This window comes from Schistocerca cancellata, chromosome 4, assembly GCF_023864275.1.
Source record: "Schistocerca cancellata isolate TAMUIC-IGC-003103 chromosome 4, iqSchCanc2.1, whole genome shotgun sequence".
Lineage (NCBI taxonomy): Eukaryota > Metazoa > Arthropoda > Insecta > Orthoptera > Acrididae > Schistocerca > Schistocerca cancellata.
The window spans coordinates 448,314,631-448,602,988 of NC_064629.1; the positions used below are offsets into that span (position 1 = coordinate 448,314,631).

The 288,358-nt window shown below is 43.1% G+C and overlaps 1 protein-coding gene across 1 annotated transcript; it reads right to left on the bottom strand.

Annotated features, from left to right (window-relative positions):
* Positions 1-16,081: 16,081 nt before the first annotated feature.
* LOC126184200 (angiotensin-converting enzyme-like) lies at positions 16,082-159,082 on the bottom strand. Its single transcript, XM_049926568.1, has 9 exons — positions 159,014-159,082; positions 141,263-141,495; positions 125,518-125,709; positions 63,013-63,274; positions 60,796-60,904; positions 48,926-49,040; positions 23,987-24,230; positions 17,965-18,111; positions 16,082-17,632 (listed from the first exon to the last, which is right to left on the bottom strand). Exons 1-9 carry the CDS (start codon positions 159,058-159,060, stop codon positions 17,446-17,448), a joined length of 1,536 nt encoding a protein of 511 aa, XP_049782525.1. The 5' UTR covers positions 159,061-159,082; the 3' UTR covers positions 16,082-17,445.
* Positions 159,083-288,358: the final 129,276 nt, after the last annotated feature.

The following is a 288,358-nucleotide window of genomic DNA, read 5'->3' on the forward strand; positions in this document are numbered from 1 at the left end:
CTCATTTTATTATTTCTCTTCAAATCACATTAATCATGGAATGGAAACACACAGCAACAGAACGTACCAGCGTGACTTCAAACACTTTGTTACAGGAAATGTTCAAAATGTCCTCCGTTGGCGAGGATACATGCATCCACCCTCCGTCGCATGGAATCCCTGATGCGCTGATGCAGCCCTGGGGAATGGCGTACTGTATCACAGCCGTCCACACTACGAGCACGAAGAGTCTCTACATGTGGAACCGGGGTTCCGTAGACAAGAGCTTTCAAATGCACCCATAAATGAAAGTCAAGAGGGTTGAGGTCAGGAGAGCGTGGAGGCCACGGAATTGGTCCGCCTCTACCAATCCATCGGTCACCGAATCTATTGTTGAGAAGCGTACGAACACTTAGACTGAAATGTGCAGGAGCTCCATCGTGCATGAACCACATGTTGTGTCGTACTTGTAAAGGCATTTTCTAGCAGCACAGGTAGAGTATCCCGTATGAAATCATGATAACGTGCTCCATTGAGCGTAGGTGGACGAAACTAAAATGAGCTCTAACATGGAAATTAGGCGTTTCCGGACACATGTCCACATAACATCTTTTCTTTATTTGTGTGTGAGGAATGTTTCCTGAAAGTTTCGCCGTACCTTTTTGTAGCACCCTGTATAACACCACGTTCAAACTCACTTAAATCTTGATAACCTGCCATTGTAACAGCAATAACCAACCTAACAACTTCGCCAGACACTTGTCTTATATAGGCGTTGCTGACCGCAGCGCAATATTCTGTCTGTTTACATATCACTGTATTTGAATACGTATGACTATACCAGTTTCTTCGGCGCTTCAGTGTAGTTCTCACCGTGGCTTCTTGGTAGGAGAATAAACTCCGTATGAGAATAATGAGGTGATCTGGTACTACGATGTTTTTGAGCATTTCCCATTATTTATTGTGATCGACACTGTCGACGGCTTTGACATAACCAATAAAGCAGAGTTATACGACTTTCTGGAATTCTCTTGCCTTACACGTAATCCACCAAATGTTGGTAATTTGATCTCTGGTTCCTCTTCCTTTATGAAATCCAGCTTGTTCTTGGGGTAGTTCTCGGTATAGGTAGTGTCGAAGTCCACTTTGTAAGATTTTCAGTATGACTTTGCTAGCATGTGTGATAAGTGCGATTGTTCGGTGATCTGAGCATTCTTTAGCAATTCCTTTTTTTTTGGGATCGGGATGAATACTGACCATTCCAGTGTTCTGGCTACTGTTGCGTGCTCCATATTTTCTAACATATTGAATGAAGCACTTTCACCGAATTCCTTCCAACGACTTTGAACAATTCTGCTGGAATTCCATCATGTCCACTAGTTTTGTTTTTAGCCGTTTTTCGAGAGTTCATTTGACTTAACTATCCGAAATATCTGGCTCTAGTTCTATAGTAACATTAACTTCATCATCGTCAGCATTTTCAGTATGCAGTTCTTTCCTGTATAAATCTCCTACGTGTTCTTCCCTTCCTCTGGTTCTGTTAGATCTTTCTCATTTCTATCTTTTATCATTCCAATTTTCGCCTTGAATTTTCCTTTGATGTCAGTAATTTTCTTACAAAGGTCGGTCCGCAGCTCGTGGTCGTGTGGTAGCGTTCTCCATTCCGCGCCCGGGTTCCCGGGTTCGATTCCCGGCGGGGTCAGGTATTTTCTCTGCCTCGTGATGACTGGGTGTTTTGTGCTGTCCTGAGGTTAGTTAGGTTTAAGTAGTTCTAAGTTGTAGGGGACTGATGACTGTAGATGTTAAGTCCCATAGTGCTCAGAGCCATTTGAACCATTTTTTTTTTTTTTTTTTTTTGCAAGGTCGCTTGCCTTCCCCATTCTGTTATTATCTTCAGCTTCTTTGCACTGCTCTTTTAAGAAGACGTTTTTATCTCTTCCAGCTGATTTATGAAACTCTGTGTTTAATTTAAACATTACTGATCCATCCCCTTTTATTTTTGATTTCCTTCATTCTTATGCAACTTGCAATGCCTCAGCCGATAGCCATCTGGCCTTCTTGTCATTCTTTTTCTTGGGTATGTGTTTTCTACTGCCTCCTTGACAGTATTGGCTACTTTGTCCACAGCTCTTTTGGGCTTTTGTCTTCTAACTTTAATGCATTAAATCTGTTTCGGTCTTCTACGTGTAGTCAGAAGGTATGGCCTTAAGGTCGTATCTGTAAGACGGAACACCTTTTGTTACTTTCCTTAGTTTCAGCCATAATTTTGCAATTAAAAGCTTGTGAGCTCGTTTCCACGTCTTGTTGTAGTTGATTGAACCTCACTTTTCCATCTCTTATAACAAAGTACGTAATCTACTTGATTCTGACGTGGACCGTCTGCCGAAGTCCAAGTATATAGGCGTCATTTGGGTAGCTGGAACAGTGTGTTAATTACAACCAAAGAATTGTCTTGGCAGATTTCTAGGAGTCTCTGTCCTGTTTCATTTGTTGTACCAAGACCAAATTTTCCCGTTATAGCCTCTACAATTTGATTTCCCAATTTTTCGTTCCAGTCTGCAGCTATTAAGGCGACATCCTTTTTGGTGTTGACAGCGGTAATTCTTGTATATATTCGCAGAACTGGTCAGTAACTTCCTTTTTAGGATCGGTGGTTTGGGCATCCACTTGAATGACTATGATATTAAGGGACTCACCTTGAAATCTGATAGACATCATTCTATCAGTTTTACAGTTGCATACCATTACAGCTTTTTCTACTAGGGGACCATGTGTAGGTCGGAAGTTGGAGGACTGAGGTGACAAAGGCTGTGAGAACTCTCTTGCGGAGTTCTTGTAATCGCGTATCACCACAATAGTATGCTAGCCTCAAGGTGTTTGCAGAGACTGGTCATGAAGAGTAACAAAATGATGTGTCGATTATCGTCGACTTACTGCTGTGCTGTAAGTGTGCCACGGGGTACTGTTACGAAAAGAAACGGCGCCCCAGACCATCAGTCCATGCTGTTGGGCCGCATAGTGGGTAACAGTAAGGTTGGTATACCAGCGCTCTTCGGGATATTTACAGAGCTGTCATCGTTTGTCATCAGTGCTCATTTCGAAACAGGACTCGTCACTGAAGATAATTCGAATCCATTAAATTAGGTTCCAAGCCGAAGATGTATATGGAGACGCCCCAGACAGCGGTTGAATACAAACCTGTGAGGTATGATTGGCTGCGGGCATTTCATTTAATAGCAGAAGTCATCTGATTGGTAACAGCGGCACCCTAACGGCACAGCACCGTTTTTGTACCGTTCATGGCAAGATATCCTGGGCTTACATTTCAGCACGATAATGCTCGCCCACTCGCGGCGATAATTTCTATTGTCTTTATTCGTGTTTTCCAAACCCTACCTAGGCCAGTAAGTATGCCGGATCTCTTCCTGCCGGCCGGAGTGGCCGAGCGGTTCTAGGCGCTACAGTCTGGAACCGCGTGACCGCTACGGTCGCGGGTTCGAATCCTGCCTCGGGCATGGATGTGTGTGATGTCCTTAGGTTAGTTAGGTTTAAGTAGTTCTAAGTTCTAGGGGACTGATGACCACAGCAGTTAAGTCCCATAGTGCTCAGAGCCATTTGAATCATTTTTTATCTCTACCTAATTGTGAAAGTTTGTACCATTGTGGAAAGGCCCCTGCAACTAATTCAGAATTTTGACGATCTAACTCGCAACCGTAAAGAACTTCCACGATATAACTTAGGAGGACAACCAAAAATTCCTTCAGTCAGTGCCAAGCCAAAGAGCTGCTTTCAATAGAGCCTAAGAGTGACCAAAGTGGTTTCTGAAGCTATTTATATTGAATAAATCATCCACTTTTGCTAAAATACTAATAGTAATAGCAATAATAGAAATAATAACCGATTTCCCTCCAGTTTGGACAATTTATTTGTGGCACGTCCGACATTTTTCTTTTTTGTCATAGCGTGTAATTACACTGATCAGCTAGAACATTATGACAATCTACATAATAGCCAGTTTGTCCACCTTTGGCATTGATAACAGCGGCCACGCCTCGTAGCATGGAAGCAATGAGGCCTTGGTATGTCACTGCAGGGAGCTGGCATCACCTGTGCACATTCAGGTCACCTGATTCCCATAAAATTCGGTGAGAGGCTGATGAGATCTGTCACCACGTCCAATCACATCCCAGATGTGTTCCATCGGGTTCGTATCTGGCAAGCTGGGGGGCCAGCACATAAATTGTAACTCCCAGCTGTGTCCCTCGAACCACTCGCCTGGCCTTCTGTCATGGTCCATTATCTTCATGAAAATTGCCTCTGCCGTCGGGAAACATGATCGTCATGAAAGCGTGTACGTTGTCTGCAACCAGTGTACAATACCCATTGACCATCATGATGCCTGCAAGAGCTCCATTGGACCAAAACCCACGTGAATGTTCCTCAGAGCATAACTGAACCATCCCGGAATACAAGTGCCAAGGAGCTGTTCACTTGGAGGCGACGGATTCCCGTCCTCCCTTCGGTATACGAACAACGTATAAGAATTCGTCAGACCATGCAACAGTCTACCGTGGCGCCAACGTCTAGTATCGATGCCCATTTCAGTCGTAGTTGACAATGACGTGGTGTTAACGTTGGCACATGCATGGGTCGTCGGCTGCGTACGCCCCACGTTAGGAGTGTTCGGTGCACTTTGTGCTCACACTACTATCTGCCCAGCATTGTAGTCTGATGAAACTTCCTGGCAGATTAAAACTGTGTGCCGGACCGAGACTCGAACTCGGGACCTTTGCCTTTCGCGGGCAAGTGCTCTAACAACTGAGCTACCCAAGCACGACTCACACCCCGTCCTCACAGCTTTACTTCTACCAGTACCTTGTCTCCTACCTTCCAAACTTTACAGAAGCTCTCCTGCGAACCTTGTAGAACTAGCACCCTTGAAAGAAAGGATATTGCGGAGACATGGCTTTGCCACAGCCTGGGGGATGTTTACACAATGAGATTTTCACTTTGCAGCGGAGTGTGTGCTGATATGAAGTCTGATGTTAGTTAGGCCACAGTTTGTCGCTTTTCCTGTTTTACCAGTCCGCGCAGCCTACGACGTCCGTGATCTTTAATAAGGAGTGGCCTACCCTCCCCGCGACGTGTGGACACAGTTTCACCTTGGTTTCGCACGTATTGAAGCCATTCATCACAAGCACTCCTCGAACCCGACAAGTCGTGAATTTTCCGAAATGTTCGTGCCGAGCCTCCGGGCCATCTGTCCCCATTCTACACAAGGATAACACGCTCATTGGTAGTAAATGCAGCGCGTGTGTCTCTGACTGGCAGTCAGTCCCCGCCGGGTGACGCTGCTATAGCCTGGATGGGTTTCTTTCGACTGTAGCTCGGTGGTCTTAACGTTCTGGCTATCGGTTCATGTCACCTTGCACTTGCGTTACTTACTTATTTTTCTTGTTTTCTTTAGCTGCTGGAGTGTTTTATTGCTTTTGTCAATATTGGTCATGCTAATTATTTCAGTATTCTCCTGAGATACCTTCAAATTTCCTTTACACTTTTACCACTCTGGATTATGTCTTTGTGCCTATGTTCGCAGTGATGATCCGTTGACTAGTTCACGAGTTCACATTGTTTTTCATGTATACTTCCACTACTGTAGTGGTTTGTGTCTCTGTAGATATATTTGGTTAGTTAATCAGATCAATATGCTCCTGAGGTGCCGTCTTCCGTTTCCCGAAAACTTTTTCTGCTGTAGTGGCTTCTGGATTTGTGTCTATATTCGCTTTGATGTTCCAGTCACTAAATTAATGGGTTACTTTCCTGTTTTTCCTGCATACTTTTAATACCGTACTAGTTTGTGTCTTTGTGTCTATATTGGCTAAAATAATACCATCACAGACACCCAGGACTACCTTCTTCCTTTACCTGTATTCTTTAGCTACTGAAGCTGTTTCCGACTTTATGTCTATATTGGTCATGATAATCCACTCATCGTGCTCCTGAGCGACCGCCTTATTTTTCCTTTACACTTTTTCTACTGTAGTGGTTTTTGGCTGTGCTCTGTATTGGCTAGGATATTCCAGTAACTATGCTAATGAGAAAGATTCTTTTCTTATTGTGTATTTTAACACCATAGTGGTTTGTAGCTTTTAGATTGTTTTTAACAAGACAACGTGATCACTATGCTCCTGAGATTCCTTCTTGTTTTACTTGCGTACTTTTACTATAGGGGTTGCTTGTGTCTTTTTGTCTATATTGCCTATGATGATCAGGTCACTTTCCTCCTGACTTAGCATCTTCACTTCCTTGTAAACTTTTACTTCTGCACTCTTTTCTTGGTTTGAGTCTAATTTAGCTGCTACGGTCGCAGGTTCGAATCCTGCCTCGGGCATGGATGTGTGTGATGTCCTTATGTTAGTTAGGTTTAAGTAGTTCTAAGTCTAGGCAACTGATGACCTCAGATGTTAAGTCCCATAGTGCTTAGAGCCATTTGAACCATTTTTGAGTCTAATTTGGCTGCGATAATCAGGTGACTGCGCTCCTGAGTTACCTTCTTCTTTTTCCTGTGTTCTTTTATTGCTCTAGTGGTTTATGGCTTTGTGCCTATATTCATTATGATTGTACGGTCACTATGCTCCTGAGTTACTCTTCTTTTCCCAGTACATTCATTCAGCAGTGTGCCTATACTGCCTGTGACAATTACTTTCTTCTTTTTCCTGTTCACGTTTACTTTTGTAGTGCTTGTAGGTTTGTGTTAGTATTGGCTGTAATAATCTGGTCACTATGCACTGGAGATACCTTTCTCATTTCCTTGTATATATTTTCTACTGTAGTAATTTATGGCTTTTTTCCATAATGTCAATTTTAATTTGGACACTAAGCCCCTGACTTACCTTTTTACTTCCCTTTACACTTCTATTGCAGTACTGGTTTGTGGCTTTACGTCTATATTGGCTATGACAGTCTGCCACTGTGTTCCTGAGCTACCTTCTTCTTGTTCTGGGATACTTTTGCTACTGTAGTGGTTTGTGGCATTGTCTCAATACTGGCTATGATTACCCAGGCACTGTTATTCTGAGCTAGCTTCTTCTGTTTCCTGCATACTTTTACTATTGTAAAGGTTTGAGCCTTTGTGTATCTGTTCTACTTCTACGTGATTACTCTGCTATTCACAATAAAGTGCCAGGCAGAGGGTTCAATGAACCACCTTCAAGCTGTCTCTCTACCGTTCCACTCCCGAACGGGGTGCGGGAAAACCGAGTACTTAATTTTTTCTGTGCAAGCCCTGATTTCTCTTATTTTATCGTGATGATCATTTCTTCCTATGTAGGTGGGTGCCAACAGAATGAAGAAAACTGCTGATTGAAATTTCATGAGAGGATCCCGCGCAGCGAAAAGCCTATGTCTTAATGATTGCCACTCAAATTCAAGTATTATGTCAATGGCACTATCTCCCCTATTTCACGATAATACAAAACGAGCTACCCTTCTTTGTACTTTTTCGATGTCATCCGTTAGTCCCAACTGATGCGGATCCCACACCGCACAGAATTACTCCAGAATAGGGAAGACAAGCATATTGCAAGCAGTCTCTTTAGTAGACCTGTTGCACCTTCTAAATGTTCTGCCAATGATTCGCAGTCTTTGCTCTGCTCTACCCACAAAATTATCTATGTGATCGTTCCAATTTAGGTTATTTGTAATTGTAATCCTTAAGTATTTAGTTGAATTTACAGCCTTCAGACTTGTGTGACTTACCGCGTAATCGAAATTAGCGGATTTGTTTTAGTACTCATGCGAATAACTTCACACTTTTCTTTATTCAGGGTCAGTTGCCACATTTCGCACCATACAGATATCTTATCGAAATCATTTTGCAATTCGTTTTGATCATCTGATGACTTTACAAGACGTTAAATGACAGCCTCATCTACAAACAATCTAAGACGGCTACTCAAATTGTCTCCTATGTCGTTAATATACACTCCTGGAAATGGAAAAAAGAACACATTGACACCGGTGTGTCAGACCCACCATACTTGCTCCGGACACTGCGAGAGGGCTGTACAAGCAATGATCACACGCACGGCACAGCGGACACACCAGGAACCGCGGTGTTGGCCGTCGAATGGCGCTAGCTGCGCAGCATTTGTGCACCGCCGCCGTCAGTGTCAGCCAGTTTGCCGTGGCATACGGAGCTCCATCGCAGTCTTTAACACTGGTAGCATGCCGCGACAGCGTGGACGTGAACCGTATGTGCAGTTGACGGACTTTGAGCGAGGGCGTATAGTGGGCATGCGGGAGGCCGGGTGGACGTACCGCCGAATTGCTCAACACGTGGGGCGTGAGGTCTCCACAGTACATCGATGCTGTCGCCAGTGGTCGGCGGAAGGTGCACGTGCCCGTCGACCTGGGACCGGACCGCAGCGACGCACGGATGCACGCCAAGACCGTAGGATCCTACGCAGTGCCGTAGGGGACCGCACCGCCACTTCCCAGCAAATTAGGGACACTGTTGCTCCTGGGGTATCGGCGAGGACCATTCGCAACCGTCTCCATGAAGCTGGGCTACGGTCCCGCACACCGTTAGGCCGTCTTCCGCTCACGCCCCAACATCGTGCAGCCCGCCTCCAGTGGTGTCGCGACAGGCGTGAATGGAGGGACGATTGGAGACGTGTCGTCTTCAGCGATGAGAGTCGCTTCTGCCTTGGTGCCAATAAGGGTCGTATGCGTGTTTGGCGCCGTGCAGGTGAGCGCCACAATCAGGACTGCATACGACCGAGGCACACAGGGCCAACACCCGGCATCATGGTGTGGGAAGCGATCTCCTACACTGGCCGTACACCACTGGTGATCGTCGAGGGGACACTGAATAGTGCACGGTACATCCAAACCGTCATCGAACCCATCGTTCTACCATTCCTAGACCGGCAAGGGAACTTGCTGTTCCAACAGGACAATGCACGTCCGCATGTATCCCGTGCCACCCAACGTGCTCTAGAAGGTGTAAGTCAACTACCCTGGCCAGCAAGATCTCCGGATCTGTCCCCCATTGAGCATGTTTGGGACTGGATGAAGCGTCGTCTCACGCGGTCTGCACGTCCAGCACGAACGCTGGTCCAACTGAGGCGCCAGGTGGAAATGGCATGGCAAGCCGTTCCACAGGACTACATCCAGCATCTCTACGATCGTCTGCATGGGAGAATAGCAGCCTGCATTGCTGCGAAAGGTGGATATACACTGTACTAGTGCCGACATTGTGCATGCTCTGTTGCCTGTGTCTATGTGCCTGTGGTTCTATCAGTGTGATCATGTGATGTATCTGACCCCAGGAATGTGTCAATAAAGTTTCCCCTTCCTGGGACAATGAATTCACGGTGTTCTTATTTCAATTTCCAGGAGTGTAGATGAGGAACAATAGAGGGCCTATAACACTTCGTTGGGGAACGCCGGATATTACTTCGGTTTTACTCGCTGTGTTTCCGTCTATTACTACGAACTGTGACCTTTCTGACAAGAAATCACAGATCCAGTCGCACAACTGAGGGGATATTCCATAGGCACACAGTTTGGTTAGAAGACGCTTGTGAGGAACGGTGTCGAAAGCCTTCTGGAAATCTAAAAATATGGAATCAATTTGACATCTTCTATTGATATTACTCATTACTTCATGACTATAAAGAGCTAGTTGTGTTTCGCAAGAACGATATTTTCTGAATCCGTGCTTACTATGTGTCAATAAATCGTTTTCTTCGAGGTACTTTATAATGATCGAATACAGAATATGTTGCAAAACCCTAGTGCAAATCGACGTTAGTGATACGGGCCTGTAATTTTAGCGGATTACTCCTACTTCCCTTTTTGGGTATTGCTGTGACTCGAGCAATTTTCCGGTCTTTAGGTACGGATCTTTCTGTGAGCGAGCGGTTGTATATAATTTATAAATATGGAGCTATTGTATCAGCTTACTCTGAGAGGAACCTGACTGGTATACAATCCGGACCGGAGGCCTTGGCTTTATTAAGTGATTTAAGCTGCTTTGTTACACCGAGGATATCTACTTCTATGTTTGCCGGCCGGAGTGGCCGTGCGCTTCTAGGCGCTACAGTCTGGAGCCGAGCGACCACTACGGTCGCAGGTTCGAATCCTGCCTCGGGCATGGATGTGTGCGATGTCCTTAGGTTAGTTAGGTTTAATTAGTTCTAAGTTCTAGGCGACTGATGACCTCAAAAGTTAAGTCGCATAGTGCTCAGAGCCATTTGAACCAATCTACTTCTATGTTTCTTATCTTTTCAGTTGTTCTTGATTGGAATTCAGGAATATTTACTTCGTCTTCTTTGGTGAAGGTGTTTCGGAAAACCGTGTTTAATAACTCAGCTTTAGGGGCACTTTCTTGTGGCTTCACTGTTGTTATCGCGCAGTGAAGGTATTGATTGCGTCTTGCCACTGGTGTGCTTTATGTATGACCAGAATCTCTTTCGTTTTTCTGCCAGATTTCGAGACACAATTTCGTTGTGGATATTATTAAAAGCATCTCACATTGAAGCACGTGCTATATTTCGAAATTCTGCAAAACTTTGCCAGTCTTGGGGATTTGGCTTTCTTTTAAATTTAGCATGCTGTTTTCACTGCCTCTGCAACAGTGGTCTGATCCGTTTTGTGTACCATGGGGGATCAGTGCTATCACTTATTAATTTATGTGGTATATATCTCTCAATTACTGTCGATACTATCTCTTTGAATTCATTCTACAACCTCTCTACGCTTACATGATCTGATCGGAAGAAGTGAATACTGTCTCTTAAAAAGAGTATTTTTGTCAGCTTTTTTAAATATATATACTTATCTTTTCTTTTTGATGGTTGTAGGTGTTGTGGTATTAGCCTAGCAGCAACTTCCTTGTGGTCGCTAATCCCTGTATTCGTCACGATACTCACTATTTTTCCAGGATTATTTGTTGCTAAGAGGTCAAGTATGCTTTCGTAACCAATTATGGTTCTAGTGGGCTCATGAACTAACTGTTCAAAATAATTTTCTGAGATTTGTGCCTGCCGCTGGCTTTAAAAGTATAATTTTTCCAGCATATCAAGGGTAGATTGAAGTCACCACCGACTATAATTGTATGAGTGGGGTACCTATTTAAAATGACTCAAGTTTTCTTTGAACTGTTCAGCAATTATATCTTCTGAGTCGAATGGGTCGATAAAACGATCCAGTTAATAGTTTAGTCTGATTGTCAGGTGTAACCTCTACCCGTACTATTTGGCAGGAAATATCTACTTAAATTTCACTACAAGGCAAACTACTTCTGACAGCAATAAATACTCGACCACCAACTGTATTTAATCTGTTACTTCTGAACACTGTTAGATCGTTCGAAAAAATTTCGTCTGAAATTATGTCCGGCTTTAGCCTGCTTTCTGTACCTATAACTATTTGAGCTTCAGTGCTTTCTATTAGGGCTTGGAGATCTGGTTCTTTCACAACACAGCTACAACAGTTTACAACTCCCATACCGATCGTTTATACAACTACCTTATTGTGTTTTACGTGCTCCCTTTTAGACGGATGCCCTTTCTGTGGTTCCCTGAGGCCCTCTAACCTAAAAGACCACCCAGTCCCTTGGCTATGATTATTCGGTTACTTTGTTTCTGACTTACCTACTTCTTTTTCTTGTCTACTGTTATTACTGTAGTGGTTCGTTAATATGTGTCTGTAGTGGCTATAACATGACATAATGCTACTGAGAAACGTTCATCTTCTTACTGTATACATTTACTACTGTAGTGATTATTTTCTTTGTGTTCATATTTGTAGTGATTATTTGTTCACTATGCTCCTTGGTTACTATCTTTTCCCTACATTCTGCTACTACTGTAGAGGTTAGTGGTTTTGTGTCTATACTGGATGTTATAATCGTGTTACAATGTTCATGAGTTACCTTCATCAATTTGCTGTATACTTTTACTTCTGTAGTAGCATATGGTTTTGTGGCTATGAGAAGCCAGTCCCTATGGTCCTGTTTACCGTCTACTTTCTACTGTAAACTTTTACTACTGTTAAGGTGTGTGGCTTTGCGTCTATATCTGCTGTGATGATGTAAATACTAAGCTCCTGACTTACTAGTGTTTTTCCCTGTATAGTCTTCCTGTGGTAATGGCTTGTAGCTTCGTGTCTATATTGGCTATGATGATCCGGTCAGTATGCTCCTGAGTTACTTTCTCTTTAATTCTCTATACTTCTACTTGTGCAGGTTTGTGTCTGCAATGGCTATTATAACGTGGTCACTATGCTTCTGAATTACCTCCTTCTTTTCCCTGTATACTTCTACAACTTTAATGGTTTCTTGCTATGTTTGTACATTGCCTATGAGAAACCAGTCACTATGCTTCTGAGTTACCTTCTCTTTTTCGCTTTATATGTCTTTTCTGTAGTGGTTTGTGGCTATGTGTCTATTAACTGGCGTGGTAACCTGGTAATAACTGTTCTCCTCAGTTACCATCTAGGTTTTCCTGTTAACGTCTACTACTGCGGTGGTCTGGCTTTATGTCTACAATGGCCATGACAATCTGGTGACAATGCTCCTAAATTAGTACTTCTTTAACCTACATACTTTTACTGTTGCAGTAGTTTGTGGTAGTGTGTCAACATTTGCTATGTTAATGTGGTCTCTATGCTTGTGAGCTACTTTCTGGCTTTTCCGGGATACTTTTACTACGATAGTAGATTGTGTCTTTGTATCTTTATTGTAAATGACACTCCCATCAAAAGGTTATGAGTAACATTCTTTCTTTTTTAGCAAATTTTCATCACCGTTATTTTTGATAGTCTTGCGCCTCTAGCGGCTATAAAAATCTAAACATTAAGCTCCCGAGTGATATGCTCCTTCTCCTGCATAATTTTACTGCTTTAGTGGCTTGTGGCTTCTTATGTATGTCGGTTATGATAATCTGAACGCCAGGTTCCTGAATTACCTTTTTTCTACTTCTTCTTCTCCTGCACGTCTACTGCTGTAGCTGTCTGCGGCTTTGTGCCTATGTTGGCTACGATAATTTTATCACTATGCTCCTAAACTACGTTCTTGTTGCTCCTGCCTACTTTTAGTAGCATAGTAATTTGGGCCTTTGTGTCTTTATTGGTTTTGATAATCTAATCCCTGTGCTTTGTGTCTTTTGGGGCCTTTATGTCTTTATTGGTTTTGATAATCTAGTCCCTGTGCTCCTGGGTTACCTTCTTCTTTTTCGTGTATACTTTTACTACTACAGAGGTTTGTGGCTTTGTGTCTATATTGGCTATGATGAACTGGTCACGGTGCTCCTCAGTTATCTTCTTCTATTTCTTGTATATTTTTATTACTGTAGTGGTTTGTTGATTTGTGTCTGTATTTGCTATGATAATCCATGACAGTGCTCCTGATTTACATTCTTCTGTTTCACGAATACTTTTACTACTATAATGGTTTGTGGGTGTATGTCCATATTGGCTATGATAATCCTGTCAATAATATCATGAGTAAGCTTCTTCTTTTTCCGCGACTAATCCTGTGACTTCACATGGTTGGCATATTAAGCCGGATTTAGCAATGTTGGTGGCGGATGGTCGCTGATTGCCGCTTCTGTCGTCTCCCCTTTCGTCCTGGACGGAGTTTGTTTACGCCATTTGTTTTCAGTTAGCGTTATCCCATGGCAACGTGTAAGAACCAATTCCGATTGTTTTTGAATCGTGTAACTGATGTGTGACGTGACTAAAAGCCTAGTACTCACCTAGTCGGATCTGGGAAACCACCCAAAAACCACAAATACCTGGTTTGCGGTCTCACAGTCCCTCCTTGTTAATCCACTGTGAAGGTTGGAGCAGGGGCTGACATGTCACTCTGAATTCTGGAAGCGGCGTGCTTAAACATGTTGTTAGCTGGGCAGTCCATTCTCCTCAGTTACCCTCACATGGCTTTGTGTCATACGCACCTGACCAAAACTCCTGTTGTTTCTACCAACACACTTCATTAATTCTCTCATTTCATTATACCTAACTTGCATATACGATGGATTTATGTAACATTCTGACAATTCGTCTCATCCTATTTATAGACGAAACATGGAAATACTGTTTATTATCAGCTTTTGTATTGCTCCTCATCATGATATTAGCTAAAGAAAAGTTTGTGTATACCAACATTGATAGTTATGCCAGAAGTAGAAGAGCACGAATTGTTCTTGATACTGTATGATGGATTACCTTTAGACTGTTTCGTTATATTCTTTGCACAGAATTCCGTGTTCCTCCATTTATACTTCATAGTAACGTAGTTTTATTGAAACGATCGTCTTTTGTATGGTCTAAATTGATTAATGGGTTCCGAGAACGCCAGAATCATGGGCGGTAAAATGGATTAGGAGCATATTATGTGACTGAATGTCTAACCCCAACGAATACGTTTGAAGAGGAGTGTCTCTGAAGAAATCTTCGTGATACTGACAACAAGAAGATATCTGGAGTGTTTCAGTTCGTTTTCGCCTCAAAATAAGGAAAAGAAATTTATGACCATCTCCTGTTGTCGGAGAAAAAATTTTTCGGCGTGATGGCTAAGGATCTGCATTATGCTACATCTAAATAAGCCAGGAGGAATAATCTTGCTCACAATTTTAAAAAAGAGACCAGAATGACTGGACAGGGGTGGAATTCTGGTTTTCAGCACTGAAGTTGAGATCAAGGGCGAGGATGTGCCATGTGGGCCCAGGAACAGTGCACGACTATTGGTGAAGAAGAAAATAACTGTGAGAAAACAGCCTAAATTTTCTGAATCACTTTACTTTACTTTCTCTAGGTAGTAATAACGCTTTTATCTCGAAAATACTGTACGATGATCATACTACGTAATTAATGCTTAACTCTCAACATGTAATTTGTACTGTAAATAACATTGTTTCCCTCAACAAAGTTTTGAAGTTAAAAATTTATTTAGGCCTTATTCAGTTATTTGGACATTATGCCCTACCACGTTGGGCACGAAGACCACTGGGATATTTTTCATATTATTCATTATTTAGGTATTTTCCTTTTGCCCAAAAAGAATAAAAAATCAGGCAGGTAAACCCTGTGATTTGGAGTTTCTACATAGACTACAAATTAGCTACGTAAATCGCCATCCATTAAGGTGGCCGTTATGATCGCCCTTCCCTCACTATACTCGTATTTTATTGAAAACATAAATGACCAAAATGAACAAAAAATGCACTATTGCATTATCCATCTTTCAGATGGCATTAGAGGCACTGAACAAAAAGAGATACCCTTAAAATAATCACTTGATTTCTTCTGTTGAGGTGATAAATGTATTATAAGTAGTCCGTACCTGATACGAATGAAATTACAAAAGAGGAAGTGCATTGAGAATATAGAACATAACTGACTTGGAGAAACACAACTGCAACTATATTACATTTTCCACTATGCATTACCACTGCACAGCATGTCTTAGATTATCTTATCTTATTTCACAATCCGTTTCATTATAAATATGGTAGGAATCAAGAAAGAAATAATGTGAATATTATTATTAATTGTGTTTTTAGAGTTAGTACGAGAGTGCTCGAAATGCGTCGTGGGTTTAGATGGGATTCCTTGGGATGAAAAAAACCATCTGCTTGAAAAATAACATTGAGGAAATATGGAGAACCATAATTTTTGACAGGATGCTACACGATTCCACCGTCTTCAAAGTCCATATCGTGCTTGGACGTAAGGTCAAATTAAGGAAAATTCGGACTTGGAAATCACACAATTATTTTTCCTTAGTTCCATTTACGAGTGGAAGAGGAAATGTCCAGTAATGGTACATAATATTCTCCCTAATGGTATGTAAAGTTACTTGTGGAGTTTGTAGATCAAGGACATACATTTCATATACCAAGATACATTCTGCTTTCTGTAGCTACATGTAATTTATTTCAGAGATCATATAAACTTGTGTAGATGACCATTTGGAGTGTCTGCATTAAAACTCATAATTCATTTCATATACCACATTTATTGTGTATGAATTAGATGGATAATGTTATATTTCTTGTATACTGATTAAAACATTGAATATCATATCCACTATTTTGCCAGAGACATGATTAAATGTAAACAGATTTGCCTTAATCCTCTAAGTCATTTTACTATTTTTACATACTAATACTAACGGCAAAGAATTGTAAGCGCTGTTCACTTTGTGTAAGCACGCTTACTGTTTAGAAAAAAGCTTAGTTTTTCTGTATTGAATGTACGTCTTTCCTAACTACTCTATAGCAACATTGAGGTTAATGATGTCAGTTTAAGGTTTTTCTGACGTATCAGAAAGCAATCTTATTACAATTGTAACTTTCCTCATCACAGAAAATTTAAAATCAGAATACACTGATTATGTTGTAAAGTGAGGGTTTCTAAGTGTTCCTATTTTCCTATAATATCTATTTACTTACTGCACACACAGTTACATAAAATGATCGTGATGAGGAGAAGTGTTGCTAAGATTATATTTACTGAATTACACACTATTTCAAATACATGAGTGTGACATTTAGCATTACTTGAATTTAATTTTTGGTAACTACAAGATAAACATCGAAAATGCTGGATTGATTATGGTTAAAATAACATGAATATGAATGATTAGTTGACGAAATGTAATTATTTGGCATCTGAAGCGTATGATGTAATCCGTTTAGTTACACATTAAAAGCATCATTTTGAGCTTAAAATTCACACTTAGATTCAACATTTATCTTCTCTTTATATATAAAGTGCAGTCAAATACAAACGAAACGGGTGGAAAACGTAAGTATAGTAAACTATTTCTTATTCCAAAAGGTATCGCCATAACTGTTAACATATCGAGCCCACTGCGAGACAAAACGCCCAGTGCCTTCATGGAAATATAATTGCCGTTGCCTAAGTGCAGCTCTTCACCTGACGTAAGTCGACGGACACGAATTTCCTCCTTCAGGGCACCGAAAACGTGGAAATGGCATGGGTAGAAATCTGGATTGTATAGAGGATTTGTGGTGGTTTCTCAGCGTAAACTCTGCAGCGTCCTAGCAATAACCTTGGTAACATATGGGCGGCCACTGTTTTGGCAGGTTGTTTCCACTACTCTAAAGAAGTTTCGCTGCGAAGCCATCACACAGCCATCATACATGTGTTTTTACAAGTTTTTGGAGTCAGTAAAATAAACATTTGTGGTCGTCGAATTGCTTCGAACGAAAAGGCGCATGCCTGTGTACAATCTTGGTTCCATAGGCAACCGCAAAAATTTTTCTATGAAGGAATTTACCATCTTATGTCACAGTGGGATTAATGGATTAACAGTTGTGGTGATTACTTTTTGAATAATAAAATCTGTACTTACTGTTCTTCCACCTGTCTCGTTTTCAGTTGACTACAACTATATCTTACCATAACTACCACACATAGTATTTAGCAGTATTAAGTAGCGGCAGGTTCTTCATGTTCCCACCCTACTGTGATATTATATTTCTCGATTTGCTGTTTCAACCAAGCTGTTAATGGTGCATAATACTCCAGAAGTGGCTGAACATCATAGTGTTTTGATCCAGTAAGTATTTTCAAAGCTTCTGGCCATGGGCGACTTCTGCCGAGTTTGAGCATGCGCCTGTTGGAGTGTGCAAAAATTTTTGTCACTAAAAGCATCAACAATATTTTCAAATGAAATGAAGTACTTCTGTATGACAATTCTTTACGATGCAATCAGCTGTGACACAAACTTGCTTCTAGCTTTTGTTTTAAAGACATAGTTATTAAAGGTGAATTTACAACCTAAAACTGATTGAACTAACGAAATTATAGTGAAATGAGGCTGAACAGGTACCTTAAAATGAGTTTATTCAATAAATGTAAATATTCTGTAATTTTTATCACTTGAATAATCAAATTACGAAAAGAATGATTTCACAGTTTACAGCATCAGGAAGAACTTCGTCTTACCATAATGCTGCTCCACTGCGCTTTGATCCATATATGTCACACTGATGAAGAGGAAATGGTAACGGTTTGTCAGTAACCGCCCCATATATAGCGTGCTGACACATCCCTTTAAACAGCTGCACTTGCAATATACCACTTAGAAAGTATCTGGAAACATGACAACGTGTCATTCATTAAAGTTTTATACGAATTAACATATGAGTCTAGAATTTCCATTCCACTCACATCCATTCACATGTTTTACGAGGGTAATCAGCAAAATCAAGGTTCATTACACAGAAATTATTTATGAAGTGCTATATTGTCGAATCAACTTGATGTACTTAATTTGAGTTAGATTACTACATTTCCAGTATCTGTTGCCACGTGCAGGAAAGTTGCGATTATCCCTCAGCACGTTAGCATTATAACGACTCTGACTGTCGTCTGCAGTTTTGGGAACATGTGGAAGCCACTAGAATGGAGAAGTCGACTGTTGTCTTGTAAATAACTTATTTGCGGAAATATTCTCCACCATTTGTTTTCAATAACTCAGTGAAGTTTTTGAGGTGTCTTACAGTTGAGAGCAGTATCGATAGTTTGTTCTCCGGCAAACAATAGACTAGCTGTGACTCTTTTGTGTTGCAAAAAATGTTTGTGCGCTGTTTGGCGTGGATTTTAGGTTACCGTCAGCTGCAGCTGGACATTACACGGAATCAAGGGTGACGAGTGCAAATGTGTACTGGAGCGAGATTCGAACCACGGATCTACTGCTTACTGTCCAAGTTCGATAATCACTGCGCCATCGGCTCACAGCGTTATCGCCACAGTGTGGACTATCTCGACACGCCCCACGAGCGCCACTTATCCGCAATCCCTGTTCATTAACTCCATGTTCGCTACTCAGAGATTCCCACAAGAGATTGGACGTATTTGTGCATCCGCACTGAAGAAGGTGAATCCATTGCCAAGCTAGGTGTATCAATTAAATGAATGCGTGGTGTCTGTTCTTTCGGACATGTCTGAAAGAACAGACACCACTCATTCATATAAGTACTGTTCTGACATCCGACTAAGAGATTCCACAAATATCTGCCCTACTGTACCAAATGTATGTAAACGCGTAACTCAGGGACAGTGCGCGTTTTTATTTTTATAAATGTCACAAATCTTGACCTTGAAAACTAATACATGTAATGAAACGATTCCAGACACACAATATAACACGTATAATTTCATCTGGACATTTTGTTACAAAAACCCTTGCTACAGGGCACTTCATGTGTTCGGGAGTCATCGGTGTTTCCTTGTAGACCTCTCGTTCTAATTTCCTCCACAGGTAAAAGTCCAGAGGTTTCAAGTCTCGTGAGCGTGCAGACTATTGTGGCTTCCCTAACGACCGATCAAACGATCTTTGTATATTCTATTAAGTCTGAGAATGTGCAGAACATTCGTCACGTTGGTACTATAAAACGTGCTTCATGACCATTGGGATGTCTTTTAAAAACTGCGCCAGCTCTTTAGAGTTCCATAAATATAACAGGGATCAACGATGTGATTCTTGAAAAGCCCACACCACAAGATGATAAGCCAAGATCGTTGACTATACACTTCTATCAGCTAGCGTGGATTGTTTACTTAATCAGTAGCGCATTCTGCAAATATTGTTTGCAAACGATGCTTCATCCGTAAGCGGACTCTTGCACAGAAACTGCTCATAACTTAACAGTTTTCACAGACCCTCTTCGGAGAATTCTAACCTATTTTGCACGTCACTGGCATGAAGCTGTTGGTAGGGCGGAAAGTGATAAGGATGGAATGTCGTATTCGCAGAACACTCCTTTGCCTGACCTTCACTTAAACATTCAAGATGCCTTGTAGTGATATGTGGATTGTGTTTTCCCGCTGCTAAAAAATTACATGTATTTCCGTCATCAGTTTTCATTCGTATTCGTTGGCGGATTTTTATTATTCGCACTTCCAGTCTCTTGATTTTTTTACTGTGTTTGCAAATTCAGATCAGGGGCAGCTTGCAACGATTAGGATACATTTTACCATACACCGAAACACTGCTTTAATAGTTAAGTGATATTCGCCATAAACGAAAACTATATCCACTTTTTGTACTGTAAGTGAAAATCCTTAGTAACTTCACGAGTAAATTGTTCAGTCGTTACAACTGCAGAGCCCTGGTTTCGAGTGAGTTAGTAAATACACGACCTCTATCTGAATTAAGTCACTGCTTATCGTTGAAATTCTCTTCCAAGGCTCTTTAGAATGAAAAAAGAAATAAACTGCATAGTGGCAGTTACGAAAAAAAAGTCGATGAGATATGTCGGTGGTTATAATCGTTAAGAATTGCTTTCGTACATCGATATATTCATTCCTTCTGGATATTTTTGGGTTGGCCTGTGATAGTTACCTCTGTTTTTATTACAGAGATGACGATATCAACTTGGCTGTTTCTAACGGAACTAAAGAATTTTCTGCAAATAGGAATGCAGATCTCAAGCAGACGAGTTTAACCGAGTTTCACTCTCCGAAACCAGAATAAGTAGTTTCTGAGATATTAGAATGTTTAGAATTTATGATATAGACCCTATGTGTTTTTAACATGAAGAAAATAACTCTCTTACTCAGAATATGTTATTACCATACAGAACTTTCGAGGTCACATAACGGGGTGATCGAGCTTGACGCAGCTAAGAGTCTAATTACAAATTCGAAGTAATTGAAAAAATTCAGTTTAAAACTGATACTAATAGTAATTGGCTACGTGTGGTTGCACTGGAAGGCAAAGGACGTACAATGTAATGATAATTCACCAGATAACTACGATAACCGTTCTTCTCCTGTTCCTTCCAGAGCATTGAGAAAATGTGAATATCTAATTGAATAGATTGTAAAACAAGGAACTAAGGTGTAAAGATGGTTAAATTATAACTTTTCATGAAGAAGCCCATTTATACTAATTTCATTTCGAGGTGAGCTGTTACATTATAATATTACATCAATCGTTATAAAATAAATCCTCGTCGGTGATCGGGGCTTGTGCATGGACTTCATCTTTTACGTTACCACAGAGGAGGGGCGTTAAACAAGGTAAAACGTGCAGAGCAACAGATACCGCTTTTATGTCCTATTCAGGGACCAGAAAGATCTGGATGAGCACTTACCTTCTCACAACCGACAAGTGAATCGGGAACCCATCATGCTTGTACCACATACATCTGTCTATTTCAAGTGGTTACCTTTCTAGACGAGTCGTTACTCTTTCAGTAACAGATAATGCACGTCTGTTAACCGTTACAGTTTCTTTAGTGAAGTAAAGATCAGTTACGCACTTTGAAACAACCAACTCCAAGCGTTCGCACTATACTGTCTCTGACGTTCAACCTGCCTCAGATAGTGGGTATTCTCAGCGGCCCAATAATGCGTCTTTTTTACATTAGGCATGCCACGGTATGTATAGGTTGCTTCATCGGAAAAGAAATTTCGTTGAAGAAAGCACCTGTCCGGACGTCGCATCATAACTGACCCAGAGAATTCCATGTAACTTCCGCAAACTTACTAGTTCAACTGTCCCAGTTGAAAAATCAGATTTGTCACTGGTACCTAAGTAATTAATACAGCTATGACAGTAGATTAAACATCGTTTAGAAAGGACTATCTTCTAATTTACTTAGTTGAAAAAGGAATTACAGCGTCTTGAGCGGTTCTAGAAATATTTGAGTTGAAAGGCTCAGCTGAATAGCCCTACATATAAATTAATTAGTAGATAGCGTCTCTATCCCTTCGAGGCTGTTCACACGCGGCGCAGCTATGTACAGAGATATGGGCTTCTTAGAAACTTTTGGCGAAATGGAGAGAGACTCTTAGGTTGGAGCTGCTGTGGCAGCTGAATTTAAATGTTGTCTGACTGTGTTATGTAATGAACCCAAATGACCATTATTAACTCAATGATACCGGTGTGTATCATTAATTTAATTTCTAAGATGATTTCTTCATACAAAAAAAGCATTGGTATGAAAATGTAACATTTTGTGTATTACCGCTAAATTTGATATGAATAGAAATATAACTGTGTATTTTATAAAGTTATGTACAATATTTCCAATAAATTATATTAATCTCTAACGTAAAGAATACACATAAGTTAATTTAAATAAAATCTCCACCAGCTATGTAAATAATTATATTCTTCGCCTACTAATCTAATGACTCTTCTTTCTCGCTTGGTGGGAAGAGCAGTTGGAAGAGCTATAGTGTCAAGTAGTTTGTAAAGAGAAGACAGTTCATGTTTGATTGGAATTTGAAGCTCATAGGAATAAATTGTAGTTATTTTATCGAATAGTTGTTTGAAACATTTGAGAATACAGAAGCTAAAAGTTTGAACATTTATCATTTCGTAATTAGTGATTCATCGAATTCTTACGATCTTGGAAAGTTTTGAATTTCACCGTACAGGAAAATCCGGAGACAATCATCATACTCAGACTACCATTAAGCCAACAAATAAAACCAGGTAAGTATCAGATTGTTTATTGGAAGAATCCTAAGGTAGAATAGATCGTGCACGATAATCGCCTTTTCTAAGACCAAAGTTCAGCCAATTCTTGAGTGCTATTTGTCAGTGTTGGGTCCTTGCCGAGTTTCATTAATGGTAGACACAGAAAAAATTCTTAGAGAAGTTAATCTCCCGTTATGGGTTTGTTCAAGAAAATTGAGAGTGGCACTGAAATGCTCAACAAAAATTATATGGATATGTTACAAGAAAGACAATTTCTAGAGCCCAATTTACAAAATGATACAAGGAACATACGTCTTCACCCAGTACACATACCGCGTAATGACCGAGGTCCTAAGACTAGAGGCTACGGTCAGTCTTTCTTCACACTTACCATCCGCGAATCGAAAGGGTTGGGAAAAATAAAAATAATACGATTACACAGTGTACCGCCCACCACACACGACTTGCGCGGCACAAATGTAAAGCCAAATTAACCTTTGGCTTCACTTGAAGCGCTACTGGAATTTGCAATATTGAAGTGCCAAACATCCTCCCCGGTGTTCCTCGATTTTCCCGACGAGGTGAAGCGGAGGTTTTGCAGAACAGCAACGTGCGTGAGATGGAAGTCAAGTCCTTCGGGTGGCTGCGAGGCATACCGTCTCAGCATCGGAGGCGCAGCTTGGGGTGTATCAAATCTATAATCATTGCTCTCGGTAGCCAGACAAAGGGCAATTATTTGTAGTTTTCTGGCCGAACAAGTTTGGAACTTTAATCTTTTATTTGCCCTACGTGAATTCGAAGCAGTGTTCACTCTACGGACAACTCTCGCTGTCACAGTGTATTTGTTAGACAGCGCATACTTCGTGGCACATCCACTCCACGGAAGGAGCCAGGAACTCAGCACGGCACATGAACATGATGCACTAACTGGTGAAGCATACAGCGATGTATCGTCGAATGTGAACGACGTTTCCACGCAGATACTAACGATGAGCAACTGTCAATATCTACAAACCTTACGCTGGACAAACAGTAGGCGCCTGAGTAGTGACCTCACGTGTACAATACTATGTAGTATCCTCGCAATCTAGGTACGCGAAAAAAAAAATCATCTGAATACGTATATGCATTATAAGCTTTTGATAATAACTGACATGTAGCCTGTGTCTTTTCCTGTTTTTCACTGACACGCGACTTGATGCCGTAAGATAATATTCACTGTCAGCTGTGGGTATACACTAGCAGTCCATAAATACTCGGGACTAGTTTCGTTGTCTAGAACAAAACCGAGTTTCGCGATCGTGAAGACATTGGACCTGTAAACTAATATATGCCAGGTAATGCAATAAGGGACGCTAAAGAGTCACATTGGTATACTAGTAATATTCAGTAACTGCTGCGAGCAGCACATTATTACTCTGACGCCTTAAAAGAAAATGCTGGAACAATATTAAATTAAAAAAGTGAAATTCAGGACAACTGCATGTTATTGAGCATTGGTGATACTAGTATATATCGAAGAAATATACTAACCTGATGTAAGGTACGTTATTTGCAATGTGATACTTCGCACCAGGGTCAAAATCAGCCTCTGATCTTGGGACAGGTGGAGTAATGCCTAGGTATTTCTTCCTGAGGTGCCACCAGTCGTGGTTATAAGTTTCGGGAGAAATGACACCTCGGAAAACATCCCAGCGCCATTTATCCACAACCAAGGCGAAGGGCAGTTGTGGAATTCTGGAGAGAGCTTGCTGCAGCAGTACGCTGAAACTCATTTCTGCAAGTGTGAAATAAAATTCACTTTAACAGCGTGAATAAATGTCGGTTTCTGGAAAACATGACACTGAATAACTCCATAAACGCAATAAGCTGTCTGGGTCAATGAACGTGTTAGCCAAGTACTCGGGCAGTCTCTTTCACATATTTTAAAATTTTAGATCGTTTCGCCACGTCAGAAATCAACGATAACAATTTTGAACATGTTCAGATGCCCATGGTGACTTTCAGTGAGTCATTACTGCAATGCTCGAACTCTGATGCCAAAATACAGTAACTGTGACATGCTTTTTGCTCTGTTTTGAAATAATTCTATAATGGTGAACAGATTTACATGTGAGTTAAGTCTGTTTCTTGGAAAGTGGATGAAAATGCTGTATGAATACTGGTCAAAAAATTCCCTAAAGGAACATCTGTACCGTGGGTTATATCTAATATTCCTCTTATGAATACAGCGCATTCCAGTTAGAGCTCAGAAAGTTAGGTCACTTCGTTAGATTCAAGACGAATAAAAACAAGTTACATCGCAGATGAAACAGTAGTTAACTCATTTACTAATAATCAAATTCTTTATTCGCGCTCACAGTTCCGTCACAGGAGAGAGCGTTATAAATATGGTACTGGCACAAGTTTACGAATATATATTATAATTCTTGGTGCTGGCGACGTGAATGTTCCAACAGATGCTTCGTATGATCCAGGGAAAGAATTCCAAAATTAAAGTAGAATGGGGGAATGGCGAACTAAACTATTGTGTTACGAGGTACAAGTCCCATTGGTGTTATTACTTACATCTGTTGCTGCTAACCGTTCCATTGGTTTTAATACTAGCTTCGCAAGGACAGTTAGTGGAAATACATTTATTAAAGAAGAGTTACTTATAATACAGCGATATTTTTAGTACCAAAATCACAGTACTTAAAAATGATCTGTTATCTTTCCACACCATGTGAACATTCAGTGTTGTTAAGTTTATAATGCGCACACTTGTATTTGTTCGTGAGTTTTATAACACCATAAGAACATTTTTATAACTATACGAGAACATCTTTCTGCATACAGCTCAATCTTAAATACATGAAACAGGTATTTGGTACCTTTTAAGCGTCAGATTTTTGGTGTTGTTGTCTTCTGGTCTTCTCTGGCTTTAAGCAGCTCTCCACACAAGTTGGAAACTTCCCTGTGTTGCATTCCGCAAATGTCCAGGTCCCTTTACCTCTTTTTAACTACTACCATTTCCACCCATTTCAACATGCCTGCTATAGTAGAGCCTACTTCTCATTCTACACTTCCCTCAATTAGAAACTTTAATTATTTCTTGACGCCTCATGATAATTTCAACCACCCTATTCCTTCTTTTAGTCAAGTTATTCCACAAAAATCTGTCGTCCCCAATTGAGTTCAATGCCTCTTCACTGGATATTCTAGCTATCTATCTAATCTTCAGCACTCTTCCGTAGCACGACATTTTAAAAGCTTACGTTGTTTTGTTGTCTGATATAACTCACTACACTTCGTTTCTTTTATGCTATTTTTGTTGATATTCGTCTTACAAACTCCTTTCAAGACATTATACACCCTGTTCGACAGATCATCCAAGTCGTTTTCTGTCTCTGACAGAGTAACAGTGCTCTTACCTTTAACTTGAAGGAAGTCATCTTTTCAGCAAAGATCACTTTTGAAAAACCTCTATTTACGATGACCGCTTTCGGTGAAAATAGTTACCATCATCTGATCTTTGAATAGTGTACATAAAGTGTACATTAAGTGTAAAGGTGCCCTATTACAGCTATAATGTACTCCATATCTTACTTAGTCGGATAGTTGTCTTCCCTTTCCAAATATGTCCTCAGATTTCTTTACTGCTTGTTCAGAGCGCTTACTGAATAACGTGATGGATAGGCTACAGCCGTATCTCACGCCCTTCTTTCATGTCCTTCGACGCTTATGATTGTAGTCTGGTCTATAGAAGCTGTATATATATTGTTGATCCCTTTATTTTGACAATTATAACTAAGAGTATTCCAGAAAGGTATGTCCCAACCAACAGTGTCTAAAGCTTTTTTTTAAAGTAACAGACACCGTTTAAATGTGACTTCGGCGTTCTTGAATCTTTTCTCTAACAAGGAAAACCTTCGCACGTTCAATCTTTAGTAAGGCTCCTTTGAAAGTGTTGTGTTAACAGTTATGACTGGAAAAATATTAGCTACTGATAACTTACCATGTGCATCAGGAGGGCGACAGAATATGAGTGTCCGGGAAGTGCAAAAATCAACCTTCTATGGGATGTGTGTATTACACTTCACAAAATGTACTTCGTCGGCAGTCAAGAAATGCTCAAAACAAACCATTCACTTGCACCATGATCACAGAATGAAAAATGGATTGCCACAGTGATCTCAAATGTTCGCACTATCAAGATCGAAGGCGAACTGCTTGAGGGTTACAAACTGTGCAGGACGTTCAACTAGATATCCACTCCTAAAGAATGCATATAGAATCATATTGGTGTAACGAGGCGATAAATACTGTTACAATGTGATGGCATGCTACCAAAGGCGAAACAGTCTACCGTGGAGCTTATCGTGAAACCGACTAACCGACTATCGAAGGCGTAGCTGCAGGTAGGGCGATAATATGTTTTACATGCACAGAAAAAACAAACATACAGAGGCTGAATTTGTTCAGTGGTTCCAGATGATGTGAATTGCAACACACATTTTTCAGGAGGGATAGGAGTATGATTTTCATACGCAGACGAGGAATCAAGTAAACGCAAGTTAATTTGACCAGCTATTGGCCAAAAGCAGTGGTCATACCATCGTTGTAGTTCTCTTACGTCAGTTTTCGCACTCTTGCTTGCTGTGACGTAAATATTCACTACTGCCCTTGCAAGATTACGCAAACGTAGGGGCAGAGCACCTTCAATCTCTCACAGAATAATAAATAACTTGCCAGCCAATTTACCATGCATATTAACAATCGGCGTAATTGTATACGAATGCGTTAAGATATTGATGTTAGTTGATCTTGATGCAACTCTCTTGGTACCTCTAATTTCCAGGGTTCCTTTCATATGCATTTCCTCTTACGACTCCGATATATCAGAGCCTAAAACAAATTCCTTACTGAACGATGGGATAAGTTTCTTTATCTCATTTACAAATTTTCGGACCGACTCCGCAGTTTCGTGTGCATCGTCAAGATCACGTTTTGTTTGAAATTTCGTTATCTTACGTCTTCCAATTCTGTAGCACTGTTTGAAGTTGTGCAACCATCCATTGTTTCCCTTGAAATCGCTGTAATCTATGTCATGCGCAATTTGAGGTGCATAGCGTGCATAACTATCATGCACATCCTGTAAACTTGAAACGTGCAAACATCAGTTTTTTGTAACAAGTGCACCTTGACTTCCCCTGAATATCCGCAGTTCTCTTATGCACTACACGGTCATATTGCACCGGACTAATTCTAAATCTGTTAATAACTGTTTCTATACTACACTGCGGATGGTCTTCCATGTATGTAATTATGTTTAGTACCCGCTCCTTAGACAATTATTGTCCTTTACTGCAGTTCACTGGAGACGGGATTTGTGGCTCCCTGTCCGACAAGGGTGACGAATGATATGGCTCGACACCTGTTTCAATATCACATTCGCTTGTTAAGAACGTATCGTCATCATTGTACTACTCATATACATTGTCCGCACAGTCGAGGGCGTACGACAGCACTCCACTGACTCATCTTGCAGAAAGGCTGGTATATCTGCCACTTCTTCTTCACTCTGCGAAATTCCTTATGCTCCTTTCTGACAAAACGTCAACTTCGGCCACTGTTGTTGTAGATATAATGCTACGTTTGCTTTCCTTATCGTTGTCATTGATCTGCTATGTATCAAGACCACTAGCACTGTACGACTGTTAAGAGTTACTTGTCGACTAAGCAGTTCAGCTTCGCTCTGCAGCCTCATTTTGTGGATACCTCCAGCCCCGCCTCCTGTTGCCATGAGCAGTCAGTATTGTGGTTGCATGGTAGACAATATATGGAGCGTCGAACATCACTGACCTTCTGCCACCTCGCACTCAAGGGGTTTCTTGTAGAAAAAATCGTAGGTTTACCTGGCGTGCTCCTAAGTCAGCTTCTACCATGAGTACCATTCGTCTTTTGATAATTAGTGTAATGTATTGCAATTGTGACTTATTATACTGATGGCTCGGTAACACGTTTTTTGGCGCCTGGGTTCTTTGGTCCCAGAATTACAGTCTTCTTGAAGTCTGAGGGTATTTGGTTCCTGTGTTTCAAGTTATGCACTGCATACCAAGTGAAACCGTTCTGTCATGGTTGTTTCGCACAAGGATCTTAATAATTCTGTGGAAGTTTCGTCTATTCCAGATGCTCTTACAGAGTTCCTTCAAACGTTTCTAGATGTATCGCGTTCCCCATCTGACATCATCCACTTCCTCTCCTCATTCCATAATACTGTTCTTACATACATAATACTAATTCTTGCCTTTATACAGTCCATCTTTCAGCTGTTCCTTCATTCCTTAGCAGTGGGTTGCTAACTGAGCTCTTTATGTACATGGCATTTCTTCTCTCTTCTTAAAAAGTTTCTTTGATTTTCCTATACGCATTTATATAATGCGACGAAATTAATAGCAGTAAATTCGTTAGTAAATTGCTTTAATAGTGTGAAGTAAAACGTTTAATAGACTGGTTTTCTGGGAGAAAACTCTTCCTTTCTTGTGCATTGTACGTATACGGGTAATTTCACGGTGAAATAAAACCTACCTGTGGAATAAATGTTTTAAGGTATCTCAATGTATTTTTTCTTGTCTAGTTCCTAATAGATCTAGATCAACTGATTGGATGTATGCACCGTTATACCTTTAGCCCCGGTTACTTTATTATTTAAAAATTATATTCTATGTATTTTCTGTTAAATGAATTTTGAATTTCATACTTGATGTAATACAACCTATGCTGTTTTTTATTTTTACGTTTACTTTATTTCATTTTATTTTATTTTTGGTGTGGGGAAGGCGGCTGTCGTCTTCAGTCAGCTGCGTGATATAGAACCAACTTCTTTCGTCTCTTGTTTTCTTGATGGATCCGAGGCAATTTTGGTAGACAGTTTTTGCGTGTCGTGATTAAACAATTCAGTCGTTTTACGAGACACAGAAAATGCACAGCCTCAGGAATGTCTGCTACCGAAGGCGAGAGAATACGGAGCCTGCTGGCTTCGTTGCTCCTGCTCGTAAGGTGAGTTTTTTCTCTTCCTCGGTTCATATTCTTCTACGCTGTTTGTGTGGCGAAGGACAGTTTTGGTAGTCATCCTCGTGGGTTAATGACGTCGCTGATTGAGGCTCCATGGAAGTATCTGTGTATGTATACCGTGTTTAACCACGCTACCTTTTATACGCAGTCTTAGCCACCTTTTTAGTACTATTTAATATTTAATGTATGTTCTGCACTAAGATTGTAATAATCTGGTTTACATTGAGGCGAGTTTGAACTCTTGCACTATACTATCAGTCCAGTCAACGAAGCAAAATTACGGGAAAAATTCGTGTAGTGGCAAATTTTTGAATACTATTGGGATGGACTATCATGAACAGTAAACTAAAAATCCCCTCCTGTGGGATATCAGCGCTGGTGTGGGGTGCCGTTTAAAGTTCAGCTTCTTAACTTTTTCCTTGAATAGCTTGCGAACCACGGCTTCTAGAGAAAATGTTTCGTGGTACAAAATTGAACTACATTAAATTTCCTGTTAAGGAGGTCCTATTCATTTTATCTCTAGGAGTCATAGTTTCCGCATTGTAGGGGATGGAATAATCGCAAATTGTAAAAAATAGTATCTTAATGGTGTAAAATTAACGTTTATCGGTAAATGAAGTGGGTTAAGAACAAACACTAAATGTATGTCCCACGTCTAAGTGCGTTGGAATTGAATTGAGAGATGAATGTGTTCTGGGAGTGTAGCAAGGTGGAAGACAGAAGTGCGAGGGAACGTGGGTCGCCAGAATCCAGTCATGCAGTTCCCTCCCTCATAGGTCCGCAAACCGAAAAGGGGGCAGGTGATTTCCCACTCTGTCTACCCCACCACGTAACAAGAAGAAACTACAGTACATCGTGTTTTACAAAGTTACACCGACCCTCCGCAGCGCACCTTAATCACTGACGACACAGGGTGCAGAAGTGTCAACGGGGTGTCTTTATTTTCCAAACTGAGTTAACACTACAAGGAGTACAGATATGAGTTACTAATACTACCGACGCAAAAAACGCCTCTGTAATGAATCTACATAAATCTCTGATACTGTTCTGACTGACAGATTTTTAATCATCCTGTACGACAGCTGAAGCGCTCTTCCGGGAATGGCTACCTTTACCACAACGTGCGCTGCACGCTTTCAGGTTACAGACTGTACATGTTAAGCATTTCCCGTACAATTCTCTCAAGTGAGCAGACAAAATTACTTCAATAAGTTCGTGCCTATACAGAGGAGTTATTTTCACTTTATTAAATGAATAGGTTGGTTGGTTGGTTTGGGGAAGGAGACCAGACATCGTGGTCATCGGTCTCATCGGATTAGGGAAGGATGGGGAAGGAAGTCGGCCGCGCCCTTTCAGAGGAACCATCCCGGCATTTGCCTAGAGTGATTTAGGGAAATCACGGAAAACCTAAATCAGGGTGGCCGGACGCGGGATTGAACCGTCGTCCTCCCGAATGCGAGTCCAGTGTCTAACCACTGCGCACCTCGCTCGGTATTAAATGAATACTTATTTGCAGTTTTTAAGTGAGAAATCATGTAAAAACGATTTACAACTGGAGTTGCCAGCTGTCTACGACACTGAACTGCCTGTCCCAAGTGTTACATGCTGTCAATGTGTGTTTGACAATGGTGATTTCATTGTCTCCACTATCACTGGCTGGATTACTTTCCACAGTACGAGGGGTATCAAATGCATTACCCCATTCTCATCTCCTCCAGCATCTCAAGAGGCACAGAGGCTTAAGCTGTCACCCTATGCGACGGACGTAGGTCACCTAGGAGTTACGAAACCTCAGATATTTCAACATATGTCAAGCAATGCATTAGAGCAGATTACTGCTCTAGACTTGAAGAGGATTAGTCCTGTTCCATCACACATATTCACACCCACTTCGGAAGATATACTGTGGGTGTGTGGTAACGGGTTCCACTGAAGGAAATTCGTTTGGCACGAATGGCTGAGAGACCCTGAAGGACAAGTTCAGCAGCCTAACTAGAAAGGTTTTCCCTATCTCCCACGCCTGCAGGCACATTTCTTTCGCAAAGTATGAGAGCTGGGTGTGTAAGTTTATTTGCTAATTGTATATGCCTGTAATAGTTTGTATATCTCTTCACGAGGTACTGTGGGGAGGTTTGGAATTGAGTCCACGACACTGACTCAAAACCTGGTGACCAGGGGCTTGACACCAGCACCTCTCCTATCGCTTCTGCCGTAAACGCAAAGGGAAAATTGTCAACAGCACGCAGGATACTCACACAGTCGCCCATCGAAGTGCTGAACATGCCTGATGGCGCTTAACTTCGATGATCTAACGGCAACCGGTGTGTACAACTCGTTAAAACGCACTGCAGCCCACTCTAGAAGTATCAACAATTCCTGAATGGAAGAGATTTATACTGAGTATCAGTAACAAAATAATTGCGAGAGAACAGCAGTAATTTTCTGGTCATTCACTATTTAACCATCAAGCGACTAGGACCGAGTTACACATATTTACAATATGCTGTCAACAAGAGACAACAGCATGGTTCTGCATTTACCAATCCACTCGCTTTCTCACCGACACTGAAATGATCGCTGACAACATCACATTTACAAATTATACACTTCTCAACCTCTGTTTATAGGAACAAATTTTACGTAAGGGCTCACTTAACAACCACAAGTAAGTGTTCATTTAATAAACTGAAAATAGCTCCTCTATATAAACACGTCTCAGTGATGTCATTCTGCCTTCTCGCATTCGAAAACTGCAGAGGGAATGCTGGGGAGGTATAGTCTGTGAAAAGCGATCACCGCTCGTGGTGTGGGAAGTTGCCTTTACAAGAAGAATTCTACATCTGCTGTACAAAATAACAAGAATCAGTTTTTCTTCCAGCAGTGGAGTACAGTGTGCAGAAATTTACGCAGAGCCTGTCCATATACATTTCTTGCGTTAGTGTTATTGTTAAGTTATATCTGTATTCGTTGGAGTATTAATGCACTTTGTGGAAAGCAAATACGCCGTGGATTTTTTTTTTTTCGCACAGCATAGTCAGTGATTAATAATGAGTTCTGCAGAGGGCTGGTCTAACTTTGTAAAACACTCTGTAGTTGCTTCTTATGTCGTAGTGGGGTAGATATAGTGGGGAATTACCTTCTCGCTCCTCAGTTTGCAGAATCATGAACAAGGGAATCGCATGGCTACGATCCGGAGACCTACCTTCCCTCAAACTTATACATCTCACCCCCCCCCCCCCCGTTCGCTCCTCCCTCTCACCCTCCCAGAATCCAATTCATCCCTTAACCGGTTCAGCTGCTCTTAGACGTGGTACAGACATTTAATATTTTTTCTTAATCCACTTCACTCAATAGTAAAAATTAGATTTTGTTCCATTAAAACACTGGTTTTAATAACATGCGACTTTTCCATCCCTCCACCGCGGAAAGTATTAGCCCTACAGAAGAAATGAAGAGGAATTTTTTTGTAAATTTAACGAAGTTTAATTTTGTACTGAGGACCATTTTCTTCAGAAACTGCAATTTTCCAGTTATTCAAGAAAACCTAAAAATTTGGCCTTTAGACGCCCACCACCCCCACTCCGCCCCAGCTCCAATCACCACTATATTTGGTGTATAGCAACACGCCATTACGCAGGTCTTCACTTGAGCCAGCCACACTGTCCAGACAGAGCTCTGCTTGGATACGACTAGTGCTAAATTTCATTCACATCAGAGCCTCGGTACAACAAGATAATTGATGGAATTTAAAGAATAATACTGTCCAATTTAAATAAAAGTTTGTGGTCGCTGCAGCCCCAATGTACTGTACTGTAGTTGCTCCCCTTAAAGTCTGCGACCAAAGTGTGTGGAGCTTTATACAGGAAACCTTTTAGTGTAGCACAGGTGAAAGTATGTAAGACGCTGGAAATAGATTTTCTGCACTGGAATGTTAATAGTGTCGCTTTCCAGATGATTGAGAGGCCCGCAATAGCTCCCAAAACGTTACGAATACTTCACTGGGACATTGCAATCCATTAAAGTGATTATGTTGTCATCCAGTTCTAAAATTAGAGCATGAGTTCCTTTTAATTGACTTTTGTGATGTGCCATACAGTTATCTCAAGAGTGTATTCTCAGTTATGACGATACTAACGTGAGGACAGCGCAACACCCAGTCCCCAAGTGCAAAAACTATCCAACCTACCCAGGAATCGAACGCAGGCAACTCTGCTTAGCACTCCACCATGCTGAACACGCAGATACTGAGGCAGACTAAAGCAAGGTTAATGCCTTAGGAATTCTTCTGTATAAATGCTTCCTAAGTGGTCTCCTACACTGATATGTCCTGCATCTCCCAACATTCCGGAGATTGATATCATGATAGCTCTGTAATGGGTGAACATTGGTTGAGAAGGGGCTGTGTGACTTTTATGTGGAGTACAGGAGCAGTCATGTTATTACAGCCAGACTGCACTACCTGCTCGAGCCTGTAGAATTTGGTGGTGCAGGCATGTTGCAGCTGAGGAGATCTGGAGCACTGCTTGTTGTTGGGCTGCTGCTAGCACTTTAGCTGGACAGTACCACATTCCAAACTATATGGCACAACATCCAGTATAGTGGTTCATTGTATTACCACACTCCAGTGCAGCCAGGTGCCATAGGCAGTAGGCAATCAGGCAACAAGTGCAGTGAAGTGTACGTCAGCTGGCGGCTGGCAGCAGTGGTGACCGAACCAGGATGCTGCGTAGTGAGGCACGTGACCCAGCTTATAGCAACAGAGCAGGCGATGTGTGTGTGGGGAGGATAGGGTTGGAGGAGTCATTGCAAGTTCTTCATCTGACAAATGTTTGAACAAACAAATCGCAGCTCCATATCTCCACACTCCTATCATATCTTGCTACACACACACAGCAGTATCAGTTATATGACAATCAAGAAGACTGCACTGGTGAGATATAAAGTTTTAAACTTAGGACAAATGGTGTGGCTCTGACAGCCAAATAAGTTGCATTTATGAATTTTTCGCCACTTTCAACTTAGTGTTGGCAGATTTTCTTTTTAATTTTTCACGATTTTAGGCTTTGGAGAAGTGAATTTTTTGAATATCTCACCACTTTAAAGACAGACCAACTGTGACAGCCGATGGTTGAGAAAAATTGTTCAAATTTAGGAGAAATTTGGTGCCGTCATTCTAAACTTAACACAAGCAACCTAGTTACACTACGACATCACAGAAAACTCAATGACTGTCTTGGATTCAACACTTGACACACTGTGCAATGGTCTACTATCTTCGATTATAAACTAAGAACAAGGGATCTGGCAAACTGGCAAGTTGTACTGTCACCCATGTTCGAATGTGATGTCATAGGACTGTGCTAATGTCAGCTATCTCAGATTTTCCATCACACAGGATGTTCTTAGGTTAACTATCTTGGATTTTTGAGTATCCTCCCATTTTACTTTTGACTCTAAGCTGTGCTGTCATACGAGTGGGATGACTTTTGACTTTCCCACTATTCTGTATTTACATATAAAATGAATTCGCATTCGTGAATGACTGCCAGTAGCTGTAGAATGGAATAAAGACAATGAATATCTGTGGCAGACCGAAACTCGAACTTGGATTTCCTGCTTACTGCGAGCAGTTGTCTTATTATTTGGCTAACTGTGCATGACTCACAGCCAGACCCAAACTTCAAATGTCGTCAACCGTGCGTCTACGACCTGTACTCACACATCCATTATATATATTCCTGTACAGGTCAACCGTTGTACTTAAATGTCACTCGCCTGGTATTGGCAGAATATGATATTGCAGAACAACACAGGCACTGCAATATCATATTCTGTATATAAGCCAAATGGCCTAAATGATATCAGAGAGATGGTGAGGGGGAAAATCTGACAGTATTACATGGTGACATAGTCGATGACATCATCGGAATCTGGCAACAATGCAACTGTGCCAGAATGGAGGCAGTCCCCCTACTGACATGTGTTACAGTGTCGACATTACAGTAACCACAGGGCACTATAGCACTGGGCAGATGTACTGGTCTTTTGCTGTTCCTGAACAAAAGCATGAATTTGTTGACTCCCAAGTGCCGAAATGATTACGAATTTCATGAATGACACCTTCTTCATGATATTAGCCAATACCACTCTTTGCATATATGATTTAATTTGATTCTGTTCATTCACGATCTTCCTGCGGTGACTTGCGTTCTGGAGGACGTTGGTTCAGGGTGTCGACCGATCTTTCTGTGCTTCCCCTAAATTGCTGAAGACAAATTCCAGGACGTTTCCTTTGGAAAGGACACAGCCTATTTCCTTCCACACTCTTCCACAATCCGAACCAGTGTTACATCTCTAACAGCTGCATCTTCGAAAGGACATTAAACTTCAATCTTCCTTCCTTCAGTCGTTGAGGACTAGTGGTAATGACATGACCAGGGCGAACAAGAGACAAGAGGCAAAGGCTGTTGCATATATCTATACATCCTAGCAGTACTTGTCCAGGTGTCAGTAGGGATGACTATCTGACGAACTTTACTTACGCTCATGTCCAAAGGCTTGAGCGACACTCTAGCAGAAGTTGAAGCGCCTGACACCAGACATAGCAGCATAGTCAATGTAGTGTCTCACAGAAGAAGTACACCTAAGTCTCTAGTCTCCACTGACGTTCAGAAATGTTCGCCCTGGTCATGTCATTAGATTTGATGGACAAATAAAATCCTACATCCTGAAAATCGAATTATTTGTCAGCAACTTTCTTTGTTCTTCTATAAAATCCCCTTGTTTCTTTCACGCTAAAAGTCACGCACTCACAAGGCAATATATCTTATAAAAGCATTCCAGAATAATGCTTGGCTTGTTATATTATCGCACAGAATTTGCCGACTTGATATCTTGTTGAGTTGTAAAGACATGTGGATTATTCGCTGCCGCCGACTCTGCAAGACGACAACAGCGAGTGCGTCCAGTTCCTCTGACCTGCACAGCACACCTGAAGGGTCGCCTGTGATTTCATTTTCCATGCAGATGCATTCCTTGCTATCTTCCGGTTTGTCCACGTATTAACACACAAAAATCTGCAATGAAATTGGGCTGTTGAAAAGCGATTCTGAGTGAGGGGGTAAGTCTCAGACAGTTTATCATCTGTCTGCTGCTGGACCGTGTGACACGTCAGTCTGAATAGATACAAATTGTGTGACACAACAATGAATCTTTATTTAGACACCTGATTTACAGAGTGAAAACAGGCGACTGCTGTCAAATGCTTTCCTGTGCTCCATGTGACTTACACATTTTTCTGCTACAAAACTTGTAGTTCTTACTTTCAGTTTTAGTTACTTCATGCACCACTTATTGTATACCGATTTGATATGTTACTTAGTACCCAACAATGCAGTACAACTTTTTTATTTTTATTTTTGTGAAATTCAGTACGAAGTACCACAAGACATAGATGTGATGATTCATGTTCAACGCAGCAAAGTGATGCCCATGATTGACCAAACTACCTCTGTTTCGTGCAGTGTCGTTTTCATTCATCCCGTTAAAAAAGAAAGCGTTGCTATCTCCTTTCTGTCTAAGCATTTTGTGCTCTGATCATTGACACAGCACACACACAAAACTTCGTGAATTTCATATTTCATTTCGATTAAGCTGCCTGTACCCAGTTAATATCGCAAAACCACCAAGTTTCTGAATATGAATATTCCTTTGAACTCCTCGTTCTAATTGTTCCAATTTTAATCATAACTTGTAGTTAATAAGGTGTGAGAAATATGAGGAGTAAATTTTATTCCACGTATATAAATATTTACTTTTGTTCATCCAGAATGTTTTACTATTGGTATTTATTTTGAGAAATGCTATATTGTTTTCATTGTTTTGTTATCATGCGTGTAGTGTTGCTGATTTAGAAACCTAACGTAAAAACTGTAATACTGATAATGTGATTTTTGTCACTCATATGCTTAAGAAAATTTCACAAGTTACCTACATCTACAAACATGTGAATATAAAACCACATTCGGTGTACACAGAAAAAAATATGTCTCAATATAATATTACTAGCTTAGCGCCCGCTGTTTCCCTCAAGTAGACTATGCTCTGCACATACCTGTTTTCTTTTTGTTTTTCTTTACTCAAATCTGTCATGTTGTTCACAAATTACAAAACCTTTTAAACTTGTGAAGCTAATCAAGGTTATATAAGTATCATCTTTTACGAATGTACTTTAGACCGAAATGCGATTCCGATCATTGACACAGCACACAAAGAAAACTTCATGGATTTAATATTTTAGTTCGAGTAAGCTGTCTGTACCCAGTTAACATCGTAGAACCAACAAGTTTCTGAATATGAATATTCCTTTAAACTCCTCGTTCCAATGGTTCTTATTTTAATCATAAGTGGTAGTTATGGTTTTTGTTTACTATGCCTTTTACGTTCTTGTGGTGATATTTTCGTATAAACTTTCATCCCCCAACACATATTTCTTTTTATCTAACCGAGAAGTGGAAAATCAGTTTTAATAGATTTAGCTTCATAAGTTTTTTAATATAACGAAATATTTGCTTAAACATTTCAATCCCCTATTTTATCCACTTAGAGGTTGGCTTTCCAAAAACAATGAAACAAGTATTTTTTTATTTCTAAAGGAGAAGCCAAAAACAGATTTTCATGGATTTAGCATGGAAAATGATTTCAAAATAAAATAATTTCATAAAACTTTTCATTTCCTTTTTAAGCCCCATAGGGGTTGAATTTCCAAACATACTGATACACGTATTTTAAGTGATGTTACATAGTCTATTATTCCTTTTTTCAGTCGCTTCTCTGATAGTTTGCTGAGACGGTCAAAGAAATTCATTCACCTACTCTTAATGTCATTTTTGATGTTTGGAACATTTTCTATTGTTTTGATTGGTTTTAGATTGTAACAGTCTTGGGTATGTCTGGCTCCTAAAAGTTTTCTAACGATGTTTCATTGTTCTTTTTTTATTTCTTCAAGCTCGTGTTTTCTGTTAAGTGTCAGTGCTTCGCTTCTGTAGAGGACTGTTGTTTTTATGACTGTGTCGTGGTGCCAAATTTCTGCCTGTCTAGACATGGACTTTTTGTTGCAGAGGTTTTTTAGGCTAACCTTAATGTTTTAGGACTTCTATGAAGCGATTCTGCTGTGAGATTTTTTCAAGGCCTGTCGGTTCAGTGAAGCACATTCTTTGAGTGTCTCAAGTTATTTGAAGGCAGTCTCTTCGTCCTCAGGTCGTCCACAGATTCGAGGTATGGTTGTAGAGGTTTACATTTATTATTATTATTGTTATTTTGACTGTAAGAAAGTGTAATAGGTATATATACACATTTTACTGCAAGGCATATGGAATGTAAGGACTTATCAAGTGTATTGTCACTTACCTCAGCAAGTGGACATTTTAATATATTGTCACATTAAAAGACATGTTTACCAAACCATGTAATAAATTGCAAAAAAAGCCATCGAAGCTGCAATATTAATTTCCTTTATTGATGACTAGTTTCGATCCCTAAACTCATTACCAAATCATCCATTAAGCTATGCAATAGCATCCATTACGACATCCATGTGCTTTTCGTTTCAGTTAAACACATGTAAAGTAGTGCAGGATTGGACCTCTTTCACCTTAGGTTCAGGTTCTTCACTACTTTACGTGTGTTTTACTAAAACCAACACTTATATGGCTGTCGTAATGTATGGTATTGCGTTTCTTAGTGGATCATTTGATAATGAGCTTAGGGCTCGAAACGAGTCATCAATAAAGGAAATTAATATTGCAACTTCGACGGTTTTTGCAATTTATTGCATACTTTGGTAAACCATTTAGTTGCTCACGTCATGCCTTCGAGAATCTGGAAATTAGTAAAATACAGGTGTTTAACTCATAACTATATGTTGAATACATATACGATAGGAACATTTATAAACAGACAGAATAGCTATTGGACGTGTCCTAGAATATTTGTAACACATCCTTAAACCACCACTGACCAAAATTAATTTAATAACGCAATCTCAATAAAACTGTAAACTGCTGAACCTATTTTAAGAAATTCTGACATTCAGTGGCTTACGTGGAAAGAAACAGAATATTAAAGAGCTATAGTATTTTAAATTTTAAGCGCAGATGTGGTTTGTAGAGTTTTGTAATACTTGCAGTCGAAAGAAGTAATACCAATAATTTCAAAACATTATATTTTTTAATCAAATGATGAGGGAAAGTATACTCTGAAATACAGTACTGAATGAATTGATAAGAAGTTAGTCATACTCACAGTGTAATGTGGCATCAAATGGGACAGCGATGTGTTGGGGATGTGAATTTATGAACAGCATAAAGGGAACTAGACTGAAACCAAGAGTATGTATAGAGACGACCATAAAAGTTTTCTAATGAAAAATGTTATGAAGTGATGATATCTTCCCTTGACTATTTTACCATAAACAGTTGCCTTTGTTATGGCCTTGCTACAAGCTACACTAGAGAATAATAAAAAGCTTCTTCAAACAGTATAGTTGCATTAATAATATATTTATACTTACCAGCATGCACAGAGTAAATAAGAATGATATAATAGTAATGTAGATATATTGGGTCAAAAGTGTCTATAATGACAGTTAATATCATGACAATATGCAGTGCAATTTATATGTTAACAGAGTGAAATTGGATGCATTAAAACAAATAGTATTTCCGAACAGTTATATATACTCAATGGTGCACAATGCTGTCAGACATGTCCCAGTTTCACATAATCAAATTCTAGAATACAGTACTACATTTACAACATTTTGAAAGGTTACAACACTGCACAAAGCTGTTAATCATGTCCTACTTTTACCTAATCAAATTCTAGAATACATTACTACATTTACAATATTTTGATGCTTACAGCCTTATATTGTGACAGAATTTCATTGTACTAATTGTGCCTAAATTTTATAAATTTTATAACTTTTCAAAACCTACTGAACGGATTTTCACCTGTAAAAAGTAACGGATAATTGTGACTGCCGCATCTTTTTAGTGTCCACTCAATGAAACTGTATTGTTACCGATCATGCACACGACGGCAATCTATGCAGACGACGCTCTTGGTCAATTTGATCTGTAAATTAGCTGTCACGCACTCTCAGATGAGTATGGAAATAAATACAAACGTATGTGAAAAGCCAGTGGTCTTGCTACTACTCCTGTTGAAAAGGACTACGTAGGTTGCCAAGCTTTAAGTGTTCATTCTGTCGACAAATCAATATACTTGTTCCCTCTGTGATAAACCTCGAGGTTTATTGATGAAGATCTCACTGGTATACACTCTCTCTTGTCAACAGTTAAGCCCCAAAGAAAAACACGATATTGGTTTAGTTCTTGTTCGAAGACCCTGAGTATGATTAATAAAGAGCAAGACAATGTTTCTGGAGCCACTTCTGCAGTCAGACAGAGTCTCCCAGAGCTTTCATAGCACAACAGTTAAAATAATGTACTGAATAAGTCTATTACACTGTAAGAAATTATGCCTTTGTAAAATTCATAAGTAGTTAGTACATTATTCGGCTTTTCTCAAAACTAGACAATATCTATTACCAACATATCTACAGAGTAGCTACACTCACTAACTAGTGAAGGCACGTTTGGGTGATACCTCTTCGTCTTATGGCAAATAACTACAGCAGTAACGATCTAAACACACGAAGACATACGAAATCCGACTACGTATTAAACTACTATGAATTCATTCATATTTTGAAAAATATTATTCCTCTAAAAAAAAACATGTTTTATTTACAATACGTTCTGCTCTCTACTTAGTTAGGCCTTTGGAAACCATGTAATACTAGTTTGAACCAATAATTAGTAAAATAAATATTCAGCTACAGTATCTAAAAGTTAAAGGAAACTATTTCTACCTAATGACCACTTTGCCACTTTTTAAGTGCATATATGACAAATAACTATCGAGTTCTTTGGCTCTGCTGTGAGTGAACTCCACTACGTCATTTAAAGCTATGTACCATAATAGATATCTGTTACAGTTGTAAGACTGATACAGACACGTTTACCTGTAACTTTGTAGCAGAAATACGAACTTCTACGTAAACGTCTAAAACTACAGACGCTATGAAACAGAAAATAGGTCTAATTCGAGTGAGATTTCGCTTCCTTTCACTACTGAAACTTTCTGTGTGTCCTCTTTGCTTTAACAGCGTGTGTACAGTTTGTTTTATGATTCGACAACCTATGTGTTACGAAACAACTGACATCTTTCTGCCACATTGCCGTTATAAACAGAAAAATCATTGTAACAGTTTTTTTATTGTAATAAAATACAGAAGAATTCTGAAGTATTACGTATTACTGCTGAAGTTCAGATAATTCAGAGCGATCCACCTTTTAGACTGTTAAAAGTAGAAGAAGGAAGAAGGAGAAGAAGTATGTGTGTGCATGTGTGTGTGTGTGTGTGAGTGTGTGTGTGTGTGTGTGTGTGTGTGTGTGTGTGTGTGTGTTTCGTGAACGGAAGAGAGTCACACTCTAGAATTAAGCCTTTGGAAAGCTATTTGCTCTGGGTAGAGATTTGTATCACAACGTCTTAGACTTTGTCATTACTGATATTTCCTCCAAGCGTCATGTCATCGTTTCTCGTTGTGGCCCCTTCGTTGGCAAACAGTAATTTTCAGTGAGAAAGTGGCAGTTTTTGTATATAACAGAAAAATAATACATTGCTTTTAAGGACATTTATCATTTTGGAATTGACCATTCTAGTTGAAACAGTGGACAAGAAGTTTTCACGATGCGTTGCTTACAATACCATGTTGCTGATCCAGAAGGTGGAGCTTTTCAAGTCTCTCTTCTTTTCTATCTGAAATTTATGTTTGACATAGCTTGTGATTCCATGGCTTACAAGGTTTCAACTTTTTCAGAATTCTAAGCTGAATCTTTAGCTTCTCGAGCCAGTTTTAATTCTCCGAGATCAGTAACAGTGTTACTTATAATTCACTCTTACTTCGTCCGTAACGGTTTCCTCTTTACTATACTTCTGTGTCCCTTCCTTCCATCTATTATTTGTTTCTTACTTTTATACTTTTCTGTTAGTTCTTCTTTGAAACCGAGTTATCAGCACCATCCTTCTCACCCAACTGATCCTTTCTGTTTATGTCACCTAAGCGCGAGAGTGCTCGTCTACCTTTGGTCACGTTCCTGTATCTCTACAAAAGCGCACTCTGACGTCCAATCACTAGTTCATTCCACTAACTTGTCTCATTCTTTACAATGGCATTGTGTGAAGTTCTCTTAACCCAGCCTATCTTCTTTACACCTCTTATTTAATGTCATTAGCGAAGGACTTCTCTCTGGAGTGAAAACATTGCTGACATCATGTTTTTATCTTAAAGTATTAATAGAAATGATATTAAAGTTACATAACCACTTAGTTTCTGTCTCTAGCACTGTAATTGCTGTGCAGCCAGAATAAATAATAGCCAACTATTCAACAGGACCAGAATAACTGATGACATCATATCCAAAGACAAAAACAGTCTGTTGTAGCTAATTGCCAACTTTGACATGTGTTGGAGATATATGAATAGATACTGTCGTTAAATTACTGTGCCATCAGTGGTTCTAACCGAATTATAGAAGCGGTTGCCAAATATACTTTTCCGTGCATCTCTGTGATAAAAGCAACGTGCGTTTCTCGCAGTTTTCAGGCGTAAGACGTAAATGAATGACCTAGGTCTTGGAGCAGTTTGGTCTCAACAACACTTACCTCATCTGTGTTTACTCCCCTCACATTACAATAATTGCCATAACGGTAACAATATCTCCTACATTTGACAATTAAGAAAAATAGTTCCATCTGTGGGAGTCGTCAGCCTGAGTTTACCTAGATACATCAAAGCAGCGATGGCGCTTTTAATATAATAAACGCTACGCTTTTTCGGATTTTATAGATTTTTCTTCAATGTAATTTGGAGGGATATTGTCGCCTGGAGCCAGCGACCTTTACTATATTACGTCATATAATAGAAGTGAGGAGATATCTTCTCTATGTGGCATTTACTTGCAAAACGGTCTTGATTTATAAATGGCTTTAGACAGCTGATATCAGTAAGTATTTGAATCGAGTATCTTTGAGGGATTGCAGAAGAATGATACTCCCTCTCCGGCGACAGCAATTCAGGCACGCACCTTGGCTGGGGAAGTGAAAATGAAAGGGCAGTAGCACTAACTCGGTTTAGGAGGCCAATGTAAACACCTAGCGAGTATCGATCCTCAGACAAACAAAGTCTCCAGCTAAATGAAAAGGAATGGTTCGCGGCCGACCGAGTCTAGACCACTGAAACTTCTGTTCTCGCATTCACAGGGCAGGAAATTCGTGTCCGTTGGTAATGACAGAATCAAAGGAGTGGTTTGGCAAAATATTTTAACCGATTTGGATTGTCGCTGGAGCTTAATTGTAACTGAGGGAATGTTAGGATTAGCAACTACTAAGGGAAGAGGTTCATTAAATAAAGAAGAACTATTTTCTCCCCGAGACGAACACTTACTGTATAATTCGAGGCATTCATTGAGGAGATGACAGTTGTATTCCAGCAATGTTGTGTTTCATGTAGACATTGGACAACGCTAGCATTGAGAGGAAAAGGGTAGGGGAATAATTTCGTGAGAAAATATTGTAGTTTATTTCCGCTTCAAACATGCATTTATTCCTCATTTTATGTACTGAGAAACCTGTGCAAATTACGATTACTGAGAAATGTAGCTGCATCGTGACAAAACTGAAAAATAACTCAGCTATGTTGCAAAAATAGTACTATTATTTCCGATGTAATAGTCAAAGTTTTTGCAGTTCGTGGAGTATGTTAGGTGGTTTTTCAATTAATTATTGGAAAGGAGGAGAAATTCTGAGGTTATTACTAAGTAATAGCGATACACTAGAAACTCAGGGCTGGACAGAAAGTACGACTCCCACAGATGGAACTATTTTTATTATTGTCAAATGTAGGAGATATTGTTACGTTATGGCAATTATTGTAATGTGAGGGAAGTAAACACAAGTGAGGTAAATGTTATGTAACTGACGATTGAAGAGTACAAAAAATAGATATCCCATTGTACTGTCGAGCAAAGTGTTTACAGCATCCTGAGTGAACTGTCAGGAGCGTGTGAGATTTACTTGACGTATATTTGCATGAAAATTAAATTCAGAGAAGTATGGCCGAAGTTTGGAAGATATGTAGAGAGGCTTGTTGTGTGCTGAGAGCCTGAGTTCGTTCGACAGATGCGTCTTGGTAGCGCAAATGGTTATGTAGGTACCGGATTCAAATATCGTTTTAGCACACTATTTTTTTACAGAAAGTCAAATATAATCAAATTTCTGCCGTCAGTATTATTATAAGATGCCATAAGCGTAATAGTACCTTCTAGACGCCAATCCGTGGATGTAAGCTGCATTTTATGTATTGCTGGGGTAATGCGTGGAAGATAATTTAGATCGAATTCCATCGTTTACTCGTATTGTCTACCAGGAGAGTACGCCGCACCAGTAACAACTGACCACAAAATACAGGCTGCCTGGGAATGTATGAAAAAAATGAGTTTTTTTTAAGATAGTAACAGTGATAGGATGCAAAAGTCTTTGCAAGGAATGACGAGGAATGTAACTGTGCTTCAAGAATGTGAAAAGCGCATCCACCTCACGGAAATATTCCTCTACTTCAGTTACTGAAATCTAAGAAAAGCTCCCTGCGAACATCACATGAACTAACTGAATAACCTGAAGTAGATAGAGTACGGTCGTTGAAAGCAAAATGTCCCCAAAACTATGGGACGAATGACATTTTGGAATGTTTCTCCGACGAAAAGTGTGTCATGTGGAAAGCTTTGAACAGACTGAGGACAGGAGAAAACAGGTCCATAAACAAAACAGCAACCTGGGGCTACGTCGATCTCAACATCGAGTGGGAGCGCTGTCAAAACAATACCATGGAAAATGTGCTCGATACTTTTTTTTTTCATACTCGGTATGGACTGTTTGACGCCAGGCTCAATACGCTTGATGTGGCAACGTATTAGTTGACAATTTTGTCATACTTCCTTTGTGTTTCATTTGTGGTGTTTAACAGCGTAAAAAGGTGTTTCTGACATAATAGTAATAACAATAATAATAATAATAGTATTGTTATGGTAATAATCATGGAACGTCTCTTCCCACTCGCAACGTACTGGCACTAGCTATTTCGTCAAATTAGAAATGTTGAATCACAAAAGCAAAAAATATAAAAAGCATGACATCGATTACGTTCAAATTCATTTTGTAAGAAATCAGAAGAAATCCACTATTACCACCGCTGTGCAGCTGGATATGCAAAAGTAAATGAGCAATACCGTCGTACACAAAGGCTTGGGTCTGCTGTTTCACAAATAGTAACTGCTTCAAACAGTTCTTCTAGTTGATCGACATGACGCCGACAACTGTACTCAAAATTACGCTGCAACTTTGCAAGGTTACCTGCAAATAATTCTTTCAGACCTGGTCATATTACATGCCTGTGGGAATGTGCACAAGGACAAATACAGAGGTTCTTGCAATAAAAATCCGCATGTCATGAACGAGTAGGACGAATGGTTCAAATGGCTCTGAGCACTATGGGACTCAACTGCTGAGGTCATTAGTCCCCTAGAACTTAGAACTAGTTAAACCTAACTAACCTAAGGACATCACAAACATCCATGCCCGAGGCAGGATTCGAACCTGCGACCGTAGCGGTCTTGCGGTTCCAGACTGCAGCGCCTTTAACCGCACGGCCACTTCGGCCGGCAACGAGTAGGACGTGAATACGTGGTGTTACCTACTGAAGTCTGTCATAACTGGATCATCCTTCTCTGACGACACCATACTGATATCGAAACACGTACATGCATATTTTGCAAACTTAACGCAGCTTTACACCTGCAACATGAGACACGATACCCCTACGCGATAGTGAAATGCACCATATACGCACACATTTTGGAAAGTTATGCTGTGCTACGATTGTCACAGTAAAGTTATATATCGCTATAACATTATAGTGAACATAGAGGACTTATACTTCAACACGCCGGCCGAAGTGGCCGTGCGGTTAAAGGCGCTGCAGTCTGGAACCGCAAGACCGCTACGTTCGCAGGTTCGAATCCTGCCTCGGGCATGGATGTTTGTGATGTCCTTAGGTTAGTTAGGTTTAACTAGTTCTAAGTTCTAGGGGACTAATGACCTCAGCCGTTGAGTCCCATAGTGCTCAGAGCCATTATACTTCAACAGCATTGAGGCTATGTGGACCATACAGAAGAGGAGCATGTACCACAGCACATGGAAACTTAATTTAAGTAAATCTTTATTCATGAATAAAGAACCCAGTTATTAACTGCGTGCAGTTTGTGTTTTAGAACGAGGATACTGGCCAGCATCCAACATGCTCTCCGTGCTTCCCATGTTACAGCTCTTCAGAGACAATGAGACAGCATAAAAGCGTCTAAAGAGAATGCAACATACATATCGCAAGTGTGCATCCAATTTTGCAGATTTGACGCCTGGATCATGGTATAGATCGCACTGGTCACATCAGTAATACTTCAACCTTGTCTTGGATAATCGATAGCTGCGTTGACATGGTCGGCGTTATAAATGACAATCAGGTAAGGGTATAAAATCATAGATAAGCGCTCCTCATTCATGTTGATCACGACAAAATAACGAAAACGGCTTGAGAGAAATGAGTCCTTATTTCTAATCAGTTCACTTTTGGATATTTGGCATTATGTCGATGAATGTCTGGAAAACGCTTAAGCCAAGAAAAAATCATTTCACGTACAAGATGTTGGATTTCCGAACGCCGTTCTTGCGGGGATTGCCTTGTTGGAAGGTAGTATAGGAGATATACATAATGAAGTGTACGACATCGCCCACTGGAATTTCCTGGTCCAAGTTGCCTGGAAAGTGAAAGCCTTTGGAGGATACCGTTTGTTCTAGCCACTCGGCAGGTTTGAAACGGCATCGACCAAAACCTGTAGTAATCTCGCAGCAGATCCACCAGTGCCCGCCATAAATCTGATCATATGAGTTATATATTGAGATCTAAAACGGAGAGTACTTCTGACTTGACATAAAGAATACGTAAATCGTTAAGGGGTGTCACAAAAACCAATGTAATCATTTCCACATTTGGTAAGTGTGGCCTAAATTTCCTGCATACGTGATGATTCCATCTGTCTTGAGATGCATGTGCGGTTTGATGCACTGAGGAACATTGACCACGAGCAGATGATGTTTCGTAGTCATAAAGGAATGGAAGAGTCACGAACTATGCTTTCGCTATAAAAACGATTTAAAGAAAGATATTTTTAAAGTAGCGCGGACAAAAACGTAACCTTTTTGCGTTATGGCGTCATGTGTCCGCAAAACAGGCTGTGGACTGAGGAAAGTGGTCGGGGATTACAAACTCTGAAGAGAATCGATAAATTCTGTAGTTGTGCCATATTCTAAAGAAAGTGAATAACAGTATGGCGAAAATCACGGTCTGCGATATGTAACAAGCAATAAGTGATTTCAGTGGCAGACTGGACGAATACCTAGAGGATATTGGATGCAATTTGTCGACGATCTTAATTCAGAGTACCGTCCTCTTAAGGACAAGTCATAATGATTATATTTCTGATAGGATCCACACATCGCCGCGTTTTTCAGTCTTTGTATGAAGGATAATCTCTGCAACTACTATAAGAATTCTGCCGAATATTCACACAACAACTGACTGACGAGGAAAGTTTGTAGATGTTATTTATTACCGCTACACCAGACAAGTCCTTCTGACGTAGATAATTAGTGCTACAGGTATGAATCCAGGGCGGGTTGCTAATAAGTTTATTTTTTCGTAATGCTTCTAGTTTAAGAGTATATTTGAGAAGTTACCATTTCTTATTGTCAGCCTGTACATTACATTAGAGGTAGGTATGTATAGTTATTGCAGGAAAAAAATATCTCGAATAACTATTCATAAAAGAAGCATACTAGGAAGAAAACTATGGCATCCTCTACAATGCAATCTTAAGCAGATATATGATAAATCACTTACAATAGCAAGACCGCTAGCTGTATAACTGTGCAATGCATGTCTTATTACAAGCTATTTCATAGCACATATTCTAAGAGTTAAGAGATACAGAGCCTAATGAAGCTAGTCCTAGTGCAAACGACGAATAAGTAAACATGACCGAGAAAAAGGAAAATTTCAATGCTTCCGCCGCTTCCTGACGCATGTCACGGCGGGTTGGAAGTATCCCAGGCGGTTGGCGATCATGCGCATCACAATGAGGAGTGTAAGCAAGAGGCAGCAGTGCAGCGTGCCCTGACCGTCAGTTGAGGAGGAGTCGTTGGTGACGAACAGGCGCTGCAGGTGCTGCGGCGCTGACGCCGCCAGGCTCACCGCATCGCCCACTGCCTCCTGCAGTGCCGACGTCGCGCCCTCCTGCAGCACATCATCACGTCGCTACAGAAAAGATATGCAAGCTCCCAGGGTCGACACAGTTAAATGTATCTGCAACATTCTACTGCGCTATTTTCGAGTCGACAGTATAAACAAGATGACAAAAGTCATGGGACAGTGATACACAGATGTACAGATGGAGGTGGTATCGTGTACACAAGTTATAAAAGGGCTGTGTATTTCAGGAGTTGTCATTTGTAATCAGGTGTTTCACGTGAAAAGGTTTCCGACGTGATTTCGGCCGCACGGCGGGAACCAACAACATAGAAAGCAGAATGGTAGTTGGCGCTAGAAGCATCGGAAATTCTTTCACCAATGTAGTGGCCGACGACCATCACTTAACGGCCGAGAGAAGTGGAGTTTGCGTAGAGTTGTCAGAGCTAACAGTCAAGCAACACCGTGTGAAACAGCCGCGCTAATCAAGATGGGACGTACGTCGAACGTACCCGTCAGGACCGTGCGGAGAAATGCGGCGTCAATGGGTTATGGCAGCAGACGACTGCCGCGAGCGTCTTTCCTAACTGCACGACATCGCCTGCAGCGCCTCTCCTGGGCTCGTCACCATATCGGCTAGACATCTACATCTACATCTACATCCATACTCCGCAAGCCACCTGACGGTGTGTGGCGGAGGGTACCTTCAATACCTCTATCGGTTCCCCCTTCTATTCCAGTCTCGTATTGTTCGTGGAAATAAGGGTTGTCGGTATGCCTCTGTGTGGGCTCTAATCTCTCTGATTTTATCCTCATGGTCTCTTCGCGAGATATACGTAGGAGGGAGCAATATACTGCTTGACTCCTCGGTGAAGGTATGTTCTCGATACTTCAACAAAAGCCCGCACTGAGCTACTGAGCGTCTCTCCTGCAGAGTCTTCCACTGGAGTTTATCTATCATCTCCGTAACGCTTTCGCGATTACTAAATGATCCTGTAACGTAGCGCGCTGCTCTCCGTTGGATCTTCTCTATCTCTTCTATCAACCCTATCTGGCACGGATCCCACACTGCTGAGCAGTATTCAAGCAGTGGGCGAACAAGCGTACTGTAACCTACTTCCTTTGTTTCCGGATTGCATTTCCTTAGGATTCTTCCAATGAATCTCAGTCTGGCATCTGATTTACGGATGATCAACTTTATATGATCATTCCATTTTAAATCACTCCTAATGCGTACTCCCGGATAATTTATGGAATTAACTGCTTCCAGTGGCTGACCTGCTATATTGTAGCTAAATGATAAGGGATCTTTCTTTCTATGTATTCGCAGCACATTACACTTGTGTACATTGAGATTCAATGGCCATTCCCTGCACCATGCGTCAATTCGCTGCAGATCCTCCTGCATTTCAGTACAATTTTCCATTGTTACAACCTCTCGATATACCACAGCATCATCCGCAAAAAGCCTCAGTGATCTTCCGATGTCATCCACAAGGTAATTTATGTATATTGTGAATAGCAACGGTCCTATGACACTCCCCTGCGGCACACCTGAAATCACTCTTACTTCGGAAGACTTCTCTCCATTGAGAATGACATGCTGCGTTCTGTTATCTAGGAACTCTTCAATCCAATCACACAATTGGTCTGATAGTCCATATGCCCTTACTTTGTTCATTAAACGACTGTGGGGAACTGTATCGAACGCCTTGCGGAAGTCAAAAAACACGGCATCTACCTGGGAACCCGTGTCTATGGCCCTCTGAGTCTCGTGGACCAACAGCGCGAGCTGGGTTTCACACGATCATCTTTTTCGAAACCCATGCTCATTCCTAGAGAGTAGATTTCTAGTCTCCAGAAAAGTCATTATACTCGAACATAATACGTGTTCCAAAATTCTACAACTGATAGACGTTAGAGATATAGGTCAATAGTTCTGCACATCTGTTCGACGTCCCTTCTTGAAAACGCGGATGACCTGTGCCTTTTTCCAATCCTTTGGAACGCTACGCTCTTCTAGAGACCTACGCCACAGCGCTGCAAGAAGGGGGCAAGTTCCTTCGAGTACTCTGTGTAAAATCGAACTAGTATACCATCAGGTCCAGCGGCCTTTCCTCTTTTGAGCGATTTTAATTGTTTCCCTATCCCTCTGTCGTCTATTTCGATATCTACCATTTTGTCATCTGTGCGACAATCTAGAGAAGGAACTACAGTGCAGTCTTCCTCGATGAAACAGCTTTGGAAAAAGACATTTAGTATTTCGGCCTTTAGTCTGTCATCCTCTGTTTCAGTACCATTTTGGTCACAGAGTGTCTGGACATTTTGTTTTGATCCACCTACCGCTTTGGCATAAGACCAAAATTTCTTAGGATTTTCTGCCAAGTCAGTACAAGGCCTCTCGCATAGCCCTCCTCACTCTACATTTCGCTTCGCGCAATTTTTGTTTGTCTGCAAGGCTTTGGCTATGTTTACGTTTGCTGTGAAGTTCCCTTTGCTTCCGCAGCAGTTTTCTAACTCGGTTGTTCTACCACTGTGGCTCTTTTCCATCTCTTACGATCTTGCTTGGCACATACTCATCTAACGCATATTGTACGATGGTTTTGAACTTTGTCCACTGATCCTCAACACTATCTGCACTTGAGGCAAAACTTTTGTGTTGAGCCATCAGGTACTCTGAAATCTGCTTTTTGACACTTTTGCTAAACAGAAAAATCTTCCTACCTTTTTTTAATATTTCTATTTACGGCTGAAATCATCGATGCAGTAACCGCTTTATGATCGCTGATTCCCTGTTCTGCGTTAACTGTTTCAAATAGTTCGGGTCTGTTTGTCACCAGAAGGTCTAATATGTTATCGCCACGAGTCGTTTCTCTGTTTAACTGCTCAAGGTAGTTTTCAGATAAAGCACTTAAAAAAATTTCACTGGTTTCTTTGTCCCTGCCACCCGTTATGAACGTTTGAGTCTCCCAGTCTATATCCGGCAAATTAAAATCTCCACCTAGAACTATAACATGGTTGGGAAATCTACTCGAAATATTTTCCAAATTATCCTTCAGGTGCTCAGGCACAACAGCTGCTGAGCCAGGGGGCCTTTTCAGATGAGTCCCGACTTCAGTTGGTAAGAGCCGATGATAGGGCCTGAGTGTGGCGCAGACCCCACGGAGACGTGGACCCAAGTTGTCAACAAGGCAACGTGTAAGCTGGTGGTAACTCTTTAATGGAGTGAGCTGTGTTTACATGGAATGGACTGGGTCCACTGGTCCAACTGAACCGATCATACATTGGAAATAATTATGTTCGGCTACTTGGAGACCATCTGCAGACTTCATGTTCCCAAACAACGATGAAATTAAATGATGACAATGCGCCATGTCAGTTGGAGACAAATATTCACGATTTGTTTGAAAAACATTCTGGACACTTCGATCGAACTATTTCACCACCAAGATCGCCCGCCATGAATCCCATCGAACATTTATCGGACGTAATCGCGAAGTCAGTTCGTCCACAAGCTCCTGCACTGGCAACACTTTCGCAATTATGGACGGCTATGGAGGGAGCATAGCTCAATATATCTTCACAGGTCTTCCAGCGACTTGTTGAGTCCGTGCCACGTAGAGTTGCTGCACTACGCCGGGCAAAAGGAAACCGCACACGATATTAGGAGGTATACAATGACTTTTTTCACCTCAGTATGTTTTGCTGCCAGCGTATGGGCACTTAGACTCTGCACCGAGCACAGCACCATAGTGGTAAGTCGCCGACAGAGGAGTGTTCTCCTGGGGCAATCGCGGGTTTTCGTCACCACTTCTCTCGGGTCTCAGCTCATGATTCCCGGAGTATATCAGACCGACATTGCTATTAAGTATCGTATCTCGAAATATTTGGCGAAAAGTGGATGAGTAGAGACAGTGAGAGATACACTCCTGGAAATTGATATAAGAACACCGTGAATTCATTGTCCCAGGAAGGGGAAACTTTATTGACACATTCCTGGGGTCAGATACATCACATGATCACACTGACAGAACCACAGGCACATAGACACAGGCAACAGAGCATGCACAATGTCGGCACTAGTACAGTGTATATCCACCTTTCGCAGCAATGCAGGCTGCTATTCTCCCATGGAGACGATCGTAGAGATGCTGGATGTAGTCCTGTGGAACGGCTTGCCATGCCATTTTCACCTGGCGCCTCAGTTGGACCAGCGTTCGTGCTGGACGTGCAGACCGCGTGAGACGACGCTTCATCCAGTCCCAAACATGCTCAATGGGGGACAGATCCGGAGATCTTGCTGGCCAGTGTAGTTGACTTACACCTTCTAGAGCACGTTGGGTGGCACGGGATACATGCGGACGTGCATTGTCCTGTTGGAACAGCAAGTTCCCTTGCCGGTCTAGGAATGGTAGAACGATGGGTTCGATGACGGTTTGGATGTACCGTGCACTATTCAGTGTCCCCTCGACGATCACCAGTGGTGTACGGCCAGTGTAGGAGATCGCTCCCCACACCATGATGCCGGGTGTTGGCCCTGTGTGCCTCGGTCGTATGCAGTCCTGATTGTGGCGCTCACCTGCACGGCGCCAAACACGCATACGACCATCATTGGCACCAAGGCAGAAGCGACTCTCATCGCTGAAGTCGACACGTCTCCATTCGTCCCTCCATTCACGCCTGTCGCGACACCACTGGAGGCGGGCTGCACGATGTTGGGGCGTGAGCGGAAGACGGCCTAACGGTGTGCGGGACCGTAGCCCAGCTTCATGGAGACGGTTGCGAATGGTCCTCGCCGATACCCCAAGAGCAACAGTGTCCCTAATTTGCTGGGAAGTGGCGGTGCGGTCCCCTACGGCACTGCGTAGGATCCTACGGTCTTGGCGTGCATCCGTGCGTCGCTGTGGTCCGGTCCCAGGTCGACGGGCACGTGCACCTTCCGCCGACCACTGGCGACAACATCGATGTACTGTGGAGACCTCACGCCCCACGTGTTGAGCAATTCGGCCTCCCGCATGCCCACTATACGCCCTCGCTCAAAGTCCGTCAACTGCACACACGGTTCACGTCCACGCTGTCGCGGCATGCTACCAGTGTTAAAGACTGCGATGGAGCTCCGTATGCCACGGCCAACTGGCTGACACTGACGGCGGCGGTGCACAAATGCTGCGCAGCTAGCGCCATTCGACGGCCAACACCGCGGTTCCTGGTGTGTCCGCTGTGCCGTGCGTGTGATCATTGCTTGTACGCCCTCTCGCAGTGTCCGGAGCAAGTATGGTGGGTCTGACACACCGGTGTCAATGTGTTCTTTTTTCCATTTCCAGGAGTGTATATTATTGGAGGAAATACTCACCTGGAAAGAGCACAAAAACTGAGGAGTGAATTCATGGCAACGGGACTGGGGCAGCTGCGGAACGGACCTAAGCGTTTATACTCTGAGGTAGGAAAAATCACAACAGGCAGGAGCTGTGCGACATAAAAGAAAGGTGTGTTTCTACATCTGTAAGATGAAGTTTGTTTAAATTTCGCGCCAGTCGCATAAGAATGGCGCTAGTAGCGTTATTATGAAGATGAAAATCAGGTTACTCGCTGTAACGGTCGTGACGTTGGTTACTTTGGAGATTGATGTGGTTATCTGATGCCTTTAAGGCGATAACGACTTCATTATCAACAATTCACACGAGGTCACGTAATAGGTGGAGGATGGACGTTCATTCTGCGACACTGCAGAAACACTTGGCAGAAATGTAGCTACTGTACATGATTGCTGGCAGCGGTGGTCATGAGATTGAGCGGTCGCAAGGAGACTGGGCTGCTGCAGATGCCACGTAGCATTACCAAGAGGGAAGACCATAATGTGCGGCGCATTGCTATGGGTGCATCGTACTGTCTCTGAAGCAGTAATCTGAGCAACAGTGGCACCACAGTGATACAACGAACTGATACAAATGGGTTACGTCAAGGAAAACTCCGAGCCAGACACCCTGTAGTGTGCATTTCACTGGCCCCAAACCACCACCATTTGCGACTTCAGTGGTGTCAGGCGAGGGGCCATTGGAGGGCATGGTGGAGGTCTGTTATTTTTTTTTGATGAACTCTGGTTCTGTTTCGGTGCCAGTGATGGCAGTGTGATGTCCAGCTGAGGGCTCCAATAAACCTGTTTACGTGCTGGTCATACTGCACCTGCACCTGGGTTTATGGTGTCGGATGCGATTTCGCATGACAGTAGGAGCACTGTTATGTTTATCCCACGAATCCTGACTGTAAATTTGTATGTCTATCTTATTTTTCGACCTGTTGTGCTGCCATTCATGAACTGCATTACATATGCTGTTTTTCAACACGATAACGCCCACCCACATACTGCTGTTTTAGCCCAAGATGTTCTGAAGAGTGTTGACATATTACCTTAGCCTGCGCGATCACCAGGTCTGTCTTCAGTCTAGCGCATATGGGCTGTCATCGAACGACAACTCCTGCGTCATGCACAAACAGCATTAACCGTCCCTATACTGATCGAACAGGTGCTCGTACCTCCCACAAACTAGCATCCGGACTTGTACAACACGATGCATGCACGTTATCATACCTGCGTTCAACATTCTGACGGTTAAGCCGGCTACTAATGTACAGCATTTCATATTTGCAATGGCTTATCTCGCTCTTACATTAACCTGTGATCTAGCAATTTTAATCACTAAAATATGTTACATAGGGAAATGTATTCGCTAAACTTCACTACTCTACGTTAATTACTTTTTGATGTTGCGATTTTTTCCGTCACTGTATATTTTTCCCCAACAGAAGGGAAAAGAGGAGGATAAAACATTTAAATGACAGCTGGAACATTTGCTGCGTGTAAAGTTCCGTCAGGAGGGTGATTGTGACTATGGGAGAGAGAGAGAGAGAGAGAGAGAGACAGACCCCAGAACACGTACTTCTACACAGCGACCGTTGGTCGCAGGAAAGCTGACTAGCGTGCTCGCACGGGACCTAAAGCAATTACTTACAGACCAGATGTTGCAGACCGACCTCAGCGACAGTGAAGGTAGAACATTTACAGTGTTACATAAGGATTACATAAGAATAAACAGTAAGAAATAGTATATCTTGATGAAGAAAGTATTGTAGAACACTCAGTATAATATCGTTTTTTTAACTGAACTACACTTCTCGAACAATCACTATATACACACAAAGAAAACAAATAACATGTAGACGACTATTTATTAAGAGCGTCGGTAAGGTCCGTCGGTGCTGGTCCTAGCTCGGCGAGGACCTGGCTGTACTGCTGCTGCGCTGGCCTTATAAAGCCGGCGTAGGTCGGCGGAGTACTTCAACTTTCCCTGTGTTTGTGAGGCGACCTCTGCATAAAAAGGTTCGCATTAGTCTCTAGCAAATTCTGTTTATTTTGAAGAACTGGTTTCCTCTTGGTTGCGCCTGCAAGTGCTTGTGTATGTTATATGGTACAGAGGGTTGTCTTGAGTGTAGTCTGCCTGGCAGGGGCCGTCTGTGGCTGACCTAACACTTGCTCTTTAATCTTAGAAGGCCCGTGACTAGAGAGTTTACGTTAACTGCACACAGTCAACTTACTCCATTCCACGTGTGGCGGCTTCGCTATACACAGACCGATATTTGTAACGAGTGGCCCTCGGTCACATAATGTAATTTACCATGTTCTATGTTGAATCTATTAACTTTTCTTGTTGTAAAGTGGTATAACGCATTGTATTTCCGTAGTTCTGAAAACACTCGCGGTGATTAAGTGAAACACGTGAAATAAAGAAAAAGATACCTGCACCTTTTGACGGCTCTACAATTTTAACAAGCTACCATGTAGAGTAGGTGGAACGGAGAAATTAATCTAGATGCAGAACTACCCCATCTGAAGACGAGAAGCTTAAAGTATTGTTTTAGCCCTTACCATTCGATTACAGTAAGTAGCAGATCGCGCGGTAAATGTCGCGGAGCGAGAGACTCCCAATTTTTCTGAGGTATTCCCTCCTGGACACCGTCGGTGGTAGCATTCTACAAATCTAAACTCTTATATCTTACTTTTATCTAATCTTCTACTTTCATAAATTGTAAATTTTAACAAACTCCTATTCCTAGTTAGTTTTAAGTTTCCAAGTATACAAAGCTGCAACTTTTTTAAAACACTAATGAAACAAATAAACTTAATTTCAGTCATACAGTATATACGATTTAATACTGAGAAAACACGAGCCTCTATTAATCAATAGGTGGCAGGTCAAATATAAATTGCAACAAATAAACTTGCCATGAGGAGCTCTAATCTCTTTCCTAGCGTTTATCCCGTAGTACGCGGGCGCTATTTTTATGATTTAGCGAACGTGATTTTTATTTCAACTTAGTAGCCATGTTTCCTTCCTGTCCTCCAGCCATCAGTTAACCCAAGAAGGGAAGCCAAGTGCACCATCTGTTTATGAAGCGTGTAAACATTGTTCTGTGTGTTACCTTACTTCTAACTGTGTCTGTGCCTTAAACTATCAGCTATAGTATTATTCATTCTCTTTAAACAGCACAATGGTAGCTGTAGATGATGTAGAAGCGGTAGCATTCAATCATGTGATTCCACTGCTGACGTAATTCACGGCAGTAAAATGTTGTGTTCGTGTCAATCAGATCTGTCGAATCAGCGCAGTAAAATGGGTCGACCTGAAGACGTTACAGGATAGCACAAAGCAGCTATCGGGTATGGCCGTGCTCATAACCGCGCCATAGGTATTACGACCAATTGTTGGTGTCTTAGCCGCGCGGTTTGTGTCTCCATGTCACGGAATGCGCGGCCCCTCCCGCCGGAGGTTCGAGTCCTCCCTCGGGCATGGGTGTGATTGTATGTGTGTGTGTGTGTGTGTGTGTGTGTGTGTGTGTGTGTGTTGTTCGTAGCATAACTTAGTTTAAGTAGTGTACAAGTCTGGGATCCGATGACCTCAGCCGTTTCATCCCTTAGGAATTCACACACATTTCAACATTTGTTGGTGTATCAGTGCGGTCTGTTCAACATATCCACTAGACGTGACATCTCCATTATGTCCCACAAATGTTTGATGGGATTCACGTCGGGCGATCTGGGCGGCCAAACCATTCGCTCGAACTGTCCAGAATGTTTTTCAAACCGATCGCGAACAATTGTCGCCAAGTGACATGGTCCATTGTCACCCATAACAATTCCATCTAAATGGTCTCCAAGTAGCAAAAATTACCATTGCTAGTAAATGATCGGTTCAGTTGGACCAGAGGATTCAGTCCATTCCATGAGAACACTGCCCACACCATTATGGAGCCACCACCAGCTTGCACGTTGCCTTGTTGACAACTTGGGTCCTCGGCCTCGTGGGGTCTGTGCCACGCTCGAACCCTACCATCAGCTCTTACAACTGAAATCAGCACTCACCTTACCAGGCCACAGTTTTCCAGTCGTTTAGGTTCCAACCGAAGTGGTCATGAGCACAGCAGAGGCTTTGCAGGCGATGTCGTGCTGTTATCAAAGTCACTCGCATCTGTCGTCTGCTGCTATAGACGATTAACGCCAAATTTGGCCGCACTGTCCTAATGGACGCATTCATCGTACCTCCTCACTGATTTCTGCAGTTATTTCACCTAGTATAGCTTGTCTATTAGCTAATGACAACTCCACGCAAACGCCTCTGCTCTTGGTCGTTAAGAGATGGGGGTCGACCACAGCGTTGTCCGCGATTTTCAAAGCTGTACGAATAGGATTCCGGTTTGATGAATGCTGATGCACCTTGTTACACATCAACTATCGGAACTCAAATCTCCCATATACATTCGGGGAGTACTTGGAACGGAAGGTAAAACGGAGCAGTCAACAAACCCGCAATTTTGCAGGTCAACGGAATGTAATCATCAATGAGTGTTATCCAGAATGAGACATCCCCCAGGCTGTGGCTAAGCCATGTCTCCGCTATATCCTTTCTTTCAGGAGTGCTAGTTCTGCAAGGTTCGCAGGAGAGCTCCTGTAAAGTTTGGAAGGTAGGAGACGAGATACTGGCAGAAGTAAAGCTGTGAGTACCGGACGTGAGTAGTGCTTCGGTAGCTCAGATGGTAGAGCACTTGCCCGCGAAAGGCACAGGTCCCGAGTTCGAGTCTCGGTCGGGCACACAGTTTTAATCTGCCAGGAAGTTTTAATGACTGTTATACTGGAGAAATCTGTTAACTCTCTTCCTCACCGGGCTGAGGTCATTATCGATTCAGGAGGCGCAGTTACACGGCGAAAGTGTGAAGCTTCCTAACGTGATATACTTATTTTATGAGGGCGATATTGGGGACCAGCCCAGCATATCAGTAAACGAATGTGGGAAACCACCTAAAAACTATACTCAGGCTGATAGACGAACCACAACAATGGCCGTCAGCCCATCACGTGGATTTATCTGGGTCTATTCCATCTTCCTGCATCGCGAGCTACCGCGGAGCACATTAATCTGTACGAGCAGGTCATCGACAAGATTCCTTGAGAGAACCAAATAATGAAACATACACATTATGTCTTTTCGATATCTACGATAAATCAGTCGACGTCAGATTATACTGAAAGACGTGTAACATTTTTTTACGCAAATCAATATTTCCGAAGCTATTGCTACTTTTCTATAGCTTGCAAGTGACAAGCTGTAAGACCATAAAAATAACTGATTCGAGCGCAAAATGATCATTAAATATTTCATGGAGCTGCTTGGCCTGAACGAATCACGATGGTCGTAAAATGCACGGAACGGCGAAAGTCTACAAGACACGTTACCACTCATCACAGCGTTATGGACACTGAACTCCTTCATGTATTGAATACGAGTTAGCATCCCTAAGTTCCTTAGAATGTAGTGATTCTTTACTTAACTAAAGCTTTCAATACATAATAAAAGACAGCGTGTATTAAGCAAACAAACAAAAAAAATCAATATTAACAAACAGCATGCAAAAAGCGAAAAGGAGATCATTTTTGTAGTAAGCTCTAGTTCTTAACATTAATACGGAAATGATATTTTTGGGCGATAGACGAGAAAGTGACTGCACGGTAATCGGTTATAGATAGTGAAAGAGCATTACACTGAACTGTTAAAAGTGGTAGCTTCACATTTCATTATTTACCTTCTCAAATTAAGGAAACAACTGGAAAACTAATTCTGCGTTATGCGACGAGTATTTGAGCCTTACCCCTCATGTGAATGAACCCAGTCTCTCAACCAAGTGCCGTAAAACTGTCTACAGTATTGCTGTAATGGTATGCTTAGTGCAGCTGTGTAATACATGTTCCATTTCAGACCCGCTGTTCATTCCTGCACATAAGTTCATAAGAAATATTTTGTCCTCTCAGTTTGAGGAATGAGCTCCTAAGTTTTGTCCCTATAGTTTCAATATACCATGTGATGTTTCATTTTTAGGCGACTTCCAAACACAGGTTGACTATAGTAACATTCTATATGGCAGGTGTGGCCATCCTTATAGCTTAACTGGGCCCCAATGGAAAAGACAAATGTTTTTGGGCCGCACGTAGTATACTTAACGCTAACAACAACCTCTGAGGCAAAAAAAAAAAGAATGGGGACGGTCGGAGTTTTATAGTTAACACTTATTAATTTACAATTCATTATTCTAAAAAGCAAGATGGAATTAATTTCACATTTTATGCATGAGATTTCACTATTATGCTCTCTTCTTCGGCCGCTTTGTTTCTTGCTTTGGGCCACATGCGTTTCACGGGTCGCGGACTGGATACCTCTGCCTTAGGTCAAAGGTAGTTACATGTAGCATATCTTACCCGGAAAATAGTGGGCTGATTTTCATATGCCATGTAGTACTCAATGTGTCCCATCTCATGGTGGATGACTTCATAATCTTCTCTTGAGACTTCTGCGCAGTAAAGCATTCTGCAGAAAAGTAAAGTAAATCTGAAATTACTTTCCATTGTTTAAGAATCAAACTCGTCAAATTCTGAAAAATAAACGAAATTTCACTCCTATTGGAAATCTAAGTGATTCTTCAAATGCTTGTCTCGAAAGCAGATTATTTTCCGGCACAGTAACACAAATTGAAACAAGAAATTAGATGTTTCGGCCATGCCACGCCATCTTGAGCAGTGGTGCAGGAAAATTAACTACTTTCAAAACTAGCCTTGAAGTAGGCAAATTCATGAGTACAAAAGCTCTAAAAGCTCCTAGGAGTAAATATAAAACAAACTGAAATTTACAACATGATGAAACATTGTTGTGTCCAATTAAAGGTATATTTATTTTTCAATATAAATGTAGTGTTAGTGTCATATTAGTCTCTTGAAGGAATATGGAAGGGAACACCCGTGTGCGCTTAACGTGAAAGGATGGAATTCTAGCAAGAAACCTCAGCACCAGCCTTTCTACTAACAAAGGAAGTGCGTTACCTTGAACGCTCAAAACAGCACAAAAATATCCTTAGAATATAAATCGCTCATCCCTAAAACAGTGGAACGAGCCATTTGTGTGCAAAACTGCACGACTTACGTCGAGAGACGTGTGGATAATCACCTACTGAAGGTCTAAAAGAGGAACGTTGCTAACATAAGAAACAAAATATCAATATAGTAAGACCAAAAACACATACATTTCAATATCATGACTTATTGCTTTATTTCCCTCTGCTTAAAATGATAACGCTATCTGAACAGTAAACTTTTTCTATCGACCTGATAGAGTCGCACAGTTATTCAGTATTGAATGCGCTGATATGAGATATCGATAAAGTGGTCAAAGAAAAGTTGAACAGAACAATATGCACGTCTGACTAAAGCCACTTTTTCACATTCAACCTGACTTTTGCATTCGAGCAATCCAGTGTCAAATGCCACACTAATTACAGTTTTAAGCAATGACATTGGTATGTCAGTGACATATTCTATCTTTCTCAAGCATATTGTAACATAGGCTAGCATTTCATCACAGAAATATGATTATATAGCGCAGAGTGAAGTTTGATGATGAAATGACGATCGTGCAATTTTCTTGCTGTTTTTCACATTCTTGTGTTACAAAATCAACGGCTCCTCTCAGCAGAGATTATATTGCCTAAAGAAGTAATCATCAAGAACTTGGCAATATTTTGTTGTCTTCTGCGTGTTTTTGGTCTTCTTATATCGATATTTTCCTTTCTTCTTGTTATCAAAGTTCCTCTCCTGGACCTCGAATAGCTCATCATTCAAATGTCTCTTGTGTTTTGCATGCGAGTGGCTCATACCATTGCCTATGGGACGAACGATTTATATTTTAAGCACACTTCCGCGTGGTTCTGAGCTTTCGAGGTCACGCACTTCTTCGTAAGACTAAGAGGGTTAGTGGGCTATTAAGTTCTGGGTTCCCCGTACAGGGCAACTAAGTGCAACTGCATTTGGCTTGGAATGAGTTAAACAGTTTCACTCCTTTTGGGGGCTGTGAAAGAGTAAGGTGGCGGTATAACTTTTGTACGTACGGCGTACAACAGCTTTCCCGCTAGAAGATCGCGGAGCTTAATAACATTTTGCTAGTAACGTTAAGCTGGTATCTGGAAAATCTGTAAACTTGTTTGGTGAGAGAATTTAATTACTGAACCAATGAACATTAACTTGATGCATAGTGGGTTATAAAAGCATTCGATTACTGGTATCTGTTGCAACTACCGAATTTAATGAAGAGTTTTTGCATATATCTACGTGTGAATTATGTAAAAACATTTCAATTGAAAATATAAACTCTCGTGTAGTCTTGCAATACATTTCCATCGACTCTAGCTGTTTTTAGTATTTTTCAGTAGTTAATATTTATGCTAATGTAGTTACGATATCACATTTCTAAAACTGGATCTACTTTTGCACTGATTACTAATCTCTACACTGTGTATCAAATGAGCCAAAGACTTCAAAATCCGACCGCTCTTTCTGAAAGATGAGTACGTTCAGGTGGATGGTGTAGTTTTCCCTTTGGCCTCTGTGTGAGCTTCTCGGTTACTTGTTGCGCGTGCAGTGGCTTACCTGTAGTCGTGATCCTGGAACATGTTGGCAGCGGTACCGTGGCAGTTCACGTTTCCGAGGGCGGTGCGCTCGAAGCGCGACCGCTTCCAGAAGGATTCCGGCATCTTGGGCAGCCCCATGGACACGTACATGTCCTCAGCGGAGCGCACCATCGACATCACGGTCATACCGTGCTGGCGCAACATACGGCCGATATCGAACCGGCTCGCCGACGGCATCACCACGTCGGTCAGTGCTGCCCAGTTCTGTGCCCACATGTTTCCTGCGAGCACACGGGTGACAATCGTTAGTAGTGAGGAGTTCTACCTCGACTGAGAAAGAATTTGAGGTGCCTGTAGTTAAAACGAGTTGTACACAGCTGAATCGTCAAAAGATAGCAAGAGCGCCCCGGTTTAATGCAGCAAGCGTAAAAATAGTACTTGTTCACGTCGCAACTGTTTTTATTTTCGCGTTGTGCTAAATTTATAATTTTCTTTCAGCTATCTTGTACTCGTATCTGTACTTATTACTGCGATAGTACTGCAGTTATTCCCAAGATGGAGAGGTATTTTGTTGTGGTTAGATCATTTTCTCGCTCTATGTCAGGATTGGTTATGAACTGTAGATTAAAACTGAAGAAACTGCAAAAAGGTGGGAATTTAAGGAGAAAATATAAAAACGCAGTAAATGAAACAGGCAAAAGGGAATACAAACGTCTCAAAAATGAGATCGACAGGAAGTGCAAAATGGCTAAGCAGGGATGGCTAGAGGACAAATGGAAGAATGTAGAGGCTTATCTCACCAGGGGTAAGATAGATACTGCCTACAGGAAAATTAAAGAGACCTTTGGAGAAAAGAGAACCACTTGTATGAATATAAAGAGCTCAGTTGGAAACCCAGTTCTAAGCAAAGAACGGAAAGCAGAAAGGTGGAAGGAGTAAGTAGAGGGTCTATACAAGGGCGATGTACTTGAGGGCAATATTATGGAAATGGAAGAGGATGTAGATGAAGATGAAATGGGAGATATGATACTGCGTAAAGAGTTTGATAAAGCACTGAAAGACCTAGGTCGAAACAAGGCCCCGGGAGTAGACAACATTCCATTAGAACTACTGACAACCTTGGGAGAGCCAGTGCCGACAAAACTCTACCATCCTGTGAACAAAATGTATGAGACAGGCGAAATACCCTCAGACTTCAAGCAGAATACAATAATTCCAATCCCAAAGAAAGCAGGCGTTGACAGATGTGAAAATTACCGAACTATCAGTTTAATAAGTGACGGCTGCAAAATAGTAACGCAAATTTTTTACAGACGAATGGAAAAACTGGTAGAAGCTGACCTCGGGGAAGATCAATTTGGATTCCATAGAAATATGGGATCACGTGAGGCAATGCTGACCCTACGACTTATTTTAGAAGCTAGATTAATAAAAGGCAAACCTACATTTCTAGCTTTTGTAGACTTAGAGAAAGCTTTTGACAATGTTGACTGCAATACTCTCTTTCAAATTCTGAAGGTGGCAGAGGTAAAATACAGGGAGCGAAAGGCTATTTACAATTTGTACAGAAACTAGATAGCAGTTATAAGAGTCGAGGGACATGAAAGGGAAGCAGTGGTTGGGAAGGGGGTGAGACAGGGTTGTAGCCTCTCCCCAATGTTATTCAATATGTATATTGAGCAAGCAGTAAAGGAAACAAAAGAAAAATTCGGAGTAGGTATTAAAATCCAAGGAGAAGCAATAAAAATTTTAAGGTTTGCCGATGACATTGTAATTCTGTCAGAGACAGCAAAGGACTTGGAAGAGCAGTTGAACGGAATGGACAGTGTTTTGAAAGGAGGATATAAGATGAACATCAACAAAAGCAAAACGAAGATAATGGAATGTAGTCGAGTTAAGTCGCGTGATGCTGAGGGAATTAGATTAGGAAATGAGACACTTAAAGTAGTAAAGGAGTTTTGCTATTTGGGGAGCAAAATAACTGATGATGGTCGATGTAGAGAGGATATAAAATGCAGACTGGCAACGGCAAGGAAAGCGTTTCTGAGGAAGCGAAATTTGTTAACATAGAGTATAGATTTAAGTGTCAGGAAGTCGTTTCTGAAATTATTTGTATGGAGTGTAGCCATGTATGGAAGTGAAACATGGACGATAAATAGTTTAGACAAGAAGAGAATAGAAGCTTTCGAAATGTGGTGCTACAGAAGAATGCTGAAGATTAGATGGGTAGATCACATAACTAATGAGGAGGTACTGAATAGGGTTGGGGGGAAACGGAGTTTGTGGCACAACTTGACAAGAAGAAGGGACCGGTTGGTAGGACATGTTCTGAGGCATCAAGGGATCACCAATTTAGTATTTGAGGGCAGCGTGGAGGGTAAAAATCGTAGAGGGAGATCAAGAGATGAATACACTAAGCAGATTCAGAAGGATGTAGGCTGCAGTACGTACTGGGAGATGAAGATGCTTGCACAGGATAGAGTGGCATGGAGAGCTGCATCAAACCAGTCTCAGGACTGAAGACCACAACAACAACAACATGTCTGGATGGGAGGTAGGCTAACCATTCCCTCGCGTTAGACCACACGGGGAAGTACGAACTACCTGTGTCCCAAATTTGTTCATTATTTACACCGATTCCAGTGTTAAACGTAACAGTACCCAGTGCGGATGATTGTGCAATTTTTGCTGCATGTATAATCTCTCATTTTACTTATCACTAACATTCTTGGCATTTAGTGAAAAATTATGAATAACGAGTACGGCCTAATAGAGCCGGAACTGTACCATGGGGAATGAGACAGCTGGAATTTATTTAATGAACGCTTAGTCTTAGCTCGGAGATATCACCTAAGGTAGGCTACATTCGGTTTTGTTTAGCAGTGTGGTACAGTGGGACATATACACTGCTTGACAAAGAACTGAAGCACACAGAAGAAGCGTCTGATGTCAGTGTAACTTCGTACACGAACACACCATCAGCGGGTATTAACCGATCACAGTTGCGATTCACTGTGACAGGTATAATAGCCACCGGCGTACCTTTGTGATGTTCTTGTTCGGTGTTGTTCATGTTTAGTGTTGTTACCAGCCCTTGCCGAGTATATAAGGGATCCGAACAGTGTGAGGTGCTGTGTGATCACTATGGAGGACATAGAGATGCCGCATACTCGTTCGAGGCTACGTTATCAGTACCTGACAGAGCTTGAAAGGGGACGCCGTTTGGGTCTTCATATGGCCGCCTGATCAGATCGTGCAGTACCCAGATTTGTGGGGCATTCTGATGCGAGATTGGCTCAATGTTGGACTGTGTGGGAAGATGAGGACAGGCATACTCGTCGCCAACATTCTGGTCGACCACGGTTGACCACCACAAGAAAGGATCACCGTTTTGTTCACCAAGCACATGGTAACCCCTTCACATCTACGGCTGCCATCTGAGAACAAATAACAAACTCCCTGCTACATTTTGCGCCACTCCGCAAGACTGGTCTGAGATCAGTAGCAGCCGGACTAGGGAATTACCGTGACATGCGCAGCATGCCAGTAATCCCACAATTCAAACAGCTGCGGTTGGAGCGGTGCCGTGTCCAGGAAGCATGGATTGCTGACCAATAGCGCCACAGTGTGTTCAGTGATGAATCTCCGTTTGGCACTCTCCTGGATAACCATCGGCTGCGAGTATGTCAGAGACTGGTTGATGATCCTATTCTTCAATTGTTTTGAAGAGAGATAGCGGTGTTAATCATGTTGTAATGTTGTGGGGAGTCGTTGGGCACGACTTCAGGCCACAACTGGTAGTGATTGAGGGACCTGTGACGGAACAATCCCGACATCCATCGTCCTCATGTGTTACCTCTCATGCGACAGTATCGTTGTGCGATTTTTTTAAGCAGAAAAACCCGTGAAGACTATTTAGAATAATTCTAGTCTCTACGGACTATCTACGTGATGCTGAGGTACTCCCGTGGCCAGCATTATCTCCGGATCTCCAAAGCTATACAACATGTATGGGACCAGCTGAGAAGTCAAATTCGGCCCAGAGTCAGTATCCAGGATATCAAGGACCAGTTACAACAGGAGAGGTTACAGCGGTTTCATGCCACCTTTCCCAGCTGAATCAGTGCAAGCATCAAAGAAAACGCTGACGCAACGTCGTGCTGACAAATTGGATTAATTTTCATTTTGTTTCCCTCTCTTCTTCTTAGGGATTCTTACACAGGCAGTTAATATTTCTCGGTGAAGTGACCTGTCAGATTCGTGGTACCTTATACAGATAGTTATGATTTCTAAATTAAGTATTCTGAGAGTAAGGAACTAGTGGTCGGAAATAAGAGTTTAGTTTTTAATTGACATAAATTACTTACACTTTTCATCGCAGCATCACCTTATAACAACTAATTATAGTGACGACGGCCGGCCGCTGTGGATGCTTCACAACGGCACAGAAAATGTTTGGACATTTTCTCAAATATTCCTGTTTTATCTTGCACAATGGGACAGGTAGTTACGAGCCAACCGAGCGCTTCTTCTCCTACTTCACTGGTGTTTCATAAACCAGTGGCTTCATTTAACCTCATAAAGAAAGATCCACCACTGTTACAACATAGACCGATACGATCGCAGGTTCGAATCCTGCCTCGGGCATGGATGTGTGTGATGTCGTTAGGTTAGTTAGGTTTAAGTAGTTCTAAGTTCTAGGGGACTGATGACCTCAGATGTTATGTCGCATAGTGCTCAGAGCCATTTGAACCATTTTTTTGCTACAACATACACGATAGTGTATTGCTTTTCACGGTAATGCCTCCAACAACTTTACAGAAACATAGGCTGTTTACAGACACGTGCCTCACACACAATGCTCATTCGATACCTGTTACCACCTGAAATATTCATTCCCTAACTGTGGTTCCTTACCTCAAACTACTACGTTTAAGGCCCTCCCCTGTCTGTAAAATTTTGACCCTAAAATATTAAGGCATTCAGTTTGTGGAAGTACACGTTATCGATTTTTCTTAGCTACACTGTGAAAATGGTTCCAATGGCTCTGAGCACTATGCGACTTAACTTCTGAGGTCATCAGTCGCCTAGAACTTAGAACTAATTAAACCTAACTAACCTAAGGACATCACACACATCCATGCCCGAGGCAGGATTCGAACCTGCGACCGGAGCGGTCGCTCGGTTCCAGACTGTAGCGCCTAGAACCGCACGGCCACTCTGGCCGGCTAGTTACACTGTGACTACAATGAATTGATTATGACATCGTGGTGTTTGTAAGGGCTTACAGCTGCCAATACCCTTATTCAGCGAGAGAAGTCGCAAATATCTGATAATCTTTCGCAGTGCACTATCAGTATAAGCACACGGAAAGAAGAATACTAAATATATGAAGTCGGACTATAAATAATCTGCCCAAGCGACGTGGAACGATAATAAAACACTGGGGCGGAAGGACAGATACTGAAGCCATCATCTGGCCATTGGGATTTAGGTTTTCCGTAGTTTCCTTAAATCAATTACGGCATATAGCGGGCTGGGTCTTTTCAAATGACACGGTGGATTTTATTTCCCATCTTTCAGCAAAATGAGCATGTGCTCTTCCCCAAAAAACTTAATCGTGGACGGGATGATAAACCCTAGTCTCCATTCTCGTTCTACACAAAGACTGACGTTGGTGCAAAGAGCCTGACTAATTCGCAGGATATTTAACGAAGAACTAAATTTCCAGAGTAGAGATACGAATGCATCAAGCTACCGGTACATAATACCACCAAGCTGTCTATTCCGGCGGTAGACTCATCGGTGCTACTAGAGTCTGTAATATTTTTGGCTTTACAGCCATCATATTCAGTTACAAGAAGCTCTTCTTAGAGAAGATGAGAAGGCAGTAGTGGCAAGGTGACGTAATGTGGTGTCATGTACCGATGCAAGGTGGTTTGTTCGGTACGGGTATCATGAGAAAGACCGCTTAAATTCTGGTCCTTCTCCACGATTGGCTGCTGCGTTCGGAAGTTGAGCCTCAAAATGATAAACTTCTGGTATTAGTATTAGACAAATTAAACAGCGTATTTACTTGCATTTCAAATTACAACATCTCTCAATAGCGTACTATTATTCCATTATTTTAGAAGTATTAATAACCTTCAGAATAATAAGCAACTGCTAAACGAAAAGGCAGACGGCACTGAGGAGATCTTCGGATCGCACCGAAATTGGATGGTGGAAGAAGTGGTTCAAATGGCTCTCAGCAGTATGCGACTTAACTTCTGAGGTCATCAGTCGCCTAGAACTTAGAACTAATTAAACCCAACTAACCTAAGGACATCACACACACCCAAGCCCGAGGCAGCATTCGAACCTGCGACCGTAGTGGTCGCTCGGCTCCAGACTGTAGCGCCTAGAACCGCACCACTCCGGCCGCCTGCAAGAAGTGGTTCGGCTGTAAGATCATAGCTGGTTCGGCAGTGTCGGAGGGCAGACATGTTGTCTGCCGCGGCCGGCAGTTGAGAACACTCTGATAGTAGTTACGGAAATAGGGAGTTCATTATTTTGTTGAAGACTGGAAATTATTTGTGACTCTAAAGTGAAATGTAATTGTGCAGTTTCTCGTGTTCTGCCAATAAAAGCTAGTGGCATCCCATATACACAAACTAATTGGAAATTTAATTGTTCACATAATATCAATTCCTCGCTAAGAGTTTCTTACAGCCTCAAGATAACGGATTGACGACCTGCATGCTGTTTTCTGCGCAGGGGACAAGAACTGTAGAAGACTGTAGGTTGGTGAAAATTTATTAGAACTTATGCACTCCACTCAGGGCGGTGGCAGCGAATAGGCACTTCGCGTGTACTGCAACTTTAGTACAAATGGGATCTGTGACACGTATCTGTGGTAATACAGAGGAGGTATGAAAAAGCGAAATTTCCGAGAGAAAGAGGTTTATAATACGAATGTATATATACCCTCTTTTTCCCTGCGTCTCTCTTTCAACTTGCCGTAAGCTCACTTACCCATGAAAACGTTTCACCGTCAGTATACAGATTGCAGCACGAGCAGACTTTCGCGTGCATAAGCTATCAATTGAAATTAATGGGTGTAGTGAATAGTCCGGTTGGAGGACAGCTAGAATGCGTCTTCTGACTCATTAAGAAAAAAAAAGTGTGATATAACAACCGAAATAAAGTGCCGCTACCAGATGAAGAGGTATGTTTGTGCAACCTAGAGGCCACAGAGGGGAAACACCACCATTCACGGTGAACATTGTATACTAAAAAATCCTTCCAGAAAGATTTGGTGAGTTTTACAAAGAAATAAATCTGTACATAATCCAACGGAAAACTCCACTACTCCACTTAATCTTACTAGTGCTTTTATCAGCCTCGTTTCCCCTGGAACAATTGATGATCACTGTCCTCTCACACCAAAACTCCAGATCTCAGACACTCAGATCGATACCGAACGTTGTATGTCGATAGAATATCAGCCAAAACACCTACTTAGTGCGTGCTATGTGCTGCCGTCTATTAGAACGTGCATAAATGGTTGTTAAAAGGAACACAAGAACTACGGAACACAGGAAAAGCTTATCTGTGAGCAGTTGCGTTGTAGGTCTCGCGTGAGTGACTTGGTAGAGCGTGAGGTCGTCGTACAAAAGGTCTCCTTTTCAAACCCCACTACTGCAAATTTTTTAACTGTTTATGCGTGAAACTCTTATATGTGACAACACTTTCCTGACATGTAAATGCACTTTTCGGAGTTTGTAGCAATGTTCCTTTGGCAGTCTGCTTTCGCTTCGTTGGTTGAAAGTAGCAAACCTATAGGGCACATTTGTATAGATAGGTATGGTGTTCTATCGGCATGTGCGACAGAATATCACACCTTCCTATGCAAATGAACCCTATAGGTTTGTTTCTTGCAACTAACGAAGCGAAAGCAGACTGACAAAAGGACATGGCAAAAAACGCCAAAGTCCTTCCACATGCCAGGAAAATGTTTTCACGTATAACAGTTTCACTCCTGAACAGTTAAAAAAAGTTGTCATCTGTAGGGGTTGAAATCGGAACCTTTGATACTACGGCCTCACACTCTACCAACTCGCCCTCGCGACGTCTGCTAAACAACTCCTCAGAGATACGCTTTTCATGTCCTCCGTAGTTGCAGTGTTACTCTCAGTTACCGTTTACGCATCTTCCAACGGACGACAACACATAGCACCAACTAAATCGATGTTTTGGTTGTTACTCTAACGACATGCAACGTTTGGTACCTATTTGAGTGTCTGACATTTGGACATTTGGAGGTTTGGGTGTGAGAGGACAGTGATCATCATATTGTTCCTAGGGTAACGTGGGTGATTAAAGCGCTAGTGAGATTAAGGCCACACAAGCTCTTCCACCGACTGCATGCCAGGTTGTCTACGCGTATTGCGCATCGTGCCTGCAATCAACGAAGGACGGCCAGAACGCGCATTCCAGACAAATCCCGGTTCAGTGCATCGAGCAATCTGGCAAACTGGACGATATGCAGAGAAGGACTAACAAATTTTCCTCCCCGAAACGTACATGGTAATTGTTGTGTTGGCAGAAGCGCCAACACCGTGTTACGGGAAGAAGCCGAAATGCACACGTTTTACCTCACGCAGGCTGGCGTGAGGAGGGAAGGACTCTACTGACGTGAGGTCTGGAACATGACAAGGAATTAGAATTCAGAAAGCGGACATAGCTAATTTGATACTTAACTTTAATCCATTAATGATGAACGTCGCTCTTGACGGTACATGATTCACAATATTATCTGTTCAGAAGACATATAGTAACTGAATATGGTGCCTTGCTAATGACGTAACTGAAGGCTATGTTAAACTGTCGTCTCGGCAAAGGAGAGCGTATGTAGTCAGTGAATCATCGCTAGCAAAGTCGGCTATACAACTGGTGCGAGTGCTAGGGAGTCTCTCTCGACTAGACCTGCCGTGTGGCGGCGCTCAGTCTGCAATCACTGATAGTGGCGACACGCGAGTCCGACGTATACTAACGGACCGCGGCCGATTTAAAGGCTACCACCTAGCAAGTGTGCTGTCTGGCGGTGACACCACAGTAATAACAAGTATGGTGTAAGAAGAATGAAAGACTGTATGGGTATCACTAAGAATGCAAAAACATCACGGTAAACTTAACACATTAAGGTTGGTCATTGAATGATGGTAATGTACGGAGGCAACGGAGGAATGTGTTAGATTTATGGGCAGTGTCCTCATTTTCGTTAACAGTGTTAGCCCCCAGAGACCGTCCCATTTTGCAGGTAGGCCGCACTGTGCAGACAGCGTGCAAATTATTTTATGTATTCGTTGGGCCCGAATCACATAGAGCACTTTAATGCAGAGCTACCCAGTGTTTGACGTAATGAAGACGCCAGCAGTGTATGTGGCTTACCCATCACGTAGTAGATAGCACGCTACACGTCTTCAAACGGTGTCAGCGCGAATACATTTCCTACGCATAGCCGGAACGACAGGCAGTCGACACCATAATTTACAGTCATTATTGCTGAATCTCTATACGTATCCACAGCCGACAGACCTTTCCATTAATTGGTTATCTTAGCAGTTCGCGTTTCAAAAATATGGTGGTTGATGTCCTACGTGGAAACAATTAAGGAAAATATTAATTCTGTGCTGTAGAAGATAGAAACTGGCCGCTTATGTATTGAGGAAAAATACAAGTAGTCGAGTGAAGCATGACATATTGACATTTATTTTCCTTTGACGATATTATTCTGACACCACAGGGAGGACTCTAACAGCTTCTAACTTCTTAACTCGAAGCCTGTGAGAGACACTGATACTTTCTTTTGTCTTAATTATTATAATTACTCTCTTAAAAAACCACAATGAATATACATTGAATTGATTAAACTGTAAATGCTTCAGTTCATTAGACAGCCCACTTTTTCTTTCTGAAGCATCAACTACACATACAGAGCCTGAAAGTGATACACCATCAACACTTCATCGAACACTACCAAAGGGATACTTCAGTACTGTCAGACTTGCGGAATATGTTGATTAAAATTTCATCCTTATGCGAGTTCATTTTCTCTGTTTCCAATACAGGAAAAAGCCATTTCTACAGATGAGAAAAGGTGTGAATACATGATGGCTGTTAAATATATCTAACTTCACTGCAAAGTTTTGGGTTGTGATCCTAAAGCATTATGCCCTATGGATGAGCAATTGCAGTTTATCGCAGACCTTCAGAGTTTGTGGAATGTCGAATCATTGGCACGATTGACATGAGAGCATCATTCCGACAGCCGGATGTAATATAAATGACTGTAGAACAAGCGATAACAAGATGGATTCAAGGTATCATTGTGACAAGAAGGGTTGGCACGGCTCGTTTCAGAACGATTACACCATGGAAAGATCGTACTGTGGTTCGATTGGTTCCAAAGAACAGACAGATGAGAACAGCTGAAATCTGGGCAGAGGTTACGGGTGGAGTATCACCACGGCAGATTACTGGAAGATGGGTAGAAATCTCGAGATACCATACATCGTTTATCATTGACACTATACAGCAGACAACACAGACTGCGTGGTGTAGAGCCACAATCAACCAGAAAATCGTATGGCATTCTGTGGTGTTGAATTATGGGCCTAACTCCAGTTTGTGACTGTCATATCGATGTCAAGCATGTAGGAAGACGACCTGGTGCAAGGTCATAGGAAGTAGTGATTGTCGATATATGTAGCCTCTCCAATTCTTGGAATTGAGGAGTTGGGAGCTATTGAAATGACAATCGGAATGATAGCACAATTGAGGAAGAGAAGCTTCATGGTCGTGAGTATATAACAAAGATGGTAAATCCCATTTTCATGCTCTTCATGGCCAGGAAAACAAAGCATATTCACGCACGATGACGCAAGATCCCAAACTGCAGTTCACACTGCAAATGCGTTGGGAATGTGTGAATCTTTGACTAGCCTGCCCGGTCCCTTGATTTTCCACCAATTCGGCACGTCTGGAATGCAACATTTTCATACCAGCCTTCGGGTAGCAATATTCATGAACAGCCGCAGCATGTATTTCGGCCACGGTAAGAAATTCCTCGCGGTAACAACAAGAAGCTGTTTGCTTCAATGCCACAATCAGTTCAAAGTCTATTCGGGCCATTGGTGATCACACCTCATGTTTATGTTGATGATGAAGATGAGATTAGAATGGAACTTGCTGTGTGATGAACAAGTTCCTCAAACTTTGATTAATATCGGGCTGGCGCTTCATAGTGTGACACTTTTCATTTCCTTTAGTGAGTTAAATAGAATCGTCTTACTACTATACGGAAAACAATTTATATCTGAACATTATTCGTGTTGCAATCATGTGATTGTTGGCAAATATTCTTGTAACATAACCCTTTGCTCCGCAATTAGAAGTAGATCGCTGTCGCAAACCAAACTGGTATGACCGCAGTTGGACGTAATCCGACAAGAACTATGCAGCAGTGGGGTTATTCCTGATTTGTGCAATCACTGCATAGACCGGAACTTTGCAAGAACCCGTAGCATGTGTGTAATGTAACAGGAGTCACAATGTGCAATGTGATTCGACAACCTCGGACACTTATGCAACTGAGGCATATTACCTCTGAACAGTCTATTGGACATTTATCCAATGTCTTGCTGAGTGGGAATTGCCACATGTGCTTGGGAACGCTCGTTACTGATATGTCGCTACGCATATCATGGAGTAATGATAGTCCTGATCATCATAGTACTGTTAAGAATGAGATTTCTTTTCGCTCCTCGTTTTACTGTGGCTTTCCTTGGTGGAAAGAGTCATGTAAATAAAGTAGTCTCATTGAATGCTACCATGTCTTCACGTCCCATAACCTAACAAAGAACAACAACAATAGAGTTGGTTGTTCCTCAACAACAGTTAAGAAGTGTAGAACGACATGCGCGTCTGAGGAGATAAAATTTAATTCTGCACTCTGGGAATTAACGGTGAAAAGTCTTATAACTGAAGTGACCGAGGATAGATTTGAAACCATATCGTTCTGGCTGGATTGATGAAGACTACTACACAGACGATGACACTGCTCCCTTCACTTCGTGTCTATGTTGAAATGGTAGTAAATTGTTCGTTCATTGACGCTTTCGATTGGGTTCGCTGATATGACCCATTCCATCAAGTAGGAAATACCATTCATCCGAGAAAAGTATATGTTGCCAATCGATAGCTGTCCAATTTTGGTATCTGAGAATAAATTTTCGTCTTTTCAGTCAATCGAATGACGAAAGCATCATCCATCTGCATTGGAGCTCCATGAAATGATGTGAAACGCATCAGTTAACAGGATATGTATACATGATTACTTTCAGTGAATGAATACATGCTGCTCATTTAAAAATTCATAAAATTAACGAACATACTATTTTCACAAAACTCTTTTCTTGTAGATTACCAGTTTTAAATGAAAATCGACTATGTCACTGCTGTTGTCCATTAGGAATTATTTTAGGTTAGTCAATTACTATTGATTTTTCCGTCTTTAGCTTATTGCAATTAAAGCGTCTTTTCACCAGATGAGTTTCTTTTTTTTTTAATATATAAAGCATCTTCTGTGGGAATTCTGGAATTAAGGATACATAATATGTCGCTAAATTTTGGTGTTTGTGGATCAAAAATAGAATTTCCTCACAAAACTTGAGAACAATTTACTTACGATGTTTTTGCCTCTTGTTTACATATTGTGTAAACTGCTGTTTTTTCCTTTGTTGTTAGATGAGGTTGAGGTCGAAGTAACCTCGCCTTTACGTTCTTTCTTGGCTATTTTTCACCTTTTTCGAAACCATTTTATTTACGCTGTAGTTGCCACCAGATACAAAGAGCATATGAGATCACGGAATTACAGGAAAATCATTTGACTTTTGCCGAATACGAACACCAACACCAATAAAATATTACCACCAGAGACACAGCCATAGAAATTATAAGGCTAAACAACATAAAACATCTTCTCACCCTACAAGAAAACTACCAAATTTATAAAACTATAACACAAAAGGAACAATTCATAAATGATCACAGCAACCTGACAAACCACATACTTTTTAAAATAAATTACATATAGACATATGACCGTTCCTCTGCTTATACGCCCACTCACTACCACTCCTCCCCCACCCATCCATTTCCCCTTCACCCCTACTGTCTTGTGCCTGTTGCTTTTTCTATAATCGCTGCTCCCTCCTACAGTTCGAATCACCACTCTCGCCCTCCCCCTCCCTCCTCTCCACGCACATCTCTGTTGAACATTCGACACATCTCCACACACACACACTTTAGAATTAATTTTCTTTCTGCCCTCCCCCGCTCCACTGATCTAATCTCCCTGTCTACATCTATACATCTACAGCTTTGCAACATTCACAACGTACACAAAAATATGAGCAAAAAAACCCGCTCTGTTGAAAGGGGAACAGGTGAAACTAGAGTACTATTTATTTTGTGAAGTTTTACGAATATGGGGTGAAGTGGAAATAACACAAATGCAGAGTAAGAAAAAGTGAGTTCAAAAAAGGCGAAAAACTCCAGACACTGCAAGTGCAACCAATTTTTTTGCATTCTCAACCTCATCTAACAAAGCAGGAAAAAGCAGTAGTTTGCAGGATATATAAACAAGAGGCAGAAACAAAGTAGCTAAACTCTACATCAACTGCATAAGGAAATATTGTTTATAATCTATAAATATCAAAATGTATCTATGTTATGTAACTACATTTCCAAAATGACCGCAGAAGATGCTTTACAAGTAAAAGTGAAAAGTGTCTGGAGAAAAATACTCATTAACTGCACTAAGCTTAAGACAGAAGAAACATTAACAATTCATTTTAACAACTACTGTGGATTATGGTCATCCAAACATACATATTATTTACGGTTAGTTTTAAAATTAACTTTACTACCCGTCACACATTTTAGGTGTTTGGGCAAATGCTCAAAAATTTTTGTTAATGCACTCTCTTTTTTAAGCCCTCGCCAACATTAATAATGAACACTGGACTACCTAACAACTGTGGTCAGAATGTGATTTAATTAGGTATGTACTACATTCTCCCAGAACACCTCCAACAAACCTGTCTTCCATTCGCCTTACCTGCTACAGATTTTGCCTGTCCGTTCCATTTCACGTCTCTTCTTGGTACTACTCCTAGCTGCCGTAACTGTAGTTTCCCCTATCGAAACTGGGCAAATTAAAGTCATCACGTACTACTACCGTGTACTTGAGTATTTCCGTGTTATGTACACTGAAGCGCCAAAGAAATTGGTATAGCCATGCAATCAAATACCGACATATGTAAATAGGCAGGATACGGCGCTGGTCGGCAACGTCTATGTAAGACAAGTGACTGGCACAGTTGTTAGTTCGGTTACTGCTGCTACAATGGCAGGTTATCAAGATTTGAGTTTGAACGTTGTGTTATTGTCGGAGCTCGAGCGAAGGGACACAGCATCTCCAAGGTAGCGATGAAGTGGGGATTTTCCCTTACTACTATTTCACGAGTGTACCGTGAATATCAGGAATCCGATAAAGCATCAAATCTCCGACATCACTGCGGCCGGAAAAAGATCCTCCAAGAACGGAACCAATGACGATTAAAGAGAATCGTTCAACGTGACAGAAGTGCAAGCCTTCCGTAAATTACTGCGGATTGCAGTGCTGGGCCATCAACAAGTGTCAGGGTATGAGCCAATTAACGAAACATCATCGATATGGGCTTTCGGCGCCGAAGGCCCACTTATGAACCATTTATGACTGCACAACATAAAGCTTTACGGCTCGCCTGGACCCGTCAACACCGACATCGGACTGTTGATGGCTGTAAATATGTTGCCTAGTTGGACGAGTCTCTTTTCAAATTCCAATCGACATGTATGGATATGGAGACAACCTCATGAATCCATGGACACTGCATGTCAGCAGGGGACTGTTCAAGTTGGTGGAGGGTCTGTAATGGTGAGGGATGTGTGCAATTAGAGTAGTATGGGATCCCTAATACGTCTAGGTACGACTCTGACAGGTGACACGTACGTAAGCATCCTGTCTGATGACCTGCATCCATTCATATCCATTGTGCATTCCGACGGCCTTCGGCAATTCTAGAAGGGCAAAACGACACCCCAAACGTCCGGAATTGCTATAGAGTGTCTCCAGAAACACTTCTCAGAATTTAAATACTTCCTCTGGCAAACGAACTTCCCAGCATGAACATTATTGAGCAGATCTGAGGTGCCTTGCAACAAGCAGTTCAGAAGAGATCTCCACCTCCTAGTACTCTTAAGGATCTACGGACACCCTTGCAGGATTCATGGTGCCAGTTCCCTCCAGCACTACTTCATTTGTCGAGTCCATGCCACGTCGTGTTGCGGCACTTCTGCGTGCTCGCGGGGGCCCTACACGATGTTAGGCAGGTGTACCAACTTCTTTGGCTCTTCTGTGTAGTTTAGGCTACGTGTGACAAATCTACGACTGATGTGCCTGAATCTGCTTGTTGGTAATGAGGTCCATTTATTAATATAAATTCAATGACCGTGTTTACCCTAGTCTAAAGTAGTTTTCAGCAGGATGGACTTCGCACATCGCTAGGTAAGTTATTTGCTTGTTTATATGAAAACTCCACCTCGTAAGAAGTTTAATTAATATTTATGACAGGGAACCCGTCAGTTATTTGCTTAAACAAATGTGAATACCACCTAGAAGCACGATATGGCTAGACTGAGTGCCATATCCAAATGTTGTTAATTCGAATCTACGTCTCCTCTCTGTATCTCTAACTATCGCAGGAGTATTTTGTTGCAGAAGCAGGTAATTTGGAACGCACATCTAAAAATGAAGCTAAATGTATTTTTATAGCCATGCATAATCTACAGGGGACAGCGCTACAGCTGAATCTGTCACATGTCACGCTACCGGCCACACTCAGTTGAACATGCTTGCACCGAATGCGGCGATATATGGAGCATGCATCTGCCTGTTTGGTTTAATGAGAGAGTGCTCAAGGAGAATGGAATAATTACGTATACGAGATAAAAGCAATCCTTAAATAATTTCATTTTTTTTAGTATATGCGAAGTTTGTATTCAGTGATGAAGCCAATACAATGCTTTCAATTGATACTACGTTGAAGACGAATTTTGGGCGAAGAAAGACTCATTCCAACTACAGGTGCAATTTGAACGATCTGCATCACTTAAAAACATGTAATGACCGCGTCTGAATTACTTTCGACACAATCCTCACACTTTAGTATTTTCTGTTGCTGTTGAAAGTTTCTTTCTAACCTATATTTGGGATTATTTGCAATTTCGGAACGGTGTGATGTCATTATTTTATCCAAGTTATTTAATCCACAATAGCACGTTTTTTTACGATCGCTAACGTGCATCCAGGATAAAACCGAACTCCTGGACGGAGAGTGCAGATATTTATACAAAAATCGAATATTCCACAATGTACAAACATTAGAAATACAAGGAATTTCGAGGCTCGCTGTTTCAGAAGTCCTAATTGAAGCCGAGCTGAGCATCATGGATCTAGACCTTGTTAATGGTTCTCTGTATGGCGGTTATGGCGGATCCTCACGTTCCGGTCGTGGCGACACTCCCTCTTCACTACAAAGAGCATCGAAGGTAGCTCCCCCCATGGAAGCCCTCATCGTCAATCCGCAAATCAAGGCTTTAGTAGGGCTACGTACGGAGGATTTTTATCCTCTTGATGAAAGGTCATTGTCCTTGGCTTCATATGTGACGCGTGATAAACGACGAATGATACGATACGGCCCATCTTTTTAGATAGTCCCACTTTCCACACATGCATAAGAAATCCATACCAAGTCTTCAGGTCTGTAGCTACCTTACTAGGCGGTGCTTGGCATTAAAACGCTCTCGATCTTGCTCCTAGGCGTCCAGTGTCGGTATGCGAGTCAGGTTCCTTAGCTATCAAGTCCTGTTCATGAAGTGTTTTACTTTGTTAACCTGAGTATCGATCGGTTGAAACGATAACGCTGTACCCATTGTCGTTTCGTCCTTGCGACCGTGGAGCAGAAAGGTCGGTGAGAATGCTGTAGTGTCTTGCTTTGCTGTGCTGTAGGAAAATGTCATGATGGACAGCATTGTATCCCAATCTCTCTGTTCATGAACGACAATCATCGACAACATAGCTACCAGCGTTATATTTAAGTTACTGCGAAACCATTCGTCTGTAGGTGGTAGGTAGTTGTCATTCGGATGGTGATGTCGCAACGTGAAATTACAGCTGATACCAGTCTCGATTGGAAAACTTTTACACGGTGAGAGATCATCACACTGAGTGCTTCTTATTATACGTACTACAAAGCACCTTGCATTTCCCAGATCTTCGCCAGTCATAACAGTTTTGGTGGCAGTATTTCGTATGAGGTATTCAGTGCAGATTATTATCCCTCAGTTATCGTTTGTCGACGTCGGAGGTGGGGGGGGGGGGGGGGAGTCGATTACAATTCAGCGGATTGGTGGTGCTACTGCACACGGAATTGTTACCAGAAGTTACGAAGATAATTGCGGCACGTGATAATGTCGCTGATATTCTTTACAGTGCCTCACTTAGTTTCCAACGGCTTGGTAGAGATCCAGCCAGTGATACTTGTATCTAATTCTGTCTCGAGTCGGTACGAATTTCATATGAACAGATATTGGAGCGTCGTGGAAAAACTTCAGGACAACTAGCGAAACATGATCTAGGATGCAAGCAACGATTACGATCCCACAGATCATAATTCCCCTTGCACAGTCCTCCGTTTATCAATTTTTAGTCTTATATTGTCAGTTCCTCATTCTTCAAGGCTTGTACTGTTTACAGCAATGCTAGATACTCCCTCTCTTCATCCGTAACATAATTTAACGCAGCATTGACTAAGATATCGTTCAGTTGCTATGTGTCGGCACAGGTTTCACAGTGTGGCATAGGGCCAGAACATTGCGTATGTGAGAACGTGTCCTTTCCTATGCCAAACACATCACTCCGTGACGCCTGTAGTATACTGAAGAACAAAACAAACTGGTACACTTTCCTAATATCGTGTAGCGCCCCAGCGAGCACGCAGAAGTGCCGCAGCACGACGTGGCATGGACTCAACAAATGTCTGAAGTAGTGCTGGAGGGAACTGACACCATGAATCCGTCAGTGCTGTCCGTAAATCCGTAAGAGTACGAGGGGGTGAGGATCTCTTCTGAACAGCTCGTTGCAACGCATCTCAGATATACTCAACAATGTTCATGTCTGGGTATTCTCGTGGCCAGCGGAAGTATTTAAACTCAGAAGATTGTTCCTGGAGCCATTCTGTAGCAATTCTGGCGTTTGGGGTGTCGCTTTGTCCTTTTGGAATTGCCCAAGTCCGTCGGAATGCACAATGGACATGAATGGATGCAGGTCGTATTTAGACGGATCAGGGGACGCATATCACTCCAGCTGCACACGCCCCACACCATTACAGAGCCTCCACCAGCTTGAACAGTCCCCTGCTAGCATGCAGTGTCCATGAATCATGAGGTTGTCTCCATACCCGTACATGTTCATCCGATCGATACTATTTTAAACGAGATTCGTCCGCCCAGGCAACATATTTCCAGTCATTAACAGGCCAATATCGATGTTGACGGGCTTTGTATCGTACAGTCATCAAGGGCACACGAGTGTTACTTCACCTCCGAAAGCCCATAAAGATGATGGTTTGCACGCTGACACTTGTTGATGGCCCAACATTGAAATCCGCAGCAATTTGCGGAAGGCTTGCACTTCTGTCACGTTGAACGGTTCTCTTCAGTGATCGTTGGTCCCGTTTTTGCAGGATCTTTCTCCGGCCCCAGCGATGTCGGAGATTTGATGTTTTCCGGATTCCAGATATTCACGGTACTCTTGTGAAATAGTAGTACGGGAATGTGCAGCAGCAGTACCCGATCTAACAACTGCGCCAGACACTTGTTGTCTTGTATAGGCGTTGGCGACCAGCGCCGTATTCTGTCTGTTTACGTATTTCTGTAATTGAATACGCATGGCTATACCAGTTTCTTTAGCGCTTCAGTGTATTTGGTGACTTGGTCGTACCCTTTCAGCCATTTTGCTGGGTGCTGGCCAGTGTATCCGGAAAACACTGATTGATGCCTGATGTGCAGCTGACTTACTGCTGTTTTGGGATGAACTGGTCTTCCCTATATACGGACCGTGGGAACGATGTGCTGCTTGTATTCTGGTTCTTGTCCATGTACACGACGGCTTTTACGTTGCCCAACTAGAGCCAAGGTGATGTAGATATTCTGAAGTACCTACCGTATCCAGCAAACAGTACCACGTCGTAACGACAACCAAATCCCAGTTTGAAAGCAGTACAATGAAGTTCAACACTTAGCACTTAAAGCACGTTTATTACTGACATCACCAAACAACCAGAACAGGACTGAACTGGACAGAGTGTGTACCTATTTGCACAAACATCGGATATTCCAGAATATACAAACATTACAAATACGCTCTAAGATAAAAAAGACTCACCACGAAGGACGTATCGGAATGGGATAGAAATCGGTAGATCTGGTGTACGAGGATGTAACGTGCCAGTTGAACAGAAAACTGCACGATATTCCTCAGCAGAACGTCCAGCAACTCTATTAATCAGTGCCAAGCCTAATAACTGCTTGCATAAAGGTCCGAGGTGGACCAACGCATTATTTACTTGCTCAATTTGTGTAGCTCTTTCTCTTGAATCAATCATCCAATTTTTCTGAAATTGTAATCATTTCTTTTTCTGTACATAAGCATCACATCTGCTGATTTCCATCCCATTCTGATAATTGCTTCGTGGTGCGTACTTCTTTTCTTGTCTTTGAACTCAATTCGCGTGGAATTCTCATGAAGGGGATACTTAGATATGTGTTAATTAACATACACTTAATTAATTTTTATTTGAATGTCATAGGTATTAAAACTGAATGAGAAAAAATTAATGACTAAGTGAGAGTGGAACCAACGATTACCAGTCTCGACTGTCATCGATCTTTTTTCGTTTTAATGTGATTTTCGCTTACAGAAATACAAATAAAACATGCGGCTTTGTTAAAATATTTACATCGATCAGGAGCCGAAAACGGAAGCGTGTTCTAGGCAAACGGGAATTCTACTACAGTGCTACAAGCCCCATTGTAAAGGTTTCCTAGTTTTCGTCTCTTAAAGACGCTCGGATCCTTAAAACTCGATTTTCTCGAGAATGTTTGAGTGTTGCATTGAGTTGCTTGGGGTTATTGACATTTGAGTTCCGAATTCTAAGTACCACAAAAATAAAAATTATAAAAATCCGATTGCGGTGTGGTCTTCTTATAAAAGACAAATAACTGTGAATGGTCGGGTTTTAATTGGCAACCCACAGCGCGCCAGCCAGCGACGTTAACCGCTACACCACGCTGCTTGTAGCGGTTATGAGAGACGGATGAATGTTCCCGGTTTAATGTAGCAATATCTCGTTACGTAAAATGCATAAATCGAGGAACACTTAATTCAACTAAGGAAATTTTACTTTGGTGGAGTTTTCGTTGGCTAACGTTTCACTGCTGAATAGGACATCACACGTGAAACACCTATTGATTGACGCATAAAAGAGTCAAGGAAGTAATTATTAGTATTGAGAAGAATCGTCACGGCCGTGAAAGCGTTGTTGTTTTTGGTTACATTATCAACCCTAAGTCTGGCTTGATGCAATTCTCTATCACAGTCGTTTGTGAACTGTCCTCTTCATTTTATCATAATCGCTGCATCCCAGCCTCATATATTTATATCAAGGCATATCCCTTCAATTGTTTCCTTCCAGCAGTTCCTCAATCATAGTTACTCATGTCGTCATTTGTTTGTTGTTAGACACATTTACTCGTTGGATCGTAGCATGACGTCTTCACCCCCTACGTGATCACTACAACCGATTTTCAACAGTCTCCTGTAGCACAAAATTTCAGAACTTTCCAATTGCTTAATTTCTGTCATCCACATCACACTTGCCTTGCACCCATACAGAACTGCGCTACAGATGCAGCACTTTATGGGTCAAAAAAATGGCTCTGAGCACTATGGGACTTAACATCTATGGTCATCAGTCCCCTAGAACTTAGAACTACTTAAACCTAACTAACCTAAGGACATCACACAACACCTACCCATCACGAGGCAGAGAAAATCCCTGACCCCACCGGGAATCGAACCCGAGAACCCAGGCGCGGGAAGCGAGAACGCTACCGCACGACCACGAGCTGCGGGCCTTTGTGAATCCTTTCTTGGTCTATCTATTTATATTTTTGGGTGTTAGCAGATGTTTCATTTCATAGAAAGCCTTTTGCTTTGTCCAATCTTTGCTATAACGTTTTCTTTGCATCTTCGGTGATTGTCTGTCTAACTTACGTCCACCTCTTGAAGAGTCTTCTATCCAAGTTTGACATTTAGTCATGCAGCACGTCCACTTCCTAAGCACGCCTTACAGACAATAATCTGGATAGTCGATTTCATAAAAGGATGGTCTATTGAGTAGGAGGCCATTCACATTAATTATGTTTCAAATTTTGAATTTACGCAAATAATTTGAGAGCAGAAAACTGTGACCTTCACACTTTTCTCGGTAGTGTGTGCGACTGTCATTTTCGACATCCGCTAATAACTAAGATTAACGTATATACAGTCCCATTAAACGCCTTTCATTGCAGTGTCATATAGTGGCAATAAATTTTGACGCGCAAATACTATACAAGTATCATATAAACTGTCAAAGTTTTTTTTATTGTTTACTTCTTGTATGATGCATAAAAAAGATATTAGATAATAAGCATCTTTAAAGAATTGTTAGGAATAAGGCAAGCTTATGTTAACAAGAGAGCCATGCGTTCGACGAATTTGTATATTGATTTTATGATGGCTAAAGCTCTATTCGTTTCGATAGATTAATTCTGTGATGCAGCTAAGGACAATGTCGAACGGCTGTAATCAGTTTGGTTTGGGGAGATTCACTTAACAAATTTGGACGCACTGAGTCCGCGGTAACACTACAGCTGGTAGGATAACATTTCGGTTCCCTGTCTTGCCTTCTTAGTTATTTGTAGCTGACGTGCTACTGCCGTATTAAAATGATCACAGGTAAATAATGGAAGAATGGAGAGAGGAAGAAACGAATCCCTTACACTGTTCGAATAAAATCTTATTTAGCTTTAGGCAAGCGTTTCCGAATTCCGATTTAATTGATGTGGCGTCTACACTGGCGTGACTGGGAGACTTATTAGCATGGAGCATGAGTGTTACATGCGACTGGGTAACACAGTTTTCAAGAAGTCCATGTGGTTACCCCACAGACACGGATGCAGCAACGGAAAATATGAGAGGCTATGAAACGTTTAAACACTCCCACAGCATTAACATGAGGAAGGTTACGAGCTGCCGACCACCTGGTTGACAGTGATTCCAGTCCAACGGGCCTCGTGTATGCGCCAGCCAGCACCTACTCAATCCCCGGATGTAATAATATGAGCGAACTGTCACAAGGGAACTACTGCGTGGCAACGACGTCTTATTGCAAGAAAACGGTGGCCGTGGGTACAAGCTGCCGATTCGCTGTTCCCTGCCAGTCACCTCATACAGTAACACAGCGGGTAGCATTCTGTGCAACCAACCCTCCACAGGCCCCATGACTTTGAGCTAGTCACTGAATTTCAGGGAAGTGTCACCAGTTGGCTCATGGTAATTGAATTAAGACAGCGTATAAGGTATAATATCTTCACAAACCAGCGGTTTAATCGCCCTGAAGAGAACAGCTCGAAAGAGGGCCGAAACGTCCGGTTCAGTAGTGGTTTTAGTCCCAAAATGACTTGACACGTAGACCAGAAAGATTTATTCAAATACACTCCTGGAAATTGACATAAGAACACCGTGAATTCATTGTCCCACGAAGGGGAAACTTTATTGACACATTCCTGGGGTCAGATACATCACATGATCACACTGACAGAACCACAGGCACATAGACACAGGCAACAGAGCATGCACAATGTCGGCACTAGTACAGTGTATATCCACCTTTCGCAGCAATGCAGGCTGCCATTCTCCCATGGAGACGATCGTAGAGATTCTGGATGTAGTCCTGTGGAACGGCTTGCCATGCCATTTCCACCTGGCGCCTCAGTTAGACCAGCGGTCGTGCTGGACGTGCAGACCGCGTGAGACGACGCTTCATCCAGTCCCAAACATGCTCAGTGGGGGACAGATCCGGAGATCTTGCTGGCCAGGGTAGTTGACTTACACCTTCTAGAGCACGTTGGGTGGCACGTGATACATGCGGACGTGCATTGTCCTGTTGGAACAGCACGTTCCCTTGCCGGTCTAGGAATGGTAGAACGATGGGTTCGATGACGGTTTGGATGTACCGTGCACTATTCAGTGTCCCCTCGACGATCACCAGTGGTGTACGGACAGTGTAGGAGATCGCTCCCCACACCATGATGCCGGGTGTTGGCCCTGTGTGCCTCGGTCGTATGCAGTCTGATTGTGGCGCTCACCTGCACGGCGCCAAACACGCATACGACCATCATTGGCACCAAGGCAGAAGCGACTCTCAAAGCTGAAGACGACACGTCTCCATTCGTCCCTCCATTCACGCCTGTCGCGACACCACTGGAGGCGAGCTGCACGATGTTGGGGCGTGAGCGGAAGACGGCTTAACGGTGTGCGGGACCGTAGCCCAGCTTCATGGAGACGGTTGCGAATGGTCCTCGCCGATACCCCAGGAGCAACAGTGTCCCTAATTTGCTGGGAAGTGGCGGTGCGGTCCCCTACGGCACTGCGTAGGATCCTACGGTCTTGGCGTGCATCCGTGCGTCGCTGAGGTCCGGTCCCAGGTCGACGGGCACGTGCACCTTCCGCCGACCACTGGCGACAACATCGATGTACTGTGGAGACCTCACGCCCCACGTGTTGAGCAATTCGGCGGTACGTCCACCCGGCCTCCCGCATGCCCACTATACGCCCTCGCTCAAAGTCCGTCAGCTGCACATACGGTTCACGTCCACGCTGTCGCGGCATGCTACCAGTGTTAAAGACTGCGATGGAGCTCCGTATGCCACGGCAAACTGGCTGACACTGACGGCGGCGGTGCACAAATGCTGCGCAGCTAGCGCCATTCGACGGCCAACACCGCTGTTCCTGGTGTGTCCGCTGTGCCGTGCGTGTGATCATTGCTTGTACAGCCCTCTCGCAGTGTCCGGAGCAAGTATGGTGGGTCTGACACACCGGTGTCAATGTGTTCTGTTTTCCATTTCCAGGAGTGTAGAAAGGGGTGATGGAAGCCTTCAGACTTACATAGTTTACAGTGTTGCTTGGTGACAGGTGACTTTCAGTCTTCTAAACAAAGTTTGCAGCTGCGTGTTCGGATTAAAGTTTATTAACGGGAAAACTTTTGAAGTGGCGGTTCTCAGCGCTTTCTACCGCTCTGCTGGCTGACACCTGTTGCGGACTGCCTCCTGCCATCCACCAGGGGGGAAAAGATACAGCCCCACAGCGCTTCAATCTATAACAAGACTAAACCGACTTATTAAAATAATACGTGATCACAGACAACAAGCTACTGAAGCATTATAAGTACAGCGGAGGAATATTGCACGCTCACAACCGCTGATATATTTACAAGCTCTGCATGATACATGCACCTGGACATTCGATAGACGTTTACTACAAATAACGGACGAGTGAAGTAAAGAAAAATCTATTTATATTGCTATATGTGAGCGGAAATGACGATAAAGGACGTTGGAAGCTCCATAAGGCTATTCACGATTGATGCTTTTGTCTACAAGATAGTAACAAAGTTACAAAATTGTGGTCAGATTCAAGGACATTAACAGTGTAGCGACGCCTTGTGCATGGACTGGCTGTTGACCATCAACACAAATTCAAATAACGTATTGGTGAAAAAATCGCCGTAAACAGTCAAAACCGTTAAACAACTTGGAGTGTGCGTCCATGTCTGTGGGAGTCGTTAGCGTCTCTTGACCACTTGATGCGCTATCCCGCTCTGAGAAACCATGGCGCATGAGGTAGTCCATCGGCGCGAAGCCATTGGTTCTCTCAGAGGCTAAACTGTTGTTGTGTGTTTGAGCACTGATCTGGAAATTGCAGCTGATGAGTAAAAAAAAAAAGAAATGCCTTTCGTTTGTAGCAATTGTTTGTTAAAAGAACTTTCTCTCTTGTAAAAATATTTTATAGTACTGTTCACTAAACTCGAGTTTTCCTGAGTTACGTGGTATACTCTTCTTGTCAAAAAGCTGTCAACAAGACCCCACAAAATTTCCTCTTATCTGTGGCCTTTCCAAGATCACGAGTTGATCACTCACATTAATAGACGTTGGTTAATTTGGGGGCTTGATTTGATTTGATTTATTGCTCATTTAGAGACCTGTTGCCTTACGTTTTTTAACAGGTTGTTCATTTTACAGTTTTTAATGTTGATTACAAAACATTTTCCATATTACAAGCAGCAATTATTTCTCAGAAATTACAATGGAAGTAATAATAAATAAAAATACATTAGAAATCGAAAAAAAAATATTCCAATTTTAAGAAGATATGAAGTTAGACGATAGGAAAGACTTGGATAGTAAGAGAGAGAGAGAGAGAGAGAGAGAGAGAGAGACAGCCAGCCTGGTCTGAAAGCCTCGGAACTACTTCGAGCCTTGCAGTCCCGGTTCGCTACAGTTTAGTTTACGGATTAGTATTTCTAAACACTATTAACAAAAACACCATAACTATTATGTACATATAAAGTATGTTATTTCTTGCGGTTATTAATTAACATTCAGTTCCTATATTACACTATGTGATCAAAAGTATCCGGACACCATCAAAAACAAAAGTTTTTCATATAAGGTACATTGTGCTGCCACCTACTGCCAGTTACTCCACATCAGCGGCCTCAGTAGTCATTAGACATCGTGAGACAGCAGAATGGGGCGCTCCGCGGAACTCACGGACTTCGAACGTGGTGAGGTGATTGGGTGTCACTTGTGTCATATGTCTGTACGTGAGATCTCCTCACTCCTAAACGTCCCCTAGGTCCACTGTTTCCGATGTGACAGTGAAGTGGAAATATGAAGAGACACGTACAGCACAAACGGGTACAGGCCGACCTCGTCTGTTGACTGACAAAGACCGCCGACAGCTGAAGAGGGTCGTAATGTGTAATAGGCAGACATCTACCCAAACCATCACACAGGAATTCCAAACTGCATCAGGATCCACTGCAAGTACTATGCCAGTTAGGCGGGAGGTGAGAAAACTTGGATTTCATAGTCGAGCAGCTGCTCACAAGCCACACATCTCGCCGGTAAACGCCAAAGGACGCCTCGCTTGGTGTAAGGAGCGTTAACATTGAACGATTGAAGTGGAAAAACGTTGTGTGGAGTGACGAGTCACGGTACACAATGTGGCGATCCGATGGCAGGTGCGTGTATGGCGAATGCCCGGTGAACGACATCTGCCAGCGTGTGTAGCGCCAACAGTAAAATTCTGAGGTGGTGGTGTTGTGGTGTGGCCGTGTTTCACATGGAGGGGGATTGCACCGCTTGTTGTTTTGCGCGGCACTATCACAGCACAGGGCAGCATTGATGTTTTAAGCACCTTCTTGCTTCCCACTATTGAAGAGCAATTCGGGGATGGCGATTGCATCTTTCAACACGATCGAGCACCTGTTCATGATGCACGGCCTGTGGCGGAGTGGTTACACGGCAATAGCATCCCCGTAATGGACAGGCCTGCACAGAGTCCTGACCTGAATCCTATAGAACAACTTTGGGATGTTTTTGAACGCCGACTTCATGCCAGGCCTCACCGACCGCCATCGATACTTCTCCTCAGTGCAGCACTCCGTGAAGAATTGAGTGCCATTCCCCAAGAAACCTTCCAGCACCTGCCTGAACGTATGCCTGCGAGAGTGGAAGCTGCCATCAAGGCTAAGGGTGGGCCAACACGATACTGCATTCCAGCAATACCTATCGAGGGCGCCACGAACTTTTAAGTCATTTTCAGCCAAGTGTCTGGTAACCTTTGATCACATAGTGTATGTGTCTTGAATTTTGCCTGTTATGTTGCTTTCATACCAAGTGGTCAGTTACAAATGTTATAACCAACAGCGGTGAAATGACCGCGGGATGGATATACCTGCTATTTATACTTAAGCTAGAAGAAGTTTACAGCGTTGATTGCATTACACTGTTTATTGTGATACAGTTTAATTATTTGAGATGTTGTGTAATGTTGCCTGTGGTACGTGTCGGTGAAAGTGTTTGCTGTTTGAGCGAGTGTGTGTTTCGGTACTGCTCTATGTGTTGGTGCATCAATTCGACTGGTGTCTCACGTGATTGTGTATGCTTGTATTCCTCATGTAATGTCCTTGAGCCATCATCAGCAAATTTGTTTCCTATATCCTACTCATCTTTGTCTCTTATTACCCGTATCATGTGATTGTTGTACTGCGTTGGTGTCTAGTGTGCTGCTCTGTATCGGTGACAGTGAAAAAGTGTATGTTCTGGAGATCCATGTTCCCCACATGTACAAGCAGCGCTCAGGCTGTTGCCTACGCGATGTAAATGCGAAGGGTAAGGGCCGCGACCTGTCAGAAAGTGAACTATACCCCGGCCACGATTGATATGGCTCTGTCTCAGACGTTCCCTGACGCCCGGGAAGAACTGATATACCCTACGGTCCTTATCGCTTGCCACCCATTCCCTTTGCCAGGTACCCACTCGCCATTTAACGATTTGGCGCTTCGCGGTAATATCCTGTCCGGTAACCTCGATTACCTTATCCTGTCTCCCCCTCCTCAGCCAGTACATTGCAGCCTGGAACTGAATGGTTATGTCGATAGGGAAGGTTCCAAGCACCACGCAGAGTAATTCTATTGACGTGGTGTTGAAAACTCCTGGTAGCCTTACCCGAGCACTTCTCTGCCCTAGCCGCACGATGTTCCGATTCGTCACCGGCCCATGCACTGGCTGCAAAACAGCCCACAGACTCAAAGAGCGCACAATGGTAAGTTCTCAGTGTGTGGAATGGTACCCTGAAGTGCGTTATGTTGAATCTGGCCAACTTTTGAATGATCTATGCTGCCCTGTCAGTCGTCGTTCTGATGTGTTCCTCAAATGATAGTCCTTCGTCGAGTTGCACACTAATATATATTTTTTCCCTTGTCTGCGTGTGCTAATGTCATGCAGTTATATGGTATAATTACTTTTTAGTGTTGTTTTGAGTAGCATTTAAACTGTTTTGTGTAGAGCCATCTGCAGTTTATTATATTTACACCAATGGGTGATGCTTGTGATCAGCTGTGTTGACCGGCGTTCAAGTTGCGCTCTTCCGTCCGCGGAGACCACCACCAGAAGGTCATCTGCGTATGCTATCGCCCCGTTCGCACGGTCATCCCCATCCGGTTGATGTAGTAGGGGTTCAAAGGCGATATCCCAAAAGACGGGGCCACAGATTCATCCTTGCGGACAATCTTTGGTGATTCTTTCCATCACATTCTGATTACCCGCACGCCATTCAACCACTCTGTTTCTACAGTTTTCCGAGAGGCTATCGTAGAGGGCCTTGGGTACCTGCATCTCTCTGAGTCTTGCAAACATTGCAAGACCTTCCCAGATTCATACGTTCATATGTCTTTTCCATGACTACTACGATCGAGTTAGGGCAGCTAAACGCACATAATAGTAGACTGGTCATGCAGGAGCTCCGAAGGTGGTTGAGGGGATGAGTCTTGACGTACTCTGTTTACAGGAGCCATACTCTCTTGCGGGAAACATAGCTTTTGCCGCGGTAAACTGGCAAGTAGTAAGCTTCGGTAATGATACGAAGGCCACCATCATGATAATAAACAAATCCTTAAGAATTACAGTGTTTACACATCTCTCAGATGACCATTGTACTGTCTTTGAGCTCCAGTCGCCCGTGGGAGTCATACACCTAGTGAACATGTACTTTCAGTATGGTGACGATATAGAAGTGTACCTTGACCTACTTGTACAAATAACCAAGGCGCTGCGAGGTCGCAGGATAGTGGTGGTGGCAGACGTTAATACGAAATCCCCCCTGATGCACAGTGGCACTCAGGATGGAAGAGATGAGAAAATGGAGGAGACGATCGTGTCTCTGCAGTACATCATCGCCAGTAAAGCTGGAAATCCCCCCACCTATACTGGTGGGGATCGTGTAGGTACGAACATAGACATAACGCTAGTGTCAGCTAATATTGCTGGATACTTCCAAACTGGAAGGTCAGAGACCAGGTCACTACTAGTGATCATAACTTAATTACCTTCAAGCTTTCTGACAGAGTGTGCCTCTGGGACATAGGGTGGGAAGTTCAGCTTAATTCCAAAACAAAAAAAAAAAGAAAACTGCGAGCGTCTAGCAAGAGAGTTTGACGTCCTGACATGGCCAGATGGTGACGAAGACGCCAACAAGCATGCCGAAAAGCTAGTGGGAGCGCTTACTAGTGCGGTGAAGGCAACCGTACCAACTAGGAGGAGGGCCGTGGCGGCCTCCCCGACACCATGGTCCGCGGAACTAGGGCAGATGATTCAGTCTGTCAGGAGGGCGAGAAGGTACTACCAGCAAAGTGTCGTCTGGGAAGAGAAACAGCGATGGTTGCAAACGTACAGGGTCGCCAAGGAACAATTCCAAAAGGAATTAAAAAGTCAGGCTCCTGAGTTGGGAAAAATATGTCCAAAGGCAACTGGCTATTAATCCCTGGGGCATACCCTACAAAATAGTAAGGGAGAAGATACGGTGGCCATTGGTACTTTCAACCGTTAGGGATGGGAACCGGATGACGGGGTCTTGGCAGGAAACTGCCGAGGTCCTCCTACGATCCCTGCTCCCTGAAGACACGGAAGAGGAGGATACTGAAGAACAAGGCCTAATTAGGCAAGCACTTCGGGAAGAATATCTGAACAACAACGTAGTGTATCCATTCTCTGAGAACGAGGTGGCGACGCACATTAAATCACTCAAAAGAGGTAAAGCCCCAGGACCAGACGGCATTGTAGTGGAAGTGGTGGAATACCTCGCTCCTCAACTGGTAACACCTCTAACAATAATATACAATGAGGCCTTGAGCCTCAGAACGTTTCCCTCCATCTGGAAACAAGCCAACGTGGTAATCATCAAGAAAGGGCAGGATAAAGATCCAAAAGAACTTAAGTCCTACAGACCGATCTGTCTGTTGGATCTGCTCGGGAAATTGTTGCAGCGGTTATTAGCTGACAGGCTGATGGCACAGGGTGCTCTGTGGGATGAGCAGCAGGCAGTTCGGCATTCGGCTGGGGCGATCTGTGTCTGAATCAATTGCCATGGCGGCTGAGGTCTGCGGGTCATCCACACACAAGTACGTAGTTGGCATCATGGTTTATATCAGTGGCGCCTTTGAAAACCTGTGGTGGCCTTCGATCTTCTCCTGCTTGCGGGAGAAAGAGTGTCCAGAGCCGCTATATGGGTGTCTTAGGAACTATTGCATGGAAAGGGAGGTCTGGCTATCATCCCCTAGCGGGAGAGTGGGTAAGAGGATAACGAAGGGGTGTCCACAGGGCTCTGTCTTGGGGCCACTCTTTTGGGACATCAATATGGAGCCTCTCCTAGACAACTTGGAGAGCAGCGCTGATGTGCTAGAGGTGATAGCCTATGCTGACGACCTCCTCCTGTTGGTTGGCAGCAGAAGCCGAGAGGAACTAGAACCCAAAATTGGGAGAGCAATGACCATATTGTCGCAATGGTGCCACAGGACTAAACTTAAAGTTGTGCCAAACAAGTCAAGATACTTGCTTTTAAAGGGCCAATTGGCCAGGAACCCATCCATTCGGATTGAGGACACACCGGTTATAAGCCGTCACGAGGCACGATACCTGGGTGTTATTCTAGATTAGAGATGGTGCTTTGCCAGGTAAATTGAAGTGGCAACGCATAGGTCGTTAGAGGTTCTAAACAATCTTATCGTGATAGGTCATAGGCGATTTCATCTTCCTCCACAATTCATCAAACTGTACCACAATACCAACCTTGCTTCCATCGTGGGCTACGGGTCCGGAGTCTGGGCTCACAGGCTCACGAGCGTCGTGCCTGCCACGGCCGTGAGGAGGGTGCAGCGCAACATGTTATTGCGATCGATTGGAGCCTACCGTACATCCCCAAGGGGGGGGGGGGCACGGCAGATTCTCATGGGGCTGTGCCCCCTAGGTATTAAAATCGGGGAACAGGCAGCGTGGTATTGGACAAACAGGGGACAAGTTGAAAAGACTGAGGAATTCTGGGGGTGCGAGTGGGGGACAAACTTTCGATTAGAAGAAGGAGGGAAGAATTACGGCAGAAGTTCTGGGATAGGGACGAGACAGGGAGAAGAACCTACCAGTTGCTTCCAAACATCATAGAAAGGCTTCAAATGAAACATTTCAACCAAGTAAGGGACTGCTGCACTTCCTCACGGGACATGGTCCGTATCCGGTATATCTCTGCCGGTTCGGGAAAAGGGCGACTCCCTCGTGTGACTGTGGTGCTGGGATAGGTACACCGGACCACGTGGTCTACGTGTGTCTCATGTTTGATGACGTTGCTACCGAATTAAGGAACCAACTAACCAATACAGATACATTTCACTTGATTAGGAATCCGGTCACCTTCAACATCATTGACAGTCTTGCCAGCGAGGTATCTTCGAAGGTCCTGCGTGAATACCGGAGGGAGATTGAGTGATCGGTGAACAATGAATCGACGACATTCCACGACTTCCCATTCCGCCGGGACGTGAACTGGCCGACCGCCGTGGCGATTGGAATCCCCCACGTCCTGGATTAGGGGAAGGGTGTGAAGTTACCCAAACTAGACACCGCACACTGATGATGATCTTAATTGTTAGAATATATTAGTAGAATGTAGTTTTTGGATAACTTCGAAAGACCTGCAGCGATTTCCAGTTAAGGCCAGCCCAGTGGTAGGGGCACGCCCACTGGGTTTAGCTCGGTGGGCATGGCCAAGAGTTGGTAGGTTTGTATTTTGCTGGCACACCTGTAACGCTGCAGGATGTAGCTTGCTAGAGTAGATAGTACACTAGGGTGAATAGCAGGCTTGCCTATAGAGTAGCTAGCTTTCCATCCTGTAGTTAAGATTAAGTAGATAAAAGAAAAGTAAATGCTGCTTGTTAACTAACACATTGTATGTAATTAGGACCCACTAATGTTTCAGGTGGTGGGTTATCATGTATAATAATTGTTTTTGATGAATAAAGAATTTAAAAAAAAGACATTGCGGTCAACCAGAGATTATCAAAGGCGCCCGAAATGTCTATAAGAATACCAACTGTGTATTTGTTTCCTATGTTATTAACAGTGGTTAGTACCTTATTTAGTGCGTAATCTATTGATTTTCCCACCCTGAAACCGAATTGGTGCGGACCAAGGCCAAAGAGCTCCCTGTGTGCTTGCAAGCGATCGCACCGAAGTCGTTCCTGGACCTTGGCCAGGGTGTTAATTAAGCATATAGGTCTATACGTTTTTGAATCTGAAGGATCATTGTCCTCTGAGTTTTTAATTATGACAGCATTTGCTGTTCTCCAGACAGCAGGTACCCGTCCCAACTGTAGCGCATCATTGAGTAGATCCGTCAGGTATGGAACAATCTGTAGAGTGACATTTTTACATGTCTCGGAGTGGATACCATCTTCTTTGTTCTTTGGATTGACAGTCACAAGCGCGACCTCCTCACATGCAAAGGGAATAATGACGTTACCATTTTCATAGCAAGAGTTGATTAAAGTCCGTTGCCTTGTATGAATCTGTTCATCCGACTGTTGCTCGTCATCGGGGAGGAGTTTGTTTAGCAGAAATTCAGTAGAACTTCTCCATTCCTCTGTTATGGTACCATCATCTCGTCTCAGCGTTGCTAAGACTAGTGGCTTCTTCAGACGCTCCGTTTGTATTTTGAAGGGTATCCCCCAAATGTTGGTGTGTTCCAATGTTCCTCCAGAGTTTTCTTGTAACTCTTGTATGTAGCTGCCCTGAACTGTATGAGTCTGGCATCTCTATCCCTTGCCGTTGTCACTCTTTGATACCATTTCCGTTTGTCTCTTGCTTCTTTGCGCAACCTTGTTAGTTTTCTAGTCCATGGTATGTTTAGCTTTCGTCCTGTGGCAGCGGTCGGAGTTGCAGCCCTTTGTACTTTTTGTAGTAAGTCAATCAAAATATGTGCTTTATAATCCACTGGCTCCTAAACTGCATGTAGGGGGAAGGCCTCAATTATCTAATTATCTGCCTTAGTTTTGCCCAGTCCGCCTTAAGAAATAACAATCGCTGATGTGTCTGTCCTGAGTAGGTGTGTATATTTGCGTGTCTGTGTTCATGATGATAGCATTGTGGTTGCTGTGAGCGGCGCCATCCATGACCTCTCACCCCGTTATAAGTGGAACTGCATTTTCAAAAAATGGTTCAAATGGCTCTGAGCACTATGGGACTCAACTGCTGTGGTCATCAGTCCCCTAGAACTTAGAACTACTTAAACCTAACTAACCTAAGGACATCACACACATCCATGCCCAAGGCAGGATTCGAACCTGCGACCGTAGCGGTCGTGCGGTTCCAGACTGTAGCGCCTTTAACCGCTCGGCCACTCCGGCCGGCCGAAGTGAATTTTCATTTGCAATTGTTCTGTCAATCCTGCTGCTGGCTCCAGATTGCGCTATATAGGTGTGTGGCTAATCCGGAGTGTTGACGATGTATAGGCTGAGTTCATTTAACACCTCTTGGACTTGATGACCCCAGTCGTCCGTTGTGTCAGAGTGCCATTTACTCGACCTAGCATTTGTGTCTGCCGCTACTAGTAAGTTTCTGTTATCTGTATATTCGACAATGTCTCTGATGTAAAAGAGATGTGGTTCAATGTCTTGCGAGTACTGCGTATATAACGACGCAATAATCCACGTTTTGCTTTCGTGCACTATTTCCACTTTTGCGAGTTCTCGGTACATAGATGAGCTATCTGTGTAGCTGTAAAGCTTTAATTTGTGACAACGCCTTAGCATTGGATGTACCTGTTACGCTAATTTGTTTGCGGCCAGAATCTACTAGTTTGAATTTCCTGGTGGAGGGTTCCTGCAATCAGACCACTTCCGTGCGCACTTCATCCACTAGTTTAGGTACCTCCACACAAACTAGTGTTTGGTTGTTCGCATTCAGCTGTACGAGTTTCATGGATATCGGGTATACACAAAACATTTAGGTTCCTCTTCACTGTAACCGAAGTGTACTCATCCGTGGGCCCTCGCAAAGGTCATTGTAGGCCGGCCGGGAAGGCCGAGCGGTTCTAGGCGGTACAGTCTAGAACCGCGCGAGCGCGACGGTCGCAGGTTCGAGTACTCCCTCTGGCATGGATGTGTGTGATGTCCTTAGGTTAGTTAGGTTTAAGTAGTTCTAAGTTCTACGGGGCTGGTGATCTCAGAAGTTAAGTCCCATAGCGCTCAGAGCCATTTGAACCATTTTTGAAAGGTCATTGTAAACATTTTATAGAATGAGCTTTTCGCCCCTTCTTGTGCAAGCTTTGTGTAGTAGTGCAGTCAGTTCTTTAATGTCTGTCGGTATATTGGCTGATAACAGCAAAAGTCTGTCTATCTGTTCGGTCGTCGGATAGCAGATTGTGGCACAGTTTGTGTTGCCAATTCCAGTCACAAGTCGCAGTGCTGTTTGGAAGCTGTCTCTGCTTTCTAGCCTAGAAAGGCGTATACTTTCTTCCAGCTTTAAAATGTCGTCTGTGCCCCAAGTTCTGTGTTTTTGTCTGGGTCTGATCGTTCCGTCGCTATCTGCTAGGGCTGCGAGTGTGGGTGTCTGTATTTCCTGTGTTGTGTCACATTCTTGTATACGTTCGAGCATATGTGGTTGACGTTGTGTTGGGTAGTCTGTTCGTTTGTGTTGTTTTGGAATCCTCAGGTTTCCACTTTGTTTCCCTCCATGTTGTTCATTACCATGCGTTGTGATATTGTGTGCTGTGTTATTCGTGTTTGTGACCCCCCCTGATATGAACGTCATTGTTTTGATGTAGGTTTTGCACTTTTCGATCTTGTATACCCTGTTGTGTTTCAGTGTGTCATTTTTCTGTTCTGTCACGATGCTGTTCCCTATGACTGTGTTTTCGTTGTATCCTTGGCTGTTTGTGCAAGTTTCGTGAGCTATGTAGTTTTTGGTGCACATTTCGTCATTAATATGATGTTGCTCTTGTTTGTGATGTATACACTTTCCCCAATCATGACTAACTAATTCTATTTCTGATTCTCCTATTCTTAACAACAAGCACGTCTGCATGGTAGCCCATTGGGCCATTTCACGTTTTAGGTGCCTGGCTACCTCATAGTCCATGGCACCTTCCATGCACAAAACATCGATGTCTTCCGTTGTCTGTAAGTCATGACGCTGAACAGCGTCGCTGGCAACCAATGACGGGAGGATATCAGTATCATCGAACGTCTCCGAGAGGAAGCCCATTTGTTGCCGCCATGAATATGCGCGGCGCCAATTTGAGAGAGGAGACCAAACAGCGAAGTCATCGGTCCCAGAGAATTAGGGAAGGATGGGAAAGGAAGTCGGACGTGCCCTTTCAAAGGAACCATCCAAGAATTTGCCTGCAACGATTTAGAAAAATCACGGAAAACCTAAATCAGGAAGACCGGACGAGGGTTTGAAACGTCGTCCTCCCGAATGTGAGTCCAGTGTACTAACCATGGCGCCATTCGCTCGGTCATAAATAGGTATGACCACTCCAGTTTCACTGGCGAATAATTCTTGTACGTTTCAGAATTTCCCAAGTTTTAGTAGCTATTTCTTCATTCGTCAGTTACATAAAACAAATGTTATAACTTTAAGATATCATTATAACATCAAAGAAAAAGCTGCAGAGCTTCCAGAGATAACGACCTCAAAGGGAACAATGAGAGGCACCACCATCAAGCGTTACACGGCTAGTGTACCACAACAGAGGCAAATGAACAACTCTTTCACGCAAATTTGTTCCGATCACTGAGAGTTCGAGGCCTTGCTGCCTATCAAAGCTTCAATCTAGACCACTCACAGCATGCAACATGGCGTAAGAACAGTTGTCGCCAAAAGATCGAAACCCAACAGGGACACGATACCAGTGTCACACATTGTCAATGACAATCGGTATGAAACCCAACAAGGATTGCTATTGCTAGTGAATGCACCAAATTTCCGAGCGAACACTGTAAAGGCTTGCAGCGCAAATATAGAGTCGGGTACCTGACAAAAGGCTAGTTATCACAGCACGTTTTCAATCGGTCAAAGAGCGCAGTAACTGTACAGCAGCTGATTGGGGCGTGTAATGTGGTCGGGTGAGTTGTTATTTTGCCTCTTTTCAAATGCCGCAAGGAGTCGAGTGCAACGACGGCCAAATGAGGCATTTATCCCGCAGTATGACGGTGAAGTGCAGGCTGGAGTTCGTTCTGTGTCGATTTGCGGATGATTTTTCTTATCATGACTTGTTCCCACTCAATTATATTACCGTGAACTTCAACAAGAATGCTTCAACATTTCCGGTTACCAAGTGTTGCCCTTGTTCTACGTTTCAATGATTACTGTGCTCTGAATGTGGAAATCATTGTGTGACTTCACCTAGTCGTCACATACCTGAAGAAACTGTGGACTGTCTTTCTTACCAAATTCAGATCATTAGCAAAGCTAGAGGCGGTGTTACGGGGTATTAGCATGATGTATATTGGGTGTGACTAATTTTTTGTCCGCTGGTTACTTTACAGAAAGTTCTTCATATGCCGTGTTTCACAAATTACTGTAAAATCAGTCTTTTAAATTTTATTCTCATAAACATGTCGCTACTAGAAAAAAATACATTGGAATATCTTCGAGATCTGTTTATTTTCTTCTAAAAACATTGCCAAAGCAGCGATCTTAAGGGATACGTCTAAAGTATCGCTTTACATCGAAGCATACACAGCCGGGCCCTATCTGTGTAACTGAAAACAAGAGAGTGCTGTCCGCTTATCAATAAAGGCTTCCTTTATTAATACATTTATATGAAATAGAGAATAGGGAAAGAAATGTAATGGATGGGTGTGAATTCGTGACTTCCAGTCGCACAGGACACTGTGGTAAAGCAATGGTCGGAGTTGAAAATTTGAGCCGGGCGGAGAGTCGAACCGGGATTTACAGGTTCTCATGAGTGGTTGTCTTATCCGCTCTCGCTCTCTCTCTCTTTCTCTCTCTCTCTCTATTTCTATCTCTTGTGCGTAAGGATGTGTGTTGGGTGGCGGGAGGTGGGGGGGGGGGGGGATGTCGAAACTCGAAGCATGGCCACGATGCGTCCCCCTTCCCATTCCTCAAAGGCCCCCTCCGGAATTTTTTATTTACTTAATTGGAAGACTTTTATAACTTAGCTTATATAATAGTCATTACCTTTGCATATGAAAGCCACTGAGTAAATATATGTATTTAATGCTCCACTATAATAATCAATTAAAACATTAGACAGACAAATAGTGACAAAAAATAAATCAAAGTTAAACAGTTAGGTCAATACAGTGACTCTTTTGTTCTTAAATTTTTTTGTTTTATATCTTTACAAAAAGAAAAAAAAGAGGTAGAAGAAAACGGAAGCTCCCACAAGCAAAAACAAAACATTTTCTATGGCCACAATATAATGAAAAGAATTAACGAATTGTAGATCCCGTGTGCATGGCTGGTGCATGGTCGGTCACACCTTCTGGGCAAATATATTCGTAGTTTCCTGTTCCATGTCAGCATACGTAACAAGAGAAGCATCATTCCATCTTCTTTTGCCAGGCACGCCCCAATTGCGGGAGAGGGAGCGGCGATGGAGGATCCGTGAAAACATAAACCAAATAACTGGCAAAAAGCTGGCAGTATAGCGAAATTTCATCATAGAGTCATGTCGTTCCTATAATGCCCAACAGTCGAATACATTCTTTACACTGTCTCGGAAAAGATAATAAATTGATGGACCCTTGATCTGCTCAGAGCTTGAGCCTTCATAGATGTAAAATAACTGCCTTCCGTGGCTTAATCTCGTGTGGCGCAGTTCGAAGATAAAAAGCAGGAATCCTCTGTACCAGCAGCCACACGTCTGCCGACGTTCCGTATACATCAAGCAACACTGCGAGAACATGGGGGAGTCAACCATACCGATATTGTGCAGTAGAATCCGCATCTAGCATCTCTTATTAACGACAAGGTACCAGGGGGAGCGCACCGCCGTACCAAGATAGCCACGGTGGATGTAACGTCGTACCAATGGCCACAGAATCGCGGGACGCCGACTCTCACTCACATTCCTGGCATGGTTCCTCATCACTAGACGATATACGTTCCTCGTCATTGGTGCTCTGGCACTGGGGAAGTCAGCATACGCATAGCTATATTCAAAGAAAACGGTCTTGATACGTGCGAGAAATGGTGCCACGTGTGCAACGGCGATGGGTGGAAGGTGGGACACAGGCGTCAATGGTTCAATCAGGAGACCAGTGATATTGTGACGGAGAGTCTACAGCTTAACTATTGTGCTGATATAAAGTGCCGCTGCCATCTCACGGACGTTGACAGGTACCAACCCAGAGTCAGAGTGTCGCACTATATCTTGACGATACGTCCAGCGCTGACGAAATAACTGAATGCAGCCAGTAGTCGATGTGCCATCACGGCCGTCATAAGGAAAATATGAGCCAGGTGCCGTATGCTGGATACCATGTGGGAGTTAATGTCGTTGGGCCATATCCAATGCTCGCAAAAAGTGTCTCCTGACACTCTTTGGGACTGCCTTGAGAAACTCATCTATAATTAATCATGGACGTACGAGGACATTACGGATCAAGAGAATGCCCAGGCATTTAAGGGTGTCCATCATTTGCAAGGGCGCTACACTGCCTTCCTGAAAGCCCCAGACTTGTCCATGTTCATACAGTTATTCGCCACTGTACCTTATTATGCAATCAACTCCAGTGCCGACTTCACGTCATGGCCCTACCAAGCGAGAAGGACCAGATCATCCACATACGTCCTGCAACGAAATGTGTGCCCCCATAGCGTAATCCCGGAAAGATAACGTTTCAATCCACATAGAAGTTATACAAGAGCAAGTGCGTATAAGATCGTTGGGAGCAGGCAACCCTTACGGATCGATCGCGATATTGACAGGGGGCCTGCCACAAGTCCATTAACCAGCACTTTGGATGATGCACCATGGACAAGTCGTAGAATGACACTCATAAAAGCCGGGAGCAATGTCATGCGGGTCATCAGCGCCGTAAGGTTTCCATGGCTCACTCTCCCAAAAGCATGCTCGAAGTCCACCGTGATCAGGGCACCTCGAAGGCGACAAGCTGCTGTGAGGGCTACTACATCGCGCTAGGCACTAAGCACCGTCTGCATGTTATTAGCTCCCCCATGGACGTTTGGTCCGTACTAAGTACTTTGGTTAAGAGACTCTTAATGGGCGCTGCAAGAAACCTTGTGAAGATTTTAAAGTCGCTGCAGAGCAAGGTCAGTGGCCGGTAATACTCAATCGCTCGTCTCCTTGATGGCTTGGGAATCGGGATAATCTGGCCTTCAACAAAGAGCAGAGGCAGTGGGACAGTAGGTGTCACCAGTTCCTGGTCAATCGTCTTACATCTATGAGTCTTCATATCTTGAAGGCCCAGTACAACTCCAAGGGGTTACCTTCAGAACCAGGGGACTTGTTGCTTGCAACCTTTTCTATGGCTTCCTAGATGCCTGCACGGGTAATTGTCATAATAAGAGGATCTACTGCCGGGTCATAGAGGGTACCTGATATCGATTGTGACACTTCAGTAAAAGCTGCACCATCGTGATGCACCTCACGGCAAAACTGTCCGAAGTGATCAACGTCCATTCGCATTGTCTGCTTGTGCAGTCAAACGAAGACGATCTGGCAGGTCAAGAACGTGGATCATCGATAGTCATCACTGTTGCCGTTCGAGAAGAATGTGGTGTATAGTCGGAGGTTCAACACCAACCTGATCTTGACACCGTGCTCGTACCACACATCTTCGAGACGACGACGCGTATGTGTGATGATCTTCGCCTTGATGCGGCTAATCTCTGCCTGTCGGTTAGGGGATAGTGGGCTAGCCATGTGTTCTCGGAGCAACGTAAAGTAACATTCGGTCGTCTGGCGATACCAGAGGGACTGTTCTCTACCATACTGTATCATCGCGGACCGTAGTGCCGGTATGGCTCATTCGAGCCACCATTTCCGCGTGGAGAGGCAGTGCAAATGCATGTGCTATGATCGGAAATCAATAATTGCTATCTTTTGACGTCCATTGTTACTGCCGCCATATCAGGGGAGACAAAAATGCGATCCAAGCGAGTCGCAGATGGACTAGTGACGTATGTGTATCCTGTTCGGTCGCCAAACAGCTTTTCCAAAATGTCTAGAAGACGTAGTTCTTGCACTAACAGACAGAGTTCAGGACACGTGGTATAAGTGGGGTATTGATCTTTCGAGCTAATCACGCTTTTGAATCCCCAGCCAACGATATAGTTTTCGTAGCGTCCCAGGAAGAAAGGCGTGATATTCTCCGAATAGAAAAGCGATCTCTTGTCCGTGCCAGAGGGGCACAGACGTTTATAATCCGAGAATCTTGTGTCCTTATCGTCAACAGTCTAGGTGACGACAAATGCGTAATCCTCGTCAATCTCCATACTATCTCGCACCAGTATGGCGGTACCACAACCAGCATCATCAGCAGGCGTAACGTACGAAGCATAACCATAGAAGTCTGCAAATGCCTCCAAACGAACGTCTTGAATGAGCGCAATGTCCACATATGACATTTTTAGCGTATCACGCAGGAATTGCAGCTTCACTTTCGAACCTAGGGTGCTGAGGTGGATGGAACCAATCTGGTAGGCCTGCTGCAGGTCTGCAAGCGCAAGGACACATTGCAACAGATGGATGCGGTACTTTGATATCTTCTTTAGTGTCCACGCACGCGTCTTCCTCTATTTCACAAGAAATTTATTAATCATGGGCAGCCGAGATCTCAGGCGCCGGCACAACAATAGTAATTCGCGGAATGTTTGTCATGAACATCCCCCTACAGAGATGGGCAGGGATTGGCATCAGCCGCTGGCGCCTCTGAGGGAGTAAAGGTCGGCATCGACGCTGCAGTGACAGGGGATCATTGTTCACCCCGTCGATTATCGTGAAACTGACAAGGGCGCATCAGTGTCCCTTCTAGTTTGTGGCCATAGGTTGCGTGTTTACATGGCTTCTACAAGCTAGTTATCGTTTGGGTGAAGTGAAGCATCATCTGCCTGCGACTGTGTCACGCGGTCATCAGATGTCCTCCGTTTCCTCTTGCTTTCCTTCGGCGGTCGCTGCTTAAGTGAGTGGGCTTCCGTAACGGATGATGGCAAAGAGTCCCGAGTGTCTGGCACGAAAGCTGACGTGTGCACTATCATGGTGTCAACATTTATTCTCAACGGGCACTTTCATCCTCCGTCGACATACTATCAGGGCAAGAATGGACGTCAGTGTCACTTCTTTCCTCCGCGGTGAGTTACTCGTCTGCAAAGTGTCGCTAGGGCCCGTCAGAGCACTACAACATACAGTATGTCACAGGTTGGGACGTCCGCAGCGGAGGAGGGATCGTACGCGCAGGTGGCAGCTGTGCTATCCTGCAGTGCAGACATTCGGAACGGACGTGGCTTTCATGCCACAACCTAAGCACGTTTTCGGTTATCCGTCGTAAATGATGACGGCTCCTCATCTCCTAATAATCTAATGCACGAATAGGATGCGACACGTTTATTTAACGTAATACGGACCTGATGCATGCCATTAATGATGTGATATGTGTTGAACTGAGCCCATTTCTCCGCAACATGTCCGTGCACCGTGCCGTTAGGGCGAGGTGCAAATATAACTTCGTCTGCGAGTAGTTCGAAAGGAGTTCGAAGATCCGGATCTTCTGTAATCCCATCCCAGCATGGTGACCCTTCACAGCACCCACATTACCATTCCAGTGGCAGAAGGTCGTCTTGTCTCTATCGAAGAATCCCGTCGCAGACTGCATCGTTGAGAAGGTTGACACACACTACATTAGCTCACTGTCGAAACGCTTAGACCCACTGGTTCATCACTCGGGAATTTTACTTCGTCTCGGAGAGAAAATTCACTCCTGGAACTGAATTTCAACGTTGATTTTCTGTAACAGTTGACTATTCTAACAGATGAAAACACTAAGACGCGAGAAACTGGCGGAGCAAGTAGACAAACAACGGACACGCGCTCGGCGGCAAGGATGTAAACAACTCGATCGATCCGCATGACTCCTCTATAAACACCTCAGGTGGGGCAAATAAAAGTGGTCCTGACGAGTGAATACGATTTGACGTGAATGTATGCATATAACCACGCCCCGTGGCGCGCACATTACGTGTACGCCCGCCACGCTCAGAGCGTAGTGAGGGCTGTGTCAGTCTGAGTGGAGCAGGGAGCAGTCCAAAGCAGTGCAGAGTTGTTAGCGCAGGTCAGTCTGGTCGCGGCCATATGTCAGCGAGCGATTACTTTCTGTGAAAAGCCTTGAAGTCTAAGGTGTGCCGCAACAACTGTCGTAGACTTCAAATGCAGCAGAACATTTCGTGTGAGACTGCAGCAATTCCAGCAGCCCAACTGCTATTCGGCTTCAGCAACTTGCTGACCATGGCCCAAAAGTACCAAGAGATGAATGGTGGTCACTTTTAGCATCTGTTATAGTCAGGTTATTACTGTATTTCCTCTCTCTTGCTGTTTTCCTTTTTACCCCGGAACTCTATTCTCCAGACCACTTTTATTTGCCCCATCTTGTATATACAGGGTGAATCACCTATATCTTGCACGGCAAAATTGCAGAAATGGAAAGTGATATTGATGTGCGGTTTTCACAGAACGAATTCGTAGTCAGGGGCTCGTATTGTTAACCAATAAACAGAATGTAATAACACTCATAAGGTGTATTTAAGTGCAAACATACCCTTTTTAAGTGGAACAAAGACTATCGTCCTCAACAGACTAAAAGATTTGGTAACCGTGATAGCGTTACGGAGATGTTTAGCAAACTCAAGTGGCAGACTCTGCAAGAGAGGCGCTCTGCATCGCGGTGTAGCTTGCTCGCCAGGTTTCGAGAGGGTGCGTTTCTGGATGAGGTATCGAATATATTTCTTCCCCCTAATTATACCTCCCGAGGAGATCGCGAATGTAAAATTAGAGAGATTAGAGCGCGCACGGAGGCTTTCAGACAGTCGTTCTTCCCGCGAACCATACGCGACTGGAACAGAAAAGAGAGGTTATGACAGTGGCACGTAAAGTGCCCTCCGCCACACACCGTTGGGTGGCTTGCGGAGTATAAATGTAGATGTAGATGAAGTAGGGTTAAGTAGAATGTCAGTCGCGTTTTTTTCAGGATTATAGTGCAAGTCGTTTTCGAGATATCGTATTTGGAAATTTTTCCATACCAACGGTTGTTTGTGCCATTCAACCTGAACAGTTTGTAGATACGATGTTGCTAAGTTTGCTAATAGTGTGCTTATGTGCTCCTTGAATGCATTGCGACTCGCCAGTCAGTTAGTGTTGAAACGTCCCCTTAGAAAAATTAGTGAATTACTGTGCTCGTAAACCCCTTACGTTATTTGATTTTCAAACAGCTGAGCAAAACTGAACGTACTCCGACCTTTCTCTCTTTACTTATTCTGATCATCACTAAACTGACACACAATATTTTCAGCGCAACGCAATCTGACTTTTAATAATCCCTACAAAAGAATGGCCCTGACTAACAATAACCTACACCTTTCATGAATCACTTACCTCACAAAAATCTTCGTTACTCGAACTAATGCAATACAGCGAGCGCCAATACTGCCAGCTAAATAAAAGATTCTAACTACTGATAGGCATAGTTAGCAAATGAAAGTGTTTGATAAAGAACAAACAACGTATTTACCTTAATAGTGTTCAAAAGTCATAAAATATATATCAGTTCATGACATCCAATCTTACAAATTTACTGTCTCTGATGGACACACGTCCAGATCATCCGCTCTCAAAACTCCACCATCTCTCTCCCCACATCCACCACTGCTGGCGACTCACCTCCAACTGCGTAACGCTACGCGCTGTTAAAAGCCAACTGCCGAACACTACAATAGCAAATACCAACAATGCAAACGAGCCACAGACTGCACACAGCACAGCCAGTGATTTTCATACAGAGCACTAGATGACGTTACCAACATAAAAACCTAAACAGCCCACTTACAGTGTGTGACAGTAAAAGCGGTAGACGATGGGATTTACCAATGTAGAAAAAGCCGAAATGCTCATGGTGTATGGACAGAGTAGAAACAATGTCAAGATTGGTAAATGTGGCGTCATTACTAAATTAGATACGTGATACGACTGGAGTACCGTGCCTTAATGCTCATGTGCAGATGTTAATACAATTCATATAATCGTTCCCCAGCAGCTCTGGATGGAGAGGGATGTGGTAGGGATGGAACCTATATCGATGGAGAATGAGTAGGACATCAGAACTGCTTCATGCCGCTTCCTCGTGCGATTGCGCGAGAGCTAACGTGTGAATCAACTGCAACCGCAGGAAGAACATAAATTTCCACCTCTTATGTCATCACTTGTTTCCTTCTGTTACATTGTCCATGTGTTAGCCGGCCGGTGTGGCCGTGCGGTTCTAGGTGCTTCAGTCTGCAACCGCGTGACCGCTGCGGTCGCAGGTTCGAATCCTGCCTCGGGCATGGATGTGTGTGATGTCCTTAGGTTAGTTAGGTTTAGGTAGTTCTAAGTTCTAGGGGACTGATGACCACAGTTGTTAAGTCCCATAGTGCTCAGAGCCATTTGAACCATTTTCGATATGTTACACTACCATTTTCACGTAACTGGTTAAAGAGGTTGATAAATGTCTGCCGTCTGACGTCTGTTGGGATATCTTCCCGTATACACCGTACAAGAAAGAACTGCGTTGTTCCTACACTCTCCATATACCATGACAGTGTCGGCTTCTTCTACGTTGGTAAATCCCATCGTCCACTCACGATCTACTGCTCGCACTGTCACACACTAACTGACTAGCAGGTCGCAATGCACTCAAGGGACACATAAGCACACTGTGAACAAATATAACATACCGTACCTAGGAAATACGCAGGTTGACTGGCACATACAAGTGTCGGTGTGGAAAGATTTGCACATACGATATCTCGTAAGCGACTCGCACTATAACCCTTCAACGAAATCGCTGACATTCTACTTAATCTTACTTTTAGTGTGTTAAGGACTACAAACTTTGTTCCACTTGAAAAGTGTATCTTCGCACAAAGAATACTTTCTAAGTGTTTTTACGGTTTGTTGATTTGCTATCAGTACGAGCCCTTGACTTCCAATCCACTCTATGAAAACCTCACATAAATAGCACTTCTCATTTTCCCAATATTAGCGGTGGAAGTTTTAGGTGATCGACCCTGCATATACAGGGTGGTCCCTCCGTAATGACCGGGCCAGCCGGCCGGAGTGGCCGAGTGGTTCTAGGCGCTACAGTCTGGAACCACGCGACCGCTACAATCGCAGGTTCGAATCCTGCCTCGGGCATGGATGTGTGTGATGTCCTTAGGTTATTTAGGTTTAAGTAGTTCTAAGTTCTTGGGGACAGATGACCTCAGAAGTTAAGCCCCATAGTGCTCAGAGCCATTTGCACCATTTTGACCGGGCCAAATATCTCACGAAATAAGCATCAAACGAAAAAAACTTCAAAGAACGAAACTTGTCTAGCTTGAAGGGAAAAAACCAGATGGCGCCATGGTTGGTCCGCTAGATGGCGTTACCATAGGTCAAACGGATATCAACTGCGTTTTTTTTTTTACAGGAACCCCCATCTTTTATTACATATTCGTGTAGTACCTAAAGAAATATGAATGTTTTAGTTGGACCACTTTTTCCGCTTTGTGATAGATGGCGCTGTAATAGTGAAAAACGTATAAGTATGTCGTATCACGTAACATTTCGCCAGTGTGGACGGTATTTGCTTCGTGATACATTACCCGTGTTGAAATGGACCATTTACCAATTGCGGAAAAGGTCGATATCGTGTTGATGTATGGCTATTGTGATCAAAATGCCCAACGGGCGTGTGCTATGTATGCTGCTCGGTATCCTGGACGACATCATCCAAGTGTCCGGACCGTTCGCCGGATAATTACGTCATTTAAGGAAACAGGAAGTGTTCAGCCATATGTGAAATGTCAACCACGACCTGCAACAAATGATGATGTCCGAGCAGGTGTTTTAGCTGCTGTCGCGGCTAATCCGCACATCAGTTGCAGACAAATTGCGCGAGAATCGGGAATCTCGAAAAGGTCGGTGTTGAGAATGCTACATCAACATCGATTGCACCCGTGCCATATTTCTGTGCACCAGGAATTCCACGGCGACAACTTTGAATGTCGTGTACAATTCTGCCACTGGGCACTGAAGAAATTATGGGACGATGACAGATTTTTTGCACGCGTTCTATTTAGTGATGAAGCGTCATTCACCAACAGCGGTAACGTAAACCAGCATAATATGCACCATTGGGCAACGGAAAATCCACGATGGCTGCGACAAGTGGAACATAAGCGTCCTTGGCGGGTTAATGTATGGTGCGGCATTATGGAAGGAAGGATAATTAGCCCCCATTTTATCTATGGCAATTTAAATGGTGCAATGTATGCTGATTTCCTACGTAATGTTCTACCGATGTTGCTACAAGATGTTTCACTGCATGACAGAATGGCGATGTACTTCCAACATGATGGATGTCCGGCACATAGCTCGTTTGCGGTTGAAGCGGTATTGAATGGCATATTTCATGACAGGTGGATTGCTCGTCGAAGCACCATACCATGGCCCGCACGTTCACAGGATCTGACGACCACGGATTTATTTCTGTGGGGAACGTTGAAGGATATTTGCTATCGTGATCCACCGACAACGTCTGACAAAACGCGTCAGCGCATTGTCAATGCCTATGCGAACATTACGGAAGGCGAACTACTCGCTGTTGAGAGGAATGTCGTTACAGTATTGCCAAATGCATTGAGGTTGACAGACATCATTTTGAGCATTTATTGCATTAATGTAGTATTTACAGGTAATCACGCTGTAACAGCATGAGTTCTCAGAAATGATAAGTTCACAAAGGTATATGTATCACACTGGAACAACCGAAATAAAAAGTTCAAACATACCTACGTTCTGTATTTTAGTTTAAAAAACCTACCTGTTACCAGCTACTCGTCTAAAATTGTGAGCCGTATGTTTGTGACTATTTCAGCGCCATCCATCACAAAGCGAAACAAGTGGTCCAGCTAAAACATTTATGTCCGCAGCTCGTGGTCTCGCGGTCGCGTTCTCGCTTCCCCAACACGCAGTCCCAGGTTCGAGTCTCGGCGGGGTCAGGGATTTTCACCTGCCTCAAGATGACTGGGTGTTTGTGTTGTCCTAATCATTTCACCATCATTCATGAAAGTCGCGAGAATGGGCTGAGCAAAGGTTGGGAATTTGTATGGGCGCTGATAACCGCGCATTTGGGCGCCCCACAAACAAAACATCATCATCATCATAAAACATTCATATTTCTTTACGTACTATACGAATATGTAATAAAAATGGTGGTTCCTATTTAAAAAAACGCGGTTGATATTCGTTTGACCTATGGCAGTGCCATCTTGCGGGCCAACCATAGCGCGATCTGGCTTCCCCCTTCAAGCTAGACAAGTATCGTTCTTTGTAGTTTTTTCGTTTAATGCTTATTTCGTGAGATATTTGGTCCGGTCACGATCAATGGAACACCCTGTATATATAAGAGCGAGACGGCCCCTAGACGTTTGTTTTAGCGCGAATGCCTTAATATCGCCTGGCCTCCTACGGGGAATCAATAATTTGCGAATAGCGGTTTATGAAAGGGGTTAATGAAAGTGTGACGCTGCTTGCGATAAATTGGTAATTTAAGGCGGTGAGGGACAGTGTCCGGATGGCCGAAGCGGTTAAGGCAGTCACTCATGAGAAGCGATAAGTCTCGGTTAGAGTACCGATACGGTTGCGGCTACGGCACAGTGCCGTAGTTACCAAGGTAAAGCAGTGTTTCGACATACATTGAAACCTAACACACCTTTACGCTTCCCCCTTTCTCCCCAACTAGCTAGCAGCCACAGACGCCAGCTACAATTTCCACGTTTATAGTTTCCACTGCAGGATCAACTGAATTATTTTGTACAGGTGGCAGTGCACTAACATATTTGCTCAAAAAGATTTATTAACAAATAGCCTACACGGAATAAAAAAAATACCGTTCTTTTGAAACACAACTACCTGTTTGTTCTCGAGGAGTAATTAGAGCTATCGGCAGGGGAAGTCAAATTCATTCCATACTTTTAGATATCCAGAAGACTTTTGACACCATCCCCCACACGCGGCTTCTAATTAAACTGCGTTCCGATGGAGTATTGTCTCATATTAGATACGAAAGTCATTGAAAAACACGAAATCCATACGTATTGTATATAGGTATGTATGTACGTTCCGTATCCACCACAAAACAATGGACAGATTTCTACCAAATTTGGTACAATATCGCATACTATCTGAAAATCTCGCTGTTGGGATAAGAACCACTTACCTATCTAAACTGTGAGGGTGAGGGTGAAAAGCACCGTAGCCCAAGACACGCTAATACCCATACTTTCGTCATGCAGTATTTGAGAATGAGAGTTCTTAGAGACTTATAACAGATATAAATTCAAACGTTTATGGAACTTCTCGCTGACGACCCCCACATAATAATGAAAGAAAAAAAAGCTTATCGGTTAGTACATTTTCGTTTTTCATGCAGTAAAACTGCTACATGAAGTACGACGTTTTAATTTATTACTTCTTTACTACTAACTTCGTATACTAGCCACACATTTTTCGGACGACGTTATCATACAATACTGGATGTAAAAGAAAAATTATATGATTGTACGACACAGAGTTAAGAATATATGACGTCATAAACAGTGAGATGTGTGAAAATCTACAGCATCATGCAAGATTATTAAATTTATTACTTCGTTGCTACTAACTGTATGCGCAACACTTTTCGCAAGCAGTATACAAGTCTGCCGCAGTATGTACGTAGAAAAATATATCATCGAACGACATGTAGTTCAGGAGATATGTCGTCAAATACTGAGTTGCGAGAAAATCGTTTTAATTTATTATTTCTTTAGTTCTAACTCTATTCACAATTCATTTTGCAGACAGTAGCCACACATTCCACTGGATGTACCTACAAAATTATATCATCGTACGGCTCACGGTTCAGGTGATACGACGTCATAATTATTGATCTCCACCAAAGAGAAACTGCAGGGCGAAATTCGTTAGAAATACAGGTGAAATAGGTGTACATATACTTGTGAAATCTTTTAAATGCATGTGAAACATGTTTCACATGTGCTTACATGGACAAAGTCAAGGCTCACAAGTTCATCCATTAACCCCTGTAACGATTTCAACCAAATTTAGTAAACATAGTAGTTACACTCTGGAAAGGTATATTGTTGGGTTAAGAATCACCAGCCTTCTATTTGGGTGAGTGTGAAAACACAGAAAGAGAAGACGGGAGCAGGAGATGGACAGACAGTGAGGGATAAGGACACAAATAGGTGGGAGGAGGAAATGAATAGAGAGAAGGGTTTGGGGAAATGGACAGAGAGAGGGGAGCGGAGGAGATGGACAGAGAAAGGAAAGAGGAGGAGGTTGACAAAAACTCGGGGAGGGATAGACAAGCACAGGGGCAGGAGGAGATGAAAAGACAGAAGGGAAGGAGGAGATGGACAGAGAAAGGGAAGAGCACAGGACGGACTGAGAGAGGGCAGAGGACGAGGTGGGCAGAGAAAGGAAAGAGAAGGAGTTGCACAGAGAGAGGGGGGAAAAGGAAATGGACAAAGAGAGGAGGGAGGAAGGGAAGGACAGATGGGAACGAAGCAGATGGACATAGAGGGAAGGAGTAGATTGATAGAGAAAGGGGTGAGGAGGGGATGGAAGGAGTTAGGGCCAGGAGAAGATGAACAGAGGGGGTGGGGTGAAGAAGGTGAACAGAGAGTGCGGGTGGAGAAAATAGACAGAGATGGATTGATGGAGGTGATGGAAAGAGAGACAAGGGGAGGAGGTCTGGTACCGCGCGCCTCGGAATTTGAATCCGCGCCAGGCGTCATGGACGTCGAAGACCCATAGAGGTCTCTGCACCATCGCGCAGTAAGCTGTGGCGGCGCGCTCCTCCTGAGCCGCTTTTAGTGTGAGGGCGCCACAGTGGAACACGTTGTCCCAGCGGCTAGTAGCGGCGCCCCCGATAGCGTACTTAAGCGCCTGCCTGTCGATCAGCCACCAGGCAATCATTGTAGGTCGTACCACTCGCTCCTTCCGGCTCCTGGATTTCTCCCTTACTGTCTGCGCACGTCCTGTCCGCCTCACCCCCACCCTCACCTACCTTGGCCTCACCATTGACCGTCACCTCACCTGGATCCCTCATCTCCGCTCCATCCAATCCAAAGCCCACAACCGCCTCCGACTCCTCAAACTCCTCTCTGGCCGGACGTGGGGCTTGCACCCCTCTACCATCCTCCACACCTACAAATCCTTAATCCGTCCCATCCTCTGTTATGCCAGTCCTGTCTGGATATCTGCCCCCCCCCCAAATTCTATAAGTCCCTCCAAATCCTTGAGCGTCATGCACTCCACCTCACCTTCTGTATACGCCTCCCGTCCCCCACGCTGGTCTTCTATGATCTCATTCCTTTCCCCCATCTGCTCCTATTCCTCGAACGTATCTGCATCCTCTACACCTCCCGGCGTCTTGAATCCCCTCACCCCCTGGTTGCTCCTCTCCTCTCCCATTCCCACCCCCTGCCACGTCTTCACCGTTGTGTCCCCCCTACCATCCATCTCTACACCCTACATCTCCTTTCCCAAGGTGGCTTCCATCAGCTCCCCCTCCCAGATGATGCCCTCTCTCCCTCCATTTATCCTTCCTATCAACTCTGATCCTCAACCCCCCCTCCTTTCCTCCGTCCTTTCCCTGGGCTCCCTCTTCCTCCCCCCTTCCATCCTGTGTTTTCTCCCCGCCTATCATCTCCTTTCTCTCCCCCCCCCAAGTCCTTTTGTACTCCCCTCTTCTGCCTTCCCCAATCCCTGGCCCGTCTGCTCAGCACCCCCCACCCCTCTTATGGATCCTCCTCTTCCATTGGCTCCTTTCCCCCCTCCCCCTTCACTTTTCCTCTCCTTCCCCCGCCCTTTTTCCCGTCATCTGACCGGTTTCCCCCCACCTGCTCTCGGGTGTGGTATGTCGTATTTGTGCCAACTTTTAGCGCAGTGTTTAAGTGAGTGTTCGGTGTTGTGCGTCCTTCCACAGTGTTGCGAACAGAAATCATGCTGTCGCTGGGTGTGCTTTTTATATTTCTTGCTAACAGAACCCACACTGTCGCCGTGTTTTTTAATTGTCTGTCTATTGTTTTTCTGCTTCCTGTGTGTTTTATTAGCTTCATCGACCCTGTGTTTTATGTTTTACGCTCCAGAATTTTCTGCCATTTTTACCTTTAAGTCACCGATTTTATCGCCAACTGTTATTATTTTTTATTATCTTCATCTTTTTAAAACAAATTCTGTAGGCTGAAGAGCGGCGTAATAAGCTGCTGCCAGCCCGCCCCCTTTAGGGGGAATCGAAACCCAATAAAGGAAAAAAAAAGATCAGCCAACCAGTCTAATCTCGCGTACGTCGGCTTACACCTCGCTTCGCGCTAGACAGCTTACTTCCTTGTTCTGTGTACGAGTAGACGTGTTTGTTTCCTTGTGACTCCGTTGTTCGATCCTGTTGTATTCGTTCTGTCCTTCGTTGGTCGTGTCCGTCCTCTCCCATTGTGTTGTTGTTCGCGGGCCTCTCCGCGGGTCCCGCCGCGCTTTCCGTCATTGCTACCCCGTGACCTTCCTGGTCGCAGTTACAAAATTTTTGCGACGAGATAAACGGTAGTCATTTTTGTTATGGAGGCGAAGTTGGTCTGTCTGCTGGAGCAACAGCAGCAGCTCATGAAGCAGCAGCAGCTCCAGTTTGACATCTTACAAAAGTCGTTGTAGTTGCTAACGGACAAAGTCGATGCCCGGGATGCGTTACCACACCAGCTTCAGAGTCCTCGGGTGTCCGATGCTTTCCCGCGTCCGCCGTCGTTTCCACCCTTTAATGACACTAAAGAGGACTGGGAAACCTACTTACAACGGCTGAAACAACATTTCACGGCTTTTCAAGTCACGGACGACTCCTTGCAGCGGTTGTTGTTTTTGTCTCGGGCCTCTCCGGACACGTTCTTTCTTCTCCGCAAGTTGGCACTGTTGTCCGATCCTGTGGCTCTCTCTTTCCAGGAGATCTGTCTTTTGCTGACAAACTATTAATCCCAACGCTACCATGTAGTCGGCTCTCGCCTGGAGTTCCACTAGTACCATAAACACCCTGGTCAATCGTATCGTTCCTGGGTCACGGACTTGCAAGGTCTCAGCCGTCAATGTGATTTTACGTGCACCAATCAGCAGTGTAAGGCTTCGTATGCCGACTCCCTGATCCGGGATGTGGTGGTTCAGCTGGCTCCCGACCCTCAGGTCCGTACTGTGGCGTTGAAACTCGACAACCCCTCCTTGGAAGAGATTCTCCGCATTGCCCACTCCTTTGAAATTGCTCAAGCGGCTAACGAGCGTCTTATGGCGCGACCGCAGGTGGCAGCGATCGTGGCGTCACGGCGTATTCCGCCCTCGCGACGTCGACGTGGCCCGACCGACAGGGGCCAGCGCCGTCGGGACTCCTCGTGTTCCGACATCTCTATGGCGTCGGCGCCTTCGGTCGCCCCTCGTCGCCAGTCGCACGGCCCACTGCCATCTTGCCCACAGTGCTTTACTGCCCATTCTCGGGCTGATTGTCCCCACCGCTGGAAAACGGGCACGCTGTGTAACAAGGAGGGCCACATCCAATCGGTTTGTCGTAGTCGCTCGGCTCGATCCAGTCCTGCCCCTCCTGGGCCTCAAGATACCGTCCATGCTCGGCAATCGGTCGTCCCACAGGATGACCCATCAACGCAGAAGCTTTCCCTCACGCACCGCATTTTCACAGAGGATGTCAGTTTTCAGGTCGACACTGGGGCCACCGTCTCCCTGATTGATATGGCGACATATACACGGTTGGGCTCTCCTGCGTTGTCGCCTCCCTCCTTCCGTTTGGTCGCCTACGGAGACGATTCCATTCCCCTTCGTGGGCAGTTCGTCGTCCAGGCGACGTACAAGCGTGTTCCCTGGCTCCTTGCCCTGTTTGTCGTCGACCATCCGTCGGTTTCGACTATTTTTGGCCTGGATGCGTTTCAACCTATTGGGCTTTTCAATTTCCGACGCAGTTAAGGTCGTTTCCACGGCTGTTCCCTTTCAGGACTTGGACGATCTGTGCTCCGCTTTTGCGTCGTTGTTTGCACCGGATCTCGCATGTGCTTCCGGCTTTCAGGCGCACATCAACCTATGGCCAGGTGCACAGCCTCGCTTTTTCCCGGCCCGGCCGCTTCCGGTGGCCTTACGGCCAGCGGTCAAGCAGCAACTTGATCGGCTCCAGGCCGCTGGCGTGCTGGAACTTGTAACTTACAGTGCATGGGCGACAACACTGGTGGTCATACGGAAACCGAATGGGTCTCTTCGGCTGTGTGGGGACTTGGGCGCTACAGTCAATGCTCAGTCCCTGGTTGACACTTACCCCATTCCCCGACAGGAAGACCTTCTTGTCAAGCTTGCCGGGGGAGAGTATTTTTCCAAGATCGATCTGGCTGAGTCATACCATCAGTTGACCTTGGATGCCGAATTTCAGAACATCATGTTTATCAACACGCCTTTCGGATTGTATAATGGCAAGGAAAGCGCTTCTGAAGAAGAGAAATTTGTTAACATCGAGTATAGCTTTAAGTGTCAGGAAGTCGTTTCTGAAAGTATTTGTATCGAGTGTAGCCATGTATGGAAGTGAAACATGGACGATAAATAGTTTTTACAAGAAGAGAACAGAAGCTTTCTAAATGTGGTGCTACAGAAGAATGCTGAAAGTTAGATGGGTAGATGACATAACTAATGAGGAGGTATTGAATGGAATTGGGGAGAAGAGGAGTTAGTGGTACAACTTGACAAGAAGAAGGGACCGGTTGGTAGGACATGTTCTGAGGCCTCAAGGGATCACAAATTTAGCATTGGAGGGCAGCGTAGAGGGTAAAAATCGTAGAGGGAGACCAAGAGATGAATACACTAAGCAGATTCAGAAGTATGTAGGTTGCAGTAAGTACTGGGAGATGAAGAAGCTTGCACAGGATAGAGTAGCATGGAGAGCTGCATCAAACGAGACAACAACAACAACAACAACAACAACAAGTACAAGCGCTTTCCCTTTGGTGTCTCTTCGGCGCCGGCCATTTTCCAGCGATTCCTGGAGCAGCTTACACAGCCTAGCCCTGCATGTGTGAATAATCTGGATGACATCTTGGCCACCGGGCGTTCCCGCCAGGAACATTTGCAAAACTTCAGCGCCTTATTTCACGCTCTGCAGTCTGCTGGTCTACGCTGTCGGCTATACAAGTGTTGTTTTTTTTCAACCGGAAGTGGAATACTTAGGTCACTGGCTTAGCAAAGATGGCATTCGCCCTTTGGGTCGAAATGTCGCCGCCATTGAGGCCCTTCCTCGTACCAAGGACTTATCTGAACTGCAGGTGTTTTTGGGCAAGGTTACTTATTACTTAAAGTTATTGCCCCAGGCTGCCTCCGTTGCTCAACCCCTCAATCACTTGCGTCTCAAAGGGCTGCCTTTTGTTTGGACTCCTGCCTGTGACCAGGCTTTTCTCCATTTAAAGGCGATGCTGAAGTCCGCCCCTTGCCTTACTCCCTTCTCTCCGGACCGCCCCTTGGTTGTGGCAGCTGATGCGTCGGCGTACGGCATTGGGGCCGTCCTCACGCACCGGGATGCTGATGGCTCCGAACAGTCCATCACTTACGCCTCTAAGTCGTTGACCCCAGCACAACAGAACTACTCCCAGGTTGAAGTGGATGCCCTGGCGCTCGTGTTCGCCGTCCAAATATTTCATACCTATCTCTTTGGGGCAAAGTTCACCCTCCTGAAGGACCATAAACCCTTGGTTACACTTTTCGAACCCCACTCTCACCTTCCCGAGCGGACGGCTCAACGTCGCCAGCGCTGGGCATTGTTTTTACATAATTACGCTTACACCATTCGGTATAAGCCCACTGCCACCATGCTAATGTGGACGCTTTGTCACGTCTCCCAGCAGGCCCCGATCCTGCCTCTGACCAACAGGAGGTCCTCTGCTTTCACATTGATACCGCCCGCCAGGATGCGCTGGACAGTCTTCCTCTTATGGCTGCTGACGTTACTGCGGCTACCCGCCGCGACCCTGTCTTGCAGCAGGTTCTCAACTAAGTGGTCCACGGGTGGCCATCCCATGTTACTCGTCAGATGCAGTCCAATTTCAGCCCCTGGCGCCACCTGTCCCACAGGCTCTCCATGGTCGATGATGTCCTTCTGTTGGTCACGGAGTCGGATACCCACCGGGTGGTCATTCCTCCGGAATTGCAGCTTCAGGTGCTCAGTTTGTTACACCGCAGGCACTGGGGTATGTCCCGTATGAAAGTTTTGGGTCGCCGGCATGTGTATTGGCCCGGCTTCGATGGCGATATTAAGCGCCTGGTCCGTGGGTGTATTGTCTGTGCGCGTCACCAGGCAAGCGCCCCTCAGTCGTTTGCACCTGGCCTGTGCCTCGCCGGCTCTGGGACCGCATCCATATCGATTTTGCGGGCCCATTTTTGGGGTTCATGTGGTTACTCATCGTTGATACCTACTCCAAGTACTCATATGTCGTCCGAATGGCGTTCACCACCACGGAGGCTACACTCACGGCGCTGGCCCAGGTTCTCGCCACTCAGAGCCTTCCCCACACGTTGGTCTCCGATATTGGTCCCCAATTCATAGCATCCTTCTTCCACGACTTCTGTCAGGTCAATGGTATCAAACATATCCGTAGCCCCCCTTTCCACCCTACGTCCAATGGCGCGGCGGAGAGGCTTGTCCGCAGTTTTAAACACCAGTTGACTAAGGCGGTCGACACATCTTCAACCACGTCGGCCCTCACCCTGTTCTTGAGCGCCTATCGCACTACGATAGGGACCAGTTCTTAAATTGTAAGGCATTTCCAGGGGCAGATGTGGACTCTGACCACAATCCATCTATTGGTTATGAACTGTAGATTAAAACTGAAGAAACTACAAAAAGGTGCTAATTTAAGGAGATGGGACCTGGATAAACTGACTAAACCAGAGGATGTAGAGAGTTTCAGGGAGAGCTTAAGGGAACAATTGACAAGAATGGGGGAAAGAAATACAGTAGAAGAAGAATGGGTAGCTCTGAGGGATGAAGTAGTGAAGGCAGCAGACGATCAAGTAGGTAAAAAGACGAGGGCTAATAGAAATCCTTGGGTAACAGAAGAAATATTGAATTTAATTGATGAAAGGAGAAAATATAAAAATGCAGTAAATGAAGGAGGCAAAAAGGAATACAAACGTCTCAAAAATGATATCGACAGGAAGTGCAAAATGGCTAAGCAGGGATGGCTAGAGGACAAATGTAAGGATGTAGAGGCTTATCTCACGAGGGGTAAGATAGATACTGCCTACAGGAAAATTAAAGAGACCTTTGGAGAGAAGAGAACCACTTGTATGAATATCTAGAGCTCAGATGGAAACCCAGTTCTAAGCAAAGAAGGGAAGGCAGAAAGGTGGAAGGAGAATCTAGAGGGTTTATACAAGGGCGATGTAATTGAGGACAATATTATGGAAATGGAAGAGGAAGTAGATGAAGATGAAATGGGAGATAAGATACAGCGTGAAGAGTTTGACAGAGCACTGAAAGACCTGAATCGAAACAAGGCCCCGGGAGTACACAACATTCCATTAGAACTACTGACAGCCTTGGGAGAGCCAGTCATGACAAAACTCTACCATCTGGTGAGCAAGATGTATGAGATAGGCGAAATACCCTCAGACTTCAAGAAGAATATAATAATTCCAATCCCAAAGAAAGCAGGTGTTGACAGATGTGAAAATTACCGAACTATCAGTTTAATAAGTCACAGCTGCAAAATACTAACGCGAATTCTTTACAGACGAATGGAAAAACTGGTAGAAGCGGACCTCTGGGAAGATCAGTTTGGATTCCGTAGAAATGTTGGAACACGTGAGGCAATACTGACCTTACGACTTGTCTTAGAAGAAAGATTAAGAAAAGGCAAACCTACATTTCTAGCTTTTGTAGACTTAGAGAAAGCTTTTGACAATGTTAACTGGAATACTCCCTTTCAAATTCTGAAGGTGGCAGGAGTAAAATACAGGGAGCGAAAGGCTATTTACAATTTGTACAGAAACCAGATGGCAGTTATAAGAGTCGAGGGGCATGAAAGGGAAGCAGTGGTTGGGAAGGGAGTGAGACAGGGTGGTAGCCTCTCCCCGATGTTATTCAATCTGTATATTGAGCAAGCAGTAAAGGAAACAAAAGAAAAATTCGGAGTAGGTATTAAAATTCATGGAGAAGAAATAAAAAACTTTAAGGTTCGCCGATGACATTGTAATTTTGTCAGAGACAGCAAAGAACTTGGAAGAGCAGTTGAACGGAATGGACAGTATCTTGAAATGAGGATATAAGATGAACATCAACAAAAGCAAAACGAGGATAATCGAATGTAGTCAAGTTAAATCGGATGATGCTGAGGGAATTAGATTAGGAAATGAGACACTTAAAGTAGTAAAGGAGTTTTGCTATTTAGGGAGTAAAATAACTGATGATGGTCGAAGTAGAGAGGATATAAAATGTAGACTAGCAAAGGCCAGGAAAGCGTTTCTGAAGAAGCGAAATTTGTTAACATAGAGTATAGCTTTAAGTGTCAGGAAGTCGTTTCTGAAAGTATTTGTATGGAATGTAGCCATGTATGGAAGTGAAACATGGACGATAAATTGTTTAGACAAGAAGAGAATAGAAGATTTCGAAATGTGGTACTACAGGAGAATACTGAAGATTAGATGGGTAGATCACATAACTAATGAATAGAATTGGGGAGAAGAGGAGTGTGTGGCACAACTTGACAAAAAAGGGACCGGTTGGTAGGACATGTTTTGAGGCATCAAGGTATCACAAGTGGCTCTGAGCACTATGGGACTTAACATCTTAGGTCATCAGTCCCCCAGAGCTTAGAACTACTTAAACCTAACTAACCTAAGGACATCACATACATCCACGCCCGAGGCAGGATTCGAACCTGCGACCGTAGCAGTCCCGCGGTTCCGGACTGCAGCGCCTAGAACCGCACGGCCACCGCGGCCGGCTAGGTATCACAAATTTAGCATTGGAGGGCAGCGCGGAGGGTAAAAATCATAGAGGGAGACCAAGAGAGGAATACACTAAGCAGATTCAGAAGGATGTAGGCTGCAATAAGTACTGGGAGATGAAGAAGCTTGCACAGGATAGAGTAGCATGGAGAGCTGCATCAAACCAGTCTCAGAACTGAAGACCACAACAACAACAACGTCGCACTACCCCAATTGACGGACGCAGTCAGATAGAAACCCTTCATGGGCGCCAGCCGCGGTCCCTGCTCCATTTGCTGATGCCGTCCTCCTCCCGCCCCCACTCCCGGCCCTCGCAGCGGTTTGCCCCTGGCACGGCCGTGTGGGCCCGCGAGTACGGGCGCAAGGCGGGTTGGACGCCCGCCACGGTCGTCGCGGCCCACGGGCGGCGTGTGACGTCGGTGCAGACGTCGAAAAGGTTGGAGCGCCGCCACATAATCAGCTCCGCCAGCGTGCCGCCACGGGACTTGCGCAGCCGCCTCTTTCCCTACCTCCTTCAGGTATGGACTTGGTCCTCGAGTCACCGCTCCAGCCCCCGGTTGCCGTCTCCCCACGGGCCTGTCGCCGGCCCTCTCCGCCACCGGGTGGATCGGTGGCTCCGTCCCCCGGCCTGGACTCTGAATCGGCTGTCATGGATACCTCGGGCGTCCCTTCCTCCCCGCCAATTGCGGGTGATACGCCCAGTTCCTCTTCCCACTGCCGCCCACCTGGGCACCGTCCGGGGCATTTCCGCCCCTACGCGCGAGTTTCAGGGGGGAGGGATCTGGTACCGCACGCCGCGGAATTTGAATCCGCGTCAGACGTCATGGACGCCAAAGACACATAGAGGTCTCTGCACCATCGTGCCGTAAGTTGTGGCGGCGCGCGCCTCCTGGCCCGCTTTTAGTGTGAGGGCGCCACAGTGGAACACGCGTACTTAAGCGCCTGCCTCTCGATCAGCCAGCTTCTCCGTTTATGTATCCACCATGTTTCTTCTCTAAATGTCTTCGTTTGTCTATTTGTATTTCTCTGCGGCCAAAGAGCGGCGTCGTATGCTGCTGCAGGCCTGCCTGTAATACAGGTTTCAAAATAACAATAAAGAAAAAAAAAAAGATCAGCCAGCCAGTCTAATATCGCGTACGTCGGTTTACACCTCGCTACGCGCTAGACAGCTTACTTCCTTGTTCAGTGTACGAGTAGACGTGTTTGCTTCCTTGTGACTCCGTTGTTCGATCTTGTTCTATTCGTTCTGTCCTTCGTTGGTCGTGTCCATCCTGTCCCGTTGTGTTGTTGTTCGCGGGCCTCTCCGTGGGTCCCACTGCGCTTTCCGCCATTGCTACCCAGCGACCGTCCTGGTCGCAATTACAACAGGAGATTGGCTAATAGAAGATTGTAATAAATACGTACTAGAGCAACGCTCAGTATTCAATTAGTATCTTAATAAAGGAGATATTGAATAATGCGCATAAGTCAGTTGCAAATCGTTTTCGAATAAAGAAATTGTATTTCTACTTTTTTCGATGCTCCGTGTATTCGTGAAAATGTGTATTCAGCCACAAAAAAAGACTTAAAAATTCATAGTGAAGGCACACTTACCTCGCAAATCAATATTCTGTTCTCATATCATTAGAAAATTTAGATCCAATTACCAAGGCAAATATTAAGTTTATTTTTTAGAAGTACAATAGTTTCAAATTATTGACTTTTTGGAGATGTGTATGTTTCCGTGACAGCATATTACATCATATTTCACTGTTGTACAAGTATCGTTACAGAAACAAAGATAATTGTGGTAATAAACTGAGCAAATTCTAATTAGATTGCTACTCTGTGTCAAGGTAGCGGGAACCATGGAGCCCTTATAAACTATGTGATCAAAAGTATTCTGACACCTGGATGAAAATGACTGACCAATTCGTGGCGTCCTCCATCGGTAATGCTGGAATTCAATATGGCGTTGGCCCACCCTTAGCCTTGATGACAGCTTCCACTCTCGCAGGCATACGTTCGGGTAGGTGCTAGAAGGTTTCTTGGGGAATGGCACTCCATTCTTCACGGAGTGCTGCACTGAGGAGAGGTATGGATGTCGGTCGGTGAGACCGGGCACGACGTCGGCGTTCCAAAACTCCCCAAAGGTGTTGTATACGATTCAGATCAGGACTCTGTGCAGGCCAGTCCATTACGGGGATGCTATTGTCGTGTAACCACACCGAGCGAGGTGGCGCAGTGGTTAGCACACTGGACTCGCATTCGGGAGGACGACGGTTCAATCCCGCGTCCGGCCATCCTGATTTAGGTTTTCCGTGATTTCCCTAAATCGCTCCAGGCAAATACCGGGATGGTTCCTTGGAAAGGGCACGGCCGACTTCCTTCGCTGTCCTTCCCTAATCCGATGAGACCGATGACTTCGCTGTTGGGTCTCTTCCCTCAAACAATCCAATCCGTGTAGCCACTCCGCCACAGGCCGTGCATTATGAACAGGTGCTCGGTCGTGTCGACAGATGCAATCGCCATCCCCGAATTGCTCTTCAACAGTGGAGAGCAAGAACTTGCTTAAAACATCAATGTAAGCCTGTGCTGGGATAGTGCCACGCAAAACAACGAGGGGTGCAACCCCCTTCCACGAAAAACACGACCACACCATAACACCACCGCCTGCGAAATTTACTGTTGACATTACACACGCTGGCAAATGACGTTCACCGGGCATTCGTCATACCCACACCCTGCCATCGGATCGCCACATTGTGTACCGTGATTTGTCACTCCACACAACGTTTTTCCACTGTTCAATCGTCCAATGTTTAAGCTCCTTACACCAAGCGAGGCGTCGTTTGGCATTTACCGGTGTGATGTGTGGCTTACGTGCAGCCTCTCAACCATGAAATCCAAGTTTTCTCACCTTCCGCCTAACTGGCATAGTACTTGCAGTGGATCCTGATGAAGTTTGGAATTCCTGTGTGATGGTCTGGATAGATGTCTGCCTATTATCCACTACGACCCTCTTCAACTGTCGGTGGTCTCTGTCGGTCAACAGACGAGGTCGGCCTGTATGCTTTTGTGCTATACGTGTCCCTTCACGTTTCCACTTCACTGTCCCATCCGAAACAGTGGGCCTAGGGATACTTAGGAGTGGGAAATCTCGCGTACAGACGTATGACACAAGTGACACCCAATCACCTGACCACGTCCGAAGTCCGTGAGTTCCGCGGAGCGCCCTATTCTGCTCTCTCACGATGTCTAATGAGTACTGAGGTCTCTGATGTGGAGTACCTGGCAGTAGGTGGCAGCACAATGCACCTAATACGAAAAACGTATGGATTTAGGGTTCCGGATACTTTTGATCGCATAGTGTATCAAATTACCGTGATATTATCCTGAGAAATCTCTAAAAGTTTGTCCTTGGAGTTTGGGTTTACTCTGAATATATATGGTGCTGCACGTTCAGGACAAAGTATTTAGGTAGTATCTTACGAGTTTTCTGGCCTCTGGAGAACATCTTCATACAGTCGATGCAACTAAGGAAATTGTCAGGAGAGTAAAAAGCTAGTTTTCCATTGGTGCAATTACGCGTTGCACTTTGAGGTTAGTTTACAGGATTGCCATGGAAAAAGTAGAAATTAGAGCTTTAAATAAAAGAGATGAGACTATGAGACTAAAATGACTAAATATTGTTCTGTGCCGTCACAGTGAACGAGAATTAGTTTCAGAGGTCAACCAATTTGTACGACGATGCAAAACACATGGCGAAGTATCGTACGTTGAACGTTATGATCGCTACAGGCTGGTTTCAGAGGCAACAGCATTCGAATTATAGATGCTTTGCAGAATTTACTAAGTATGGCCACTTACCTAGGAGATGTGCTGGTATTGGCTCTTTGCGGTCGACAATGTCGTCGCCATAGTAGTTGGCGAGGTGGTGGCGAACAACAGCGTGGAGCATGATGTATAGTGGTTCTACTTGTTCGTACAGCCTGAACACTTCTTCCTCCAGCAGCCGTGTGTCTAGTTCTTCTCGCCAGCATTCCCCCATGTCCATGTAATCTGAAACAAAAATTATGTGTGCTAGCCGGTCCTAAATATTATGCAAGAAATTCATGCGTCAGTATTTAACGTACTCGGGAAACCAACTTTCACAGAACTGTTGCAATGCCCAATGTTTGACAACGTTATGGTATCAACAATAAAGACTGCCTCAAAAGCTAACAGACGTGACTCATTCGCAGCACATTGCTGATGATTTCAGTGGCATGGCCTCGAAATCCTGAATAAAAACACACCATGCTAAAGAGCTATCATCCAGAACTAGTAGTCCGCAGCTCGTGGTCGTGCGGTAGCGTTCACGCTTCCCACGCCTTGGTTCCCGGGTTCGATTTCCGGCGGGGTCAGGGATTTTCTCTGCCTCGTGATGACTGGGTGTTGTGTGCTGTCCTTAGGTTAGTTAGGTTTAAGTAGTTCAAAGTTCTGGGAGACTGATGACCATAGATGTTAAGTCCCATAGTGCTCAGAGCCAGAACTAGTATTTTTAGATGTATTGTCTGGAACATTAGTTGTCACTTCGTGTGACCCCACTTCCAACCAACATTACTTTGCATACACTGGAACCTCCATTTGTCTGAACGCGACTTCTTACATCAGTTAAAGATAAGTTCGTAGATTTTTTTCGACGGCGTTGGGTCTTCACGTCTTCCACTGCCACGAAACTTCTTGATAGTGATAAAAATAGTAGCCCGCTTCTTGAGGTACTAGCTATGTGAGGCACCCAATGCAGTCTTCTCTTCTTCTTTTCCCCTACAATACTGCGGTTTTTACACAGTATTCATAATGCATTGTTTTCCCTGAGTTTTGATTCCCGGGTTCACTAACCCGCAACGCTTCCACAAATATTTCTTTCTGTGTCTCTTTCAAATTCAAGTAGTTTTTCCTCATCTTTCATTCTGAAAATCAAGTTATCATGTCCACATAGAACACTAGAATAGCGACTGACTATCACAGTGGATTTTTAAATATTTAAATCTGTTGAAAGCCACAATGCGTCCGTTAATTTTGTATTTCGGTTCGATTCTCTCCGTTAGAATGGTGCTCTACAGTTCTCTTGCAAGTGATATTGTCTACAACCAAGGGAGTATTTTTTGTCTCTTTTTCTAACCATATGGCATTCTGTTTCTCCTTCACTCACATGGATCCAAACTACCACAGAACTTTTGTAATGATTTAGCATAACTTCTTTCGTATTTCCCCCTGAGTAGTTAATTAGGAACATAGTTTAAATAAGAAATATAATAATAATTTCTTGTGGCTCAGTGGCCTGGGGCAAGTCTTTCAATCGGACGCCACTTCGGCGACTTGCGTGTCCCAAGTCTAACTCAGAGATCCAAGTGGGGAAAGGGTACCTACATTTTAACGTGGAATCCGAACCACTTGTCTTTGCTGGTGACTGCTGATATCGTTGAGAGGTGTCGGCTAGATTAAATGTAGACGGACAATTTCTGTGGATCGACCGGAGTTCGACCTGGTTCCCCCATATGGCAGCCATTTAAATTTTTTATTTTTTAAATTTATTTATAGATCGGGGCTCCATGCACCCCTGCTGCCCTTCATTTTGCTTGGCAGATTATGCCTTCATCGGCTAGCTTCTTTCTGCTACTTTCGAATTTCCTTAATTAATTAAGTTCTTCTTCTTGAAAATTAACTTAGTTTCTATTTCCTCCATTCACGGACATAAATATTGTATTCTGTAGCAGAAAACAAAATAACATAATCGGATTCTTCTATCAAATTAGTGATTTAAAAATCACGTGTAAGTAAAATCAAATCTTCGTCTACTTTCGATGCAGATTCATAAACTGTGGTATCTTCCGCCACTGAACTAAGTCATAATTGGCTTTTAAAGAACTTTTGTATCATAAACGTCAGAGGTTTCTTACATCATCTTCTGTACCTTCTTCTTTGGCAGAAGAGTTGTTGTGACTTGCTTGAAATTAAATTGTTAGAGTCATCAGTTTTGGAGTTTAGTTATCTTTGCACCTATTAAAGTAAAATAATATCATCCAGTCTAAAAATTTCCAAAGTTCTCTTTATATTTCTTTTTCAGTCTGAGCAAATTAAGTTGCGCTGCTAAATGTTGTAGAAAATCGTGCACGGTTTTTTCGTCTGTTATTGAAACGCAGACCATTTTGTGTCTTTTTAACGAGTTTGTCGCATTTCTCTTAGTCTCAGAACGCGGTCTGTCCTCAGGAGTCAGTATATCAGCAGGTGTTATGTATCCTGCTGTCGTCCTATTTATAATCTCAACTTCGTATTGGTGAACACATCTGTTAAATTCAGTCCGCTGTGTCGCATTGGAAAGATATCATTTCTTAATTTGAAGATGTGATCACAACCGACAAAATTTCCAATGGGTGCTAGGATACTTTTTGCTACGGTGCAGGACATATTTAAAATTGAGCTACGAAGCTTACCTTCAATTTTGCTTAGATGTTCGTCAGCTGGACATTTTACAATTCATCTAATTGTCATATATCGTACAATTGAATGCCGACTCTTATCTGACGCAGGACACATTTGTAATTGGCAACGATGGTGTGTTGCAATTTGGTATTGAACTCTATTCCTCGACACTCCATATTTTGGATTTCTTGAAGTTGGTCGTGGTGGTGCCAGCCTATACCACGTCAAACGTTCATAAGTCGAGACTTTCTACAGTTCATCTTAACCGATGCTGCCTCTTCATATCGTTCTGTTTTCCACATTGCTGTCTCAACTTCACTCCACTCGTTACTAAGAACCCTAAACCATCAGTGTACGCTCGCCATACAAATTTTTGTCCGTTTATTTGTAAACCTTTCAATTGTTTCGTTAGTGCGGCGGCGAATTGTTGTATTACGACTGTGAATAACGCCATCGCCAATGAGCTCCCTTGCTTTACAGAGATGCTGATTAGGACGGCGCTGCCAAGATGACCATTTATTACAATCTGTGAAGTGCTGTCCAGTAACACATTCTGTGTCACTTCGATGAAGCGATGAGTGAAGCCCATTTCTTGCATTCTGTGGAACAGAAAACGATGACTGACATGGTCGACCGCTTTAACAAGACCTATAGCTATTACGTTTTCGGGAAACGCATCACCATAAACTTGCTAACGTGAGTGAAAGGGATTGTGAGTGACTGTGTTAAGACTAGCACGGGCTTGGCAGTGATAATTGTTCATCTAAGTTTCAGAATATACTGTATTAATTGAGGACAAAATTTCCGAACTTCCATTTCGTGTTTCTCCCGAAACGTAGATTAGTGACTTAAATTGCAGCCAGGTTCACGTCGAAGTACAGTAGGTTTCACTCGGCTTTCCTACTGATCATCTGCTGAGACAATGTTCATAGGTAGGTGCAGGTTCGTCGTAAAGGGACGGAAAGAACCGCGCCACCGCAAACATAAGAGTGTCTTTTCTGTTACTTTCAGTCATTACTTTATGCTGATATACATAGTATGTTCACAAACACAGTCGAATGACCCAGCAAGCTCGCGACTTCGCGCACCGATGTAAAGAATACCGGCCGCAGCTCGCTGCACACACCAGGCCCGCACATGTACGCTACCGCAGACGAGACTGACTAAAGGTTCACTCGTTCGGTCATAAGGAAAGTAGGAAGTGACTTATCGTCCCATCAACAAGTAAGTGCTTAGGGACGGTACCTAGGTCAGATTAGAGAAGGATGGGGAAGGTAAGTGGACCTCACTTTGAAAGGAACCATCTCGGTATCGTCTTAAGCGATTTTGGGAAATCACAGGAAAACTTAATGTGGATGACTGGACAGGAAACTGAACCACTTGCCTCCCGAATACGAGTACAAAGTTACGAATTTGTGTCCTCGCTCGGTATATAATGCAAGGCTGAGTGAACTTAAACTGTTTAGGTCTATGAAATAATAGATTTTCGGGTTCACGAACCTCGTTGTTTGCAGATCCACAGTCTCGGTACCGTCTGATTGCAAGGAACTGTTGGAAGAGAGCAAGTCGCGTAATCAGAGTGGCAGATTGGTTTTAGATGCTCGCGTATCGGCTCCATGCCGCTTCTGCCGTGAGTGCCGAGGATAGGGGACGAGGAAGAGGAAGAGGAAGAGGAGAGGACCCATCTTTGTTCCACTCGGGTTACCCGCGGGCAGGGCTCGTCTGCAGCGCGGGGCTTTAATCAGCGACACGGCGCCCACACACACACACACATGTGATGTATCGCTACTGTGAGGTTGTCGACTAATCACAAGATGTTCGACCACGTGTTTCACTAGCATCGGAGCAGAATTTACAGCCCCAAGTAACACGCACAGCGGCAACTTCCATCTTTCCAACGATTAACCTGTTACTGTGTCACATAGCACTGTTACACATTCGTTTCTGTATTGTGCCTGTCGAGAAACAGGAACGGCACTCTAAATGAACGGAATCATAATTCTCGTTTCTTCGTCTTCCATTATTATTTCACATGCGACTACTATTGAACATCGATGTTTTCAAACCAGTGAGACATCTAATTTTTCATCTTGTAACATAAAACATCGAAAAACTAAGTAACTGCTTTCTGATAGTACACAGTAAATGTTCATGACGGTTAGTGACTTCTGTAAGGAAAATCTGCAAAGAGTGCTTCAAATTACGCCTGCGGACGACCGGAGGGAGGTGGTGCAGTGATCGATTCACTCGGGGGAGGACGACGGTTCAATCCCGTCTCCGGCCATCCTGATTTAGGTTTTCCGTGATTTCCCTAAATCGCTTCAGGCAAATGCCGGGATGGTTCCTTTGAAAGGGCACGGCCGATTTCCTTCCCCATCCTTCCCTCACCCGAGCTTGCGCTCCGTCTCTAATGACCTCGTTGTCGACGGGACGTTAAACACTCATATCCTCCTCCTCCTCCTCGATTCACTCGGCAAGCCAACGGAAGGGAAGAGTATTGAAACTTCATCTGGATACCCATATTTAGATTCTTTATGGTTCCTCTAAATAACTGAATGCAAATGACAGGATTGTTCTTTGAAATGTCACGCTTATTGTCCTGACACGTCCGGCCGGAATGACCGAGCGGTTGTAGGCGCTACAGTCTGGAATCGCGCGACCGCTACGGTCGCAGGTTCGAATCCTGCCTCGGGCATGGATGTGTGTGATGTCCTTAGGTTAGTTAGGTTTAAGTAGTTCTAAGTTCTAGGGGACGGATGACCTCAGAAGTTAAGTCCCATAGTGCTCAGAGCCTTTTGAACCATTTTGTCCTGACACGTCCTTCTTCAATACAAGTTTCAGCTCGCCCCCAGTGAACGCCTGGATGACACTATGTTAAACACTAATATTCTTGTTCCAGTTTCCGGTCCAGCAATATCAATTTTAGTTTTCCTACATCTGTAACTCCAGTGACACCTTGCGGTGCACAGTGGAGAGAACTGTCTGTGCTTCTATCGTTTCGCTCCTGTCCTGTTCCATCCGTGGATAGCGATGGGTGGTATGACTGTCGATAAGCCTTTTTATGGACTTCACTTTCCTCTGAACGCATGCTTTCGGAATTTTGAAAGTTAACCTCTCGGTGGTGCACGTCTCTCTTGTAGCTCCTGCCACTGGAGTAGGATGAGAATTCATAAATGTTCAAATATGTGTGAATTCCTAAGGGATCAAAATGCTGAGGTCATCCGTCCCTAGACTTACACACTAGTTAAACTAACTTATGCTAAGAACAAAACACACACACACCCATGCCCGAAGGAGAACTCGAACATCCGGTGGGAGGGGCCGCGCAATCCGTGACATGGAGCCTCAAACCGCGCGGCCACTCGGTGAGGCTGGATGAGAATTTCTGCAACGCTCTTGCTCTTATTAAACCGTTGGGAAACGCTCTGCTTCCTCCCTGAAATCGCTCTGTTTCCTATCTCGGTCAGCACAGAGATTCGTCGATTTTCCAAACAAGGCAAGCATCGCTCAACGCAACTTTCGTAAACTACGTCTTTCGTTCGTGAGACAAATTTCCTTTGGATTCTTTTAATAAATCTTAGCCTGGCGTCTGCTATTCCAGTAACCAATCTTGAGGCTGGTTAGTTAGTTACATGTTCCGTATCATTTTAACGATTCTTTTATCTAAATTATGTGGTACGAGACAGATTATAGTACACATGATTAGTGTTAAGAGTAATGGACGCATTGATTTCAGTCCTACTCATATCACTATATTAAAAACCAGTTTTCTTCCTACTGCCTTCTGGATCTCACCTGGAGAAAAGAGCGAAGTGCACTTTACAGCACTGCTATTTGGAAATCCATCTTCACTTCCACAAAGGAGTAACCGTGATTTCTAAAATCCATCTTCATTTGTACAGAGATTTTCGGTATCCTAACGGATAAATACTTGAGCACGAAACGCATAATCTGCTCCATGCATAACTGCATCAGGTGAATACCCGGACTGTTTTGAAAAGTGTTGCAGCCCTTTGTGCTCCTATGCATGTTCATCTTAGCTATTGCTTCATCTCTAATGACCATGAACTCGAAGAGATACTACACTTCCAACGCTTTTCGTTACCTTTCCTCAGAAAGCATGCCTACGACCGTTTTGATTATCAGAAAGTAACACAGTGGAAGTATAAGAAGAAGAAGAAGAAGAAGAAGAAGAAGAAGAAGAAGAAGTGTTTTTAAAAAAAGGAGATGACGTTATGTGAAGACAATAACGGTATACCGCATATCAAAATCACCAGTGGTACGAGATGCAAAGGGTACAACGTAAGTCGGCTTCAGTCATTTCAAAAGTTGCTTTATTTTAGTAATTTGATCTGGATCAATGCTGAGTATAAAAAACCTAAGTAGCATATCCAGTGTCATTCTGTAGGAAGTGTTACACTTACCTCTTTGAACACAAATACATTATGGGACATTGACAATTTCAATGATTTTTTTCATAAGTTGCTTTGCGTGTGGTTCATGGTGTGGGTTCCTGTAGTCATGTCCTAGTTCATGAACCACGGGCAACGAATGAGTGGCCAAGAAAGTGGTCCCGACAGTCGGGATACCGGTTACTTCGGAATAAGGCTGGGCATCTCGGACATATTCTGAGTCGTGGTCACCTTTGTGCTCATACGGCAAAGACTACCAAATCCACCGGTTAGTCCCTCAGCCGTTAGGGGTAAAACCCAATGGGACTCGGGGCAAGTAAGGCTAGCAACCTGCTTCCCTGGTACTTTAAATATGATGCTGGCAACAATCAGAGCAAAATGCCTCGGACCTTTGGAGGTGACGGAGTCCCACCTCTAACTGACAAATCAGGGACTCCTAAGATACGACTTGGCAAACAAATGGTAATGAGATGGGGAGCTATTAATATCAATGGGGGCTACTCTGGGAAGAAGGTAGAGCTGGCAGAGGCTGCAAGTAAGATGGGGCTGGACGTTTTAGCTGTTAGTGACATTCGGGTAAGGGGTGAGAAAGAAGAGGAAGTGGGAGAATACATGGTCTACCTGTCAGGAGTCAAAGCAGGAATAGCACAATGGGGTGTAGGGCTTTACATCAGGAAAGAAATGGAACCCAGCGTAATTGCAATAAGGTATGTAAACGAACGACTGATGTGGATAGATTTGACAGTGTCTAGCAAGAAAATTAGGATTGTGTCAGTATATTCGCATTGTGAAGGGACAGATCAAGATAAGATGGATAGTTTTTATGAGGCACTCAGTGATGTAGTTGTTAGAGTAAAGGACAAGGACAGTGTTCTGCTCATGGGTGATTTTAACGCCAGGATTGGAAATCGAACAGAAGGGTATGAAAAGGTTATGGGTAAATTTGGAGAGGATATGGAGGCCAACAGGAACGGGAAACAACTCTTGGATTTCTGTGCCAGTATGGGCTTAGTAATCACAAACTCCTTTTTTAAACATAAGAACATTCACCGGTATACTTGGGAAGGCAGGGGAACCAGATCTGTCATTGACTATATAATAACAGATCAGGAATTCAGGAAGGCTGTGAGGGACACACGTGTATTCAGGGGATTCTTTGATGACACTGATCATTATTTAATCTGCAGTGAAATTGGGATTGTGAGGCCGAAAGTGCAGGAGGTCAGGTCCATATGTAGCAGGATAAGAGTGGAGAAACTTCAGGATAAGGAAATCAGGCACAAGTACATAACAGCGATCTCAGAAAGGTACCAGTTAGTTGAATGTAGTCAATTACAGTCATTGGAAAAGGAATGGACAAGGTACAGGGACACAGTACTAGAAGTGGCTAAAGAATGTCTTGGAACAGTAGTGTGTAAAAGTAGGATGAAGCAAACAGCTTGGTGGAATGATACAGTCAAGGCAGCCTGTAAAAGGAAAAAGAAGGCGTATCAAAAATGGCTACATACCAGAACCCAGGTAGACAGAGAAAGTTATGTTGAAGAAAGAAACAAAGCCAAACAGATAATTGCAGCATCCAAGAAGAAATCGTGGGAAGACTTTGGAAACAGGTTGGAGACTATGGGTCAAGCTGCTGGAAAACCATTCTGGAGTGTAATTAGCAGTCTTCGAAAGGGAGGTAAGAAGGAAATGACAAGTATTTTGGACAGGTCAGGAAAACTGCTGGTGAATCCTGTGGATGCCTTGGGCAGATGGAGGGAATATTTTGAAGAGTTGCTCAATGTAGGTGAAAATGCGATCAGTAATGTTTCAGATTTCGAGGTAGAATGGGATAGGAATGATGATGGGAATAGGATCACATTTGAGGAAGTGGAAAAAATGGTCAATAGATTGCAGTGCAATAAAGCGGCTGGGGTGGATGAAATTAAGTCGGAACTCATCAAATACAGTGGAATGTCATGTCTTAAATGGCTACACATGATAATTGAAATGGCCTGGGAGTCGGGACAGGTTCCATCAGACTGTACAAAAGCAGTAATCACACCAATCTTTAAACATGGAAACAGAAAAGATTGTAACAACTACAGAGGTATCTCTTTAATCAGCGTTGTGGGTAAAATCTTCTCAGGTATTGTTGAAAGGAAAGTGCGAGTATTAGTTGAGGACCAATTGGATGAAAATCAGTGTGGGTTTAGGCCTCTTAGAGGTTGTCAGGACCAGATCTTTAGCCTACGGCAAATAATGAAGAAGTGTTATGAGTGGAACAGGGAATTGTATCTATGCTTTATAGATCTAGAAAAGGCATATGACCGGGTTCCTAGGAGGAAGTTATTGTCTGTTCTACAAGATTATGGAATAGGAGGCAAACTTTTGCAAGCAATTAAAGGTCTTTACATGGATAGTCAGGCAGCAGTTAGAGTTGACGGTAAATTGAGTTCATGGTTCAGAGTAGTTTCAGGGGTAAGACAAGGCTGCAACCTGTCTCCACTGTTGTTCATATTATTTATGGATCATATGTTGAAAACAATAGACTGGCGGGGTGAGATTAAGATATGTGAACACAAAATAAGCAGTCTTGCATATGCGGGTGACTTAGTTGTGATGGCAGATTCGATTGAAAGCTTGCAACGTAATATTTCAGAGCTAGATCAGAAATGTAAGGACTATGGTATGAAGATTAGCATCTCCAAAACGAAAGTAATGTCAGTGGGAAAGAAATATAAACGGATGGAGTGCCAAATAGGAGGAACAAAGTTAGAACAGGTGGACGGTTTCAAGTACTTAGGATGCATATTCTCACAGGATGGCAACATAGTGAAAGAACTGGAAGCGAGGTGTAGCAAAGCTAATGCAGTGAGCGCTCAGCTACGATCTACTCTCTTCTGCAAGAAGGAAGTCAGTACCAAGACTAAGTTATCTGTGCACCGTTCAATCTTTCGACCAACTTTGTTGTATGGGAGCGAAAGCTGGGTGGATTCAGGCTACCTTATCAACAAGGTTGAGGTTACGGATATGAAAGTAGCTAGGATGATTGCAGGTACTAGTAGATGGGAACAATGGCAGAAGGGTGTCCACAATGAAGAAATCAAAGAAAAACTGGGAATGAACTCTATAGATGTAGCAGTCAGGGCGAACAGGCTTAGATGGTGGGGTCATGTTACACGCATGGGAGAAACAAGGTTACCCAAGAGACTCATGGATTCAGCAGTAGAGGGTAGGAGGAGTCGGGGCAGACCGAGGAGAAGGTACCTGGATTCGGTTAAGAATGATTTTGAAGTAATAGGTTTAACATCAGAAGAGGCACCAAAGTTAGCACTGAATAGGGGATCATGGAGGAACTGTATAAGGGGGGCTATGCTCCAGACTGAACGCTGAAAGGCATAATCAGTCTTAAATGATGATGATGATGATGATGATGAGTTGCTTTGCGTTCCTTTGTATCATTAGTATACTAGTCACACTGAAACAGATTTGACTATGCCCTTGCGTGAATGTTACCCGACATGAAGTAGTTTCACTGATATCCGTCCAAATAAACCAGACGTTAACCAGGTTCGTGCCTATCACAACTGTTTAGGAAACCCCATTCTGTGTTGATCTTCGAAAGCAGACAGATGCTAACGACTGTGTTCTGATGAGAAAAGGTTTGAAGTTACTTGGCAATATTGAAACTAAATTGCTACTTGGTTAGCAACAGTTTCGCTTTCCTGATGTGTCGCATCTTCTGCTTATTTATACAAAGGGACGTAGGCGTATCTAGCGAGGTACGTCGGATAAAAAAAGGGACATTAGGCAACAATTTCTGAAAGAGCACTAGGCTCCACGGTTAACATTATTTTGCAGGATTTGGTTCCGTAGCACACAATCGGAACATTTATCGCTTTGTGTTACGGTTACGGCGATTTTTAATCTTTCCTTTATTTATACATTCTCCAAGATCACTTTCACAAGTATAATCTTCAACATAAAATATCGTTACCGCCCTTCTGCTGCAAAGGACCGAATCTTTCACTTGATTCTCAGCAACCGTTGCTAACGCAGCGACGATATGCACACCAGACACGCTATAATACAAGTGTTACATTGTTTATTCACTATGTTTGACATGACGGTCGGGTGTCTACCCCTACTAAAGAGAGCTCAAAATAATTATGAGAATAGCAGTTCACCTAACGCAAATCCAGCAGGAATAGGAATATAGAGGACATCGTTCGTAGAATTTTTAGTTTTCTCCACCCGTTAAAATCACATATACTACAGAAGAGTGTAAAAGTAAATTTATCGGTGTGCATTCAAATTTTGTCATGTATCAGTAACACTTCTTGGGTACTCACATCACTTTGCATCATAGTCAGCTTGGTTACAACAGGTATGAAAATTGTTGTTGTGCTACTACCGTTATGTTTACGCAGTTCCTGTCCAGTTCCTGCTGATTTTTTTCTTTCGCTGCCTTCTGTAGATACATATTGGACTCAACAGACATTTTCATAGCAGTGTGCATCTTATTAGAGGAAAAAGCAGTTCTTCAATTCCATTCTCTTTCTCTCTGGACGTTTAGTTTTTCCTCTAACTTTATATTTAGCTAACAAAGTTTTTATGTAAACTTGTGTTGTCGCAAACAGTTTCTAGAAAATGTGTTGTTCTTTTTATAGATCCACCAACTAAGTGGTTGACAATAACTTTACATCGTTGTAAGCTTAATGGATCGAAAGAGAACTATAACGACCACACTCGTTCTGGCGACTCAGAACACCTCCAAAAATCAACTGGAACTATATGACTCCAAAGACCTTTTCAAGTCTCAAACATCAGAGTAAACGGCGTATGAAAATTTGTACCAAGGCCAGGATTAGAATTTGGGTTTTCTGCGCACTAGCCAGATAGTCTAACCACCACGCCAACCTGGCACAGTGTTTTTGCACAGCGTAGTGGTTAGCACATCTGCCTTATAAGCAGGAGACCAGGGTCCGAATCGAGGCTTAAGTAGAAATTTTCGTTTGTCACTTCAGTCTGCATACCTCCAGAGATGTTATTTTTATGAGGAGAACAATGTAATTCGAAACACCAGCTCTGAAAATGAAGTACTGATTTCACAGTTCAAATATTTTTTGGTGCCACTCTAGTATCACTAAGACAACCATAATTCAATTACAGAATGCATCCTGTCTACTCTCGTTCATGTAGCATGGGTATGCCAATTAGACTGTCCGGCAGATTTACAAAAGTGTTCGCCTTTTCCTCTTTATTGTGCTACTAAGTGATAACCTCATTGTACATTTATTTATTTCATATAGCTGTCAAAGATGATAAGTAAGTATACTAAAAAATACGTGTGACGGACTTGTACAGCGCAGCGCGTAACACCCCAGACCCACACTCCTGGTTGTCAGGGAGTAACAATCAGGTTGTTATCCCACCTCTGTCCAAGCCGTCTCCAGATACGTCTTCAGCCTGGAATCTCATTGATTGGAGTAACATTGTCTCCAGTAATAAGACCCACTTCGGACTGAGCTCCGATGACAAGCAACGAAGTGTCTGGAGGCGCTCCGGATAGCGGTTGGATATCGACCTGACTGTCGCCCGCTGTATGACCCGACAAAAAGTACTGATGGTCTGGGGTGTCATTTATTTTCATAGCAGAACACCTTTAGTTGTCACCCACGTCACCATTAGAGCACAGCGGTACGTAAACGATATTCTATGCCCCGTTTAGTTGTCCTTCATTGCAAGTCATCCTGGGCTTTCAGTTCAACAAGATAACGCCCGTCCACCACAGTGAGAATTTCTACGGGTTGCCTTAGTGCTTGCCAAATTCTACCTTGTAGGTCGCCGCATCTATCCTCAACTGAGTACGTTTGGAGCATTACGGCCAGGGTTCTCCAACTAGCTCGAGATTTGTGCTATCTAACTTGCCACTTGGACAATATTTGGCACGATGCTTAGAATAACACACGCACCCATGCCCTAGGGAGGGCTCAAACCTCCTGCGGGAGAGGCCACACAGTCCGTGACATGGCGCCTCAAACAGCGCGGCCACTCCGCGCGGCGTGTCAAGTACTTACTAGATTTCCGTTTCTGTAACATTATGTTCTAAAGTCACTGAAGACGACTGACACTTGGATGATGATGATGATGTTTGGTTTGTGGGGCGTTCAACTGCGTAGTCATCAGCGCCCGACAGATACTTGAATAACCAAAGTTACTTCATGCTAGTGCAAGGACGTTGGAAGGCTTTGCTCTTGGACTGTAAAACCTTACCCGTAGCTGAATGTGGAAGTTTCCACAGTCTGCTGTCCATGAAAATGTAGATTAAGCTCAAATCCACAAAGAAGAGCTGAGAAAGACACCTAAGTCTGACAGGCAAGAAAGCACTTCGGGAATTTGGTGAGCTTGTAACACTGAAACTTCAGTCTTTAGAAAGATACACCACCATCACAAACATCGTACCAAGTCACTTCTGACATCAGAACGACCACAAAGTATAAAACATCTTTGGATATCACAGTCCACACTACAACTAATTGAAGAGAGAAGCAATCATAAGAAAGCTGGTATCCACACGATATAGAACACCATAATCACAATCAAATAGGTGATCTCTTCAAAAACTCAGCAACATCACCGGTGAACTTAATCCTTCTACGTATGTGGTAGACGATGAGAATGCCAGTCCTATTGGAAACAAGAAAGATGCTGTTGCGAGATGGGAGCAATATATTCTGGTATTAACAATAATACGGAAAGTCAAGCAGTTAAGCAATTTACATCGGAACCTATAATTTTACGCAGCGAAAGAGACAACGCATTCAACATCTGAAGAATTATATATATCCCCTGATCTAGACAGCATGATCAAGGAATTGGGGCAGGAACCAGTTGATGAGCCGCATTCAGTGTGTACCAGAATACGGGAAAGTGGAGAGTGGCCAGAAGAGTGGTCAAAGTCTCTTTACATCCCCCGACACAAGAAAGGGTCAATGAGGAAGTGATCCACTATCCATCTGTTACTTTCATATCCCACAAAATCAAAATTTGCACTACATCTTCGGACAGCGTTTGAAGCCCATACATTCAACACAACAAGAAGGTTTTTTGAAAAAAAAGGAACTTGTGAATAGGTTGTCAACATACGACATATAACGAAGAAATTGCGAGAGTTCTGATTTCCTGTTTTCATCTGCTCTCTTGACTATAGGAAACTCTTTGACTGTTGGGTCCAGGAAAAGTTCTGGCAAGTGTTTGCAGAGTTCGGTGTCGGCCCACGCTCGACAGTACTGACACAATAACCACCTCGCAGCAGTGAAGAGGAGCGCGGGCACGTTTGATTTCTTCATTGCAAATGGTTCAAATGGCTCTGTGCACTATGGGACTTAACATCTGTGGTCATCAGTCCCCTAGAACTTAGAACTACTTAAACCTAACTAACCTAAGGACATCACACACATCCATGCCCGAGGCAGGATTCGAACCTGCGACCGTAGCAGTCGCGCGGTTTCGGACTGAGCGCCTTAACCGCGAGACCACCGCGGCCGGCTCTTCATTTCATCGTAGGGAATCCCCCCAACCGTACATCATCTTTGCAGTAAATGTCATTACGAATTGTCTTTATGGTTGGACTAAAAGCATCTCAATTCGTGGTAGAACTATTAACAACCTCGGGTTTTCTGATGACACCGTGCTTTTAGCCAGCAGCGAAGATGAACTTACTGAACTACTAACAAAAGTACAGGACATCAGTCTATAACAAAGAGAAGGCCTCAATCCTAGAAAGTCAAAACTCATGATAAATAACTGAAGAGTATAGGATCAGTTCATAGGTCGATTAAAGGAACTGGAAGTCGTGCATTCTTTTATCTATCTTGTGTCAGCCATCTGTTACATGGGATGATGTGAAGGTGATACAAGAAGACGGATCATGCCAGGGCCAGTGGCTATGAACAAGCCCACCAAGATCTGACAGAAGAGGGCAATAATGAAAACCACAAAAATAAGGCTTGTTGAAACACTCATGTATTCCGTCTTCTTTTATTGCTGCGAAACATGATCTCTTAAGGCCAGAGATCAGCAGCGTATCGATGCATTTGACTTTTGGTGCTGTCGCAGGTTGCTGTACGTAAAATTGACTGAAGGACGAACAAATGTGAGCATTTTTAGCAACTCAGAATCTCCAGGCGCCTTTCTTCTCGTGTCATCCAAACATTCTCCAATGTCTTGGCTATATTGTTAGAAGAGATGGAGAAAACCTGGAGGAAATAATCATGAAAGGGAAGACGAGAGCTAGAGACCGAGGGGAAGAGCAGCGAGCAGCTGCATAACTCAAATCAGGAAAGTCTCAGTTCTACCTCTTCAGCAGGCTCTGAGAGAAGCTGGTAACCGTCCAGGATAGAGACCTTTGGTTAACGGTATTGTGATGCTCAACTATGAGCACAGTGACTTTGATGACTTCACTACGTTCTCAAGTTTTCTGCACACTTCATTAAGTTCATATGCTGGATTACGCTTGATTTTCTGTGTGCTAGTTGACATTATCTGCTCGACAATCATTCCACCTCCCGCCCCTGACAGACGCCTAAACAGTCAAAGTTGCTTGTACGACTGAAATTTTCGGTGTATTAAAATACTCTGCAGACTTTTGCATGGATATCAGCTGTCATATCGGTATAAATCGAATTTCACTAATTTAGTAACGTAATGAAGCATACAAATGTTACTGAAATATACAAGAGGTTACTCACGTCTGCGCCTGGCGGCAGTGTTCATGAGAATGACGAGCTTCCTGAAGATTGGCCTGGATGGGCGGCCCACGGTGTTTCGCCACGACAGCCACGCCCATTCCAGGAACTCCGGCTGCCGAGTATTTTGCATGGCTCTCTCCAGTTGCTCGTCCCCCACGTAGCAGCGGCCGTTGTAGCACATGCTGGCCGATGTGTACACTTGCTGCAACTGGTTGCTCAGGTTTGAGTATTCCCTGCAATCATACGTGGATCGTCACACTACTGTGGACACAATGGAAATCTGACTGCCAAGGACGCTGCAATTCTGCGTCTCCTGGTAGCAAGAAATGTTCATCGTGTCACATGCTGGCTGGCCCGTAGAGGTGCTGCAGATGGTTGCTCCGCTGTGCCTGCTCCCTGAAATCATACATCGCATATCATGGCAGCCCCACCACCAAGCTCAGTAAACAGAACTCTCGCTCTTGGAAACACTACAAGGTGTGCTCGGCTCTGCATCCCCATGGTACCCGTGACCAGCATAGCAGAAGGTGGCGGGCGTATGAATTTGCAGCACCCGGTTTCGCTACTGTGTGGACTCCAGCAACTCTACACCGTCTGTCAAAACGTTTCGAGACTGGATCAACAAAAAATAGAAAAAAATTAAGATGTTGATTTTCATGCTTCGGATGTTGTACATTAACTCCCCCCCTTGAGACAACTTACATAAATTCCATATTACTCAGTGAAACTGTCAGAAAAGCCCTTCTTTGGGATGCTATTCGAATCGCACGTCACCTTGGTTTGAAAGTCGCTTTTGTCGTCAGTATTCCACTCATGTCACAATAGGCCTTGACACGGCCTTGTTTTTGTTTCGGATTCAAGGTTTGCCGGCAAGATTATATACACTTCCCTCTCCTTCTAAAAATTCTGGAGAATGTCGCGAACACTTGACTGAGGGATGTTAATCTATTGAGTTGTTGCATGCTATGCCACTATCCAGGCCACCACACAGGAATTCCAAACTGCAGCAGGATCCACTGCTAGTACTATGACAGTTAGGCGGGAGGTGAGGAAACTTGGATTTCATGCTCGAGCGGCTGCTCATAAGCCACACATTACGCCGGTAGATGCCAAACGAGGCTTCGCTTGGTGTTGGGAGCATAAACATTGGACAATTGAACAGTGGGAAAACGTTGGGTGGAGTGACGAATCACAGTACACAATGTGGCGATCCGATTGCAGGGTGTGAGTATGGCGAATGCCCGGTGAACGTCATTTGCCAGCGTGTGTAGTGCCAAAAGTAAATTTCGGAGGCGGTGGTGATATGGTGTGGTCGTGTTTTTCATGGAAAGGGGTTGTACGCCTTGTTGTTTTGAGTGGCACTATCACAGCATTGGCCTACATTGATGTTTTAAACACCTTCTTGCTTCCCACTGTTGAAGAGCAATTCGGGCATAGCGATTGCATCTTTCAACACGATCGAGCACCTGTTCATAATGCACTGCCTATGGTGGAGTGGTTACACGACAATAGCATCCCAGTAATAGACTGACCTGCACAGGGTCCTGACGTGAATCCTATAGAACACCTGCGGGATTTTTTGAAACGCCGACTTTGTGCCAGTCCTCAACGACCAACATCGATACCTCTCCTCAGTGCAGCGCTTCGTGACGAATAGGGTGCCATTCCCAAAGAAACCTCCCAGCACATGATTGAACGTATGGGCCAACACCATATTGAATTCCAGCATTATCGATGGAGGGCGCCACGAACTTATAAGTCATTTCCAGCCAGGTCTCCAGATACTTTCGATCACATAGTGTATGTATTACACTTCACAAAATAGACATCGTCGACATTCGAGAAATGTTCAAAACAAACCATTAACTTGCACCATGAACACTGAATGAAAAATGGCGTGCAACAGCGATCACAAATGTACGCACAATCAAGATCAAAGGCGAACTGCTTGGGAGTTACAAACCATGCAGGATGTTCATCTAGGTATCCACTCTTAAACAATGCATATTGAATCATATTGGTGTGACAGGCTGAAGGGAACTGATGGAATGTGATTTCATGCAACGGAATGACGAACGGTCTGTCGTGAAGGTTCCCGTGAAACGCTGTCCTTTATGGTGTAGCTGAAGATAGTGTGATAATATGTTTCAAAGGCACGGAAAAAAAAACAAACATCTAGAGGCTGAATTTGTCCAGTGGGTCTAAGTGGTATAAGCTGCAATGTCGCACACTTTCCAGGAGAGATAGTTTGCTCTAAGTGGGTATTATTTTTATATGCAGACCAGGAATCATGCAAAAACATGTTATTTTGACCAAGTTTTGGCCGAAAGCGGTGCTCATGCCGTAGATGTAATTTCTTTCTTTCATTTACCTACTCTTGCTTGCTGTGACGTAAATATTCCCTACTGCCATTGCAAGACCACGGATACGAATAGGAATTGTAGGAGGCAGAGCACCTCCAGCTTCTCGCAGTACAGTAAGTAACATTTCAGCCAATTTACCATTCATATTAACAGTCGGCATAGTTGTATACGAATGCGTTAAGTCATTGATGTTAGTTGATCTTGATACAATTTTTTTGGTACCTCTAATTTCCAGGGCTCCTTTCGTATACGTTTCCTCCTGAAATCCCGACAGGACGGAGGTGAAAACAGATTCCTTGCTGAACGATGCGATAAGTTTCTCTATCTCACACAAATTTTCGGGCCGATTCTACAGTTTGCTGTGCATCGTCAATTTGACGCTTTGTTTGGAAATTCGTTATCTTATATCTTCCAGCTCCGCAGCAATGTTTTAAGTTATGAAACTATTCCCTTGAAATCACTGTAGTGTATGTCGTGCGCAATTTGATGTGCATAACGTAGTAGATCACTATCATGCACATTCGGTAAATCGATCAGCCCTGGAACGCGCAGACACCAGTTTTTGTAACAAGTGCGCCTTTTTCTCTCTTGAATTTGCGTAGATTTTCCTTATGCACTACACAGTCATATTGCTTCAGACTTATTCGAAATCAGTTCATAATTTTTTTTTTTTTACTATGCTGCAGATGAATTTCCATGGACATAATTATGATTAGTACCCGCTCCTTAGATAACGATTGTCCTTTACTACGTTGCATTGGAGACGGGATATGTGGCTCCCTCCCTATTCGACAAGGGTGTTGAAATACGTGGCGAGACACTTGTTCAGTATCACTTCCACTTGTTAAGCAGGTATCGTCATAATTGTACTACTCGTGTACATTGTGCGTACAATCGGGCGTGTAAGATATCACACATTCCACTGGCTCTTCTTGCAGAAACGCTATTATTTCATGTGTCACTTCTTTCTCACTCTGTGAAATTTCTTGGGTTCCTGTATGATTAAATATCAAGTTCAGAAACTGTTGTTGTAGGTATCATGCGAGCTTTATTTAACGTTGTCTCAGTTCTTCCTTGTATCATCATCATTAGCACTGTAGCACTGTTGTGAGTTACTCGTCAATTAAGCATTTCAGCTACGCTCTGTAACGTCATGCTGTGCTCACCAGTCCCGCCCCCTGTTGCTACTAGCAGCCAGTACTGTGGTTGCATGATAGACAAAAAGTGGGGTATCAAATGAGGTAAGCATTATTGACCTTTTGCGACCCCCCATTCAGGGGGTTCCTTGTGAGAGCATCAGTGCAGAGTGCGAGCGGCAGGAGATGAGCCCGTCGACATAATGAATTGATCAGCTGGCACGTAGCCAGGGCTAGAGCAACAGGTTGCTGCCTCCCCGTTTCATGCTGTTACTCTAAAGCGCACGCAGAAAGCGCTCCCCTTTAATGAAATCGTGAACGGTGCACGCTAAGAATGGCTGTCTCCGTATGACCTTGAAATTCTCTACGTTACCGTCTTGATCATTTCACAAGATATGCGTAGAATGAAGCAATATCTTCTTTACTCTTCCTGAAACGTCTGATCTCGGAAAGTTAACGCCAGTACTCCATGTGAAACATAACACCATTCTTTTAGCATCTGCCACTAGAGTTTGATAGGCATGTCCCTGACTGTGTCACTCTACATAGCGAACTCGCGACTGAACACACAGTTTCTCTTCTGATCCTCTCTATCTTCCCTACTAATTCTGCCACGTAAGAGCCCAGACTGACGAGCAATGCTCAACAATCAATCGGGCGAAAGTTTCGAAACCATCGTGGGTGAACTACATTTCCACAGGTGACTTCTACTTAATTTCAATCAAGTGTCTGCTTTTCATGCAACTAATGTTATGTAGTTACTCCACTTTCCATCATCGTGAACGTTAAGTCTACCTGTTATATCGCTACTATTGTTTAGAGTAATTACTCGCCGAAAGTGTAATAATAGCAATGAGCCTATGGCATTGGTGGCCGGGAGACCCCTCGCGCGGCGATTCGGCCGCCACTCCATAAGTTCTTTAACGCCACTACGGCACCTTGCAAGTGAATGAGGATGAAATGATGATGAAAGACACACAACACCCAGTCATCTCGAAGCAGAGAAAATCCATGACCCCGCCAGGAATCGAACCCAGGACCCCGTGCGGGGAAAGCGAGAACGCTACCACAAGACCACGAGCCGCGGACGAACAATAACTTGTCTTTCCTAACTGGAAGGCAGGACTAAGCCCCTGCATATTCGGCCACCGTGTTTCTTGGATATGCTTCGCGGACTAATCGCGACCTCACTTGCGTGGTTACCTTTCCAAGTGACAGTGTGCCTGTTTTCCTCTGAGCAAGTACACTACTGGCTATTAAAATTGCTACAATACGAAGATGACGTGCTACAGACGCGATATTTAACCGACAGGAAGAAGATGCTGTGATATGCAAATTATTAGCTTTTCAGAGCATTCACACAACGTTGGCGCCGGTGGCGACATCTACAACGTGCTGACATGAGGAAAGTTTGCAACCGATTTCTCATACACAAACACCAGTTGACCGGCATTGCCTGGTGAAACGTTGTTGTGATGCCTCGTGTAAGGAGAAGAAATGCGAACCATCACGTTTCCAACTTTGATAAAGGTCGGATTGTAGCCTATCGCGATTACGTTTTATCGTATCGCGACATTGCTGTTCGCGTTGGTCGAGATCCAATGACTGTTAGCAGACTATGGAATCGGTGGGTTCAGGAGGTTAATACGGATCGGCGTGCTGGATCCGAACGGCCTCGTTTCACTAGCAGTCGAGATGACAGGCATCTTATCAGCATGGCTGTAACGGGTCGTGGAGCCACGTCTCGATTCCTGAGTCAACGGATGGGGACGTTTGCAAGACAACAACCATCTGCATGTTCAGTTCGATGACGTTTGCAGCAGCATGGACTATCAAGTCGGAGGCCAAGGCTGCGGTTACCCTTGACGCTGCATCACAGACTGGAGCGCCTGCGATGGTGTACTCAACGACGAACCTGGGTGCACGAATGGCAAAACGTAATTTTTTCGGATGAATCCAGGTTCTGTTTACAGCATCATGATGGTCGCATCCGTGTTTGGTGAAATCACGGTGAACGCACATTGGAAGCGTGTATTCGTCATCGCCATACTGGCGTGTCACCCGGCGTGATGGTATGGGGTGCCATTGGTTACACGTCTCGGTCACCTCTTGTTCGCATTGACGCCAGTCTGGACAGTGGACGTTACTTTTCAGATGTGTTACGACCCGTGGCTCTACCCTTCGTTCGATCCATGCGAAACCCTACATTTCAGCAGGATAATGCACGACTGCATGTTGCAGGTCCTGTACGGGCCTTTCTGGATACAGAAAATGTTCGACTGCTGCCCTGGCCAGCACATTCTCCAGATCTCTCTCCAACTGAAAACGTCTGGTCAATGGTGGCCGAGCAACTGGCTTGTCACAATACGCCAGTCACTACTGTTGATGAACTGTGGTATCGTGTTGAAGCTGCATGGGCAGCTGTACCTGTACACGCCATCCAAGCTCTGTGTGACTCTATGCCCAGGCGTATCAAGGCCGTTATTACAGCCAGAGGTGGTTGTTCTGGGTACTGATTTCTCAGGATCTATGCACCCAAATTGCGTGAAAATGTAATCACATGGCAGTTCTAGTATAATATGTTTGTCCAATGAATACCCGTTTATCATCTGCATTTCTTCTTGGTACAGTAATTTTAATGGCCAGTAGTGTATTTACGTCCCCACCGAGCCCCTCTTCTGCCAGTTCAACTGCGGCTTCGAGACGTATCGTCAGCCAAGCAGTGAAACTACTCCAGGGACCCCGACGCCTGCGGTAGCTGCAACACCACCAACATTGCGGCCTGGCGCCGTCACCGGGCAACCAGGCACTGCTGTGGTACCACTGTTCCGGTAGCCACGCTTCCACCGCTCGTCGCCTCTACCGACGACCAGGACTTCGTCTCTGTGTGTACTGGCTACGTAATCGCCATTTCTGTTGTAGTCTTGAATCGTCTCAGAAGGACATTTCCACTTCTATTGCATGTGTGTACTTCGTCCTCAGACTGTACTACATTGAATCGTGTCCAATAAACAGAATTACTTAAAGCGTGCCAGTCTGTTAGTGCTTTAGTCCCTCAATCGTCAGGACAGTACAATAACTGACGGCATATCTCAGGATCGTGATCTCCGTTGGGTAATGAGGGGAAAGACCGTCTGGGTGACTACTTTTCATTAATTTATATTTTATTCATTCATTTATTTATTATTCATCGATCTGCCTTGCAAGTCTTCTTCAGATCTGGTGCTGAAAGATGCAGTTCTTCGGCAGTGGGACTTACTCATTGAAAACATACGGTCATGGGCGCCGAGAGAGTGGCACCCCACCACTCGCCAGCCACGACTGATGAACCTGTCAGCCAAGCTCAGTTCTACTATACGTCAAGCTAGGTTATGGCCATTGTTGCAGCCATAGGTGGCCGCTCAGTGTACTAGACTTCACAGCCTGTATATCCCAAAATCACCTAAAGATTTAATAATGTATTCTCCCTACTGTTCTGTATACGTGTAGTAAGTAAAATTTGCTATCCTTCCATGTATTGCAATTTTAATTACGAGCAGTGTATACAGCGTACAGGAACAGTGCTGGAACCTTCTGAAGGGGTACCGCAGAAGTCAATTTCACATCCGACTATTTCCTCCTGGTAACAGAGACGTGTGAACTGCAAATTCTCTAAACTCATATTCTGTTCGTTAGGCGATAGTACAGAACAGTATGAAATGCTTTCCACACGTCAAGGAACACGGTATGAACCTGGTTATCACTATCGGCAACCCTCTGGAGCTCATGGATGAACAGAGTAAGCTGAGCTTCGCGAGACTAATGTTGCCATTCCTGTTAAAGGCGGTAACAAACTAGGACACACAATATTGTATAATTCCATATCTAAAAGGCTATAATAAGTTCAATGGGTTGACGAACCTTCTTGAAAATGGAAATGGTATTTGTCTTTTTTCAGCCGCTTCGGACACTTCGTTACTCCAGCGACCGAGGATCATCTGTTAACGGAAGAGGGGCAAATTATTTTGTAGTACTGCATTATTCAAAACGAAAAGAAAAGAACGACTCCATCGTTAGCGACTACTCCAAGGTGGCTTTGTACAATAGCCTGCATTACAGTAACTAGAATACTTCAGTTTTCCCTGCAAATGAAATATTCGCTAAAAAATTCTGGTCGCATATTTAGAGCAGATTAGTTGATTTACTTGTGACTATTTCATTGTGTGAACAATGAACTGAAGTGCATGTAAGTCTCCCACGCAAGGCAACGAATGATACATCCGACGTTAAATGTATGATCTAAGGGGAAAATGCATGTCTGTACTAGGAATGACTAGTAACCCGACGAAGAGAAGTGAATGATGGCACTGGGAGCAGCACTGTGCTTCGTTCTGCTCCGGAGGCAAGCAGATCAAGCTACAGGGTGACAATTATTGAGCTACATGCAATAAAATCGTCATAACTTCTGAACGGTTTGCGTTACAACGTTCAAACTGCACGGTTGGCAGCGGGGCATGATTTTTATTTGTATGCGTATGCATGGTTTGGTTTAGCGACGAAGCCCACTTTTATATGTATGGGTTGCTCACTAACCAAAACTGGCGCATTTGGTGGACTGAGAACCAACATTTCGCGATCGAGAGGTTTCTTCACCCTCTGTGGGTGACTGTGTGGTGTGCAATGTCCATTCACGGAATAATCGTTGCGATATTTCTTATAACGCGACTACTGAACGGTGCGTGAAGGTTTTCGATGATGATTTCATCCCCATTATCCAAATCCACCTTGATTTCCACAAAATGTGGTTCTTGCAAGACGGAGCTTGACCCATCGAAGCAGGAGAGTGTTTGATGTCCTGGAGGTGACTTTGGGGACTGCATTCAGGCTCTGGGGTAGTCAGAGCTCTCTGGCATAGTCCTCGATTGGCCGCCATATTCTCCGGATCTGAACACATGCGACCCCTTTTCGAGGGGCTGTATTAAAGACAATATGTTTAGAGATAACCCCAAAACAACTTCTGAGCAGAGAACAGCCATTTAGGAGCTCATCGACAGCATCATTCTTCCGACGCTTTAGCGGGCCATGCAGAATTTCGCTATTCGTCTGCGCCACATCTTCGCCATAGATGGTAGGCGTATCGAACATGTCATAACCTAAATCCAAATATCTGTAGTGACGTTTACAAGTTGAATAAAGTGTGTTCACGCCGTAGTTTGTAACTACTTTACATTTTTTCATATAGTTCAATAATTGTCACCCTGTATAAGCTAGCAAAGGCAAGTGCAGTATCGTTCGTTGCCGGAGCTAAACCCAGTCGTGTGATAAGGTACTCTGCATCCATGTGCAGGGAACTCTGTACTACTCTTTTCCAGGGCAAATACAGAAATCTACAGGAGAATATAGTGTACCATAGACTCCCCAGTGACTACGAGGTCATTAGCAAAGTAGCACAAGTGTGGATTTGACGAAGTTGGAGAAGGAATTTGGTGGCTCTCTTTCCAAAGGAATCACTCTGTCTGTCAGTTTAAATGTCTCAGTAAAACCACGGAAATCAAAATTTGGAGTGGAGGACTATGATTTGAACAACACTACTCCCGAAAATGAGTCCAGTTTCTTAGCTGCTGCGTCAATCTCTTCGATTTTTCCACGTGGTGAAAAATGGAATTTCGGCAACCCATCCAGAAATGAAAGATAATAAAAAGTCATGAAAAATGCATAATGTACGTGTCATATGGTTTATCTGGATGAATGTGTAGTGAGGCAGCTATCTGTCTGTATATCGAATAGCATAAGCGTGTACCAACTCCGTGGAAACTTTTAAAACTTCTGCCGCATGGAGCTGGATTTCATGGATAAGGAAAAGAGCAATGAATAAGTCTATTTTTTTAGTACAATTCCTCTGTAATGGGCACCAAAATACACGATTTTTCAATTGCGAGCAGATGAACGAAGTAGTCTGATTAGACTTTTACGATTAAATAACTTCAGGCAACCACCGTTTCACCTTGTAGGAAATGCAGTCATGCGTTAGTCGACGAAGAGCTCTGCCCAGGAAACAATACGCATTGCTGTTGCTGATTAAGAGTGGAAGTCAAAGTTTACATCCACATCTACTTCTACATCGTATACATCGTACTTCGAAAGTCAGCTAATGGTGTGTGGCGGAGGTTACTATCTGACCCCTCCACTCCTGTTGCACTCGCGATTAGTGCGTAGGAGGAATGATTGTCGGTAAGCCTCTTTATTGGCTCTAATTTCGCGAATTTTCTCCTCTTGGTCAATACGCGAGATGTATGGGGGGGGGGGGGGGAGTAATATGTTGTCCGACTCCTCCTGAAAAGTGTTGTCCCGAAATTTCAATAGTAAATCTCTCCGTGACGCACAACGCCTCTCTTGTAATGTCTGCCAGTGGAGTTTGTTTACCATGTTCGTAACGCTCTCCCGCCGGCGAAACGATCCCGTGACGAAACGCGCTGCTCTTCGTTGGACCATCTCTATCTCCTCTTCAGTCCTACCTGATAGGGATCCCAGATAGTTGAACAATACTCAAGAGTCGGCCGAACTTGCGCCTTATAAGCCACCTCTTTCGTGGATGAGTTACATTTCCTCAAGATTCTTCCGATGAATCTGAGTCTGGTATCAGCTTTTCCCACTATCTGTTTTATGTAGTCATTCCACTTAAGATCGCTCTGGATAGTTACGCCTAGATATTTCACGGGAGACGCTGTCTCCAGCTGTTTGTCACCAATAGTGCAGCTGTACAGTAGTGGATTTCTTTTCCTATGTATGCGCAATATGTTACACTTATTTACGTTCAGGGTCAACTGCCAGAGCCTGCACCATTCATCAGTTCTCTGCAGGTCGTTCTGCAGATTCTTACCTTCTTCTGGCGTAGCTGCTTTTGTGTAGACAACTGCATCATCTGCGAGTAGCCTTAAAGAGCATCCGACGCTTTCTACTAAATCATGTTGTAAACGGCAATGGTCCTATCGTCTTCCCTGTGGCACTCCGTAATTACCTTTACATCTGTCGATTTTGTTCCGTTAAGAGCGACGTGTTGAGTTCTATCTGCAAGAAAGTCTTGAATCCAATCGCAAGTCTGCTCCGATACTCCGTCAGCTCGTATTTTTTTCGTTAAACGGCAATGTGGGACCGTTTCAAATGCCTTACTGAAATCAAGGAACACGACATAAACCTGAGCGTCGTTGCCCACTGCGCTGTGGATCTCATGGAGGAGCAGAACGAACTGGGTTTCGCAGGACCTCTGTTTGCGATAACCATGTTCATTTTTATAGAGGAGATGTTTATTTTCTAAAAACCTCATAATTCTTGAGCATAAAACATGTTCCATAATTCTACAACAGATTGACGTCAACGATATAGGTCTATACTTCTGTTGACCTGTCTTACCGCCTTTCTTAAAAACGGGAATGACTTGCACATTATTCCAATCGTTAGGTACCTTTCGTTGCGATCTACGATAAATTACTGCTAGAAGGGAAGCGATTGTAGCTGCTTTTCAATTCCTCGATCGGGTATCACAATATCTGCCATTTCGACGTTGGTACGACGATTGAAAGGAGGGACGGTGTTACGATCTTCCGCGGTGAAACAACTTTGGAAGACCGAATTCAGTATTTCGGCCTTCTCTCTGTTATCTTCAGTTTCAGTGCCGGTGTGGTCGCTGAGAGAGTGAATAGATGATTTTGACTCACTTACTGATTTTACACTCGACCAAAATCTCTTAGGATTTTTACTCAAGTCGCTTCACAACCTCTTACTCTCATTCTCTCCTCACGTTCATTTTCTCTTCGTTCAGCTTTTGTTTGTCGGCTAGGTTTTTACTTCTGTTGAATCTGATATGAAGTGCTGTTTGTTTACGGCGCGCTTTTCTAACATGGCTATTAAACCATGGGGAATCTTTCCCATCACTTAAAACCTTACCCTGAGCTTACTTGTCTAGGACACATTAAACGATGCCTTTGAATTTTTACCACTTGTTCTCCACATCTTCGTCCTTGTCACCGAATATTCGGTGCTGACTGCTGAGATATTCTGAAATTTGTATCCCGTCACCCTTGCTGACCAAATTTAATAGTCTTAGGAAATGTTATAACCTTCTCCGACAGCAGCTGTGTAATACAGAAGAATTTATTTCGAATCTGCATTCAGGATTTAAGAATTATCGTTTTATGCTATGCTGTCGTGGTTTACGGATTGGTTTTGCACTAGGTTCATCATAAAGATGCGTTTCAATGACGGTAACTGCCCCAGTCACCTGCGAATTGTCCGAGTGACTCGACGTCAGAAAATGATTTACATTTCTTGCGCATTTCGTGTGTATGTTATCACGACCAACAGGTCAGTCTGTACTCGAGACCAAGCAGACTGAAATACAAGTGTCACCATTATTTTCACATAAGATCTCAGAGTCATTATGGATTGTTGTATATAGCACGTATAACAGTGTGTTCATTCCTGCAGAGAGCTTCTTAACTTCCTATGTACTGCCAAGCGATAGTGTTATATTTGTACTATTCTTCAGCATTTTTTTTCCCTGAATAATCTAAAATAATTGTATTTTTGCCATTGATCATGGTTATCTGTTATCAGCTATTGTGTGCTCTGTATGTCCATATACATGCTCCTAATTGGTCATGTGTGCCATATACGTAATAAGATGCTCTCTGAAAGGTGAGTACATGACATGCCGATAGAAAAGTAAATGAACTGCTGCAGCCATAATTACAGATTAAAAGTAGATCATGTTGAAAAAGTTTGTGATGAGTAATTGGCAACATGTACTTTGACACAAGGTGAAACTACCGTAACATCGACCGTAAGTACTTGAATGAATTTCCGCAGGTCGACTGTACCAAGATATTTCTACGATATAGCTGATGGAGATCGAGATATTGACACAGAAATTATTTAATCAGTGAAGTAGTAGAATGCTATTAAGAGTTAACAGGAAAAATTTTCTTGCTGTTTTTCTACTAACATCTTGGAAGCCGATTGAGTAATTATTGGCAACTTTTTGCGAAAGACTGGTGGCGGATGCAATAATTACAGGAAACCTTTAGGAACATTCATTCCCTTCGTCACAACTTGTGGGTGTGAAAGTGGATTTCCGTCTATGGGACCAATAGGAACACAAATGGGGAAACGAATGAACTCTGTAAGTTATGATGCTGGCTAACACTAAACAGAATATAAAAATGATAGAAACGAATTTTCAAGTGTTGCTTTAATTCATTATTTATCGGTTTACTATAAGATTTACAAAACAGGTTTTAAGGTTTTGCATCCGTCGCCGTAGCAACCGAAGCGTCTCGACAAGTCTCACTAGCTGCCTCGTCCCTAATACAGTGACTTATTGCGCATTATGTTCCATACTGCTCAGCACACTGACTCGGAAACGTTCACTAGTGGAGCTGGATTAACTCTCTGCCTCACTATCCAGTCAACCTGTGTCGCTATGTTCCTTTAGACTTGCGAGGCAGGGTTGTATTTCTCGCTACTTCAAAGTCAGTAATTAAAACCCTGTAGCTAAACCAATTTCTTTTAGAGGGATCCGACCACCTGATGTACTCAGAATGGCCGCCATGTCAGACGTTCCGTAACGACCTAAATCAAGTGTTGCTGAGGGGATTAGATTAGGATACGTGCCACTTAAAGTAGTAGATTAATTTTGTTATATGGGAAGTAAAATAATCATAATGGTCGAAGTGGAGAGGATGCAAAACGTAGAATGACAATTGTAAGAAAAAACTTTTCTGGAAAAGAGAAATTTACTAACATTGAATAAAACTTTAAGTGTTTAGAAGTATTTTTAAAGGTATTTGTCTGGAGTATAGTTTTGTGTGGAAGTGAAAAGTGGGCGATAAGCAGTTTAGAAAAGAAGAGAACAGAAGCTTGCGAAATGTGGTGCTATAGAAGAATTATGAAGGTTAAGTGGGTAAAGATCGCAAGGCTAATAAGGAGTTACTGAACAGAACTGTGGAGAAAAGAAATTTGTGGCACAAGTAGACTAAAAGAAGAGCCTGGTTGGTAGGGCACATTCTAACACGTCAAGAAATCATCAATTTTGCACTGGAAGGAAGTGTGAGAGGTAAAAATTGTAGAGGGAGACGAAGACAGGAATACTGTGAGCAGGTTCACGTGTATAAACTGTAAGTTGCAGTAGTTATTCGGAGACGAAGAGGCTTGTACAGGACAGAGCAGCATGGAAAGCTGTGTTTAACCAGTCTTCGGACTGAAGATCACACAACAACAACAACAACAAGAACAACAACGCGAGGTACATAAGGTCTCAACTCCAAGAACGATTGTCTCCCATTTTTATTTATTTATTTATGCATTTATTTTACCTGGCAAGATTAGGGCCTTCAGGCCCTCTCTTACACCTAACCAGGCATACTCAGATTCAACAAATTTCAGTTTCTACAGAACATTAAGGACATATAACATGTTATACAGTATTAATGTTAAAGAAAAAAAATAGAGATTATAAAAGTAGTACAATGATAATTATAACAATCAAAAATAATTATAACAATCAAGAATAATAATAATAATAATAATAGTAATGACTATGTATATGAAAGTAAACATATTTTCTTTTATGAATGTCAGTCCCATTGCTAGCTGGAATTTTCTCGTTATATTCTTGCAGCTTGTGGGCTATTCTCATCAAGCAGAGACATAAGACGATAGAATGGGGTGAAAGAGATATAGAAAAGGTAGATAGGTTAGAGGAATAGAACGGTAAAATTCGAAGCTATTATGGTGAGGAGAAAGAAAGAGATGAGAGGGGCACAACAATGGTGGCTATACAGTCCCTAATATGCAAGTCTTGAGTTCCCTCTTGAATGTTGAGTGGTTCTGGATAAGACGCAGATCACAGGGGAGCGCGTTCCATAGTCGTATGGCTGAGATGGAGAATGACAAAGAGAAAGATTTTGTGTTATGTAAAGTTACAGCCAAGATGCTAGACGTATCCGATCTAGGCCGGCCGGAGTGGCCGTACGGTTCTGGGCGCTACAGTCTGGAGCCGAGCGACCGCTACGGTCGCGGTTTCGAATCCTGCCTCGGGCATGGATGTGTGTGATGTCATTAGGTTAGTTAGGTTTAATTTGTTCTGAGTTCTAGGCGACTGATGACCTCCGAAGTTAAGTCGCATAGTGCTCAGAGCCATTTGAACCATTTGTATCCGATCTGGTATTGCGGTTGTGGAATGATGATAGGTGTTTAATGTGAGAAGATAAGTATTGGAGGCACCAGTGGCTAAGAAATCGATGAAGTAAGCACATCGTGTGGAGATCGCGTGCCTTATGTGGGAGTATCCAACCTAGCTGGGAGTATGAAGGACTGATATGATCATACAACCGTATATTGCATACGTATCTAACGCAAGCATTCATCACTAGCTCGAGGCATCTCGAATTTTCACTATTTGTGCCGTGTTGAACTACATCACAGTAGTAAAGATTAGGCAAGACTAGTGATTGGACTAATTTTTGTTTAACATGGGTTGGAAATATTTTTCTAAATTTTTGAATTGCATGTAGGGAGTAGAGCGATTTCCGGCAAGCTGTGACTGTTTGTTCTTCCCAGTTTAGGTGTTCATCCAAGATTATTCCAAGGTCTTTTACTGTTTTTTGGTATGGTAGTTGGGTACCATTGAGGAGTATTTGAGGGACTGTTTCGCGAAAGTACCGGCTGATTAACTTTGGATGAGATATATGACCTGGGATTTCTTGGGTTTTAGTTGCAGACCTAGGTTCTGTGCCCATCGAGAAACAGAGCAAAGATCTACGTTCATACTCACTACTGCGTCAGCAATGTTCTTGGGGCTAGCACTTATGTACAGTTGGATGTCGTCGGCATATAGATGGTAGTTGCAGGAGTGAATCACTGAAGAAATATCATTAATGTACAGTGAGAAGAGTAGTGGACCAAGGACGGAGCCTTGGGGAACGCCAGAGCGCACGTTTTTCCATGATGGCTTTTCCGACCCACAAATGACTTGTTGACTTCTGTTTTCGAGGTAGCTGTCGAACCAGTGTATTGCGCTGTTTGAGAAATTCAGCTGTTTCATTTTAGTTAGTAATATATCAAAGTTAACTGTATCAAAAGCCTTGCTAAAGTCAAGCAGTGTTAGGATGGTAGCTTCACGTCTGTCCATAGCATGTTTAATATCATCAGTTACTTTGATTAATGCAGTTGCTGTACTATGGTGCTTTCGAAAGCCTGACTGATATTTGTCGTCTCGATTGTAATCGAATACCATAAAAGGAAACAGGAGAACTTTGGTGTAATTTTGGACGAGCATCTCAACTGGGCAGAAAATATGTCACCACATGCAGGAAGCCCTTCTTGATGCAATAATTTACCAACAGCCGTATGTATTGTAGAAATTTATTTTATGAACTTCTTATGTGCTACCAGTTTGGCATTACATTGATGCCACCTTCAGGCCCCTGTACAATGAGTAGAACATATATATCATTAAAACTATATGTAACATTAGGTTGGTTGGTTGGTTGGTTTGGGGAAGGAGACCAAACAGCGTTGTCATCGGTCTCATCGGATTAGGGAAGGATGGGGAAGGAAGTCGGCCGTGCCCTTTCAGAGGAACCATCCCGGCATTTGCCTGGAGTGATTTAGGGAAATCACGGAAAACCTAAATCAGGGTGGCCGGACGCGGGATTGAACCGTCGTCCTTCCGAATGCGAGGCCAGTGTCTAACCACTGCGCCACCTCGCTGGGTTGTAACATTAGGGGAAATATGCTTCTGCCTATGTCATGCTGTTATAATAGTTTTCACTGTTTTACTCGAATATAGCATGATAGGTGAACATATGTATACGCTATTGTTCATAAATCCGTACCACACGGTTGTAATAGGCCATGCAACACAACAATCAAATGTACTGCATACAATCATATGTCCAGTGGGAGAATTTTTTTTAATGTGACTGTATGCAGTACATTTGATTTGGTCTAATCTATCTAATTCCCGTAAATTCCTGGAAGGAGGCAATGAGCTCTGACGCCACGTTCAATCACATCCTTGATCTGTTCGATCGGGTTCAGATCTGGAGAGTTAGAGGGCCAGCACATCACCTGGAACTTACTATTGCGTTCTTCGAACCACTCCATCACACTCCTGGCCTTGTGAAATGGCGCATTATCTTGTTGAAAAATGCCATTGTCACTGGGAAACTTGATCGTCATGAAGGTTCAAAAATGGTTCAAAAGGCTCTGAGCACTATGAGACTTAACATCGGAGGTCATCAATCCTCTAGAACTTAGAACTACTTAAACCTAACTAACCTAAGGACATCAGACACATCCATACCCGAGGCAGTATTCAAACCTGCGACCGTAGCGGTCGCGCGGTTCCAGACTGAAGCTCCTAGAACCCATCGTCCACAACGGCCGGCTATCATGAAGGGGTGTACGTGGTCTCCAATCAGTGTACGATGCTCCTTGGCCTTTATAGTGCTTTGCACGAGCTCCACTGGACCTATGGATGCCCACGTGAATGTTTCCCAGAGCATAAGGGAACCGCTGCCAGCTTATCTCCATCCCGTAGTACAGGCGACAAGGAGCTGTTCTCCTGGAAGACGACGGATTCGCGCCCTCCCATCGGCATGATGAACAAAGTATCGGGATTCACCAGACGATGCAACGCTCTGCCATTGAGCCAACGTCCAGTGCCTATGGGCATGTGTCTATTTCCGTAATAGTTGCTGATTTCGTAGTGTCAACATTGACACATGCATGGGTCGCCGACTGCGGAGGCCCATCGTTAGGAGTATTTGGTGCACTGTGTATTTAGATACACTTGTACTCTGCCCAGCACTCCTCGAACACCCGACAAGACATGCAGTTTCCGAAATGCTCGTGTCGAACCTCCGGGCCATCACAATATGACCTCGGTCAAAGTCAGGTAGATCACGCGCATTCCCCATTTTACACACGGAAAACACGCTCACTGTGACTACATGTACCGTGGTTGTGTTTGACTAGCAGTCATTCCTCGCCAGGTGACGCTGCTATCGCCTGTAGGGGATTATATCGCTAGCAGGTCGGTGGCCATAATGTTCTGGCTGATCCTTGTATAACCAGCTTATCGTCATGAATGTCACGTAAAACACGTAGAATGCCTGGTTAAACGTAAGAGAGGACCCGAGTGAAACTGAAGAAATACAGTGAAAAGGGTAACAAAACGAATGAGACGGTAAAATTATTTGGGATGTACTTACGCAGCTTCCTTCGGCGTGAAGTAGGGCCCGCGGCAGAGGATATGCATCTGACGTCGCTGGCGGGCTCGCAAGAACTGACTCAGGGTGGCAAGCCAGATGTCCACCCTGGCACAGTGCTTGCGCCTCCATTCGGAGCGCATCCCTCCCAGTTTCTGGCCGTAAGCGAGCGCCGCGGTGGAGTCGCCCGGAGGCAGCCGCTGGCCCCTGCAGCACACGCCGTCGCCCGTCGCCTGCCACCACGCCAGCGCCGCGTCCTCGGCGTTCAGCACGCGCAGCTCTTCATTGGTTGTTTCCAGCCAGCCCTCCACCAGAAGGTGTACCGTCACTGCAACAGTTCATTCCCGTTTCAGTTAGAAGTCATCTGATATCAATGCGCGACAACGATTTCTGGAATAAACACGTACGAAATCGATTGCACAAATATAAATTTCCTCTCTTCTAAGCTTCCTATAGTCAAGCTTTGAAGTCCTTGCACTGCTTTTTTCCGGAGACTTCCCCTTCTTACTACATTAGCTGAATGCCGGGCATTGCCAGGGTAAGAATTTATTACAATTTTCTACTAGTGCGTCTCCTGCTTCCCTCTCTATCTCGTACTTTCCCTCTCTCTGCCGAAATCCTCCTGCTCCCCACTTTTGTCCATCTGCGCCACCCCCTTTCTTTGCCCACCCTGTCTACCTCCCATTCCCTGTCCATCTCTTCCTGCAACTCTGTCTTCCCGTATCCTCTTCCCCACTTTCCCTGTCCATCTCCTTCTCTCCCCTCTAGCCGTTCATCTCCTTCTCTCTCTTACCATCTACTCTTTCCTTTCTCTTTCCATTGGCTCCTCCCCTCCCTGCGTTCACTCCTCCTAGCCCCTTTCTCTCCAAGTTACCAGCTCCACCCCACTAGGAAGCTGCTGTTCCTATCCCCACAGTATTTCTTGCAACATGTTAAGAAATATGTGTACCAAATTTGGTTCAAACCGATCCAGGGATTTAGGAGGAGCTTTTTACCATTACTTTGCCCTCGTATGTACATGTCACATACATTTCACATACAGGGTGAAAAGTCTTTAAACCGACTAACTGTGGGAGGTTGTAGGGGACATCAAAACAAACATTTTTCCCTAATGTCATTTTTTTCCTATGAGGATTATTTAAGCCGGTGAAGGCCGTATTACGACCTTCAGTTGTTAGAGGGCGTATTACGCCCTTCAGTTGTAGGCAACTGGTTTCCACCAGTGTAGTACTGCATTGTCCCTGTTTACTAATGGAGCGATACACCTGGAGTGAGTACACTGATATGGTTGGTGCGTACGACGTAGCGCACCACAACGGACTAGCTGCACAGCGGGTTTATCAACAACAATATCCTAATCGCCATATCCGACATCATACTACCTTTGCTGCTGTGGATGTGCATGTGGAGCGGGATCCTTCAGTCAGCACTCGTGCAATTGTACGTAACATGGGGACGAATCAGACGAATGTAAGAACAGTCCTTCGAGAGCAGTTGTTATGTCCATTTTACTTAGAGCGTGTCCACAACCTGGAACCAGTTGATTATCCACCCAGAGCACAGTTTTCACAGTGGTACCTGGAACAGTGTGAAATGCATCCCCCATTTCCATCCTGTGTGTTGTTTACCGACGAAGCAACGTTCGGGCGTGGTGGAGTCTTCAACATGCACAATTCGCATGTTTGGAGTGAAGATAACCCACATGACACAGTTACTAGCGCTCATCAAGTGCGGTTCTTCGTTAATGTGTGGGTCGGTGTTGTTGGGGACTGTTTAATTGGGCCGTATCTGCTACCTAGGCCATTGAATGGCAGGCACTATTACAATTTTCTCGCCAGAGCATTGCCAGAATTGCTGGAAGACGTCCTGCTCCCTACAAGACAACGCATGTGATTCCAACATGACGGGGCGCCGGCACATTTCAGTCGTCGTGTGCGTCGATACCTGGACCGACGATTCCCAGAAACTTGAATTGGCAGAGGTGGTCCATGACCTGCTCGATCCCCAGTATGACCCGTCTGGACTTTTTTGTGTGGGGAGAGATGCGCAACCTCGTTTTCGCAACTCCTGTTGCATCAGAAGAGGATCTGGTTGCCTGGATAGTAGCAGCAGCAGGAACAATTCAGGATACTCCTGTGGTTTTTGCCCGTGACAGGCAGAACTTGATCCGACGATGTAACCTTTCTTTACGTGTCAATGGAGGAATTTTTAAAATCTTCTGTGATTGAAATTGGGTTGTGTTAATGGGTTGGCCCTTGGTCATAAAAAATGGAAAAGTGCTTGTTGGTTTAATTAATTTGCCGCTAGAGAAATCTTCCTCTACCGTTTTAAATACTCCTCATAGGAAAAAATGACATTAGGGAGAAATATTTGTTTTGAGGTCCCCTACAACCTCCCAGAGTTTGTCGGTTTAAATACTTTTCACCCTGTATATTTAACATATTGCGCAAATATTTGTACACGTACACTGAGGTGACAAGTCATGAGATAGCAATATGCTCACATACACATGGCGGTAGAATCGCGCACACAAGCTATAATAGCGCAGTGCATTGGCGGAAGTGTCATTTGTGCTCAGGTGATTCGCGTGAAAAGCTGTCCGATGTCGTTACGGCCACACGAAGGGAATTGGCTCACTTTGAATGCGGAATGGTACTTGTAGCTAGTCCCATGGGACGTTCCATTTCGGAAATCGTTAGAGAATTCAATATTCCGAGATCCACAATGCCAAGAATACAAATTTCAGGCATTACCTCTCACCGCGGACAACGTAACTACCGAGAGCACTGGCGTTTGTGTAGAGTTGTCACTGCTAACAGACACGCTACACTGCATAAAAAAAACAGCAGAAATCAATGTGCGACGTACGACGAACGTATCCATTAGGACAGTGCGACGAAATTTAGCGTTAATGGGCTGTAGAAGCAGACAACCCATGCCGATGACTTTGCTAACAGCACGAAATCGCATGCAGCGCCTCTCCTGGGCTCATGAGCGTATCGGTTGGATCTTAGACGATTGTAGAACCTGTGGCCTGATTAGATGAGTCCTGATTTCAGTTGGCAAGAGCTCGTGGAAGGATTCGAGTCGGGTGCAGACCCCACGGAGCCACGGACTTAAGTTGTCAATGAGGCACCATGCAAGCTGGTAGTAGCTACATAATGGTGTGGGCTGTGTTTACATGGAATGAACTGGATCCTCTGCTCCAACTGAACCGATAATTGACTGTAAATGGCTATGTTTGGCTACTTGGAGACCATCTGCAGCCATTCACAGACTTAATGTTCCAAACAATGATGAAATTTTTATGCTTGACAATGCGCCATGTCACTGGGCGAAAAGTGTTTACAGTTGGTTTGAAGAACATTCTGGAGAGTTCGAGTGAGTAATTTGACCATTCAAATCGATCGATGTGTATACCACCGAACATTTATGGGACATAATAGCGAAATCAGTCCGTGCACAACATCCTGCGGTAGCAACCCTTCGGCAGTTATCTACGGCTACAGAGGCAGCTCAGTATTCCTGCCGGTGATTTCTGACGACTTGTTGAGTCCATCCTACGTCGAGTTGCTGCACTACGCTGGGCAAAAGGAAGTCCGAAAAGATATGAGGAGGTATCCCATGACTCTCGTCATTTCACTATAGTTCACGTGTATCTTTATCTAAATACGCCCTACAGTTTCGTTTTCAAATACTTGAAATCTATTACGTTATATTTTCTGAACTATGTTTCGTAAAATGATGCAATTTTGATGATATGTTCAGTGGTATAAGTGAATGCTGTCTGTAAAACGTGTCGTGAATAAAGTCAGTAGTGAAGTAATAAATCAAAACGTCATGCCTGATTTGGCATCAACAGCGAAAAATGTGCAGTAAACGCTAAACTATTTTCCTTTCTTCATTTTGTGGGGATTATCAGCGAGAAAAAGTTCCATAAAGGTTTCAAATTATGTGTAAAGTTTGTTGCAGGTAATTAAGTGCTCCCATTTACAGATACTGGATGAATATAATGTGGCTATTTGAGCGTCTTGAGTGATGCCACTTTTCCATCCCCACCCCCTCTCATCCCTTTGATAGCTAGGTGGTTCTTATCACAGAATTACAAAAAAAAATGTAGATGCCGACAAGTGTGAATATTACATAACTATCAGTTTAATATGTAACAGTCGCAAAATACTGACACGAATTTTTTACAGAAGAAGGGAGAAACACTTAGTATCCGACATCGCAGAATATCAGTTTGGGTTATGGAGAAATATAGAAACACCCAAGGTAATTCTGACCCTACGAAGCCTCTTAGTAGACAGATTAAAGAAAAACAAACCGACGTGAATAGCATTTGAAGTCTTAGAAAAGCTTTTGACAGTGTTGACTGAACATTCTGAGGTTTGCCGATGGTATTGTAACTCTGAGAAACAACAAAGGGCCTGGAAGAGCAGTTGAGCGGAATGAACAGTGTATTGAAACGACCATATAAGATGAACATCAACAAAAGCAAAGCAAAGGTAATGGAATGTAAATCAGGCGACGATACTGGAATTAGACTAGAAAATTGCCGGCCGCGGTGGTCTAGCGGTTCTAGGCGCTCAGTCCGGAACCGCGGGACTGCTACGGTCGCAGGTTCGAATCCTGCCTCGGGCATGGATGTGTGTGATGTCCTTAGGTTAGTTAGGTTTAAGTAGTTCTAAGTTCTAGGGGACTGATGACCACAGATGTTAAGTCCCATAGTGCTCAGAGCCATTTGAACCATTTTTGATTAGAAAATTAGACATCCAAGGTAGTACATTTTTTACTGTTTGTGGAGGAAAATAACTGATGATGACCGAAGTGGAGAGGATTTGCAATATAGACTGAAAACGGCTAGAAAAGCGTTTCTGAAGAAGGGAAATTTGTTAACATAGAATATAAATTTAAATGTTAGGAAGTCCTTTTCTAAAGTAATTGACTGTCGTGTAGCTTTGTATGGAAGTGAAACGTGGGCGATAAGCATTTCAGACAAGAAGGGATTAGAAGCCTTTGAAATGTTGTGGTTCACAAAAATTTTGAAAATTAGATGGGTAGGTCGTGTAACTAATGAGAGGATATTGAATAGGAATTGGGAGAAAAGAAATTTGTTGCATAACACGACTAAAGGATGGGATCGGTTGATAGACCTCGAGGAATTGCCAGTTCAGTATTGGAGGAAAGTGCGGAGAGTAAAATGTTGTAGAGGGAGACCATGAGACGCATACAGTAAGCGGTCTCAAATAGATGTTGCGGTTTTTATTCGGAGATGAAGAGGCTTGTGCAAGATAGAGGAGCTTGGAGAATTGTATCAAACAAGTCTTCATACTGAAGACCACAACAACAACAATTCGTCCTCAGTAGTTTTTATAAATCTCAGAATCTAAGTGGCGTCTCCTGCGGACAACTCTTAAATGTATGGTTGCAAACGGCCTGTTCTTTGTCAGTACACTGAAGGAGATGTTTCTTTTTCGTTGACCTACGTATGAGATATATTGTACACTGAACGTGTACGGCTAATATTCTTTCGGCAACTTGTGTTTCAGTGTCCACCGGCATTACAGCGGTTAGATTGGTAAAAACATTTTGTTTGCGGAGGTTGTTTTGTGATTTACCTGCAACGCACTGGTCTAGCCATTGTTTGCACTTTGTACCATACCAGCTAAGGAAGCATTTTGTTATTGTTGTCCTCAATTATTTCAGTTGTGAACTCTCCCACGATGGGTACATAGACCGTTTCTGTTTATTTTGTGCATCTGAAGCATCAGTTGCATATCTCATTGACATGTTAGAAACATACGTAGCTAGGGCATCTTTTGACGCGATAGAAAAATTTCGTAACCTAAACATAATACTGGATGAACAAGTAAGATATCAGACAGAGACAAGGGTGCACTGAAGAGCTGTTGCTACTGAAAAGAAGAGCAGTGCCACCAAAGTGACGAATGACTTTGATAAACATCTGGACAATACACAGTCAATGGAAACACTGCTGTGAGAATTGTACAAGCAAATCATTCGTGATAGAGCAGATACTACAAAGTCCCTGAATCAGATGAGTGTTAACATGTGGCTCAGTCTCTCAAGGTATACAAAACTTGAGGAACGGAACAATGGAACAGAGCCTTGTCAGTGCTACACTGTTCCCCACCGCAATACTTATTTACTTATGAAGAACATCAAGGGTATTCAAAATCTGTCATCAATAGCCCAGGGAATATCTTGCAAGCGTACGTGGAACCCCTTCCCGACTTAATTAATAACCAAGAAATTCACTTTTTCTACGGAAAATCAGGCCTAGAACTTTTCTAAAAGCGACAGAAATCCGCATAGGACATACTATCTCCCTGCGAGGTCCGGGTGACCGTCGTAGATGAATCAGAGGAACTGAACGGCAATAAAAACTAATGGTGATACTCACAGCTAAGCAACCCGTCAGCAACCTACATTTTTCTGGAGCTGCAGAAAATGGGAAGTCTAGGTGATGCAAGAATTTTCCGCAGTTCGGCTGAGACTGATGTCTTCATCGTGTTTAGTAATGTTGTGGTAGGCTGTAGGGCCCACTCGAGGATCGATGCCTGGGAAATATTTAACGAAGCGCGGCGACCGCCTCTCGTAATACTAGCTTTGTCCCGACGTTCCACTGGGTGGACCACGGAGCAGCTCAGTGAATAATTGAAATCTTGCATTGTGAGCAACGTAACGCGGTACAGCTGCACCGATTTCTTCCTTTCTCGCTCTGTGGAATAGCATTACATTTTTGTAGTAATAAATAGGAAAATTTTGACTATCCGTTATGGAGGGTCGTGTTATGTTTCTGAATTAATACGTATTTGAAATCAGAGCCTCATGACATTCGCTGGTGGTCAGAAGACTCCAAACTTCTTTGGGTATCGGCAGCTAAATGTATTTCATGTTTCTCCTGCATGATTTTTAATGCCATATACTCTTCTTTTTAGTCCAAAAAAGAACTTATTAAGATTATCCGCACTATATTCGACTGACTTCATCTCTCACCTACCTGAATTTCATTTTCATTACATTCATAACCACGCCGTCAACTCCACCCTGTTAAATCATAATAATCGCCATTCTTTAAATGTTTTCGCATTAAAAATCTTTGTCTCACTGCCACAACGAGGTTTTCGGCAAATGATATTATGCTAACGGTCACATACGTGTGTTATGCGACAGAGGTATAAATCTTGTATCGATCGAGATGTTACAGCAAATATGATTTTTTAAGTATAATGATATATTTTTAAAGGTATCCGAAAGCTCTTGAAAATACGAGTGCCGTCGTATAATGCTTTTTAATTTTAAGATTAAAACTCCTTTCAAAAGAATCAGAGAAATACTCTAAAACTGAAAGGCAAATCGGCCGGAATCGCTAAGCGGGTCAAAGGCTTCCGTCCATGCACTCGTTAACCACTCTGCTGAAGAAGTTGAAGACACCAAAACGAAAGCCGAAATTCGAATTTCGCATTTAATAAATCGTTCACGCAGGTGAATCGTACAAAAATACCATCGTTTTACCATCAAACGGACTCCCGTATTGCCAGCCGGAGTGGCCGTGCGGTTCTAAGCGCTGCAGTCTGCAGCCGAGCGACTGCTACGGTCGCAGGATCGAATCCTGCCTCGGGCATGGATGTGTGTGATGCCCTTAGGTTACTTAGGTTTAATTAGTTCTAAGTTCTAAGCGACTAATGACCTCAGAAGTTAAGTCGTATAGTGCTCAGAGCCATTTGAACCATTTTTAGACTCCCGTATTGACGACAGAGTAATAAGCATCCCTAGCGTAGAGAAACAACTGAGAGTTGAAAATAAGCAAGTTGCCAGGTCCAGATGGAATCTTAATTCGGTTTTACAAAGACCTTTCCGTTGGTGGGGACGCTTGCGTGCCTCAGCGATACAGATAGCCGTACCGTTGGTGCAACCACAACGGAGGGGTATCTGTTGAGAGGCCACACAAACGTGTGGTTCCTGAAGAGGGGCAGCAGCCTTTTCAGTAGTTGCAGGGGCAACAGTCTGGATGATTGACTGATCTGGCCTTGTAACACTAACTAAAACGGCCTTGCTGTGCTGGTACTGCGAATGGCTGAAAGGAAGGGAAGAATACAGCCGTAACTTTTCCCAAGGGCATGCAGCTTTACTGTATGAAGCAAAACGAGGATAATGGAATGTAGTCGAATTAAATGGCGTGATGCTGCGGGAATTAGATTAGGAAATGAGACGCTTAATGTAGTAAATGAGTTTTGCCATTTGGGGAGCAAAATAACTGATGATTGTCGAAGTAGAGAGGATATAAAATGTAGACTGGCAATGGCAAGGAAAGCGTTTCTGAAGAAGAGGAATCTCTTAACATCGAGTATATATTTAAGTGTCAGGAAGTCCTTTCTGAAAGTATTTGTATGGAGTGTAGCCATGTATGGAACTGAAACGTGGACGATAAATAGTTTAGACAAGAAGAGAATAGAAGCTTTCGAAATGTGTCGCTACAGAAGAATGTTGAAGATTTGATAGGTAGATCGCATAACTAGTTATGAGGTATTGAATAGAATTGGAGAGAAGTGAAACTTGTGGCACAACTTGACTAGAATAAGGCATAGGTTGGTAGGGCATATTCTGAGGCATCAAGGGATCACCAATTTAGTATTGGAGGGCAGTGTGGAGGGTAAAAATCGTAGTGGGAGACCAAGAGGTGAATACACTAAACAGATTCAGAAGGATGTAGGTTGCAGTAGGTACTGGGAGATGAAGAAGCTTGCACAGGATAGAGTAGCATGGAGAGCTGCATCAAACCAGTCTCTGCACTGAAGACCACAACAACAACAACAACAACAACAACCCTACGGTACTGGCCACTTGTTTATCTCGCCTTTATCGCGAATCTCTCACCCAGTAAAAAGTCACGAGCAACTGGAAGAAACCGTAGGTGACTACTGTGTGTAAGAAGCGTAAAAGAACGGACCCCCAAAATTACAGACCAATATCCCTAAAATCGGTTTCCTACAGATTCCTTCAATATATGCTCAGTTCGAATATCATAAATTTCCTTAAAATCGAGAAGCTTATGCCCACGAATCAGCAGGGTTTTAGAAATCATCTCTCGTGTTAAACGCGTCTGGCCTTTTCTCACATGATGGACTGCGCATATGGGTGAAAAGCAACAGACAGATTCCATGTTTCTAGATTTCCGGAAAGTATTAGACAAGTTGCCCACTGCAGACTGTTAAACGAAAGTACGAGCATTTGTGATAAGTTCCCAGATACGTGAATGGGTCGAATGCCTCATAAGTAATAGAACACAGTGTGTTGTCTTCGACAGTTAGCGTTCATCAAAGTCAAGGGTAGCATCAGCAGTGCCCCAGGGAAGTACCATTATTTTCTATGTACGTAAATGATCTGGCGGACAGGGTGGACTGCAATCTGCGGTTGTTTGCTCGTGATGGTGTGGTGTGCGGGAAAGTATTGATGTTGAGTGAATTTAGAAGGATACAAGATGACTTAGACAAAATTTCTAGTTCGTGCGATGAATGGTAGCTAGCTCTAAACGTAGAAAAATCTAAGTTAATGCGAATGAGTAGGAAAAGGAAACCCGTAACATTCGGATAAAGCATTATTAGTGTTCTGCTTGACACATTTACGTCGATTAAATCTCTGGGCGTAATGGTGCAAAGCGACATGAAACGGAATGAGCATGTAAGGGTTGTGGTAGGGGAACGGAGTGGTCGACTTCAGTTTACTGGAAGAATTTTGGAAAAGTGTGTTTCATCTGTAAAGGAGATCACATGTAGGACGGTAGTGTGACCTATTGTTGAGTACCGCTTACGTGTTTGGGATTCGTACCAGTTTGAATGAAAGGAAGACGTCATATAGTTCAAAGCCAGGCTGCTTGGTTTGTTACCGACAGTTTCGAACGGCAGCCAAGTGTTGCGGAGATGCTTCACGAACTCAACTGGAAATCTCTGAAGCGTAGGCGACAGTTGTTTCGAAGACCACTGTTGGGAAAATCTGGAGAACCGCGATTTGAAGATGACTGCAGAATATTTTTACTGTCGTCAACATACATTTCACAAAAGGACCACTATGATAAGATACGAGTAATTCGGGCTCATACGGAGGCATATAGATAGTCGTTTTTTACTCGCTCTATCTGCTAGTGGCACAGAAAAGGAAATGGCTAGCAGTGGAAAGGGTACCCTCCGCCACGCACCGTATGGTGGTTTGCGGAACATGGAAGTAGATGCAGACTAGGCTGTAAACAAGCTCGTGCCAGGCTTCGTTGTTGTATCTACTGTTTACTTATCTACACTGCAAGACTGGCAGGAACTGTGTCGTGTATTGACAGGTCACTTCTGCTTCAGCATTTCTTGCATGCTGATATGTACACTACTGAAGAAAAGTTAGACATGTTTCTATTGTACAGCGAATGCCAAAGAAATTCTGCCGAACGGTACGGCTTAGCTGTATAGGAATGTCTATCCAGATCGGCGCTAACCAACCCGCCAGGAAACTGCACAAATTATTGGGTCACTAGTGCTAACAGGTAGCTTCATTGTCAAACATAAAAGTCGAAAACAGAAACTGACAGAACACATGAAGACGCTATTCTGGCTACAGAAACTGACAGGACACATGAAGACGCTATTCTGGCTACGATGCTTATCAATCAGCATGGAGGCATGATACGCGTTGCCAAGGAATGTGGTGTCAGCCAGCCGAGTGTCATTAACATCTTGAATCGAAATACATTCCACCCTCAACATGTGTCACTACATCAGGCAATATGAGGACTCGATATCTAAAGCCGTGAAGAATTTCGTCGGTTTGCTCCGCAGCGCAGCGCCTGGGAGACGACACGATACACTACTGGCCATTAAAATTGCTATACCAAGAAGAAATGCAGATGATAAACGAGTATTCATTGGACAAATATATTATACTAGAACTGACATGTGATTACATTTTCACGCAATTTGGGTGCATAGATCCTGACAAATCAGTACCCAGAACTACCACCTCTGGCCGTAATAACGGCCTTGATACGCCTGGGTATTGAGTCAAACAGAGCTTGCATGGCGTGTACAGGTACAGCTGCCAATGCAGCTTCAACACGATACCACAGTTCATCAAGAGTAGTGACTGTCGTATTGTGACGAGCCAGTTGCTCGGCCACCATTGACCAGACGTTTTCAGTTGGTGAGAGAAATGGAGAATGTGCTGGCCAGGCCAGCAGTCGAACATGTCCTGTATCCAGAAAGGCCCGTACAGGACCTGCAACATGCAGTCGTGCAGTATCCTGCTGAAATATAGGGTTTCTCACGGCTCGAATGAAGAGTAGAGCCACGGGTCGTAACACATCTGAAATGCAACGTCCACTGTTCAAAGTGCCGTCAGTGCGAACAAGAGGTGACCGAGACGTGTAACCAATGGAACCCCATACCATCACGCCGGGTGATACGCCAGTATGGCGATGACGAATACACGCTTTCAACGTGCGTTCACCGCGATGTCGCCAAACACGGATGCGACCATCATGATGCTGTAAACAGAACCTGGATTCATCCGAATAAATGACGTTTTGCCATTCGTGCACCCAGGTTCGTCGTTGAGTACACAATCGCAGGCGCTCCAGTCTGTGATGCAGCGTCAAGGGTAACCACAGCCATGGTCTCCGAGCTGATAGTCCATGCTGCTGCAAACGTCGTCGAACTGTTCATACAGATGGTTGTTGTCTTGCAAACGTCCCCATCTGTTGACTCAGGGATCGAGACGTGGCTGTACGATCCGCTATAGCCATGCGGATAAGATGCCTGTCATCTCGACTGCTAGTGATACGAGGCCGTTCGGATCCAGCACGGTGTTCCGTATTACCCTCCTGAAACCCACCGATTCCATATTCTGCTAACACTCATTGGATCTCGACCTACGCGAGCAGCAATGTCGCGATGCGATAAACCGGAATCGCGGTTGGCTACAATCCGGCCTTTATCAAAGTCGGAAACGTCATGGTACGCATTTCTCCTCCTTACACGAGGCATCACAACAACGTTGCACCAGGCAACGACGGTCAACTGCTGTTTGTGTATGAGAAATCGGTTGAAAACTTTCTTCATGTCAGCACGGTGTAGGTTTCGCCACCGACGCCAACCTTGTGTGAATGCTCTGAAAAGCTAATCATTAGCATATCACATCATCTTCTTCCTGTCGGTTAAATTTCGCGTCTGTAGCACGTCATCTTCGTGATGTAGCAATTTTAATGGCCAGTAGTGTATTTTTCCAACGTGCGATCTTTACGGATGAAGCAACGTTTACGAACCACGTTAATGTAAATTTACAAACCATGTAACAGCTAAAAATCCACGCTGGCTCCGCCAATACAACACCAACGACCATGGAGACTAAACGTATGGTACGGCATCATATGAAATTTGATTGTACGACCTTACTTCATCGTAGGGGCGTTGATTGGAAATAAATATGCGCAATTTCTTATGAACATTGTGCCTGTTCGTCTAGAAGAGGTACCACTGGACAAGCGACAGTGTATATGGTACAAACACGACGGCTGCCTGGCTCACATTTCCCATTCTGCGACGCAAATACCGAATGAAAAGTTTCCTGACCGTTTGATAGGACGAAATGCTGCAGTAAAGTGGCCGGCCAGGTTCCTTGGTTTGATTCCTGTTGACTTCTTTCTAAGAGGAGCGCTGAAAGATGCAGTCTGCCACGAAGCCCCAAATGCGCCAGTAGATAAGTGCCGTGGCATCATCACAGAATACAACTGCATATCATCCAATGTACGTTCATTTGTTCGTCTATCTCTATCTCTCGAACGGCAATTGCAGATGTGCCTCTCAGTCGATTTGAGAAAATGCTTAAATAAAGTGTAAAACTACATTTTGTTAAGAAAAGTACACTGCGCAGAAATGTTAAAGACACTTCCTTGAAGCCCCACACTGTCCCTCATTCGGACACAGAAGTTTCAAATTTGACTCAAAGCTGCCTACAGACGTCTTCGCGCAAAACCGTGGCGCCCTGCGATGTCACCCTTGGGCTCGGCGACGCTTGAAACACCAGTGTGACGACACGCCGAAGAAAGGCCAGAGCTCAGAAGCTCATACGTGTAACGTTGGTTAATGAAGTCACACTGGCACCAAATTTTGCCACAATTCTGCCCAACTCCACCGTGACTATGTCACATCACAGAAAAGCCATCATACCCCCCACACCCGCATCTTACTGCTTCTAACAAAAATGGTTCAAATGGCTCCGAGCACTATAGGACTTAATATCTGAGGTCATAAGTCCCCTATATCTTAGAACTACTTAAACTTAACTAACCTAAGGACTCTCACACATCCCTGCCTGAGGCAGGATTCGAACCTGTGACCGTAGGGCGTCCCGGGGTTCCAGACTGAAGCGCCTAGAACCGCTCGGCCACACCGGCCGGCCCCGCTTCTTCCGACGCCTCTGCTATGGAGGTCAGAACCGCGACGCCTAGAGTTGAAATCACTTAGTTTTCTTACGGGTGACCGAAGAAAACATTTCAGATACGCCGGCGCTCTTAATCGATACGAAAAGGCCGCAGGAGTTACCATAAAGGAGGACAATGAAACAATAACTTCTCTTGGGGCGTTCATTTACACACATTCTTCGGTCGAAAACGATAGTTTGCAGTGCGATGTGAAACAGAAAGACGTTTCTGACTACCTTTGGCACTGCTCACATCCGCCGGATGAATCAGCCCTTCTCTAAGCATATTGTGGGGCTGCAGCCACATCGAACTCGACTTGACACCTTTGGAGTCCAACATGGCCACAATTTCTGCTTTAGTATACAGGGTGGGACCATTAGTAACAGTACAAAACCATTCGTCGAAATCTGAATGTGACGCAAAGCAGCAAAGGATGTTTATCCTTTTCTAGCTCTTCCGTTTCGCATCCTCCTGCGAAGTGATCACAGGGTTGCGGCACTGATATGTGTGCGGTGGAAAAAAACGGCAAAATGTTCCTCTAAGAACCCTAGTTCGGAAACACATCCAGTGCCACCTGTGCACCGTTGGTGAGCACTTTAAAAAGTACCTGTAAAAAAAGACAATTCTTGAGAGATTGCTAGGCGCTTGCATTCAGGAAATCTCTTCGACATCCTTCAGCTGAGTGCCGCTATGCTACTGCTCTAGCACCTGCTTGGAGGCATGCGGCATCTGAGGGGTCTCGAAGGGATACCTGATTGCAGGCGCTTAGGAATCGACCAAGGGTAGTGTACCTGTATGTACTGGCACATTTTTAAAGTGCTCAACAGAAGTGCACGAGTGGTAAAGAGGGTGTTGCAGAACTAGAGGGTCTTGGAGGGATCCTTTGAGGTTTTATTCATGTATGTGTCAATGCTGCCCTTCTTCCTCCTCCATGTTGACATTACAGAGGGGCGTGAGAACAGCAGAGTTGGAGAAGTATGATCACTCTTGGTACTTTGAATAATGTTACAATTTTGTCGAATGATTTTGAATGGTCTCTAGTGGCTCCACCCTATATAACAGAGCAAAAATTTCTCTGCCGCTACGCTGCAAAGGGATCGGATCACATTCAGTGGGGTTGCCGCCCCACAATGTCCAGAAGAGAGTTGAGTTGCCTGAGACGTGTCAGCACGGTAGAAGTTTGTCAAGAACGTCACTTTGCTGCAAGTTGTTGTTGTGGTCTTCACTCCGAAAACTGGTTTGATCCAGTTCTCCATGCTACTCTATCCGATGCAAGCCTCTTCATCCCCAGACAACTACGGCAATCTACTTCCTTCTGAATCTGATTGCTATATTCATCCCTGGGTTCCCCTCTACGATTTTAAACCGTTCACCGCCTCCACACTTCAATCCAATAGGTGATTCCCTGTCTCAGAATGTGTATTATCAACCTATCCCTTTTTCTAGTGTGGTTGTACCGCAGATTTCTTTTCTCTCCATTTTTGATGTGTACCTCCTCATTATTTACATGCTGTCGCCATCCAATTTTCATCATTCTTCTTTAGCACCCCATTTTAAAAGCCTCTATTTTTTCTTGTGTAAACTGTTTATCATCCATGCGTGGCTGCACTCGATACAAACACTTTCAGAAAAGACTTCCCAACACTTAAATCTGTATTTGATGTTCACAAATTTCGGTTCCTGGGACACTCTTTTCTTGCCATTGACAGTCTACATTTTAAATGTACGCTTCAGCAACAATCAGTTATTTTGCTGAACAAACAGAAAAAATTATCAGCTACTTTGAGTGCCTCGTTTCTTAATATAATTCTCTCAGTATCACTATATTTAATTCGACTACGTTCCATTACCCTCTTTTACTTTTTTTTATATTCATCTTATATCTTTCTTAAAAGACACTGTCCATTCCGTTCAACTGCGCGTCAGAGACATCTGCTGTCTCTGACAGAATTACATTGTCATCGGCAAACCTCAGTTTTTTTATTTTTACTCCCTGAACTTTAATTCCTGCTCCAACTTTTCCTTTATATCCTTTACTGAATGCTGAACGTACAGATTGACGAACATCGGGGATAAACTACAGCCATGTCCCAGTCCCTTCACAGCCACTGCTTCCGTTTCATTACCCTCATTTCTTATAACTGCCGTCTGATTTCTGTTCAAATGTTCAAATGTGTGTGAAATCTTATGGGACTTAGCTGCTAAGGTCATCAGTCCCTAAGCTTACACACTACTTAACCTAAATTATCCTAAGGACAAACACACACACCCATGCGCAAGGGAGGACTCGAACCTCCGCCGGGACCAGCCGCACAGTTCATGATTGGAGCGCCCTAGACCTCTCGGCTAATCCCGCGAGGCTCTGATTTCTGTACAAGTTATAAATAGCCTTGGGACAGTTTTCCGATGTAAGACTGTTTCGAAACATGGGGGCAGGTACACTTATCGTCAAGGTTCTGTTCGACTACATCTGACCATGCGGAGTTATATGGCATTCTGATGGCACTGAAGAGGGTTCACAGATATCACCGTACGAGTTTTCTTGTCAGTTCCAACTCTCTTGGTGCACTGCAAGCACTTCACCAAATGTATCCTATAGACCCGCTGATCAGCTCATCCATGAGTCCTTACAGCGGCTCCAACGCAGTGGCAAGAAGATGATCTTTTGCTGGGTACCTGGCCACGTTGGGATACAGGGTAACTACATGGCTGACAAAGCTGCCAAGGAAGCATGTTGGCATGGTGCTATCCATCAGTGTCCCATTCCGCTGCACGCCAATATCTCGTTTACTGACAGATACATCATGCGTCAGTGGGAGACTGAATGGTTGCAGGTGTCAGGCAACAAACTTCGGTCGCTCAAATCGACCACAAAGGCTTGTCGGACTTCGTGTCAGCCTCGCTGCTGGAAGGAGGTTTTGCTTTCAAGACTGCGCATCGGGCATGGCCCTTTCACACATGGATTCCTCCTCCGGCGGGAGGATCCACAATTCTGTGAAGTTTGTGGCGTGCCGCTTTCAGTTCAGCATATTTTGGCTACGTGTGTCCTGTATACTGACATTAAGGCAGCCTTCGGACTCACTGAAGGTCTGCCCACCATCCTCGCAGATACCGATACCAGTGTTAACAGAGTGGTGAAATTTTGTGAACTGTTAGGCCTCATTCCTAAACTAGTGGGGAAGGGCGGCAGACTTGAGTACGTTATAAACTGCTCCGCATGTAGGGACTGCCTTCGTCCCCACCCATGAGATTTTATGTTGACTTTTCCTCAGGGCGCTGATGACCATGATGTCGAACGCCCCCTCAACCCAACTCCTCATCATCATACATCTGACTAAATCATGGGAGGATCGTGGAGTGTACACCAAGCACATCTTAAAAAAAACTTTCACATCTGTGTGTGTCATCCGGCAGCAAGAAATGGACTCCGTGGGACATCGTGTGTCATCCTGTAATATTGGTTGGTTCAAATGGTTCAATTGGCTCTGAGCACTATGGGACTTAACATCTGAGGTCATCAGTCCCCTAGAACTACTTAAACCTAACTAACCTAAGGATATCACACACATCCATGCCCGAGGCAGGATTCGAACCTGCGACCGTAGCGGTCTCGAAGTTCCGGACTGCAACGTCTAGAACCGAACGGCCACCGCGGCAGGCTGTAATATTGGTCAGAGAGTAACAACAGCCGGACCAGGGAATTAACTGTTCTATGCGTAAGCTACCGTTAACCCTACAAGAGTAATGACTGCGTCTGGTGAAGTGCTGTGATCAACATGCGTGGACTGCTGCTGAATGATATAGTGTTGTGTTCAGCGATGAATCGGGGTTCTGCAAAACCCCGGATGATCATCGTCGATGAGTGTGGCGGCTGCCTGAGGAAAGGTCCCATTACTCTTTTGGAGAGGTGTAATGGTTAAAATGTTCTAAACTGCCAAGTTATTTGTAAATGTGACTTGACATTGTAATCAGTGAAATAAAATTACATTCCCTCTCGAATCGTGAAGTTTCATTTCGCTTCCTGCTCTCCTTCTGATTGCTTCACGGCTCTGTCATGTAGTGTAAACTGACCACAGCTTCCCAGACCGAAAGTTTTAACTGATGTAAACACTGGTCACGAAAGCTCACAATGTGTGATTAACAGAAGAAAAATTCTTCAGCAAGGTTCTAGATGTAGCAGGTTTGCAAAATTATAATTTGTTTGGTTGAAGGAAAGACCAGTACTTTGTGCCTTAAATACATGATATTCCATAATCATGAAGGACACCTTTAAAGTAAGCAAAAATAATAACTCTGCTTAAGATATTTTGAAATGGTGTAACCCATAAATAAACATAACTAAGAAAGAATATCTGTACGAAAACATAGGACTCTTCTTTTGTCCACATTAGGTACCTGCAGGTTTGCAGAAGGCGTGGTTAGAGATACGACTTTTGATTACGGCTGTGTGTCCAACATGACCTCAGTAGTGAATGGGTCGCCGTCTTACTGTGCCAGGTGTGACATGTTCTCTCATACGGCAAGCACCAGAACGATAACAGTCGGCTCAGTACATATTAAGAGTTGAACGTAAAGGATTTCAGTGGTAACGTTGTGGAAGAAGCCAGCTCTACAATTCTTTTCTGGAAAAAATAATCACGAGTAATGAGACTTGGCATTATTAACACGAAACTTCGTAAAACAACAAAGTGGAGAAATTCACATGAAGGGTCAACGCTCTGACGACTTAACCGACTTCAAGTAATTGTCACCAACAAGTTGAATAACATCCCAAAGAAGGACTTTCTGACAATTGCACCAGATTAGTTACACGACAAACACGGGCGGAAAATTCGATAATCTGCGTGTGAAATAGACACAGTATGACGTGAACTCATATTAAACACTTCAACAGTATTTCAGCTGTGACGCAGTGCACGTATGGACCGCACGTTCCTACGTGTCACACACACACTGAATACGATCATGAAAAGCCGCAGGGGGTAGCCGTACGGTCTAAGGCGCCTTGTCAGGGTCCGCGCGGCTCACCCCGTCGGAGGTTCGAGTCCTCCATCGGGCATGGGTGTGTGTGGTCTATAGATTAAGTCAGTTTAAGTTAGATTAAGTAGTGTGTAGGCTTATGGACCGATGACCTCAGCAGTTTGGTCCCATAAGACCTTACCACAAATTTCCAAAATTTCCTGCATGGACGTTCTGTGCATTGTACTCATGTGGAGAAGGGAGTGGTGGTGGGGAGCGGGGGCGGGAAAGGGGGAGGAACTATATCGAACACTTGAAGCACTGAAACTTCCTTCTTAAGTTTTCTCTTTTTTTCAAAATTAATCCGGTCTCGGAACTTTTTGGTCAGATGTGGTGTTTCGGAAGATGGCTTCTACATTATTCTGTCGACCTGGCCGAATTCCCAGGCCGCTTTATTTTCACGGATGAAGCTTACTTCACCCGGGAGGCAGTTTTAAACTGTCTAAATAGCCAATTGGGATGACGAAAGTCCTCCTGCAACACATTCACGTGGATTTCACCAACAGTTCGGTATCAGTGTGCGGCTGGTACCATTTATGGTCGTCTTTTTGGGCCGTACCGCTTAACAGGTCCCGTATACTTGACACTCCTGCAAGAGTCCCCTCTGCAACCCTAAAGGTCTATAAAAGGAAGTGCGAAACAACCTATGTAAGGAGTGAAAGTTGACCCTTGATTGACGCCCTTAGTGTTTTCTGCCCAATCACTACGGCTTTCTCACCTTACACCATTATCTGAATAATTCATCGCCACTTCTTGTATTCTTTTTGTCACTCTTGTACTGTCTTTCTGTATAGGAGAAAAGAGCTGTTAATTGCTTTTAAATGTCGACTGGTGGTGAAGAATGTAAAGATGATGATTTGCCGATGGTCTTCTCTTATTACATGACTAAATAACAACGGGTAGAGACCGTCCTCCTTTTCTTACTTCGGTAAAAACTTGTATATGACGGCTCCCTTCATATCTGAGTGAAACACGTGGCACAATGCGCATTCACAAGTGAACGAACAGCCAGCGAATGCTGATTGACTGTTGCATCAGATTAGTTACACGATAAACACGCGCGGAAAATTCGATAATCTGCGTGTGAAATGGACACAATATGACCTGTACTCATAGTAAGCGCTTCGAAATATTTCTGCTGTGACGTAGCGTATGTATGCACCGCACGTTTACACGTGTCACACAGACTGAATAACAGCGTTGGCCTTCAAAAGTTTGCTGGCGTAATATTGCGATCTGTACCGTAGTCTCAGCTTGACAGTGTACAGGGTAAGAAAGACACGGGCAGTACTCCATTCATGAACTCCTTACAACTTCAATCAAAATTTCGTCTTTTATAGTAGCACCCCCCCACCCCCCCCCCTCCATTACCAAACTGACGAGTCATTTATGCCTCACTATATATGGTATCAACCACTTGGTCCATTAATTTCTTTGCTTCTGAATCTGATTCATTAGGTCCTCGTTAGTTTTACGATCTACTCGTCTAGTTTTAGCATTCTTCCATGGCACGGCACTTTAAAGTTTTCTATTCTCTTCCTGTATGGAGTGCTTATCGACCACATTTAACTTTCGTAGAAGTCTACACTCCACACAAATACGTTCAGAAAGTATTTCCTAACATTTAAATAATTTGTGTACCAAGTTAACGAATTGCTGCTTTGCAGAAATGTTTTCCTTGCTATTGCCAGGCCGCATTTTACAGCGACTCTATTTTGGCCATCCTTAGTTATTTTTCTGCTCAAATAGCTAAATCCGTCTATTACTTTTAGTGTATCATTTTCTACTCTAATTTCTCCAGCATTATCTGATTTAATATGACTAGATTCCATTACACTTGTTTTACTTCTGTTTAAATTTATTTCTAACTCTTTCCAAGACACTATGCATTCCGTTCAACGCTCTTTCCAGTCCTATGCCGTCTCTAACACAATTACAATGTCATCGGCAAATATTAAAATTTTTATTTCTTCTCACTGAACTTTAATTCCCTTTCCAAAATTCTGCTGGGTTTTCTTCACAGCTTGCTCAGTGTACAACCTGAATAATATGGAGCATAGGCTACAGGTCTGTGTAACTCCCTCCTTAACTTTTTCTTCATCTCTTCTCACTCTTACAACTGAAGTCTGGTTTCTGTACACGTTGTAGATAACTTTTCAATCCCTGCGTTTTATCTGTGCTAACTTGAGAATTTTAAAACAGTTTTCCAATCAACATTCTCAAAAGTTTTCTCTTACTCTACAAATGACGTAAACATAAGTTTGTCTTTCTTCAAAAAAAATGGTTCAAATGGCTCTGAGCACTATGGGACTTAACATCTGAGGTCATCAGTCCCCTAGAACTTAGAACTACTTAAACCTAACTAATCTAAGGACATCACACACATCCATGCCCAAGGCGGGATTCGAACCTGTGACCGTAGCGGTCGCGCGGTTCCAGACTGAAGCGGCGCCTAGAACCGCTCGGCCACACCGGCCGGCTGTCTTTCTTCAATCTCCCTTCTAAGATAAGTCGTAGGGTCAGTATTGCCTCACGTTTTCCTACACTTCTCCAGAACCCAAACTGATCTTCGCCGAGGTCGGCTTCTAGCGGTTATTCCATTCTTCGGCAAATAAACTACACGAGACAAAAAATTTCGCTCTTAGGAGTCATATTACTAATGCCGTGTAACACAGACTCTAGCCTTGATGATGGACCCAGTTCGATGCGGTACTGTGTCCAAAAGTGTCTTCAGGTATGCTATATCAAGCTGAATCCACTCATTCACGATTACATTGCGTCAAGTTACTAAATAGCAAAGATGTCGATCGTTGCGTGTCAACCGCTATTCAGAATGGCCCCATAATTTTCTATAGAGTTAAGACCGGGTGATTCAGCGGGCCATCGGTGTACGATAGAGTACCTGGGTGTTCATTAAACTAGGAGTGTATGCGTGCAACCCTGTGAACATGTCTGTTGTCGTATTTGTAGACGGGGATGTAAACAGCATACTCATGGTGAAGATTTACAGGAAAGGGCAGCATTTGGTAACTGAGTATGTTGAAATAAACATCCTGTTTCGCGTTCATAGTGACCTCAGTGAGTGGGCCCAAGTCATGCAACGAAAAATACCGCTAAAATATCACTGAACCATCTCTGGACTGAATCAACTACACACTCCAGACACTGCAGGACGAACTACACATTGGGCCGCTGTGTCCTCGACGCCTTACATGATTTGAAAAGAGGCAAAATCACGAAGCGTTGGACAACACAACACGCTGTTTGGGGTACATTTTTCATTATAGATATTTTTGAAAGTGCGCATTGATAAGACAATAAATCGAGCAACTTCATTTATGGTATGGTCATAGGTACACCCAGACACGATACAATAGCTCCTTCTACCATTCTATCACGTCTACACGTCGACACATTTTACTGAACTGATACCATACAGCCGTGTGGCACATAGATAATACTTCACTGACATGATTTACGTTAGTGGTGGAGATTACACGTACCCCTGGTACCAGCTCTAAACCATGTATGGTGTAGAGTGGTCCAAGGCCTGCCCCGTATGGCACTCCTGAGAGAACGTACTTCCAGGAAGACTTTTCATTCTCCCACTAATAACACGTTGCCGGCTATTTCTCACGTATCTCTCACTAAATTTGAAAATTTTAGATGTCGCATTTTTCGAAGAAATATGTCACAGTCGACTGTATGAAATGCTTTGCTGAAGTCTAAAAAGTTAGTACAACATGGATACCTTACGGTCGCCTAAAGCATTATTAAAGTCATCAGATATCATAATTAGTGCAATGTTCGTGCTATGGTGTTTATGAAAACCAGACAGAGGTCATATAATATGAAGTTACGTAAGTATTCAATAATTTGGTCGTGAACAATATATTCCAGGGCATTCGATACAGCGGGTATGATGCTAATCGGGCTGTAATCATAAGGTTATTGCGGGTTCCCATTCTTAGAAATAGGGGGAACTACAAATTTTTCCACTAAATTAGATACATCACATTCACGAGAGAAAAATAAAGTATGCCAGTGAATACAGGTACTAAGCCGTTCACTTCATTCTTGCTCATGCTATTGCTGATATTGTCATTGCCTATCACTTCAGAAGAGAGTCTCAGTATTGCTTTTCTCTTCGTGTTTATTGCAATGTGCTACAGGTAGAAACCGTCAGGGTTAGGTATAGGGGTGTTAAAAAAGTATCAACTACTTTGACAGGTGGTTGTACAAAAAAAAGGGAAAACGTCCAACAAACATAGTTTCTAAAATGCATGCCTTAAGAGCTATCAGTATTTGTTCATCTTCTATGCTGTGAAACACACCTCTCCTTCTGCAAGCTATTTTCTTTCCGTATTTTGGTGGATGTGCCATGGACCAAAACAATAAAAAAATGTTCAGTAAACATAGGCTCTAAAATGCATACCTTAAGAGCTATGAGCATTTCTTCAAAAGAAGAGATGTCTTTCACACTAATAAAGATGAACAAGTGGTTACAGCTTTTAAGTTACGCATTATAGAGTCTGTGTTTATTGGACTTTTTTTTCTTGTTTTGGTATTGGGGGTTCTTGCAGTTGATTGTTCATTGCAGCATTGCTGAAAAACAATTATGCAGTTCGTCAGGTGAGACATAGAGACAGTTTCTTATTTTATCTTTCCTACACCAAGGCTACGGAGAGTCTTCTGGAGAAGAAGGCTAGTTATGTAGCGCACAAAGGAACGAGCACACTTGATGTTGGCATTTCGAACGTACTCCTTAAACTGCTGCGCAGCTTTCTTGGCGTTCAGACTTGAAATCTGACTTGAAACTTGAATTGAAACTTCTCTTAGCAGCATCCGTGTTATTCACTATTTGATGTAAATTTGCTATCAGCCAAGGAGCAGCAGTTTTCCTTACTCGTATTGAACATGTAATAGCATGGTTGTCATAGAGAGCCGTGATTTCATTAGTAAATACATGATTTTTTTTCCTTCTACTGTGCACTCTTTTATTATTTGGCGACATTGGGTACCTGAGGAGAATGTTTTGATCTCTACGTTAACTTTCCTACAAGTTATGTGATGTGATTTGAACTTTTGAGCTGTGAGTAGACCAAAAATATACATCATATGCTGAGAGGCTTGACGCCGACCCGTATCTCATACTCAAGTCAATCCTTTTCGCTTAGACTACATTTATAAGTATGTGACTGTGCGCCGTGAGGTATTTGGGTTGCAATGGAAGAATACTCATGTTGTTGCAACTGAACAATCTTCCTAGGTTTGGTCTGATGGGAGTGTCTCTCAACAGGTCAGTGGCGATGTCTTTCACTACGGTGCCGTGCTCGTATTGACACTGAGCTGAATCTGTATCCGACTGAAAGGAAGTCGTTGTACTGGTTTTTTGCTGCTTATATACGACACCACTGAAGTACTTCTGGCTCTCTAGACTTACCTGAATGAACATGAATTGTATCTGTCTGTGTCTGAATGATTGGTGTCTGAATGATTGGTGACAATTTTCCAGAGTCCATGAATACGACTATCGAGCTCGGAAGTCTTAGCTGTAAATGGACCTAATTTAATGACAGTGTTGTTGTTGTTGTTGCTGTTGTTGCAGCTGTCTACGCTGGTCTGTGCTGAAAAAAAGTCTTCATCTTAGGCACGCGATTAGTTACGTGCTGTTCCTAAGCAACTGGAAATCGCCCTGACAGCTATCAAGCAATTTTAAGCTGCTTCAAATGGGTGTGTTGGGAGAAATACCGAGAGATATGTACCTGAGATACCAAACGTACCTCAACTACTATCTTGTCCTATGGACAACGTATTCTTTACTGAAAGCACAGGGTCTGTTACGATTCATGCACTTGACTGCCTTGACTGTGAGTGAGTGGCATGTTAGCGGTAGGTCTAGGAGCCATGTAGGCCTACAAAGGAGGCAGGGAGAAAGCAGATACCAGGTGGAAGGAAGCGTGAAAGGATATGGGTATAACAGTCATCGATAGTTCTAATGTAGAGCGAATCATGATACCCCTTAGTGAATCGTCAAGAAGAGATGACACGGTTCATCTCGTATACTTAGCCTGTACGCTTCGCGGACCCACTCAAGACGCTAAAGCGGCTGTACAGGCAACCATTGACAGAACTGGGGGCACACAACTGCAGATTCTAGTGCACGTTCGAACAAACAATGTCTGTCGTCTGCACTCCGAGGTTATTCTTGGATAATTCCAACGTCTAACAGTAAAAGGCAGTCTTCATCACGCAATTTCGACGGTGGTCACAACCTGCAGCACTGTCCGCAGAGGTGATCGTGGTCTCTTGGTTCTCAGTCGAGTGGCAATCTGCCTAGAGCTGTGCCATAGTACTGAAAATTGTAGCGTCTCTCCAAATTGGTCAGGGGTGCACTGCACATCAGAAGCTGTTATCCATATAGTAGACTGTGTGTGGGTTGAGTGGAAAGGTTTTTTAGATCATGCAACTCTCCATTCAGCTCGGATAATGATAGCTGTAGGAGACTCCTAAGTATCAGCATAAAATCCAAAGAAATGACTCCCACAGACTAGACTATCAAAATTTCTAGTGATCAACTGCTGAAGAAATCACAACAAAATTCCAGAGTAAAACGTGCTCCTACAACTCAGTGGAAAGCACATTATACTAACAAAGAAACGTCACCAACTTGACCTCGTATTTTAACGAGAAAAGAGTGTTCTGAGAAGATATCAGTCTCAGCAAATTGATCCTGCCCTAAAATTTGTGCCATAATTCTGACAGTACGTAGTTACGATCTTCTGAAAGTACAGCTTTTAAACTTTCGCGTGCGACACTTTTTGTCACTCGCTCCGTCCCGCTGCATCCACCTAATGCCCGAGTCCGAAATACTGGAGAGCGGAGTGAGCAACAGGTTCTTGTTCATAACGTCGGTGGACCAACAGGGGACTATGCTTTGTTCACAGTGTGAAAGTGCACAGTTTCTAATCTGGTTAAAGGGATATCTTTGCTTTGGACACTCATATAGTGCGAATTCCAAATCCAGTGTAAATTAATGAAATTAATGGGTGCATCGTTAAAGAAGTCGCGTAGTACTATATAGTTATTAATATTGATGTTCTGCATGACTTTCTTTGGATTGAATAGCTGACACTGTTAAAATGAAGTACGTTTTCTGGAACTGTGCTATTCCTCAAAGTTAGCGCAATGATTAAATTACAAATCGAAAATCATTAACTCCGTTTCATAATAATCGTTCAGTTGCTTAGGTTTATTCATTTTGATACTGAGGCGTAATATTGAACATAAATACGCGAGAGGTTGATATATTTCGCACTCTTTTTGCGTAAAACTACGTGTTTTCGAACAACTTTTTAAAACACTTTCGGCTTGCTTGTTCCCCTTCTCCCTAAACTAACCACGTCTTCAAAATCCCTCGAATACGAGGGCGTTGGTTGTCGCTCCACTGTACAGTAGTTTGCTTTATGGGATTAGGCGGCTGCAGTCGGGCGAAGCGAGTGAAAAACAAACGGTGCTCGTGAAAGTTTAGAAGCTGTGCTTTCCAAAGGTCATAGTTGTGTACAGTCACAATTATGTCTCAAAATTTTCGCGCTGGGTTGATTGCTGGGGCTGATATCTTGGAAGTGTGGTTTTTTCTCTTTAAAATATGGGTTCAAGTTGGTGATGTTTCCTTTGCGAGTATAGATACCTGACTAAAAACCGAAATGGAAACTGAGATTGATTTTGGGAAAATCTTAGTGTATATCGATATAATACGCCAAAGAGAAGCTGAGGTGCTCTATTAATCAAAGGAGACAAGAAATTCATGTCCACCGAGCCAGAAATCGAAACTGCTTGCAAGATTGACTGGACAAGATTCAGTGTCAACGATGGCGATAAAGCTACGACCAGATCAATCTATGGGCCACCAGATGTAACCACAAGTACTGGAGAACACCTCAGCTCGCTAGTATGTATGTTTCCCAGTCATACTCTGAGCAGTGGAGGAAATTAAATCATCCAATAGCCGATTCAGATAATTACAACTACATCCACCAACATCTTACCTTGCGGAGGTGGGTTAGCCTGTGTGCCTCAACAACACAGTTTGCCCTATCGTAGTTGCAACACCAAAGGAGGGATATGTGTTGAGAAGGCAGAGGAAGATGTGGTATCTGAGGAGGGGCTGTAGCCTTTTCAATAGTTGCAGGGGCAACAGTCTGGATGACTGACTGATTTGGCTTTTGGTACTGCGAACCGCTGTAAGCAAGGGGAAACCATAGTCGTTATTTTTCCCGAGGGAATACAGCTCTGTTTATGGTTAAATGGTCATGGCATCCCCTTGGGTAAAATAGTCTGGAGATAAAATACTGCCCCAGGTGCAGACTACTCGGGAGGCCTTCGTCTTAAGGAAAAACAAAAGTGGCATTCTAGAGGTCGGACAGTGGAACGTTAAATCCCTTAATCCGGGGGGGGGGGGGGTAGGTCAGAAAATTTGAAATGTGATTTGGATAGGTTGAAGTTAGATACAGAAGACAGAAGGAGTTAGTAAGGTTCTGTTGCAAGAAGAACAAAACTTCTAATCAAATGAGAACAGGTTTATATATACAAATACAAACAGGGGTAATGCAGGAGTAGATCTAATAATGAATATGAGAACAGAAGAGTGGGTAAGCTACTATGAACAGCATAGTGAACGCAATGTCGCAGCGAGTGCAGACACGAAGCCAGCATGCACCACAGTAGTACAAGTTTATAGGCCAACTAGATCCTTAGATGACGAAGAGTTGGAAGAAAGTATGATGAGATAAAGAAAATTGTTCAGATGGCTAATGCAGAGCGAAACGTAATTTTGATGAGGGACTGGAATTCGGTAGTAGGAAAACGAAGAGAGGGAATAATAGTAAGATAATGTGGACTGGGGAAAATCAATGAGAGGGGAAAGTCGCCTGGTAGATTTTTTCACAGAGCATAATTTGAAGACATTTCCAGGGGCAGATGTGGACTCTGATCACAATTCATTGGTTATGGATTGTGCAATAATACTGAAGAAATTGCAAAAAGTTGGAACATTAGAGAGATCGGACCTGGATAAGTTGAAAGAACAAGGGTTTCTTGAGAGTTTCAAATGCAACCATTAATTGAAACAGGGGAAATGAATATAGAAGAAGAACAAATGGGTAGCTTTGAGAGAGGAAATACTCAAGGCAGCAGAGGGTGAAATAGGCAAAAAGAAAATGCTGAATAGATATCCTGAGGCACCACAGGAGATATTGAACTTAATTGATGAAAGCAGAAAATATAAAAAGGTAGTAAATGAAACAGACGACTAAAAATGAGATTTACACAAATAGCAAAATGGCAAAGCAGGAATTGATAGGGGACAAGTGCAGGTCTATTAAAGTGTGCATAATTAGGCAAGAGATAGATACTGCCTCCATGAATGTTAAAGAGGACCTTGGAGAAAAGAAAATCAGCTTTATTATTATCAGGAGCTCTAGGGTTTCTACAAGGGAAATAAACTTGAAAGCAATATTACGGAAAGAGATAAGGAAGTTGTTGAAGATGAGATGGAAGATATGATACTGCGAGAGAAATTTGACAGAGCACTGAATGACCAAAGGTTACAAGGCCCTAGAGTAGACAAAAGACCCTCATAACTACTGACATCTTTGTGAAAGCTAGCGATGATGGTGTTTTTCTATCTGGTGAGCAAGATGTATGAAACAGGTGAAATACCCTCAGGTTTCAAGAAGAATGTAATAATTCCATGTACAAAGGAAGCAGGTGTTGGGAGGTGTAAATATTATCGAACTCTCAGTTTAAAAAGTCATGTTTATAAAATGCCAACACTAATTAATTACCGAAGAATGGAAAATCTTGTGGAAAGCGATATCGGCAAAGACCGTCAGAAATATGTCGGTCTGTTGCTGGCTCATTACTCTAATTTTTATTTCATTTATTTAATTCATTTTCGCATCTGACACATTCTTGTACCGATTTAATATATCAGTGATGATTACGAACAGCCTTAGTGATAGCAATGATAGAGACGTCAATTCCTGCTTTAATATTCATTCCACACTGGATAGCTACTGCATGTGAAATTTTTCTGGACCTGCATTTCTAGGTCACATAATGAGATGAGGAAGAGAGTGCGTAGGTTTCGTGATTCCGGGGTAATATCTGGTGGGTCGGTTCCGTTTCTAAGAGAAGTGTCACCGAGGGGCAATGGACCTCGTACACGACAAGTAGGGCCTGGTGGTGACTGCCAGAGTTCCGCATCAGTTTTCCTTGGGTAAGGTGGTTAGCACAGGATGAGAGTACATCTAAAAACGACGAAATAGTGAGCCGTTATGAACACTAGGACCTGTGCAGAATACTGCTCAATTTTAAAATCCAAAGCTATTCGGTCAAAGCATGGCTCTATAGAATTAAGTCTGCCATGGCTGGTAGCCTTTCTAGAAATCAGAAGCAGAGCCAACTTTTTCGTGGGAAACTAATAGTTGAGTTCGTTTTAGAATTTCTTTCTCACTTTTTGGACTCATGGTGCTGTAAGTCAGACGCCATTTTCACCCACGGTGAACAGTCCGCAGCTCGTGGTCGTGCGGTAGCGTTCTCGCTTCCCGCGCCCGGGTTCCCGGGTTCGATTCCCGGCGGGGTCAGGGATTTTCTCTGCCTCGTGATGACTGGGTGTTGTGTGATGTCCTTAGGTTAGTTAGATTTAAGTAGTTCTAAGTTCTAGGGGACTGATGACCATAGATGTTAAGTCCCATAGTGCTCAGAGCCATTTGCACCATTTGAACCAGGTCTCCCATAAAAAGAATAACAACAGAGGGGAAAACAGCAGGCTGCTTACTGAAAATTACAGACATGGGAGAACTAGGATTGACTGAAATAAAAACATCTGCGAAGAGTGAGAATTTTGTGCTTCACTTTTAGCAAGTCTGCTGGCAGAAATCCAAGCTATTGGATGGCTGATAAAACTTTTCCTAGTTATGAGTTTATCAGTTTTGTTACGAACATTTCAGCTGGCCAAATTTTAATACAGCTTTTCTATTGGCGAAAGATTGTTGGTATGAACTTTGGGGAGAGCAGAGAGGATACATGTCTGTGGAGGCCACTCTGATTCGAGAGCTCTACTAGAACACACAGGTTCTGCATCTTTGGGAGACCGACTAATCCGTCAGCTCCTTCAGTGACTGTGGATGCAGACGCTGTTACCTCTGATGGAGGACTCGATATCCAGCGGCCGGTCTGCTCTAGAATTGAACAGTGAACGTGTTGTGGATTGGCAAGACAGCCAATCCACTATGAGGAAGCCGAAAGCCACGCGTTTAAGCTCACGCAGGCTGGCGTGAGGTCTGGAACAGGACATGGAAATGAGACTAGTAAGTAAACGTACGTAGCTGCTGGAATACTTAACTTTAATCCATAATTGGTGAACATCGCTCTTGACGGTACATGTTTTACAGCATCAATAGTAACTGGTAATGGCGCCTTGCTAGGTCGTAGCAAATGACGTAGCTGAAGGCTATGCTAACTATCGTCTCGGCAAATGAGAGCGTAATTTGTCAGTGAACCATCGCTAGCAAAGTCGGCTGTACAACTGGGGCGAGTGCTAGGAAGCCTCTCTAGACCTGCCGTGTGGCGGCGCTCGGTCTCCAATCACTGACAGTGGCGACACACGGGTCCGACGTATACTAACGGACAGCGGCCGATTTAAAGGCTACCACCTAGCAAGTGTGGTGTCTGGCGGTGACACCACAGAACGAGAAGGTTCTCCGGCGTCTCTCTCATATAAGGAGGAACACCGTATATCATATGCCACTCGAATAGCGTCACCAGACGAACCTTTCGACTATAAGCACTGTTTTTCCATACAAACATTACAGGTCATTAGTGATAATGACAACGAATTACATGCGAAGGCTCGTGTTGAGCAATTTGACCTTTATTTTCCACTTAGATATCACTTTGAATCTATCTGCAGATATTTTGTAGGTGAAATAGTGACGAGAATACGATGCATAGTGATGCATTGCTTCTCAAACAAAGAATTCAGGGATGCATTCCTTGTGAATTATTGACCCAGGGCAGCCCAGAAAGAATCAAGCAGGAGATAATAATGCGTCGCAATCTGGGAGGACGGGCTTCTACAGCTGGGTAAAATATTTTGAAACCATGCTAAAGACGATTTAGCTCCTCGTGACTCCGTTCAGCTCCTCAGAGAATATACGGTTTTGTTATCGAAAATTACCTGTGAGTTACCAACAGGCTTTGGCCAGTAGCCGTGGAGAGGAGACTGATCATTTAAAACTTTGCTTCAAGAGTTACAATTTGTTCAAGGAGAACGCATCATTCGAGACAGGCAGTGAGAAGCAGAGCGAAATATCGGTGAGAGGTGTCACAGTTACAAGTGACAGAATCGTTGTTTCAGACCACACGGCAGATAACAATTTTGGCCATCCCCACAGAACCGAAGCACCTGGAATAACTACCAGCGTAATAATAGCGACGGATTTGTTCTGCTATACCTATTTGGTGAAGTGAAATGACACTGATATCTTTTAATAAATGGTTGGTTTGCGGAACCTGTAATTACTCAATACTTTAAAATTATGTTTTGGGCTGACACTACGTTCAAATGCTGTAAGGAAGAAGTGGGAAAATGGAAAATAATATGGAAGAAGGATGGAGGGAGCAGAAAGATTTAATGCATGTCGCTGGTAGAAGGGGTAGTATGAGTACATGATATCTTACACTAGTTCTACGGTTTCATTTAGACTAATGTTTGTAGTAAAATAACGCAGCATGAGCCGAAAAAAAGCGACCATTGTGACCAGAGGAGTCATCATGTGATAAGATGGTTCAAATGGCTCTGAGAACTATGGGACTTAACATCTATGGTCATCAGTCCCCTAGAACTTAGAACTACTTAAACCTAACTAACCCAAGGACAACACACAACATCCAGTCATCACGAGGCAGAGAAAAATCCGTGACCGAAGCCGGGAACCCGGGCGTGGGAAGCGAGAACGCTACTGCACGACCACAAGCTGCGGACCATGTGATAAGAGAACTCATATACCTGCTGATGAGGTACCAAAAATTTTTCAATGCTTTATTTATAGTAAAAGGTATGAATTGTGTTAGAATTAGGATAAGGCTATACATTTTCTTTCCACTCTTAACAATATTGTAGCCTATGAAAGAATTGTATTGTTTCAAGTCGCATAAAATGCGTAATAGTCTAATTTTATACTGCAGTTTTTCTAGGTATCATTAAGTAAAAGTATTTTCGTTTCTTTTAGGTATTGTAATGGGGTATTCCCCTGTTCTGTGTAAAACATACTGCAGTAGGAGAGCACAATGTGCTAAAAGCGTTTTGAGATGGGTGCACGAACGCAGACACTGGAGTGGTGGTGGCAAGCGTCGGCTGTGGATGTCTGCCGGCCGGAAATGCAAAGAGGGGGGACAACCCAAGAACGCTAGCCCACTTCGGCTGTGTACACGTGGGAAGGCGAGAGCATGGTAGGAGGCACGAACTGTGCAGAGGTAGTGGGCAACGGTATTTCTCAGGTAAAGGCGACGCCTCGCTGTCTGGGAGGGTGGCACTAAGGACGGAGCAGTTGCCCCGTGGGCATCCTCTCGAGGACAGCAACACGGTGACGTATGTGGCCAGAAAATTATGGGAAGGCACTTGAGCCGAAACAAGCGGTACTACGAGTCCGGGAGGACGTGACAGTTGAGCAAATTTCGTTTTGTCTTGGCGTCTTGCAGCTGCAGAGATTTGGCAGTTCAGTCAATTTCTGCAAGGCTATGCACGGAGGACAATCCCAATCTGGAACCCGACAGCAAAACTGTAACTTTCTAAATAAATGTCAATCTTGGAAGTTCTGCTCTGCCTGGTAGCGCTGTGGTCATGATCTTATCCCCTTTTTTTCTATTAATGAGACATACTAGCATCTCACCGAAGACCAACCAGTTGAAGAAACAATTCTTTACCCCTCACACACATTTTGGATGAGCTACTGTACCTGTTTAAAGCCGTGCCTCATAATCATCATCTTTTTTCTCTGCTTGAGAAACTCAGAGATCTCGACTAATGACAAAAATGTTGGCCGATAAAGCCCATTAATTTGTCTAGTCACGATGCTAGCCATTCCACCTCATCATGTGGACGTAGCGACGATTCGCTTTGGATAGTCAATCCCCTGAAGGAGACTTGCTCAAATCATGAAAGAGAGGACAGCACTCTGCAGATGTAACGGAAACTGCTGGGAGCAGATGGAAACGACAGTCAGACCATTGTGACAAACTGAAATTCGTCATATCCCACATTTCGTGTGCCAATATCCATGTAAATTATGACGTGAAGTGTTAAATGTGACATGGCATTTCGAATCCGTTTTTGAGTGAAGTTGGGACTAATGACCAAGTCACGTTTTTGTATTGTTTATCTGTTACTTTTTATAGCAAGTAATATAGTAATAAGAAGTATAACAAAAGGAAATAGTGATATTTAAGTTTTGTGGCCATTATTTCTGTGTATTTCGATGTCAAATTTTATTGAAACGAGCTCCTCGAGCAGGCCGTAAACGTCCAAGCGACGTCTACCGCCCGCCGTGTCATTCTCTGCCTTGTGGCCTCAGGCTGGTGCATTATGCAGGGGCTCGTGGTTAGCGCACCGCAGTCCCGGCCGTTTTGTAGACTTATCAGACAGTGGGGTCTCTATTACTGTGTCAAGCAGCTCCACAAGGATGAGTGCACCCTGCACCACTCCTCCCACACAGCCATCTACATTCACCACTCAGCTACGGAGGCGGACGCAATTTTGAACTACGTAGGTTTCAATTCCAATCATTTGACGTCCACATTTATTTGTCGTCTTAACGTGTGAACATGTTTTTGCATACATACAAAACACATCGATAAACGAGACATATTGTACGAGACCTTAGTTAGAACCTTATACATAGTTATAGTTTCTCTTCCACGTCGATAACAGAACTCATGTCTCACCTAAAGAGGGTTAGGGTAATGTTCATTTCATTGATGTATAGTAACCATTTCATTACAGTGCATGAAGCTAGGTCATTACGTTTTTCTTCACTTTTACATTGGTCAATACCAATTCTTTTCTTTCCTTTTGTGCTGTTATTTGTCAATTACTCTCTGGAATACACGTCATAGAAATAAATATATTGTTTTGTAGGGTTGATGAGTGAAAGTGAGAAATTTCATTTGTTTAATTAACGGGTAAGTGGAAATCTTTGTTAATCATTGACGAAGTGAACATACTGAAAAGTGACTGTGCTATCTTTAAGGTGAACGAGAGATTTTTTGTGACTTAATAAGTAGTTGAAATGAGTGTATAAGTATGAATGAGAGATTTGTTTAGCAAAAAACATACTGTACTGGTTTTTAAAAGAAGTTAGTGGAGCAACTGAACTGGTTTCCCCCGCATTTAATTTGTGCAGTCTGAAATAAAATCTTCAAATTCACCAGTATTTTGTACGCACAGCTCCATTCTTGAGTAAATGAAGTGTCCACTTGTTAAAATGTTGCTTTGGCAGTGAACCGCTTCCCATCTTTCTTAACCATTTCCTCGAGGTCATTTTAGAGATTCTGATGGTAAAAATTGCTTTTTGTCGTCTCACTGTTCTGTGTCACTGCGACACAACCCTTGCCATTTTTCCGCTGATTTTTCCATGTAATGAAACGGGACTGATTTGCATAATTTTTATTTAATTTCTTTAATTCATTCCCGTATCTGAGACATTCTCGTATCGATTAAATGCATAAATGCTAATTACAAGCAGCCTCATTGAATGCAACGATTACGCCGTCAATTCTTTTTTTAAAATGGTTCAAATGGTTCTGAGCACTATGGGACTTAACTTCTGAGGTCATCAGTCCCCTAGAACTTAGAACTACTTAAGCCTAACTAACCTAAGGACATCACACACATCCATGTCCGAGGCAGAATTCGAACCTGCGACCGAAGTGGTTGCGCCTAGAACCGCTCGGCCACTCCGGCCGGCCTTTTTTTTAAAAAAAAAAGTATTATCTCCTCAATGGGGAGCTATTGCATGTCAGATTTTTTCTGTAACTGCATGTCTGTGTCACATAATGAGCTAAGGAAGGAACAGGCGAGTTTCAAAGACTCAAAGATAGTCCCCATGGTTCGGTTGCGTTCCTAAGAGAAGTGCCACCCAGAGTCGATAGGCCAAATGTAGGCAGGCAGGCCGTGTGTTCTGTTTAGGTCGGGCGCTGACCACAAGCAGGCTAGTCGTTTTCTCTTAATACGGTGGTCAGCACAGAATGAGAGTCCATTGATTCCACATAAAAAAAGCCGATATAATGAGCCGTAACATAAACTTGTTCCTATGCAGAATGCTGCCTATTTTTACAAGCCAAAGCTTCTCAGTCGGAGCCATGGCCGGCAGCCAACCTAGAGAGCAAGACAATGGGAAATCGCTCACAGATAAAAATCTGCAGCATTTCTCATGGGAAGAGATATATTTCAGTTCATTTCAGATTTTCAGATTTTCAGATAAACGCTTTCTCCACCCCAGGTGAAAGGCCTTTTGTATGGAAAACGTGTGAAAGAGCTCCATTGGCTGCTCCTTAAATAATGAGCACAGTGTGAGAAATAGCAAGCCGCTTTCTGAGAATTACAGACATGGAAGAACCTGAGGTTCGATGAAATAAAATAAATCTGTGCAGAGTGTGAATTTTGTGCTTAGCTTTAAGGAGATGTACTCTCACAGGCACAAGGTATCGGCTGTCTCATAAAATTTTCCCTAAGAGAGGAGTTTAGCAGTTCTGTAACAAAGGTTTTCGGTTGGAGTCCTCCACGGCTTGTATGCAGGAGAAATGTACAAAGATATGCAGCAATACTGCCGTATGACTCATCTTGAAAATAGATTAAGGAAAGACAAACCGTTTATAGCGTTTGTAGACTTAGAGAAAGCTTTTAACAATGTTGTCTGCAATACACCCTTTAAAAATTCAGAAGGTAGCGGGGGTAAAATACAGGGAGAGAAATGTATTTTATTACTCTGACAAAAAACAAACGGCGGTTATAAGAGTCGAAGGGTAAGAAGGGGAAGTAGTGGTTGAAAAAGGAGTGAGACAGCTACACCCGATGTAATTCAATCTATACATTGAGCAAGTAGTATATGAAACCTATGAAAGATTTGACGTAGGAATTAAAGTTGAAGAAGAACAAATTAAAGCTTTCTGTAGGTTTGCCGATAAGATTATAATTCTGTCAAAGACAGCAAAGGACTTGGAAGAGCAGTTGAATGGGGTGACTTCTGTCTTGAGAGGCAGATATAAGATGAACATCGACAAAAGCAAAGCAGGGGTAATGGAATTTAGTCGAATTAAAGCAGGCGATGCTGAGGATTACAGATGAGGTAATGAGACACTAAGAGCAATACGTGAGTTGTGCTATTTGATCAATAACTGACGATGACTGAAATAGAGAGGATTTATAATGGAGACTGCCAATAGCAAGAAGAGTGATTTTGAAGATGACACATTTGTTAACATAGAGAAATAAATTTAAATGTTAGGAAGTTTTTTCTACAGTTACTTTTCCGTAGTGTAGCCTTGTACGCAAGTGAAACGTAGACGGTAAGTATCTCAGACAAGAAGAGAACAGATGCTTTTGAAACGGGGAGTTACAGAAAAATGCTGATGACTCGATGGGTAGATCGCGTAACTAATTAGGATGTACTGAATAGTACTGGTGAGTAAAGAAATTTGTGACACAACTTGGCTAACAGAAGGGATCGTTTAATGGGACACATTCTGAGAAATCAAAGATTCCTCATTTCAGTATTGGAGGGAAGTGGAGGGGTAAGGACTGTAAAGGAGGATGAAGAGGTGACTACAATAGGCACGTTCAAATAGGTGTAGGCTGCTGCAGTTATTCGAAGATGAAGAGGCTTACTCGGAACTGAGTAGCATAGACAGCTGTTTCAAACCAGTCTTCTGACTGAAGACCACAACAATGCAAGTGGTGGGTGTGGCAAGACATATTTAGAAACAGTACGAATTCCTTGTTTGAAAGCTACGTAACACAGATAGTTTGGAACTGCACTCATAATGGAAATATATTTACAACAAACAGATATGACGTCTTTGAGGGCGTCCATGTTGGAACAGGCAGCACTGTCCATGAAGTGGTTGCTACAAACAAACGAGGTGTCACTAAAACAAGCAGAAAGATAAGTATTTACGTGTTCAGTAAAGTAACTGTCCTTGGTATACCGTCTCTGTGAAGAGTCTTCTAAAGAAACAATGACAACTGCACAATTGGTGTCAAAGCATAGGTTTGTGCCTGTAGAAAAATAAATCCACATACATCGCATCTGCTATAAAAAGAGCAATGCGCGAATCTTTCAGCGACTGCAGTAGCAGAAATGTATCGAAAACTTCGCACGGAACCCAATAAAATTCTGGTCATGTGGAAAGATTGTCAGCGGTATTGAGATACTTATGAATGACACAGGACCTGAAACTGATGGTGCAAAGAAGAAACAGAAATACTGAACTCCGTTTTCAAATGTTCCTTTACAATGGAAAACCCAGAAGGAATGCCTCAGTTTAGTCTCTGTACTGCTGAAAGGATGAGTGAAAGAAGTGTTAGTGTTAATGCCGTTGAGAAACAGTTGAAACCGTTAAAACTGAGCAAATTCCGATGGAATCCCTGCCATATTCTATAATGAATGTGCGGCTGCGTGAGCCCTTTCTCTTACTATAATCTATAGTAGATCTCTCGAACAATAAACCATGCCTAGACGTTGTAAGAAAGCACAAGTCACACCCGTTTATAAGAAGGGTAATAGAAGTGATCCACAAAACTACCGTCCACTATCCCTGACGTCATTTTTTACAGACTCTTAGAACATATTCTAAACTCAAACATAATAAGGTATCTCGAACAGATGACCTCCTCCATGACAACCAACATGGGTTCCGAAAACGTAGATCACGCGAAACCCAACTCACACAAATTTGTCCCTTGATTGGGGAATTTTTTTGGCAAGGACGACGCAGCATGTTATCTTGGTTGGGGAGTCATTGTCAGATGTAGACGTAACACCGGATGTGCCCCAGGGATGTGTGTTGGTATCCTTGCTGTTCGTTTTATGTATTAATGATCTTGCGGACAATATTAATAGTAATTTCAGATATTTTGCTGATGATGCACTTACCCATAATGAAGTACTGTCTGGAATAATCTGCATAGACATTCAGTCAGCCCTTGTAAAGATTCAAAGTGGTACAAAAATTGGCAACTTACCTTAAATGTTCAGAAATGTAAAACTGTGCACTTCACAAAACGAAAAAACGTAGTGTCGTACGGATATAATATCAACGAAGAACACTATTACTATCCCATTTCAAATCTCGCAACGCTTCAGCACTGAGTGGTATATAAAGGGTGTATCAAACGATACGAAAAAACTTCGAGAGGCTGTAGAGAGTGTCTTGAGGAACAAATTAAGGATATCAGGAAACGTCATCCAGTGACGCTACAGAACGTCTAAGACATAGGCGCCAGCACCTGTCCCTAATCCACTACTTTGGCAGCAAACGTGACTTTATATGCTGTTAGACTGTAGGCGGAATGTCTCGCAAAGTTGTTTGTTGTTCAGTGATTGCGACTAACAGCCACGATCGTCCGTGGAGAAGATGAAGCTAGCTGTTACATTGAAAAGCCTTGTCTCCTACGAACACGATGCTCTGTGTCCTCGTTGGATGACGGTTTCGTACACAGATTTATATCGGCGGCCTATGTTTCTCTTGTATGCTGACAAACGTAGGGCACCATCGCATTCATAGCAGACAAGACTGCTTACGCAGCAGCTAACTCCATCTTCTCCAGTGATGATCGTCGCAGTCAGTTGCTATCACTGAAAAACAAACAACATTGCGAGACGTTCCGCCCCTCGAAGTTCGTCGGTATCGTTTTGTAACACCCTGTATGTACTGTGTAAGTGCCTGTGGCATTGAAAAAAAAAAAACTGAAATCGCCAGGCCGGCGCGGTGGTCTAGCGGTTCTGGCGCTGCAGTCCGGAACCGCGGGACTGCTACGGTCGCAGGTTCGAATCCTGCCTCGGGCATGGGTGTGTGTGATGTCCTTAGGTTAGTTAGGTTTAAGTAGTTCTAAGTTCTAGGGGACTTATGACCTAAGATGTTGAGTCCCAGAGCCATTTTTTGAAATCGCCAAAATCTGACAATACTTAAGAGCAGAAGGAAGCCTTTTCGACTTATGTACTGAATTTTCTGCTGTGTTAGACCATCTCTTACACATGATTTTCTGAGGTGTCTTGTCACGGTTCGTGCGGCTCTCCCCGTCGGAGGTTCGAGTCCTCCCTCGGGCATGGGTGTGTGTTGTCTTTAGCGTAAGTTAAAGTTAGTTTAATTACTGTGCAAGTCTAGGGACCGATGACTTCAGCAGCTTGGTCCCATAGTCCTTACCATAAATTTAAAAAAAAACATAATTTACTTTACATGTTTTGAACAAACAGCTGTGCCCAGTAGTTGAAAGAAACAAAGGTCACAACCGTCTTCATGAATGGTAGTATAAATGATTCGCAAAACCACCATTCAGTGTCTTCGAGATCCATCTGTTGTACACTCTTAGAACAGTTCCGAGTTCAAACGTCATGAGGTATCACGAACAGAATGACCTCTTCCATGCGAGTCACTTACGAGGCGCGGTCTAAGGCGCTGCAGTCATGGACTGTGCGGCTGATCCCGGTGGAGGTTCAAGTCCTCCCTCGGGCATGGGTGTGTATGTTTGTCCTTAGGATAATTTAGGTTAAGTAGTGTGTAAGCTTAGGGACTGATGACCTTAGCAGTTAAGTCCCATAAGATTTCACAAACATTTTTTTGAACTTACGAGGCCGAAAAGTCTATCATGCGAAACCGAACAAGCTTTTTTTCTCATATGACAGTGTGGAAGCCACGGATCAAGGCAGTCAGGAAGCTACAACATTTCTTGACTTTCGAAAAGTGTTTGACTAAATACCACACCAAGTTTTATTAACGAAGTTAAGATCATATGAAGTATCAAACAAAATTTGTGAGTAGATTGAGGATAGCTAGGTAGGGAGCCGCAGCATGCTATCTTGGGTGGAGAGTCATCGGCATATGTAGAAATAACTTTAGACTTGCCCCTTGCTGTTCACGTCGTAAAACGGATGATTTTGCTAAATGGGGAGAAACTGCAGGAAACGATCTCTGGGAGATTAGAGAGCAAAAAGGTTATATGGTGGGATGGCCGGAAATCCGTTCCACGAGAGATACCTACACGAAGGTGGAGATAAAAGGTCGTTAACAGTAGCCCCGGTATCAGCGTCAGGCACATGTCCTGCCAGCATCATGTATGCCAGTCGTCCATACCGAGAATTCTCAACAGCTGCTATTATCCTTATCGCTTACTACACATACAGGCCTTGTTAGTTACGGACTTGCCTCTACGGCGACGTTTTTGCCACTGGCTAGTTTCACAGGCCGTCTCGGTGCTAGAATTTCCGTCGTCCATCCTATTCACAACTGTGGTTACCTTAAAGAGAGGAGGCATCGTCGATTTCAGAACACCTACCTCTTGGCTACGGAGAACAACACCCTGTGGTAGCAACGAACCATCAGCACCGATTCAGCCTCAATGCGTGAGACTACCGGTGACCACTTCGTAGGACACGTCTCCCTTCCATAACGCCTGACGGGTGAGCCATCTCTGCACATACTGTGAGTAACGCTGCTTCCCCTTCTGGAAGACGTGCCATTCGTGTTACGAAGGGTAATGCGGCTACTACATGATGATGCTCCAGCTCATTGCCCTCTTAGGTGTGACCGAGCGATGTGGCGCAATGGCTAGTAAACTGGACTCGTATTCGGGAGGACGACGGTTCAAATCAGCGTCTGGCCATCCTGATTTAGGTTTTCCGTGATTTACCTAAATCCATCTAGGCAAATGGCAGGATGGTTCCTTTTAAAGTGCACGGTCGATTTTCTTCCACATTCTTCCCTAATCCGAGCTTGTGCTCTGTCTCTAATGATCTCGTTGTCGACGGGACGTTAAACATTAATCACCTCCTCCTCCTCCTTCTCCTCCTCTTGGGTATGGAGACAACACAATAGTACAGAGAGAACATTCCCAATTGTTTTGAGTCTTCTCGTTTGTATTTTCAATCCCAGAAACCAACAGTGTCGAAGAACTTTTATCTCCATCTTCGGTGGGCATTTCCAACCATGTGACCATATGACCCTTTCAGCTCTTTATCTTGTCAGATATCGTTCCCTACAATTTGCGTCCATTTAGTAAAATGACCCTCAATTAATGACCTGACAGTCAACATGTAACCTCCCCCTCACTTACCGACCTTAATGACAGTGAAAGATGAAACCGCGTGTACCTAATGGGAGTTTTGGAAAAGCAATCGTCACCGAAGTTAAGCTGTCGGTAAAGAGGGAGGAAAGGGTTACATCTAGATGAACGGAAATATGCTAATGAAACTGGTGGAAATTAATTTTAAAAAGGGGTAAAGTTAATAAAGAAAGTAAATGTGCAGCCATTACGTTAACAATTAACTAGCGGTAATTAGGTATTTGAGATTTGGGGGAAATCACGGTCGCCAGTCCTAAGGACAATTACTATAGTAACTGAAAAAGAAAGGTTATTACACATATAATTAGCACTAGAAGCGTGGCAACTGAAGGTTGACACGTGTAGTGTGAAAACTGAAAGTTTGTCAGAAGTAATAAATTTCGCTACACCCTGACTTAATTTAGCAAAAGAATTAATAAAACCGAAAAATCGAAAGTTAATTTAGTGACTGAAGTTAATAGTGAGCTTTCTTTCTGAAGCACATCGAAATTCAGTAAAATACGGTTAGTCTTGCACTACCTCAACAATCATTTCAAAAAACTACTTGAATCTACGCAATTTGGAAATAAGAGATTTAACTTTGAACTTGAATTAAATGATTCTGAACAATTAACAATAGTAAAATTTAGTACGTACCAAGCTGAGCTGCAGTCACAGGTAAGCTAAAATACGATAACAAAACTCGCACTCTTAATTTGTGCTTGTGTAATCTGAATATTGTAGCCAGCTAACTGAACTTTGAAATTAAAGCAGTGAAATAGAATTAGCTATATTACTTTAGTGCTGGCGTTTAAATTTCAACGGCACTCGGGTTCATTTCGGAAAAGGAAGGGACCCTGCTTGGTAATGCAATTGGGACAATGAGCAACAAAGGTTCATGCTAAGTTGCTGTTATTATAGTTACGAAAATGGTACAGTTTGAAAAGCTGAGGTCTGCCATACAGTTCTAAAACTTTACTTGCTTCCAGTCTTCCTTGATGGTTGATTGAAGGTTTGAAGCCGTCGATCGAGGAGGTGGCGACAGTCACTCATTGTCGGCCGTCGCTGTTGCAGAAGCTGGATGTTGGCGCGCCTTCTTCTCGACACGGTCACCAGACGAAACGGGCTCTTGATGTGCGCTAGTTAATGTTTCCCGTCCGCGACACCATGTCAGAAACTATCATCGCAAGTCGAGCGCAATTACATGCTGCCAAACCCCGAAAGCGCGGTAACTCGCGGGAGCGTCACACAACACACCTGCTCCACTCGCTACTCCCGCCAGACTCCTTCTCTCAGCCCGCGCTCCACGCGGCAGAGTTAACACTACCAAAGATCCTACACACTTTGATTCTTCACACGACCTATCGACGTAATCGTTCGATAGCAGTTTTCCCTAGGCAAGACCCAGCGTAAAAATACAAATAATATTTACGAAACAAACCAATTATACATCGACATAAATGCATAAATATCCAAATAGTAAAACAATTACAATATACAAAGAGACAGAAATGTCATATCTTGAGGTAACAAAGCAAGGAAAAAAATAGTACAATAGATGGAAATAGGAGGATATGCATTTCCGGCGTTACAAACATTTATAATAAGCTATTGAATTTCACAAATGTGGTAGTTATCCATAATGAAGTACTGTTTGAAAAAGCTGCATAATCTTCAGAGTCTGGTAAGATTTCAGTATGATGCAAACACTGCCATCATGTTTTAAACATTAAGAAATATAAAATTGTGCCCTTAGAAGCAGCAAAAACGTAGTATACTATGACGTCAATATCAATGAGTCACAACTGGATTCAGTGATGTAACAGAAGGACGCGGCTATAACAGTTCGTAGACATATGTAATGGAATTATCGCATATATTCAGTTGTGGGTAAAACAGGTGGTATTGATAGGAAACTGAGAAAACACTTTTATTTTACAAAGGAGATTACTTAAAAAACACTCGAGTAACCTATCCCAGAATATCGCTCAAGTGTGCAGGAACCATACCACATAGGACAATAACGGATCATTAACGGATGCAAAGAAGAATTTCATGAACGTCACAGGTTTGCTTGATCCACATGAGAGCGATCCGGAGATGCTGAAAAACCAGATCGACGCAACTATCCCGCGAAAGCCTACTCGCAAGATTTTAAAACATAGCTTTACACTGCTGAGCCAAACATTATGACCACTTGCTTGATAGCTTGTTTGTCCGTCTTAGGAACGAAATATATCACTTATTCTGCGTATCATGGATCCGACAGTTTGTTGATAGGTTTGTAAAGGTATGTAGTATTCGATTTCTACGCCCAGGTCAAGTAATTCGCGCAAATAACGGGACGCTGGATTGCGTACGCGATGGTGGCGCCCTATAGCGGCCCAGATTGGTTCCATATTATTTACACCAGGCGAATATGGTCGCCGAGACATCAACGTTATTTCACTATTATGCTACTCAAATCAATGGAGCATGGCTCCGGCTCCGAGACATGGACAATTATACCGCTAAAAGATGACATCGCCGCTGGGGAAGACATCAAGTATGAAGGGATGCAGGTGTTTCGCAGCTGTCAGCATGTTTTTCGATAACTACCCCAAGTCCCACGCAAGCGCAGGAGAATGTCTTCCAGAGAATAGTACTGCTCCCACCAGCCTGCATCCAAGGCGCACTGCGCGTTTTGAACCTCCGTGTGCTCCGAAACACTTTTGCATAAACTAACAATGTGCTCTTTCGGCAGAGATGCCACAGATCACAACCTACTCTGCCTCACAGAGCAGACAAGCCTCCGAACCCCACGTTCTGTGAAGATTCGTGGACGTCCAACCTTTTAGCTCCTAGTGGTGGTAGTGTCATTGTTCTTCTACCTCTTTCTGTAGATGCTCATGACAGTAGCACGGTAACGTTCGACCAGCTTCACCGTATTCGAGATACTCGTTCACAGGCTCTGCTTAATAATAATCTGCCCTTTGTCAAAGTCGCTTATCTCAATGCATTCCCCCATTTGCTGCCCATATTTTCACTAGGGTGACCCACATTCGTGTCTGCTTCGCTTACAACCTTTGTTACCGCGTTACGTGCCCGCAGCGCGACCAGATGGCATCGAACGTCGCGGTGGGCGGTGGTCATAATGTTTTGACTAATCAGAGTAAGTGAGGAATTTTGTATTACGAGGTATGTACAGAAAGTAAAATCCTTTTCTGTTTACTTCGATGACAACACTTCAGCCTCAGTCCGTCAGATGCACATTAGTTCCTGTGAGTCAAGAAGAAGGAGATCACACCGTTTTGAGTTCTCTGTGTATTTTTTTATACAGTACCGTGCTTCTGAATAATGATGAAGTTGACTGAAAATCCCAGCGCTTGTGAGATTAGATCAGCAATTTGTTTTCTTAAGTCTAAGAACAATAAACCAGTTGACATTCACCGACAGATTTGCGGGGTTTACAGAGGAAATACTATGAATGGTTGGCTGATTACATTGCTATTCTCACTTAAAATTAGGGAGAATTACGAAACCTCTTGTTTTGAAAGAACAGTCTAATGAGTATGGAGTTGCGTTAAACAAAAGAAATAACTATCTGAAGTAAGTTTAGCGAAAAGTAAGACAATAACGATAAAAGTAGCAGGCTATTACGAAGAGAGCATTCCTCACAAAAAAACCTATGACTAGCGGGAACTATGGTGGGCACAAATTGTAGGAGAAAATGGAGATTGGAATGCGTCTAAGAAATAATCGAAGACTATGGGTCTGAATACACTACTGGCCATTAATATTGCTACACCACGAAGATGACGAGATACAGACGCGAAATTTAACCGACAGGAAGAAGATGCTATGATATGCAAATGATGAGCTTTTCAGAGCATTAGCACAAGTTTGACGCCGGTGGCGACATCTAAAACGTGCTGACACGAGGAAAGTTTCCAACTGATTTCTCATGCACAAACAACAGTTGACCGGCGTTGCCTGTTGTAACGTTGTTGTGATGCCTCGTGTAAGGAGGAGAAATGCGTGCCATCACGTTTCCGACTTAGATAAAGGTCGGAGTGTAGCCCATCGCGATTGAGGTTTATCGTACCGCGACATTGCTCCTCGCGTTGGTCGACATACAATTACTGTTAGAAGAATATGGAATCGGTGTGTTCAGGAGGGTAATACGGAACGCCGTGCTGGATCCCAACGGCCTCGTATCACTAGCAGTCCAGATGACAGGCATCTTATCCGCATAGCTGTAACGGATAGAAGCGCCTGCGATGGTGTACTCAACGACGAACCTGGGTGCACGAATGGTAAAACGTCACTTTTTTCGGATGAATCCAGGTTCTGTTTACAGCATCATTATGGTCGAATCCGTGTTTGGCGACATCGCGGTGAACGCACATTGGAAGCGTGTATTCGTCATCGCCATACCGGCGTATCACCCGGCGTGATGGTATGGGGTGCCATTGGTTACACGTCTTGGCCACCTCTTGTTCACTTTGACGGCACTTTGAACAGTGGACGTTACATTTCAGATGTGTTACGACCCGTGGCTCTACCCTTCATTCGATCCCTGCGAAACCCTACATTTCTGCATGATAATGCACGACCGCATGTTGCGGGTCCTGTACGGGCCTTTCTGGATACAGAAAATGTCCGACTGCTGCGCTGGCCAGCACTTTTCCCAGATCTCTCACCAATTGAAAACGTCTGGTCACCGGTGGCCGAGCAACTGGCTCGTCACAATACGCTAGTCACTACTCTTGATGAACTGTGGTATCGTGTTGAAGCTGCATGGGCAGCTGTACCTGTACACGCCATCCAAGCTCTGTTTGACTCAATGCCCAGGCGTATCAAGGCCGTTATTACTGCCAGAGGTGGTTGTTCTGGGTACTGATTTCTCATGATCTATGCACCCAAATTGCGTGCAAATGTAATCACATGTCAGTTATAGCATAATATATTTGTCCAATGGCTACCCGTTTATCATCTGCATTTCTTCTTGATGTAGCAGTTTTAATGACCAGTAGTGTAGCACTCAGAAATGAAGAGTTTATCACAACACGGAGGTCGTGGCACATCACAACGCTTCCTCACCAAAAAACAGAATCGGCTATAGACTCAGCGTGAGATGGACTGAGCTTAGAAATGAGGAGACCGACAAGAAGAATTTTCTGAAATGCTCAAAGAAAAAAGTTTATGCTGCTTCAAATACCGTTTTTCTTTCAACAAACCTACTCTCAGTGTGACAAGAATTTCTTTATAATCTTAAATTAAATAACATCCACTTAAGAAATTGTTAATTATATTTGCACAAAATCAATGGAGTGATAGCAAAAGCCATTTTTTAGTGAACTGTGTTCATGTCTCATTTCACAAACCTTTCAATAATAGTAGAAACACAATTTGTGAATAACTTTTCATTTATAACGTGACTTATCATTATTAATATTTACTATTTACAATTACAATAGGCTTCGACTACGTTTTAAATAAAGTTCTGGCATATAGGCCTTATCAACGACTTTAGTTATCAACGTAATTCTTCAAAGAAAAAAAGAACGCTGAACATGCATACAAGCATTGAAATTCAAAATATGAGTCCATTTTACACGCCACATCAACAGATTGTGCTTAATAAATTTTATTCAAGTACGCTGACATTAGAATCCTGAACGTCAACTCAGAGTACAAAGTTTATGTTCAGAGGCATACTTTGAATTGAGATGAGTTAAAGAGTACGATAACATTCAGATTTAAAATTTCATGTTCGGAATTGATTCATACAACTCACAAAGTAGAATGCTTGTGCAGTTGAATGTATTATTTGTATATATGGGTTGTGTGGTGCATCTGTGCTATTTCTGATCTGAGTTTTTAATCATCTGTTGCGTTGTGAAGACCTGCTTTGTAGAGCAGAAATTTGTGTATTTTAATGACCAACATTGTGCACACAGTATTAGCAACCGTTTGGCACAGTGCTGTATTGTGTCTGCCAGGGGGCCTCTGGGCACGTGGAGGTATCGACGGGGTGTGTCGAGAGAGCCACCCCGCCGAACAATGGCGGTACCGGAAGATCGCCAAGTGCAATTGAATAGCCGGACAGCACATACGGACACACAGAGTATGTCGGTCGTCTGCAGCGCTGTAGATATTTGAACGACAAAGCAAGTAAAAAGGTTGCTGACAAATTGACAGCTGGACAGAAAACAGTTTGCAAACGTAACTTATGATAATACAAGACTTTTAGAATGAGTATAGAGGGCGTTACGGAGCAGCAACAAACGTCGTTACCAAATATTAATAATTGGGTGGGACGAAGAATCCAAACTGGTCACTTACACGCACTGCCTGGTACATTAAATTAACGACAGCATTTCATAATAGGTCATCTGCCAGTATTATCCGTTTGCCTCAAAGTAATAACTAAAGCCCATACAAAACAACAGTGAGACGTTCGTTAAAATATGGGCTATTTTATCTTTTCCTTATTTTAAATGTAGTGACTGAAAGTTGTCGTTTTGTAATTATGTTGTGCAGAAGGTAGGTGTTATCAACTAGCCATGGTCTGTAACAGAATGCTTTGCGGAAAAAACGATTTTAATTCTTTTTTTTTCATTTCTATATTTGGCTCACACAATCCCTTTATTTGTAATTAACTGAAAATAGTGCACGCACGGATAATAATTTTATTGTTAATAGATGTACTTAACACAAATAGCTCCCAGTGCGGAGTTTAAAACAAATCCTTCCACACACAGTTGTGTAGTATGAGGCTATCTAAATGCTCTCTACAGTATTAATATATGTTTAGGGTGAAAGACATATTTTCACATGGCCTCAGTTCCTGGCTGCGTTAGAGTGCACCATACGATATTTCGGTAGGCGTATCGTAGTACGCCTTCGTGGAATTGGCCATCTCAAAAAAAAAAAAAAAGGCAATATGTATTATGTCAGCTAATTACAGAGTCGCTGGTGCGTGTTTCAGTTACTCCGAAGTTCATAGCGGAATCAATTGTGAGTGTTTTTATATTAAGTTTGCCATTAACGTGTGAAAAGAGTAGTTTCGTACAGTCAGTATGCTTCGCTATGTTCATTGTTTAATTTGTGCGCCCCCGTTTTCTCTTTGATAAAATGCTGTTTCAGCATTTTTCAAGGCTGTCCAATGTTATGTATTGTGAATATAATCAGAAGAATAATTTTTCGACTTCTTTCAATCGCTTCAGCGGTTGGACTAATATTTGAAGTCACTCATGACGACTGTGAATCGAGTCCTGAATCACTGGGCCATCTCACTCTGTAGCAGCAGAGAGGATTGTGGAACGAGAAAATCATGAAGAGACTGACACTGAGTTGCCAAGACCGCAACAGCAGTACAGCTGCGAAACGCAATAACAGTAGTCACAGGACACGATCTCTCTCCCGGCAATATAACGTTGTATTATGTTTTAAATTTATCATCTGTTCTAGTTCAGAAAAACAGTAGAGCCTGATTCTATCTCTCAGTTATAGTCCCTCTTTCGTATCTTGAATATAGAGTCCTACTTATTTCCTAGTCACTTCAATTCTAAGGCCGTCTCGCTGACACCAGAATATATCTGTCCATCGTGTACAGCTACCGAACTACGCAACAGCATCCAACAGAATTCCATGTGGGCGGCGACAGATGAGCATAAAAGTAGCAATACCACGCTTCATAATCTCGTTGCCTCCTGCTGATACACCCCACTGGCGGCAGTGATAGGTTATCTGGCGCTCAGGGATGCGCGCGCGTTTATTTTGGCTATCTGGTGGCGTTAGCTAATTACCAGCTGCCACCGACACCTCTGGTTCACTGGCATCGGCTGTTTCCGCCCTACAGCGTCCTCGAGCTCATAACTGGGTTACAGAAAACCGTTCCCGATCTAGAACCACCGGTAACGAAATTACTGGGCACATAACCGAAAAAGATATTTTGCCTCAAATACCCGTTTCCGGTGTCGTATATGATTACTCTGCCACAAAAATATAAATAATTTAATATTCTCTGTGACCTTCTGCAGTTTGAATGAATTTATCTATTTAATGTGTTACGTCGGAGTTTGGAACATCGTTTTCGTGACTAGGATATGCAGGGAAGGATAGAGATAATTCTTCGTGGGTGCACTGAAGCCAATAATACATAATCTATGTCGAAATGACCTTTGAGCAGCTCTTTACATAGCTAATTATCAATAACATAATAATCGCAGTTTTCTGCTGTCTGGTATAAACGATTCTAAAAGGCTGCCTGAAATATATTCCTTTGCGTCAGGATACTTAGATGGGTATGATAATCAGTTGATACCGTTATCCTGATGCACACTTAGGAGACTAAAGTCATGTCATAGCAATATACACATATACAAATAGCGGTAGTAACGTTTACACAAGGTATAAAACGGCAGTACATTGGCAGAGCAGTCATATGTACTAAGGTGATTCATGTGAAATGTCCAATATGATCGTGGCCGCATGTCGGTAATTAATTGACTTCGAACACAGAATGGTAGTTGGAGCTAAACGCATGGCATATTCCATTTCGGAAATCGTTTGGGAATTAAATATTCCGAAACCTACAGTGTCAAGAGTGTGGCGAGAATACCATATTTCAGGCAATATCTCTCACCATGTACAACGCAGTGGCCGACGTCCTTCACCTAACGACCGAGAGCAGCGGCGTTTGCTTAGTGTTGTCAGTGGTAACAGACAAGTAACACTAGATTAAATAACCGCAGAAATCAATGTGGGAGGAGCTACGACGAACGCATCCGTTAGGACAGTGTTGCGAAATGTAACGTTAATGGGCTACCTCAGCAGAAGACCGACTGAGTGCATTTGTTAACACCACGACATCTCCTGCAGCGCCTCTCCTGAGCTCTTGACCGTAACGGTTGGACCCTAAACGACTGGAAAACCATGGCCGAGCCAGATGAGTCCCGATTTTAGTTGGCGAGAGCTGATGGTAGGGTTAGAGTCTGGTGCAGACGCCACGAAACCATGGACCGAAGTTAGCAACAAGGTGCTGTGCAAGCTGGTGGCGGCTCCATAATGGTGTGGGCTGTGTTCTCGTGGAACAGACTGGTCCAACTGAACTTATCATTAACTGCAAATGGTTACATTCGGCTACTTGGATACCGTTTGCAGCCATGGACTTCATGTTCCCAAATAACGGTAGAATTTTTATGGGCGACAATGCGCCATATCACCTGGCCACAATTGTTCTTGATGGGCTTGAAGAACATTCTGGACGATGGACAATTCGAGGACATGATTTGGCCTCCCAGATCGCCAGCTATGAGTCACATCGATCATTTATGGAACATCATCGAGAGGTCAGTTCGTGCACAAAATCTTGCACCGGCAACACTTCCTCAGTTATGGACGGCTATAAATGCAGTATAGTGCAATATTTCTGCAGGGGAATTCCAATGACTTGTTGAGTTCATGCCAGATTGAGCTGTTGCACTATGCTTGGCAAAAGGTGGTCTGATACGTTGTTAGGAAGTATCCCATAACTTTTGCCACCTCAGTGTATGGTCTGTAAACAAAGACGTCTAAAATAATGACTTACAGCCAAGTTCTGTGTAAGTGGTCATTGTGGTCAAACAACATAAATGCACAAAATTTCATTTGGCAGCTTATGCCGGCAACCATTCGTCCTGTTTAAGAGTTGGTAAAAATTAAGTAATAAGAGGTTGGTGTGTCGCATGTACGAAGAAATACAGAAGAAGGCAAAGAACCGATGATCTTAAAAGGTCGAACAAATCTCAAATGACATACCTGTTTTTCGTTAACTGTGTTAAAAAGCTTTGATCTTCTTGTTCCTCCTTAGCGTTTGTTCCGCATGCTGGCGGGGTCCACTGGTTTGGCTGTCTTTCGGCATTTTTTACTATCTTGTGCCTGATCACAGTGCAGACGTTTAATCTTGAGGTGTCCTTGCAGGGTGTCAAGCATCGCTGCCTAGATCATCCTACAGGGCGTTTACCATTTACTGTCAAACTAAACCCAGTCTTTTCCACATGTTGTTGCGTCTGCACTAAGAAGATAATCGTAATAGTAGACGGCTGTCTCCCATCTTGTCTACTACTGGTGCTCTTCCATAGAGTGTAAGAGCCCATCATTTGTGTAATGATCGTACAGTGTTAATCCAGTTGTCCGCCTGAGCAACTTTGTCCCCATGACAGCAAATCGTTGTTCCACTTCTTTCATTGAAGGCCAGAAGTCTGCATCATAAATTTCAACTGAATGGATTACAGATTGGTATGCTTTCGGCTTGATCATGTTTGGAATCATCTGGTCACAGACTACACAAGTCACAGATCGCCATTTCAGCAACTTGGTGTTCAGGCAGTTTGAGATTTCTCTTCTGAGATTTCCACCGGCAGCAGTTATCGAGCATAGGTTGATAAGAGGTCAACACGATTGATTCTGACAGTACACGAGTCATTTATATCTGTGGTGAGATACCGCGTTTTCTTCGTGTTGAGCCACTGACCTACTTCTGAAAGGTGGTCACTCCACGCTTGGAGTTGACACTGCAGGCCAGTCTTATCTTCAGAGGCCAATAGAACGTTATTGGCATACAGTCACTTCCAGCATGCGGTTTTCTACAAATTCTTGTGACCGTATCCATTCCGGCGATGAATAGGAAGGACGAGATAGGAGATTCATGATTTACTCCTATAAAAACAGGAAAATTATCCTATAGTTCAGCAGCCGATTGTATCTGGCTCTTCGGATCTTGGTAGAACATTCTGGCACTTGTTAATGGTTCTTCAGGTACCACATACTGTAAGCCTCTTGTTATCACACTATTCGTTCGAGTGATTGAGTGTGCACGTATATATATATTTCTGTGTGTGTGTGTGTGTGTGTGTGTGTGTGTGTGTGTTTGTGTGTGTGTGTGTGTGTGCAATAAATAGATGAAGAATTTGCCAAGCTGGTGTGTATTTGTTTGTGTATGCATTCTAATGACTGCACATTATATAGATCCAAACTGCGTGTATCATTATTATGTGTACTTTATACCTGGAAAGACGACGTCCATTTTTATAGAATGACGGCATATACATTTGGAGTATAATAGATGGACTGATAATTGTTGCAGCGTCGTCCGCGAGCAGAGCTGTAGAGCGCCTTCTGTGTCTATCCTTCAACAGGGACAGCACACAGCCAGAAGGATCAGTGCGGTGCAAACGTGTGACGCAAGCAGGCAGCCATGTAACGGAGACGCACTTGTGTTTGCCGGCCGGGGTGGCCGAGCGGTTCTAGGCGCTTCAGTCTGGAACCGCGCGACCGCTCCGGTAGTAGGTTCGAATCCTGCCTCGGGCATGGATGTGTGTGATGTCCTTAGGTTAGTTAGGTTTAGGTAGTTCTAAGTTCTAGTGGACTGATGACCTCAACTGTTAAGTCCCATAGTGCTCCGACTCATTTGAACCATTTTGAACGCACTTGTGTTTCCTACAGATCCAACTGACCGAGTTGGAAATTGTGGCCTTCCGAGTGGCGGGATGGTGCTTTCGGAGAATTTCCAGGCAAGCTTGACGTGCTGTGTCAGTTGTGCAACGACGCTGGCATCAGTGGTCACGTGAACACCCTCAGACTCGTCAACGAAGTTCCGGACGTCCACGCAGCTCAGACGGCCGCCAGGATCGCCGTACCGCGAGGGCAGCAATGTCAGATCGTACAGCACAGATAAGAGAGCTGCTGAGCCCAGATGCTTCAGCATGAACTGTTGCGAAGCGGCTATTAGCAGTTTACTATGGGCACACACAACTCTAGCCCGTCTTCCAGTGACGGCCGGAGTGGCCGAGCGGTTAAAGGCGCTACAGTCTACAACCGCACGACCACTACGGTCGCAGGTTCGAATCCTGCCTCGGGCATGGATGTGTGTGATGTCCTTAGGTTAGTTAGGTTTAAGTAGTTCTAAGTTCTAGGGGACTTATGACCACAGCAGTTGAGTCCCATAGTGCTCAGAGCCATTTGAACCATTTTTTGAACCGTCTTCCAGTCACGTCACAGCGTCGATGTGCACTGCTCGACTGGTGCCGTTAGAGGATCATTTGGAAGATGGAATAGAGCGCCGTGCAACGGGAAGGTGATGTCTTGTTTCCAGCAGGACAAGCTCGCCCACACACTGCTTGTGAAACTCAACATGCTCTGAAAGACGTGCAGGAAACTCTGTGGCCAGCACGATATCCGGACTTGTCTTCACGATCACGAATGTGGTATGATGGGTCGTCAACCACCAATTCTCAGAGAACTACGTGAACAGGTCGAGCAGGCGTGGAATAACTCACCCCACGAAAGTATGCGCCATCTGTATGGTGGACTGGATGCCAGAGACAGCACATGCGCTGCACCACGTACTAATATGGACGTTTCAGCAAGGTCCGATACCTGGTACCTCAGAACCGCTTGTGCTTTCCATCTGTAAATGTTATCATTTCCTATACTCCATATAGTTTGATGCAACAATAAATCTTGGGTGAATTGGTAACATCTAAAAGGCTGTACTACTTTTTTTTCCAGCAGTGTATACGTGTGAATGTGTGGATGTGTGATTTCTAGTTTTTCACCTGCAGCTGCTAGTCCCTAAATAGTGTGAATCTTGCATATAAAAATCCAATGTAGTTGTATTACTGTGATGTATCTCAGCAATCAGCTGCTGTTATTCCTGTAAATACGGTATAAAACAATGAATTGTATTAGTATGACGTACCACTGCTTATAAGCAGTGAGATGTTGCTAGTGCCGTATAAGACAATGCATTCTAATTGTGTGATGTATCTCTGCATACAAACAACCTCTTTTTGAAGAAACAGAGTGATTATTTTAAAAAATATTGTAAGAACTTTGAACATAAAAGTATTGTTAACGACAATAGACCATAAGTTAATTTGTTGTATCAGTATAGCTTTCACGTTCCAGTTAAATTATCCCATGAAGTTGATATAGTTATGGACGCTAGTGACCAAGGCAGCTAAATTGGTAAGTCACCCTACAGCAATCTAGAACTTCACAATTTCGTGTTCGTAACATATGTAAGCGAGACAAGAGAAAATAGCTTCGTAGCTTACGTTGTTCTCCACTAACCCTGTACTCAGCCCAACGAATATAAATTTTCAACAGCCAAACTGTAATACACCAAAACAAGTTGTTAATTGTTGAATAGGATAGTCTAATCTTAAAAAAATTTTCTGACTCCAATTAATTTCAGGTGCGAGAAATAACCTACGCGATGCGAACATTTATACGAAATACACTTGGGGAAGGTGGACCGGTAAGAGATAGAGTGAATTGTAGAAATATATCAAACACCTATATCTTAATAACTGCTGTAGAAGAAATGTAAGAGTTTTAAGTTCTGCTAATGTAGTTTGCTGAAGCCACATTGGCCAGCAACAGGTATTGGCATTCGTTGAGTTGAGTAGGCAGGAGCTGTGCCGTTTCCTGGAGAGCCCTTCGACAGCACTCGACTTAACGATCCGCTAAACGACCGCAGACCTTTTAAAGAGAGTTGGACAATACACTTTGTCCAAGGAACGCCCGAATCCTCGTGCCATTTAAAAGTGGCACTAAACAAGACTGCAGTTTCCGGCTACGCAACACTTGGAATTGTTAGTAACTGCCGGCGTCTCAAAGATCAAGATAGCGTCGGTGTTTCGTTTAGCGGTGGTTGTGGATTTGTGTCCCGCTCCAAGCATGAATGTGGATTTCACATGTGTCGTTACTCTATGTGTCCTATCATTAAATTAGTGTCTAATTAACAGATTGCAACGGATTAGGTGTTCATGTACCATGTCCTCAAAATACTTTACAAACAAAATATTTAGAATACAAGGGAATCGACAAGTAAAAACAGATCATACAATAATCAAAAACCTGAACTGAAAAAAGGCACTTTAAGAGACTTCTTTATAGGCTATTTTTCGAAGTTGTTTCTTTTATAAATATCTTTTTTAGGAAAACACATATACGAGTAACCCAAATACAGAACTACTGAATGTTGTTTTTGTCATGGTACTGTTAGGAAGGTTGTAGAAATGGACAGCAGTAAGTTGAAAGGTGAAATAGATATTCTTTCGTGGCTCCACTTTTGAGCACCGTCATCTTTCCTTCTCGTGATCATTTCTTTTTATTTATTCACATTTTTCTTTAGCCAAATAACCCTTACTTCCTTGGGTTTCTCCTTTATTTTATTCCTAAGTGACTTATGTTGCTATATTACTGTCTTTCCCTGAACGTTTTTCTACTTCTTTCTTTCGTTGATCCATTGAAGCATTCATTCTGTACCTAAGTTTTCTTCGCATTTGCCTTCGCAGTACATCCGTTTGTCTCTCTAACATCTGTGATTTCTGTTTTTAGAGATATCCACTCCTCCTCAACTGAACTGCCCTCTGTGGTATTCCTTACCGCATTATCCACATGTGCAGCGATCTTCAAACATGCCTTATCATTACTCAGCAATTCAGCTTCCCACATCCTTCCTCTCTCATTCTTTTGTAAGAGTCTCTTAAACTTCAGTCTACGCTTCATCATTAGTAAGATGTATTTTGTCTCTATTTGGTCCGGGTAAGTCTTACAACCCAATATTTGATCTCAGAATACTCGTATGTATCTGACCATATGGCAATTCCGCTGGAATCTTCCAGTGTCTCCAGGCCTTTTCAAGCTATACCTCCTCCTATTGTGATTCGTGAACAGTGTGTTCGCTATTAGCAGCGGAGTTTTACGGTAGTACTAAATTAATCCTTCTCCTCTATCATTCGTACTACCAAACCAGTAATTGCACTTAATTCTTCTACGCCTTCCCCTACAACCGCATTCCATCTCCCATGATTATTAGATCTTTATTTCCCTTTCCTTACTGAATTACCCGTCCAATACCATCATACACTTTTTCTATCTCCTCATCCTCTGTTTACAACGTCGGTATGTATACCTGAAATATTGCTGCTGTTCAGGGTGTTTCCAGACACGTCTGTGATCTGGAATTTCATTGACAAGAGTAGAAAGCGTTCAGTAATGAGTCCCGTTTAGAACTGATCTCCGATGACCAGCAAATAAATTCCTGGAGACGCCCCCGACACCGATGGAGTACCAACCTCACCGTCACTCGCCATACGGCCTGGGGTGGCATTCATAGCAGGACCCCTTTGGTTATCATCCGCGGCACCTTTACAGGACAGCGATACTTCGACTATATTCCACACTCTGTTTTGTTGCCCTTCATGGCAAGCCATATTGCTCTTACATTTCAGCGAGATGATGCACTCTCGCAAAAGGCGAGAGCTTTTACTACATGTCTTCACGCCTGTCAAATCCTATCTTGGCCAGTAAGATCGCTGGATTTCTTCCCAATTGATAAATTTTGGAGCATTATGGGAAGGACACTGTAACCAGCTCGGGATTTTGACAATCTGATTCGCCAGTTGGACAGAATTTCACACGATATTCCTCAGGAGGACATCCAACAACTCCATCAATCAATGCCAAGCCGAATAACTGCTTGCATAAGAGCCAGAGATGGACCAACGCGATAGTGACTACTCAATTTCGTGAAGTTCTTTCTCTTGAATAAATTATCCATTTTTCTGAAATTGTAATCATTTGTTTCTCTGTATATGTATACCACGTTTGCCGATTTCCGTCACATTCGGATAATTTCTTGGTGCAGGATGTTTTTTTTTTATTCCTTTTTTTTTGTCTTAGAGTGTACTTCGACTATTGTAAAGGGTATGTAATGAATATTTAAAAGTAACTGATATTAAGAAAAGCTGTGCCTTGTTTAACGTTACAAAGAAGAACAAACATATAAGTAAACTGCATTCTAGAATGAGATTTTCACTCTGCAGCGGAGTGTGCGCTGATATGAAACTTCCTGGCAGATTAAAACTGTGTGCCGGAGCGAGACTCGAACTCGGGACCTTTGCCTTTCGCGGGCAAGTGCTCTACCTACAGAGCTACCCAAGCACGACTCACGCCCCGTCCTCACAGCTTTACTTCCGCCAGTACCTCGTCTCCTACCGTCCAAACTTTACAGAAGCTCTCCTGCGAACCACGCAGGACTAGCACTCCTGAAAGAAAGGATATTGCGGAGACATGGCTTAGCCACAGCCTAGGGTATGTTTCCAGAATGAGATTTTCACTCTGCACTGGAGTGTGCGCTGATGTGAAACTTCCTGGCAGATGAAAGCTGCGTGCCGGACCGAGACTCGAACTTGGGACCTTTGCCGTTTGCGGGCAAATGCTCTACCAACTGAGCTTCCCAAGCACGACTAACGCTCCGTACTCGCAGCTTTACTTCCGCCAGTACCTCGTCTCCTACCTTCCAAAGTTTACAGAAGCTTTCCTGCGAACCATGCAGGAATACCACTTCTGAAAGGATATGGCGGAGACATGGCTTAGCCACAGCCTAGGGGATGATTCCTGAATGAGATTTTCACTCTGCAGCGAAGTGTGCGCTGATATGAAATTTCCTGGCAGATGAAAACTGTGTGCCGGAGCGAGACTCGAACTCGGGACCTTTGCCTTTCGCGGGCAAGTGCTCTACCTACTGAGCTACCCAAGCACGACTCACGCCCCGTCCTCACAGCTTTACTTCCGCCAGTACCTCGTCTCCTACCTTCCAAACTTTACAGAAGCTCTCCTGCGAACCACGCAGGACTAGCACTCCTGAAAGAAAGGGTATTGCGGAGACATGGCTTAGCCACAGCCTAGGGTATGTTTCCAGAATGAGATTTTCACTCTGCAGTGGAGTGTGCGCTGATGTGAAACTTCCTGGCAGATGAAAGCTGCGTGCCGGACCGAGACTCGAACTTGGGACCTTTGCCTTTTGCGGGCAAATGCTCTACCAACTGAGCTTCCCAAGCACGACTAACGCTCCGTACTCGCAGCTTTACTTCCGCCAGTACCTCGTCTCCTACCTTCCAAAGTTTACAGAAGCTCTCCTGCGAACCATGCAGGAATACCACTTCTGAAAGAAAGGATATGGCGGAGACATGGCTTAGCCACAGCCTAGGGGATGATTCCAGAATGAGATTTTCACTCTGCAGCGAAGTGTGCGCTGATATGAAATTTCCTGGCAGATGAAAACTGTGTGCCGGAGCGAGACTCGAACTCGGGACCTTTGCCTTTCGCGGGCAAGTGCTCTACCTACTGAGCTACCCAAGGACGACTCACGCCCCGTCCTCACAACTTTATTTCCTGGAAGGTACGGAGTGGCGGCAGGAAGGGCATCTGGCCACCCATTCAACTAACGTTGCCACATCCGATTAACCATGCCGACCCTGCGTCTCCGCGGGAAAAAAGGCACAAGCAAAAGAAAGAAAGTAACTTGCTTCAACAGGGTTATCTAAAATGAATGTAGAAGGTGCGAGGGCTCGTAGAGTGGGTCACAACAAGCAAATTTCACATAGTAACTCATGTCTGCATTCCTTAGCTTACGGCACTAGGCGTCGTTGTACAGCGCCGCGCGCCGCCAAGAGGGTACGCACACAACATGTCATGGTAGCAGTTCTGCAGGCGACAATTTCAGTATGTTTGTGACATCAAGGTAAATGAGACGTCGGGTTGAAGTTTTTTTTTACCTATATTTACCAACGCTGTAGTCGAGATAGTTGCGAATATTGCAGGTGGGACAACACTACGGGTTTTCCGCGTCTCACCAAGATGTGAACGAATTGCTTATGGCAGTGCAAATGCCTGTTCCATAGGCGTTGCATAGAGGGCGGCACGTGCTGCACACTGCGGAGTCTGGTCTGCCCTGCATCAATTTATCATCAAAATGGGATACTTTTGTGTATACTACTGTGTGAAGCGAACAGGAAGTGGAGTGCTATTCTTGGGAGGGGAGTGCCGACATGAACTGTACTCACAGGGCGGCTGACTGAAATGCTCATGCTGCGCAATGTGTGTACGTTCAGTGGTTTCCGAATCATCGAGTGCCATATCCACCCATGTTTACTGCCATCCACAGGTCCCTATGAGAGACACGTTCCCCTGAGGTACGTTTTCCACTGGCACGTTCTCGTAATGGCGCATGTGAATTTGAGGTCTATTTAGTAACGCGGTCTACTCAACTTGTGTTACAGGTACGAAGGCCTTACAGGCGCAGCAGTCAATGCATAGTGCGTACACCAGGGCTTGAAGAGGAGGCGTTAGCACTGTTAGAAAACACACCCTCAACAAGCTCGCAGCGTGTTGCACAGGAAATGGATGTAAGCCATTCCACAATTTGCCCTGTGTGTCATGAAGATGATTTGCTCTTCTACGGCCTTCAGAAGGCTCAAGCCCTTAATCCAGACGATGCTCCTCGTCGAACTGAATTCTGAAAGAGGGTTTTGGAAAGATGTGCCATTCAACCGGACCTTCCGAACCGTGTACTTTTGGCGGATGAGGTATCCATTACACGAAGGGGTGTGTTCAACAGCCACACTTGTGGACACGGGAAAATCGCACATCTCTATTGTTCGTGATCACCAAGATCGCTTCTCTGTCAAAATTAGGGCCGACTTGGTAGGCGAAAATCTGGTCGGTCCATACACGTTCCCCCGGCGACTGACCGCCAACAAATACTTAACCTTTTTACGAGAAACTCTGCCAGAGTTGTTGGAATGTGTACCGCTCAATGTGCGACAGAAAATGTGGTGCCAACGCTATGGTGCACTTGCGTGCTTCTCACATGCAGTGCGAATGCATTTCGATGAAACCCTTGGTGAGAACTGGATACGGAGCGGTGGGTCGATGGCATGGCCCAACCTGACGCCCACTTGCAATATCGCAACTAACCTTACGCTGTCTGAATGAATGCTCCACATGAAAATAACTCTTAATCAGCAAATAACTGTCCTGAAGTCAAATGATCCCAGCTGGAGATTTATTACTGAATAATTTATAAGAGCATGGCGACGTGATTCATCTAAGAGAATTGTTGTACACATACTTCTCAGTTTAATGATGGGAAGGTGCATGAATAGGGGTAGAATGTTCTCATATCACTTGACAATTACGGGAACCCAAAAGTACAATCGTTTCACATGCATACACAGAATTAATGTCACAACGACCACATGGTAGCTTTACCAAGGCAAGACCAAGAATTCGTTCACAAAATGTTAATGAAACCAACAAAATGCTACGCATTGCCAAATAAAGAACAGAAATTGTTTAGTACAGTTACAAATCAAATGTAAAGAATGAAAAAATAGATTCTGACCCATACTGATCGAAACTGGTAAATATCATCGCCATAAGGAAAAAACGAGCTATATGTAGGGGTGAACATGATTCCTAATGGTAGATACACATTTGTCATGACCCATTGTGCTTTCCAGAATGACAAGATCACGCAGGGAATGCTAGGAAAACATTATCCAGACGATAAAGCTCACTCCTTCGGCCTAGACTCTTCTGCACACCAACGACCACCTGCCCGATGGAGCACAGAACGTGATTCATCTGAAAGGAGCACCTATCGCTACTTAGTGTACACCCAGTTGCGTTAGTGGGGTGCAAATTCATCTTCCTCGCCGATAAACACCACTTAGCATAGGTGCATGAACCAGGCCCTTACGCAACAATGGTCGCTGGACACTGTTGAAGAGACACTGTTGGTAGCCATCTTGGTTCATCGGGACGATCAGTTGCTCCACAGTTGCACGTCAGTTCGTCCGTACACATTTCCAAAGCCGTCTTTCACGCCTGTCATCTACGGTCATCGCTGCCTTTGGAGCCGATATTTGACAGCGCCACTTTGCTATGCACGGTATACTTTAACCACGGCGGCACTCGAACAGCTTATAAACTTACCCGTTACGGAAATGATTCCACCCTTTGTCCGAAAGCCAATAATCGCATCTACATCTGCATCTACATACATACTCCGCAATCCGCCATACGGTGCGTGGCGGAGGATACCTCGTACCACAACTAACATCTTCTCTCCTTGTTCCACTCCCAAACAGAACGAGAGAAAAATGACTGCCTCTATGCCTCTGTACGAGCCCTATCTCTCTTATCTTATCTTTGGGGTCTTTCCGCGAAATGTAAGTTGGCGGCAGTAAAATTGTACTGCAGTCAGCCTCAAATGCTGGTTCTCTAAATTTCCTCAGTAGCGATTCACGAAAAGAACGCGTCCTTTCCTCTAGAAACTCGCCGGCCGGAGTGGCCGAGCGGTTAAAGGCGCTACAGTCTGGAACCGCACGACCGCTACGGTCGCAGGTTCGAATCCTGCCTCGGGCATGGATGTGTGTGATGTCCTTAGGTTAGTTAGGTTTAAGTAGTTCTAAGTTCTAGGGGACTTATGACCACAGCAGTTGAGTCCAATAGTGCTCAGAGCCATTCCTCTAGAAACTCCCACCCGAGTTCCTGAAATATTTCCGTAACACTCGCGTGATGATCACACCTACCAGTAACAAATCTAGCAGCCCGCCTCTGAATTGCTTCTATGTCCTCCCTCAATCCGACCTGATAGGGATCCCAAACGCTCGAGCAGTACTCAAGAATAGGTCGTATTAGTGTGTTATTAGCGGTCAACTTTACAGATGAATCACATCTTCCCAAAATTCTACCAATGAACCGAAGACGACTATCCGCCTTCCCCACAACTGCTATTACATGCTTGTCCCACTTCATGCCGCTCTGCAATGTTACGCCCAAATATTTAATCGACGTGACTGTGTCAAGCGCTACACTACTAATGGAGTATTCAAATATTACGGGATTCTTTTTCCTATTCATCTGCATTAATTTACATTTATCTATATTTAGAGTTAGCTGCAATTCTTTACACCAATCACAAATCCTGTCCAAGTCATCTTGTATCCTCCTACAGTCACTCAACGACGACACTTTGCCGTACACCACAGCATCATCAGCAAACAGCCTCACATTGCTATCCACCCTATCCAAAAGATCATTTATGTAGATAGAAAACAATAGCGGACCTACCACACTTCCCTGGGGCACTCCAGATGATACCCTCACCTCCGATGAACACTCACCATCGAGGACAACGTACTGGGTTCTATTACTTAAGAAGTTTTCGAGCCACTTACATATTTGGGAACCAATCCAATATGCTCGTACCTTAGTTAGGAGTCTGCAGTGGGGCACAGAGTCAAACGCTTTCCGGAAGTCAAGGAATATGGCATCCGTCTGATACCCTTCATCAATGGTTGCCAAGATATAATGTGAAAAAAGGGCGAGTTGCGTTTCGCAGGAGCGATGCTTTCTAAAGCCGTGCTGATGCATGGACAGCAACTTCTCTGTCTCAAGGAAATTCATTATATTCGAACTGAGAATATGTTCGAGAATCCTGCAACAAACCGATGTTAAGGATATTGGTCTGTAATTTTGAGCATCCGTCCTTCTACCCTTCTTATATACAGGCGACACCTGCGCTTTTTTCCAGTCGCTCGGGACTTTACGTTGGGCAAGAAATTCGCGATAAATGCAAGCTAAGTAAGGAGCCAATGCAGTAGAGTACTCTCTGTAAAACCGAATTGGAATCCCATCAGGACCTGGCGAATTATTTATTTTCAACTCATTTAGCTGCTTCACAACCCCAGGGATGTCTATCACTATGTACTCCATACGGGAATCTGTACGAGACTCAAACGGCGGTATGTTTGTACGATGCTCCTGCGTGAAAGATTTCTCAAATGCTAAATTTAAAATTTCAGCTTTCATTTTGTTGTCTTTGTTGCCAGGCCAGTCTGATCAGTGAGTGACTGGATGGAAGCCTTCGACCCGCTTACCGATTTTACGTAAGACCAGAATTTTCTTGGGTTTTCAGCAAGATCTTTTGGTAAGGTATGACGGTGGTAGTGGTTGTATGCTTCACGCATCGCTCTTTTTACAGCAACACGAATCTCTACTAACTATTGCCTGTCCTCATTCTCCCGATCTTTCTTGTACCGCGAGTGCAACTGTCTTTGCTTCCTGGGCATTCTCCGAATTGCGCTGTTAAACCACGGTGGGTCTTTTCCGTCCGTAACCCACTTTTTCGGCACATACTTGTCCAATGAGTGATTTACAATGTGTTTAAAATTTGGCCATAATTCCTCCACGTCCATCGTACAGGAAGTAAATGAAGTCGATTCATTTACTAAGTGGGAAGTACGATAAATCGCTCCGCACTGATTTTAGTGTCCCTCCGAAACGCCTTATATATCCTCCACTGCTACTGCTGCCACCTGCCGTCTGTTAAGTGGTTATAGCACGCTGACGTCGAACATAGGCGGTGGTCGGTGGTTGTATTAATGTGTCTTGTCTTCTGCCGCTATTTTACAGAGAAGTACAGATCGCAAATTATTCTTACTATAAGCTTTCACTTACAAACCCCAGGTCGTATTCGTCCATCATCCCCGTTTCCCGCAATACAGATCAGAGCAGTCACACTACCTCCTTACAACCCCACAGCACAAGTAAGAATGGAACAGAACTCACTAGAAAGTTTTATTAGACAGACCGTGGTGCACACTCCAGCTGCAAAAATCGCTATATGCCGATCTACCGTTCGCACCAAACAGCATCGTTAAGACAGAACATTGCAGCATATAAGAGGAGGGTTTCACATGTGCTTCACCGATTTTGATCAAGTTTAGCAAGGACGTTCCACACTGAAGGTAAAGAAATCCGTGTTTCGGCTTTTTGCTAGACACTCCCCAGTTTTTGAAAAAATCGAAGTCAAAGGTGATGATGGAAAATCGTATTGTCAGCGTTATACACCAAAAGATCGTTTAGAAATAAACGTTTCTTTTAAATATGATATGGGGTCCAAAGTTAATAACGTTCGAGATATTAACGGTATTGGGTTTTCATGCTATATCTAGGCTACCCGTCATTCCACACGACTATCAGAGAATGGTCAGTGGTTGAGTAGTGAAGACTTCAGGTTACCAAACCACTGGTCTGTGTTCGATTCTTGGTCTTCGCCATTTATTCCCTCGATATTTTTGTCGGGGTACCTGTGAATATTCTGTTTATCAGAGTACTTTTCTTTGCCTTTTACATTTTTTCTTTGTCTTTGTGAAGTAAAATATCGGGAGGTGTGGTTAAAAATCAAATAAATATAAAGCAAAGTCTGTTAAAAGACTTCTCCATATCACCATAGCTATTATATATATATATATGTATATATATTCATTAGTCTCTCAGGACATGTTCTCGAAAACGCAATCGTTTACTATTGTGTGGCACAGTGTCAAAAGCTCTCCTGAAATCCAGAAATACTGAATCAATTTGAAATCCATTGTCAATAGCACTCAACACTTCGCGCGAGTAAAGAGCTAGTTGTGTTTCACAAGAACGATGTTTTCTAAATCAGTGTTGACTGTGTGTCAATAGACCGTATTCTTCGAGGTAATTCATAATGTTCGAGCACAACACATGTTCCAAAATCCTGCTGTATATCGACTTTAATTATATGGGCCGGTAATTTAGTAAATTCTCCTGCTACTTTTCTTGAATATTGGTGTCACCTGTGCAACGTTCCAGCCTTTGGGAACGGATCTTTCGTCGACCGAACGGTTGTATACGGTTGTAAAGTATGGAGCTACTGTATCAGCATACCCTGAAAGGAACCTAACTGGTATACAATCTGGACCGGAAGACTTGCTTTTGTTAAGTGATTTAAGTTGTTTCACTACTCTGATGATATCTACTTCTACGTTACTCACGTTGGTAGCTCTTCTTGATTAGAATCTCGGAGTATTTAGTTCGCCTTCTGCGGTGAAGCAATTTCGGAAACCTGTGTTTAGTAACTCTGCTTTGGTAGCACTGTCTTCGATAGCATCTCTATTGCTATCACCCAGAAAATTCATTGATTGTGTCTTGCCACTAACATATTTCACATGCGACCAGGCTCTCTTTGGATTTTCTGCCAGGTTTCTGGACAAAGTTTCGTTATTTATTATAAGCATCACACACTGCAGTCCGCGCTACATTTCGAGCTTTTGAAAAAGATCGCCAATCTTGGAGATTTTGCGGCCGTTTAAGTTTGGCAGGTTTTTCTCGTTGTTTCTACGAAGTGTTCTGACCCGTTTCATGTACCAAGGAGTATCAGCTCCGTCGTTTGCTAATTTACTCGTATTTGGGGTAAATGTCTCAGTTGCCTCCGATACTATTTCTTTGAATTCAGGCGGATGTGTTCTCAACTTTACACTGGAGCAGAAAGATGCAATTAAACATGGTAATGGTTGTGACTGCTGCTACTGTGCTGTTTCCAGGAGATACAGTGAAGGACGTTGCAGGACTGGAGGCTTTCAATAGCAGAGATAACATTGCTTATCGCACCTTTCAAATAGGAGAGGTGTACAACCGGGATTGGGTCGGTCCTGTGTCACGTCGAATATGGCACTTGTAGTGAGGACCAGGAATCATCGTAAAGTAAATGAGACCTAGTCCGTCGCAGTATGGTTTAAAGGCCACGGAAACTGTTCAAAGCCCGCATCTCGTGGTCGTGCGGTAGCGTTCTCGCTTCCCACGCCCGGGTTCCCGGGTTCGATTCCCGGCGGGGTCAGTGATTTTCTCTGCCTCGTGATGGCTGGGTGTTGTGTGCTGTCCTTAGGTTAGTTAGGTTTAAGTAGTTCTAAGTTCTAGGGGACTGATGACCATAGATGTTAAGTCCCATAGTGCTCAGAGCCATTTGAACCATTTGAAACTATTCAAAAATTAAAGCGATATTACCTTTTATTGCAGAAACTGAAATAAAGTACCTATCCTTTCTCAACTTTGCGGATGAGTTCTCAACTCTACACTGGAGCAGAAGGACGCTACCTACTCTACTACTCTTAGGGAACCTACTTGGGATTGCTGTTAGGCATTACCTACAAAGGTTTCTACGAACTTCTACGCTGCATTGATTAATGACAATCTTTCGGGATTGGTTCTTCTGCGACCATGCTTAACTTGGGCAGCTTATCGCTAGTTTGTGCTTGACATACTTATGTGGATATTGGACGCAATACCATTTCCCGTCTGTACATACCTGACACTCCTGTTTGACGGAATCCCCGCACATTCGAGCGTTGACGCGCGAGCATCGCTACCTATCGACTGAGAGAAAAATTAAACTATTCGAGCAGGACCACCTGCGATTTGGGCGCATTCGCCTGATTAAACTCTCCACTTTCATATTCTTTGTTAGGTATTTCATGGATGTCAGACACTTGTTCTACTTTTACAGAGCTATGAGTACTTCTTCATCTCAGATACTGTGGAACAAATCCCTTCTGCTGCATGCTCTTGGCTTTCCATATCTTGAGAGTTGGTAGAACGGACCAAAACAAGAAAAAAAGTCTGGTAAACTTGGGCTCTAAAGTGTATACATTAAGAGCTATGAATACTTGTTCATTTTCGCTACTGTGAAACACATCTCATCCGCTGTACAAGAGCTTATAGCTCTTAAGATATGCTTTCTAGGATCCACGTTTACTAGACTATTTCTTCTTGATTTGGTCCATACTGCCTCCTCCTAAAATAATGAAAGCGAATACCTTGCAGTAGAAGGGATTTATTCCACAGTATCGAAGATGAAGTGTTCATAGCTCTTAACGTATGTATGTTAGAGCTCATGTGTTTACTGAACTTCTCTTTTTTGTTAAAATGATCGTTCAAGTCGTATTTCTAAGTACTGACAGTTCCTCTTGGGACACCCTGTAGATACACTCCGTAAACACGCCAGTGCACACTCTGAGATCTGCAACTCCATGACATCAAGCTCACGACGACAGCTGTGATAGTACAGAAGTATTATCATTACCTGTGACAAATATATAACTCATCAGCAGATATTATTTTCAACGGAGTCCGCCACAATAGCTGAATGGTCAGCGTGTTGAAATGCCACGCACGGGGCCGCAGGTTCGATTCCCGGCTGGGGATGGAGATTTTTCTCCCCTCAGGGACTGGGTGTTGTGCTGTCATCGTCATTTCATCCCCACTGTCTACGCGTCGGCTCAATGTGAATGGGAACTCCCGGCCACTGACGCCATACGCTCATTTCCATTTTTCCATTTTCAACGCAGAATCGGCAAATATCAGTATCGCCCGTCATCGTCACACAACTATTTTGTAATCTTACAACGAGTTGGGGTGCAGCCAAAGCGGAGATTTTTGAAACAGACTAGTAAATACATTCAGGCTCTTCATTGCAAGTGTAATGTATTAAGTGTTTTCGCTTTAAAATAAAATGTTGTTCGAGATTGTCGATCTATGACAACATTGCCATTTCAAGAGTACCACTATATAAATGTAGTGTTTGCTCCACATCCTTCCCAACAGTTTTTCTGTTAATTTGTAAAATAGTAGTTACACATGCTCCAATTCATCCAGTACATTAACCAGGTTTCCCAGATTCTGATTTCTGACGTGGTAAATAAATTTATTTCTGAAGAGGGCACATTTACAAATCACCATTATATGGCGTGAGTGCGAACCTATCATAAACGTGCTTTGTACTGATGGGCTGAGAACCGCAGTCCGTGTGGTATTCGGTTTTGGTAGCTGGTGTACACATGTTTGGGGCCAGTTTGTTTACAATATCGCGCTAGTTGCGTGGATTGGACGTGACACTATATTTCGAGCAAATGCATTTCTCGGTGCATACATGCTTATTATTAAGCAACATTCGTGTTACATACTTGTGAGAATTATATTTAATGTCAGACGATGATTTTCTCTCGGTTTTCTTTGTCTTCTGTTTTGCATGCTCTGGTAAAAATGTAGGGGGAATAATATATTGGTACAGCTTTGTTGATTATAAATTGTACAATAAATTTAATTTCATTCTTAATCAAAAACCCAACACTTGGAATTAATCACTCTCGACTGACACACTTAAGTTCATTCATTGTAAGATATAAAGTCATCAGTTGATTACATGGTCTTTTACACTATTTAAATTTATATCTCGTTGTGTTGTAACCTTTGGTTTACGGTATTTCCTAAATCTGACGAACCCACCAACACGTCTTCTACTATAAACATTCTCAGGACGTATCTCGTTGTTCCCTGAGTGTGTCGCTAAGCGCAATAGGTATTGCGATGTGGATATATCGTAGGAAACCGAGGCTAATAAATATGACGAACGGCTCTTCACTCATCTCTCATCCCATCATAACACACAGTCACTTCAGGAAACTCAGACCAATTGTAGTCCACGGTGGACCCAGGACCGCAATATTTTTGTTTTTTTGTTTCTTGACATCATAATTTAGTAAATAAATACGTATGCTTTGTGTTTTCATACCTCTTTTATATCAACGAAATTTTTTAAAACTTTTTTTTTTTATCATGAACTTAATTTCCGCTTAAATTACTTTAACTGTTAATTCTAATAATGGTACTTGGATCACACGTATTATTTCTGTGCTTTCAAGCTGTTACACACTTACATGTTGAAAATCAATCTGAAGCTGGCTATATGAGTAATGTCCAAAAGCCAGTAATAATACTACTAAGAAACACACTCATAATAAACAACAAAATGGTTCAAATGGCTCTGAGTACTATGGGACTTAACTTCTGAGGTCATCATTCCCCTAGAACTCAGAACTACTTAAACCTAACTAACCTAAGGACATCACACACATCCATGCCCGAGGCAGGATTCGAACCTGCAACCGTAGCGGTCGCGCGATTCCAGCCTGTAGCGCCTAGAACCGCTCGGTCACTCCGGCCGGCTATAAACAACAACTACAACAACAACTTATAAGGGACATTGAAGACTTCGCAGCAGAACAACTCGCGATTACATGGTTACTGTACGTTAGTTGCACTGAGCAATGCTCTTCAAGCACACAAGTATCTCATAAAACACGAGACAAAAAGGGTATGTTCCCTAGCCTAAAGTGATTATATGTTAAGCAGTAGAGGGCACAGCAAATCAGTGGCAAACAATGTTTATTTCATATCCAGGTTTCCGTCATTTTGTGAACATCTTCATGTTCAAGACCTATAGATAACCAGTTACAATAAAGTGACATGCACACTTCATTAAATGTACAGTTGTATATGGTTTAAATTTGAGTCAGAAGTCAACTGCATGCCAGTAAATAGAAGTTAAAACATTAAAGCCACTTGTCTATGCACATAGTGTCAGTTGGACTATTCATGTTAGAGACTGAGTTCACAATGAGGCCGCTGTTTACAGTTACAACACAGCTGGCTACAGTGAGCGTCATACCAATCTACAGTACCTTCTTTATATATGTGGTGCGTTAAGAACATGAATGAACTTAATTTTACAATTCGTATATTTTATCATTTTCTCTCTTATTTTCCACTTTTCTAAAAACATGTGTACATAAGACTCGTAAGGTGGTTGCAACTAAAAACAGTGACTAAAGTATTACAGTTATACGTTGTGGTAATTGTGTGACTAACCAGCGGCACCGGTTATTGCTGCTTACTTTACAATTGAAGATAGTTTAAAAAATACAAAACATCTTTTTTAAAAATACCTAAGTTCGTAAAATTTTTTGTTAAGAGCCGTGTTACATACTGTAACTGTAATTGTTAACAACGGCCTCAGTGTGACTTCAGCCTTTGACATGAATGGACTGGCTGCGACTATGTGCATATAAAAGTGGTTTCAATGTTTTAACTTACATTTACTGGTATGTATTTTATGCTTGATAAACATTTAAAGCTTATACAACTGTAAATTTAATGAAGCATGCATATTAGCTCATTGTAGCTACTTATTTATGTTTCCTTAGCACTGAAGATAACAATGACACAGTCACCGAAGTCTGAATATTTGAGACTGATTCCTGTACCCTTTACTACTTGAAATAAACACAGTCGCTGGGCTTTTGAAACTTCCTGTATAATGGTGACACACAAATAAGACAAAATTCCAGGTCACTTACCCGTCGCAGTCTCTTCTTCGCCAGTTTTCGGTTGGAAATACGAAATTACTTTATTCCAAATGTTTCTAATTACGCGTGCGTCTAAAATGTGGAAAAAAGAGACAGAGTCAGAGAAATGGATAAACTGATATTCGCCAAACAACAGATGCAATAAATTACTGCATTGTTTTCTTTTGAATGGATAACTAAAAATCAAATGGAGTATAGTGAAACAAAAAAGACACACCACCAAGGAATTATCCGAGTGGCACGGAAATCGATATCGATATAGATGTGATGTGATGTGATGTGATGTGATGTGATGTGATGTAAAAGAAATGATTACAATTTTAGAAAAATTGGATGATTCATTCAAGAGAGAGAGTTTCACATATTGAGCAAGTCAATAATGCGGTGGACCACCCTTCCACAAGCAGTTATTGGACTTGGCATTGACTAACAAAGTTGTTGGGTGTCTCCCTGCGGGATATTGTGCCGAATTCTGCCCAATTGGCACGTTAGATCCCCAGCTGGTTTCACGATCTGGTCTTAACGCTCCAGACGCTCTCAACTGGGGAGACATCCGGCAGTCCTGCTGGCCGAAGTAGGATTTGGCAAGCACGAAGGCAAGCAGCAGACACTCTCACCATGTGCTGGCGGGGATTATCTTGCTAGAATGTAAGCTCAGGAAGGGCAACAAAACGGAGAGTAGAATATCGTCAACTTACCGCTGTCAGTGGTAACAGAATAACAGGCGCCGCGCGGGGTAGCTGAGCGGCCTAGGGCGTCTTGTCATTGTCCGCGCGGCTTCCAACGTCGGAGGTTCGAGTCCTTCCTCGGGCATGGGTGTGAGTGTCGTCCTTAGCGTAAATTAGTTATCTTATATTAAGTAGTGTGTAAGCTTAGGGACCAATGACCTCAGCAGTTTGGTCCCATAACACATTACCACAAACTTCCAAATTTCCAGTAATAGACCCTATGTGCATAACTTTTGCGACCGATTTTTAATAAACTGAGTGAGAGAGAATGAAGCTTCGCCTTTATTCAACAGGAATCGCCAAGGGCTCATAGGGCCAATGTTTCTTTGCATGCAGTTTACGATGTGTTCCATGAAAGAGCCGTTAGCTAAAATTTCTGGCCCGCTTGGAGTCGCGATTTAACCCCGTGCGATTTTTATTTGTCGCTGGCACTAAAGGATAAGATGTACACAAGAAATCCGCACACGTTATAGGAACTCAAGAGTAATATCCGCCAGTCTGTTACTTGAATTTCTCAAAGAGAATTACATTGTGTGATGAATAATTTCCGGAGCAGACGTAAGAATCACGTGGACAATAATTATTAAAATACATTTTAAATTTAGTGCTGCGGTAGTAATCGGGCGACACAGCATCTGATTGGCCTTGCAAAGGAGCGCTCGCTGCCCGTCATCTACCACGCAGTGTGTAAGGTCATCAGACAAATTGAACACCTGCATTTATAATGTGAAACAACAGCAAATATCTGAGGTAAGATACAACAGAAAATGACTGTGGAACTGCGTTAAAAGTAATAACAATATAGATGAAGAAAGCGGAATCAGCAGTGTGCCTTAACTGTAGAGTAGCTATTTTTAAAGTAATGTTATCTCCTGTCAGTTAGACAGGAAAAAACTGAACAAATACATTTGAGGTTTTTGCAACAATAACCTTACAATTCTTAATAAAACTGCACATCAGGTGCAGTGAGCAAACTAATGTAAAGTATACGAGATATTTTGTAAGGGCTAGTAATAAAGTTTTCACAGTACAACTGAAGATCAGTCATAAGAACATTAAATGTAGTATTCGCCAGATTCTTATGAACTCTGTGTAAATTGTAATGACCAGAAATTTCCACCTACTGTTGGGTCACACACACTTTAGGATTTGTAAAGAGCCGCGAGCTACAAAAATTATGGCACATATTTTTAATAGTGACTAGCCAACAACCGACCATAACTTAAGGAGCTGGCTCCTAATTTCGCGCATTTAGCTCTGTGGTGTCTCAGTTGTGCTTCATAGAACTGAAACCATGTCGTCCGGGAAGACACAGAAATGACTTCACGTCGGAACTGTGCTCCTCAGACTATTTTAAAAGAGTGCTAGGTGCAGCATTGTCTATCTGAACGTACGTTCACGTGTGGTATGACTGTAGGCAACCAAGAGGATGGTAGGTTCACGAAGCGTTCACCTATGAAAGACAAGGGTACACATATCAGGTGGCCCATTTTATCAAAGGGAAACGTCCCCCACACGAGAGTAAATACACCACCTGACACCACATTAATAAGCAGGATGCATCGCGTCATATGCTTTTCAACGAACTGATACCCTGCATCAATGTGTATTACCACTTAGCAGTCCAAGAGCCCTTTTTTATACACTACTGGCCATTAAAATTACTACACCACGAATATGTCGTGCTACAGACGCAAAATTTAACCGACAGGAAGAAGATGCCGTGATATGCAAATTATTAGCTTTTCAGAGCATTCACACAAGGTTGGCACCAGTGGCGACACCTACAACGTGCTGCCATGAGGAAAATTTTCCAACCGATTTCTCATACACAAACAGCAGTTGACCGGCGTTGCCTGGTGAAACGTTGTTGTGATGCCTCGGGTAAGGAGAAGAAATGCGTATCATCACGTTTCCGACTTTGATAAAGGTCGGATTGTAGCCTATTGCGATTACGGTTTATCGTACCGCGACATTGATGCTCGCGTTGGTCGAGATCCAATGACTGTTAGCAGAATATGGAATCGGTGGGTTCAGGAGGTTAATACGGATCGGCGTGCTGGATCCGAACGGCCTCGTTTCACTAGCAGTCGAAATGACAGGCATCTTATCAGCATGGCTGTAACGGATCGTGGAGCCACGTCTCGATTCCTGAGTCAACGGATGGGGACGTTTGCAAGACAACAACCATCTGCATGTTCAGTTCGATGACGTTTGCAGCAGCATGGACTATCAAGTCGGAGGCCAAGGCTGCGGTTACCCTTGACGCTGCATCACAGACTGGAGCGCCTGCGATGGTGTACTCAACGACGAACCTGGGTGCACGAATGGCAAAACGTAATTTTTTCGGATGAATCCAGGTTCTGTTTACAGCATCATGATGGTCGCATCCGTGTTTGGCGAAATCACGGTGAACGCACATTGGAAGCGTGTATTCGTCATCGCCATACTGGCGTGTCACCCGGCGTGATGGTATGGGGTGCCATTGGTTACACGTCTCGGTCACCTCTTGTTCGCATTGATGCCAGTCTGGACAGTGGACGTTACTTTTCAGATGTGTTACGACCCGTGGCTCTACCCTTCATTCGATCCATGCGAAACCCTACATTTCAAACGGATAATGCACGGCCGGATGTTGCAGATCTTGTACGGGCCTTTCTGGATACAGAAAATGTTCGACTGCTGCCCTGGCCAGCACATTCTTCAGATCTCTTACCAATTGAAAACGTCTGGTCGACGGTGGCCAAGCAACTGGCTCGTCACAACACGCCAGTCACTACTCTTGATGAACGATGGTACCGTGTTGAAGCTGCATGGGCAGCTGTACCTGTACACGACATCCAAGCTCTGTTTGACTCCTTGCCCAGGCGTATGAGGTGGTTGTTCTGGGTACTGATTTCTCAGGATCAATGCACCCAAATTGCGTGAAAATGTAATCACATGTCAGTTCTAGTATAATATATTTGACCAATGAATACCCGTTTATCAAGTGCATTTCTTCTTGGTGTAGCAATTTTAATGGCCAATAGTGTACATCTAGCGTGAAATGGATGTGTTCGTGCTTCCATGTTCATGTTTACGCCTATTGAAGTACAGCGATAGAAGGTGTGGGGCGGTGGCTTGTGTACCCCATGGAAAGTACCTCTGGATGGTGTGACTGTTCATCAGTGATATCGAGTGTCCTCGTCGACCTGCATCATGGACACGACGGCCACACCGACGATTACCCTCTGAGTACATCCCAGTGATATCCCCAACTGACCCTTTTATGGGAGGTCTCTCTGTCATCCCAACTAAGCACTGTATTTAATTTAACTAATCATGCCTGCACACAGCGTCGCAAAGAACCCCCATATCGAGATGCTCGTACACTGATGAGCCAGTAGGTTACGAACACTGCCCTCCACCACCTGGTGATATTTCGGGTACGAGACACAGTAAGGGAGCTATACAAACATAGCAGAGATGAATAGAGAATCGTTCCAGCGACGATACTGGCCGGAAACGGGGAAATCCTCTAGCATAAGCGACTTTGACAAAGGCAGATCATAACGGCGCTGCACCTAGGAACGTGCATCTCGGAAACGACTAAGCAGGTCGGCTGTTCGCGTGCTGCTGAAGTGAGCCTCCATGGAAAGTGGCTGAAGGACGGTGAAACCACGGGTAGGCGACAGGGTGCTGGACGTTCACGACTCATCACAGAAAGTGGAGATCGGAGGCTTGACTGCTATGTAAAGCAGGATAGGAGGCGGGCATTGCTGAAAATGGGGCTCCGCAGCAGACCACTACTTGACACCTTGTTGACCCAACGACGTTGTCAATTACGACTGCAGTGAACACGGGATCATCGAGATTGGACCATGCATCAATAGAAACGTGCCTTATCGTCGAATGAGTCATTTTCCCGTTATACCTGTTGGATGGAGGTATCCGGATACGCCTTCATCCAGGTGAACGCCTTCACGAAACATGCACCGCGCCCCTGCCTAAAGCCGTTGGGGGCAGTAAAATGATATGCGGGATATGCACCAGGGTTTAGATAGGACTTGCGGTAATTATCGAAGGTATGTTCGCAGTTGTGGACTACATGGATGGCATCCCGCAGCAGAATAACTGCCCAGTAAATAAAGCCATAGTACAGTGGTTTTAGGATAATGACATAGACACTGACGCCTAAGTCACCAAATACGCCTGATTTTAACGCGATGGAACGCATATGGGAAACTATCGGAGCTAGCACCGCATCCATAAACCACTGGCCCGTAATTTACAGGAGCTGTGTGACCTGAACGTAAACGTCCGGTGCCAAACATCTACAGAAAACTTGTCGGATTGCGTAATCGCTGCTCTATTGAGTTCCAAAGGTGGAACATCACACTATGAAGCATGCGAACATAATGATTTGGCTCATCAGTGTGTAGCGTACCACTTAATTCGTCGTTTTACAAGATTCTCATAATTTCAACAACAGATCTTTTCGTGATGGGCAACGCCTTTCTTGTACCATCTAGCCAAGCGATATGATGTAGTGATTAATCGATTTTCTTCACATTTGAAGAGAACGGGTTTCACATATTATTCTGTTATCCACTATTTTCCTTAGCTCATCATACGAGTAACTGTTATTAGAAAGATACATTAAGTGTTGAGCGGATCCAAAAAAACTACTCATATCTTACGTAACTTGTTGATGAATTTTTCGTACCTTGGTTTCGTTTGCCTTCTGACTACATGATTTTAGGTCTGAGAGCTGTGGTTGTAAATTTGAATCCGTTAACGACTGTTCATCTTTTTATATTTGTCTGTGATACGTAAAATTTGCGCATGGTTTTCAAAATTAGCTTACTCATTGAATAAACAATTTTCTTAGTCATTCAAAAAATATTTTGATCACTGAGTGCTGTAGGTGTAAATTTTGATCTCTTCAGCTGTGCCGGTATTTTCACCTTTATCTATGATAACAAAATTTGCCCATCGTTTTCAAAATTAGTTCAAAAGTGTTCAGATGTGTGTGAAATCATATGGGACTTAATTGCTAAGGTCATCAGTCCCTAAGCTTACACACTACGTAACCTAAATTATCCTAAGGACAAACACACACACCCATGCCCGAGGTAGGACTCGAACCTCCGCCGGGACCAGCCGCACAGCAAAATTAGTGAAAAAGTGTTTATTGTTGTAGAGTTCCAAGAAAAATAAGCCTTAGTGCATATAGATGTTCTTTGAATGTGATGATAAAAACTCTTTCAGGCTGTCCAAAGTAGTATGATGCACAACTTCCACCTTTCTACTCAGTCTGTGCTGCTTTCGCGTCTGAGTCTGTCTCTCAGTTTAATGTTGGTTGACAAACTTAATTTATTGCTGCTCCTCTGGATCAGATCTGCTGTTTTGTTAGACATAAACACAGAATTGTGATTTTGAAATGTTTGGGAGCGTATTGTACATGTTTTATAGTGGCGTGGTTTGCAGAAAACATTTATAAAGTTTAAAGCTTGATGTTACTTAAAATTGTGTTATAATGTCTCATAATCACTAATGGAAACAATAAGTTTTTTTTAAAATTTCATTTTTTTTCTTTTATTGTGTCGTTGGACAGTGTTATCATTAGCGCTGTTAAGTGCAGATGTAATCTACGTTCATTAATCCGAGAGACATGTCGTATTATTGATACCCTGATCGATTTTTCAGCCGGATCGTCAAGCAAGTTCACATGGTATTTCGAGACTCAGCAACAGCAACGCGTCAGTTGAATTCGGTAGCCAGTAGAACCGTGAAAATATTGTATCAACTTGAACTGAAAATCCGGCTGCAATCCAGAGAACAATATCACTAGTTATTTCGCCGGGAAAGCCCTCGAAGTCATGTTGTAATGTTACGAACTTCATCTCTGTTGTTGAAGTTCCTGTAAATTTGGAAAAGATTATCCTCGCCATAATAGTCCATTCTGAGATCATTGATTGATCCATCATAAAATACTCAATTACCGCCAAAATATATTTTATAATACTGTACGTGATGTCTTTATTTTAGCATTTCTCATTCACAAAAATTCATTTATATGTTTTATTACCGTCAACATTTACAAGACGACCACCGAAATCGGTGTTAATTTAAGAAAACATAATTCTTTTGAATGTGTAGAAGCCATGATGTAACATTATCGCAACTGTGGGGTACACGAAAGGAGCCTCCCCGAAGATCATGACAACGATCGGGCGTACCCTGGGCAACGTTAGGCCTGTGCCTAACGGCCAATCCTTTCAACACCAAGACACCACAAAAAGGCTTTTATCAAAGCCAGCGCTAAATATAATGTCCATAAACATTGAAGGGCTCTCTCATGAGAAAGAAGTGCTACTTGCTGTAGCATGTAAAACTCACAACCGTGATCTCTTACTAATCCAAGAGACCCACATTGGCCCCACAAATAGAAGACCAAAGATCCACGGAATGAAATTAGTAATTGAAAGACCACACGAGCAATATGGCAGCGCAATCTTCGCCAAAATGGGCTTAGGTATTATATCTGCAGAACTGACATCTCAAGAAGACATCGAAATCTTGACCGTAGAGCTACAGTCCTGCACTGTGACGTCTATATATAAGCCACCGAGCAGGGAGTTCAGATTCAGAGAGCCAACCAACTTCAACCCACAACCAACGAAAATAGTAATGGGCGACTTCAACTGTCATGGATCAGCCTGGGGGTACAGGCACACAGACAAAAGTGGGGACGACCTAGAAACCTGGGCAGACTCAACTGGCCTTAGATTAATACACGACCCCAAACTTCCATATTCTTTCAACAGCAGCAGGTGGAACCGTGGATACAATCCAGATAACATCTTTGTCAGCGAAAACGTAGCACATCAAACCAGGAAGGATGTGGGAGAACCCCTCCCACATACACAGCACCGAGTTATACTGTATTATGTCTGGTCGAAGCAGTTGTTAAACCAGCAACCACCCATTTCCAAAGACGTTTTAATTTTAAACGTGCCCTATGGGACAAATTCTCTGAAGAACTTGACAAAGAGGTGCAGAACCTTGATGCTAGCCCGGAAAAATATGACACTTTCATTGAATTAGTTAAAACTGTCTCCCGAAGAAATATCCCCCGAGGCTGCAGAACTAGTTATATCCCTGGAATTGACGGAAACTCAAACGTTCTTCTGGAACATTACCAACAACTCTTCGAGGAAAACCCTTTTTCAGGGGAAACAACTATGGCGGGAGAAGAACTCCTCCAGGCCATATCAGCCTCAAGAACAATGAAATGGTGTAATCTAATCACAAACCTAGACATGAAACAGAATAGCCGAAAGGCCTGGCAACTCCTTAAAAACATCAATAATGACCCCTCATCTAATACACAAAATTTGTATAAGGTCACACCAAATCAAATAGAAAATCAACTTCTACTTAATGGTAAAACCAACAGGAAGCACCCAAGAAACAAACTACAGAGAGGCACTCAAGAAAAAGACCACCTAGGCACCCCCTTTACTCTGAAAGAATTAGAAGATTCCATCTCCATAATGAAAATTAATAAAGCCGCTGGCATAGATGATCTACGCCCAGAACAAATAAAAATGTTCGGACCTGTTACCAGACGGTGGTTACTAGATATGATGAACAAATGTGTTCTTGAAATGAAAATCCCCAAGACTTGGCGGAAGGCAAATATAGTAGCTATACCAAAACCTGGAAGAAACCCCACAGACCCTAAAAATTTTCGGCCTATCTCCCTGCTCTGTCAGCTCTATAAAGTTTTAGAAAGAATGATCCTTAACCGCATCTCAGAACATGTAGACAAGAATATAATTAAAGAGCAAGCAGGATTCCGCCCAGGAAGGTCATGCTGTGGACAAATCCTCAACCTTACACAGTACATAGAAGATGGATACGAGCGGAAACAAATTACAGGTGCAGCCTTTATCGACCTTACAGCAGCTTACGACACCATAAACCACAGTAAGTTAATATCAAAAATATATAACACCACAAAAGACTACAGACTGGCGCAATTCATCCAGTGCCTGTTGCAGAATAGACGGTATTATGTCACGCTGCAGTCGAAGAAGAGCCGATGGCGGACCCAGAAAAACGGCCTACCTCAAGGTAGCGTCCTCGCCCCATTGCTGTATAATATTTATACCAATGACCAACCGATCAGCATGGACGCTCGCTCCTTCATCTATGCAGACGATACAGTCGTTGCCACCCAGGGAAAAACCTTTGAAGAGGCAGAAAGCAAACTAACTTTAGCGATTGAAAAGCTGGGTGACTATTATGATAATAACCACCTCAAACCAAACCCACCAAAAACCCAGGTCTGTGCTTTTCACCTACGTAATAAGGAAGCAAGGAGGAAACTCAACATAAGCTGGAAGGGACAACATCTATCTCACTGCGACACACCAAAATATCTTGGGATTAAACTTGACCGTGCTCTCACCTACAAGGAACACTGTTTGGCCACAAAGATGAAAGTGAGTGCCAGGAACATCATCATCCGCAAGCTAACAAATAGCAGATGGGGAGCGCAACCTACGGTTGTCCGCACGTCAGCTTTCAAAATGGTTCAAATGGCTCTGAGCACTATGGGACTCAACATCTTAGGTCATAAGTCCCCTAGAACTTAGAACTACGTAAACCTAACTAACCTAAGGACATCACACACACCCATGCCCGAGGCAGGATTCGAACCTGCGACCGTAGCAGCCTCGCGGTTCCGGACTGCAGCGCCAGAACCGCACGGCCACCGCGGCCGGCACGTCAGCTTTAGCTTTATGTTTCTCCACTGCGGAGTACTCGGCACCGGTTTGGCAAAATTCCACCCACGCTGAACAAGTAAATGTAGCATTGAATGAGACTGGACGCATCGTGACAGGATACCTCCGCCCAACTCCCACAAAGCAGCTGTACCACCTCATGGGCACAGCCCCGCCAGACATCAGAAGAAGGACTGCCGCAGAAATCGAGAAACATAAACAGGAGACAGATCCCAGGCATCCAATGTTCGGATACAATCTTCAACCTCGCCGACTTAAATCAAGGAAGAGTTTCCTACGAACAACTGAAGCAACTCTTTTATCGCCTAGAGCACGACGAGAAGAGCTGTGGTACAATTTGGACCCAGGAAGACCAGGGAATAGCCCCAGGGAAGAACCCGAAGAACCCACAGCTGGCTCTGAACTCCCAGATACGACCTGGAAAGCCCTGAATAGACTACGAACAGGCGTATCAAGATGCAGAGCAAACTTGGAAAAATGGGGCTACATCAGTGCAGACGAGCCCTGCGAGTGTGGAGAACAGCAAGACCCACAACACCTACTGGTCTGCAGGAAACTAAACAACCCGTGTTCGACTCAAGACCTATTTGAAGCAAATGACAAGGCTATTCAAGCTGCAGTGTATTGGGCTTCACGTGGGATATGAAAATCGCTCTGTTTCGCATCCTTAGCGCTTATCATCGTATGTTACATACTTTCCTATATTATTGTAGTTAATTTATCTTATAACCATGTATTATTGTATTATAACTGCTTCTCTTGCATTGAAATATAATTTTTTTTTTTTTGTAAAATGGCGATGTCTTGGATACGATAAATAAAAATAAATCGCAACTGTGGAAAGAAAACATGTTAAATTCAGTTCTCAAAATTCATTAGAGAGCACAATTATATGAATTAGAATGGGAATCTTGTAAATTTTCTCTATGTATGATTGCTCTTTTTTGAAGTGAATATATGGCAGACTTAACTTAAAATGCCAACTTCTACAAGATTTCACACTTTGAGGCAAAAATATAATTTCACAAGTGTCATTAAGGGTAGGTTTACTATCTTTTGGTTCAAAAATCGATTTTTTTTAAACTGCATTTTTAGATCCATGAAAGTGTTTACAATGCACCACTGAAACGGTTTTTCCGAATACGGAACGGAAATGTTTCTTATTCGCGGTTGAACAAAAAATGCACCTGCCTGAAATCGGCCTTTTTCACACACCAGTTTTTTCTTTCGGAGGACGAGTTATTGTTCCGGTGCTTGGGAGGAAACACATAAAATTCAAATTAAAGTCTGAACGCGTGTGTTTGGAAGTTAGCTCCCAAGCATTTGCATTCTGGTGCGAAGACTGTGGAGATTGCGACTTTCCTGGCAGTGAGCAGCTTCGACGAAGGGTATTCAGTAATTCTAAAGACCATGACAACAATCGACGTCACCCTGGGACTCTATTCGACGCAGTTCGTCAAGCATTCGGACGACCACCGGATTCAAGCGGCCGAAAAGCGCTTGACACCGGCCGCACGAGCGGCTCTGGAGCAGCGCAGGATGGCCAAGATCGAGTAGAACGCCCTCTATGAGGAAGAGGAAGGACTAGTTTATGGTCCCGGAATAGCAGATTGAACGTAAGTTGCGTAATATTGCATTTATATGTAGTCAAAAGTTCAAACGCGTTTTTCTCGAAATGACTTTTTTTATGGTGCAGTATGGTAACTTCAAAACTACTGAACCGATTGGCATGATTCTTTGTTTCCGACGAATATAACTAAATTGTCTAGGAGTTGTACCACTTTTATTCCGATCCATCAACTATAAATATTTTTACTTGGCCGAAGAAGTCGAAAAATTGATGTTTTTTTTCAAATGGCCGCCATTTTGTTCCCTATGATCCAAATAACTTAAGCGAGGTACAACTCCTAAAGAATCTTATATACTTCGCTAACGTCAACTCAGTTTAGATTTCAGAAGAGCCGGCTGATCAAAACATAGCGCGTGGAGGTCTACATCGAAATTTTGTTTCGTTCCGACGGCTCTTCCGACTTAGTTCGGCGACATTTCCACTCGCAAAAATTCCAATTTGTAGAGGAAACATCAATAAACATTTTGACCAAATTTGACATTGATATCTATAACACATCACGAGAAAAAAAATCTCAAAGAACATGCTTTTTACGTGCCAAAGATAGTAAACCTCGCCTTAAGGACAATTATCTGGTGTAAAACAACAAATTCTATGCAGGTAACTGTCTAAAAACTAAGTGCAGTTTCATGTCCTTAACTAAATTAAGAAATGTTTTGCTAAGAAGCTACCGGAATTTGACAAAATTTTTTGCTAAGAAGCGATCACTACCATTGTAAAGTACTGGCAGACAATGAAAACAATTCTAAAGTCAAACTACAATAATTGTTGCTTGACAGATTATTAAATTACGTTGTGTGTAGATCCAAGTATGAAATTTATATGTAGCTTCAGAATGGCATAAAAATCAATATCGTAACTAGTCATTTTGAAGCTATATTTTAACCGAGAACATGTATTCCAATTCCGAAGAAACGAGTGCTGACGTGGGTGTGAATATTACCAGGCTATCAGTTTAACAAGTCATGGTTGCAAAATATTCACACAAATTACTCACAGAAGAAAGGAAAAACTGGTAGACGCCGACTTCGGGGAAGACCAGTTTGGGTTCCGGAATAATGTTGAAATATGCGGGGCAATACTGCCCTACGACCTCTTTTAAAACATAGGTTAAAGAAAGCCAACGCTTAGATTATAGCAGTTGTAGATTTGGAGAAAGCTTTTAAAACGTCGGCTGGCATAGAATTTTTAAATTTCTGAAAGTAACAGGGATAAGATTCAGGGAGCAAAAGGTTATTTGGAACTTTTACAGAAACCAGACGGCAGTTATAATAGTCGAAGGACATCAAAGGAGAGCAATGGTTGAGAAGTGAGAGCGACAGGGTTGTAGCCTATGCCCAATGTTATTCAATCTGTACGCTGAGCAAGCTGCGAAAGAAAATCAGTAGAAATTTCGATAAGGTATTCAATTGCAGGGAGAAGAAAAAAAACACTGTGCAGTTTGTCGACGACATTGTAATTCTGTCACAGAGAGAAAATGTTTTTGAATTGCAGTTGAACTGAGTGGACAGTGTATTGAAAGGAGGATATAAGGTGAATACTATCAAAAGCAAAAAAACGGTAATGGAACGTAGTCGAATTAAATCAGGCGATGCTGAGACGATTAGATTGGAAAAAGAAACACTAAAAGTATATGAGTTTTGCTAGTTAGGCAGTAAAGTAACTTACGATGGACTAAGTAGAGTGGTTAGCAAGGCGTATGTTGACAGGTAGGTTGGTTTGGAACCATCTGTCATCGTGTCGCACCCAACTCCATCAGTTGCAACACGGAACAGTCCTTCCCCACTTCATAATCCGCACGTACACTATGCATGGACGATGCAAAAAAAATTTCTGTCTTCGGTATCGACAACGAGTATGTCGATCGCCCACTCAAAGCCGCCCGTCGCCCACATCTTCGCAGAATGCATCATTTAAACTGGCTGACAGCTTTGTTACAGGGAGCCTCGATATATACAAGGTTCCTCGTATTCCTGCGTGTGGCGGTACGGATGTCACCACAGTTCACCGCCTTCGAACCAGTCGCTATAGTCAATTGTATCGTCTTTTTAAGGGGCCACCCACTGAATTCTATCGCCTAAATTTCGAAAACCTCCCAATGAGACTACTACGAACTACTACTACGAACACTGCAAGACGTTAATAATATTCATCTAGTATACACAGGTGAATGTATCACACAGAATGATTTAACGAAGACTCACAGTGATCCAAAAGTTATGTATCGGCTCATCATTCTGTAAAATTGTAAATAAATGTGTTGATGCTTTATTCAGATACTAAATGTTTGCAGTGTTCACAGTTTGTCCACCAACCTCATACCAACTAAGGATACAAGGCGAACTATACAAGAACCTACTATCGAAACCATTTGTTCAGTAAAAGCAAATCCCTACGTACACCTTATGAATTCAGCAAAGCAATTTACAACACAATTAACCTCGGAATGACACAGAATGATTATAGAACACTGCATGGACATGTGAGGGCTTTTGTGAGACCCCACGTTAGCAGATCTCAATACTGTGGAGCCACCTGTACAGCCATCGAGCGAAATGTCCAGTTCTTGAATGCAGCTCTGAACAGTAGGTCATTTGTGGTCACAGGCTTCGGTGGCTTTGTTCTGGATATCTCAAATGCTTTTGGTGTCTCATGGGGTACATGCAACACTGAGTGTCCATTATATGCCCGAATGGAGTGCTACCATTTCAACCAGGTGACTCTAATTCATTTGTTCGTAAAAGTGTTGACTCCTGGATACTAACTCTGCATTGCAGTTCGTTGATTATTTGTTTATGAATTCCGCGGCGGTAGACAAACTCAAATAAATGAATTCCTTCGCGGGTCGTAACACCGTTTCTTTAATTTCGGGTGGTTACTAATCGAATTGATTTTAAATAACTCCTTTACATGTGGCATGTATGCCAAATTTTAACATCACAGCAAAACGGAACTCTAACTTACATTGGACAATATGGGCGAAATAAATATTTTTGTTACGGGATCAGTCTCCTGCAATAGGTGAAGTAACTTACAGAAAACTTAAATCAGCATGGCTGGATCGGAATTTGAAAGCCTCTGCAGTCGAATACTAGTGCGAAGGCTAAACCAACGGTTGCATCACTCGTTGGTGCTTATATCCCTATTTCATGCTCAGCGTCAATTTGCACACAATGGCCACTCTCCCTATTCAGAAAATGAAAGCAATGCTGTAATATTTAAGACGAAGAACTCATAAATTGACAGTGTATTGTACGATGTCCCGTCCCGGCATTTTGATATAAATTTTTATTTTATTAGTTTGTTACTCGATTCGATTTTCCGTTGGTTTTATGCACAAACAACTGTATAATGTGGAATGTGTTTCATGAAGGACAGTGGAACACATTTCTCATAACTGTGTTTATGTTGCTACATGCTGTCATACACTGGTTTGTAACTGGCCACTTGCTCATATTAGAGCCATCGTCCAAAACTTACAGAAGGAGTTGTTAATAAGAAATTTGCATTGCAAGAAATTGTTGCTATCAGATAGATATTTTATTCCCGCTGATAAGGTGTCAAATAGTTTTATAGCTTTGTATGTCATTCATTTTTATACAAAAGAGAGATTCAGAAGAGGATAAGTAGCTTACCTCCCTTTTATTTTCACATTTGTGAATGCTTGTGTGAGTATCAAACTCAAATTGAATATTGGAAACCGATTTCATGACTGATTGAACGTACTGTTAAGTTGAAACGGATGCCCACATTATTAACGTTCGTGTACCTCGTACGTAATTTAATAACTTTATATTGCGCAAGTAACACTTTTAAGTTATGTTATGAGTTGGCACGAAATATTATCCAAAATACATAAATAAAAAATGCTAATGATAACTTATTGATTTATATGTCACCGAGTTTTCAGTAATCTTTTTGGCAGAAATAAGTGAACCTGTTTTAAACATTGATCGTAGATGGTTTTCCCAGTTATGTTTTCATTAAATGCACACATAAAACAGGAGGAACTTTTTCCATTGATTACCATTTCTTGGTCGTGCAGGAAAATAGAGAGTTGTTTTCCCAAATCATCTGCGGTGAATGCTATGACGATTTCCTCAACATCACTACATGCAAATTGTGGGGAAAAGAAAGGCTGACTGAACTTCTTGCAAATAATGTGTGGGAGGCCACCATCACACACAGCAAGATCCCTGTGGTTACTGGTGTCAAAGAGGTACCTTTTTTGTCAGAATCAGGATTCAGGCATTCCGTTTAGAAAGAAGTCAAAATAACAGAAGATCGCCACAAAATTCTCAAGAGTGCACAGAAAAGTTAGGTTGGCTTATTTCATCAAAATATTTGAGGAATGAGTAATAAGGTAGAAGAGCTACACGTCTTGTAAGAAAAGATAGACATCGTATAAGTTACATATAAAAGATTACACTCTAGTAGCTTACTAATGGAAATATGGCAAAATAAGGGGTTGTTGGGTGTATTACGACAGAACACTAGTTCAAAGCAGTGAGGAAAGTAGATTTTATACTGCTCAGCAGAAATAAATGTGTGCTTGTGAATTAATACTGCAAAATAGTTCCTTTTAATTGTGTCTTATATATAAATCCCCACTGCGAAAGTTTGAAATTTTTATGAGGAATCTGGATTACTTACTATACTATCTACCAGAGAGCAGCAAGCAGTTAGTAGTCTGTGGTGACTTCAACGCAGATTTTTTAAAGGATTCTGACAGGAAAGTTATTTAAATCTTACACTATGACCTCAGTAATTCATTTTCCAACGCAGGTGGGTGAAGACAGTAGAATCCTAATTGTTCATGTTTCCTTTAGTGAAGCTCAAATCAAGAAAATAACTGTTTATCTAGCAACAAATGCTCTCTCTGACCATTATGCGCAGTTAGTTAGGATAGATAAGATAGTGATTCACACTAGGTATATTCCTCAGTGGAAGTCAGTCAGATTAATTAATTGACTCTAGGAGAAATGTTTTTAAAAACTGTTTACAAGGGATGACATGGGAAAAATTCGTGATAAACCTAGTGCTAACATAAAATCTAGCCCATGCCATGACAAGCCCATATCATTATTTGAAAATAGCTTTCCGCAAAAGCTAATCAGAAAAGACATTAAAAAGTCATATAAAAATGGGCTTGTAGAGGAATTAAAGTATCATTTGAAAGGAAAAGAAAAATGTATCTGTTGACAAGAACAAGTAGAGTTACTGTACCAGTTGTACAGTCCTGGAGAAAACGAGCGAGACCCCTCGCCTTTTCGTTATGCTGATCCGCACAGCCTTAAAGTCTGCTACACAGCATAACAGGCAAGACGACGAAGTGCTACCAACATACTATGCAAGTTCGCTCAGCTGATGTGCTGAGATAGCTAGCACTGGAGAAACTCGCGCATCGAAGTCACTACAGCATCGTCTGCCACCACTTCGTTGTTGTTGTTGTTTGTTTGGGGGGAAGAGACCAAACAGCGAGGTCATCGGTCTCATCGGATTAGGGAAGGATGTCGGCCGTGCCCTTTCAAAGGTACCATCCCGGCATTTGCCTGGATCGATTTAGGGAAATCACGGTAAACCTAAATCATGATGGCCGGACGCGGGATTGAACCGTCGTCCTCCCGAATGCGAGTCAAGTGTGCTCCACCACTTCGTGGGAAACGAAATACCTCAAGTATAAGCCAATGTGTTGTATTCACATATCTGTGACTATGACTTGGATCTAAAGTGTGGTTATGGATAGTACGTATGCTCAAATTGCGAATCTAACATCATGAATAAAGACAAGGGGAAATGAATTAGGCGTCCTTCCTTTCCCGTAACATCAAATATATTTTAGTTATTCTTTCTTAAATGAACTGCGCAGAAAATCATTCACCAGAAGTGAATAACTTTTTACTAACACCAGTTGATATTAACAGCTTGCCGGCGCGGGTTAGCCGTGCGCTGAACGGCTTCATATGGCGGACCGCGCGGCTCCTTGAGCCGTCAGTTCGAATCCTTCCCCGGGCATGGATGTGTGTTAGGTTGGGTAGGTTTAAGTAGTTCTAGGTCTAGGGGACTGATGACCTAAGCAGTTTGGTGGCATAGTTCTTAGAGACATTTCTTGACCTTTCGCGTAAATTTTCTTTACATAAACGGCCGTATCTTTAGGTTGCATTGACATAGCTCACTTTTTACACCACCAAGGGACCGAATACCGCAGGAAGTGCGATAGATTTCCGCTTATTATGTCCATCCGTACTCGAGGTAAACGGATTTTAAGGGTTGGGTAGACAGACAGACGGTAAAGTGAGACTAGTAGGGTTCCATTTTTACCGATTTACATGGCGAAATCCTAACAACGAAAATAGCTACCACAGTTACTGAAGACGAGGACCGCATAATAATTTCCCCTACTCTTTATTCGAATTGTTCCAGTTGCAGTCGATACATCAGCATACTAGTCGTAGCTGCGCTTTCGATCCAAATCATGTTTACAGGAATGCAAATAAAATCCATTTGCCTATACACGTGATAATTCAGATCCCACTGTTAATGCCACCGCGTTTTAGATGTGCGAGCATTCCCACTGCTAGCTACCTTAAGGAACACTTCGGCTAATTAACGTTTTCTGGCCGTGGCACGTCTAATGGAGAATTCGAAACATTGTAGAATACGTTTGACAGCTATGTCGCCGTTTATTTCCTGGGGTGGTGCAGAATTATCCTACTAAATATACTCGCTAATAACAGTGTTTTTGTTATTTCGATAAACATCCCGAATAATTGCCACATAAGCGGTGACATAAAAGTAGACAATTCATGTTTTTGAGTCCAGAAAGCTCTATGCAACAGAAAATGCAGATCATTTTGCCATTTTCATTGCGAAATTGCCGGCTTATTCATGTCTGGGCTAATAATAGAGGTCTGTTGGCCTGGGTTGTCTGCTAGCGTAGTGAAAGGTGTTTGCTACTGCAAGGGAGGTCTGGTTTGTTTTCGGTTCTAATCTCGATGGAGGCAATTAGACTATCAGTAAAGGAATTTTAAGAAATTCTCGCACCCCCAATACGTTTTATTGCTACCTTTATTCTGTACCAGGGCCCTGTGGATGTCGATATGAAAGTCTTGTAGAATTTCATACTTGTTACTGCCTATATTTTTCCGCTTCTGTCAATAATTGAATTGACTTAAGTGTGGCACTGAATGATTTTTAACTGAATTTCGTTATGAATCTTTACGCATTGCTAAATTTGCACACTTACATGGTAGGTCAGCAACGGTAATCCAATATGACTCGTCTGAACGTTGACAAAGACCATTTCGTGGCCGAACGCGCATAATATTTTGCTAATTCGTAACGATCTTGGGTATTTTGTCTTACTAAAACAGTTATGTTATCTCGATAAGCTGAAATTCATTTTTATTAGTGCATTTCATACTAATTAGCGTTTCTTCTTTCATTTATATCTTATATTTAGGTGTTGTGGTTAACACACTAATCAGCATTAATATAGTCTTACACATGATTGAAAACAGTCTGACAAATTTCGGATAGTTTTTCGATTTCACACCTGTGCATAATATGTTGGTAGCACTTCGTCGCCTTGCCTGTTATGCTGTATAGCAGACTTTAAAGCTGTGCAGATCAGCATAACGAAAAGTCGAGGGGTCTCGATCGTTTTGTCCACGACTGTACAGTACAGAAACTCTTAAAAATTAGTAATAAAGGTTATTAAAATTAGGGAACATGAACATGATGTCTTACTGAAGTCTCATTTCCAATAGGATACTAAGATTTCTTCTTGTACAATAAGCTTTGTCTTACCTTAAATATGTAATGCATTACTAATTCAACGCATTTTCCCAGAGAGGCTGAAATATGTCGTTGTGAAATCCCTCCATAAGAAAGGTAATAGGAGAAATGTCAATAACTACCGACTTCTTTCACTACTGACACCATTTTCCAAAATTTTCGAGAAGGTGGTGTATTTTAGAATAGTATTCATCTGAGCAACAACAAAAGAAAATCACAGTTCGGGTTTCAGAAGATCTGCTCTACTGAGAATGCCATTTACATGTTCACTCACCACATTTTACAAACATTAAACCATAAAACAGCATCGGATACTTTTTCAGTGACCTATCCAAGGTGTTTGAATTTGTTAGTCACTATTGTTCTGATACACGTAAACGATCTTCCATCTAATATACAACCAGAATTGTTCTTTATATGGATGACACTAAAACTGTAATAAATTCAAGCATACATACAGAAACGGAAGAAATGAAAAACAAAGTTCTTAAAAGTATCACTGCCTGGTTTTCCACAAACTGTCTCACCCTTAATTTTACAAAGACACAACATATTCAGTTCTTCACATCTAGAGACATTACTCCAGTGATAAGTGTAGCTATGGTAAGGAAATAATAAGTAGGGTGGAAGTTTCTAGATTGTTAATTGTGCATATTAATGAGAATTTAAAAAGGAAAAGGCACATTTTGGAACTCCTAGAACAACTTAGTTCAGCCACATTTGCACTTCCAGTAATTACAAATCTTGAGGAGACCAAATGAGTAAGCTGACATATTTTGCATATTTTCATTCAGTAATGTCATATGGAATAATGTCCTGGGTAAGTCATCTCTAAGATAGAAAGTCTTCATTGCTCAAAAACGTGCTGTAAGAATAATAAATGGTGCTCACCCACGACCATCTTTTTGATATCTGTATAAGGAGTTGGGCATTCTTACCATTACTTCACAATATATTTATTCCCCTTCTTAAATCATCAGTACTGTCGAGGATCTCTGGTATTGGAATCGCACCCCAGCTTTGTACGTAATGGGGAATGTTTCCGGTACCTCAGGTGTAGGTGATGTATTGATCTGATGGAACTACAATTTCCTCGAGACATATGAGTCTTAACTTTATCTTCGATAATGATAGAAGCTGAAGAAATGAATTAAAACCAATTCATGGCTGTGACACAAATTTTAATTCATTTCTTCAGCTTCTATCATTATCGAAGATGAAGTTGAGACTCAAATGTCTCGAGAAAATTGTAATTACATCACGCTTGTAATTACATTACGCTTAAGTTACAGGCAGGATTTTCCCATTAACTACAAATCTAGGGTATATTTATTCCTTCATGGACTGTTGTAAGTAATTCACTACAGTTCAAAAGGAACAATGATGACATAATTACGATATGAAAAGAAAAAATGATGTTCATTACTCCACACTGAAATTGTCTTTAGCACAAAAAGGCGTCACAATGCTGCAACTAATTTTTTTTTTTAAACTTGTCCATTGATATAAAATGTCTGACAGACAGTAAAGTAAAATCTGAAAGCGAACTGGTAAATTTTCTCCTAGACAATCCCTTCTATTCCATTGAAGAATGTCTATTATTGCAATAAGTAAAATATGGTGGTCGCAGTTACTGTCACATTTATTTATTGAAATAAATTATAAATGTTCAGCATGGAGCCATATTCACAAATTAATTTGTGACGTGAATGTAAAATGACTCTTTACACATCATTACGATTTATGGTGAAACAATCGGAGGATCATGAAATTAGCTAAAACTAAATCTAAGAACTGCTTTCCTAAGATTCTTCAGTTGATATAACGCTCCAGCCATAATGACTTTGCGACCATTGGACGTTAAGTTCCAGCATCGTTACTGATAACTTATTCCGCAGGTGGAAGGTTTCAACTCAAGAAACTTGTACATAACCAGGAGTGGAAAAAGTTATCATTTTAATTAAATTGTTTTTCTATTAGAATGTAGAGGTACGACCCCAATTACTTGCAAGGATAAAAATTTAAGTGCCTTTAACTTAATTTAAGCATCATAGAATATATTACAATTATTTCATGTAGTGACTTCAGATTTTATTCAGAACTAATAACTTGTCTAATCCGTTGAAAATGTCTTTCTAATTTCTAAGTCGAAAGAGTAAGTTGATAATAATGTAGACATCTCGTCTGAGGAGAACAGGAAATGCTGAAGGAATTCATCGAGGAATGCATAAATATTCTAGGTTTATGATCAATTACTTTAAGTTATGAAAATGAGCAGTTGAAATATTGGAAATTCCGTTGAATATCAACTATAAAATAACTGATATTGTTGTGTTTTCTCAATTACTTATGAATCATATGAAGTGGAAATGTATTTACGTAAATGGCATGTAGAAAAATTCAACTTACGGCAGACATGAATGTACATTATTAAAATGCAACTACTCACCTACTCCTTCACTCGGTAGCAGTGATAATGATGTAAACGGTGTTCCAAAAAGTGTAATAACACAAAGGATCGCACCAAGCAACCTGCAAACAATATGCACATCAGTAAAATTAGGTTTACATTTGTATAATAATCCGTAAGAGTAAAATGAAGCAGAAATTTGGAAGAAGCGTATGCGAGTCATGTTTTCTCGAAACTTTCACATATTTGACATTTCGTTTAAGATAGAGGGCAGACTAAAGAGTTTTAATATAGATCATAATGCAACAGCAGAAGGTCCCACGTAACTTCGTAATCGAACTGAAACTTATCTATTAAACAGTTTGACACTTGTGATTTAAGTGTTATAGTTTTATCCTCCACATTTGTACAGAATGACGTAGATGGGCTCCTAGCAACAATAATCACGGTTATAATCACTTAATATTTTATATATTTATCATAGATTTTGGAGATTGCTAATTCCCTTGGATACCCAACCACTGCAGACATTCGAATGGTTCAAATGGCTCTGAGCACTATGGGACTTAACATCTGAGGTCATCAGTCCCCTAGAATTTAGAACTACTTAAACCTAACGAACCTAAGGACAGCACACATATCCATGCCCACGGCAGGATTCGAACCTGCGACCGCAGCAGTCGCGCGGTTCCGGACTGAAGCGCCTAGAACCGCTCGGTCCCCAAAGCCGGCACTACAGACTTTCTTTCTCTGTACATAAATTAGTGACAAATACAGTGTAATATTCATATGAATTACATTCTTTTGCTTATTAAAGAGAGATGAAACAAATTATGTGGATTTATCAAAAGTCTTTAATCATTTTTATTCTAAATAAAACAATTGTACTAGAAATCTCATGGAAAAAATTTATGAGCAGCTATATAAGTTTTTTCCTTGTAAGTTCAACGAAAATCATTCGAAAAACGGTTTCCAGAAATATTAGAAATAATTATAAATTTTCTCTGAATGTACTGGATTCGATTCGGGAATACAACAAATATATTGCAGGTGTTCTTCTCAAAATAACGTGAACCTAACAAACTCCTAAGGAAACAAGTGCTCTCAATATATTTCAAGCAAAAAGACATAAAATAAACAAAGATTTTAATCTTACTGCAGAGAAGTATAAATAGAAACATAGTACTAACTAATCTAACAACTGCTTGAATCTGAACTGTAATACGTCGGACGACGTTCTCACTTCGCTCACATTTTAGGAGTAATAGAGACAGACTTTACTATCAAGCTGTCTTTATACTTTTACGAAGAAGACTACTGTCAGCAGTCTCAACTACATATCTGTGACAATCAGCGTAGCTTTCTCTTCGAAGTCGAAAAAGAAAATGCAAACACTTTTGGTTATATGATTTTCCGACGTTTTAAAGTTTAAAGTTGAACGTCAACAGAGGAAATATTGTGCCCTTTGTACTTATTCTTGAACAACATTGTTGGAAAAAATTCTAATAAAATTTGTACTGTTATACGAAATCATTTAAGGGAATCTTGCAGCGATGTTGATCACTGATAAATAAAATGCTAAAGCTGTTTGCAATACCTACCATTTTGGAGCATTAGATGTTCAGTTGATAATACGTAAGATTACCTGATATTCTGATAATCATTCAGCTTTAAGCAGTATTGTTACCTACACCAGCCTTAAATGACATTCCTTATTTGAAAGATTGGTTTGGTGTTCGAACATTAGTCCAGTTGTTTTACTACGTGCATGCTTAACTTTTCCTTTCCCTTTCCCATAAAAGTGAATGAGCATTCGTTGTCACTGGAGTTTAACACATCTCTGTCACCGCCGTTGAAACTACCGACGTACAGACTGAGCTTAGAAAGACGCTTGCGTATTTATACATTTTCCTTTCAAATGATAAAACCATGTTCTCGAATAGAGATTGAATCAATATGGCACTGGAAACTACACCCAAAAATCTATAACTTATTATGGTGAAGTGATGTACGCAGTAAAGCTTTTGGAGAATCCCGAGAAGGAGCGAAAATGACTTACGAACGAGATATATTAAGCGTGTTGCTAGGCAGCCTCTTAATTCGTCCAGTTTTTTAAATTTGTACTGGACCTAGTATGTTGGCAACTGTTGATAATTCTTCGAATAAATTACAGCGTCTGTTGCGTTAATGGGTTTCTCAGCACGACTTCCCTCAGCCACTGTTGAGTGAAATATTTTTTGAACATTTGACAGCGGCATAGCGACAGAGACGAAAAATATTTTTACGCTACTGTAGCTGTAATATATTGAAAGTTAAGTTTCCATCAACGAACCATATTGTGATCACTTCGGGTAAAGTAAAGGAATAAGTGTAGTAGATAACAGATTTCACACATTTAATAACGCCTCTGTTCCCTTCGGCTTCCTTCGAGAAAATACCCAAAAACAGAGAACTGCCTCGATAAAACTACAAACCGAGTCAGCAAAAACTGAAACCTGACCAAGTCCTGCTCACCGGTATCGTTTTGCTATGTGTGATCTACAAAATATTCATTTTTAGCTATTTGATAAAAATAAGTATTTCCTGTGTAAGCTACATGCAATCAGCTCAGAGGATCCACAAAAAATTACAGTATATGGAACACAAAGTCATTACATTTGCAATGTAACAATGGAGAAGCGCGGGGCTTGAACTTAGTCGGCATTAATACTACAGAAGTCGTACAGTCCATTTGTGGAAACAAAAAACTTAATTTTTGTTGAAATGATTGTAAGGTATATTTTCTGAACTGAGAGCGAAGTGAAACTAGGGGGCGGCTGGCTGTGCGCTTACACGTACCAGATGATGAACCGGAGCGAGCAGGACCGCCTGCAGAACGCTACGGCCGGCAGCAACATGTCTACTGAGCGCCGCGCGCCGTGCGCTCCGCTCCTATATAACGGTGCTGGCCCCCGGCGCCGGCGCGACGCCGACAAATAGTGTGGCGCGTGGGCTTCGCCGCCCTCGGATTCGCCGCTAAATTTGGAACGTCCACACCCTCTCCATCCTAGCTGGTTAGAGCAGGCGGGACGAACCCCCCGCACCTGTTGCCCGCACCCCCCGCACCTCCTGCAGGCGTCTAGACGTGGCTTCTACGTCGCTAATTCTGCGCTCCCATTTGCTGGCGGAACTGTCCAGAATATTCCCCTACCCCCAACCCCAACAGCGACCCTCCAGCCCTAATTTCGACATGTGTCAGATATTAGGGCATCAACAACGAGCTACAAATCCTCTTTACGGGCTACTGCACGTTTCCACGAAGTCCTCCACATAACATTTTCCGAAAGCAGCGTTAACCCAGCCAGTTCAGTTCCGATGTAGCACGTTTTAAAACAGCAGTATCTGTCATGTAGTAGTCCTCCGTCTCCCGCCACAAAAAAAAGCTCGGAAACAGCACTGACTCAGTCAGTTGAACCACGAAGGTAAACGAAAGGAAAGAAAGTAATTTGGTGTCTAGCTTTCTGATGATTGCGTGGTCACTAGAATGTTGCTCAGGTGTGTGGGTCACATAATAAATAGGACTAAAAGTGGATGCTGGTCATAAAGAAAGAAAAAAAGGGCTGCGCGAATGGTCACAGATTTGTTCGCTAACGTCAGAGCGTTACAGAAATGTTGTTTAGTCTAAAAATTACTTACAAGAAGCAGTCATCACAGTAGTTATTCTCAACATATTCAGGACCATCACGTGTCTACAAATTCTCAGCTACTCAGACCTACCATATACTTACAGTAATATTCATGCAAAGAAAGAGCTACAGGGTGATCAGAAATTGTCTGACATCAGTCTGGTTGGAGCTAAGACAGCGTTAAGAGCTCTAGGAGCGTAACGTGACTATCTCGAAGCTCCATAAACAACGATGTCGTGAGTGAAACTCGAGTTGTAACGAGTTCGAAAAACAATTTGTCTTGTCTGATTGACACAGTACGTAAGATCTCGCGAGTGCAGTGGCGCCCCACGCCCACATACCACCCACCTCGGAGCCTACGGCCATGACGTCGCGATAAAGATCGACATCAAGGAGTTGACGACGGAGGAAGATCCGCGACATCGTCAAGAGGGCATTTCTGCACCGACCAAGTTGTTTCACACTACCAACGACGGCAGACAGTACCGTCCAGGACCCTACACATAACAGTGACTTCCAAGACGTCGTTTGCATGTCAACAAAAAGAAGGCAATCCAAGACCACTTCCGTGGCACAGGAACAATCCAGCAAGTACGTCTGCTCATCTCGAGTCACGTACAAAGTCGGACAAGGAACTCCTTTGACAAACTTGACCAACAGAAGTGGCTGGACACTCAGTCAACCGCATCTCTTCATCAAGAACCAGCTAGCCCTCTCCGTTTGTGGTCTACAACACCATTAACTATGTTAAACGCCACGGGAAGATAAAGTGCAAGGTCTCTGGGGTCTCACGAGCAGTCTCTAAAGACGACAATATAATATTTTCTGACGAAAAAATAATCACAACACCAAGTAGGATATGTGCGACATAGTTGGTAGTAGTGTTTCTACATCTGAAAGATAATGTCTGTTCAAATTTCGCGCCAGTCGCATAAGAGTAGCGCTAGTAGCGTCACTATGAAGATCCAAATCAGGTTTGCTTTAAATACACGCTGTAATGGTCATGAACGTTAGTTACCTTCGAGACTGGACGGGGTGAGCTGATGTCAGTCAAGGATGCGTTTAAGGTGACAAAGACGCCACTCACTGAGTTTTGACGAGGCCGTGCAATAGGGTTACGAGAACATGGACGTTCCTTCCGCCATGTTCCGGAAATACGTGGCAGAAGTGTACCCAATGTACATAACAGCTGGCTACGGTGGTCACCAGAATGTACGGTCTCAAGAAGACAAGGCTCCGGATGGTCAAGTGGTACTACCGGCGTGTAGTTCTGGCGTATCGTTCTGCATCTTCGGCAGCAATCTGAGCAGCAGTTGGCACCACAGTGACACAACGAACTGTTATAACTCGGTTACTGCAAGGACAGCTCCGAGTCAGACTCCATTTAGCATGCATTCCACTGATCCCCAACCATCGTAATTTGCGACTTCAGAGGTGTTAAGCGTGAGTTGATTGGAGGGCAGGGTGAAGGTCTGTTGTGTTTCCTGATGAAAGCTGGTTCTCCTCGGTGCCAGTGATGATCGTGTGTTGGTTAGAAGGATTTCAGTTGACCGTCTGCAACCAACTTGTTTGCATGCCTAGACACGCTGGACGTACACCTTGAGCTATGGTCTGGGGTGCAATTTCGTATGACATCAGGAGCACTCTCGTGGGTATCCCACGCACACTGACTGCAAATCTATATGTCAGTCGAGTGTTTCGATCTGTTGTGTCGCCATTCATGAACAGGATTCCAGGGGGTGTTTCCCAACAGGATAGCCGTCGCCCACTTACCACTGTTGTGACCCCACACGCTCTACAGAGTGTCGACATGTTGCTTGGCCTACTCAGTCACCAGATTTGTCTCCAGTCGAGCACATATAGGACATAATCGGACGACAATCCAACGTCATCTACAATCAGCATTAACCGACAAAGTGCAACAGGCACGGAACACCATGCCACAAACTGACATCCGTCACCTGTACAAGACAATTCATGCACGTTTGCATGCTTGCATTGAATCTTGTGCAGGTTGAGCCGGTTATTATCGTACTAGCATTTCACATTTGCAGTGACTTACCTCACATGTGTTCTTGCAATGTTTCATTTTGTTTTGGTTAGTGTAGCTCAGTGTCGGTTAGATCGTCTCTAGTTCCTGCTGCTAATGAGGGGAGTACACCGTTCGTTCGTTAGCTATATATTTTTACGAGCCTCCAACAGGAGCGACTTATATTTACAGATACCTGTACAGTTACTAGTTTATTTTTGTAATTTCTGCGTGTTTGAGTGCTTGCTAGGCACAATCTTCTATTTTAATAACAGTGTAGCGTACAGTACCACCGTTGTTATCGACCCATATATCGATCCTCGTATTGTACAGGCTTTTGTTTGTTTTGGTTAGTGTAGATCAGTTTCGGTAACACCATCAGTGAGAGAGCAATCCGAGTTCCTGCTGCTAATAAGGCGAGTACACCGTTCGTTTGTTACATACGAGGGTTGGAACTTTAATAGTGGCACCTATTTATTTACAGCTCGTAGAAACTAAATACGTGTTTAAAAGTTTTACTGACCTTCAATGTAGTCACCAGCATTGTGTATAACGCGTTGCCAGCGATGTGGAAGTCGTAGGACACTCTTAGTAGTGCCAGTTGTGTTGACATTCGAGCGGCGCGGTCTATTGCCCGACGAATTTGTAGCAGTTCTGAAGCGAATGCCGTGAAGTGTTTCCTTTAATTTAGAAATCGAGTTGAACTTACGAGTAATGACACTTTCTGCAGGACCTGACCATCATTTAGCAGGACAATGCTCAAGCACATAGAGTGCAAGCTGTTACACATTTGTTTGACTGATGAGGCTGCTAAGTGCTGTACCACCTACTGCTCTCCCCTGACTTAAGCCCTTGTAAGTTCAACTCTGTTTCTAAACTGAAGGAAACACTTCACGGCATTTGCTTCAGAACTGTTGCAAATTTGTCGGGCAATAGACAGCGGCGCTCGAACTGTCAACACAACTGGCAGTGCTAAGAGTATCCTATTACTTCTACATCGCTGGCAAAGGGTTATACACAATGCAGGTGACTACTTTGAACGCCAGTAAAACTTTGAAACACGTATCTACTCGTATTTTCTACGAGCTGTAAATAAATAGTTGCCACTATTAAAGTTCCAACACTCGTATTTCTACGAGCTTCAAACAGGAGCGACTTCAGCAGTGCTGTGTACAGATGCGAGCTGAGTTAGTGACCCTTCGCTCACAGCTTCAGGCTGTGGTGGCTTCCGTCACCCCATGAGGCTGCTGCCAACGGGCATCACTGTGGGGGGGGGGGGGGTGCAAGGGACGTCGATCCAGTCCCACGTGTCCCCCGATCGGTCCACTGCAATGGCCGCCCAGTATACTGTCTGCAGTGAGATTGACCCCTCACGAGTGGTCGAGAGGGAGATCATTCCAAAGCATGGCAGGCAGCGAAAGACATTCCGAGCAGCCGATCGCTGGGCCTCCCCTGTTCGTTTGACGAGCAGGTTTCGGGCGTTATCTGTGGCTAACGAAGTCTCTGAGCCAGATGCAGTCGTCCACCGTGCTCCAGAGGAAGCTTCTCCGTTCGCAAGGTCTGGGCAATCACAGAGGTTGGGTTTGCTGGTAGTTGGGAGCTCCAACGTTAGGCACGTGATGGGACCCCTTAGGAACACGGCTGCGAAGGAGGGGAAGGAAGCCAGTGTGCGCTCTGTGTGCATACTGGGGGGAGTCATTCTGGATGTCGAAAGGGTGCTTCCAGATGCCATGAAGAGTACAGGTTTCAGCCAACTGCATGTGGTGGCTCATGTCGGTACCAATGTCGTGTGTCGCTTTCGATCAGAGGAGATTCTCTCTGGTTTCGGGCGGACAGCGGAAATTGTAAAGGCTGCTAGTCTTTCTTGCGAGATTAAGGTGGAGCTCACCATCTGCAGGATCGTCGACAGAACCGACTGTCGTCCTTTGGTGCAGAGCCGAGTGGAGGGTCTGAATCAGAGGCTCAGGCGTTCTGTGACCTTGTAGCATGCAGATTTCTTGACTTGTGCCATCGGGTGGTGGGTTTCTGAGTTCCACTTAATGGGTCAGGAGTCCACTACACACAGGAAGCGGCTACACGGTTAGCGAGGGCTGTGTGGAAAGCAATGGGAGGTTTTTTTAGGTTAGAGGGTCTCAGGAGACCACAGAAAAGGCGTCCTTCTAAAAGCGGGCAGGTAAAACACAGTAAGGTAGTTGTAGAAGCGATCAGTATTGTAAATGTAAATTGTCGTAGCTGTGTTGGGAAAGAACCAGATCTCTAAGCCCTAATAGACAGCACTGAAGCTCAAATAGTTATAGGTACAGAAAGCTGGCTAAAGCCGGAAATACGTTAAGCTGAAATTTTTTCAAACAATCTTACACTGCTCAGAAAGGATAGAATAAATACAGTTGGTGGTGGAGTATTAATTGCTGTCAGGAGTAGTTTACTTTGTAGTGAAATCAAAGTAGATAGTTCCTGCGAAACAGTATGAGTAGAGGTCATACTTGACAATCGGTCTAAACTATTAATTGGATCGTTTTAGCGACCCTCCGACTCAGAAGATATAGTTGCTGAACAGGTCAAAGAAAACATGAGTCTCATTTCAAACAGGTGCCCCACTCATACAATTCTAGTCATTGGTGACTTCACGCTACACTCGATATGCTGGAAAAATTATACGTTTAAAGCCGGCGCCAGGCATCAAACGTAATCCGAAATTGTTCTGAGTGCTTTCTCAGAAAATTATTTTGAACAATTAGTTCATGAGCCCATTCGAAGCGTAAATGGTTGCGAAAGCATACTTGAAATCACAGTAACAAATAATCCTGGACAAACAGGGAGTATCGTGACGAATACAGGGATTTTATGAATATAGTAACGGTTCTATGAATATAGTAACGGTTCTCGAAAGAACAGATACAATTGATGACCGTGCAGCTTCTCTAGAATAAATGATAATTAATTGAAACCCTCAGCTGCCGGCAGGTGATGTTGATATACTTCAATGGGGACAGCCAAAAATTTGTGCCCCGACCGGGACTCGAACCCGGGATCTCCTGTTAACATGCCAGACGCTCTATCCATCTGAGCCACCGAAGACACAGACGATAGCGCAACTGCAGGGACTTATCCCTTGCACGCTTCCCGTGAGACCCACATTCCCAACTATCCACAATCTACGAGAACATACGTAATGTTCCTAATAGATATTTGACCATCCACTCATTACAAGCGCCAACTAAGGTGACGATTCCCGTAAGAGGTCGGGCATCCTCTGCGCATTTGCACAGACGAAGGTCAATGGCTGGGTTGCCAATTAACTATGTATGAAGATGGTAGCTGTTCTCGAAAGAACAGATACCATTGATGACCGTGCATCTTCTCTAGAATAAATGATAATTAATTGAAACCCTCAGCTGCCAACAGGTGTTGTTCATATGCCTCGATGGGGACAGCCGAAAATGTATGCCCCAAATGGCACTCGAACCCGGGATCTCCTGCTTACATAACACGCGCTCTATCCTGCTGAGCCACCAAGGACACAGATCAACAGCGCGACTGCAGGGACTTATCCCTTGCACGCTTCCCGCGGACCCACATTCCCCACAAACATTACGTACGTAGATTGTGGACAGTTGAGAATGTGGGTCTCACGGGAAGCGTGAAAGGAATAAGTCCCTGCAATCGCGCTATTGATCTTTGTCCTTGGTGGTTCAGATTGACAGAGCGTCTACCATGTAAGCAGAAGATCCCGGGTTCGAGTACCGGTCGGGGCACACATTTTCAGCTGTCCCCATCGAGGTATACGAACAACACCTGTCGGCAGCTGAGGGTTTCAGTTAATTATCATTTATTCTAGAGAAGCTGCAGGGCATCAATGGTATCTGTTCTTTCGAGAACAGTTACTATCTTCATACATAGTTAAATGGCTACCCGGCGATTGACCTTCGTCTGTGCGAATGCGCGCAGGTTGCTCGAGCTCTTACGGGAATCTTCACCTTAGTTGGCGCGAGTGGCTGGGGAAATATCTATTAAGTACATTAGGTATGTAGATTGTGGACAGCTGGAAATGTGGGTCTCACTGGAAGAGTGCAAGGGATAAGTCCCTGCAGTCGCGTTATTCATCTGTGTCCTCGGTGGCTCAGCTGGATACAGCGTCTGTCATGTAAACAGGAGGTCCCGGTCGTGGCAAATATTTTCAGCTGTCCCTATCGAGGTATATCAACAACACCTGTCGACAGCTGAGGGTTTCAATTAATTATCATTTAATACGGGGATTAGCAACCACAAGACAGTTGCTGCTAGACTGAATACCTTAACATGTGCAAACATCAGAAAGAAACACAAAGTATATCTATTTAAGAGAGCTGATAAAAATTCTCTTATCGCCTTTTTAAGTGACAGTCTTCACTCCTTCCGATCTAATCATGTAAGCGTAGAAGAGATGTGGAATGATTTCAAAGAGATTGTATCGACAGCAATTGAAAGATATATACCACATAAATTAATAACTATTGGTACTGATCGCCCATGGTACACAAAACGGGTCAGATCGCCGTTTCAGAAGCAACGAAAAAAGCCTGCCAAATTTAATATAACGGGAAATGCCCATGATTGGCAAAGTTTTACAGAAGTTCGAAATATAGCACGTACTTCAATGCGAGATGCTTTTAATAATTTCCACAATGAAACTCTGTCTAGAAATGTGGTTGAAAACCTAAAGAGACACTGGTCATACATAAAGCACACCAGTGGCAAGATCCAATCAATACTTTCACTGCGCGATAACAACGGTGAAGTCACTGATGACAGTGCGACTAAAGCAGAGTTATCAGACACAGTTTTCTGAAACTCCAAAGAAGACGAAGTAAATATTTCTCAATTCCAGTCAAGAACAACTATCAAGATGAGAAACATTGAAATAGTTATCCTCGGTGAAGCAAATCAGCTTAAATCACTTACTAAAGGCAAGGCCTCCGGTCCAGATTGTGTACCATTCAGGTTCCTTTCAGAGTATGCTGATACAATAGCTCCATATATAGCAGTTATATACAACCGCTCGCTCACAAAAAGATCCGTACCTAAAGACAGTAAAATTGCTCAATCCACACCAATACCCAAAAAGGGAAATAGGAGTAATCAGCTGCATTACAGGCCCATATCACTAACGTCGATTTGCAATGGCGTTTTAGAAAACGATTTATTGACACATAGCTGCCGGCCGGTGTGGCCGAGTGGTTCTAGGCGCAGGTTCGAATCCTGCCTCGGGCATGGATGTGTGTGATGTTCTTAGGTTAGTTAGGTTTAAGTAGTTTTAAGTTCTAGGGGACTGATGACTTCAGATGTTAAGTCCCATAGTGCTCAGAACCATATGAACCATTGACACATAGTCAGTACGGATTCACAAAATATCGTTCCTGTGAAACACAACTAGCTCTTTATATTCATAAAATAATGAGTGCTATCGACAGGGAATGTCGAATTGATTCCATATTTTTAGATTTCCAGAAGGCGTTCGACATCGTTCCTCACAAACGTCTTATAGCCAAACTGCGTACCTATAAAATATCACCTCAGTTGTGCTACTGGATTCGTGATTTCCTATCAGAAAGGTCACAGTTCGTAGTAGTAGTCGGATAGTCATCGAGTAAAACAGAAGTAATATCAGGCGTTCCCCAAGGAAGTATTATAGGCCCTCTGTTGTTCCTGATCTATATTAACGACATACGAGGCAATCTGAGTAGCCGTCTTAGAGTGTTTGCAGATGATACTGTCATTTACCGTCTTGTAAAGTCATCAGATGATCAAAACGACTTGCCAAATGATTTAGATAAGATATCTGTATGGTGGGAAAAGTGGCAACTGCCACTGAATAAAGAGAAGTGTGAAGTTATTCAAGTGGGCACTAAAAGAAATCCGTTAAATTAATGTTATGCGATAAGTCAAACAAATTTGAAGACTGTAAACTTAACTAAATAATTAGGGACTACAATTGCAAAGAACCTAAATTGGAATGATCACATAGATAATGTTGTGGGTAGAGCAAACCAAAAACTGCGATTCAATGGCAGAACACTTAGAATGTGCAACAGATTTGCTAAAGAGACTGCTTACACCAAGCTTGTCCGCCCGATTCTCGAATATTGCATCAGGTGGGACGGACAGATGACATCGAAAAAGTGCAAAGAAGGGCAGCTCGTTCTGTATTACCGCGAAATAGGGGAGATAGTGTCACAGACATGATACGTGAATTGGAGTGGCAGTCATTAAATAATGCGTCATTAGAGGTTCAGTCAACAAAGCATCTGGCTTGTGTTCTTGTATTAGAGTGTAATTCTGGTTTTCTTGCGCAATTATAGTATTTATATTTTTTTAATTACTTCAATATAAATGGTACTTAAAATTTCTTGTCTTATTGAAGAAGAACCGTGCCAGATGTGTACGTTGAATCACACTTCCACACACAGAACAGTTACACTTGTGCTTTGGTTTCGTACTTTTTATAGTTGCTGGGGACTTAATTAATTAATTGTGTTAACGGAAATTTTCTTTCATTCTTTGTTGTTATTCTAAGCATTCAGATTGCGTACTAATACTAGTCAGGGCCAACCGGTTACGAGACAGCGTAACAGGACAGACAGTAAAATTATTTGTATGATCTTAATATTTAATTAAGCCCCCATGCACGTGGCGACCCTGCCAGGATCGTCCTTTGGAATCTTCTGATTGTAAAAATAGTAGACAGTAGTATTGTTGTAGTAATTTGTAGTTTAGTAATTGTAGTCTATATTGCATGTGTAGATTTGGTAATTGTCATTCTTCTAATGGTATTTTTTGCAGAATTTAATTTTTGTTGTCTTGTATAAGGGTTTGATAATTTTGTGCAGTTAGGAAGATTTCAATTGTTCGTTAATCGTGTTTGAGGGAAGCATTTCGTGTGAATGATATTGTTGATGAGAAAGTGTCATTGTGTGTAATTTTCATGTAGTGACGAGTTTTGTATATTTTGTAAATGATTACGCGATCGATGAAAAAGACAAAAATGATGGATAGTCAGAATGACGAAATTGTTGACATGGCGAACTCGCCAACACAGGACAACAGTATGATGAATAATGAAGTTGAAAACAATTTAATAAGTCGAGAAAATAGTCCGGAACCAATTCAATTTTTTTTACAATCAAAAACTTTTCAGAATACGAGATTAACGACAGAAGATTCTGGGATAGTATCGAACACAGATAGCTTTACTGCTATGACGAAGGAAGTTAGTTTTACGGGAAATGTTAGGGGCGAAAAGAATTTCGAACAAGTTAATATGGAACAGCTGATGATTGCAATATTAAATTTTCGATCTGAATTTAAAACAGAGATAGGAACAATTAAAACTGAGATAGGAACAATGGAAACACGGTTAGACTCACAAATAGGAACAATTAAAACTGAGATGGGAACAATGGAAACACGGTTAGACTCACAAATAGGAACAATTAGAACTGAGATGGGAACAATGGAAACACGGTTAGACTCACGAATAGGGACATGTTTCAAAAATATGAAAGATGAATTAAAGAAAGAAATCAGAGAAGAAGTACAACCGATTTTGAATGCTCACAATAATAGATTAATTGCAGTAGAGATTAGACAAAAGGAACAGGATAGAGAACAGGAAGAAAGAGATCGCGTGATAGTACAAAAATTTTCAGAATTAAATTTACAACGTGCACACGATAAGGAAGAAATATTTGAGAGAATCGAGGAATCCGTACCAAATGACAGATTAAATAACCTAACACAACAATATGAACAGTTAACTACCAAATGTGTCAATACTGAAACCCGAGTCGCGACACTTACGGAAGACGTAAATAAACAGAAAGAACAATTAGGTGACTTATCGGAAAGAGTTGAGGAGATTTCAGATAAATTGACAAGTCTTAGTTCAAATGGGGACGGAGATTCAGATGATACAGCACCATTGCCATTTGCAGAAACCGAAGAGTATCAGAACATAAATAAACATGTTGAAAATCAGGGAAAATTTAATGAACGCGTTAAAAGGGAAGTTGAGGCATTACGAAAGCAAATCAAACAAATTGAAGGCGAAATCGTAGGAAAAGACAGCAGAAGAAATCTAGAATCACAGATAGCAGAGGACTTTGAAGAAAATAATTTGTTTCATTTACGAGAAGCAACAAGAGAGCGCCAGGCGCGCGAACTTGACAATAATCGACATTCGGACTGGGACAGACGCGGTAGGTCTTTGTCGCCACGACGAGAAAACTTCTTAACTGTTCGGAAATTTAAGATCTTTCGCAATTCTAAGAACGACATACATCCATGTTCATGGTTAGATCAATTTATGTACGCACTTCCACCAAATTGGCCATTAAGTCACAAACTGGAATTTATGTGTGGATATTTAGAAAACGAACCGGCGACGCGGATGCGCGCACTTGTTAGAGATTGTAATAATCTAAATGATTTTTATCATGCATTTCTATCGGCATGTTGGTCCGAAAACACGCAAGACAGAGTCAAACATAGTCTTATTATGCAGCGTAATTTTAAACAGTCTGAGTTCCGCACGCCAGCAGAATACTTTGAAGACATGATTCGAAAGAATCAGTTCCTTTCCAGCCCTTATAGCCCGACTGAATTAATTCGCAATTGTTTAACTAAGTTGCCACAATCCATAAGACAAATTGCTTTAGCCGGAAGATGTAAAGACGACACTGAGACTTTTAAGACTTTGCTACAAGAACTTGAGTATGATAACGACGACGGGACTTCTTGTAATTTTTTCAGTAACGGTAATCACAATAGATTTTCAGAGAAAAGGGATAGTGATCGGAACGGACGTTATATGGGTCATTTTGAGAATCAGAGACGAAACAGACAGGACAATAGATACCAGCCTTATGACAATAACAGACGTTCTAACAGAAATTACACAGACAATTATAATAACGGTAATTCCTACCGGAATGATCAATCATACGGAAACAGTAATCGGTATTATCAAGACAGAAATTATTCATACAATAATAGAAATTCTTACTACAGAAATAACCAGGGTAGTAGATACAACAATAATTTCAGAAGTGACAGTCGAAATTACACAAGAAGTAGTTATGCAGACAGACAGGAACACATAAATTTTAATAACAGGCACAACCAAGAATTTGCATCTAACAGACAGGAAGGACCTAATTGGCATCCTCCACGTGACAGAACTTCAGAGAGACAAGTGCAAATCGTAGAAATTGATCCGCGAAATGACGCGAATAATCAAAGACGTGACGCAAGCAATCGACAATGACTTGTAGCTTCGGCTTCTGGCAGCAATATAGACGGTTCAGAAAGTAATAACACTACGACTTTACACTACGTACGCCTGGAAGACATGAGAGACATTTTGCTAGACGAAAAGGAAAACAATGTAAAGGCATTTTTACATCCTGTTATTGAAGTATGTGTGGGTAATAATAAGTTCACTGCAGTTTTAGATTCTGGGAGCCCACTGAATGTCATTAGTGAATCAGTTTTTCGTATATGTGTAAGAACTATTGCTTGTCCTGTGTTACCTGTTTCTAAAATTACAATTCGAGGAGCGATTTCTGGAAAAAGTGTGGAAGTTAAACAACAGACCAACCTAAATTTCATTTGTCAAGGATACGAATTTTCTGCTAATTTTAATATTGTTCCATTACTCAGTACACAAATTATATTAGGTATGGAGTTTCTTAACACACATAAGGCAATTTTAAACTTTAAAGAAGGAAGTGTAAATTTGACTGTTGCCGAAATGCCGAAATGTTTGAAATTTTTCGAGTGTTTAGCAAGATCTGAATCACATACAAAATGTTTAAGGTTTCTTACTTCTGATGTTTTCGTTGAGCATTATGACGACAGTGTGTTTATTCATGACAATGACATTAGATACAGAGACGCGATGGATGATATAATTAATAGCGAAGAATTAATTAATGAAAAGGTTAAGAAAGCTGAAGTGCCAGATGACGTTGCAAGAGAAGAGCTGCACCACATTTTGACTTCACATGCTACAGTATTTAGTCATCATACAGGAACTATACAAGGCTTACAATATTTATTTAAAGTAAAAGAACACACACCATTTCGGGGGAAAACGTACGCTATTCCTTTGGCTTACAGAGACAAGGTTAAGAGTGAACTTCAATACGTGTTAGATCAAGGCATTATTGAGCCAGCAGTCAGTCCTTATACCAGCCCATTACACGTCGTTCTTAAAAAGGATGGGTCAATTCGTTTGGTTCTGGATTCCAGACAGATAAATAATATCATCATTCCTGAAACTGACCGTCCACAAAATTTAGATGAACTTCTTCAACATTTCCATGGAATTAAAGTTTTATCCACGATTGATATGCGCGCAAGTTTTTGGCAAATAGAACTCCACCCTGATTGTAGAAAATACACTGCCTTTTTAGCCTTTGGTAACTGTTACCAGTTTCGGAAATTACCGTTTGGACTTACTGTATCTTCAGCAGCTTTCATTCGTAGTTTAAACGAAATTTTACCTGTTCATCTTCGTGACAATATTACTTCATATGTTGACGATATTCTTATTGCTAAACGTTCTTGGAGTGAGCATAACAAAATTTTGGATTCATTATTACGTATTTTTGCAAGAGTTGGCATTACAGTGAACTTGAAAAAATCTGAATTTGGTCGTTCTCAGGTGGAATTTCTTGGTCATATTATTTCTACAGAAGGGATTCTTCCTGATCCAGAGAAACTTGACGCTATTCGTAATTATGCTGTTCCTACTACAAAACGTGATGTTCGTAGTTTTCTTGGTGTCTGTAATTTTCTTAGACGTTTTGTTAGATTGGACAATTTGGCTACACCTCGTTTATGTGAACTGTCTGGAAAGAATTCTAATTGGTGTTGGGATGAGGAAGCTCAATCAGAATTTGAACAACTTCGTGATGCTTTAGTTGCTGCTCCACTTCTTTCACATCCGGATTTGTCTAAAGATTTTTGTTTGGCGACGGACTCATCATACAAAGGCCTAGGTGCACATTTATTTCAAGAGATAGAAGAAAACGGCGTTGTAATACAGAAAACTATTGCATTTGGAAGTCGTGTTCTCTCTAAATCAGAAAAGAATTATTCGATTATGGAACTTGAAGCTTTGGCTGTTGTTTGGGCTTTTACAAAATTTCGGACATTTTTGTTTGGCAGACATACTAAGGTTTACACCGATCATCGAGCTCTGGAATTTCTTATGTCAACAAAATTAACTCATGGAAGATTGTCACGATGGGCGTGTATCTACAGGAATTTGACTTTAGTATTGTTTACATACAGGGATCTTCAAATATTATTGCTGATGCTTTATCACGTGCACCGATGGGTTTGAACAAAGTGCTGAAGAGGACTGCAAAGAAAACAATTATTGTTTGATGTATATTCAAGGCGTTGCGTTTGATAATTTTATTTCGTCTTCCCTCCGGGACATCGCTAAGGAGCAAAATAAAGATCCAATCTGGAAGGACATTAAGGAGAAGTGGAGGAGAAAGGAAAGCGTAGCGATCAGACAGTATTATTTAGTTCGCAATGATATTCTTTTTAAACAAAAATCGGTCGACAACTCTGGTTAGTTTGTATTCCTGATGAGTGGGTCAATAAATTGATTTGGTACACACATTTCAGTTATGCACACTTTGGTCCCAGAAAATGCTTTCATAAATTACGAGAAAATTGCTACTTCAGTAATATGGAAAAACGTATTCGATTTGTTCTTGCCTAATGCAAATTATGTCAAAAGGCTAAGCCGCCAACTATTTCTCACAGAGCACCGTTGTTTCCTATCATTCCAGTGAAATTAAAGGACATGGCTGCAGTCGATTTGTTCGGTCCAGTGGTTCGTTCTACTAATGGTTTTGTGTACATTTTGGTAGCAGTGGAATTGACATCAAAATATGTGTGTTTTACACCTTTACGCAAAGCAACAGCTCGTTCAGTATCTAACGCTTTCATCAAACATTTTCTTAAAGAAGTGGGTCATGTTGATAAAGTTGTATCAGATAATGGATCACAGTTTCGCTCCAAAATTTGGCTTCGTACTCTACGGCGTCGTAAGATTAAACCAATTTTCATTTCACTTTTTCACCCTCAATCTAACGCTTCAGAGAGATGGATGAAGGAAATCAATAAATTGTGTCGTCTTTATTGTCATCAGAATCACAGAACGTGGGATCAGTTTCTTCTTATTTTTCAAAACATTCTGAATGAACTTCCTAATGACTCAACTTCTTTACCGCCTATACTGATATTAAAAAACAATGCACCGACAAATCGCATTTCTGAAATCGTTCCTTTTCCGCCTACACAGAAACTGCGGCATTCTGAAGCTGTGAACCTGGCTTTGCAAAATATTGCATCTGCAGCTGCTAGAAGAGAGAAATCAGCTAAGCGTCCTGGTCGTTTAAAAACCTTGTCAGTTGGTCAAAAGGTGTTAATTAAGTCTCATCGTTTGTCTCACAAAGGAAAAGGCTTGTGTCGCAAATTTTTTCTGCTTTATAACGGTCCATATAGGATTCGCAAAATTATTCATGATAACACTGTTGAAGTAGAAACTCTTAAATCTCGGCGCTCTAAGGGAATACATCATATATCTAACGTTAAAATTTTTGTGGAATGACATACTTTTGAGAAACTAACAATTGTACGTAAACACACGGTGAATGCAAGGATACCGCGCCGTGTTCCGGCGGCAGCAGATACTCGGAAAGCAACAGTGAAGTCTGCGCGCCGCACAAGGCCGTCGTTGACCGCAAACAATTACTTCCTACGTCACGCGCCTACAGCTGATCGAGCGTTCAGTGCGAATGCACTGACAGCCGTAAACAAATACACAGTCTAATTTCTCCTATTAAATGCAGTATAAAGCTATAGTGACTTGATAAATTATGTTATTAACATTCAGTATTTTTCAGGATACGGTTGTATAAAATATTTAAGAACTTCAGGTAAATTCTGTGTGTGTCCGACGTTAAGAGGACTTGCTATCGAGAAATTTTCAGGAAGAATGTAATTTCGAAGAAGAAACTAATAAACTAAAAAGGTAACTATTAATTGAGTTCATTTTTCAGGTAACTTATTTCCACTTAGGTACGTACTTTAGACGTAATTTGCTGCTCCCGATTACGTGATTCATACTTTGTGCTAAATTTCATGTTCTATGAATTTACTTGTGAAGCAACGCGCTTGCGTACATTAACTGATTTGACAATGATTGATTAATGAACAGGGTTGTTACTTGTGTATATTATGCATCGCTTGGCTGCACTGCTTTTTCACTGATGTCACTTTTTTTTTACTATGTGCCTTTTGTGCCTATTTATTTAAATTATGATTGTCACCTGATTAATTGTACTGCTTTGGTTATTTATGTAAGTTATACTTTGTGATTTATCTGCTTGCGCCTTCATGTTTACTCATTAAGATTACATATGAACATTTATTTGCTTATGCTGATATGATGCTAATGACCTGTTTATTATGTAAGATACATATTTGCTGCTTTGCGTATGGATTGCATATTTATACATTTCTGTTTGCTGTCATAACTACTCTTTAATTTGGTATATAGAAATGCTGATATACGGTGTACAAACATGGAGCTTAGGTCACACTATGGTATTAATTATAGATTGTTTGCTTGGCAGAGCCTCGTTGTAGGAATTGTGCTGCATCCACATGTTGACATTCTGTTCTCCACTGGTATATTTACTCGCTAATGCATGTTTTGCTTACGCTCAGTGCCTTACATTTTTAAGATAAGAAAATGAACTGCTATAATTCGACGAACGACATTAGTACAAGAAACGTCATAGAAGTCACATGAGGTATTATTGAGGTATTGAGATTGTGTGAAGTTGATGATTATTGGAGTTTTGGTGGACAAGAGGTAAGGTAAATGATATTGATGACAAGTTTTATATCTATCGACGTAAGAGGTATTATTGAAGTATTAAGATTATGTGATGCTGATGATTATTGGAGTTTTGGTGGATAAGAGGTAAAGTAAGTGAGGCGCATGTTTTTTTTTTATTTATTTATTTTTTTGTTTTGTTTATATGGAACAAGGAAGATGAAGTTGGCAGACTAGAACACTCAAGTAGAAAGAAGATTGTCTACACACACACTTGTTAAATCACTAAGCAGTATATACTTTTTTTTTGGAGAGAGGAAGCATTTGCATATCTTGGCACACTGACAGTTGTTCAGCAACCGTACATTTTGATCTGGCTTGGCAAACATTGGTCTTGACATGATGACTATGACGTTGACTAACTATTATTGACTGTTATACATTGCTGCCACTATTACTTGATACACAAGTAGAACATAAAATTTTGGACAGAATTGCATTTACACAGTTAACACTATTCAATTACACAGTAGTACTTAATGTGGATGAAAGATGAGTGAGTGTGTTTTGTGTGTTTTCCTTTCCTAATCCCAAATAATTGGTACCGATCTATCTCCTAAATATTATTTTACTTGTTTGTTGTGGCTTGCACAGACACCCATAAATATTATAGGTTTACTGATATTTGTGCATTTGTAATAGTTAATATGACAATTATCTGATAACATTTGTGTGTTTATTATAATTTGTATGTTTAGTGTAAGAACATTGAGAATAATTTTGTAAAAGCAATTGTGTGTGCATTCAAACTGTTGTTCACACCTGCACCTGTTCAACATAGATGTGGGTCACTTGGAAATGTTTAATTTCTGCTGATGAACTGTGTGATTAGTGATAGTGAATATTATGGACTGTTACTTGCACTTTTTCTACATGATTGGTGCCACTAGGACATGTTTAATTTCTGCTGATAAACTCTGATGAACAGTGTGATTAGTGATAGTGAATATTATGGGCTGCTGTCTGCACCTGTTTAACATTACTGGGTGTCACTAGTGGAACTGCTTATACTGAAATGATGTCACTTGTTGCTGTCTGCACCTGCTCAACATTGCTGGGTGCCACTGATGGAACTGCTTCTATTGAAAAGATGTCACTTGTTGGTGTCTGCACCTGTTCAAAAATGCTGGGTGCCACTGATGGAACTGCTTCTACTGAAATGATGTCACTTGTTGGTGTCTGCACCTGTTCAACATTACTGGGTGCCACTGATGGACTGCATCTATTGAAATAATGTCACTTGTTGGTGTCTGCACCTGTTCAACATTGCTGGGTGCCACTGATGGAACTGTTTCTACTGAAATGGTGTCACTTGTTGCTGTAGCACCTGTTCAACATTGCTGGGTGCAACTGATGGAACTGATTCTACTGAGATGATGTCACTTGTTGCTGTCTGCACCTGCTCAACATTGCTGGGTGCCACTGATGGACTGCTTCTACTGAAAAGATGTCACCTGTTGATGTCTACACTTGGTCAACATTGCTGGGTGCCACTGATGGACTGCATCTATTGAAATAATGTCACTTGTTGGTGTCTGCACCTGTTCAACATTGCTGGGTGCCACTGATGGAACTGCTTCTACTGAAATGGTGTCACTTGTTGCTGTAGCACCTGTTCAACATTGCTGGGTGCAACTGATGGAACTGATTCTACTGAGATGATGTCACTTGTTGCTGTCTGCACCTGTTCAACATTACTGGGTGCCACTGATGGACTGCATCTATTGAAATAACGTCACTTGTTGGTGTCTGCACCTGCTCAACATTGCTGGGTGCCACTGATGGACTGCACCTATTGAAATAATGTCACTTGTTGGTGTCTGCACCTGTTCAACATTGCTGGGTGCCACTGATGGACTGCTTCTACTGCGATGATGTCACTTGTTGGTGTCTGCACCTGTTCAACATTACTGGGTGCCACTGATGGACTGCATCTATTGAAATAATGTCACCTGTTGATGTCTTCACTTGCTCAACATTGCTGGGTGCTACTGATGGACTGCTTCTACTGAGATGATGTCACTTGTTGGTGTCTGCACCTGTTCAACATTACTGGGTGCCACTGATGGACTGCATCTATTGAAATAATGTCACTTGTTGGTGTCTGCACCTGCTCAACATTGCTGGGTGCCACTGATGGACTGCACCTATTGAAATAATGTCACTTGTTGGTGTCTGCACCTGTTCAACATTGCTGGGTGCCACTGATGGAACTGCTTCTACTAAAATGATGTCACTTGTTGGTATTTGCACCTGTTGACCATTGCTGGGTGCTACTGCTGGAACTATCAACTACTTGTTTTTTTTTTGAATCGTTGAAAGCATTTTATGTAAACATTTGTATAAACTGACTTTTTTGTGTATTGTGTAAACTATTATGTAAAGTCACATGTATGAAAGAATTTGTATTGCTTACTGTATTTTATATATTAGGTTATTGAAAGGTCAGTGCAAAGCCAAAATATTATCTGATTATGTGATATTTACGTATTAATATTATCTTTAATTTTTGTCTGTATTTTTTTGGACGAATTTGGTGGTATTTTCACCACCAATGCTGGCAAAAATACCATCAAATTCTTGCCCGTGGAGGAGGGGCATATGAAAGGTGGCTACACTGAGTCACAGCGCCAGAGATTGCGCCAAAGACTATTATTCTGCCGCCTCCACAGGCAGTTCTTGTTCAGATGTAGTGGAGAGTGCTTGTTCAGAAGCGGTGGTAGGCAGTTCTTGTCGAGATGTCGTAGTGGAGAGTAGTCGTTCAGATGTAGTGGAGAGTGCTTGTCGTGAAGTCGGAGTGGAGAGTTGTTGTGAAGTCGTGGTGGAGAGTGCTTGTTCCATGTTTTATGCAGTTTTGATGGGCTAGACAGCAGATGTTGTTCGAAATGGAGGTATTGTAACGATCAGAGTGCTTTTCGTCAATATATATGAGGTAAAAAAAATTCCCTTTCTTTTTATTATTTCAATGTCTTAAATAATGCGTCATTACAGGTTCAGTCAACAAAGCATCTGGCTTGTGTTCTTGTATTAGAGTGTAATTCTGGTTTTCTTGCGCAATTTTAGTATTTCTATTTTTTTTAATTACTTCAATATAAATGGTACTTAAAATTTCTTGTCTTATTGAAGAAGAACCGTGCCAGATGTGTACGTTGAATCACACTTCCACACACAGAACAGTTACACTTGTGCTTTGGTTTCGTACGTTTTATAGTTGCTGGGGACTTAATTAATTAATTGTGTTAACGGAAATTTTCTTTCATTCTTTGTTGTTATTCTAAGCAGTCAGATTGCGTTCTAATACTAGTCAGGGCCAACCGGTTACGAGACAGCGTAACAGGACAGACAGTAAAATTATTTGTATGATCTTAATATTTAATTAAGCCCCATGCAACGGTAGAGAGGCAGCTTGAAGGTGGTTGACTGAACTTTCTGTCAGGCACTTTATTGTGAATAGCAGAGTAATCACGTAGATGTAGATGTTAATCAGTTAAGTATGTTACCTAGACAAATGGATTCCCGAAATTTCATTACTCTACATTAATTAATTTTTAGTATAGCGACCTTTCCCCGTCAGTGTACCACTTGAATAATATGGACGAGTACAGAAAAGCAAATCAATTCCTGGAACTTCACAATATTGAATACTTCACGCACCAGCCTCAAGAAGACCACAACTTGAAAGTCGTCATGAAGGGATTCCCTGAGACTATTCCACTCGAAGTTCCCTATGATGCATTTACAGAAAAGGGCTACCAGGTCAAGAACATGCATCAAGAAGACTGAGAAGACGCAAGAATTGGTACTCATCCCAGATTATGTAGTGTGACTCCCTAAAGGAAAATGAGCAGACGCCATCCATAGGGAACGCTACTTGTTTTACACCAGGGTATGCATCGAAAACGACAAGCCAAAGGATTGGCCGTCACAATGCAAAAATTGCGAAAGGCTCAGGCATGCTGCCAAGTACTGCCATCTGTCACCCAGGTGCGTCAAATGTGCCTACCTTCATGCTTCAGCGGGACCCAAACTATCCCAAGAAGAAAAGGCAACATTCGTTACATGTGACCAACAAGGACATTGGGCAAAATGGGAGGATTGTCCGGAATATCAGGAGGCGCTCAAACCCTTTCTGCTGTCAGCTAATATGAACAGACGTCCACAAACAAAGTCCAACAATGATGAACAGTTGTCATTGACTAAGCAGTTCCCGACACCACCAGTAAGGCAGAGCACCTACGCAGGATCTCAGAGGTAAACGAGGCGACTGTTTACCAGTGCCGTCACAAGAACGCCAACAGCCGCAAATGACGCAGTCCCCGCCTCCTACGCCTCGCTCATCAACGCAATGAAGCAGATAATGTCATTCGTAACGACGTTCTTCAAGCCTGCTCCATTACGAAAATCAAACATAGAGCCACCAAAACAAAACAAATACGTGACGCCATGATCAAAATAATGTAATTGGTTGGAGGAATCGTGACAATACTCGATTGGTAGCCCATAGACAAGAGAATTTTGACACATAAACGTAGTAATTGGAACCCCAACAGATAAAATAAAAAATTCCGAAGTGGAATAGTACATCACGTTCCAAAATGTGGTCATTCTACTTGTGACGAAACACACCTCCTTAGAAATGAACCTTTCCGACTACATAGTATGGTATCGTACCGGACTGACAAGCACAACATGGCGAGGGGTGGTGCTGCCATGTTCTTACGCCGCTCCGTCATCCACGGCCAAGAAGACCTGCCACAAATATCCCATATAGAGGTCGCTGCACTAACAGTTCGAATTGGCATGGCTAATGTCACGTTCGTGGCAGCGTACCTCGCCACCCGCAATACCCTATCCAGCCAAGAGGTGGAAGTACTCGTCTCGCTTACAGACTCGACTTTCTTTGGTGGGAACTTCAGCGACAAACATCAGCACTAGCATTCTTGCAGTACCAACAGAACAGGAAGCTATCTCCTAGGCGTAGCAGAAGATCTCGACCTGTAAGTTCAAGGTAGTGAAACCCCACCTACTTGCTATTCAACAGTCGACACCTTCCAGACATCCTCGACATCGCTATTGCCAAAAATGTGCCGGCGGAAATTGAGCCTACGACAATCAACGATCTAACCACTGACCACTGTTGAGTCTTAGCCGTCCTGCACGTAATAGCTTTACCCACCCATTTTCGGACCAAGTCGACAATGGCCGGGGACCAGGATAGCCGAATCTTGACGAGCATTATACATCCCACACTAACCCTGAGACCGACAGAGGACATAGTCGCAGAGGTCGACTGCGTCACCACGTAGATTCAGACAGCGATTCGTAGCGCCACTACAGCCACTGTAGTTGATACATCACCACCAGACGAATTACCGCCATTGCTAGTGAGGTTACCTCATCAGCAGAACAGATATCGGCGAAGGTAACAGACGTATAATAATACACTAGACAGAAGGGAAACGCAAAAACTCCAGCGAGAAGTCATGTCCCTATTGGCCAAATGCAAAAATGAGGGAAGGGAAGATAGAATGGAGGGGTTGCATCTCCAGAAAAACCAGGAGTGGCAGTGACCGATAAACAGCTTACCACTCCTCACGATTCCCACGGAAATCAAGAAGATCATTCGGAGGAGGAGAGGCACGTCGCCTCCAGGCACAGGCTGCATAACAAATGAAAACTTAATGATGCTTCTGCGAAATCCGTTGCTTCTTTTGACCAGAAATTTAAACAAGTGTCTACAACTCAGAGTCTTTCCACCGCACTGGAAGACGGCCAGGATTGGTCCTCTATCCATGCCTGGAAAGGACCTCCGGCATGTCACAAACTGTAGGCCTATCAGACTGCTCAATGCGATGAGTAACGTACTAGAACGACTGCACCGCATCCAGCAACCTCTTGCAGCAGACGAAACTATCAGGCCCGAACAATACGGCTTTCAGAAGAAATTGTCCGCAGAAATGCAAGTACTCCGTGCCGTGGAGCTAATCACCAGTAAGTTAGACACCTCAACGTCCACGGCCACAGCCTTCCTGGATTGGTAAAAGCCATATGACAAGGTGTATTGGAAGGCTCTTCCAGGAGGTGGTGACAAAAACATCAAATTCTTATTGGTACTCGCACCTCGTCGGCAGCTATCTGCAAGAGTGACGGATCGCAGTATCCATCGAAGGACAACGCTGTAGCACCAAACTGATTTCCACTGGAATCCCCCACGGACCTGTCATGTAGCCAGTGCTACTCAATACGTACACAAATGATCTGCCCCTAGAAGAAAACGTCCACCTGGCGCAATTTTCAGATGACTATGCTTTTTACCAGTGGACTGCGATACCTTACCAATGTCAACCACCTACAGAGAGAGTTTCACAAAGTTCACCTGGTGCTGCAGCAATAAAATGACACTGAACGACCACAAGACTACGACGGTATACGTCTCTAAAAAAAAGACCTCTCCTAGACCTATCCAAGTTCAGGTGCATTGGATACCACGACCTCCCATGGCCGATATCTCGGAAAAACGTTGGCCGCCCCTCTCTACTTTCAGGCCCATATCAGGGAAAAGAGGAACAAAAGCATTCAAATGGCCGGACGTTAGCTCCAGTTTTCATCAGCGACCAACTGCTTATGAATACCAAGTTGAGACTGGCCATTTTATTCGGCAGCACAGCGTGGGGGATAGCCTCAAAGTCTCAGCTTCACTCTTTGTAAGTCATCCAAAACAAAGTTCATTAGTGGATACCAAGGTCGCCGCGAGCCAGACGGCGACAATGAAAGAGATCATCAAAGAAAAAGTCATCATACTGTATAGGAAAATCGAACCTCTCCTTGATGTCCTATCCCAAGTCAGGAACATAGATATAGCCTGCCCCGACAAGGCCACAGGTTCAAGGTCTCCTGTGTCTGACTGAAAGTGAACAGTGTGCAATGATATAGTCACTTATCACACAGTATGAAAAGTCATCAGAGATGGTCAGTTGAGGGCCATTGAGGCCATTAGTGTCTGTTTCTTCATGGGTATTGTCTAAAGCGAATGAAGACGCAATAAGTCGCACCTCACGCTCTTTCGTGGCAAGTCGTAAGAGCGATGGGCCTGATAAAAAAGAAAGAAAAGAAAAAGAAAGTCGTTAGTCAGTGAGGTCGTTGCACGTGCCTACCATATGCAGTTACTGTCAGTTGTTCTCATAGCGTTGATAATAGCTCACGAGATTTCTCAGCCCATGTCTCGGGTTCGATCCTTACTGTCGCCCCTTTTCCAATTTTTATATGCTCCCTTGTTCGGTTTTACGAAAGCAAACGAAGAACACGTTTATGGCACTATCTCTGGCGGCCCGCTTACATTTGCGCTCGCAACGGCTTGATTGCTGGTTTCAATGCTAATTGACTCGGAAACGGTGTAAAATGTCGAATTTTTTTAAGTTATTTCTCAGCACAATCCACTCTTACAAACTTTTCGGACTGTTTCTGACCAGTCTGTATTACACGATATTGCAGTGGCTGTTATTCTGAATCACAGTGTAAAGTTCCTTTGGACAGGTATGCATGCCCAAAGGTATTTTGCATCGTAATTCAGAATATCGCAGACATGCATGCATGTCCAAAGGAACTTTGCATTGTAATTCAGAATAGCATAGGTACTACAATATCGTATTTATCCGTCGACACCGGGCAAGAGACTTTCAAGTGGAGTGTCTCAACTGTATGGGAATATACATAATGGACGTACGAGTGCAGTTTGTACACGCATAGCTGACGACATATGGAAGTTTGGGCGTGGCCCTAAGTCGTTCATGGATAGCCAAGTGGTTTATCAGTCGGCCTTTGGTTGTGGAGCGGCGTCGTGCGTCCCGGTCGCTCCGTGTCGCGTTTCCGGGTCTGTTGTTGTTTACCGCGCCACCGCGCTAGTCTCGAGTGTTATAGTTACGTTCCTGACAGCCGAATGCTCTTTTGTATCGGAAAGCCACGATCAAGCTGCAGTTTGACGCAACATACTCTAAGCCCAAGACCCACGAAGGAGAGAGATTTTTGCGAGCCGTGATACATGTTAATCCGAAAGATCTGCTGGGTATCCACTTGTCTATGGTCTCCAGCCTTGTATATCTTAAGTTCACTGACGACGAAACCTGTGCCAAACTTCCAACACGCTCCACAGATGGTTACGGATTCTGCCACAATGACGGAAACGTGTGTGTGGTAACACTTTTGCCGGCCGGAGTGGCCGTGCGGTTCTAGGCGCTGCAGTCTGGAGCCGAGCGACCGCTACGGTCGCAGGTTCGAATCCTGCCTCGGGCATGGATGTGTGTGATGTCCTTAGGTTAGTTAGGTTTAATTGGTTCTAAGTTCTAGGCGACTGATGACCTCAGAATTAAGTTGCATAGTGCTCAGAGCCATTTGAACCATTTTTGTGCTGTACTTTGAATGCAAAATGGGCGTGTATTTGAGTTACCAGCAGATTTGGTTACCCTTGCTCTTCGATCCTATGGCACAGTCCTCGATCATACGACCGAAAATTTTAAGACCTTCGAAAGATCTATATTGAACTGCAACGCCATGTACCTTTGTATCTCACTATTGCTGGTTGCCGGGCGATAATTATTTACGACGGTCAACCGAGGACCTGCTCCGGATGTGGACAGGTAGGCTATGTACGTACAGAGTGCCTGCAACGCCGTCCCGTGCAAACGCCCACAGACGATTGATTCTACCGTCGATAGCGACCACTATGCCGATTACGTATGTTGCGGAGGCGAGAAGGGAGACACCAGCTGTCTATGGCGACCCTCCTATGTTTGTGCAAGCCTTGGAGGCCCCTGCAAAAGTTCCTGAGGAGCCACCAGCGTCTTCCAGCGCCGATGCCTCTGTTTCCCTCTCCTCGAGCCCAGGTGAAACGCATGCACCGCTATAACGACAAGATGACGCTGCGGTGGAAGCTGAAGAACAGGATGCCGCATCCACCTTCTGCTCTGGGCCGAACACAGGAGCGAGACAGCGTAAACAGAAATCGCTGAAACGCCATAAGAAACGGTGCATAACGATCGAGGCAGTTGAGCGGACTGAGGAAGCAACGATGGATGGTGAGGTGCGTCAGCCGATACACCGACTCGACTCGACCGAGCCTAACGTACCACATGGTTTCAAGTATTCCCCCACTACTGGCGGGACCGCGCACTGTGGGGAAGAAGTAGATCACCGAAACCCGCCCCAGTGATGCACCCACGACTACGCCTCCATCTCGAGATCCAGTGTTATCGACCTACCTGGAAGACTATGCTCAAGAGAAGGAGATACAGGACGTGATTCAGGACGCTGACGATACACCGATGCTGTTGGCCGAGTCTACGATGATGGAGCCTGACTCCTAGGCCGCTTCGTATCTGAAGACGCTCCACACCACGACTACTGCCCACCTTTAATACCAAGCACAGCGCCCGCGACTTGATGGAACATGCGTACCACCTCGCCACAATAAATGTCAATGGCATTACTTCTGCTCCCAAAGCCCGTATGATGCCAGATACATTACAAGCTGCGGGTCTGGATGTCGTTTTCCTTCAACAAGTCCGACTGGGACTCTGACACGATACCTGCGGATATGACTCCTACGTCAAGCCTTCAGATGTGGGTGGAGGAGGTATGGCTATTCTGTTCAATGTAAGTACTATCGCAACTGATGTATTCTATTTGCTGTCGGCCCATGGGGTCGCACTCACGGTTGGTACGGTTCCCCTTGTGAATCTTTATGCCCTATTCAAAACCGACACAAGGAGAGAATCCCGCACCTTTTATGCCGAAGACATAGTACTGCTCTTACTGGGCAATGCCGACCACTTGGTAGTACGCGGAGATTTTAATTGTATGCTCAGACCATCCGACCAGATGCCGCACTATACCACCTGCCCGTCACTTCAGGCTCTTGTAAAGGACTTAATTTTGATGGACACAGGGTCACACAACACGGCGATTGAAAGGCTTACACCTACTTTACTAGCCATTGCGCAAGCCGTTCGGATCGAGTTTACGTCACACGCGGCCTGTGATCGGTAATTGTCGCTGCTGAGGTGTGGCCGGCAGCGTTGACGGACCACCTGGCGTATGCGTGTACTCTCACGCTCCTCCACCAATGCATCCATCACAGTAGGGTCCGTGGCGCCTCAGTGTGGTCCTTCTCGATGTAGTGAACAGCAGATGTGAAGCTGAGTCCACACGGAGCAGATGCCAACAGCGATTACCCGCCTACGGTTTCACACTTCAGACGAGGTTACAGTTATGTCAAACCCACCTTGTGCGGAACATGGACGAGATAGAGCGCGCTGGTACACCGAGACCACTCCTTTCTTCTACACTGCGCTTCGCGAATTGGCTGCGCAACCGCCGTCGATGGAACGATAATCGGCAGAACTCCACGTCAAGTCACAACTCTTACGTCTCAGCGTGGTACGTCTTGCGGTTGTGCGAGTACTGGAGAGGACATCTGATGATGTTAGTGGAGAAGGACCTTCCCTTCACCGTATCATTCAAGACAGGAGAAGACTCAAGAGCCAGCTCATTACGCAGGTCTAGACAGAGAATGGAACGACGAGGTGAAACACAAATGGATATATTCCGAGGGTTCACACAGTCGTATACGCTTCTCTACGAGCGAGAGTACAAAATCGATGTAGGAGTGAGGGAAGTCGTATCAGGGGTACCCGCCTCGCTAAACCCACAAGTTGATAGCTACACTCTTATCAGAGGTGACTTTAGAATAATACGAGAGTCTATGTTGCTCAGTGCTCCCAAGAAAACGCCAGGCGCTGACGGACTCCCTCTTGAATTTTGCAAAAGGTTTCTTGATATTATGAACCCAGCATGGTTCAGGATGTACAGAAATCTCCTGAACGTAATTTTGAAGCTACCATCTGAAATCACTGATTCCGGTGCCTAAACTCGGAGGAGGCAGTCGCCCTCCTGATTTTCGCCATCGACAATGCTAGCCGGCCGTTGTGGCCGAGCGGTTCTAGGCGCTTCAGTATGGAACCGCGCGACCGCTACGGTCGCAGGTTCGAATCCTCCCTCGGGCATGGATGTGTGTGATGTCCTTAGGTTAGTTAGGTTTAAGTAGTTCTAAGTTCTAGGGGACTGATGACCTCAGAAGTTAAGTCCCATAGTGCTCAGAGCCATTTGAACCATTTGAATCTGACAATACTATTCACCGACTAGAAACTGTTGACACACAACCTCCACGAGAGGCTCATATCCACGGCAATGGCGGCCATTCACACTGATAAAACCTACCTCTGAGGCAACACTAATGCGTTTACGACTTTCAGCACCTATAGAAACATGGTGGCGCCGATGCATACCTGCCATCTCCAAGGCGCTGTTGTTGCGCTGGATTTTGAACATGCTTTCGATCGTGTCGAAAATAGTTTCCCGCGTGCAGTTATGGAAAACAACGGTATCCCGTGCGAGACATCATCTGTTGTGTTTTTCCTGATCCATGTGGCGGCCACGAGGATTATGGTGAATGGCTATCGGTCCATCCCCGTCCGTGTCAACAGGTCCGTCGGACAGGGCTGTCCTGTTTCTGCCATGTTAGTCACCATTGCCCTCGGACCCACTCATCACGGACTGCGGTGACGCTTGGAAGGTCTTCTTAAGCTCCACTCCGTGACCTTTCGATGTGGTGCTTATGCCTATTGTCTGATGTTGACAAAATACATACGGCGCTTTCCTTGGTACAACAGGTGGGGCAGTGGTAGGCAGTGTGATCGACCTACAGAAACGACACCACATGGAGATGAGACGAGCCATCCCTGCAGAACTGGATGTACTCCTATCTGTATTCTTGTCACCACTGTTGTGTCTTGTACCATAGGAATCAAGGGAGAGGATATTGTTTGGTGGCTGGTATCCACGTTCTACAACACGGCTGCACACTTGTATTAACAAAGTTCTTTATTTAAATAAACAGAAAGCTATTTATCTTCATGTGAGTCCATGTGTTGTGGTACAAGCCCTTCTGTAAGAATCCACTGCTGGTCAAGTAAGAGTCCTGCTTTGACAGACGCCGACTTGGAGTGCGAGTTGGTATGTCAGTGACTGAGTTAGTGACTGAGCGACTGCGCTAGTGACTGCGACTAAGACTGACTGAGCCCTGGGTGTAGCAAGTGTAGCAGCGCCCGATGGCGGTGGCCATGCAGAAGTTCCACCAGTGATCGTCCGTCTCGTTGATGGAAGCGATATGAGGCGACAAAGAGTTGCAGTGCCTGTTTCCATGTGTGGGTGGTGCGAAGCTTGGCCATCAGTTGTTTGAAACTACGTACAAAGTGTTCTGCTTCTCTGTTGGACTGCGGATGAAATGGAGCGCTTGTTAAATGATGAAAGCCATTTCGTTCACAAAACTGTTCAAAATTATATGAAGTGAATTGTGGTCAGTTGTCCGACACAAATACTTCTGGCAATCCTTCCATGCAAAATACAGAGGACAACACTTGAATGGTGCTACGTGATGTGGTAGAAGTCATAGGCACCGCAAATGGGAACATGCTAAAAGAGTCTACCACTATGAGCCAACAAGTGTTCCAAAATGGTCCTTCAAAGTCAATGTGCACTCGTTGCTATGGCGATTGAGTCTTCGGCCAAGCTGAGAAATTCTATGGCGGGCCGGATGCATGCGCGACACTGAGACTTTATCTGTTCCATGTGGGCGTCTATGCCCTGCCAAGTACAGTGCCGTCGCGCTAACTGTTTAGTGTGAACAATTCTCCAGTGTCCTTGGTGGAGCAATCGCAACACATCCTTTTGTAACACTTTGGGAGTAAGCATACGCGATTGTCCACTGTCATTTTGAACTGGAATTACACCTTGTTGAACTGAAAGGTTATGCCGACGTGCAAAATATCGGCACACAGTTGCGTTTAGGATACTGTTGAATGAGCGAGGGCAAGACATGCGAATGTAATGCAACAAAATCTTGAGGTCTGGGTCTGCTTCCGTGGCCTGTGCAATTTTTCTGTAGTGCAAGGGAAAAGATTCCAGCAATTCAGAGTCTTGTGCACCGATTTTGCAACAAGATGCGGCAGATGCATCAAAATCAGAGTCTAGGCCAATCGAAAGGCGAGAGGGGGCATCTGCATTTGCACGCTTTGCCGTAGGTCTGTACACAATTTCATACTGATTCTACGAAAGCAACAAAGCTCATCGCTGCAATTTTTGAGCAGTGCATGTAGGATCTGGCTTTCACGGATGAAACAAGGACTGCCAGCTTGTGATCTCTCACTAAATAGAACTACCGACCATACAAAATAGTGATGGAACTTTGTCACACCATACACAATAGCAAGAGGCTCTTTTTCCGTGCCGGCCGCTGTGGCAGAGCGTTTCTAGGTGCTTCATGTCATGGTTGCAAGATACTAACACGAATTCTTTCCAGAAGACTGGAAAACTGGTAGATGTAGAACAAGGGAAAGATGAGTTTGGATTCCGGAGAAGTGGAGGAACACGCGAGGCAATACTGGCCCTACGCCTTATCTTAGAAGACAGGTTAAGGAAAAGCATATCTACGTTTATAGCATTTGTAGATTTAGAGAACGCTTTTGACAATGTTGACTGGAACACACTTTTTGAAATTCTGAAGGAAGCAGGGGTCTAATACAGGGAGTAAAAGGCTATTTACAACTTGTACAGAAACCAGACGGCAGTTATGAGAGTCGAGGGGCTTGAAAGGGAAGCAGTGGTTGGGAAGGGAGTGAGACAGGGTTGCAGCCTACCCCGATGTTATTCTGTCTATACATTAAACAAGCAGTAAAGGAAACAAAAAAAAATTGCAGTAGGAATTAAGATTCAGGGAGAAGAAATAAAAAACTTGAGGTTTGCCGATGGCACTGTAATTCTGTCAGAGACAGCAAAGGACATGAGAGAGCAGCTGAACGGAATGGACAGTGTTTTGTAATGAAGATATAAGATGATCATCAACAAAAGCAAAACAATGATAATGGAATGTGGTCCAATTAAATCAGGCGATCCTAAGGGAATCAGATTAGAAAACGAGACACTTAAAGTAGTATATGAATCTTGTTATTTTGGCATCAAAATAACTGATGATAGCCGAAGCAGAGAGGATATAAAACGCAGACTGGCAATGGCAAGAAAAGATTTTCTCGAGAAGAGAAATGTGTTAACATCGAATATAGATTTAAGTGTTAGGAAGTCTTTTGTGAAGGTGTAGTAATGTGAAGTGTAGCCATGTGAAGAAGTGAAACATGGACGGTAAACAGTTTAGATAAAAAGAAAATAGAGGCTTTCGAAATGTGATGCTACAGAAGAATGCTGAAGATTAGATGGGTCGATCACGTAACTAATGACGAAGTACTGAATTGGGGAGACAAGAGATTTGTAGCACGACCTGATCAAAAGAAGGGATTAGTGGATAGGACGCATTCTGACCCATGAAGGGATCACCAATTTAGTATCACCAATTGAGTATTTGAGGCAAGTGTGGGGGCTAAAATACTCACAGGGAGACCGAGAGATGAATACAGTTAGTGGATTCAAAAAGATGTGGGTTGCAGTAGTTATTCGGAGATGAAGAGGCTTGCACAGGATGGATTAGCATAGAGAGCTGCATCAAACCAGTCTTCGGACTGAAGACCACAACAACAATTATTCTTTCTGGGCGACATGCTCAGAATGAAAGACGCATATATAGGGTGTTCGGAAATTCCCGTTACAACCTTCTAGGATTTGGAGCTCACGTTCCCAGACATGAGCTCCAATTCAAAATATTGTCTACTCACTCCTCTCTACAAACCTCAGAAGTCTGTAGGGGGAATTTCTGAAAACCTTATATGCTATGGGAAACCGTTTGACTGATGACCAGTAGTAACTGTTTCATATTATGTAGTTTCTATGACATACAGTGTTGGATCCACGAACGGATATTATCAATGCAGAACAACATATCAACAAGTTACGAAGTTGTAACGGCAGACAGGTGATCCGGCGTCCTAAATGTGATATGTCCTGTCCAAACATTGCAACCATTTCCGAGACTAAAATTACTAAAGTGGTGTGCAATACGTATCCTGCAGGGAAGTAACGAGTCTTACCAATAAATGTGGCCCTGTATCAACATATATTATTTCAGTATTGGGTGACGAACATTTCGTTCCCATGGTAGCGGTACAAAGCAGATTTGAAATTTGTGATAAGTTTCTGTGAAACAAAACTGCTGAGGTAATCGGTCCCTAGGCTTACACACTACTTAACCTAACCTAAACTGACGCTAAGGACAACACACACACACACCCATGCCCGAGGGAGGACTCGAACATCCGACGGGGGAGCCGCGCAAACCGCAAGGAGCCCTGGACCGCGCGCCTAACTCGCGGGCCAACAAAACAGATATGAGCAGTTAATATGTGACTCGGTGACTAACAGAGTGGTAAATCTTCCTTCCGTATTCCTCTTGTGCAAACTGATGCGAGTCATATTTTGTTTTGTCTTATTCCGGGTCCTGTTATTTTGTGTAGTTTTCCTCTAGTTAATTTTTGTGTATCCTTCGTTCAATAACTGGGAATTTCATAATTTCTTGATGGATGGTAGGTAAAGTAAAGGTCGAGTTATGGAAGAGTCAGACGACTTGCAATGTTTCCTGTGGCAGTCTGTTTGTTGATTTGAGAGCAAAGTAAAATAGAGACGAAGGGTTATGTCAGTCAGATCGTTGTTGATGAGTGAGCTTTTTCGTTTTTTGCAATGGATTATCGGTTCCGGTTTCTTTGATTTATGACGTATTTAGATGGCAGAAAGAGTTGAATTACGTCGTCGTTGTATGAGGCAAGAAGTGAAGCTATTGCTTTAATGTCCACGCCGAATGTGCGTCTGGACCATGTACGTAATTATTAGTGTATTAATATCCAGATGTTAAGTCCCATAGTGCTCTGAGCCATTTGAGCCATTAATGTCCAACGTAATACGTACGTTTGGGTCCCCTTGAGGTTGGATGGTCATTTGTGTTTGTGTTTTTGTTTAGGAGCTCGGCATGGGTGGGATTTACTGTCATCAGTAAGTCACGTTTCTGTATCTTATACGAATTAGAAGGGGAGATCACAAGCGAAGAGATGTAGGACCTAACCTAGGAATAAGAAGACTTCCGTACTGTGGCAAGGAATTAGAGTCAATGAAGCAGTGATAGGAATTGAATTAATAGTGATGTTTTCTGTTTTTACTTTTGTTAATTAGTTTTGTAAAAAGGACCACCACACCGATTAAGAGTGTGGCCACCATAGAACAAAATTACGAGAGCACAAAGTTTTACTGAGGAGGAAATATGTAGCATTGACAGGATTATATTTGCTTTGTTTTATCTTTCACACTCATCTCTTGCGTTGTGGGCTTTGCTGCAATGCAACGGCTGGAGTTGGAAATTTGTGTCAGAATGTGACTCGAAGACGGATGATCCCATTTTCGAGAATGGTTGCCTTAACCGCCTCGGCAGTCCAGACACACTTTTCATCAGACTCAAATTCCCAACTTCTCGCTCGCCGCACCCCAGCGCCCACCCCCCATTAACACCTACTCGCAGATTTATGATTCCAGCAGGAGTTCAATCGTAGGTTGTGCATCCTCATGAGAATTTTTCATCAACCAGCGGTCGTGCACGTCGACTTATAGATATGAGGGTCGTCTGTTCCGTCAGATATGTCCGACAGAAGAGACGCCACTCACGGTGAAGCAGCTGGGACATATACACTGTTCAATCACTTTAATGTGACCACCTGTCGAAAGCCTGAAGAACCACATTTTGTAGTGCGGACTTCTGCGAGACGTGGAAGAAGTGACTAATTGAGGTTCTGGAATGTACCAGGAGGCATGTGGAACCATGCGAACTCCAGTGCCATGGTCAGCTGCGCTAGGTTTCTCTTTTGAGAAGCCATGGTACGAACAGCCCAATTTAGGTCGTCTCAAAGATTCTCGGTTGGGTTTCAGTCTGGGGAGTTTGGTTTCCAGGGGAGTACGGTAAACTCATCCTGCTGCTCTTCGAACTATACTGTGTGAAGTTTTGTGACTTGTTGCTTGTCATGCTGGTGGATGCCATCTTGCCGAGAAAAAACGAACAGTATTCATTGATGGACATGGTCCACAAGGATAGGTGCGTTCTTGTGTTGATCCATTGTGTTTTCCAGAATGAAGAAATCTCCCAAACCATGCAAAGAAAGCATTTACAGATCATAACGGTCCTTTCTGCAGTCTGCACTATGTTTGATAAGAGATGTTTCACGTCTAATGGAGCATTAGTGTGTTACTGCCGAGCAAATTCCAGACTTAATCACCGATGATCATTAGTCGGCATGGCTTATGAACCAGGCACCTGCTACGAAGACCCATATACAACAACTTTCGCTGAACTGCCATTGAGAAGCAGCTGTTGGTAGCTGCTTGTTCATCTGGGCGGTCAATTGCTCAACAGTGGCATGTCTATTGGCCTGTACACATTTCCGCAGCCGTCCTTCAGCCCTGTCATCTACGGTATATGGTGAACCACAGTCGCCTTGGGACCAGTTTCGGTAAGCGTCATTTCGCCACGCACGTTATACTTTAACAACAGCGCCACGCAAGGAGCTTACAAATTTAGCTTTTTCAGAAATGCTTCCACCCACGGTTCGAAAGTCATTTTTGGGCGTCAGTTAAATCGCTCCATTTTTCCATTATGGCAAAGAGTGCACTGTTTTCTGAGTCCCCCTGGTACGCCATATATACTCTCTACTGCTAGTGATGCTAAAGTTCATGTGTGAGTGGTTGTATCACATCGACGCCGAATATAGGCGGCAGATACATTACTGTGACTGGACCATGCACATAAATAATTAGGAGGAAAGGAATTAAAAGGAAGCGGGATGGGAATCAGATAGGAATCAAATGTTGGTTTCCAGTCACACAGGCCGTTGCGCCAATGTATGGCGAGAGTTGAAAACTTGGCTGGACCTAAGATGAAACAGTCCCTTTAGGCCCATCATTTGAGAGATACAGAGGCGAGCGAGTGCAAAGACTAACCCCTGTTCACTGCTGCTACCGCCACGCCATCATAACGTGCCTCTGTGTAGCATACAAAGCATTGCGCCATAATGTAAGAATGAAATTACAAATTAAGATAGCTTTTCCAAACATTGTCAATATATGTTTCAGTACGTTAATGTTAAAACTGTTAAACCTCAGAATGATCGGATGAATGTGTTTCACTAAACACATTGTTTTAAGAAAACAACAAATGGTGCCAATTAGCCGTGGCTGGCTCGCGTCATGCCTTGTTTTTATCATTGGCTGCAGTCCAGTGGTGTCTTATTTATTCTTTGGTTACCGCCATAACGTTGCTCTTCTCTCCGTGAGTGGCAGCAGCAGCGTGTATCGATACTAGTACTGATGTACTATCCTTGGTGTGGCGGATATATTTTCCAGGTGTGCTGTGTGTGCCAGTCGGTCAGTTGGGGCAGAGCAGCGAGGAAGTCTCCGTGGCGCGTTGTCAGGTCGGAGTTGCTGGCTGCGTGTACGCGCGGTTGGAGTTGTGAGGCGTTTCTTG

What these genes read in the sequence shown, in the direction of transcription:
- LOC126184200 (XM_049926568.1), bottom strand. Translation starts at nt 159,060, where the DNA reads ATGCATATCCTCTGCCGCGGGCCCTACTTCACGCCGAAGGAAGCTGC. An exon ending in ATCAGCCCACTATTTTCCGG is followed by an intron (nt 49,041 to 60,795) that starts GTAAGATATGCT and finishes GATGTGCTGCAG; the next exon opens with GAGGGCGCGACGTCGGCACT. An exon ending in CGCAGTGGAGCAGCATTATG is followed by an intron (nt 17,633 to 17,964) that starts GTAAGACGAAGT and finishes ACACTCCAACAG; the next exon opens with GCGCATGCTCAAACTCGGCA.